This window comes from Cyprinodon tularosa, unplaced genomic scaffold, assembly GCF_016077235.1.
Source record: "Cyprinodon tularosa strain WSP-4 unplaced genomic scaffold, ASM1607723v1 ctg263, whole genome shotgun sequence".
NCBI classification, from domain to species: Eukaryota; Metazoa; Chordata; class Actinopteri; order Cyprinodontiformes; family Cyprinodontidae; genus Cyprinodon; species Cyprinodon tularosa.
Window position 1 is genome coordinate 231,175 of NW_024038967.1, and position 269,425 is coordinate 500,599.

General features: G+C 37.7%; 9 protein-coding genes and 1 long non-coding RNA gene across 14 annotated transcripts in view; 5 read left to right on the plus strand and 5 right to left on the minus strand.

The window, feature by feature from the left end:
• xrra1 (X-ray radiation resistance associated 1) overlaps positions 1-1,201 on the plus strand; it is a 7,561-nt gene extending 6,360 nt beyond the window's left edge. Inside the window, exons 12-15 of the mRNA XM_038289079.1 lie at positions 1-124; positions 229-344; positions 455-560; positions 986-1,201. The exon at positions 1-124 is cut by the window's left edge and continues 18 nt beyond it. Coding sequence (XP_038145007.1) covers positions 1-124; positions 229-344; positions 455-560; positions 986-1,149 — 510 coding nt within the window. The 3' untranslated portion in view covers positions 1,150-1,201. The remainder of the gene's footprint in view (positions 125-228; positions 345-454; positions 561-985) is intronic.
• A 16,004-nt stretch (positions 1,202-17,205) lies between these two features.
• On the minus strand, positions 17,206-34,286 carry chrdl2 (chordin-like 2). Its single transcript, XM_038289071.1, has 11 exons — positions 33,880-34,286; positions 33,547-33,659; positions 33,379-33,472; positions 31,895-32,040; positions 24,470-24,563; positions 24,237-24,298; positions 23,144-23,306; positions 22,832-23,020; positions 22,542-22,715; positions 20,484-20,576; positions 17,206-18,332 (listed from the first exon to the last, which is right to left on the minus strand). The coding sequence occupies exons 1-11, from the start codon at positions 33,995-33,997 to the stop codon at positions 18,199-18,201; spliced, it is 1,380 nt and encodes a 459-aa protein (XP_038144999.1). The 5' UTR covers positions 33,998-34,286; the 3' UTR covers positions 17,206-18,198.
• A 5,222-nt stretch (positions 34,287-39,508) lies between these two features.
• On the minus strand, positions 39,509-47,294 carry spag7 (sperm associated antigen 7). The gene is made up of 7 exons (XM_038289139.1): positions 47,137-47,294; positions 45,633-45,700; positions 45,457-45,545; positions 45,297-45,381; positions 45,117-45,206; positions 40,562-40,718; positions 39,509-40,484 (listed from the first exon to the last, which is right to left on the minus strand). Exons 1-7 carry the CDS (start codon positions 47,219-47,221, stop codon positions 40,369-40,371), a joined length of 690 nt encoding a protein of 229 aa, XP_038145067.1. The 5' UTR covers positions 47,222-47,294; the 3' UTR covers positions 39,509-40,368.
• Positions 47,295-50,551: 3,257 nt separating this feature from the next.
• defbl2 (defensin, beta-like 2) lies at positions 50,552-51,608 on the plus strand. Its single transcript, XM_038289140.1, has 4 exons — positions 50,552-50,727; positions 50,946-51,098; positions 51,242-51,353; positions 51,444-51,608. The coding sequence occupies exons 2-4, from the start codon at positions 51,041-51,043 to the stop codon at positions 51,463-51,465; spliced, it is 192 nt and encodes a 63-aa protein (XP_038145068.1). The 5' UTR covers positions 50,552-50,727; positions 50,946-51,040; the 3' UTR covers positions 51,466-51,608.
• Positions 51,609-61,100: 9,492 nt separating this feature from the next.
• Positions 61,101-76,528, minus strand: mepce (methylphosphate capping enzyme). 2 transcript variants are annotated; one of them, XM_038289096.1, is made up of 5 exons: positions 76,139-76,528; positions 72,539-74,288; positions 65,023-65,241; positions 63,647-63,770; positions 61,101-63,565 (listed from the first exon to the last, which is right to left on the minus strand). In XM_038289096.1, exons 2-5 carry the CDS (start codon positions 74,252-74,254, stop codon positions 63,531-63,533), a joined length of 2,094 nt encoding a protein of 697 aa, XP_038145024.1. In that variant the 5' UTR covers positions 74,255-74,288; positions 76,139-76,528; the 3' UTR covers positions 61,101-63,530. The 2 variants fall into 2 exon arrangements, with proteins under 2 accessions (XP_038145024.1, XP_038145025.1); XM_038289097.1 differs by having other exon boundaries at positions 76,103-76,528.
• A 19,885-nt stretch (positions 76,529-96,413) lies between these two features.
• LOC119786039 (serine/threonine-protein kinase PAK 3) lies at positions 96,414-151,445 on the plus strand. 2 transcript variants are annotated; one of them, XM_038289090.1, is made up of 16 exons: positions 96,415-96,577; positions 125,426-125,619; positions 125,722-125,822; positions 128,701-128,854; positions 128,947-128,984; positions 132,199-132,261; positions 134,617-134,772; positions 134,843-135,017; positions 139,689-139,752; positions 141,814-141,862; positions 141,940-142,052; positions 142,701-142,818; positions 142,935-143,034; positions 143,180-143,376; positions 144,596-144,733; positions 146,984-151,445. In XM_038289090.1, exons 2-16 carry the CDS (start codon positions 125,448-125,450, stop codon positions 147,071-147,073), a joined length of 1,728 nt encoding a protein of 575 aa, XP_038145018.1. In that variant the 5' UTR covers positions 96,415-96,577; positions 125,426-125,447; the 3' UTR covers positions 147,074-151,445. The 2 variants fall into 2 exon arrangements, with proteins under 2 accessions (XP_038145019.1, XP_038145018.1); XM_038289091.1 differs by lacking the exon at positions 132,199-132,261 and having other exon boundaries at positions 96,414-96,577; positions 146,984-147,073.
• A 289-nt stretch (positions 151,446-151,734) lies between these two features.
• LOC119786038 (calpain-5-like) lies at positions 151,735-178,956 on the minus strand. Of its 3 annotated transcripts, none has more exons than XM_038289089.1 (13): positions 178,663-178,956; positions 175,670-175,858; positions 172,875-173,006; positions 172,189-172,397; positions 161,701-161,893; positions 161,416-161,606; positions 159,900-159,977; positions 159,623-159,818; positions 159,400-159,522; positions 155,769-155,971; positions 155,245-155,363; positions 155,010-155,146; positions 151,735-152,209 (listed from the first exon to the last, which is right to left on the minus strand). In XM_038289089.1, the coding sequence occupies exons 2-13, from the start codon at positions 175,832-175,834 to the stop codon at positions 152,027-152,029; spliced, it is 1,929 nt and encodes a 642-aa protein (XP_038145017.1). In that variant the 5' UTR covers positions 175,835-175,858; positions 178,663-178,956; the 3' UTR covers positions 151,735-152,026. The 3 variants fall into 3 exon arrangements, with proteins under 3 accessions (XP_038145017.1, XP_038145015.1, XP_038145016.1); XM_038289087.1 differs by having other exon boundaries at positions 178,659-178,943; XM_038289088.1 differs by lacking the exon at positions 178,663-178,956 and adding an exon at positions 177,869-177,988.
• Positions 178,957-186,874: 7,918 nt separating this feature from the next.
• LOC119786036 (neuronal migration protein doublecortin-like) lies at positions 186,875-222,377 on the minus strand. Its single transcript, XM_038289085.1, has 7 exons — positions 222,220-222,377; positions 216,170-216,587; positions 210,175-210,515; positions 199,935-200,037; positions 196,238-196,327; positions 192,020-192,114; positions 186,875-188,692 (listed from the first exon to the last, which is right to left on the minus strand). Exons 2-7 carry the CDS (start codon positions 216,531-216,533, stop codon positions 188,636-188,638), a joined length of 1,050 nt encoding a protein of 349 aa, XP_038145013.1. The 5' UTR covers positions 216,534-216,587; positions 222,220-222,377; the 3' UTR covers positions 186,875-188,635.
• LOC119786037 lies at positions 222,066-229,437 on the plus strand. Its single transcript, XR_005281135.1, has 3 exons — positions 222,066-222,419; positions 228,090-228,179; positions 228,825-229,437. It is a non-coding gene; the product is annotated as an uncharacterized LOC119786037 (long non-coding RNA).
• Positions 229,438-243,392: 13,955 nt separating this feature from the next.
• LOC119786043 (transmembrane protein 47-like) lies at positions 243,393-260,106 on the plus strand. The gene is made up of 3 exons (XM_038289099.1): positions 243,393-243,702; positions 251,741-251,881; positions 259,734-260,106. Exons 1-3 carry the CDS (start codon positions 243,483-243,485, stop codon positions 259,913-259,915), a joined length of 543 nt encoding a protein of 180 aa, XP_038145027.1. The 5' UTR covers positions 243,393-243,482; the 3' UTR covers positions 259,916-260,106.
• The last annotated feature ends 9,319 nt before the right edge of the window (positions 260,107-269,425 follow it).

Genomic DNA, 269,425 nt, shown 5'->3' on the forward strand with positions numbered 1-269,425 from the left:
CTCCAGCTGGATTCTTCTTCTAATCAGAAGGAAGCTGCACAAAACAAAGAGGGAAATAGAATCATGCCGAAACGACCCACATGCTACGACATGATAATGGATGCCAAACCACTTCCCTATATCGGTTGGAGGGATATATCTGCAGCTGTTTGATATCCAAGACAAAACTCTGACTATACGTTAATCCCAGAGAAAATTATGCCCTTCTCTGCTCTTCTCTCACAACAGGAATTCAAACAGCTGTCTGGATGCTGGAGCGAACACTAAGGAAGCCGAACATCTACAGAGACTCCAAACCAAGACTTGATAGCATCCAGACACCATACAGAGAAATGAAAAAGAGGGTCTGTTTTTTGTTTTTTTTTTGTTGTTTCTTTTTACCACAATCCCTGCTTCTAGATTCGTATAAATCTAAATGTGCTGTTATGCTGTCTTCTGCTTTTCCTGGGAGCAGATAAAGGACCTGCCACCTCTGAAACCGATAAAACCACCGACTCAAAGGGTTGAGGAGTTGATAAAGGAAATGAAAGAAAGTACAACAGTCAAAGTTGTAGCCTTAGGTATGCAGGTCTTCTGTGCTCGCCACACATTTTGGCATCTTTTGCTTTTAATCCTTTGCACAATCTCCTTTTACCAACAGAACAGCTCTTTTTCTATAAACCTTGGCATGGTTGAAGCATACAGTGAGACAGATCTTTGCTTTTATGAGTCCTAAATCTGATAGAAAAACTGTGGAGGCAGCAAAAGTTTAGGGCGATTCAGGGAGGGCTTTAGAGCTCAAGTGCTCAGAGCTCAACGCCAAAGATGTCAGTGGATATATATCAGTGGAAATATGCAAAAGGCAGCATTTTATAATGGGGGATGACTGATGTAATGCCAATAAAGACTTATTGAGATAGGTATCATAAATTTTAGGATTATAATGACAGAGAAATTCTGTATAGCTATTCACTGCCAATTAATTATCGCTGTACTTTCTGTGCAGGCACTGCTATTCACAACAAAGAAGTTAACAGAGCAGATTATCAAGAAGCTGTACGTCTGCTGAGGGATCTAAAGAAAAAACACAAGATGGTCTATGAGAAAACAATGGAACAAGAATCCAGGGTTCAGTTTGAAAGACGCAGAGCTGAGCATCCACCTCTGTAGACGACGTTACTTTGAGTGAAGTGGAAGAAAATAAAACACTTGTCAAAGACAACAAGTCACGATTACCTTTCTTTTTTCTAATACCGGTAATAAAGACAGATTCTGCACAGCTTATAAAGATCCACAGAACTGAATGAAAGAAAAAGCCATGCAGTGATTATGCATCCACAGTATCAAACTTCAAATTGAACTCTCAAGCACAAGTGTCTGCAGATATGATTTCATCTGCAGAAAATGTATTTATCTAAGCTGCCTTTTTGTAATGTTTTGGGGCAGCTGCTTGCATCGCGGCTGTGACCACAGTTAATCCACTAAATATGCCTCCTATACATTTCGCAGGGTTTAATTGCAAAGATGAGCAAGTGGTCATTTTTAATTTCTTAGACAGATTTTATTTTATATTTTTAGAGAAGCATTTGTAACCTTTGGCCTATTTTGTTTCAAACAGAGCATGAACCAAAAAAAAAAAAAAAACCTGAAAAATACATCCTCCTAGGTCTGCAGACACACTTAAAATAATTTTAATCTGGTATTTGTTAAGAATATAAAGTATTATTGGTTGTATATTATCCCCTGAGCCAGTTATTTATAAGCAGTTTTATCAGAAATGAGCAAAGTGCTTCAGAGCTGGAAGTGTTTGAAACTCTAAACAGACCTCTGCTTGATTCAGTATGATTTATGACCCAAATTACTGAAGCAATTCCCCTCTGAGTTCCGGAAAATTAACAAAGATGTCTTACGACTACAAAGAACAAAAAGCTGATGCATTTTACTGAAACGGGTTGATTGGAGCTATCCTAAGTTTCCAGCTCTGCTGCGCTCTCGCTGCTCGTCCGCTCTTTGATTTCATGGTTCTGTTGCTCATATGACTTCCATTATTTGTTTTCTGAGCAGCTTGCAGATGTGGAATGCACATCCAGCCTCAGTGGAATAAATCTGTTGGCAGCGTCAGGACATACCAAGTGTTTCGCATGTTTACATTCATATAGGAATATCTATCTCCTTCTGTTTGGAATGGATGATGAATAACTAATTTGTTTTCCAACACCAAGTAAACTGGTAAAGGTAAATAAATAGATGCCTTGAAGAGGGTGTCCATTACTCAATTAGTTTGACGCACAAGAAGAACAGCCTGGCAGCTTGTCCATCATAGATTAAATTCTAAACTGAACCCAAAGGGTAGAAAAGACAATTTATATTAACAGAAAATTTCATTTTTACCCAGTAAATTTAACAGTTTAGTAAACAAATCTAATCAAATTTATTTTTATGTCCATTCAGTAACGATTTTTAGCCAAATGAAGTTTAATGAAGGACCTAACCATTACCAAGAATGTGTTTGAGTCTCTGATGTTAAGAGGGTGACTTTTTTGGACTTATATGACAATTTAAGAAGTGAAGACATCTAACAAGGGATGCAAATGTTTCAGGGCCTCCTTGGTAGTCTTAAATTATATGATACCAGACTGACAGCAGGGTTTAAGCTGCCTTAATTTTGGTCCAGAACATAATGTTTGCCTCCTACAATAGACTAGACTAGTGCTGTCTTAAGGCCAATTTATACTTCTGACGCATAGCCTCTGCAACCATCGAATCACTGTGCGCGCCCATGCCCCTGCACAGAGGCTCTGCCACCGTCGTCGCGCACCTAGAAACAATCCTGATCACATGTCGGAAGGTCGTAAACCCGAGCAGACCTCAAGCGGAAGCGCGCAGACAAAAAGCAGCTGTGATTGGTCCTCGGTATGCCTTTCCGGCTGTCTGTGTGGTCGTCCGCGCTATTTTTAAAAACCGAGGAGTAATAACAACAATGGATAACCACAACCAAAGGTTGATTGAGGAGGTTGAGAAGTACAACCCCTTGTACGATGCCTCAGACATGTTGTTTTGGCAATTAAACACTGCCGCTGCCGCTGTCGAAGAAGTTCCCGTGAACATCCGCCAATGTTCTCGCTAGTTCTAGAATAGTCTCCCTCTAGCACTACTGCTGTGTGTCTATAGAAATTCCAGACCGACTTTGCAGAAGCATACCAGCAAAACTGGTGCGCAACCAGACGCAAGCAACATTTGATGTGTGCGGTTGCAGAAGTTAATCCACCCTTTAGGCCTTTCTCTTTTTCCGTGAAGTTGATGGGGGGGTCCGACATCATGCCTCTTACTTACATCATGCCAGTAAGATGGCCGTGCAGCCATCTCTCAAAGTAGAACAGCAAAATCCCCTACTGGTTCACAAATGGCAAAACCAGTTGTGGAATTTACTGTCACAGTTCTAGAAATGTAAACTTACAAGCTGAATTCTCGCTGTATTTGTGTGTTCACAAACGCATGACAATTCGTCCTGTCCTGCTCCAACAGTTGAACACTGACACAAAAAGAATTGCCCAATCACATTGCAATATTATGGTTTAGGAAGGGACCCATAGCTGTGATTAGAAGTAAGAACTGCAAACCCCATAGCCGAACAAAAACAAACATGGCAATGCAGAAGGATGCAATGCCAAAAGCGTAAATTGTTACGTGACCCAGTTCAGGGTCCTCCTGTCCCTCAATGGGGGACAAATCACCTGGACAAATCAGACCGGAGCAGTGGGAGATCAGTGCGAGTAAACAGAACCAGGACCAGGCTGCCAGCCGTGTCATCCTCTAGAACCATGGAATCACAGCAGGAAATTGGAGGAGCGCACTAGAGCGAGGAGAGGATGCAGAGTGGAAAGCCCTCTAGGGAAACAGCACCAGCATGGAAATGGTACAACTGGCTAGAACTAGAGAAGCTAACTGAGGAGGACCAGTGTAGCACAGCAGCAGATTGGATTAGTCCACCAGGGAGACAGAACACTGAGGGCCAGTTAGATGACGAAACAGCCCTTCTAGATCTACGACTAAATGAAAACAGTTTTTTAATTAAGTCAACTTAATTCCTTTTAAGAGCAATCCAACTTCATCCATTGTCAACATTATTTTCTCTATCTTCCATTTGTAATTTAAAGAATAAAGCTTGTCTCAGCAGCGCTCCCTCTTTGTAACTCACAGCCACATCTAGCCCGACTGGATTTCACAATCCAAATGTAACCAAAAGACTTTTCAGCTTCATTCGCAGGCAAGGCGGCGATTAAAGGTCACTTACTTAGTCGAAATTGTACCTCTCGCCTCCCTTTAATCGCCACTGTCGCCTCGTTCAACTTTGCTCTGCTTTTCTTCACTCAGCTTTGCTTCGCTCCAGATCTGCCCTCTATAGAGGTGAAACGGGAATCCTTTGTTCCAACTGCGAAAATTTGCATTCGATGTGAACGTGCCTTCACAGAAATTCAAAGATCTACGTGTTTTTTTTTCTCGCAGATCAAATTTACCTCAAATGGCTGCATATTTTATTTGAGAATAAATTTAGCAAGTCATTATAAAAGATTAAATTAAATAGGTAGTCCACCTTTTATAGCAATAGACGTTCAAATAGAAATCTGCTTTTGATTTGACTCAAGAAGCAAAGGTTACTGCAGCAATTAATAACCTGAATGATGACACCAAACACTTGCGTCCACTCTGAAAAAACACCTCACATCTTTATTGGTAAAATTACTGTTTATGAGAAACCATATTTTCCAGTGTAGTGGGGCTCACCCTTTGAAGGTGGCTTATGTGTGTGGTGCCAAACTTCCACCGTATCTGAAAACAAAAAGTCTGAAATGTAATATTAATCTATAACAATCTTAAATGAGCTATCTTTAATCCTACATTTTGGTTCCAGGACCACTCAAGAAAAAACTCTTTGAGAAGATGTTTACTAACAAGATACAGTCTCCCACCCGGGGAGTTCAGTTAATTACACATTCTGCAGGACAAACATGCTGTTTCAAAAGAAATTTGAAGTGATAAATATGAAAAATAGAATGTTTAATGGTTACATAAATGCTGTGATATTTCATGCTGGAGCTATTTGATGTCTGAACTTGTGCAAGAGGCTTCTGTAAGCATCTGTGTGCTAACAGTTCTGGCCAATCATCATAGCAACAAATGGTTTTACATTTAAAGCAAAGACCAGATGTCAAACTTCAAAGCCAACATAGTTACGGTAAGTCCATATCTGGAAAAAAAAGAAAAACAACAAAAAAAAAGGGGCTGCAACATGAGTAGTTTGAGGAAAAAATTGCCTCAGTTGCATAAATGTTTAATTGCACTCAATTTTGCATATTTAAAAGCAAATGTTAAAGATGCTTTAAAGAGTTTTGTAATGATACTGCCACCTGTGGCCAAAGCACGGAACTACAGCACACTTCTGCTCGTTCTCATAGCTCACGATCTCACTTGACAAGTTTTTTTATTTTTTACTTTTTTCTCCTTAGGTGGAGTTGCTATGAGTGTCTGAGCTGAGCTGGTGGCTCCTGAGTGTCCACAAAATCCATATTGAATATATTGCTTCCATTGTTAAGTTGGATTCATTTAACATGGATATGCTTGATTTCACATCTGCCAAACACTGTGGAAACCTCAGATTTAAAGTAAATTTAGCAAAATAAGCTACAGGCATATAGATGCATCGGCACCGAACTACTGAGGTTTCAGTGTGCTCATCAAATTTTCATAAAAACTTACACAATATCTCTTTAAGCTCTAAAAGTAAACTATAACGTTTGTTCCCAGCAAATGTTAGGCAATATTGTGTTGCTAATTAGTATGTTGCTTTCTTGCTATATATATATTTTTTTACCATATTCCATTTAAAAAGAAATCCAAAGAGATCCAAAAAGCAACTTGTTCCAAAAAGTTTTTGGAACAAGTTGCATAAAATATCAGTTGGAAAGGCGTTTCATTTTGATGATATGTGGTTTGTGGATTAAAATGCAGTTAATTGTGATTAATTATTAAAGACTCTTTAATTAACTTGTCCCACCACTACGCAATAAATGGTTTTAAACACCTCTTAAGATGGGTAATTTATTAAATGAATATCTAACCCTGACATCCTGGGTTCTGTTGGACCTTACCATGTTTGTGCTTCCCTGGGCAACCATGAGTAGAGGAAATTTTTTTAAAATCATGCTATTTACAATTGTCTCCTTCGCTGTGGAGACATTTTTTTTTGCCCATTCTACTTTGCAAAATAGCTCAAGCTTACTCAGACTGAAGTGGATGTTCCACTGAATTAACACCAAAACAAACAGGCAGCATGGAGTAATTATGACATGTGTTTTTAAATGAAAGCATATTTTTATTCATCCTTGTGATGAACAAGAGAAATCTGGCAGAAAACCCATCCAAAATCCCAAACAAGTACACTTACATTGAATACTTGTGGTCTGCATTTCAAGAAACACGATTTTGCATATATATCTAAATGTGTGTTGTTGCTATTTTACTTTATGTCTCTGTACAAGCCTGCACAGTTTAAAGTGTGGAGCAATTGCAATCAAGTCAGAGAAATGTTTGGGTAAAACTTGTCTGACTCTCAGATTGAGGGCCAGCAGTTATAAGCTTGGAGAATAAACCCTGTGGGGACTCAGACACCAGATTTGGCTCGAGGAGAATAGCCTCAAATACCTCATCAACACTCCTCATTACTAAAGTGCCAAATGAGTTCAACACAGGCTAGACCTATTCATTATGTCTTTTGATGGACGATTGAACTGTAACACACTTATCGTGTAGAGCTGGAAAGGCTTCAGATACTCTGAATAGAGCCTTTTATTAATTGAAGATCAGGACTGTGTAGCTGTTCATCAGTGTACAGTCAGCCTGTGGGAGAAGATGAAGACTAAAATGTTTTTAATATGTTTCCTGCTATTGTGCATGATTTCCTGGAAGTACTCCAAACGTCAGCTAAAAACAAATCGAGCCACTGCAATTAGTGAGAGGATAAGGGCACAAAAAATCCCGCTCTTGATAGATTTCGGAAGTATTTTGATGAAGTATAAACTCAGGGGTTCTGCTGAGCACCTTTATCAGCCCTGAAAGCAAACACATCTATCAGACTCAATTAAATTAACACACTTTGGCTTTTTTAGAATCAAAAGACTGCCCGATTGATTTGAATGCTTCAGTTCCTCTTAAGAACCTCATGGATCTGCAATCAGCAACTTCAACTGAGCCTTTTGCATTTATTTGCAAAATCATGATTGTCACAAATCAAGTAATATAGGTATGTATAGAAGATACATCTTTTCAACGTTGTGCATGAGTTTTTATATATTCCCTTGGATCCTACAAACAAATACATTAGTATAACCCTCAGATTATAAGAAAAAAAGTATTAATTTCTTTGAATTGAACATTTTCTCATTTTTCTCTCTGGATATGGCCAGCGGGGTAAAGAACTAGTACAGAAGGCTTTCAGAGTGGATGATTTATACCCACTGACTGCCTCCAGCTGTTTCATTTGCCCCAGCCAAGACTAAGCATGCATAGCTGAATTGGCCCACAGGACTTATTCAGACATCCACTAAAGGCCAATTGGTGGGATTTTCAGGATATATGTTACATAAAAACATGAAATATGTTTATCCTGCAGGTTTGCACTTTAAATACCTTGAAATGGATTAGTTGAAAATCAGCACTTAAAGGGATACTTCAGTGTTTTAACCATTCTTGCAAATGTTCCAAGTAGTTTTGAGAACTTATATTAAAGGGATAGTTCGGTATTTTTGACATGAATCTGTATGGCATCCCCATCACCAGTGTCATGCAATCACACTGACTTACCCCTGGCAGCGTCCTGTGAGCAGAGTTCTCGTCCAGTTTTGGTCAAGCCGAAAGTAGTCCGGCAGGTTTGCTAGACCCAGCGAAATAAAACGTTTCTCTTCCCAAAACATTATGTGTTCAAAAGAGTGATATTTTTGCATCCCAAAAACGTTGTAGTGGAAAAAGTCACACGTCGTTATCACTTGGTCCTATTTTCTCTCTGTTCGTATCAATGCGCACCGTCATTCAGACAGCTAGGGCCTACTAACCTGACAACAGCCAGATGCATGTCTCCCTCCGCCCATCTAGGAGCTAGGCGGAGGGAGACATGCATCTGGCTGTTGTTGAGCTCGCTGTCTGAATGACGGCGCGCACTGATACGAACAGAGAGAAAATAGGACCAAGTGATAACGACGTGTGACTTTTTCCACTACAACGTTTTTGGGATGCAAAAATATCACTCTTTTGAACACATAATGTTTTGGGAAGAGAAACGTTTTATTTCGCTGGGTCTAGCAAACCTGCCGGACTACTTTCGGCTTGACCAAAACTGGACGAGAACTCTGCTCACAGGACGCTGCCAGGGGTAAGTCAGTGTGATTGCATGACACTGGTGATGGGGATGCCATACAGATTCATGTCAAAAATACCGAACTATCCCTTAAAGGCCCTCAACCATTTCTATCACATGCACTAGTTTTGGGACCTAGCACTCGGTTATGCACATTCTTGTGTAAGGGTAGTGTGTCCCGATAATTTTGAGAGCTAGGGGGAAGTGCCCTTAAACCCTTAAAACAATCCCTTCAGACCGAGGGTGGTCAAGAGCTGACTTGGCTTTCCAGAACTCATTCAGCGAAAAAAAAAAAAAAAAATTAATCTGGCTGTGAAAAAAAGAACTGCAAATGTAAATACATTTTTACAATTAACCATGCGTATTTAAAATAAATATGTTGGGATATCTTATTTAGACGTAAATATAGTCATTAAATTCCATACCGTTGTGTTAAAATATGAATATTGCAAAATATTAGCAAAATTTTCACAGTCACTATAGCAGCATAGATGGTACAACGTTACGCATAATTGTAATCACACTTGTTTACTCCACAGTGCGCACATGCACAGTAACTGTCATGAGGGATGATTTTTCAGGTTTGTGAGTATTATCTCCTAAGTTCGTGGAACAATCCATATGGAAAAAAAACTTGTCCGATGTCTTCTCTGTAAGCAGAATAATTTATCTTCTCATAAAGATGTCAAAGATTGGAGACAATATTCCAAAGCATATGTGTGATGCTGGCCAATAGAAAGTTCTTACAGTACAGCCATACGAATAATATGTGATGGCAGTCACTATAAAATAATTACCAAGAACAAAATTTGTGAATTTGCTTTTTTGAAATTTCCTGTCTCCCATAGTGTATTGGACCCTGCCCTCACCAGAAAAAGAATTATAGAGCGTGAATGCAACCTGTTGTCTTAATAAATGATTCCACATACCGTAAACAGATTGATAAGGGCAAAATAGAGGCGGAGCTGTCTTTGAACGTTTCTTCTCTGTTGGTTGGCCACACAGAGAAAGTTTATCAGCACCCAAGCAATAGGTAAACTAACTGCTTTAGACGGCATTTCCAAACATGTACCAAAACTCAGAACACGCATGACGTTGGTGAGCATGTCACTGAAGTGTACAGGCAATCTATTAGCGCCATCTACTGGGCTGGGATGTAATTTTGCAACTAGTGCTGTCGCATCTCTTAGAGAGAAAATCTTAACTTGCACTTCCCTCATTGAGTGGACTTCACTGTGGAGGGAACTCACTGGATGTGTTCTTAGAGCCAAGTGAGAGGAATGAGACTGGGCATAAGCCTCCTTCCCACTGAACGTAGCAGGTTAACGAATGTTTTTCAAGCATGGGTTGACCCACTAACCATCGGCATTTGGCTCCCGTCCCACTTGCAAAAAAAGCTGGGTCTAACCCTTCGCTAGCAGTTGCATGGCCTCTGTCCCCCCGCTGCTGCATGTCTGGGGACACCATCACGCAGGGTTAGCATGATGATGCCACCAGTTCCACAGAAATCAGGAAAGTAAACAATGGAGAGCGATATTGAAGGAAACCAGGGTCTGCTTAGTGTGCTTTATTATTTTGTTCTAACATCTTCGCAATGTTTATTGAATGTAAGCAGAGTTGTTTCAGCTTGTTAGTTCAGGTGCGACTGGCGAAGTGTGTTGATATCCAAATCTTCTGCTCAATGTGTCATGTAATTTAGCGGATCCAGTGAACTATTCCCATTTACTCTTAAAGGTGATTGTTCCCGGGTTTAAATGGGTTTTTCGGTCAGTGGGAAAGAAAGCAGCTGCTCCTAAACAGACATGCTGCTTGTCCCTCGTTGAACCATTACCATAAAACTGATGGGTGAGATTAGCATTTTTCATCCCATACTGTAAGTATTTGGGGTCACTGGGGGGTCACTATTTTTGTGCCACTTTTGTCTTTTTGGTAAGCAGACAAAACTGGGAAGCCTGGTTTATGCTTCCATGAGGTCCACACAGCCAAATTACATCAGGCTGATTTTCTTCACTCTGCACTTTGAAAAGTCTTTAAATATACAGACAGCTCATGAAGAATGATGGACAAGCAACAGCCCCAACTGGTGACGATTTGCAATAATAAACTTCTAGAAACATCATGGCTTGGCCCACAAATATCACCACGATCAAAACACTGTGAAAGGCTTTTGGAAACAAATAAATGTCCCTCCTGGAGACAATGAGGAGGCATTGAAAATGCTGGAAACAGCTGTGTTTTCTACATCTGTGACAATGTAAGCTTGTGGTCTGTGTCATAACCACCCCCCTAGAGTCGGCCAGAATGTTGGGTACGGGTGGGGGGGTGGGGGGGGGTGACTAAGCTGCACAAAGTGGCAAACACTGGGTTGATCCAAATACCTCAAATTGATTAGGACACTTAAGGAACTGCTTCCCCAGTTCCTATGATAAGTGCTATCTAACAGAGTTGCCAAAAAGAATCGTATAGGAATCAGCTGATGTCACTAGCTGCCGCTAGGAACTATGTATAGGGTTGCCCACAAATCCTTTGCTTGATCGACAATATAGTTGAAAAAAATTATGTTCCTTTGTAACATGTACAGTATTTGACACATGCATTATGTGTGATACTCATCATTATGTGTTTTTGGTCTTATAATGTGGAGCTTCATCTGTTTTTTGTTATTGTGTTTCATTAGTTTTTTGTTGTTGTTTTCTCAATGGCTGTTCTCCCAATTTATACAGCATCATTTCTGTATGTGTCTGCACAGCAGTCCGCAGTTCATTTCCTACCTTGGATTGTGTTTTTATTGTTTACTATGTGAAAGATGAAGGGAATGAAAACAGGAAGTAGGAGCTACAATTTTAGGTATTCAGATCAAGCCAATATGTTCTGCATTTCTCATGTCATGTACATGCATCAACTTATGCTTGACATGTCCACACGTTCTGTGCAGCCAAATTATGTCATTTTAACTTCCATACTGTACCAATCCATGTGGCGTATTGAAATTTCGCATTGAAATTTTCCTGGCCACAGTGGCACAGTGCCAAAAGGCTCCAACATCAGAGAAGCCTGCGGGGCAGACTGAGTGCCACAGCGAAGGACAGAGGAATGAGGCTGGCCGGTGTCTGTTCTGAAAGTATAATGATGAATCTGTCCTTTTAGGGCTAAATTAAAACGGCTTTTTCAAAAGCCACCCACAAGACTCTTGAGAGCATCCCCACGTCTTCCCTTGTCAAAATTATTTCCTCCCTCCTCCATTTTTAATAGAAAAACCTTGTTTCCGCTGCCACCTCCACTGTAGGTTAGACCCACATCTAGTTCCTGATTGGATTTTATGACTTTATTGTAAACTAAGGTCCAGTTTTTTAAATCTTGCAAATTTCGCTTTGCTTATTTCACAGGTGTAGCACTGATTTAAATTCCGCAAATAACCTCATTAAATTCGTCACCTTATTTATTTTTTAGAAGACTATTATTAAGGTCCTGGCGGCCTTATTTCTATTATATAACATGGACAGACGGAGAAATGGGAAAGACATGCAAAAGGAAGAGGTGAAGAGAGTGTTTTCCCTTGCAGGTAAGATATATTAAAATTTAAATAAAAGCTCACTTCCAAGGTTTTGATCTTTTCCCGAAAGTTTGTTTCTTTCCCCTTAAGTCAGCAGCATCAGTGCAGAGCCATCGGCTGGAGCAGCTTCTCTCTGGGGGAGGGAGAGATGGCTGCAAATATTCAGATCCAAAAGCAAAAAAAAAAATGCATGAACGTTTTTTTTTTCTTTTTTTTTTGAGAACTTAATGAAGTCTTTTGGGGGGAAGTGCGTCATTTTCAAAATATTGGTTCATGCCTTCAGTGAGAGCTGGATTGAGCTGTCTGGAGCAAAGTGTGAAAGAAACACAGTGGGTCATTGTCTAGAAGGGAGAAGGGGGGGGCAAGGACAGCATGTTGAGAGTTCATAGAGAAGGGAAACAAGAATTTTTTGAAGAGCCCACTCAGTGGACTAAATCTGCAGAGGTACAGTGAGTGAGTCATGGGAACCATAGCTATAATTTGACACCTGTTGATCAAGCAGGCCCTGCAGAAAGACTGCATACAGAGCAGCTGAGAAGAGGACGGCTGTTGCTTGCAGAGATCTGCCTCCAGCACAAACACACTCCACACTCCTGGTATTTAGGGGTCTGGACATGCTTTCTGTTAACACCGACATAATTAATAGATTTTATCTACTTCAGTTGGTCTGTGTTTAATTAAAACAGGTTCCCCTCAATTTTTTGGAAGCACATGAGACAAACCAGTCATTCTGCATAAAATAAAGATAATAAAAGCTTTACTGAAGTAAAACAAACCAGGGGAAAAAAGCCTTTAAAACAAACCAGCTGAGAGAGATTTGAATTATGATGGTGTTCTCGGCTTTATAGGATAAATATTAAACTTTATTAATCCGCAGAGTTTTTAGTTTATGCATTTGACATCCAGCTTAGCATTTATTTAACAGTTTTCCTTCTTGCAAAAAGAACAGCATGGGGGTGCGTTCAATGTTTAAAACTTTAAAAATCTCATAAAATTCTTTTATAAATGCACTTTTTATATCACATTTGTGTTGGCTGACTAATCAAATTTCTTGTGCACATATTTCTTTTTATTATCAGCCAAAGTTTTGATAAAAACACAACTAACGACCTTCTTAAATGGCAGTTAATGTCGGTGATCCGTTCCTGCTCATTTTATTACACAAACTCTGCAACATGAAGTTGGCTCGATAAGTATAATTTAAGATGCACAGATTTTTATTAGTGTAACAAAGGCTTTGCGGCTGTCTAAGAATCAGGTCTGACATCAATCTTTTGAAGTAATGCAGGTTGTTGCGTCAATGCCATGCGGCATTAATCTAAATTAAATTAACCTTTTAGATCACATGTGTCAAGCATAACGCCAGAAGGACGAATCAGGCCCTTCACAGTAATTTGTGGCCCTCAGGAGCCAAGAAAAAGGAATATCATTCCATAAAGTAGAGCCGTGTGTTCAATAAAAGCATACAAAGTGGATAAAACTGCAAAAAATGGGAGGAAAGTTATGATGCACCACAGCAGTAATCTTTTAAAAAAAAAAAATTAATGAAATCAGCTTCTTTTCACACATGAATGTAAACGAAGTCCTTGTAAAGATTTGATGATTAACCCAATATAAAAATTGGTCTGACACCCCTGTTTTTGATAATCCGCTTATATAATCTACTTTACATAATACAATAAATTATTAAATGCTCTATTTTGTAGTGATATAAACATAATGAAGGCTTCATGAATCTCTGGTTGTGTTTCAGTATTTCTGTTTAGTGTACAAAAGTTTAATTGTTTTGAACTTTGAACAAGAGACCATCAACTGTGACTCACATTTTTTAGGAGGGAAAAAGAAATCATTAATAGTTCAGTTCCTTTTGAGAAGCAGTGAGGTAGACAATAACATTTTAACTTCAGTATGATTTACGGGCATATTCTCTAAACTGCTTATGGGATGAGAAATTCTTGAGGAGACCACTTTTCATTGCAAACGTGCCAGAGTTTGAAATAACTTAAACTGTCACTGATTAGGACTGAAGGTGTATACATGACAATCAGTTGGCTCATTAAACAAGAGCATTTTCTTATTTTTTGTCAAATAAAATATTAAAACCCTTTTAGAGCTTCCAAAGTTCTCACTGTTTCAGATGCTTTGCCCTGTGCAGAAATATGCTTCTCCCATGCACGGGTCAACACTGACCCACTGAGCAAAAATTGGTTGAAAAGACACGAAAAGATGACATGAAAAGATCCTGGTTTTAAAATCTAAGATTCAGGATTTTTCAGAAATTCCCCGAGGAAAACCATAATTCCTTATCTGCAGTTTCTCCAAGCTCTACAAGAAAAGAGACCTGATCTTTATTACTGCAAAGCTCAGACTGATCGATCCTGTCCTGGATTCTGTTTGTGGTGACACTGCGTTTAATCTCAAGGCAGAGAATGTTGAGTTGTTGAACATCAGGATTTAATATTTGTTTTTGGCTAATGATTGTTATGTATCACTCTTCAAACCACAACATTCAGCCAATGCTACAGTTCAATCAAAATATGCTGCCTCCAGATTTAAACACTGCTCTATTTATCTTATATTTTTGACAATCATATAATTTCCAAACGAAATGCAATACAAAAATGTAATTTCAACTACGTAATACAAAATATAAAATTCTCATACTAATCTTGCAGAAATCTCTTGCCTACATGTGTGGCTGGTTAAGGTTGAAACAACATTTGATGTTTTCTCCTCTGTGTATTCTCATTTCTGAAGGCTCTGTGTTATTAGCCTTCTGGAGAGCTGCCAATATTTAATTCTGTGTTTTCTCTCAAAATCCCTGATTGTTTAAAACAAGAAAAAAAATCTATATATATATCTGTAACATTGTAATTGTAGTTTTAGGTTTCAAATTTATTGAGGTTCTTACTAATAACTTCACCCTGGACAAAAAAAAAGAGTTCAAACAAATCAGAAACAGGTTCAAAGCAAGGACACTCAGTCCAGTGTCATTGAGTGTAAAGTGTGTTTTTTTTTTAGCTTTTGCATTGCGTCTCAATGTAACAACATTTTTTTGATTTTTTTCCAAGAACACATCTTATCCGGATCTGTAGAGCTTCACTTAGTAGAAACCTTGAAGCATCAGTGCTGTTCGATCTTCCCTGCAGCAGCCATTAATCCCAGCTGTGATGAAACATCAACTCCTCCTTTAGCTCAGCTATAAATGTTGTTTGAAGCGCATATTTCCAATGGGAACAAGAAACAGCCATAAACAGTCAAACATTGTTTTTAATGGTGTAAAACAAAAGGCAACATTATACAGTTTGATGTAGCTGAGTGACGTAGAAAGTACATTCAAATACATCAACAAGGTCCAAAGCAAAATACGATTGGTGACGGTATGTGAAGTTTTCATGGTATGAAGATAACTAAAATTTTTCTGCTACATAAAAATAGTAACAGTACATCACTAAAAACCCTTTATGGAGTTGTGTGTTTTCTGAAAGCTAAAATTAACAGCTACTTTATAAAAAAATTACAAAACTCCTTCAATGGTCAAAATACACACAGAGAAAACAGGCAGGAAACAATATACTATAAATACGGTGACAGAACTGCAGGTCATATTTAAAGGTGATAACAAGAAAACCTCTCATATACTGTTTACATCCTGAACAAATTATGCCTCCTTTAAAATTCAGTCCAAAAAAATAATACAAAATTACACTTTCAAGATGTTATCATTACATATAAAGTAAAACAGTCCACAATTTATACAAGTCAGTTATAAAACAAGTCTGATTTGTTTTCTCTAATCCAGCCTGGCCTCTAGCTCTCTTTTAAAGGGAATCCCAAACATGGGCCTTATCAGACTTGCACCTTTCTGTATTCCATGTGTATTTAAAACATAATTTCTCCTTTACACATTCCCCTCATTTTTAACTTTTCAGTTTTGGTTTAAAGTTTCAGATCATTAAACAGATTTTAATATAAAAGATGGGCAATTAAGTAAAAGCAAAAAAAAAGAAAAAAAGCTTTCAACAGGTGATTTGATTTACTACATATAAAGAATGCAAGTTAAATATGCATTATCTTAAAATTGTCCTCCTTGTTAAATAAGTTAGGTGTGAACGTGAGGGTGGAGGTTGGTTGAGGACCTAAATGCAGAGATGAGTTCTTGTAGGTTTAATGGAGTCAAAGGGCAACAGAAACAAAATCTAAGAATTAAACCAAAAAAAACAGGAGATGTCAGGAGAAAAACCACATGGAGATCCATGTAACAACAAGGAACCAGTACTGAAGAACCACACAGGGAGAGTATATATGGGAGACAGAACAAAGACTGGGTAATCAGCTGATATGGAGCAGGTGTGGGTAGAAGTGACTACAAGGGAACCAGGGGAAAGGAGACAGGCACAAGGGGGCAACAGAGAGTTACTACAGACTGCTTAAATATAACACAAAATGGAAAATAAACCAAAGATCAACAAAATAGATTTACTTAGATAACTGAAAAATAAAAACTCATACTCCAAAAGGGGAAAACCATAACATTAAGTGTTATTGCCACATTTTCTTGGTTCAGGTGTCTTATGCCCAAATTCTTACTGACTGTAAATTAAAAAAAATAACTTACCTAGAAACCGTCTTAAAGATTTGTTATCATTTGGAAATGGTTCCAATAGCATTAACATCCATTATCCACAAACAGAGCAAACATGTATGAGTAGCGAACCCTCAACCCAGTTTTCAGTCAACCAAAATTACTCCAAGAGTGCAAGGACAAATACGAGGTCACAGAAGAACCTAGTATAAAAAAAAAAGATGAGGCTCTTATGAACACACTGAAACATGAAACAGAAATGTATTAATTGCTGCTCTCCAGAAGCGGCAGCTCCGTTTGGATGCATATATAAGAATAGCATCACTACTAACAGCATGAATACCAACATTTACCCATGCATCAATTAACTCTTTAATGCCTCCACATCTTCTACAGCTTCCGCCACTATTTCAGTCTTATCTCTCTTGGAATCAAAATTTTTTTGTTTTTTTCCCCCACTAGACTTAGAACTTTTCTTCCTTATTTTCACAACTTCGCTGAGAAGTGCTAACTTGCTTGGCCATAGTATCGTACCTCCAGTCACTCAATGTTTTTGTTAATATACACAAAGGGATTTATTTACTAAAAAACTGAGCAAAAGCAAAACGTGAAACCCAAAAATAACCATTAATACAGTAGCTAATAATTTATTTTTTATTTGCGGTTATTTTTGAAGGAAAACGAAACAGTTTGCAACTGGAGTGAGCGACTGGTATATCACATAACGTGACTATGCCCCTTTAAAAAGATATAGAGAAAGCTTGTGGCCCATGTGCTGCCAGTGCTACTGGAGTCCTTAGTGCTACAAAGTCAAAACCAGAAGAGTGACCGAATGACTTCAGGAACAAATATATATTTTTAAGATCTCTGTAAAGAACAGAGACAGTGAAGAATTGACAATTACCCAGGCCTCTGATAGAAGACCCAAGTCTTTACATATTCTACACACTTTGATTCTCATGAAACTTAAATGCAAGAAAACATCCACCGGTCAAAACAAAGTGGAATGTCACACCTGATGGGGTCGAGGCTGAGACATCATTTAAAGGCTTTAGCAGGAAAATTTCTTAAGGGGCTTTTTGCCATTTACAGTCTGGCCAATGGAGGCAGTATTGAGGTAGCAAATTTACAGCCTCCAATTCGCAGCGTTGGCTGTCTTAGGAGGTCTGGCACCAATTATCACACCAAAGCTCTAAGTGTCAATACTTTACGACTCAAAAGTACAACCATCATGATCTGCCAAAATTGCTCCAATCCTTTTTTTTTTCTCACTCTTTAAACAAATCACATTTAAGTGCACAATGCCAGGCTCCTTTCAATCTTATCCTTATATCCTATATTAGTAATAAACTCATTGACTGTAAAGAGGCCTTTTACCTGTCACTGGCTTGTGCAGTTTGCCCCTCATCATTACATTTGCAGCTTTAAATCTTACCTAGCAAACATAATAATGTTCAATTTATTACTAGAATTGTAAACAACAAAGAATGATCAACAGCATTATCACTGTTGTCTTTGAAGATATAACTACCCCCAAAGAAAGATGTTCAAAAAACATTAAGAGCAAGAACTTCCACTTGCATAAATAAAACAAACAAACAAAATAAAACATAAAGAAGTGCAGCTTGAATGTATATGCGCATGCATGAATAGGGATATCATGAGTGGTTCCTACGGGGAGCACAGGCCTTCCGTTTGCCTTGGATTCAGGAACGTCACTATCTCCCGAATGCCGTTTTCACAAATTGTTGTCTGAGAAGTGTTGCTGAGGTTTCCTCCCACCTCTTTAAATTTTTTCCATGTCACTGAAAAACCAAAACACATATACATTTGAATTTTAGATCTGTAAACGTAGATTTAGGAAATATGAATTTTTTTCTACATGAGAAACATGAGGTCACTAAATAAAATATATGAAGGCAAAAAATGGTGAAGTTTGGTGTAGTTTCTTACAAATTTTGAAATGATAATTTTATATATGCTTCTCCTTCTCCTTCACATTTATTAAAACATAAACAAAGTATTAACTTTAAAAGAAGTCAATCTAATCTTTCAGTCAGTTATAGATTTTCTCATAAGTCTGATTGAGCTGGACCAGATATGAATGAATGAAATATAAAACCTCTAAAGTTTTCCTCATCCCACAGATACCCTCTGAGGCAAAATGATGAAGGTTTATGGGGCCAAAACCATCAGATCATAAAACATCCATTTTTGGAATTTACTAGACAAAAATATGTTTGGTCTTTTAGGGGCAGAATGCTGGTGAAGATTAATTGATTTTGTTAATTGGTATTGTTGTCTTTCCTGTAAAGCACTTTAGTGCCGTTTTATACCGTTTTTAAGTGCTATATAAATACATTTGACATTGACATTCTCAGTCATCCAGGTCATAGTCATTCCAAAAAAATGTAAAAAGTTAAAAAACAAACCACTGGACTTTGTTTTCCAAGTCTGAGGGACGTTTCATTTTTCATCCAGGAAACTCTATAAAGCTTGGAACTCAAAGCTATTTCAAACATTTTAAATTGAGAAACCTTCCTGGTGGGAAGCAAAATGTCTTCAAACATAGGGGCAGAATATTTATTTTTATTGGCCCTGCTGGTAAAGATTGCAACTGAATCTGCTGCATCACTTATTGCAGTACCATTGAGTACCATTGAAGTAAGTTTTAATTTTAACCTTTAGCACATATCATATCAATTCCTGTGGGAAAAATGAAGCTGACAGATATTTTAATTCATTCTTTAATGCAAGCTGACATGTGATGAGGAGCCTGTTTTTGGAATCAATGATTTGCTCTTTCTGCTGTCTTTGAATATAATGTGATTGAAAGTATGTTCTTCACTTATTTTCTGCTGCTAAAATTGGTAAACAAGAGAAGAGAGCATGATTTTCAAATAACATGGAATTATCATCAGAGCTTAGGAAAAGTAAATTGTTACTAACCAAGATTTGACCACAACAATAGTCAGAGAAATTAGTTTAACTTTTACAACTGAAAAAAATCTCTACTTATTAAAGAAGGTAATAGAACTAATATCTACATGCCAACTGATTATCCTGAAGAAAAACCAGGAACGGTGTTCACTGCTGAGACTAGACTGTGATTTTTGTCAACAAAAACTCAAGGGGGGGTCTAGTGTGAATTAAAGGAGGAATATGTGGAAAGTTCCTCATTTTTACTTTTACTTACCTCGGAGGATCAATTATACTGATTGACCTTTTTAGATTCCATATGTACATTAACCATTTCAAGTTTTTTATGGTGGATTCTTTCAGTTAAAGGAAAAGGTGTCACTGTTTTGGATCATAATCTAAATGTGTTTACTTCAGCAGATTAAAAAAAAATAAAGATGTCAATTAACTTTCCCCTGATTATCCCAATGGCTAATGAACCCTGTTATAATCCTGTAATAATAATATTCCTAACAATTCTCTGGGAAGCATTTGGGTGAAATTGAAGAGAAAAGAGCATAAAAGAGGATCCAGGAGCTTGGACGATCTAGAAACATGCATAAAACTCGAAGGTTTATGTGCGCTACACTCCAAACGTATGAAATGTCACATTATTAACCAGCCTATCATCATCATTGGACATTACATTACCTCAATAAAATAGTAACTTCTTTCCAGTTTTGGGATGATCAATAAGTTCAGACAGTACTGTACGTGATTAACTGAAACTATATTTGGGACTTTCTCCTCTGAGAGCCAATCTTTATTATACTCTTGTCTAAAAACAATCAAATATATTTAACATGCATCTGATTATATAAATTTGTCTTTTACAACCCAGTGAATGATAATAAAAATGTCAAAGCCTAAGTTTTACTTGCAGTTAGCATCAGAGTGCAGATGGTGGGTTAGCTGACTGATGGGTCAACATCTTGTGTCACCAGTTTGCACATTATTGCATAAAAAAAGTAAAACAAATGAAAACAAAAGCAACATACCTTCATCTAGAGTGGTAAGAAGAGTGTAATTTTCTGGATGATCTGTGATGTCTTTTCTTTGAACGTCTCCAATCTCAATTATTCGTAAATTACCTGCACAAAGACATTTACTGTGTTTAAACAAAGTATTCACTTCTTCTATATGGAAGATACAAATCCAAAAAGCTAAACATAACTTAGGTTATTATAAAATGCAGTTTATAAATGATGATTTGTTTTCTTTTTATCTATTAAATGTAGAGAGTTACCAAAATAAAGCGAAGCTGAAATTCCCCTAAACTTAAAAGCTAGTTTGCAGGTGTCAGACATTTGATTTAAGTCAAGCCTTGTGAGCAGATTACTATTTTTGTTCTACCTTAAAGTGTAAAAATCTATCTCTATTCTCCTGTGACTCTTGTTTTAATGTTGATCTGCTGCAGAAATTAAAGCAGCAGGTGGAAAGTTTAAGTGATTTAAGGTTGTAAAAACCAAACAGCAGCAACATCTGCCATCCATTGTATAAATAGCATCTCTGTTAGGGAATCTTGACCCACTCTAGTTTAAATATAGTTTTATTTCAATTCAATTTAAAAATACAAAAAGTGTGTAATTTGCTTTTAATTAGAAAAAAATCAAGTATTGCTTTAATAAATATTTCCCCTACAGTCTATAAGAATCACTTAAAAAATGAAAACATTCTGCTAAAAAAGAAAAAAAAAATGTATCTGTGTACATACTGTATATTCCCCATTCACCTTTTCCTTCTTTCCTTCCCCTTTTTGACTGTTTGAACTGATCTAACAAGTACATTTCTCCACTGTGAGATCAATATAGTCCATCAATCAATCATGTTGTTTCACCATCTAGTTAATTCTGTCCTAAGCTTGTTTGTTTGTTAGCCAACACTACATGAGCTTGAATGTTTTTTGGGTAAATGTGAGATGGGATCTTTTGATTATGGCTGTGTATTTTCGCCAAAGTCCTGAATCGTTTCAATTTTGATTAATAAAGTTCTAAATCTTGTAAATCAGATAGTTTAAACTTGAGATGTGAACAAAACTGTCTCATAAGTGCAAACTTGTTTGTGAAAAGTGAAAAAGTGAAGCCTCTCTCACTCAGACAAGCACGAGCTGCATTATCTTCACTGCACAAACCATTTTTGCAGCGTCGTCTGTAACAACTACAGGGTGTTTGCTGGTCAGCCCCCATTTGTTAAAGTCTTCAGTCAGCCTATTATCTTTATTTGCAGCTGTCTGGCTTGAGTCCTTCTTTCCTGCTCATTTGAATGTGAATGTCACGTACTAATCGATCTCATTCCCTAGAAATCGATTTAGCAAAAATGCAAAGGAATCGATTCAAAATAGATTTTTTTACACAGCCCTACTTTTGATTCTGGGTCAGTAGAGGTTTAGGTCTTGAGACTCTCCATAAATTCCATTACTCTTTCTCATTGTTAAATTATGAAATCTGACCATTGATCATTAAACCACAAATGCTTTAGATTTTATTTTAGGTTATTTTAAGAAGAGTCAGTGATCTGCTTTTGGACTGAATTTGATAGGGGAGGGAGTCCTGCAAACGTTTACCCCTGTGCATGTTTTCTCCAGTTTTGATTTCTCATAGTGTGATTAACAGCAATTAATCAATAAACCAAAATAGTCCAGTTCTGCATTCTATTTTTCCATCTTTCTGATTAAATCATCATTTAAAATCAAATTTCAAAATGAACATACGTTCTCGGACATTCAAAATTGTTTTTTAAACAGTTTATCAGAAAATTTAAAAAAGAAGAATTTTGAAAACATCTTTTTTTTACTTTTTAACACAAGACTAATAAAGATGATATTGTTTTCTAGGTTCTTAAATTTTTTTTTTAAATACTTACTACATTTCATTTCCAAACACAATTTTATTTTGCTCATAAAGTATTTGATTATTTTGAATGAGAACCTAATCTTATAAACATGTTAGAAATCTTGTCCTCTAACTTTCAGAGATAAAAAAAGCAAGTTTTAATAAAGAAAATTTGTTTTTGAATGCATTTTTCTTCTTCCTTGTGCTGAGGTTTAGTCACAATACCTTCTGCTGTGTTCCAGGCTTGCACTTCAATCTCAGCTGTACTCTGTCTTTCCGCAGCAATGATCCTAACTGTGTTAGGAGAATCAACTTTCAAAGATAGCTCTACTTTATACACCAAGAGGTTGTTTTTATACCCATGATAGCATTGGGTCTGGTTCACTGTAGCTTTGCTCTCTACAGAGAGAAAACAAACAAACACAAAAACAGGTTGAGGGGATAAAATGTTTCCATCGACTCAGCATCGTACCACTGTAATCAGCCCATCATGTCTGTGGGTCCCGCTTCTTTACCAGGACAAGTCTTGCAGCATTTTCCTGCTGATTTCATTGGATGCTGACACGGGTAATGGCTTGGACATGTGATGCGTTTGCAGTCCTGGAGGCCGTCAATGCAAGTGCAAACGATGCATTCCAGGACCTTCCCCAAAACTGGATGCCACATGTCTCCATGAGAGTATGTCTTGCCGTTGTATAAACACACTGAGATAAATAGGAAACATGTGAGGCACACACGGAAACCATCGGAAACGTGTGAGGAACATGCCAATAAATCTAAATAGCTGTATACTACCTTTCTGTTTACCAAAAAAAAAAAAAACTCACCTCTTTGGTGTTTCCTCTGCAGCAAAATCCTCACTGTCGTCTCCGAGGCCCCTTTGAGGTTGAGCCTGCTGAGGCTGAGGCCCCTGGAGGAACCTCTGTGCAGGGTGGCCCGGTCCGACCTAACCCTGCTCTGCTCTCCAGAGCACTGGTTGACTGAATGCCTCTGTTGTCAATTAAACAACAGTTACTCATCGATTCAGCCATTGGCTCACCTTGCTTTTCCCCTGATAGCTGCGGGAGTATCGCATCATGTTCTAAATCATAAAAAAGCTGGCTGTAGATGTCTGAAATGCTGCCAATATTTCAGTGCAATGTAAAATGAAACAGCATAGCCAATAAGGGCAGTTCTTGTGCCAAGTGGTCTGTGGAACTTAAAGGAAACAAAGGAAACCCTTCATCTTTAATCACAGGAATACAATCCATCACTTTGAAAGAAAAAAAAATGCACAGACTGACCAGAAAACACAGAGGATCCTCATAAAGAAACCAAACAATGAAACTGCTGTTTGTAGCATTTCACCTGAGAAACTAAACACACCTTTTTACTGTCTTTCATCACATAAAAATGCTTTGCTAAAGTTTTCATACCCACTTAATGTAGTAGATTAGAGGCTGGCTAGCACAAGTAGCAAGTCTGGGTTTGCATCCCAGCTGTGGGGAAAGAGCTGCCCCTGTGGGTCCTTAGGCAAGACCGTTCACTCTAATGCTTGCTTTGGGAAGGCCTAATGCTTGGAATCCTGAGGTTCTGAGTTCAAGCCCCACACACTCCCACAGACTGCCACTCTGGCTCCCTGAGCAAACAACCCACTGCTCCCCAAGGGGATGGGTTAAATGAGAGTTCATTTCATTGCTCTGTACTGGAGACAGTGTAATGACAATAAAAATCCTGGAGAAAAAAAAGAGTAACAATCGATCTCTATAAAGTATGCAGGGCATCAATATGTTACCCCCTTTAATCTGGTACCCTAAAATAAAAATCAAACAATCAACAGATGTCACCTGGCTTATCCAAAAGGGTATGTTGCAAATGTTTTTGAGGTGGTAAAATATGAAAAAGGTCAAGCTGAATGGAATACATTTAGATGACACTTACAACGCCTCGGTTCAACTGATGGTTTCCATCCTCAATGGATGAGGAGCCGCTGCTACCATTGTCTATGAGAGGAAAAAAGATTAAGCCACATTTATTCAGATGGGATATATATTTTCCAACACTATACATGCTATTAAAAATGTCATTATAACAATTAAATCTTTTTAATAGATCGGAGATGCTGCAGGAGTAAAATCCTACTCATTTTAATGTTAAAGGATTCCTTTGGCTACCTTTACACACCAAACAGCAGGTATCTGGAAGGGTAGCTGGCAAAGAGCAGGTGACTGGTTGGCATGTTTTCAGAGCACAGAAGATATTTCCGTTCTGTGAAAAATAGAGAAAAATAATCTAAACCAAAACAGTCAAATGATCCTTAAAGCTACAGTGTGTAATTTTTAGCGACATCTAACGTCCAGACTGCAGACCGCAGCAACATGAACATCTCCCCCCCACTGCTTCTCCCCCCCAACAGTACGGCGAGCGTTACGGGACAAAATGTCTTCCACGACGTCCGCATCACCTATCTTCTCAAGTGATGAGGTTTGTTTACATAGATAATTTTACAGATAGTATTCTCAGGCATAATACTGCCATCTATTGTTCAGTACCGTCTCAGTTTATCTCTCTCAACTTGCCGTAGTTACTTTCGAGCGTAATGGGCGATCTCGCAATCGCTAGTTTGTTGGCTCTGCGCTGCCGTCGCGCAAAGATGTCTGCCTCCATGGCTGCGAGACCCGCTCCTATGTAATTATAAATAACGAATTCTAAGGCAACGCAAATATTAAGGTTAAGAGGCTGAGCTCTTAGATGATGATAAATAACATAGTTATGTATAATATATTACATTTCTGACTGTATATCCCTGTAATTATTACACACTGTAGCTTTAACAAAAAAAGGACAATTATTTTTATTAAAATATTTAATAATAACCTCCTGATGTTTTTGAGGGGAAGTTTACCATGAAATCACAGTGAACTGCTTTACTGACATCAGTTCCTGTAGCTGGATTAAATAAACAAGCCTTGGGGTGTGATGAGACTTGGAACACATCGGCCCCTAACCACTATGGCTAAGCACTAATCCTCGGCTTGCGCATTTCATTGGAGGGTCCAAGAGAGTAAGGGCTGTCCCAAACCATGTAGTGGGTAGGGCTGGTGGAACTTTTAGCCCTTAAATAAAGAGTCTGCATCATTGCAAACCTGGTAGAATTTGCCAGCAGGTGTCACTGGCAGAAAATCACAAGTTTGGAAAAATAATGTTCCAAATTCCAAAAGGGAAGCTTCTCTTTGAAATAGTTTTATTTGACTATATACACTTATATTAAATCTTTGATGTCATCTCTACCTGCGCCACAGAGCCACAGCCTATGCATGGGGGGGGGGGGGGGGGGGGGGGGGGTAACACCATTGTCATGGCAACAACTGTTTTCCTTTTCCATGGAAAGGAAGAGCCAGTCCCATTCTCATTAATCCGTCACCCCCCCACCTTCAATCAAGGCACCCTCCACCGCTCTAAGTGTGATTTTACAGGGAGTAACACTCAATAGTTAAGGGATAGTGTTCAGGAGGCGGTTTGGGATTGGGCCATAGTCTCTTTTGCATCAGGGTACACATAATTAGGAAACCTCTGTTGTTAACAGATAAGACGCTTTGTGGCATACATGCAGTTTTTGTTTTACTGATTTTCTAAGGAAGTATTAACCATCTGAGAGGAAGTGAGTGTAGTTAGTTAAAAAGCTCTTTTAAACTCTGGACTGCATGCATCCGTAAAGGCTTCAGCACTGATTTCGGTACAATTTGCCCTACCTTAAAGTTTTAAAATATATCATGTGAATTCCTTACACTTTTAATATTTTATATGTTGATCTGGGGTATCGCTAACCTCACAAATCACCGTATATATAGATAGGAATGCAATGGTGAGGAAGCATTTAAATATATGCAGACTTTGATTTTGAATTTAAGCTGGCTTTTTTATTACTGTTTGTGACAGAACCAGTCAGTGTGAATATATATATATATATATATATATATATATATATATATATATATATATATATATATATATATATATATATATATATATATATATATATATATATATATATATATATATATATATATATATATATATATATATCACACTGCAGATTGGGATCTGATAATGTCAGTTAGGGCTGAAAGAATTTATTGGATTAATCGATTTTTGAACCGATTTTTGAACTGATTAAGTAATTAATCGTTTAATCGGTTAAACGTTAACTGGCGTATGGAGACTAAAACGTGCCTTTTGCTGACAGAGCAACCTACTTAGAGCAGTAAATATATATTAAAATTGTAAAAAAAAAAAAAAAAAATATATATATATATATATATATATATATACAGTATATATAAACATTTTACATTTAAGATAAAGAAAAAACTTTTTCATCTGTCAATATGCTCTATCCAGAACTGCTCATGTGGAACAAATTCAGTTACACTTGATTTACTTTCGTAAAAAAATCTTCATTAAGGAACCTCTTGCTGTCCAATTATTAATCAGTTAATCGAAATAATAATCAACAGATTAATCGATTTGCAAAATAGATGTTAGTTGCAGCCCAAAAATCTATCTTTGATTAAAGTTTCACATTGAGTTAAATTAAATATCTGAGAGAAATGATGATGCAATCTGGCTTCAGCTCCCCTCAGTCACCATCTGTGTTGTACACAAGTTTCAAGTCCTGTTTTGTTTGTCTCCAGGCTTGATAAATGAGACCCCTTTTGTACATATTGTTTAAACTATCACTCTTGATGGTGAGTGAAATAAATTCAGTCAATCAATCAAACCCCCAGGATCCAGGTCGTGTGCAGAATGAGGATGTCTGAGGATGAGGATGAATGAAGAAGCACAGAAACATGAGTTCCAGGAGCATTCTTAGATGATTGTTGGAAATAGGGAGAAAAAACATACTGACACACTACCTGTATTAACAGCCAGAAGATTAATTAAAACAATAGGATCAGTGCACCAACATAATAACTAAAATTTGGGTCTTTGGCAGGTAACCAAGTTATTTTACTACTGTAAAAAGGAAAGATGTTACATTCTGTTTTTCAACGAAACAAACTCCCACAGAAAAGCCTGGCAGATGGGAGAAATGCCACACAAACTGTCTGCGCCGGATAAAGATATGATCTGAAACTGTTTATGCAGTTTGTTGTTACGCATCGTCTGATTCATTAACTTCTCACACCAGGTGGCCTTGCGAAGAGCACCCCACCGAGTTCGTTTCTGGCAGCGTTTCTTTTGCTTTTCCGCTGCTGATCACAACCAAGCAAAGTGTGATGTTTTCTCCTCCTGCACTGTTTTAATGGGGCTTCACAATCTGCTTCCCCTTGTAGAGCACAGCATCAGCAGCTATTAAAAAGCAGGCACATATGGCAGGGAACAAAACTGAAATTATACTAAAAACGATCTTGTAAAGTTAGAGATGTTCTGCAAAGCTCCATACAACATTTTAACAATTAACAATGAGGATTAATAACAGGGAAATGATGGCAGAGCAGAAATCACAGCAGGATGTGACTTTCTGTGAGAACAGGATTTACTGATTTACTGTATAGGGCTGTTGCAATTTGTTGTAACCCTTGTCAAAATGAGGCCTTGAGGGAGCAATAAGCAAATGTTCACTATTATTTATAAAAAAACAAAACAAAAATACTTTTGTGAAGAACTAAATGTATATTTCTAGATGGGTCCCTGAGCAAGACCCTTAACCCCCGCTTGCTCCCTGGGCGCCACACAATGGCAGCCCACTGCTCCCAAAGGGGATGGGTTAAATGCAGAGGTAAATTTCTCTAATGTGAGATCAATAAAGTTGAATGGCCATACATCTTTGTAAATAGCTGCTGCTCAGGGCATATCATAAGACAGTGGTGTTAAACTCCAGTCCTTGAGGCGTGGAGCACCCGAAATCTTTAGCAGAGCCTGACCTGTTGCTAGTTGGAAGTTAAGACATTAGAATTAGGCGTGTGGGGCAAAAAGTTGCAGTGCACTGGCCTCAATGGTTTGTTTGACACTGCTGCCATACCAGCAAAATGGCAGACAGTGCATCCAGCAGGCCAGAACGGTCACCTAAAAACAATCGGGACTAATTATTACCAAAGAAAAACAACATTCTTTGACAAAATAAGGATAAAAATAATAATTATTATTAACATTATAAGTAATGATATACATTTTAATAAATATAACCAAATTTATTGATGTTATTAAGCTTGTTAGAAAGCTGTATTAAATATAGTGTTGTTTTGGTCAACAGACAGTGCTCAACATTAAAATACATTTATGTTTTTACTGACCATATCCTTAAAATAATGAAATCCAACTTTTGATTTGAGTAAATGCTGTCACAAAGCACATTAAAATAATTGTTTTACACTAAATCATTGGTGCAAAACTTTGGGCACCCCTTTTTCACTCTAATCCAATTTTTACAACAGGACAGCAGCTGCCTTCTGTAGGATATATTCTACAAATGAGGAGCTTCCAGGCACTGTGAACACATGTTCAGGGTTATACTCCTGTAAACATGCACAGAAACGGTTAACTTACCAGCCTTCTTATTTAAGAGCTCTAGATACTAAAACATCAAACTTTTATCATTTATGTCTAAATATTGTTTTTTATGGCTAATTATTATTGAGTCTTGTGTTTGTATCAGTCTCTCTTGCCTTTATAGCACTGCAGATTACTGCAATGGATTCATTATAAAATTTTCTTTTCTATTCTATTCTATTTTATGACATTCGCGTGTCACATAATTGCACATGGCAGAGGAATTATTGAATTAGTGCAGCGTTCAACATGGTTGATCACTCCCTTTTATTAGAGCACCTAAAAAAACTGGCTGTGCCTTTCTGGAAAAGGACTGGACTAGTTTTAATCCTACTTGGACAGGGACTTTTCTGTGTCAGTAGTTAAATTTGGCGTTCCCCAAGGATCCATCCTATGGCCCCTCTTATTCAACATCTACTGAGATATTCAACAGTATTATTATAATCCTACCTTCCAAGCAAGATGAACTGGTAAAAGGAGTTTGAAATATAAGTTAACATCACTAGTTTTGAAACAAATCAAGAATATGATACATCAAAGCTGCTGCTGCGATTGGCAAAAAGCTTGACATGGGAGGAAGGTGTCACTTAGTGATTTATCCAATTAGCTTAAAGAATTGTACTGAATGTCTCTTCATTTCGCAAAAAGGAGGCTTTCCAGATAGATAATGTGTAGAAATCATATCAAGCTACACCTATCCATCTGGTTTACTACAGTTTAATTATAATCTATCTTAGATTTTGAATAGTTGTTTATATAATTTAACTAACATTAGTATGAAAATCAAAAGAAGTTACCATAACTATGCAGATGCTGCAATGCTGTACGTTATAATATTACCAGGTGACTGGACCCATTCCAGCACTGGGTAGCAGTGTTGGGCACGTTACTTTGAAAAAGTTATTAGTTATAGTTACTCGTTACTTCCCCCAAAAAGTAACTGAGTTACTAACTGAGTTACTCCACAATAAAAGTAACTAGTTACTAGTAAAAGTAACTATTGCGTTACTTTTGCGTTTCTCGCCCCAGTAACCCTCACCACCCGGCCCCCACCTTCTCGCCGTGTGTTTCAAAAGCCAGCTGAATAGAGTAGATGACAAACACAAGAACCTGCAGAGAGTTATGCATTTATTGCAACTCAACGTAAATGACATCAGGGGGGAACGCCATGTCAAGTTTTTTAACAGGGCATTCAGATCTGGTGAGTGTATGAAATTAATGACTGGGGATGTCTTATTCTGAAATCCTGTGTGTTTGGGTTGTTATAGATACTGCAACATCTATCTATCCATCTATCTATCTAGATGTATACTCTGTGTGTGACATAAAATATGGATCTCCATCTCTGCCACAAAGGCCATCAAATAATGTTTAAAATAAAAAATACAGTAGGTTGAAAAGGCAGAGTATCCATCCATCCATCCATCCATCCATCCATCCATCCATCCATCCATCCAGATTTCTCCCTTTCATTTGATCGTTCACGCTCTCCATAGTTCTCCTGTGGCGCGAGCACAGGGCGACTGTTGCGCGCCTTTAGCGAGCATGCGCGTTTCCTGTCGCTTGCGCGGTAAATTGTGCAGCCTGCGCTGTGCGGAGATGCAGGGGAAACCGTATGTGATGGGGAAACGCAGCTCGACGTAACACCGGTATTTCCATCTGGAAAACGCTGTTTTGCTGCTGGAGTCATCCTCACTCTCCATCTCTCTGTGTGTGCTGTATGTTAACACCCACCAGCAAAAACACCAACCTTCCCAACTGACAGACGGAATCTCACTATACATCAGCCAATCTCATCCTCCCCTCTCTCATGACAAGGCGCGCATGAGTCCTATCATGAAAAAAGGTTCATTTTTCGACCTGAGTAACGTACAGTAATGGGGTCTCTGCAATGGTAACTGCATTATAGTTACAGTCAAAGTAATTTGTTAGATTACTTGTTACTAAAACAAGGTAACGGCGTTAGTAACGCCGTTGCTTTCAACGCCGTTAGTCCCATCACTGATGGGTAGTTGCATAGAACATCAACACATGGAAGAGAGTTTAAAAGTTATTACACAGTTTCAGTTCATCCAGCTAGAAACCACCATTAGGCTCTAAATCTGGGTGTAGTTATGGACTCAAGAACATCTTAAGGTTTAAAGGAATAAAATCTCTGCAGGACTTTGGAAAAAAGTAGTTCATGTATTTCTCTTTAGTAGACATTCTTCCCCTGGCTCCCAATTTCTCAGAGAAGAAACTTTTTTGTTAGTCTATAAATCATCATTACAGACTGGTTGTCAGTTGATCAACCACTCAGACCTCTCAGGTTTTTTGGCTCAAATCTAATCTGCAGAATCAGAACCAAACCTGGAGAAGCAGCTTTCTGTTCCTGTACTCCACTAAGTCCCAGCAAACTGTAAAAATGCAGACAAACTAAGTTGCTTAAAATAAAGGTTAAATGTCATGTTTTTGGTTCTGTTCAGGTTTTATCTTTCAGTTTTCGTTGGTCTTATTTCTATTTTTGTGTTCTAGTTGTTTTTGATTGTATTTGTGTTCTTAGATATTTCCTGTTTGCTCTCTTGTGTCAGTGTCCTTTTCCCTAGCTCCCTTCTTGCCTCTGTTCACACCTGCTCCCAATCTGCTAATTAGCCTGGTCTAAACTTGTTTTTCCTCATCAGATGGTTATCAATTTTTATAAATTCATATGATGTGAATTTCTGGAATTTTCTTTGGGATTCTGTCTCTCACTGTTAGAATGTACATATGATTAAAATTGTAGATTGTTACATTCTTTGTAAGTGGGCAAACCTGCAAAATCAGCAAGGGGTCAAATACTTATTTCCTCCACTATAATTTCCCATATTGATGTGTCAGGAAGGGAAGATAAAAAAAAAAAAAAGGAGCAATGGTGAGTAAAATTATAATTGTTCAAATGCTCCTAAAAAAAGTATTTATAAATGCTTATTTTTTTAATCTTTTTTATTACTTTTCCTTTTCTTGTCGTTTATAGTATTTTACCAGAACATAAAAAAATGTGATGAGCGCATCTTCAGGAGTGAACTTACAGAGCATGTGCACATGACGCATTGATTGCTTTGCCTGGATGGAAAGAAGCCCTGGTTGGTGAAGGTCTCCCCTGGCTGATAGACTGTCCCATTGTGCCTGCAGGTTTTGACAGGCGCCCTCAGTCCTGCTGGGAACCTGGGTTCATCTGAGGATGACACACGGACCGTCACTCTCTTTAGCAGAGGTTGGCGATACAGGGAATTTATTATTCGACACAATACCAGGAAAATCCAGGGTCAGCATTGCTGATATCGATAGGAAACCGATTCTTTTTACATTTAAACTTGATGAATCATGGAACTGTTGACCTTTCTGTGTTTTTGTGTTTATTTATGTTATTGTTACAATTGATTTATAACAATATTAATAATGTTATTATTAATATTAATAGCCCACTTAGATAACATGTTTAAAGACTGGTTAATGTGCTGCAGTTAGTGCTTGCAGGAGACCTGAGTGAAGTTGCCCCCCCCCCCACCTTCTTCAAATCAGACAAAATTAGTGTCAAACGTTTGTGCTGGTTTGTGCAGCAAAAATTTTCGTTTGTGCTGCTACCATTTTAAAGATATAAAGAGATGTTTCTAGAGGTCATCAAAGGTCAACCACACACCCCCACACCTTCTTCAAATTAGACAAAGTTGGTGTCAAACGTTTGTGCAGCAAAAACAGATGTTAACTGACCTTTGCTGACCTCTACAAAATATTATTAATATCATTAAAATGATAGCAGTACAAATTAATTTTTTTGCAATACAAAAATATAAAATTTTAAAATTAATTTTAAATATAAAATATTCAAAATAAATATATAAAAAATTTAAAAATGCATATTTTAAAATATATACATTTTTGTACTGCTAGCATTATTTCATTCTGAAACTCAGAATTTCATATAAATTATAAGTTGCTAACCTATGATTATATAATTTGAAACTGTAAAAAAATGTAAGCGGCACAAAGGAAATTTTTGCTGCACAAACGGAGGCAAGTTAATTGGCACCCATTTTTCCTCATTTGAAGAAGGTGTGTGTGGGGGGGGGGGGGGGCTGTTTGACCTTTGATGACCTCTAGAAACATTTCTTTATATCTTTAAAATGATTTTTGCTGCACAAACGGAGCCGAGTTAATTTGCACCCATTTTGCCTCATTTGAAGAAGGTGTGTGTGTGTGGGGGGGGCTGTTTGACCTTTGATTACCTCTAGAAACATTTCTTTATATCTTTAAAATGGTAGCGGCACAAACAAACATTTTTGCTGCACAAACGTAGCACAAACGTTTGACACTAATTTTGTCTGATTTGAAGACTGTTTGGGGGGCAACTTCACTCAGGTTTGCAGGAGATAATAAAAAGTTTTGATCTTCTTAAACAAATATTGTTCAATATCAATACCGCCGTTGGTATCGATAGTATTGATCCAAAGATCAGTCCTCCCACCTCTAGTCTTTAGCTCATGGATGTCCAGACATGAAGACAGGAGCATACCTGTGCACCTTGGACAACACCTCTGAGGCCCAGTCACAGGGTTCACGCACGCCAACGCAGGACACTTGATTGTGTTGCACTTCACATGGCCTGACTAAGAGAGGAGATAGGACATTTATGACATAATATCCAGTGTCCTGTTAAAACCCTCCTATTGGGGGAAAGTACCTCTGCGCACACGCAGCGCATGCAGAACATGTATCCAAACGGCTCCAGATAGGGATGCCAGCTTTCTCCTGGTCTGTAGATTTTGTCTTTAAAAGTACAAACCACCCCGGAGCCTGAGTGTCACAAATGCAATTAAAATTTTCATTTCTCAGGGTAAAACAGAAATCTGCAAGCGGGTCTTCCCCAATAATCACATCCACAACAACATAACACAAGATTTATGGTTCAGATCCGAGTTGCGCCACAGTTTCGATCCAATAGTCCTACTTTTATCCGTTTCTCCCTATTTAACACTTTTACAAAATAAAAGTCAGCAGGGGAAACCGCTCTTACCTCTCCGAGGTTTCATCTCCGCGGATGCAAACAGCGTGATGAAAAAGAACAAAAACATAGGTTTCATTTTCCCCCCCCAAAAAAATTTGCGTAACAGAGACTTCAGTGCGCAATACATATGCGCCTCGGTGAGACATGGAAAACTGCAGGACAGCGTGAAACAAAAATGTAGGGGAAGAACAAAAATCTAATATTGTCTTGGTTAATCTATGGCGCCTTCTTCAGGAAGCAAATTGTGATGACAGAAAAGTACAGCAAGAAGAAAAGAGATTAGAAAAGAGATGCAAACTTCCTCTGAGTTAATATTTATGCACCTACAAAGATATCTGTAGTATAAATATCACAATGAGTGTCAGAACCAGTCTAAAGTGTCCAATTAGCAAAAAGTAGTATACTTAAAGTAAATTCTATTAAGAATACTTAAGTATAAGTTTAGAAAGCATACCGTACAATGTACTGTTAGTGTACTTGAAGTATTACTAAAGTAATACTTCTTCAAACTAAATTGGGACATTTTTACGTTTACTTTAGTCAACAATAAAGTAAACAATAGTATATTCAAGTACATTTGATTATACTATTAAGTATATGAAATATAGTTTAGAATAAGTAAACTCTAAGTGCACTGCCTGATTTTATATGAAATTAGTGCACTTTTAGTATACTTGAATAAACTACTTTTTGCTAAGGGAAACCATGACATTTTGTCATAGCATAACTGTTTTACATTTTTTTTTTTTTTTTTTTTTGCATAAATTGGATAAAATAATGCATGTTTTCCTGTTCATTAGTTTTCATTTATCTGAATCTGGGCAAAAAAGAGGTCTCATTTTTAGAGAGATCATAAGTGAAAGAGCATAGCAGACAGATAAGAGAGAAAGTAGTTGACAAGTTTACATCAGCTTTTAGTTATAAATATGCAAAAAAAATGAAGTAATACATATAAATATGCTCAGCTGAAAACCTACCATAACACTGCTGTCCAAGGAGAGAAATGCTAAACAGTTCCAATTCTGGAATGAGCTGCACAGACCTGCAGATCTGCTGAGAAAGACAATAAAATCTAGAGATGGGGAAAACCATCAATGCTCTCCACAAATCTGGACTTTATGTAAAACTATGGAGCAAAAAATTTATTGCAACTGCATTAAAAAAAACTAGAAGGAAAACTCTAAGGCTGGATCCCGAAAGCACCATCTCTACTGAGAGGACCAACATGTCAAAGGGGGCAGAAGACTTGAAGGCAGCTGTAAGGCTGTGAAAATGTGGTCCAGCAAAGTATTGCTGTAGAAAACAAATCAGGCCTCTTCTCAGGTTACATTTTGAACCTTTTTTGAAATATTTTTATTGAATTTTATAACAAAAGAAAAAAGCAAGTGACAGTGATACACTTAACACAGATTCTTAAAAAATAACTTGGTCCCCAAAGCCAACAAACACAAATAAACAATAATGAACAATGAGAAAAGGAAAAAAAATAAAATAAATAAATAAATAAAAATATTAAAAAAAATAAACCCAGCAATCTCTGCACAGTTCTCTTAATGTCCTTTGTAACGTTTCAGAAACTCGGTCAACGGTGACCACGTCTTTTCAAATTTTGCTCCTTTTCCTCTGACAATATAAGTGAGTTGCTCCAGAGCCATACAGGATGACATCTCCTTCACCCACATGTGCTTTGATGGTATATCTATTTTTTTCCAGTATAGAGATATTAATCTCCTGGCCTGCAGGAGTCCAAAGTCAATCAATTTTAACTGTCTGGAATTAAAAGCACAGTTCTCTGAATAAATACCCAAAACACACATTTTGGCCTCAGCAGGTACATTCACTCCAACGATCTCTGACAAAGTTTTCGTAACCACGTTCCAATATTGTTGTAACTTTGGACACTCCCATACACAGTGAAAGAGAGTACCTCTTCCAACCAAACATTTACAGCAGATATCTGGGATGTTAGGATCCCAGCGGTTCAGTTTGACTGGAGTTATGTAAATTCTCATCAACCACTTGTACTGAAGGAGTTTCATGCTTGTATTGATTGATTGCTTTTGGGCTTTTACACATGCAGTATTCCAGTCCAATACTTTTATCTCTTCTCGAATATCAGCTCTCCATGCATCCAATTTATCTACAGTGGATTCCTCATCGTGCCTTAATAAAGCTATATAAAATAAAGAAATATGACCTCTCCTCTCTAAATTTTCTAGCACAATATTCTCTAGGTATGATAGTGGTGGTTTGGATTCAATCGTTTTATGTTTTGACATAATAAAATGTTTAATTTGTAAATACTTATAAAAGTGTTTCTTTGGAATGCTATATATTTGGCATAACTGTTCAAATGTCAGAAGCCTGTCATCCTTATAAAGATCTGCCAGTTTCTGTAAACCTTTATTTGCCCAGATTTTGAAACCTCCATCAGCTGTCCCTGTCTTAAAATATCTGTTCCCCCAGATGGGTGAGAAAGAGGAAATGGAAGGGGTATCTCCAATATATTGATGGGTCCTATACCAAACATCAATTGTATTTTTCAGAAAGGGATTTTTTGTCATTTTTATCAGTTGCTTTGGTCTTGCGGAATACAAATACAGATTTAATCCAAGGTTTGTTATTAATTCTTCAATTTTTATCCATGCTGGGGGTGTTTCGGTTGAAAAGTAAAACATAGCTGAACGTAGCTGGGCGGACCAATAATACAATTTAAGATTAGGAAGTTGCAACCCCCCTTTGAACCTTTTTTTAATGTAAACCCTACACATCAAAACAAGAATTACTTTATGTTGCTCTATTTAAAAAAAAAAAAAAAAAGTCAAAATGTTCTTTTTTTGCTTTGTAAAAGGTCAATAATCCGTAATTTTTATGCATAGTTGAAGTCTTGATGAAAGCCTAGATTTGTTTTCATATATATTTAAATTGAAAGAAAATATATAATAATTTAGAATCAGAAATGATCCAGTGCTATAATTGATCAGTAGTATGTTTTACTTTTTTATTTGGTTAACAAAGTTGTAAGCAGAGTGAAACTCTGACAAAAAGTGAGGAAATTAAAAGAAACAGGCTAATGATCCTTTTATCTGATGAAAACAAAATACTAACAACATACTAGAAGAATCAGAAGAATAGTTTCTAAAGGAAAACGTCACAAATCCAACCTTTTAGACCTGACAAAATAAACTAAAGCTCTTCAGGTTTACATGCAGCTATTTGAATAAAATAAAAGGAATCTGCACCAGGTTTAGACTGCTGTGATCCAGCTGAACTTTCAGAGTTAGCAAAACTATTGTCTTCATCTAAGCCTTCAGCTTGTGGGTTAGATCCAGTTCCAACCAGGTTATTTAAGGAAGCGTTCGTTCCCTTTGATCTCGCCCTCTATTTTAGATGTGATTAATCTAACCCTGTTACAGGGATATGGCTTTTAAGGTTGCTGTAATTAAACCTTTGCTTAAGAAACTGTCTCTTGACCCAGATGACTTGGTCAATTATAGACCTATATCCAATTTTCCTTATCTAAAATTCTTGAGAAAGAAACAAGTGTGCGACCACTAACATCATAATGGATTTTTTGAAGAGTTTCAGTCTGGCTATAGAGCTTATCATAGCACTAAAACAGCTCTGGTGAAAGTCGATAATATTCTCATGGCCTCAGATAATGGACTGGTATCTGTACTTGTCCTGTTAGATCTAAGTGCTGCATTCAATACAGTGGATCATAATATTATTTTAGAAAGAATGGCACTAGATTGGTTTAAATCTTTACTATGTGCTGGATTTCAATGTTCACGATAATAAATCTCTTCATGCTCCAGGGTTACCTGTGTTGTACCACAGGGATCAGTGCTAGGACCAATTCTCTTTACTATATATGCTCCCAATAGGTAGAATTATTAGACAGCATGGGATTAATTTCCACTGTTATGCTGATGATACCCAGCTATATCTGTCTATAAATCCAGATGAAGCTAACCCATTACATAGATTACAGGCATGTCTGAAGACATAAAAACCTGCATGAATCTTAACGTTCTGCTCCTGAATGCAGACAAAACAGAAGTTATTGTCGTTGGAGCAGAGTCTTTGAAAAAGAAGCCAATTAGTCAGTCACTTCATTTGGACAGGATTAAATTAAATTGATTTCAGAAAATAAAGTAAAAAATCTTGGTGTTTTTTTTTTTTTCTATCAGGACCTGTCATTTAAATCTCATATCAAAGAGGTTTCTAGAATTTCCTTCTTTCATCTGAGGAATACTGCTAAAATTAGAAACATCGTGTCCAGGATTGATGCTGAGAAACTAGTTCATGCATTTGTTACTTCATGGCTGGACTATTGTAATTCTTTACTATCAGGAAGTCCACAAACTGTAATTAAAAGCCTTCAGCTGATCCAAAATGCTGCAGCCAGAGTTCTGATGAAAATTAAAAAGAGAGATCATATCTCTTCTATCCTGGCTTCTCTTCGTTGGCTTTCTGTTAAATCCAGAATAGAATTTAAAATCCTCCTTCTCACATATAAAGCCTTAAATGGCCAAGCTCCATCTTATATCAGAGATCTGATTGTTCCTTATGTTCCTAACAGAGCACTTCACTCTCAATCTGCAGGTTTACTAGTGGTTCCTAGAATTTCTAAAAATAGAATGGGAGGCAGATCTTTTAGTTATCAGGCTCCTCTCCTGTGGAACCAACTACCAGTTTTAGTCCTTGAGGGAGACATACTGTCTACTTTTAAGGCTAGGCTTAAAACTTTCCTTTTTGATAAAGCTTATAGTTAGAGTGGCTCAGGTTATCCTGAGCATCTCTATAGTTATGCTGCTATAGGCTTAGACTTCTGGAAGACATAGGGACCCCTTTTTCACAATTCTGCTTCATTCTATCTCTATTCTCCCATTGCAGAATCTGTTAGTTAAATCTGGATTTGCTCTCTCCATCCTCTGACATGGGAGCTGGCTCAGAGCTCGTCTGCCTGGCTGTGTATTCCCTGGATGGGGCTGCCTTTTATAGTTGCCTTTTGCATCTCTGTTTCTGTCTCCTTGAACCCCAGTCGGCCTCGGCAGATGGACGCTCACACTGAGCCTGGTTCTGCTGGAGGTTTCTTTTTGTTAAAAGGGAGTTTTTCCTCTCCACCGTCGCTACAAGCATGTATAGTGTGAAGGGTTGCCTTTGAGTCAATACAATCAACTGGTTTTCCTTAGATAGAAAATCAATTTGACTCTATCATCTGGTGAACCGTAAAGTGCCTTGAGATGACGTGTTGTGAATTGGCGCTATATAAATAAACTGATCTGACATTAATTTTTTTGGGTGTTGGTACTATTTGTCTTCATGTATTAAACATGGAAAACTTCTTTTTTTTTTTAAATAATGACAGGCATGATTTTAAGGAATAAAAAAAAAACAACTTTCAAGGCCTTGAACTAAGTTATTTAAATTCAAACACTTTCAGAGAATTCAAGGACGAGTGAGTTGTTTTACTAAAGGAAAATATGCTTGTAAACTGTTCAGGTATAATAAAGGATTCATGTTAATCACTTAATAGATAATAAAAAACACATTTTGACTACTGTAGTTATAAAGCATGCTGGGCTAAAAAAAAAAAAGCCAGTGCATTCAGGAGTAAAATGAACACAAAGTCTTGATACTAAGCAGCATTTATTACCACACAGAAAATAAAACAAATGTATCCTTTTTAAAAAGACATCATGAGACCAAGTTATTCCTCCTTGGTTCAAAGTCTGACTATGACGTTGAATAGGTGAACGGTGATATGCCACCTTTTCAATGACTTAAAATGGAAAAACAAAAACGAGAAAAAAAAAAAAAAAACATTTACTCTTAAATCAGTGCAGGTGTGTAGAAAGAAAGCAAAACTCACATTTAAAAAGGAATCTAAAATGAGTTTTCCGAAACCAGTTTCCTCCTGTTACGGACAAATCTGCAAGGTTTAACCTTCGAAAAAGGCTCACACTCAAAAACTAAATGACAAAAAAAATAAACAAAAAAGGAATAAAGAGAAAGCGATTTGTTTCCGAAGTATCACTGTACGGCAGATATTCAAACATTTTCAACGATTTATAGCTGATACATTTTAAAATGCAGCCAAATCTGCAGAAATCTTAATATTAAAACCTTTTAGCAATTGTAAATATGCATCAGGATGACACCTAACCAAAAAACAGCTCTTTTAAAAACTACAAAGGTTAATTTTGAATGCTAAAACTGTAAATAATTTAGCTATACTGTTATGGCAGCTGAAATCTGACAGGTGGCAGAATATGACAACCTGATGTTAGGTACTCAATAATAATCAGAAACCGGACGTCCTTAACAGAGCCAGCTTCAGCTCACAGTCCTGTTCATACAGATCAGACGCCCGCCAGTCCACAATTTATACTTTAAAATATCTGAAACACAGGAAACTGCATCAACAGATGGATCAGACCATGCACACAAGGTAACACACACGCAAACACACAAAACAGGAACAGTGGAAACTCAGGAACTGCTGCTCGTTGCCCCTGTCTCGTCTTCGCGCTTCTGCCGCTTCTTCGCTCGGATTTGATTCATGGCTTCCTCTATGGAGCGCGTGTCCCTTTTGTTGGCCACGGGCACTGCGGACAGAGAGTTAACGCCGTATGAACAAGGAGGAGGTTTACAAACCAAGTATTCTGGCAGTATAAATCCTCACCACAGCCATAAGTCCTGTTGGCCTCCAGCGTGTGAGCTGCGTCTTTAGCGGCCGACGTGCCAATCAGGTGACTGTACTTGTCTCTGTAGTTGGAGTTGGGACATGTTAGAGTCTTTTCCGTCTGAGCGTCCGCCGCCTCTTCTAATGCCGCCTGTTCCTGTGGTGAGAAAAGGGGAGAAGACGTTAAAATTTACCAGAGAAATATACGGAAAATATTTCAGAGGAAGAAAAATTCTCAAACTTTTTCACCTTTCCTAAAAAACCAAACAAAAAAACTTATGAATCTCATTTCAATTTTATGTCTAAGACCAGTGGAAGGAAAGTCACAAATGGTAGTGATGGGTCCAGCAACACTGATGCGCCGGCGCATGTGTCGAGTTCTAACAGCAAAAACCTGAGTCAATGCGCATATCGTTTCAACAAAGTCAAGTGACAGATACAGCAGCTGTTTTGGACCGACTGACGCGCTAAACTGTGTGTAAGTCAGTCCGAGGCAAAAGAAAGGTTTCAGGCAAGTGGGACCATTTTGATCTCATATTTGTTTTCGTTTTCTTTTGAGTTATTACTCAACTTATCTGAATTCAAATTGACTCCTAGTTTGCTGTTCCTAATGTAGTCATTTTAAACTAATAAATCCTAGTTCAGTCCTTATTCAAATGTTCACTTTCATTTTTCTGTTATAAAATAACATTTATGGATTACATCTTAAAATATAAAACATCTTTTCAATTTAAACGATAGATATGAAATGATAAATTATAGCCAACAATGGCTTAAATCCTACTATCTGTCATCAAATTAGTGTCAGTTTAGTCCAACAGGCTGCTTGTAGTTATTTTAAATGTCCAGCAGGTGTCAGTAATCAGTGACACAGTATCCATACGGTTTGCCAATGGTCTACGCCTCATGAACCCAACACTAAAGCCTCTTTCCCACTTAAAATAGCGTGTTTTTTCAAACATGGGTCGACCCGCTAACAATCGGCATTTGTTCCCCTTCCCACTGGCAAAAAAAAAAAAAAACCTAAGCTCACCCCTAGCAGGCAGGCTGCGTGGTCCCTGCCCCCCCGAAACTGTGTGTCTGGTGACACCATCACCATCTAGGGTTAGCGTTGATGATGCTACCAGTGTGACAGAAATCCAGACAGTAAACAATGGAGAGCAAAATGGAAGGAAACAATGATGTGGTCAGTGATCTTTATTTTTTCGCTCTTTTATCTGTCTGAATCTCTCTCACCAAGGCTGCTCCATGCTTATTGAATGTAAAAAGAATTGTTTCAGCTTGTTAGTTCAGACGTGACTGGCTTGGTGTTTTGACGTCCATGTGTTGCCCTCAATGGTAATATTTAATTTAGATGGTATGCCCGGCTCTGGTGTTCCCACTGCATTCCAATCAGAGCTGTGGCGATTTTAATGCAGGTTGCTTGCCGAGTCATTTGACCTGGGAAGACGCGTCAGTGAACTGCTCCCACTGCCACTAAAAGCTGATTGTTCCTGGGTTTAAACTGTTTTTCTGGCCAGTAGGAGAGGGGTATTGACTTATTCATTCTCTCTGCCATGCTCCTTTAACCCCCTGGAGTTAGCCGCAAATGCAGGGGTTCCCAACCCTATTCCTCATGAACCCCTATCCAACAGGTTTAAGGTGTTTCCTTCTTGCATCACACCAGAAAAGAATGGATGATCAACAGAATCCTGCAGCAGTTGATTGGAGAGGAAGAGCCTTAATTTGAATTAGGTGAAACAGAGAAGTATCTAAAACATGCAGGTCAAGGGTCCCTGAGGACAATGGTTGGGAACCATGCTCTATAGCCCAGCTAGCCTCGGTGAGTTGTAGCCTCTTCCTGCCCTGGCGGACTTCTCTGATCTACCACTTCTTCTTAGCTACAGAGAGGGGGGCACAGCCAGCCCCTTCATCACAGTTATGATGCTCTCTCTCCTGCTGTTCTCACTATCTCCTCCTCCCTCTGTTGTCGGATGATTCGTCCCTGTTTTGGGCACTATGACATAAACAAACATGCACCAAGTTTAAGAGCAAAATGCGTTTTCGCTCAGAAAGAAAATCTTCAACAGCGCAACGACCTGTGCATAAATTCTTAAATTCAGTGACAAGTGCAAGTCTATATAAACATTTCAGGAAGACAGAAGGTTGAGCAAAAACAGAGATAACACGGTACAATGTTGCATTGCTGCTTGGTTGCGGGAAAACTGCCAAACCAAAAATCAGTCTTCATTATATTTCTGCAGTGAAGGTGACCAGTGCTGCCTGGAACAAAGATGCAACACTGGCAGACAGGCAGGCGGGCCGACCGAGCACCGCCTGTCATGATTGGAGGATTTCTGAAAAGATTGCCTTGAACAAGAATAATCTGAATTCATTGAATTCAAGTTACATCAAAAGAACCAATATTTTTTCAAAGAAAGAGGATCTTGAAGGAAGATTCTATTTCCACATGTTTTAGTAAATCTAATTTGAAAATCTTAAAGAAAAGACTGTCTCCAGACAGAACAAGGCTTAGCAGAGAAAACCCCGTCATAAAAGTAACCTTAGATACACTATATTGCCAAAAGTATTTGCTCACCCATCCAAATTATTGGAATCAGGTGTTCCAATCACTTCCATGGCCACAGGTGTATAAATTCAAGCACCTAGGCATGCAGACTGTTTTTACAAACATTTGTGAAAGAATGGGTCGCTCTCAGGAGCTCAGTGAATTCCAGCGTGGAACTGTGATAGGATGCCACCTGTGCAACAAATCCAGTCGTGAAATTTCCTCGCTCCTAAATATTCCACAGTCAACTGTCAGCTGTATTATAAGAAAATGGAAGTGTTTGGGAACGACAGCAACTCAGCCACGAAGTGGTAGGCCACGTAAACTGACGGAGCGGGGTCAGCGGATGCTGACGCGCATAGTGCGAAGAGGTCGCCAACTTTCTGCAGAGTCAATCACTACAGACCTCCAAACTTCATGTAGCTCAAGAACAGTGCGCAGAGAGCTTCATGGAATGGGTTTCCATGGGCGAGCAGCTGCATCCAAGCCATACATCACCAAGTGCAATGCAAAGCGTCGGATGCGGTGGTGTAAAGCACGCCGCCACTGGACTCTAGAGCAGTGGAGACGCGTTCTCTGGAGTGACGAATCGCGCTTCTCCATCTGGCAATCTGATGGACGGGTCTGGGTTTGGCGGTTGCCAGGAGAACGGTACTTGTCTGACTGCATTGTGCCAAGTGTAAAGTTTGGTGGAGGGGGGATTATGGTGTGGGGTTGTTTTTCAGGAGCTGGGCTTGGCCCCTTAGTTCCAGTGAAAGGAACTCTGAATGCTTCAGCATCCCAAGACATTTTGGACAATTCCATGCTCCCAACTTTGTGGGAACAGTTTGGAGCTGGCCCCTTCCTCTTCCAACATGACTGTGCACCAGTGCACAAAGCAAGGTCCATAAAGACATGGATGACAGAGTCTGGTGTGGATGAACTTGACTGGCCTGCACAGAGTCCTGACCTCAACCCGATAGAACACCTTTGGGATGAATTAGAGCGGAGACTGAGAGCCAGGCCTTCTCGTCCAACATCAGTGTGCAACCTCACAAATGCGCTTCTGGAAGAATGGTCAAAAATTCCCATAAACACACTCCTAAACCTTGTGGACAGCCTTCCCAGAAGAGTTGAAGCTGTTCTAGCTGCAAAGGGTGGACCGACGTCATATTGAACCCTATGGATTAGGAACGGGATGTCACTTAAGCTCATATGTGAGTCAAGGCAGGTGAGCAAATACTTTAAAAGTAAAACATTTTTTTTTAAATATGATCAAAATAAGGGATAATTTCCAAAAGATCTTAATTTTATCCCAGAAAAAAAAAATAGAAACCACCAGAAACAAGTTCTGTATTATACAGTTTTTCTTCTAAATCTGCTTCATCCCTATTTGATAATAACTGTAACTGATGTGTGAAACATCCCACTCATCACTACTGTCTGCGTCATTCAATGTAGAAGCAAACTGTTTGCGAGACGTGGTTCTCTTTTCATGTCATAAAAGAACGCAACAAAATAGTAAAATAGTAGTCTGGAAGGGCTTTTTCCATCCGCGTTTTAATTCATTTCAGATCACAGTAATATATGCTGAACTTGATGATGCTCCACAGATCGGGAGAATGATATCAAAGGTAATATACAGGCAACATTTTGGGATTTATTAGGCGTAGAGGTGGGCTGAACCGGTCAGTCCAGATCAGGAAATTCTTTACTAAGATACTGCAGCAGCATTATACCCTCTGTGTACCATTTTTTTTTTATTAAACGCAAAAATTCACAACTCAAAGAGGAACTTTTTTTTGTTTTAATTACAAGTCAGATAAACAGTTCAAGCTTGATTCTGCCCCGATACCTCTAGATTTTCCTCTCCAGCTTATGAGGGAAGTGAAAATAATAATTCACCATAAGCAAATCATAACAGAGGGATGAGAATCCACCTCAAGAAACAGAGCATTTGATTTGTGATGACATCATCTGATTCGTAGCCATCATTAAGAAACATCTAGAACTACAGGCAAGTCTTACTTTTAATCTTCGTCGCTGTTCTGCCAGTTTGGGATCCCATTCTTCTCCTTTGCGATACGCCTCCAACTCTTCGTCTGACGGAGCAAACTCCTGTTGTGACACAAAGCGCTCAATAGCCGCCACCATTAGCCGTAAGGCTACAATTGGAGAATTTCTTTTTAAAATCCAACACCTGAATACCTTTTTAAACAGCATGACGTAGCGGCTCTCCTCATCCTCCCCGAAGGAAAACGAGGTCAGACCGGCTACTTCCGCAACATCATGCCTATAGAGACAAAGAGACGGCATGAGTTTGGGTTTCGATGTAACTGCTCCAATCAATTAAAAGAAAAGTACCTACAGGATACTTCTTTCGATCTTTCCCATAGGGTTGTATTTCCTCTTTTGCTGTGAGCTGTCCTGGATGAAATCTGATACCTCTTTCTCCATCTGGATTTAAGGGGATAAATAACCACACTGTTAAGGGGCGAGCACATGTGTCTCTGAAATGAGATTTATTTGACTTTAAAGTTTCACCTTCTTTCTAAACTCTGCTTTCTTTCTTTTCTCCAATTCTTCCATCTTCTTTAGTCTTGCTGCTTGCTCTTTAGAGAAAAAAGTTAATTTGTGAGGTATATTTAGATGAAAGTATTTACATGGAGATTAATTCAGTAAAGACTTTAGACAGGATCAAAATAACTGTTTTCAGCAAAGGCACGATAACAATCCCCTCACTGGTAAAAATCCTCTGATGAACTGTTGAATCTTACGGATCTCCACCCGATCTAGGAGCTTGGGGTCCCATTATAGTATTTATTTTTTTATATGCCCACCCATCCTGGCTATTTAATTTTTAAGTAATCATCAATTTTACTGTATTTCTGCTGCATTCACAATCTGCCTTGCTTTAAAACCTGTGCAGTCGATTCAGAGCAGAGAAAACGTCTAATTTCTGTATGTGAATGAATTGTAAAATAGAACCTGGTTAAAAAAGTTTTTTAACCCTTCACAACAAATTTCATGGTGAAAAGGTTCTTGTGGCTTCCTGTCTGTCATGTTTTCCTGATGTAGTCCAGTTAGTGCTCTAATTTTTTTAATACTTCAAAAGTTATGTGATCAGTCAAACTAAAACAATTTAAAATACTGAGTAATTTATGAATAAAAACATTTATGAATAGTTACATTTAAATTGAAGCCAAACTATAAAGTGTAAAGTAATCATCTAAAAACAAACATTCTAAATTATTTCTTTTTGCACATAATTGTATGTGTATGCAATCATTTCGACTCTCAATATATTTTTAAGCAGATAATATATCCATTTTAATATCTATTATTTAAAATATTACTTTTAATTTACTTTTTATATTTATAATAAATAATTTTTGAATGAATGTTAGAACTGTAAATATACAGTCATATGTTTATATTACTATTTTTTATGTATGCATTACTGTTTTCAATGTTGTACTTTAAAAAATGAAATTGTGTAGAACTTTTTGTTTACACTTGTGTATACAAAATAAATCTAAGTTTAAGTCTATTTAGAAATTATTTCCTAAGTATTTGTAATATTGTGGCTTTTTTGGCCCTCGGCAGCACCCGGACTTGTGAACATTTAGCAGCACAAGCTAAAGGCCAGTTTAGCCTGTGCTAATAAAAAATACAGTGTTGTCATTATTAAATCTACTGTCAACATTATAAAGATGAGGAGTAAAGGGAACAAAGAAAATTTGAAGATGTTATTTATTGATTTTTGATGAAAAACATGAAGCAAAAGAAGGTGTTTGTTTACAGCGCCGCAGCAGCCAGGAGTTCAGTGTCTTGTTTACTAAGCTGCATGTTGTTCTGAAGTGGTGCCACATTCCGATAAGCACAGCCCACTGGAAAATGAAACCCCATCCGTGTGTTTAAAGGAAAGCAGGAGCTTCGTTGACTTGCCCTTTAGATTAAGACCATAACTAGCCATCAGAGGAACGCACTACTTCACCGTCTTATACGAGCACAAAGTAGGTCCTTATCAGAAATGTTAACTTTGTACCTCGAGCCTTTCGTCGGCTTTCCTGGTCGCCGACAGTTGGAGGTTTCTCCATCGAGTTTAAGATTGAACCCAAGAGGTCCGCCATCTTGCAATAATAGCAAACGCAAACCAGCTCGTTTCTCTAGCCGGGTATGGTACGCATGCGCGTTTGGGGTTAGCTATTTCCCTTTCTTCTTCTTCGTAGAGAATATAAGGAAAAACGTGCATTACCACCACCTACCAGTCTGGAGCTAGTACAGAATGACTTTCATTTAAAAGTCATTTGTAATTTCTTGTATCCACAACTTCTATTAATGGAATTTGTTCGTTTAAAAAGTTTAATTAAAATGTCCATAATGTTACTTTCTGAATCTTTCTACAAATTATGTATAATATTTTATTTATTTATTTACAATAGAAGAAAATACAAAATCCCTTTGTTGTTGGGAATTCTGTTGTTACAGCAGCAAAAAGGTTATAAAACAAACGGTCACACAAATGTGGACCCTAGAAAAGTGTATAAGAATAACATAATAGTGAAGAGTTAAAAAACAAACATATAAAATACTGTACTGTAAATTGTTTTAACAATATGCTGGTAAAGGTTCTTAGTCATTCAGGTCATAGTCATTCCAAAAAAAGAGAATTAAAGTCAATCCACTGGACTTTGTTTTCAAGTTTGTTTTCAAAGTTGGAAACAAAGTCCCCAACTTTCTCTCGAATGTTTTAACAATGTAAATACTGTGCACCTGTAGAATAAATAACCAATATACAGCTTAGACTCAAAAAACATTTATTGTCGTTTTGTATACACAGAGTCAATACAAAATGACATTTTGTTTTGTACAGCTTTCATGAAATTTCCATTCCTTAAAGTGCAGCAGTGATCAAAAGTTATGAACATTTTTACAGTCATGGATATTTGAAAACAGCAGCAACATCGGAGATGTGCAAAATGAAAGCAGTATGTTATTTAACTGACTAAGATAGAAACTGTGCAAAATCAGCATGAATGTAACAACTTATTTAGGTTGTTGGGAACAGTGGTGGTTATAAAGTCTTCCAGCTGCTGGGAGGAAGGATCTATGATAACACTCCATGGTGCATTTAGGGTGCAGCAGTCTGTCACTGAAGGAGCTCTCCAGTTCTGCAACAGCTTCATGCATGGGGTGGGAGATATCCAACAGATGTGAATTTAGTTAGGATTTGTTTCTCACCTCATGCACTGAGTCCAGAGGGCATCCAATCACAGAGCTGGCCTTCCTGATCAGCTTATCCAGCTGCTTTCTCTCAGCTAGATAAGCCACTGCTCCAACAGACAGCATAGAAGATGGCTGATGCCACAACAGAGTCAATGAAGGTCTTTAGGAAGCCCCCCTGCACTCTAAAAGACCTCAGTGTCCTCAGCACAAAGATTCAGATCTGACCTTTCATATACAGAGCCTTAGTGTTCTGAGTCCTGTCCAGTTTGTTATTTATTGTTATTTATTGTGTCGTTTATTGTATCTTTTTCTATTTCATATCCCCCGTTCTAATATTATTTTTTATTGTTTCAATTTCTCTAATGTCGAGATATCTTGCTGTATCATGTTTATTTATCACAAATCATTTATCATTATGACCTGAGTGGCCAAACCTTAATTTTGTTATTTCATCATCTCTCCTGTTTCTCCTTCCTGCTCTCATTTCTCTTACTCTCTTTGGATTCGTATAATCGTAATTTCCTTATGTTATGAAACACTGCTTTCAAAGAATCTGCTGTCCCAAGAATGAGAAGAAGGAGACGTGTGAAAGCTAATAAGCTCCTCCTTCCCTTGGAACAAAAAAACAAAATAAATAAATAAACTAACTCACTGCACTCAAGTAACTGACTAATAACATTTTTGACAGAATGTCAAATAACAAGAAAACTTTTAGAGACAAAAGAAGAATAGATCAGAGTGATAGTAAGATAAAAATGCAAAAAGACTGATAATGTTGGATTCAAATGACCCAGGCATCCCCCATAAAGGTGAAGCGATGCAGGAGAATCAGTCTTGTAAATCAACAGCAAAAGGACAGTTTTAATTGCCATGTTAATAAAAAAATAAAAATAAATAAATAAATAAATAATTACAACATCATTATTATTATTAAAAATAGAAAAAAAATGTTGGAATGTTAGAATTTATTCATCATTAAACCCCCCCACCCCATTAATAATAATAACACATCACCCTTAACAAACGTTACTGTCCTTGTAGACAGGGGCCAATGACAATCAATAGGCTAGGATGAATACACGCATGAAAAAAGAAACACCTAATAAAGATTTTAAAATAATATGTAGAGATAAAAGTAAAATGCACAAAAAAACACATTATATTAGAAATCATCTTAAAAATTGAGTTGTTTAGATATTTAAAGCTAAAAACAGTGAAGCGGGTGCTGTACCGGTTGGTTGTGGTGAAAAGAGAGCTGAGCTAAAAGGCAAAGCTCTCGATTTACCGGTCGATCTACGTTCCTACTCTCATCTATAGTCATGAGCTTTTGGCCATAACTGAAAGAATGAGATCCCGGATACATAGTGTGTCCCTTAGAGATAGGCTAAGGAGCTCAGTCGTCCGAGAGGATCCGGTTAGGATGCCTCCTGGACGTCTCACTGGTGAGGTGTTTCAGGCACGTCCCACCGGGAGGAGGCCCAGGGGGAGACCCAGGACACCCTGGAGGGACTTTGTTTCTCGGCTGACCTGGGAGCGCCTTGGGATTCCCCCGGAGGACCTGGCCCAAGTAGCTGGGAAGAGGGACGTCTTGGCCGCCCTACTGAAGCTGCTACCCCCGTGACTCGACCCTAGATAAGCGGAAGAAGATGGATGGATGGATGGATACGTTAAAAGCTGGACACAGTTAACCAAATCAAATCAAATTATGACTATAAATGATTAAAGGAGTCAAGAGGTGCTTTAGTATTTATTCTTGGTCTGACTAGAATATGATCATAGAGGACCTTTAACTGTCTGTCTGGGATTACATCTCATAAATGTAAAAAGGGTCCAGGGCATTTAAAGCTTTGATAAGAAGACAGAATTGGCTACTATAATCAAAACAAATGTGTCTAGATGGTTATGTCACAATCTTAGCATACTGTATGAGTCTATAAATGTGGAGGATGAGTGTTATTAGTTATACCGTACTTTTTATTTAATCCGTCTTTATTTTCTCATGCAGTAGAAACTGATCCTGATTTCTTAAGATGAATTAGTGTGCAGACAGTATCTGGCCTTTTACTGATGTAGACAGGGGACAGGATAAACATCAGGCAGACATCTTTATTTAGACACCAGAAAGCATGCGTTACGAGCCTGTGTGTGTGTTCAAACATTTTTATTGTTAAGGTAACAATTCTCCCCTGCGTCACTGGGGTATGTTTTGTGAAGCGTGACTGTTGGTTTCACAGCATCAGCAATAACTGCAGAACTACGGCCTTGTGCGGACGTGGAGGGAAGCCTGGATGAGCACCAGACGTGAAAAAAACAGACAGGGTCCAAACTGTAGAGCTAAACAATCATCTCCTGTACCATCAGCTGGGGTTTTCACTGTGGTGTACTCCTTCATCCAGCCAAAGGGTTGTATGTAAGTACATGACAACACAAGTCCCCCTTTTTCAGTTCCTTTTTTTGACAACATAATGAATGCTAGCAGTAAGTTATCAAAATCTGATACAGTTTCAGGTGAGACAATGGAAATGAACTTTATTAGCTTTGTATTTGTTTGTTGGGTAACATGACTGTTATGACCTCCGTGCCCCAGACTGCCGTCTTTCAGTGATGCTGTTGTTGTTATTTGGACAGACTGGACAGACTCCTCCCCTCTGTGTTTGAAATGCTGTATAAATGCAGCATCAGTGTGTCAGCAGCAGTGTCGGAAAGCTAATTGGCTCCCAAACATGAAGGGACTGAGTTTGGTTCTCCTCGTTCTTCTCCTGATGCCTGCAGCAGCGGAGGGTGAGCAATGGATGCATCCATTTTGCTGCACTCACTGTAAACCAAAAAACACTCCTTGTTTAAAAAAAAAAAGAAATGAATTAATAATATCAACCATTTGTGTTTAATGAAAGGGATGGTTTTAATTTAATTTCTACCATCAGGAGATGATCCAGAGATGAAGTATTGGACCTGTGGGTACAGAGGACTCTGCAGACGGTTTTGCTATGCCCAAGAGTATGTCATTGGACACCATGGTTGTCCTCGCAGATACAGGTAAAATGTAGGATTGCTCTCAAAGCAAACACAACATGAAATCTACAATTGGAAAGACAAGCTCAGGTTCTGACTATTGTTTGCTTCCAGGTGTTGTGCCATGCGTTCCTAGCACTCTGTGGTGGAAACCAACAGAGTGCTTCTGAAGTGGATTTGACCAGTTTTCTTCAACCCATTAGATAGAGTAGTCCATACACCACTTGTGGAAATTTAGTTTTTGCTTTTCTTTCAATAAATGCAATACAAAAAAATTTACTTTTGTTTTTAGTGTCATTTATAAATGGTGTTAAATATAAACTCTCTTTGATGGGCTTCTTTAAAATAACACTGTGAAAAGCAGCCTCAGTTGGGTCTGGCATACTTTGCCCGACAGGAGACAATAAGCATCCAGTGACTGACCCAAATAGCTGTGATAGAGCATAGCTTTTCTGAATGAAGTGCTATGTCTCTCGTCTCTGTTTATGTTATTACACCGTTCATTCGTTTGGTCTGTCTGTCTGGACAACGCTTGGGGGGAACAGACAGATGACGCCACAATGCACCAGTCGAGACTGCAAAGCAGATTCATTGTCGCTTTGTTTGCTCTCTGTTGGATTGGAAGGTTAAATATTTCTGTTTGGTGACTTTGGCTTTCCATTGGTATCTGTTTGCTTGTTTTAAAAGCATGCACCATTAATTTATTTTATTCCTTAGGAAGTTCCAAAGGGAGGTACTCGATTTACATAGATTTGAGGCATTACTTTTATCACTTTGGACTTGAATTGATAAAACACTCAGAAACTTGATATTCACACCAATGATTCATGACTTGATGCACTTGAACATGTTTACTTAAAAAGACTTAAGATTTAACCCAACTGCTAGTTAGCCAAAAACCCATTATCTGTTTTCTGATATGCTCATTATATTTGATTGCACATATTTGACCAAAGAGTCCTCTAATGAGTCTCCTCATGTTTGCTAGCCTAATTGTTTCATGAGCCAAGCTAGTTAGAGAGGCTAAGTTTTCCTTATCATAACTATTCCCTCAGGAACAATCATAGAAGGCTAAAATCAATCATCATGAATGGTTATTGATGTCTGATTTAGACAAATCATTAAATAAATACTATTTTAGCAAATAATGTGTAATTGAAATCCTTGGATCGGAGTGTAAGCTGGTTTGAACATATTTCAATTTCTCTGAGTTAGTCAGAAGCTTGTTTGTCCTCATGCCAAATTGGCATTGTAAACAAGACAAACTGTGAATTCATTGCATCCTTTTGTTGATAATGGTTTAAAACCATTTTCATTTCTTTTTCTTCGTGTACATAGTATAGTTTAGTTGACTTTCACTGGCTAGGAGCTGAATGATCTTTGTGAATAAATTCTTATGTTTTGAATGAAAGATGTTGCCAGATCACACACATAGCACCCTCCAGGACATGGACAGCAAATTTCTGGCACTGAGCCTCTCTTGAATCAGAGACAGTGTCTAAAGCATCAGACCTGGGCTAAAGAGATAAATGACTTTGCATAACCTCAAAACCCTGGACTACATTATCACCAGCAACATCTAGATCCACCAGGGACTTATGTATGAATCCTGTTTGTGGATTTCAGCTCAGCTTCTACAACATCTAAGGTAATCTTTGGTCAGTTTTTTTTCTGATTTGGGTCCCTTGTTGCTGCCACCACTTAGCTCTTTGCTTGGTCCCCAGGAAAGGAAAAAAAAAAAAGAAGAAGATTCTCATTGGTACAACAAATTGAAAGGAGATAGCTCCTTATGCAGGTTAAGGCTGGAACTGAAGCACTTTATTTTCTATATTTATTAAATCTAGGATCACTTTTAGACTTCTAAGTTGTGTAGTTTTCTGAGATTTTCCAAAATGTTTGCAGTGTTTCCACTTTGTCTTTATTCTGTAAACATCATTAACAAAAGGAACAAATTCTGCACCGAAAACCTTTCAGTTTAGAGGTTGTTCCTTCCAGAGTAAGATTCAAAGATAGCCATTTCAGTTTAAGAAAGGTGTTGACAATGAAGTCTAGTTTTGATTCCCGATCCATCAACCAGGCAGAAGAAGCCACCAAATACCAGCAGGATACCCACTAAAGTGTATCACAACCATCCGTTTGTTGAGGTATTAAAAAGTGGGGCGTAATTTTAGATAGCCGACCAGTCGGCCACTTGAAACGCCTGTGATTAGTTGATCTTTTAGCCACCGATCATTATCAATCGATTTTTGTGAAAAAGTATGATAATTTATTACTGTCTTTTTTTGGCGATCACCTGTATCTATTTCTTTGCAGCTTGCAGAGACCCCATGTGCAGTGTATCACCTCCCACTTTCCTTCACACCATGCATGTGCATGGTAGAAAATCCTAAGCACTGTCATGTGACACTTTTCTGGTTGAGTCATGTGAAGTTTGTGTCTTGCGAGGGAAAAATACCTCAGAGGTGAAGCACGTCAACATGCACCATCACAACCAATTCAACCACACATTTAAAAATATGCACTTCACAGAGTATGGTTAGTTATTGAGACAGAAACTAAAAGGGAGAAAATAAAAGGCAGAAATAGAGGGCAGGTAAAGCAGCACCTATACTTGCATTGATGAGCGCAATATGCAGAAAAAATGTTAATCGAAAATGCATTAAATTCATCTGGTAGATGACCCGTGGCGGAGGACTTTGGGCTTATACTACATAGCTTTGCCAAATCCTGCATATAATGACCTAATTATTATATTTGCCCTTTAATGCTTCATTTAGATATTTGCACATCTAAATAGGCTAGGTCAGTGGTTCCCAAAGTGTGGGGCGCGCCCCCTAGGGGGGGGCGCAATGCCATTGCAGGGGGGGGCGCGGGAAGCGGTATGGATGAATGCAGAAAAAAAAACAAAAAAAAAACAGCGCTTGCTTGACTGAGCATAATGGACAGTTGTGACACTGCAACCCAGATTTGAGAAGATCTACAGCAAAAAGCAGGCTCACTACACTTTTTTAATGTATAGATTATAGCAAAGTTAAATATTGTTACAAATAAAAAAAAGAAATATGTTTAAAATAACACAGACAACAAAGAATCCTCTTCTAATCTACATTATAGAACTATGAAAAAAATACAGTTACACAAAAGTGTTCCACTGTAAAGATGATGTAGTTTGTTTTGTTGCAACCTGAAGTGTGAAATAAACTTCAGTGGAGTTTGAAAACAAAATATGTGTATAGATTTATTAGATGTGGTTGAACGATGTGTGTGCCCAGTTTTATTTATTTATTTATTTTTTTTTGGGGGGTCGTGGGGGGGGCTTTGTAATCCAAAGGGGGGTCCAGAAGCAAATCTTTGGGAACCACTGGGCTAGGTCATTGCTGGTAAACGTGTGTGACTCAGGGTGACTTTGTGTGACTGGGAGTCTAAAGCAGAGAGGAAGGGACATGGAGGAAGATCCAGTGCCAAAGAGTGATATAATGGCTAGCAGCACTTTGATCTTATTGGTCCCCAAAAGGTCAAGTGCCTGATTTGTCTCTCAACCAGTGAATATGACATCATCCTAGAGTGCCTGGATTTACTGGACCATTTAATATGGCCACTACTGTGCTGTTATTAGAAAACTGGAAAGAATGGACGAAACGTGACCTTTGTTTCGTGCACTTTTTTCAGTTTTAATCCATTGTTTACATGTGATTGACTTTTCCAACCTGTCATAAGTGTACACTGCTAATTTCGTTGATCAAAGATTGAAGACTTGCTGCTGAGCAGTACTTCAATGATTCAAGGATTTGTATTATAATTCACATCTGTATGTTTGTAGCACAAAATTTGGATTTGGGTTTTGGGTTCCAGTTCAATAACCTCACCGTTTTTGTGTCAGGATGTTCAGCACAGCAGCCAGACCAGAAAAAAAAAAAAAAGGCAGGAAACCTTCACTGATTCTGGCAGAATAGCTTTTCTTTTTTTTTCAAACCGTGTAATGTTAGCTAAATGATGATTTGTTAATACGTCAGATGACCACATTGAGCTATTTAAGAGGAATACTAATGCTACCAATTTTACATACCTCGCTAGTTAAAAACATACTCTTTACTTTCTGTGTAGAACGTGTGCTCACTATGGATTTCTAACTAGAAGATACTTTATTGTCACAATAAAGATAGCTGAGTCAGGGAGGGCAGAGGCCAGAAGCAGAGGACGATGACGCAGAAGAAGCAGTAAAATATATTTATTTGTGAGAAACTAAGCAGGGATCGGGATAGAGTTTGCAAAGATGTTCCTGAACAACTTGTGTTCACTTACACGCACCAGTATTTATTTTTGTATAATGTTAGGTAGTAGTCAGGGCTTGACATTAACACCCACCTACCCGCCTCATGTGAGTGAACTTAAGCTGTGGTGGGTAGCACAGCCACTCCTGGCCTCTTTGACGGGTTGGATTCTATTTATTTTTTTTATTGTATTTTTCTCACATTACATCTGAAATAAAAGTGAAATCTAACTCCCATGAACACCACCTGCGCACAGTGTTCATTGGTTCGTTAATGATGTCACAAAGAAAAGTAGAAAAAGTAAAGCTGAACAACTGAAACTGTCCCAGCTCATCTGTGTCCCTGTGTGTTTTATCCACTGAAAGACATATTGATTAGCAATACATTGCTGTTTGGATGCTTCACTGAGGTAAGATCAGTATACTGTTCCATATATGTTCAAATTGTAAGAGACAGCTTTATTCTCATAATAAAAGGAGAGGGTCGTCCTAAAGCCAGAGATCATCAAACTGACCTCTGAAAAATCTCTGAGATGATGGTTACAACACTGCTCAAAAGTTATTCTATTTATTTGAATGGGCCCACACAAATTGGCAGCAAAGGATGCAGCACTTTTGAATACCATAGCTGTTTAACTAACCAAACAATGGCAAGATCAGCTTTCCAGATAATGAAATGTGGAAACAGTGAGAGTCATTGCTTGTGCAACAGTTCTCCATTTGTGTTTCAACACTGACAAAACAAAGTTGCATACTTGTCATCTCCATCACATTGTAGTAACAAAAGCCTTGCCCGAGGCCCAGAAACACACACCTTGCTCACATTTTCCTTAACCATTTATCGTCCTTTTGTGGTCATGGATAAAAACAGCAGCAAACAAGTACGGCGAGCGTTACGGGACAAAATGTCTTCCACGACGTCCGCATCACCTACTGTACCTTCTCAAGTGATGAGGTTTGTTTACATAGATAATTTTACAGATAGTATTCTCAGGCATAATACTGCCATTTATTGTTCAGTACCGTCTCAGTTTATCTCTCTCAACTTGCCATAGTTACTTTTGAGCGTAATGGGCGATCTCGCAATTGCTAGTTTGTTGGCTCTGCGCTGCCGTCGCGCAAAGATGTCTGCCTCCATGGCTGCGAGACCCGCTCCTATGTAATTATAAATAACGAATTCTAAGGCAACGCAAATATTAAGGTTAAGAGGCTGAGCTCGTAGATGATGATAAATAACATAGTTATGTATATTACATTTCTGACTGTATATCCCTGTAATTATTACACACTGTAGCTTTAAGTAAAAACTTTTTTAAAAAACTTAAAAAGTGAAATCATTTAAAGGCTAATTAAAAAAGTTAAAAATCTAATTTGAAAAATTAAAAGCTATTTTAAAGTTAATTACCAAGTTAAAAAGTGAAAAAATATCCCGTATTAACGGTAATGTTCTGACTTTGATGCAACAAAAAAGTTTGTTTCTTCTGTAAGTGCTTTTTTGCAAATGTCTTACTCTGATGTTTTAGATTAGATCAAGTGAGTATTTTTGTAAATCATATTGACTTTGATTTCCTCCAAGAACATTCTTGACTTGAAATCTTGAATTTTAAAGTATTTCACTGAATTCCCTACAACGGAGGTCTTCAACAGGGGGTCCGCGACCCCTAGGGGGTCAGCAGAGGTACTGCATGGGGGTAACGAAAGTTTTGGTTGATTACACTTTTTTTTTTATATTCCCCCCACCAATTTTTCCAGTAATTGAAATGTCTTTAAATACACATTAACATGAATTCAATACACTGTAATAAACAGATAAATATAGGCAGAAGATGTCTTTCAGTCATCAATGCACACATTCAATGACACACAGGAGCTCTTTTAAAGCTGGGCACCGTTTCATCCACAACACCTGTCCCATCAACCAGAATCAGAAATACTTTAATAATCCCAGGGCAAAATTACATTCCTTACATTACTCCATCTGTAATAGAGTGACTATAGAAACAGCTTGATATAACACAATTTCATACAATATATATAATTAGGGGGTCCCTGCTCCATCTTGCCATTAGTTTGGGGGTCCTTGGCCTGGAAAACGTTGAAGACACCTGCCCTACCGGCAGGTTAACTGTTAAAGGTATAGTGGAGGATATTCACAAATTTTTGAAAAGACCCACCTCCTCCACTTTAAAAAAAAAAGCACATACACAACCCAGTACCCGCTCCCGAGAGGGAACGCCTATCAAATGTCTGAGAGAGCATGCACGAGCCAATTTCTCCTCGTGCACACTCTGTTGGAAAGTCTCTGTTTGCACCACTCATACAAGCTTATTTTCCAAAAGAAGATTTGCAATTTTTCCACTATGTCAGACTCACCATTGGTAAGTGAAAATGGGGACGAGCACGTAAGACAGTCTTATGTAAACATATAACCAGAATGATTGACAATTAGGAGGACCACTTATTTTGATGATGACATGTTTAAAGTGAGGCTTAGATTATTTGAAAAGAGATAGAGTTTCGTACAATAGCTGTTTATCTAAACTGTTTGGTATAGGGGAAGGCAAGAAGCAGCCAAAAGGTCCAACGTAACTGAAGGACCTGCAGAGGTTTACACCTTAGATTGGAGACTCTGTCTCTGCCTCTAATTTTTCATGTCAGCCTCCTGAATACTAAGGATCCCTATGAGCAATATCTGAAATGCACATTGTGGCCACACAAAAATTACAGTTGTTATAAACCCATGAAGATGTTACATTGTTTAAAGAATAAGATAAAAGCAATTTACATTAGTTTACTTTTAATTTAAGTCTTATGGCCCACTTACAAATAATAATAATAATTGAAAAAAACTTGAGATGTGTAGTATGCTATTTGTAAGAGTCCTGCTTTGCCCAAGGTGATGATGATGCTCTGGAAGACATGGCGTGTTTCACCTTTCAGACATCATTTTTGTTCACATTAAAACTATTTCTGGATGCTGTTTCAATATGATGTATTAAAAGTTCCCTGATATATGCTTAATGAAACTAAACCTTTCACAATCAAAACTGAATGCTTGATATCCACCAGCTGTGAGATCTTCTTTAGCAAAAAGTCACATGAAGCATCGCAGAATGCGGGGAACAGGTGCGCCTTGTGCATGTTGGATAGCTGGACTGTCATAAATCAGTGAGTTTCGTTGCTCAGGAAACCGTTGATTTTCAGTAAAGCTGGCTGGCAAATTAGTGGGTGGATTGGGGGTTACAGCTATTTCTCATATTTTCATTGTTGACTTTAAGTTAAAAAACAAATGATACATGGATTCAAAATGATACATAAAAAAGTGTTACTGGTCTAACTGATTTAAAGTTTATGTTGGATTTTATTTAAAGCAATGCATAGATTTTCTTGTAAAAATCCATGGACTTATAATACACTAGTACAGTAACCCTGTTACACAGCGTAAAGGCAACATTGGACACAGCAAACATTTCTTTTTAATTTATTTTACCAACCCTGTAAAGTTGGAACCATGAAATATACTGCTCTAAAAAAAAGGGAACATGTAAACACAATACAACTTATAATTAAATCAAACCTCTGTGAAATCAAACTGTGCACATAAGAAGCATCGCTGATGGACAATCAATTTCACATGGTGGTGTGCAAATGGAATAGACAACAGGTGGAATTTATAGGCAATTAAAGAGAAACTCTATAAAGGGATGGTTCTGCAGGTGGCGACCACAGAACTCTTCTTGGGACGTACGCTTTCTGGCTGATGTTTTGGGCATGAAGTGCAGCTCATCCAGGAAGGCTTGATGTGTTTGTCAGTGTCTTAACCAGAGTGTGAGCGCTACCTGGAGAAAGGGCAGTACATCAGGAGATGTGGAGGAGGCCGTAGGTGGACAACAACCCAGCAGCAGCACTGCTACCTGCGCCTTTGTGCACAACAGGAGGAGCATTGCCAGAGCCCTGCAAAATGACCTCCAGCAGGCTACAAATGTGCATGTGTCTACACAACTGGTTAGAAACAGACTCCACGAAGATGGAGTCTGACACCAGGAAGGCCTGACACCAGGATTGAAAAAATTGCCACTGGCGCCCTGTGCTCTTTACAGAAGAAAGCAGTTTCACATTGAGCACACGTGACAGACGTGACAGAGTCTAGAGACACCGTGAAGAGCGATCTGCTGCCTGCAATATCCTTCAGCATAACTGGTTTGGCAGTGGGTCTGTAATGGTGTGGCATGGTCTTTCTGTGGTAGCATCACTGCCATTAGGTACCGAGATGTGATCCTCAGAATCCAATTGATAACATCTGGGACATCATGTCTTGATCCATCCACCAATGTCACTTTGCAACAGACTATCCAGTTGTAGGGAGATCATACAGACACATGGAGGCCAGACACAATGCAGAGCCTCATTTTGACCTGTTTTAGGGACATCAATTAAAGCTGGATCAGCCTGTAGTTTTTCTCCACTTTCTTTTTTTTTTGCAACTCCAAATCCAAGCCTCCATAGGTTAATAAATCTGATTTCCATTGAGCATTTTTAGGTGATTTTGTTGTCAGCAAATTCAACTTTGTACAGAACAAAATATTTAATATTAAATATTCAATTAAATTCAAAATTTAATTCATTCAGATCTAGGATGTGTTAAGTGTTCCCTTTATCTTTTGAGCAGTGTAATTGTTTAAAATATAGGCCAAATCCTCATCAAATATTGACAAGATGGATGGATTATGTAAATATTCATTTTAACAACTGCAATTAACTAATATGTATAATTTGTGATACACAAGGCATTGCCATGCAATTTGTTTTTGCTCACATTTAGGTTTTTCCCATCTCAAAACTCATCTACTAAATATACTTTGTATTAATTTTTTTTTCTTTACCTGTTCAGTAAATTAAAGAAACAACATAAAGTAGAACAAGATATTTTAGATCTTCATCTGCCTCAGTAGGTTGGCTTGTCAAATATTTTTTTGTCAATCTGGAAAAAGTTTAGCCTTTTCCAAGTAACAAAAGAAAAGTTTCATTGAAAACTGTTAATTCATTAAACCAGGTTTAATGAATGTAAAACTAAAAAAAACTCATTATGAGGAATTTAGAATAAAGAGAAAGAACAGCAAAGCCAGAAATGGAGAAAGTGCTATATAAAAAAATTATTTCAGGAAAATATAAATTTTTCATACCCCCCCCCATAATTGATCTGAATGACTAGTAATTCTTTTAGGTATATATACTTATTGTGTGTGACAGAAAATTTGAATAAATATTAACAATTTGGAGCCAATTCTTTGTAAAATTCACTTGAATTTTACTCTTTTTGATCACTAGTCCACTACAAAGATTCCTGGTTTAACTAAATCATTATCGGCTCAAAATTTAAATGATTTTCACTCTGATGATAGTTGGATGTATACAAGAGAAAAGTCAAAACAAAACAGATGGCCTTCGTGCTTTTAGCATTAGAAACTTGAACTGGAAGAAAATAAGAGTTCACTGATGCCTTTGCTTCTTTCAAACAATTTATCGAGAACAAACATAAAAACAAAACATCAGAAATAAAAAAAATACAACTGCCCTGCAGGGCAGAGGAAACCAAAATCAATGTAAGAATGTCCACATTCATTTGTAAATCAATGCTGGATTAGAAAATCTTAAAGGACAACAAGACCTGCAGCTTCACACTTGAATTGGCATCAAACATTTGAAGACAGGGAAACTTAAAACAGCGCAGTAGTTAAGAACTTAACATCAACAACAGAAAATAATGCAGCAACTTATTTACAATGATTACTTACTGGATTAGAAACATAACATCCATCCCAGTTTTTCACTGGCTATCATTTTCATTAACAATATCAACAAATATCTCCTGAAAAGTGGACGGTTTTCTGCCCTTGATGTACCAATCCTTGGAGCTCGGAGCACAACCATAAAAGCTCGACACATTCCTAAACTTTGTGTTGCTTTTAGAGCAAAACATTGTTGACATCTTTTATCAAACCATCAGAAATAGTTGGGAAGCACGTCAATTCAAACGCATTATATTGAAATCCGAGTAAAAACCAAAAAGAGATACTTTCTCTGAAAAGAGCTTTTATTTTCAAATAAAAATCTTTTAGTTCCACAGAGCCAAACATATCTTTGTGAGGGTCTCAGACGCCGTTTTGATCTCCTCCCCACCCGCCACTGAGGATCAAAGCAGCCTTTCTGTACGCCTGTCCCGATCTCAGATCCTTCTCTCTGCTTATTTAGCTTTGTCAGCATCTCAGGCAAGGACACTGCTTAAGAAGGAAGTGGGAGACAATTACAAGAACAGAATGCTTTGGGGAATCGTTAAAATAGAAAAACCGGTAAAGAGGAGCATAAAAAGGCTGGTTGATTCCTTAAAAACAGTTGACTGTTTGCTCCGAGGAAAAACTGAGCGCATCTTTTGGCAACCCTAAGTCTTCATAAATTATAGAATATTATGAGTGCTGACTAAAATTATTGTTTAGATGCACCAAGAAATAGGCAAATGTTTTTTTTTTTTTTTATCTTTTGCCTCTCAGCAAATGTAGCTTACTTTAGGCTAACAGTTATCAAAACCTTTCAGTACAGTTTGTTAGCCAATCTGGATGTCAGAGAAGGGTTTGAAATGAATTCAGTGGAAGCACAAACCCCTAAGAAACTATCTAAAAGAAAAAACATTTTAATCTGATATGTTGGGTCATGTTTACAGTTAACTCTGGCTGCTAGAGAGGGGGCGGGAGCGAGACTTTCAGCTGATAACAGGAAGGCTGAACATATTTTAGCAAAGTTAGCATGTTAGCGTTTTGTGCTTAAGTTGCCCTCATATTTATAATTTTAGATGTAAGGTAAGGATTAACACCCTGTTGATAATACACTTGGAGACTGCTGCTTAAGTAAAGCTTACTGCGCTAATCAACAACACAAAATGCTGTAAAAGACTGCCAACAGTAGCTTTCAAGGCTGTTTTTATATCCATTTATATCACAGCTAATCAAGAAAAAACAGTTGTCTAGAATCTGTATTTGCAGGTTAAAGGTTTATTAAAGTTAAAGATATTCACTTATCTAAGGATAATGAAAGAATTTGATCATGTGATGAAATCCAAGTCTTTTTATGGTCTACACCAGAGGTCCACCTCAATTAGCCGTCAGCTGAAAAAAAAAAAGTTTATAATTGAAATAAAAAAAAAAATGATATTTTGGATTGTTATATTTATCTTTATAGGACTTTTGTGAAGTTAGCTGCATTCTCAGAGAGTTCAGGACAAATAACACTAGTGTTCAAAAGCAGGGCACATACTTGAGCGCCATGACAAAATGTTTGGAAAGGGCAAATAAACTTTGCATATATCTATTGATGGGGGTAAAAACATGACCTGCATGATGCTGCGTCACTTGAGTTTCTGTTTGGATTTTCAAAAGGTTCCTTTTTAGTATGAAGCCACTTCAGTAACCCCTAGTTTCACTGCACTCCTCCACACAAAACCCACATCTGATGACTAGAACATCTAAAGTTGTTAAAACTGATCTAATGACTAGTTGAGAAACCCTGGTTCATTATGTCTAGTTATGTAGCAAGAGAGAACATTTTGAATGTGATGACATCTGAGCAACCACAGTGTGGCAATGGATCATTACCAGTCGGACAGTTCAAGGGAGTGATCCGCTCGGCATTTCTTCCACAGTCGGGCCAAACTGATAGTTACTTGTCAGAGTCTTTAAGATAAGAAGCATCCTGTTGACAGAACAATCAATTCCTCTTTTGGTCCCTGTGGCTCTTTTCCTTTAGACTTTGATCTTCAGCATCAAGAGCTAACCCTATCTGTTAAGGATGATGGGTCTCAGTCCAGTGAAGCTGGCTGGCCTGAATAAAAGGTGAAGCTTTCAGCGACTCACATTCACTGTTGTTGAAGGCAGGGGAGGTCATTTGTGATAAACATAAATTGGCCTCTGAAAACCTGCATTGTGAAAAAACAAAGAGTTAATACACTTTAAAACAGTTATTTAGTTAGTAAGAAGAGAGTTAAAAACACAATTACCTCTTACTGAACACTTTGGAGACCCGAGGTGCTCAAAACTTGTGAAGCCCACTTCGTTTATGAGATAAGACGAAAACTGCTCAGGTTTGAGTCTGATGCTGCGATAATTCCTGTTAATGTTTTCCTTATGGAGGGAGGAAGAAGAAAATAACTTGTATAACTACAAAAAACAAGCTTTTAATACTGATTATAGAACAGATTCAACGACTGATCTGTAAAGAAAAAAATCCATAAAGCGGTAAAAGTGCACCGATCGCAGGATTCTGGTCAATCATGGATCTTTAATAATCCTGACCTGCCAATGTCCGATCTAAGTTGACGGGAAAAAAATTCATACCTGACACAGAGGGATGTTTCACAGTCAAATAATTTCAATGTAAATATCTTATTTTAAGAAGAAAGACTAAATCTGAAAAAACTAAAATTTTCACTGCACCTAAGGTAATTCTCTGAGGTTTCACGGGGATTTTTTAGAAGCGTAGGGCATTTAAGAACACAGTTTCTACAGCTGTTACACTCATAAAAAAATTGCTAAACTCCCCATTTTCAGTGCAACAGTGACAACTTCCAAATGTGCTGAAGAGAACACAGTGCTCTTTATAAATGAAAAGTTTAGAGCATTAACAGTCTTACTTTCAGACATTTGAAGATGTAGATGGGATCGGTTTGCACAGTTAAGTATTTGCAGCCACCCCAAATAAAGAAAATCTCAGCTCAGTGATTAGTGGAGCCCAACTCAAGGATAATCTTTTACTGCAGCAGTTTATCTCACACTGATTTGTTTTTATAAATCCATCCAACCCCATGTTAAGAAAATTATTATCTTACACAACCAGACAGTACTTACAAGCTGTTTAAAAGGCATGCCTTTCCTGTCCTAGCATTACAAATATAAAACTATCTCTGAAAACTTAAGCAGAGATGTGTTTTCTTGGTCAGATTAGACTTAAAAAAAATGTTTTTAGAAATTAAAAAGCCCAAGTGGGTGTGGTGTGTATTGATGGATAAATATGTGGAAATGTTCCTTGTCCCCACTGTTATGTACAGTGAAAGATCTGATGATGATGTGGGCTTGTTTTTTTAAGGCCTCAACAAAAAAAATTTAACGGTAAAACAAACATGGCTCGACAGTTTATCATTTAATTAGGATAATGATCCAAAACATTAAGTGAAATTGTATGGAGGTTCTTACAAAAACTATTTACTTAAGTATGATTCTATATGGACAAAGTGAATAAATGTACTCAAATGAAAAAAATCACACTGAGAGGATTAACTTTCCACAACTGAAGAATATTTTGTTTGACAGTTTTAACAGATGTATGAGTGTTTATTTACCTAATGAAAAAAAAACAACAAACAAATAAAAATCTTACTGTCAGCTTCTTCCTCCTTACGTAGGACTCCCAGGGCTGCGGCTCCAGGATGAACAAGCCTCCAGGACGGAGATGTCTGTAGGCTCTTTTAAAGAGCCGTTTCAGACCGCTATCTCCCCAGTTCAGGTGCACCCATTTGGTGACGCTGAGGCACAAGATCACATCATACTCTGCCCTCTGAGTCAGGAGGAGATTGTCATTCTCTAGAACATAGTTAGCCTGGAAGAGAACAAAGCGGGGATAAATAAATAAAAAAAATACAGCTTTAGTAAAAAAAAAAGCTGAAGGTTTCTCAGATCTGAAGATCCGAAATATAATATGTATAATCTGTTGTAATAAATCAACAAAAAAAAAACTTCAAAATTGCAGCAAACAGTAAGTAGTAAGTCTAGCGTGTCATCGTTGGTTCGTTGCATCACCTTCTACCACTGCTAGACCCTGATTCTGCATTAATACACCCTTCTGTGTTGGTATTCAGAGATGGAGGACACCATTTAAAAAGTAACTACTAACAGTGCAAGATATACATTTTCCTGTTAGGTTTATTTAGCTTTCAACGCTTGTCTACCATTGTTAGTGTTGGCAGGATTTTTGAAATAGAATAAAATATTCTTCATTATTATTCATTAGGGAAAACCAGCAACAAAGTGAGACCTCAGCTTTCATCTCAGTTTTACTGTAATTCTCTAAATTCCCTGATATCCCCCTAATCTCCACCCAAAAGACAACTTGCATTTTTATTCAAGCATGTGTTTACACATTTTTGTTATTATAAAAGGTTTCTCCAATTTATTTATTCCCTATCAATACAAAGATACTTCAAAGCATGAGAAAGCTGCAACTGTAAAATTTAACGAATGATTTTATTATGACCTCTCTGACGTGCATAGAGTGCCAAATAAGAGATGACTGAAAATTGAACAGTCTGGTGCCATTAGCTGGATTTTTGACAGTGTACAACCTTTTTCGTCTTCCTTGTATTTCTTCACTCTCTAAAATGATTTAATTTGGCCACGCCGACAAATCAAGCATAAATCAAGCTTTAGGCCAAAGACTGTCCCAATTCACCACAGCACTGCTTTCCTACCCTGGATAGTGTTCTTACTGTTGACCCTGAGAAAGGTTAAGGTCAGGGGCCATGAACAGAGGATAGGAGCCAAGGGTGGGCTTTTATCATATCGTTTATCATTATTGTGACATTAATGATAATAATTTTGATTTATCATCAAACAATAAATTGGAATTAATGATGTTTAACAACCTCAAGAAAATGTGAATTGTCTGTTTTATTTTTACTTCCCCCTCCCTTTTCTTTTTTAATTATGGGTGGGTTGACAAATAAAATGCTATATAATTATTCAATAAATGCTTTTACTGTGGGAGTTTTAGTAATATGAAAATTATATTTTCGTGACAGAGGTTTTCCTTCTCTACTTTTGTTATTTCAACAGTACCACAAAACATTGTCTTTAGATTCTTAGTTCCCATTTCCTAGCCCTAGTAGGAGCTACAATTGGAGATATTCATAAAAGGATAGCTAAAGGTTAAAAATCAGTGATCAAAAACACACAAAAGGCCTGTTCCACTCACTGACATCCTGCACCTTCTGCTCTTCAATAACTGCACAGCTGCTCATCAGACATTTGTCTAATTTATAGGTTATATTTATTTCAGGATCTCTGATTAAAAACAAAAAATATATCAGTGAAACATGCTGCTCTAAAAAAAACTAGTTTTTAGCATTTTAAAACATTTTTAATTCAAGAAATTTAATTGAGCTGAGCAGGTTTTGATCCACATTCAGTGTGGTATGTCTGCTAAATATAGTTCCTCTGTAACAGAAGAAAAAACAAAACAGCCTTTTAATATGTATTTATATAGCTCATCAATTTTTGCCCGATGTTTTCAGTGACACTCGGCTTTCCCAAAAGGACATATTTTTTCTGTTATCTCACCCTAACATTCAGTTTGGCAGACTGAGTGGGCGTCACAGGTATCTAACAGATTTTCTAAATGTCTGCTGATGCTATTACTGTATGTTTAGAACTCACAAATGTGACATCTTGTCTCTGATTAACGGATTTCTTTTTTTATTAAGTATTTTAAAACTAACAAATATTTCTAGATGCTAACAACAGCAGCCTGTTTTCACAAAGTTATAATATGGTGAGGCAGTTAGAAAGACCCCCCAGCCAAATGATCCTCTTTCCATTGTTTAATTTGCCATAATTTAGGGGTTTTCCCCACCAAACTGGTTCCAGCTGGTTCTGTGTTTCCCTAGCCACAAGAGGCACTAGCGCTGATAAACTTTTTCTACCCAAGGCCTGGTTAAACACAGCTTTGGTGAAAGAATCCCAGCTAAATCAGATCTGTTGACCTCTTTGTTTCAAACCCTGTCAGAGTAGGGTGACCAGACGTCCCCGATTTCCGGGGACTGTCCCCGTTTTGGACCACCTGTCCCCGGCTAAAGCTGTCCCCGGAAATGTCCCCGATTTTACCGAGGCGAAAAATGTTGCGTGTAGACTGTTATTACAGTAGAGCTGTTGCGCGCAAAAATAGGTATTACGGTAGCTGGTTGCGCTGCTGATAACATAAAGATAAGGAACAGAGCGCACCACTAGAAGCGCGGTAATGATCCTTTTGGATGTCAGCTGCCATTAAAAGACAAAGAGGAAGAAGAGCGCATCACTTTTAAAACAGAAGAAGAAGAAGTGGAAGTTCGTTTTTTACAACCTGTGGCAACTGATGGGGAGCTACGCTGAGTGATGGTGAGTGTGTTAATCAATTTATTTTATTCTGATCGGGCTGATCTTGTGATAAATGTTTGGTTTGTGTCCAGGTTAAAACAGTAATAAAAAGTAAGACAAGACCACGAGTTGAGCATGAGTAAAAGACGCTGGGTTAAAATGTAGCAAAATGATTGAAAACTCCTTGTAAGGCGCTAATCTGGTACGCTGGTTCTCCAGGGATCAACAAGGGTTTGTATAAAGATGATTTAGAATGGATAGGTGACCTTTAGTTTATATTTCAGATAGTTATTATAAGTAGAGTTATTTCAATTTGTTTTGATGATTTATGGTTGTGATTTATGAGCATAGACTTCCAGTTTTTGGTGTGCTTTTTTACTGCTCAGTTTGGATATATATGAAAGTTCCTTGTGAAAAAATAGGAGTCAGTAACAGGAGAACTGAATAAGACAAGATCTACATGATTTGAGAATGATAGAGATAACCACCTGTTTAATGTTCATTTATTATGTGGTTTTTGCTTGTAGCTCCTAATATTGTGGTAATTAGCATTTTTAGTATTTAGATGAGATATTATTAATAATAAGTTTTCATGTTGCACATCCTAATTTTTTTTGGAGGTGATTTTGATTATATAATGTCTCTGTTTTAGAATAATGTAAGATTGATGCTGGAGGAGTGAGGAAGAAGATAGAAAGACAGAAAGGAGATTGAATGAGAGAGGAGGAAACTAGGAACTCTGATAGAAAAAACGGTTGACAAGAAGGGAGAAAAATTTACTTTGAGGAGTAAAGCAGAGAGCAGGAAACATAAGAGGAAGCCTTAATGCACAATACAGAAGCTGTGAAAAGAAGGAAATTATATATGTATATGTTATTGCTGTTTATAAATATGGACTATTCTTGGATTATATACATTGTGTTGATGTTAAGCCTATTCTGCTGTTCAATGGTTAAACTTGTTTAAGATATTTAAAAAGGTTATTTTGCTTTTTACTTGCTATGTCTTCTCTTATATTATTTTACCCAAATTACCAGGGCCACTGCCTCAGACCCTGTTCAGTTAATATTTCTGTTTCAAACACTTAAAATGTATAATATGTATTAATAAAGTTCAAGTGATAAAGCGTTGACATGATTTGAGTGATAAACTAACATATTGAGTGATGTAGTGTGCAAAGTATGCTGTGGAACACAGAGTGGCTGTATACTCAGGTTAGTAGGAAAAATGAACCTGCTACTTTGAGACACACAGGCCCCTGATGGGGAACCAACTACCAGTTTTAGTCCGTGAGGCAGACACCCTGTCTACTTTTAAGGCTAGGCTTAAAACTTTCCTTTTTGATAAAGCTTCTAGTTAGAGTGGCTCAGGTTATCCTGAGCTATCTCTATAGTTATGCTGCTATAGGTTCAGACTTTTGGAGGACATAGGGACCCCTTTTTCATCATTCTGCTTCATTCTCTCTCTGTTCTCCTATTCTGCAGAATCTGTTAGTTCAATCTCTAACGTTCTGCTCTCTCTGCTTTTCCTCAGAGTAGCTTCATCTGGTCTGTTCCTGTTTGGCTGTGACTCCATCCTGGAAAGAAACATCAGCTGTGCTGCTTCCATCAACACCCTTGTTTATAGATGTTGGAGATCGGCCTGTTTTCCAGTGTAGTCCTGTTTCTCTGACTGTGACTAACTGGATGTGTTCTCTTCGTCCTCTGGCATGGGAGCTGGCTCGGAGCTCGTCTGCCTGGCTGTGTGTTTCCTGGACGGGGCCGCCTTTTACAGCTGCCTTTTGTATCTATGCTTCTTTTTCTATGTCTGCTTCTGTCTCCTTGAACCCCAGTGGGCCTCAGCAGGTGGCCGCTCACACTGAGCCTGGTTCTGCTGGAGGTTTCTTCCTGTTAAAAGGGAGTTTTTCCTCTCCGCTGTCGCTACAAGCATGCTTAGTGTGAGGGATTGTATTTGAGTCAATGAGTCGATGCAATCAACTGGTTTTCCTTAGATAGAAAACTTTGTATCAATTTGACTGTATGATCTGGTTGAACTGTAAAGTGCCTTGAGATGACGTGTTGTGAATTTGGCGCTATATAAATAAACTGAATTGAATTGATCTGGCTAGGTGACAGTAAGAAACATATATGAACCTTTACCTGCAGGCTTGACTACTACTTGTTTTTTTTATGTTAATGAAGAAAAAAAATATTTCTTATAGGTATGTACAGTAGATGTAAACAGAATAAGTATTTGTTGCACTTTTTTGAAGAGGTGGGGAAACTCTGTCTCAACAGACAGCCACAGGCATAGAATAAATGTTTGTATTTACTTTTCTAAATTTCTTTTCCTCATGTCACTCTCCCCTTAGGAGGCGGCAGAGCTCATTGGGCCCCCAAAATTGGAAAGCCCTGCTAATGACCCTTGACCCCTCCGCTCCCACCCCCACCACTTTGCCCCAACCCAGAGACACAGTTCTAGTTTTCTACTAATAACACTATTCATGTTATTAATCTTAGGATATACTAAACGTTTGGAAAGGCACATTCCTGGCTTTTACACTTGATTTTTGTTGTTTAAATATTAATAAATATGTAAAAATATATGAAACCATTACTGTCCCCGTTTCCTAATTTCATCTCGATAAGATGTATTGATTTTTATCCACGAGCAAGAAATGTCCCCAGATTTGATTTCAGAAATCTGGTCACCTTATGTCAGAGCAGGTGGAGGGGAGATGACCTGGGTAGAATACCACTGTTCCTTTGTAAGCTAACGTGCTAAGTACGGAAGAGAATTAGGGCCACTGAACAAATAAAAGTTACTGATTTTTAAATTTTATTTCCGTATAATATGAGAAAAGTCAGCATTCTGACTTTGATCTCAGAATTGTGAGAATTCTGACAACTAACAAGCATGTTAGCATCAAGCCGTAGCTATGCCTGTTTTAGAGACTAGCTCTCTTGTTTTAATCACCTTCTGCTCTTCCATTAATGAAGTAGCATCGCTGGGGACCCCTCGAGCACATCAAAAGTTACCCAATTTCCTAATTTTCCACCAAAAGTGTCACTAGCCCTCCCAAAAAACTCACATCTTTGTCAGTGAAGCTGAGTGCTCCCACATCTCTTCCTCCATGGTGCCCATCTACATTAAGTTCCAAAATTCTGAGATTAAAGTCAGAATTCTGAGATTAAAGCCAAAATTCAGCGAAAAAAGGTCCGAATTCTGAGAAAAAAAAGTAAGAATTCTGACTTTTTTCCCCTATATAAAATGAGATAAAATTTAAAAATCAGTCAACTACCGGTAGTTTTTTTTTTCCAGTGTCCCTAAACCTCTTCCGTAGCTAAGGCATTGATAATTTACTATTTAGTTACTGCATGTTAGATGGTGACCTTCTATATAAACAGTCACTCTAGCATGAAAATTGGAGCTGAACTGTCTTTCCAACATCAATATTAACATCATCAAAGCCGAACGTGTTCTGAGTAGAAGCTGAATTTAGAAGGTCAACTAACTTTGCAATAAAATGTTGCTTCCCACTCATGTGCAAATTTGGATGAACTTTCACTGACCTTTAGGCACAGACATGATAGCCGTTATGCCTCTTTATGCAGCTTCATGTTTGATGCTTGTACACATTAAGTTCAGATTCCTGAAGTATTTCCAGTAAAGTGTGTCCAGATACTTCTGCTGCTCCTGTGTTTAATGGCAGATGGAGATCGACTTTGCTCTATTTACTCTGATAAGCTGGTAAAAAGTAGTTTTAATATATTTTTAAGAAAGAAAGTTCACCTCAAATTATCGTTTGTGTAGTCATTGCATCAAGATTATGGGCGTTCTCAATCCGTACTCGTGTTCTCGTCAAGTTCGGTCTTGGCAACAACACAGGAAAGTATGGACTTGGCGAGACCGCAAGCAGGCAGCATTAATATGGGTCAATTGGGACAGAAGCGTACTCGTAACATCACCACACGCTCGGCTCTTCTAGAGCTGCATTTTTTTTTAATGCAGTGTCTCTAGATAAGGACCAATCACAGCTGCTTTTTGTCTGTGCACTTCCGCGTGAGGTCTGCAACCATCTGACGCATATTCAGGATTTTTTTGAGGTGCGCACGACGCACAGAGACAGATTTGATGGAAGAAGCATAAATTGGCTTTTAGGGCTAAGCAAGTTAGCACCTGAAAAGAAAGAAAAAAAGGCCAAGATCCAGCAAAGAAAGATGGACAAGGAAATATCTGATTCCATGTGGGATAGGAGTGATAGCATTTTTATGGGTTTCTTTTGCATTTATTCTAATTTAAAAGTTTTAACCCATAACTTAAATTTTATTTCCTTTTAAATATGTTACCTTGATGCTGTGTATGATTGTATTTGTTAGGAACGGGAATTTTTAGTTTTCCTTGATGCTGAAAAAGGACTAAAAATTATTAGGAAGGACGCTTGGCGTAAATAGCCTTATTTTATCATTATCAAATAGTTTTTGCTGTTTGTACTGGCACATGATGCGAGCACCTTAAATGGATGCTCATGTTAAGAGGATAGGAAATATTTTTAAATTGTAGTTGTAGTTAGAAAACCACTGTGTTGGTAGAAAAGCTGAAATCAGTCTCTGCAGGTTGGTGTTAAAAATCTAATTTTTCATATTTGGCATTAATGTGCATTTCTTTTTCTGTAAATGTGTCTAGTCTTCCTCTTTATTTTTGGGGTATAATATATTGATTTAATACAGTCATCATTTGATTTGATGTTAGCATAAAAGTCTATAGTGAAGAGAAAGGCACCTTCTTACCTTAACGAAGGACACATTAGCAGGGAAGTTGCCGGGCTGCGTGTTACACGTTTCTGTAATTGGGGGAGCAGCGATGGGTCCCCTGGAGATCCGCAGAGACACGGGGAAAGAGCAGCTGGACGAGCAATCAGCAGGTGTATCACAATGCTTTGGCTCCACATCATCAGTCTCCCTGCCCTGCCTCTGAGTGCCAACCTCATCTTTGTGGCAGTCCATGTCAGCTGTATCGCCGCCCTTAGCTTCATCAGATTTTTTCTCCCTGCCTTCCTGCCCATCGTTCCCATTATTCCCTTCCTGCTTGGCCGGCTTTTTCTCCTGCGTTGCATGCCTGGCCTCTTGGGTCTGTAGCTCAGAGAGATAATGTCTAATGTTTTTACGAGCTGCATGTATGAGACCGCTGTCGATATCCAGACCCAATATGCGCGTCGGTCTAAACATTTTGGCAATATAGAGGGTCAGGTGGCCGGAGTTGCAACCCAAGTCCAGAATATCTTTACCTTCAAACCACTCATGACGAAGAACATGTATTCGAGGGTCTTCGCTACAGTTTGGGTTGCGATATCCGTAATACTTATTGTAGTTCCCATACTGGAACTTCTTCTGATGTTCCTTTATATGACTGTGGTGCTGCTGGTGCTGGCGAAGTCCTGAGCCGTCGACCCTTGGAGTGTGGAAGGAATTTCTTTGACCCGTCTTACTGTAACTTTTATCTTCATATCCTGCCTTGCAAACGGGAGTAAAGTGGGTGATAGGGGGCTCCATTTTGCCGGAGTTGCGTCTTCGCTTGCGTCTGCTTGCATGATGGTTTATTCCTACGTTTGAGAAAGAGGTTGCATCCTCCACAGGTACCGATGTCATCTCCTCCTTGGAGCTAAATGAGCTGTTAGCGGAGTGTTCGTGAGAATCTCCGGAGACACTTGACAAACTGTTGAGCTCTTTGATGGGGTCTTGTGCAGAGGATGAACCTGACATACTTGGAGGTTCAGTGGAAGTGTTGACTTTGACTTCGCTTTTATCTGATTCTGACAGGTTCATCTGCGTGGCTGAAATCCCGCTCACTCCTCCGGCTCCTCCCCCATGGTGTCTGTTGCGATGTCTTTTCCTTCCACCACTTTTGAAGGGGGACACCAAAAAACTGCTGCCTGTTATTCCACTGTTCAAGTTTAGGGGATCTGTGATGTCTCTAGGGATCAGAATCTCGACAGGATCCCGACTCTTCGACGGCAGCGGTGAGGATTTTGGCGTCTCCGCGTTGAGTGCCCTGTTGACCTCTTCGTCCAGCAGGCTGTTGAGATTAAGCGGGTCAAAAATGTTGCCTCCCAAGAGGAAGTTGGTGGGCAGGACAGAGTCGCTCTCAGAGTTGGCCCTTCGTCTCCTCTTCCCAGATGTGGGATACTTGAAACCGGAACTTGCAGTGTAGCGTCGCTTAGTTAGCTTTGATTGCTGTTGCTGTTTAGGATGATGGAAGGTGTTCCTGCGCTGGATGCTGTTGTCGTTCCCTTTGGGTCTCTGTCCAGTGTCGTCCGTGCTTATATTTTTTGGCGAGGCTGCAGTTTCTGGGGCGGGACAGGCAGCTGCAAAGTCTGGAGTGGCTGCAGCTTCCTCCATCATCACAGAGACACTGCTGTAGCCTCCAGTACAGTCTGAAAGCTGCAGAGGTGACGCTGAGCTGGCTTTTGGACTGCCAACTTTCGTGGTTTGTTCCTCTACAGACATCTCTTTTAGCTTTCAAAGATATTCTTTTCTGGATCTGAAAGCCAAAGAAAAAAGATGCTAGATAAAAACCAATAACAATGAACAATTCATAGAGCTTTACATATAATATATAATTTAATATTTAAATTAGGGCAAAGCAATGAATTTATCTTTTTTTTGTTAAAGGTTACATTTTAGGAAAATCTGATTTTTTTCCCCCACCAATCCACTCCTTAGGCTTCCATCACTCAGAGTGACATTAATTAATCACTCTTTGTTTCTCGATATCTCCTCATAAAGATAAACTATCTGCAAACATTTAGTGTGTTATAGTTTCACTTATTGATGTAAATCACAAAGATCTCACAAGCATTTTTCACAGCTTGAATTTTGTGACCCTTGAAGTTAAGGCCAATTTCCACAGGGTTGATTGTAATAAAAGCTTTTGAAAGATTTGCTGGGGAAAAAAATCGGAGGTTAAATTATTAAACTACATCTCCCAGACCGAATTTAAATCAGATTAAATGTTGCTGGATTTAAAAAAATAATATTAAAAGCGAGTTAGTGTAAACACTGGATATGTTATTCCAGTCTTATTTTACTTATTAACTTGAACTAAATAAAGATGGCAAAATGAAAAATTCAGCAGGTTCTTTGGTATAAAAAAGGGCAGAAATCATGGGAATATTGGTCCAGCAAGGGTCAAAATCTCTCGCAAATTAAAGATATGAAAAAATGATGCCTTATATAGTGTATGCTGAGATGTAGTTAAGATCTATAGATTATTTTAGTTAAATAAAAATTTGATTATACATTGTGTTGCTGTTATAAATTATAGAATAATTTTATTAAAGGTTTCCAATAAAGTTTGCTTCTTTTTTTTTTTTTTTTACTAAAATTCAAAGTTTTTTAAGGCTTTTCTGCTTTAAGTTTATATTCAGAGCAATTTTGAGTCCAAACATATACTGTAAACATCCAGTAAAATATTTACCTTATATGACAGTTTCTATTGGGTAGTTTTACGTTTTTTTTTTAAGTTTAAAGTTTTCAATAATTGTCATTTCCAACCATAGATTTGTTTCTGTACTGAGTTTTATTCATTTATTGTTTATTAGAGCAGGTTAAACCCCAGCTGTCATGTTTTAAAAGCACTAGTGTAGTTACTGTGGCCTAAACAGAACCAATTAAATAATAAAACAAAATGTCAGCCAATTTTTTTTTCCTACTTGCTTTGATTCTGTTTTATTTTCCTATATTCTAATCATGTAAAGCACTTTGCATTGTCTTTGTACAGAATTGTGCTATATAAAAACAAATTTGCCTTGCCTTTAAGAAAACGATTTTTAAAAGTTCACCGTTTTTCCACAGACAAGTTTGAGTTCTTTCTGTTTAAATGCAGAGGACATTCCTCCAATATGTATTTTAAAAAAGAAAATAATGCTCATAAATGTTTTCACAAACCTTTTTCCCCCCGACTTTACCTATAAATGATTCATAATAAAAATCAATATGATCCCGAAGTAATCAGTTTGTATCTGCTGTATAAAAAAAAACTTGTGTTTACGTCCCGAATATAACCTAAAATAAATGAAAATAGTCTTATTCTAACAAACAACCAGTGTTTGAGTCTGTAATGTGACCCGGTAAGGTGACATGTTTCCTGAAGAGCTGAAAAGTTTGGGAGTCCTTGTTGGACGTTAACGCTGTTAGCATATTAGCTTGTAGCTTCTCCATCGCGGGCCACTGCGCCCAAACGTCGAGCAAACGTTCGGCTCAGCTGCGTCAGATAAACAGCCGCTGACCCACCTCGACCTGCTGCTGCCTGGAAGCGGCTATGAAAACGATCCTATCTCCCTGAAGGCCACCTACCCGCATGTGTAGTCCCCATCAGAATAACAGTCTCACCTCGCTGTGGAGCTCTCTCCCCGCCTCCCGACTGTCACCGCTCCGCTCCGCTCAGGCTAACGTTAGCATAGCTACCCCACACAACCGTCTCAATAGAAACACTGGAGTGGGAAGGTGCACAGACACGCGCGGCGTGGATAATATGCCCTGGTCTGAACCCCACTCGGGCTCCACTGTTCGTTCAGACTGCTCCTAAATTAACTCTAGTCGTTGGGTATCAGGAGGGTTGGTTAATAAATGATTTCATTCGGTGAAGGAGGCGGCATGGCGGCGCATCCGGGCTCCGAGCTGAAGCCAAGTGTGACTGGGGCGGAGATCCCAGGCTGCAGAGCCCGCAAGGAGGAGAGCCCTGCGCTGCTGTCAGCTTCCTCCTCCTGCTTCAGCCTCTTCACTGGTAAATGTCAGCGGTGGAGCGAAGAAACAGCCCTTAAATATTTGAAGTGGACAGAAGAGAGTGTTTAAGGTAATTTATCACCATAGCCCGGCCAACTTTACTTCTTATATTTGCCCAAATAGGCCCTATTGATTCAAAGTGTAAAAGTCACACTGCTTGGTTCAATTTGAATTTTAGGGATGAAATCCATGCATCGTTACTAAAAAAAACAAACAAAAAAAAACTTTCGGACACCAGAGTCGTAGCCAGAAATTTTTAATAGGGGGGGGGGGCAAAAGTGGATAGGCACCAGAACCTCAGGGTCAATCTACACTGTTCCAACAGGAAAATTAACAATCACAACATCCATATTTTCAAAAAAAAAAAAAAAAGACAAATTATACTTTCCTACAACCTTTACTAACAAATAGACTAATATAGTTAAACATCCCTGCTGTCTAAATTAAAGGTGTAGTGGACATAATTCTTTCAGTTTTGAGTTCTGGGGCAAACATCTTATTCATTGTCATTACTTACCTACTTTTATTAATAATCGTTCTGTATAAAATTTATATTTAAACTTACTAATATCTACATTAAATGTATTACTTGTTGTTAAAGTAGTTATTTATTTCTGATTTCAGTGAAGACTCCTAGATGACTTGCAGAGACATAATTTTCTCCTTACCCCATATAAGACAAAATCTAGTTCTGAAAACAGCATGAATTCTGTATTTATCTTTAATGTTTGTATATTTATGTGCTTATGTGTTTTTGTTGTCAGCTGACTGTTAAAGCTACAGTGTGTAATTTTCAGCGACATCTAGCGGTCAGACTGCAGACTGCAGCAACATGAACATCTCCCCCCCAACAATACGGCGAGCGTTACGGGACAAAATGTCTTCCACGACGTCCGCATCACCTACCTTCTCAAGTGATGAGGTTTGTTTACATAGATAATTTTACAGATAGTATTTCATTAGTCTGTGTAGGGTATAGATTTCATGTAGACTTGAACAACTTGCCGTAGTTACTTTCGAGCGTAATGGGCGATCTCGCAATCGCTAGTTTGTTGGCTCTGCGCTGCCGTAGCGCAAAGATGTCTGCCTCCATGGCTGCGAGACCCGCTCCTATGTAATTATAAATAACGAATTCTAAGGCAACGCAAATATTAAGGTTAAGAGGCTGAGCTCGTAGATGATGATAAATAACATAGTTATGTATAATATATTACATTTCTGACTGTATATCCCTGTAAGTATTACACACTGTAGCTTTAACATATAGAAAATTAAAATGTTAAATAAGTTAGAATATTCCACTTGAGAGTATTACTGCTGCCACCATCTGTATTAGAGGGAAGAAATGGTAGGGGTGGCCAATGATTGGGTAAGGGTGGCCATAGCCACCCTTGGCCCCCCATCTAGTTCCACCCCTGTCAGACATCAGTCAGATATCAACATCGGCATCTTAAATCTCAGTTATTGGAACCCTGATATGTACAGAAGTTTATTGCATTCTCCTGAAAGAAAAAGAGAAATTGGTCTGTTTTTCTGACTTTACAAGATACTTTTTACAAAAAAATATAAAAACACAGTTTTTCCTGAATTAAGAGGATCATTTAAATAAACTATATATATATAAAAATGCCCTGTTTCTCTGAATTAACGAGATAAACTGTAAAGACAAGAGGAAGTTGGAAACAACGTGCCATGAATTTAGTGCAGGTGTCTCAGAAAAGTCGACAAACTGATAGTAATCGCGTCATATTTTTATGAAGATATCGTTTTAACCGACAGTGTTTATTGTATAGGGTTTTAAAATCTTTAGGATTAAATTATATGGTTTGTTTATATCTCCTTCATCATATATTTTCTTCCAGTTATAGTTTAGTAAATCCTTCTGAAAACAGACATGGACTCCTCTGTTCTCAACCTCCTACATTATATCACACCTCCTGTTTTTCTCCTATAGCTACATTCAAATACTATAAAGACTGCTAAGTGATCCCTAATTGCATATAGAATGCATACACTATGTAAAGTAAATCGGATATCGGTCCAATATTATCAGGAGACATCTAAGATCTCTGATATGTTAAAAGTTTCTGTAACTCATTGGTTAATTTTACATGGGTCAGTTTTTCATACCTTTTCATACCCAACCTAATACCTTTTAATATTGCTTGATCAAGCCTTTCCTAACATTCTACAGTATGAAACAAGTAATAAAGCCGGTATGATTCCTTCTAATATCGTGTCAAATCCATTTTCAAAGCTGTGATATCGGTATTGCATTGACAATGAAAAAAAGTTTTATCAGAACACTTATAGAATAGGCATCAAAAGACATAAAACTAATGTATAAGCGTTAACTACTAATAGGAGATGATGTATCAAGGAGCTTAAATTTGAAGGGTGATTTAAAACTCATCCATAACATGTTAGCAGTTACATCATCTGTTGTGGCAAACATTTATTTACGTCCGTTTGATATGAAACAGCAATATATTGATTGACTTTATTAATCTCACAGTAAAGAAATTTACTAATTTATTTTTTTATAATTTTACATTTCTATTTTTGTCATTAAAAGCACTTTAAATTGTCTTGTTGCTGAGATGAGCTTCACCTAGAGCATGAACATCCCATCGGTAAAGCATGATGGTGGCTGTATAATGCTGTGGGGATTACTGTCTTTAGTTGGGACTGAGAAGCAGTTCATAGCTCAATAGAAGTTGTTTGCTGGTAAGTAAAGAACAACAAAAAAATCTCCATCCAATCTGACTGGGGCTGCTCTATTTTAGAAAAGGAAATTAGCAGAGATTTGTATTGACATAGACGTAGCATAAAACTGCAATGTAATTGCAGGAAAAAATATTTAAAAAATGTATTTAGAAAATGTATGTAAAAAGCACATAAGATTGTTTCTCCATATCATGATTATTTCATATTTTCTTGTATGTAAATTGCAAACAAAATGCCAAATAACTGTATAAAATCAAAGGTTTGGAAAAAAAGCAATGGGGGATAAATATTGTTGAAGCCCTTTATAAAGGTTTCTTACATGTTCAGTTCTAATGAGCAGTTATTACAGCTATGGCTGCTCTTTGCAGCCTCTGTTTGAGAAGCTAAATGGAAGTTTATGTCAACTGCTTCCCAAATTACAAATCTGATTTCTGACTGGAAATGTAAGCCTTAGTTACAAGGGTTATGAGGTCCAAATAGAGTAAGAGTCCATACCTTTATTTTTCTTATAACTAATGATAAACATCTATGTAAGTAGGCAAAATAACAATTTTGTAAATTTTTTAATTACAACTTGTTTACATTGCCTTAGATCAGGGGTGCTCAAGTCCAGTCCTCAAGAGCTACTATCCTGCAACTTTTTGATGCACCCCTTTTTAAACACACCTGAATCAAATGAGTGGCTCAGTACCACACCTCTGCTGGGCTAAATGAGGGGATTGAGCCTTTGGATTCAGGTGTGTTAGAGAAGAGAGGCATCTAAAAGTTACAGGATGGTAGCTCTTGAGGACTGGACTTGAACACCCCTGCCTTAGATACTATTGCTTTATATCAACTTTGAACTGAAGATGGCGCTGCAGCACTAGACTAGCTCACATTTTCTTTACCTATAGGTATTCTCTTAACAGCCACAAGAGGGAGCCAAAATATCCTTTTTTTATTTTGTGTTTATCTGCAACTGCCTACATGTACCATTACACTTTTATTCTGCTGTTGCATATTTTTTTCTGTCCTCTTTCTTCCAAATACAATTTTCTCAACCATAATTCACCAAAAAAGATAAGAAAAAAGACTTTTTCATAAACCTTTGCCATGTGAGTTGCCTGTAAGTTGGGCTGTGTAGGCATAAAATACTGTACCTGATGGTGTCTACATCATACAAATATTTATGTTGCATATCAGAGAGGAGCTCCCATAGTGTGATTTCTGATAGCAGGAGGGTTTCTGTTTACTAATGACGTATTTTGTCTAAACGAAGGGCACTAACGTGACTATCACTTTGCAGATCAAAGCTATTTTAGGTAAAAGTTAGTGTCCTTACATATTTCTAGCGTATTTTTTATGTATATTTGTATGGGAATGTATAAAACTCATCAATATTTATTTTGTTTTTTTTGAGTTTTTTGCTTTAAAAATATGCTGTTGTTGTGTTTAAAATCTTTTAAAGATCTTTTTGAATTCCTCACTAGACTCTTGAGTTTCTATGATATTTCTGAAGTTGTAGGAAGCTAATAAACACTAAAACTTTTGTTTTCCCCTGAAAATTAAATGGTTTAATCCTAATATTTCGTAACGATAACCGTAACGAGTGTAAGTATATGCCCCCTAAACTGTTTTTTCTTATGTAACATTAATAGGTCTGCTGTAAAACAGGGATCTGAAACCTTCAATATCTAAAGAACCATTTCTGCCCACAGTCCAGCTAAATAAAAAAAAAAGCTGTTTTGAACCTCCACATCCATGCCTTTTGCACCATGACTTTCTTCTACACTGTTTATATTCGATCAACGCTGCACTTTATTAAATGGAAATATTAATTTCACTGCTAAGCTGCTGCTCATTAACTGTCTGAAAGCTGTATAAAACAAAATTTAAAGTTAAGTCTACAACCTCCAAGAACCAGCCACACCATATCATAGTATGGAATATGATTGGAGCCACCGGACCTTTTTCTTTTCAGTTGCAGCTGTGTAATACAGAGCTTTGAAACAGACAACATAGTTGTCTTTAAATAACTACACACTTTAGGAAATGTTTTATTTTCATGAAAGCTCAGTTTAAAACAAACACAAGTTAATTTTTAACTTAAGGTTTTAAGATAAAGAAAAATATTTGCAAAAAAAGGAGATTAAAAAAGGTTCACAATGTTGAAAACTACATAGATGTGAAATAGAAAAATAGTAGATACCTACATCTGTTCTTCTAGCTCTTTTATTTTTCTTCTCTATCGTTTATAGTTCATTAATTGCCAAGGAAGGAGATCCAAACAACCAGTTGCTGCAACAGATCCGCAGGTTGTAGACACCTGATTTAAACCATACTAGTGACTAAAAAAAAAGAGTCCACCTCTTTTTCAGAAACACTTTCTGCTGTTCAGGGACGTTTTCTTTGCAATGACAATAAAATGCAGACTCTTAACAGCAAACATTAGAAATTCAAAACAAAGTTGATTTATAATACACTGAAGACACTTTCTGGGCGTTTTTGTGGAAAAGGTGACCTCCAAATCATTATTGTCCATTATTCTCCACTACTGAGTCGACATCATGCTCCTAATTGGGTTCCAAACCAGTGCCACAGACACCTCCCTCCCCCTCTCTGTTTAATATTTGTACAGACAAAAACAGAAGAGAGGGTACCTGTTCCCCCCTGCCTTAGTCTCCCTCTTTTCTCATGTTAATATGGGCGCGGCCCTCAGTCCCGGGCACCATCTGCCCTTCCTTAGGGTCTGGGCCCCAAGCTCTCCAGACGTGTCCAATTGTTTGTGTGTGTCCAAGCAGAAAGTGGTGAGTACACATGGTTCATGCGGCCGAATAGGCTCGTCCATCAAGAGCACGAGCCTACTGTTCATTAGGCAGCATGTGACGAAGGGAGGGGGCAGCTCGCGTGCAGCAACATCAGGCCGATCCATGCCTGTTCTGTGGGTTCACGTTTAATGGGCCGTCGTTGTGTTTGACAGCTTGGCTGAGGGACAGCTAGACAGGTCAGCATGCTATTGAGATGGTCTCTTAAATAGTTAGTCTTTAACTGAAATATTGTGATTGTGAAGAATTTTCTTTTAGCTTAGCCTTTTTTTTTTTTTTTTGCCAAAACTAGAGCAGAATTTGCTCCAGTTTTGTTGAGTCTCCAATCATCCTTTGCAGTGCACAGATGGGGAAACAATTGAGAAAAAAAATAAAACTTTCCAATGATATTATCTCCGCAAAGTAAACATGCAAGTACTCTAAGCTAAATACACGGATTAATTCTCATGCAATATAAGTATTAAGCTGTACAAGCACATGGAAAATCAAAACATTGTATAGTCATAGTAAAGTCCAGGGGTCTTCAACGTTTTCGAGGCCAAGGACCCCCAAACTGATGGCGAGATGGAGATCATATGTTGTATGAAATTGTGTTATATCAAACTGGTTCTATAGTCACTGTATTACAGATGGAGTCATGTAGAGAAAGTAATTTTAGCGCTTGGATTATTAAAGTATTTCTGATTCTGATGATGGGACAGGTGTTGTGAATGAAACGGTGCCCAGCTTGAAAGAGCTCCTGTGTGTCGTTGAATGTGTGCATTGATGACTGAAAGACATCTTCTGCCTCTATTTATCTGTTTACTTCAGTGTGTTGAATTCATGTTAATGTGGATTTAAAGACATTTCGTTGCTGGAAAAAATTGGAGGGGAGAATATAAAAAAAGTGTAATCAACCAAAACTTTCGTGACCCCCATGTAGTACCTCTGCAGACCCCTTAGGGGTCACGGACCACCTGTTGAAGACCTCCGGTATCGTCTTTAAATTTGGAATAGAATTAGAGCTAATTTAGATCCCTTTTTCTTTACATAGGAAACAGTTACAAACTGTCTACAGGTGAGTCCCTGATCGGATGACTTACCCTTTTGGAATGACGATAGTAAGGCGGGCTAATGTAAGCGTCCTTCCTGTATCGACGTCAATACAGGTGGACCACATTCTCACTCAGGAATTTCCCACAGGTTTAATTTGAAGCCCAACACAAACACACACGTCCTAATACAGGTGCTGGTCATAAAATTAGAATATCATGAAAAAGTAGATTGATTTCAGTAATTCCATTTAAAAAGTGAAACTTGTATATTATATTCATACATTACATACAAACTCATATATTTCAGATGTTTATTTTGTTTAATTTTGATGATTACAAATGACAACAAATGAAAATCTCAAATTCATCATATCAGAAAATTAGAATATTGTGAAAAGGTTCAAAATTGATGGCCCCTGGTGCCACACTCTAATCAGCTAATTAACTCAAACCACCTGCAAAAGCCTTTAAATGGTCTTTCAGTCTAGTTCTATAGGCTACACAATCATGGGGAAGACTGCTGACTTGACAGTTGTCCAAAAGACGACCATCGACACCTTGCACAAGGAGGGCAAGACACAAAAGGTCATCGCTAAAGAGGCTGGCTGTTCACAGAGCTCAGTGTCCAAGCACATTAATAGAGAGGCGAAGGGAAGGAAAAGATGTGGTCGAAAAAAGTGTACAAGCAAGAGAGATAACCGCACCCTGGAGAGGATTGTGAAACAAAACCCATTCAGAAATGTGGGGGAGATTCACAAAGAGTGGACTGCAGCTGGAGTGAGTGCTTCAAGAACCACCACACACAGACGTATGAAAGACATGGGTTTCTGCTGTCGCATTCCTTGTGTCAAGCCACTCTTGAACCACAGACAGCGTCAGAAGCGTCTTGCCTGGGCTAAAGAGAAACAGGACTGGACTGCTGGTGAGTGGTCCAAAGTCATGTTCTCTGATGAAAGTAAATTTTGCATTTCCTTTGGAAATCAAGGTCCCAGAGTCTGGAGGAAAAGAAGAGAGGCACTTCATCCACGTTGCTTGAAGTCCAGTGTAAAGTTTCCACAGTCAGTGATGGTTTGGGGTGCCATGTCATCTGCTGGTGTTGGTCCATTGTGTTTTCTGAGGTCCAGGGTCAACGCAGCCACATACCAGGAAGTTTTAGAGCACTTCATGCTTCCTGCAGCTGACCAACTTTTTGGAGATGCAGATTTCATTTTCCAACAGGACTTGGCACCTGCACACAGTGCCAAAGCTACCAGTACCTGGTTGAAGGACCATGGTATCCCTGTTCTTAATTGGCCAGCAAACTCTCCTGACCTTAACCCCATAGAAAATCTATGGGGTATTGTGAAGAAGAAGATGCAATACACCAGACCCAACAATTCAGAAGAGCTAAAAGCCACTATTAGAGCAACCTGGGCTATCATAACACCTGAGCAGTGCCACAGACTGATCGACTCCATGCCACGCCGCATTGCTGCAGTAATACAGGCCAAAGGAGGCCCAACTAAATACTGAGTGCTGTACATGCTCATACTTTTCATGTTCATACTTTTCAGTTGGCCAACATTTCTATAAATCCTTTGTTTTTATTGGTCTTCAGTAATATTCTAATTTTCTGATATGATGAATTTGAGATTTTCATTTGTTGTCATTTGTAATCATCAAAATTAAACAAAATAAACATCTGAAATATATGAGTTTGTATGTAATGTATGAATATAATATACAAGTTTCACTTTTTAAATGGAATTACTGAAATCAATCTACTTTTTCATGATATTCTAATTTTATGACCAGCACCTGTATATAAGATCAGATTTTTGATGACTCCTTTAACATTTTGTCACATTAAGGCCGCAAACTGGAATTTATTTTTGGGGGAGATTATAGCTGTTAAGTAGGGGTGGGCATTTATCGTATTGTTTATCATTATCGTGTTATCAAGAGTATTATTTGTGATTGTGGGGCTACGATTGCTGTGGTCAGCAGTCACATCTATACAGTTACCAAAGAAAGGCTGCAAATAACTCATGTTTTTTTTTATTTATTTTTTTTTATCGTTACTTTGATCATCATCATGATAATACCAGCCTATATCTTGATAAGATTTTAGGTTCATATCGGGCCGTCCTACTAATACGTGACACTGAAGTTGCAGTAAAAGTGAAATAACAGTCTGGAAATGTGATATTAGTTGGTATTCTGTCCCTTTTTACTCTACTGTCCCTAAATAAAATCCAGTTCAACCAAATCTTTTCATAGGTTTAAAGCAGGATTATGTTATTGAGCAAAAAGGTTTATCAAGGTATGACCATCCATTTAGTCTGACAGGCTGGATAATCAATTCAATAAGCAGCTAAGATGTGGTAACTCTGGAAGAGCTGCAGAGCTCAGGTGGGAGAATATTTTCATAAGACAACTGCTGCCAACCACAAAGTAAATCTAATGTGAAATAGGAACAGTGCAAATTGTGCGGTTCCTACCAAAAAATGTATATTTAGAAGTGCTAAATAATATAATTCTGTGTTAAACATGCTTGTATCAAGATTTAACCATCTTAAATCAAGACATTTTGTACAGTAAAATTTTCTTGCTGCATGGACAGATAAATGTCCATGTATTGCTTAAATGTATTGCTTATTTGCCACAGTTATAATTAAGTGTAACATTTCTCAAGTGGTTGAAAAAGTAAAGTATAGCAAAAAAAATAAAAATAAAAAATTATATATATATTACATGTGCCTTTGTTCTAAAGGATAAACGTTTGAAAGGAAAAAGTTAAAGCTCCTATACTTGAAAAAGTGCCCACACCATATTTGTCAGTATTTCCCTGCTCAAAAACATCAGAAGCGCAAACTTTTATCTCGTTATCTGCTGTGTTTTAAATGTTCTTTTTGCCTAAAACTTTTCCTTTTTTCCTCCTGCTGTTCTGGAGCAAAGGTGTGTATGCTTTTTTTTGAAAAGCACCAGTTAACCGCCACTCCACTGATGAGGCCATTATGACTTTCTATGGGGTCCACCCTCTTCATTTTCAAAGCCACATGCTGCTGGCTGCACTGAGATTAGTTATTGAACAGTCAAAGCAAACCGGACAAGGCGGCCCCAGAGCCACAGAACACAATGAGCCAGCTGTCAGTGGGAGGGGCCTGTCCAAACCAGTGTTGTCATGGGGTAGGTTTTTTTAGTTGCCCTTTTAAAGCTAATAGGTGCTCCTATACCAGTCTGCCGTGTACTGATTAATATTGACAGAAGGCTGGTTTGATATCTAACAAGTGTGCAGAGAAAGCGGATGCATGGGGGGTTTTCTGCAACACAAAAAGGCCACGAAAGGTGACTTGAATATTGATGATCTACGGTTTATGAATACATTTATAAAAAGGAGAAACTTCAGCTAAACTGTTATGTTTTATAGATCGGATGTGGCAAAAGTGGGATTATTATAGATGTTTGGTAGGGTAACTTACACCGTGACTCCTCTTTCACCTGGATATTTTCCCTGTAATACTCATGTTACACTCAACTCCTGCATTGTCTTTCTAAATGCAAAGCCCCCCCCCCCCCCCCCCCCCTTCTCTCACTAATCCCCAGAGGCCTCTGATTTGCTTCCCCACACCTGTTTTACATTCAGCGATGTGTCTCTGAGCGTCTCCCTGATATAGTCTGAGCTTATGTCTTTGCTGAGGGGTTTTAAATTACTAATGTGCCGGTCCGCACTGCTGCGTTACAAAAGAAAAAAAGTGAGTCATTCTAAACGAAGGGTAACAAAATTTCAAATATTGTACTTTTTCCACAAGTTTTTATTACGCTCTAAATGTGACTAGAAAACTCTTCATGTCTTGTAGGCTACATGTTTTAATCCAGGAGATCGCTGGAAGTACACCGCCTCCTACCTTCATTTCTACTGTAAGTAACCATTTCTTATCTCCTGGGTTTTAAATTTTCATAATATTAGATTCAGAAAAGATGCAATGATGACGTTTTTTTGTTTGAGTTGCTTTGATGTACTGTAGAGACAGTTGTTAGCCTCTGACCAACAGGATTAACTAATGTTTGTTTCAGGCTTCAGGGCTACTAATACATATTTAACCACTTCTGGCAAATTCTACTTTTTGGGACAGCATCAAATCTTGTATTTTGACAAATACAGAATATGTCAGTGCTTTTCTGCCTGGCACATTTACGCATAAAATAATTATGTTGCAAATGTCCATTTGAACTGTAATACATGCTATATTTTCTCCATTTAATATGATATTTAAGAAGCCCATTGTAAAAAGTGGTTAAAGACTTTGACTAACCCTGGTTCAAAGGCATCCAGTGTAAAAACTGAGTATGACTTGCTTTGGTAACACCTGAATTAAAGCAGGCAAAATGACACAATCTTATGAATAATATACCAGACAGGGCCTTTTCAAACCATAGGGCGCTCCTCCCCTAGGGGTCTCCAGAGTTTTTAGGTAGGGTTACATAAGGTAACTGTGTCCATTCAGCCAACCTATGCTAGCATAGATCTTAGGTTGTGTGTTGAAACTAGCTACAGGTAAGCCTGCTCATCTCATTCACGTCCACATACCTCTGTGAAAATACTTTTTTAAAGGTAAATCCCCAAAGTTGATAAAAGTAAGGCTATTGTGGGCACATGGTTAGCAGGAAACATAAAAGCATTGACAAAAAAGCTGGTGTGTTTTCGCTTAAAAAATTCTAGCCTGACCTGGATGTGAAGACTTCAACTGACTATCTTCAAGGCCAACTGGGTCGTGAAGTTACATGTCTGAAAATATGCTCTGACAATAGCCAGTTCACCTCTTTCAAAGTCTGAGAGTCATGATGTGGCAGAGATGTACAATCCTGATCTCTGGCCTATGGGAGTTCATGTATTGTGCAGCGAATGTATTGAGCTGCAGGTATTAACGGCGTGGTTCCTCTGGATATTCAGATGAATGGGACCTCATTCAGCTGTGGCCCAGGCTCGGCCTGGGAGCGATTTTCGGCCGTGGTTTTTTCCATCTATACCCACTTATGGAACTGCCCTAACCCCGGAAAAAAAAATAGAAGCACAGTCAAAAGCGTGCGTCTCAAATGTGAAACACAATACAAATACACATTGTGAATTAACCAATCTATCTTTAAGCATAACACGACAATCATCACCAAGACCTCTATAATGCGGTTTTACTGGCTGTTGTTATTAACACGTACGCGTCAGTGACTGCTGCTGCATAACGTCCCCACTCACCACACCAGCAGGGTTGCTAAATGCCACTGACTCACGTTTTCCAGCCAAAAAAATTTTCATAAACCGCCTGGATATACAAAATCTTGCCCTATTTGAACCAAAGTCTATGGATCTCTTAGGCAATAAATCTAAAGAATTTGTTTTTTTTTTACCCATAGACGGCCATCCTAAACCACCAGATTGGGAAATATACCAACCAGGCAACAATACATGTAAGACGGGAGCCTTTAGATGCAAAACCCCACCATGCACCGCAACATAATTTTGCAAAATATTCTAACATAAATTTGCCAAATATAAGAGTAACATCGTAGTTTGGTTTAAGGAAAGCATTTTAGTTTCATTATAATTTATTTCGTAAGAATTTTACAGTGTGAAGAAATAGAAAATCTCACCATATGCCAACTGTCACAAGGATGTGCATGACAAGGAAGAGCTATATATATGCTGCATGAATCATTTAGGTAGTTAACAGTGTACTACTTCTTGAGATCCTTCAGTTATTTATTGTCACGGGTAGGCGCTTCGACTGGAGAGTAAGTGTTGGGGCCGGTATGATTAAAAGAGCATGCTGAAATTAGGACTGGCCCACCGGGCAAATGGCCGGTATCACAGATTACCAGTCCGAAACCTGCTGTGGCCTAATAAATCTGAGCAATTGGCTCTTAAAATTCTGCCATGGTATTGTTGAGGGCTGCACTTTGGCCATAGTGCAAAGGACAAAACTCACCATGTTGTTGTAGACCAACTTCTGAGTCAATGTGATGTGCTGTGTCTACAAGAGACTTTTCTGACAAAGCAGGATTAAGAGGGTCTGAATTGTATAAATGTGCGTTTCCACGGGACTGGGGAGTCCAGTGTCCTGTAGAGGTTCTCTACTACCCACCATATTCAGTCTGGGATGCAAATACATTAACAGTGTTTACAGAACAACCTTGAAAGTAACAAATTACACATAGACTGGAGCTCTTGCTCAAAGGAGGAACTGCTATCCTACTCTATGCACAGATAATTAACTCAGCCTAGAGAAGCAGTCCTGTGTAGAGATGCTAATTGTGAAAATTCTGAGCACACTGGATCCATTTCTTCTGTGTATACTGAAATAGTTAATGTTCTGATGAAATCAACTAAATTCTTCCATGAACCTAACAGGGTTAGGGGTGATTTAGCACATTTATCTATCCCTCGCCCATAACCAGGAATTATTTCACATTTTAGAGCCACACATGCTGCTTTGTTCTACAGCAGGTGTAATTTTCTGATATACTTAATGATCTATTGGACCAAATCTCGGAGCAATGATCCAAATGAGACAGTATTAGAGTTTGAACGACTCATAGGATTGTTTCTTTTTTAGAAACATTTTTTTTATAACAGACATCTAACACCCATCTTTGAGACCACTGTCTGGATATCTTCGATATATCGATAGATATAGACTGCTGAATGTTGTGTAAAATGGGTTATTTTATTTATAAAGAAATGTTAGAACTGTGAATATAGAGTCATATGTTTAAATTACTATTTTTTTTAATGTATTTATTACTTTTTTCAGGGCAGCACTTTAAAAAAATATTATTTCTTTATTCTCAATGCGATGTGGCAGAAACTCTTAAAGGTATTTGGAGGATTTTCGTGAATTTTTTAAAAGACCCACCTTCTCCACTTAAAAAAAAAAAATGCACAGGCACAACCGTGTACAAATTGCATGTTTTATAATATCCTTTTTTTTCACCTACAGTAAAAAACAAGATAGCCTACTTAAGATAATATTAACCAAAAATTATTTTATTGAATAAAAATCGTCTCGTGCATCTACATTCTTGTAAAATCTATGTTGTTTTCTGGTCACATTGCCACCTGTTCAGTAAATCCCTGTGAAAGGGTCGAAATAGTCTTTAAGATTTTTTTTTTCTTCAAACAAGCAGAATACCAGCCTATCAATAGTTTCTTTCTCAGACTGAAAAACATGAGATTATTTTTACAAGATGTAGTTACAAACACGATGGGAGATTTTATTAAAGCCAGAAGCAAAAAGGAAAGTTTAGAGGGATTTACCTCCACATGCTTCACTTCTTCTCATATATGGTCATTTCCTGTGAGGCTTGACTATTCCCTTTTAACCCAACTCCCAGGGCGCACTGAGCTCTGCCATAATGCGATCATCTAGTCCATAATTCAATATGTTTTATACACTAGTGATTGACCAGCATCATGGTTATTTGATTCTATACCAAAGAACCCATCATCTCCTGTTTCCAATCTTCATATTGCAGAACCACACTTTTCTTCATAAACTTATATAATTCTGTTCAGGCTGTTCAGAAAAATGTACTAAATAAGCAATTTTATGCTTCTTTATTTAAAAAAAGAGGGTGTATTCATACTGGTAAAGAAGTCTTGTCTGGGCCTTCCCAGTTGGTAAACAGGGATTCACCAGCAAGTGCAAACATGAAACTCACCTGCAACCTTTCTGTGTCATAAATTGATTAAAGCATGTTGAGTGCGGTGCAGTAAATAAATTGAGTGTCAAAATATATTTAAAGACTTTAGTATTTAGCTTCATGAGAAAAATGCTGTTTTTATTCCTAGTGCAAGATAAACAGAAACATCTCAGTGGAATAGGTTCTGTTATTATTTAAAGGTGGCTTTAATAAGTGTTGCACCGATACCAGTATCGGACAGGGCCCTGATTCAGCACTAAAATGGCGGTATCGGTGTCGGTGATTACCGACAAATAGGGCCCCAACACCATTTTGAAAGCAACTATTGTCACTCATTCCAGGTAGGCAATAAAAAGTTCTACTGGATCTGTTTCCTGCTTCACAAAGGTAGGCAGCAGCTTGACAGAAGATCTGAATGCCTTGTTAAAAAACTTTACACCCATGAGTAGAGGTAATGCAGCCTGATGATATTTATAGCACATCAGATACTGTTCCCCTCATGTTAAGAATTGGGGATCGATCTGAGAAGAGAAATGACATGAGGGGAGAACACTATCTGACGGGGTTTATAGGCCCGTTGACATCAGGGGAGAATGCCACTCTATTCAGCTGGCTTTTGAAACACACGGCAAGAAGGTGGGGGCCAGGTGGTGAGGGTTACGGGGGCGAGAAACGCAAAAGTAACGCAATAGTTACTTTTACTAATAACTAGTTACTTGTATTGTGGGGTAACTCAGTTAGTAACTCAGTTACTTTTTGGGAGAAGTAACTAGAAACTATAACTAATTACTTTTTCATAGTAACATGCCCAACACTGCTTGTTTTAATCACTTTGGTCATTGGTAATCTTTGTTGAGGAACACAATTTGTTTAATTACAATCTAATCTAAGCATAATTCTTACAGAGTTATCTCAACATCTGATCAGTTCATTTAAAAACACCTGTAAAGAAATGGCTTAGGTAATGTTAAAACAAGGGCATAACATTTTTTAAATCCAAATTCAAACTTCCTATATTGTTGACATCATACTGACATATTATAATAACAACAATCTCAATATATGTTTTCCACAAAGATGTGACCTTTTAATTGAAAATACCCCCAAATGTTAGTCAGGGGTTTTCATGCTGTTTGGTCAGACTGGAGCAGCTGGTATACATCCAAAATCCATGGTGGACTTGCGTCAAAAGGTCCAGTGTGTTTTGAGAAGTTTTGAGCAGCTGAAGCAGTGTGTTATTAGCATTTAAGCATTTGATGTCCAAACTTCACAAGCAGCCAGCTATTGAGTTAGAAAATCTGAACGTATGCTGCGTGATGTGCCACAACAACCAATGAGAGAGAGGCTCTGCTATGTGTTGGTGTTCTGGTAGGATATGCATGCACCACTGATGAGGGACAGCAGGTCGTCAAACTAGGCTTGGATGAGACAAGAATAGCTCTGGAAGTAAAGCTCATCAGCGCCCAGCTATTGAATTGTCTTCAGTTGTTGCGCGGAGCTACAGCTTAAACTGTATGACGAATCTGCAGTGTTGAAAAGTTGACAGCTCCCGATGTATGTTCTCACACTGTACGGTCCGACGGTGTGATGCGATCTACCTGCTCACACTGCAAGTCCAAAAACCACTCGTCGGACTCAGTGCGGAGAGATGGCGCTGGTCGGACTCATCGATCTGGAAGAAGGAGAACTGCCTTGTTTACACATGTGCAGTGCTTGAGGTTCAGGTAAATCGACTTGTAGACACTCATAGTTCTGCTTCAACAGCAGGATTTACCCACAAACACCTTATGGCGGCCGACTGAATTGTAAACATGTTTGATTTTCTCCCGACCTTACGATTCCTGATCGGGAGCTGGTAATGTGAGGCTAATGGCCCCTCGTTACCCCCTGTATACTACATGACGCAGGGCACACAAGGAGGCTAATACTCAGCCCGACCGAAAAATTCTCCCACGACCGGAGAATCGGCCCGAAAAGGACAAAAAATTATCTTGCTTTAGTAAAAGAAGCGAAGCCACTCTTTTAGAGGGAAAATAGAAGAGGGTAGCTCCTTCCGTCAGACCCAAGACTCACTTTGATGATGCGTGTTGAGAGCGCCTGACCCTAATGTGAACAAACAACAAAGAGGAAGCAGAGGCCTCTTTGCTGCTCGAAGCACGTTCAGTGTGAACGCAGCATTAGAAACTGACCATTTTAATAAAGACTGGCTAGCTCATGTGGTAAGTCACTTTCCTTCCTTCTTCAATTTAATTTGGGTAAATTAATTTAATTAATTGGTGCTTTATAAATAAACAGAATTTAATTAAATTTCAACTGTATTAGAGCCAAACTTTACCATATCTGTTTATTTCTATTGGTACATATTTTTCTTTATAAGGGATACCATTTTGAATTAAATCCAATTGCATCTTAATGTCTGATTTTGGTGTTTGTCTGCATTTAAAATTTTAGCTCATAAAATGTATAAGAAGGAAGGTAGCCCATGATTTCCTTACAGTAGAGTTAAAGCAGCTTCAGTTTGATTCGTGGTTGGTCCAAAACTCCAACCAGTGCATCTGAGTTATAATAGCTAGACCAGTCTTTTTTGACCTTATTAAAATAAAAAGAGATATTCAGGATTTATCAGTAAGGGTGCAGGTTTTGTAGAAATGTCAGTGAATGCCTTTTTATCCTGACTTAACTACCAGATTGGTAAAATTCAGACTCAGCCTCTCAGAGAATGTCACATCAGCAACTTGTTTTGCCTCACAGGATGTTTATAAGATTCATTATATAAATCAGATCACTGAAGGCGTTGTGCTCCATAATTCAACTTCCTCTGTCAGCTCATCATTTTACCCCATACAGGGCTGCTTTAAACATCAAATATTAGCTCACCCAAAATACTGCAATTAATATGTTGAATTTGACATGATGAATTTTTGCACTAAAGCTATTGTTTGTTTAAGATCTGGTTTCACCTAAAATGAGGTAAGCCGTTGTCAGTTTGGTGATGCATGATACTGTTTGGTGCTATGTGGGTTATTACTTAATTAATGGTAGGTCCAGATTCAGGGCAAGCCTTCAAAAATGTTTCAGGCAAACTATAAATGTGCAGGAAATGTTATAACTATTTATTTTATTTTATTTTTTTTGGAATAGGGATCTTAAAGGTAGGTTATTTTATTCATTTACATAAAAAAACTCAAATAAAAAAAAAACCTTTCTGCCAATAATGTGGCTGTAATAAAGCCGGGAAATGATTGCGCCAGCTAATATTACAGCCATGAGAGAAACATATGACACAGATTAATAGCCAATATTTTCTGTCAAGTCATGATTTTTTTCTCTTTGCCTTGGCTGAGCTTTAAAGCAGTGTGTGCAGAGATCCCCATGGATGGACGGTCGTTCTCTTTCTGTTTCTTTCTGACATATAGATATGTCTAAAGTTTATTTAACAGGATTTCTATGTCTATACCTATGCCTGCATATCTGGAGTAAATGTTAAGAAATATTAAAAGAGAATTATTTTTCTTTCTTTTTTTTTTGTTACACAAAACTATTATTTTTTGTAAAGAAAAAAAAATTAACATAGTTTGTCAAAAGCTATATGAAAGCTTATTTTAAAGATTACACTATCTTTATAGGGCGCTGTATGCATGCAATCATTGCACTCTCCTTTTGATTCAGCGCTGTCACAGAACAGCCATATTACTCTCCAGCTAGGAATCGACATTACAGGGGTTGTCAGGACAACCAGCCATGATTCAGGGAGACTCAGATAGACCTCCACCTTGGGCTAGAAGCCTTAGCCATGAGACTGAGCAGATGCTGGCACTGTCAGCCAATCACAGGTGAGATATAGGAAAAAGATGACATCATAGGCAAATGATTGCAAATATGGAAACTGTGTTGGTTGTCGTCTCCGCCTGCATACGAACACCATCACAAACGGATAATGTATATCTCTGATAAGTTTGGATTTTAAAGATGATCCAGATCACTTATGAAGATTTTAGAATCACAAATCATAATAAATTATATGTTTAAGGTGAACAAAGGCGTTCAAGTCAGAAACCAATTATTAATGCAGAAATTTTTAGACTCCTCAAATGATCTTAGAACGTACTTTAATTGAACAACAGCAACAGAAAAGAGAACTTTTAACTTTCAATGGAGCGCTCCATTGAAAGCTGTTGCTGCTGCAGTGCATGGTACTGTTCAATAGTTGTTGCCATCTTCCTTGTTGTGCTTTCTCCAGCGTCGCGCAGCTTTGTCGTCACGTCCTGAAAACCCCGCCCGCTTTGCATCCGAAAATTCAAAACACATCTCTGGCCCGCCAGTTCTAGGGCCTGTGGCATTGATCGAGGCTAGACCACTCGAAGGCAAAAAATGGTTTTGTACGCTGGCGGGTGGGGCTAGTTTACTTGGCTAGCTTTTCTGTGGACTTTTCTTAACTGCCAGAGGTGGAAGGCAAAATTGTAGATTAAATAACAAGGGGCTAATTTTCATATAGCAGAACAAATGTCCCGAATTCACACATTTTGCCATTTATTTGCAGCATTAAAGCTTCCGAACCAATGAAGATACAGGGTTAATCTCCTGCAGAGCTGAACTAAAGAGCCGACACAGCCCCATCTTTCAGTAGAAGCTCTTACTGCCACGGGCCAACAAACTAACGGGACCTAGAATTATTCTTCATCCCTACTCCAGGTGCCATATGTAGAGCTCCCCCTACAGGTTTGGTGGCAAACAGTTCAGTAGATATCAGTGGATTATAGGCCGGTGCGGCTCTACTTTTCGAGTATTTTCAAAAAAGTTTGTGGGCACCACTTATATTGAGGTGCACTCTAAAGTCTGGAAAATACAGTATTATCATTATTGTGCTTCACATGACTGATTGTAAAGTGATTGTAAACATCGGTACCTCACAGATTTATCTTTTTAACGGCTTCTCATTCTCCATTTCCTTTGATTTCTTTGAAAGCGCCTTGTTTATATTTTTAAAATGTCTGACTTTAAGTTTTGATCACACACTCGCAAACTTCTTTTTTTTTTTAGCATGTTAAATGTTACTGTTCCTTTTGTCAGGGCAGCCCCAGTTTCAACCCGTCCATTTGTTGCTGTTTCATGCTTTCATGCTTTCAAAACTGTCTTTTTCAGGAATGTTTTTTTGGTATGTTTTTGGCATGATCAGACTATGCTTTCTTCATAGTACATGGACAGATCACCTTTTGCAATACAACACGTTAGAGACTATTTTAATAGACACAAACTCTTGCAAAGGAAAAATGGGATGTGAAACTGTGTGAACTTTTGCATAATGCTTATTTTGTTTGCTTCCAAGCTTTTACCCTGTTGTGTGTAGAATATAGTCTGATAGCACTTTATTCTGTTGTGTATTGTTGTGTAACGTTTTATTTATAGTTAATAAATGTGTAATAAATGTGTAACAAAGTCCTGTGTATAAACCCACCTCTCCCAATGTCTCTGATTTACAGGTTTGGTCTGTTAAACAGAAAACCAACAGCTTCTGCCCGTTGGCTGCCTCCTCCCCTAGACCTGCTGCCTGCATTAATATTCTGCCCCTCAGCCAATCAGCCGAGCTGGGTGGATGACATCATGGGCTAGGGAACAGTGAACAGCCAGTGAAGCATCCAGCCTGCCGAACAAGCTTTGCTTTTAGGGTCAGGAACTGGTCTGACAAGAGAATGGCAGTCCTGCCTTTAAACTGTCACTAAGACTGTACGACTGACGATGAATCCAGCAGGACTCCAGGCCCAAAGGCGAGACGCTGAGCAGCAGAATGTGAAGACATATTTCAGGTAATTCCCTCTCTCTGTAATGCAATAAGAGATGTAAAGGGGGGAGGCAGAGGGGGATCTGGGGAGGAGGGGAGAGGCTGTGTATGTAGGGGTTGCTTTGTAGCCTTCCTTTTTCTTCCTGCACTCTGCATTCTGGCCTGCTAAACAGGCAGCTGTTTCTTTAGCAGTCCTCAGGTCTCAGACTGGGATAGAAATGGATTTCCCCCCATCAGGCGTTTTATATCATCCCAGAATCCCCTGCATCCCATCACCTCTGTGTACACTCCTTTACACCTCACAAATAGCATCCTTATTGATGAGGCCCGGTTAGAATCAATGGAGGCATTTGTAGAAGCCTTGTGTCAGTGAATGTGTGTGTGGTTGTTGGTGTGTGTGTGTGTGTGTGAAATGCAGCAGCTGCAGTGGTTACACTGAAGCAAGAAAGAAGCAACGCTATTTTGGGAGCTGCCGGATGGATCAGAGCTGTACTATGCTGATGTGGATGAGGTGATGATGGACGGTTTATATGCTGATGGATGTTCTTTTGTTTCTTCTGCACCGCCTCATGCATGGCCTCCGGTTAGAGATGCACACACACGGCGATCTGAGACGCGCCTCAGTGTCCTGGCTTCAAACATGGTTGTGTGCAGCAGCTTCATGGCGGCTGTAGTCACAGGGAGATGTGCAACATCTGGTCACCTGACTTCACTGGGGATCGGGGTGGGGGCGGGGGTCGGTTCTGTGAAAACCGATCTGATCTATCTTGGATTCTTGGCTGTCATCGGCAGAGGAGGATGGAGGGGCTGACTGCAGAGCAAGCTGAATTTGTGTTTCCCTGCAGCCTCTGTTGCAGTGGTTCTGTCCTGGCCGGCATACAGGGAGGGAGAGTCCTCTCCCGGGAAGCAAAGTCATCCTGAGCAGGAGCAGGGCCTAAAGGTAGACCTGTTGTCTGGTCGGAAGACTGAAGAGAATTATTAGGGAGTCATGGCAGTGACTGAGGGAGGGCCCGATGACCATGGGGGGGACTGGGGGATGGGTTACCGAAGGTACTGCTCCCTTTGAACATTGATCTCCACTATAATTCTCTCAGACTTTTCCCTCTAAGAATCAATTCTCCTACTAAAACTCATCACTATAAAGTGGAAACAACCAACTCTGATGCTCTTTGAAAAGAAACATGACCCCTGACTTTCTCTTACAGTCTGAGATTAAATTAAACTCAAATTTTCCTGTTTTAGGTTTTTTTATGTCAGAAATAAAAGATTTGTTTTTTATTATTCATTGTTTTCCATTTTGTTAAATACAGCTCTTTATCATGCTCTAAGATGAACCGGGTGCTCAACAGTTTGTGAAAAACCTGATATGTCATAGCTTTGTGAACACTGGCCCTGTTTACATGACAGCATTTTGTTCTACTTTTCGTTTACACAACAATGTTTTCCTCTGACAATAGCAGAAAGTTTTAACCCATTACTTCAGTTGCGGAATATACTGACAATAATGATTGCATATGTATGGGGCTGACCTCTTTGAACCAAATGATGGTTTTTCCAACAAAATTCTCATTTTCTTTAGTGTTTTGAAAGCAGGTGGTGTATACATATTTGATTGAGGTTTTATGGAACATATCATCAATTTGTGGTGTATAAGGGAAATTAAACAATTTTTTACGCTTCGGCTTGTTGTACAGAGATTGTAATTAGAATATAATCACGTGAATGAGTTCATAGAAACGAAAATAAAAACCCTATTTTAATGGATTGTTGTATAAACATGGTCTAGGTCAGGGCTGACCAAAGTCGGCCCCCAAGGGCCACTGTCCTGCATTTTTTAGAGGTTTACCTGCTTCCGTACAGCTGATTTCTATTGAAACCTGATTAACAGGCTTTTGCTGAACTACAGTCATAACCAGCTGTGCTAAAGCAGGGGAAACCTCTAAGCCCGCAGTGTTGTGGCCCTCGAGAGCCCTGGTCAAGATTAAACAGAGGCAGATCAGTAAATATGTTTTAAAGTACAACACATGTCACTCCAGAACAATACTTCTGCTCATGTATAATATATAACAAATGGTTCGTTGGAAGGCAATACCCAAAGGACAGTGGCAGGTTGGGGGGTGATTGAGGGCCGGGCGTGGTCTTGGTTGTCATCTGCAGCACACTGGCCCTTACAGCAACACAAACATGACGAGCAGAGCAATCACAGTGATAATACTTTTGTGACAGAGCTTTCGTGTGAGATGAAGGATCCCCCTCCATCGTTTTTCCCGGACTCTGAGAAAATGGGCGAAACACTGGATGTTTCTGTGGTTTGAGCCACTGGGTCAGAGATTCAGTCTAACTGCTCTTTCCTCCCACCTCAAGATACATAAACAATACATAAACAAAAATACTTGTATTGTATGATTAATAACTTTGAGATAGGGATGCATATTTTCAAATATTGAATTAATCTAATGTTGAATGATCCTATCAATCAACTAATGATTAATTTAAGTGGGGTAGTGGCGGCCTAGTGGTTAGGGCATAGAGCTTGGAATCCTGAGGTTCTGAGTTGGAGCCCCACTCCCACAGACTGCCACTGTGGGTCTCTGAGCAAGACCCACACTGCTCCCCAGGCCCCCCACCATGGCAGCCCACTGCTCCCCAAGGGAGTAGGTCAAATGCAGAGGTAAATTTCTCCAATATAAGATCAATAAATTCAATTATTTGAATTACTTTTTTTATTTTAATTATTATTATTATTTTATAAGCAGTCATTTTCTTAAAAAAACCTGAGTTTTCTCTTGAATCAACAGGAACTTTCCATTACATGGAAATATTAAATTATTATAAATGTATTAAATTCAACATGTTTACAAGATATAAATAAACAGGAACCTATTAGTTTACTAATTCAAGAAAAAGATAAATAAAGTTTGCAATTTCCAATACACCAAGGTGTGAAACTACGAATAATAGGCAGGGTATGTTGATCTGACTGTTCGCCACTTTGTTTTAATAAAGTGGACTCTAACTGTAAAATAACTCTCTGTTTTTAGTGTTATTCAACATTCCATGCTGGGAGAGACTTTAAAACAGGTGGTTCTGGTTGCTCTCAAAGGAATGTTAAAACTTGGCTCCATGAAGTGTGCTAACTTAGACAAGCCTTTCCCATCCACCATGCTAACTACTAGCATTTTCCTTTTTTATCTAGTTGTTTATGTTTTCCTTAATGCCCTTTACATTTCTATCATTATAGCATCGCTTTTCAAACCCAGCAGAGAAATTATGCAGATTTATGTTTCTGCTCTTGCATGCTTCCACTCATGCAAATATGATTAAGCTTTCTGCTTAAGAATAAACAGAGGTGCCCTCTAGTGGACGGCTGTAATATTAGAACTGTCAACGTAAATGTCTACGTAAATGTGACCAATCGACACAAAATTAATGCAGAATCATTGTTTTAGACTAGAAAGATAATTAGAGTAGATCTTTAATTTTTCTTTAAGATTAATTTGGTTTCAAAAAGCTTGTTAGGTCATGTGACTGACTGATAAAACATAAGTCAGTCACATGACCTATACTGGACAGGTGATTCAGACGTGCTTTGATCCAGTTTTAATGGGTTTACTATTTTTTCATAAACTTTTAGTAATGAAGAATGAACTTTTACAGGTCTGGTTCATCCTTAAGTGTCATTGTCCAGATGCGTTATGGAACCAAATTCATCCATTTCACCAATTAAATACCAGAAATGAACAGGTTAATGTCTGTACAAAGAAAAAGCCCTTTCTAACATGCTTGGTGAGAGTACTCACAGAGATTTTTATTATCCACTGTAAAAAAATGTCCTGGACCAGCATTGACTGAAATGCCACTCAGCTAGAAAGAAGCCGCGACTCTCTAAAGTAACATAAAAAGTTTACAAATACGGGGACAAAGACTTTATTTTGGGTAGAAATTGAATGGGGTCTGACACAAAAATTGGAAAGTTCGACCACTTAAGTCCCCCTTACATTTTGAGGAAAGAAAATAGAGACTTTCAAGGCTGGTTGGATGACAGTGTCATGTTATGTGGATGTTATGCTGCACACAAAAAAGATTGCATAATATAAAGTTATTGAAATGGACATATTAAGGCACCATCAACTACAGAAGTTGTGATCTGTCTGGCTCAGAACAATAGGGTCCAGTTGTCAAGGCGGACAGACAGATTTCTCAAAACGTTTATTAGAACAGAACTGAAGTGAACAGCGTCAGCATCTAAAGCAGTAATCTCTGGTCTTTTAGTTCAGTCCATGCCCAGAGGGTGAGGTTGGTTCCAGCCAGTCGGCTGTGAACAACTCACATTGGGCGCCGCCAAGAAAGTCCCAGACACCGATGTCTTGGAGATTGGCAGCCAGGCAGGAGATCAGAAGGGAGAAGATGAAGGGAAGCAGAATAATCCAGAGGGCGAAGCCAAAGCCGGTGTGAAAGATGTGCTTGGTAGTTAGAGCCAGGAGATCAGAGGTCCGAAGAGGTTTCGAAGGGAAAGGTCCAGAGGCAGAACGGGTCAGGATCAGGCAATCAGAAAACACAGGTATGCTAGAATTCTTATCACCAACGGCTTGAATTATCTGGCCTTGATGACTGGTCTGAAGGCTGGTTTAATAGAGGCTGACACAGGTGGATCAGATGAGTGGTGATTAGGACTGTAGGGAGAAAGGCAGGTGAGTGAAATGAGTAATCAGAACAGACATCAGCGCCAAGATCATGACACGATCAGTTTGTCAAACAGAAACAACTACATTGACCCTAGTTATGCAATGTAAAAGAGAAGAAATGCTGAAGGAATATAGATGAAGTTCTGGATTTTAAACTATTCAGATCAACTTTTAACATCTGATCTCATTCGTTATTCTTGAATATAGCAAATAGAAACGAATAATGTAGTCATCATAACTGATCTGAAACATTCAGAAACATTCAGACTTAGTAAACCAAAATGATAAGCTAGTATCACCGCATCTCACCAGCTCTGAGACTGACACGGAAGCAGCTTGTACAAATTTAATGAAGGATCTCAGTCACAGGATGGATAGACAATCAGTCAAAGTTGGAATATAGCATTAGAGCTGAAGCATCCTGCTGTTCAGCGGATCTGTGACAATGTGGCTGGATAATCAGCAACGATTGCTCTCCTGCTAAGCTTCACACTTGTCCAGCGATGCTCCATATGTCACTTTCATCATATGCTCATCACTTTGCTCTATAGGAGTCTGTCACCTGCTAAAGACTGTTCTTTTTTCCCCACTTGAAGCGAATTGTTATAAATGCTTTTTGTATCATTGTGCAGGTTAAACATCCTTGTCTCAGTCACACAGAAGGAGAAAAAAAAAATGTAAAGAACAGAGTATGTCGAACCGGGTTTATATGGTGAAAGTAAAATATAAGTACAGCGGCAACTACCGAGCAGAGTGCTTGTAGTGAAAATAGAGCAGTTTATTGTGGTGTAGTTTCTCAAACTAATGTTTTCCCTGACTTTTATAGCTGAAAATAAAAGAGGAACTTAGAAAATACATAAACCAAACCATTTTCTTTATTATCTTTAAAGTCTCACTTGTATTTAATGTGTTGTATCTATCTATCTATCTATCTATCTATCTATCTATCTATCTATCTATCTATCTATCTATCTATCTATCTATCTATCTATCTATCTATCTATCTATCTATCTATCTATCTATCTATCTATCTATCTATCTATCTATCTATCTATCTATCTATCTATCTATCTATCTATCTATCTATCTATCTATCTATCTATCTATCTATCATTTATGAACCTTTAATGTAAGGATCAGTTCTATGTTATTTCTTGTCAAATATATCTTTAGAACAATTTTTAAGGGCTTAGGAAGGTGTCTGTATAAAAATCCTTTTTAAAGCTGTTCAGATGTTCCCTTATATTTGACTGTTGGTGTGCATCTACCTAATCAAAAAGTTTTTTTTTTTCCAACGAAAAACATTTATTATAGTAACTAATAGTGATGTCTAAAGAATAGTGATGTTTAAAGAGAGGTATGTGTTTTTAAGGGTGCAAAAAGGGGTTTTACAAGATAAAATGTTCCTAAAAATGCTTTAACGGGTTAATTGGAGTGATAGTTGTCCACATTTTTTGACATCAAAAAGCCTGATGATTAGGGGGAGGGGAAGAAGGGTAATTGTCTTCTTTCAACCAGCTGACCCGAAGTGCACAGCAGTTTATGCCCAAGATAGCTGCTGGAGGTAAAGCTGGGAATTTCTTTAAACTCGGATATAACCAATTCTTTAAAAGCTTTGTTGCTTTTGACCACATTAGTCAGCACATACATATAGCTTTAAACTGTGCCTTGAGTATTTTTAAAGGTATCACACAGGCAGGACTTTATTTTTGCACTGAAACAATGCACATTTTGTATGGGTTTTTTTGGTCCAGTCTAGCCTTATTGTCTCCATGAGTATTAGCGTGGCGTTCTGAGCTGTCCAAGGTTTTCCACTTGTCACTGTAACCCAACACAAGCAGCTTCTCTTACCTCACGCCAGCTAACAAAAGCAGCAGACACAGAACCTCATCTTGGCCTGCAGCCTGCTAACTGGGCTGGCCTGAAACATGATAGCGGCACACTGAAAATGATCTCAAGAAGACCTCCATCTGGTGAGGGCCGGGTCTGCACGAGTTGCATTGTCGCTGTTGAGCAAAGCTATGGTTTTTGGGGCCCCCTTTGTGCAGGTTGCCCCTGTGTGTTTTTAGGGTCAGAGCGGTTCTTGCAGGAGGTGTTTCAGAGCTCCAGTCTGTGTGTCATGGATTAGCATGTAGGATTGGAAGCCATCTGGCCATTTTGTCTTAGACAGAGGAGGGGGATTAAGCGAGGGAGATGGATGAAGAGAGACAGAAGAAACACTCACACACTGACACATTGACACAGCTCTCCCTGTAATCTCCCTGCTTGATGTCTGCTGTTACTTAGAGCAGGTTTCCTGCATGTGTGACTGCATGTCTGTACGTTGCCTACAGTACGCATATCTAAATCTCCTCCAAACTATGCTGGTTTAAGTGTTAAACATGAGGATAAGAGAGGGAGCAGGGGCAGGGACGTCAGTATGGAGCAGGGCTGGCTGAGTGGTGGAAAAGAAAATGAAAGTGTGGAAAAATAAAGTTAATATTTTCTTTCTCAGTCTGTTTTACGTTATCTTTCCTTTATTTTTTGCTTTTGTTCCTGAGTCATTCACTTCCTTCTCTCCTTGTCTTTCCTTTGCTCCCTCCTTCCTTCTTTATATCATTCCTTTCCTATCCTCATCCTCATTATTCCTTTTATTTTTTCCTTTTTTCATCCTTATTTACTTTCTGTTTCTATCCTTACTTCCGGCCTTGTTTCATTCATTTGTTCCTCTCCTCCTGCTATATGTCCTTCTTTCTTCCCATCTTTTCTTCATGTGTCCTTAGTTCACCTTACATTCCATCAGTCCTACCTTTCCTTATTTCCTTTCCTCTTTGTGTCTGTCTGCCCTTTATTGTTTACTTTGCTCATAGTTTTTTGGTTCCTTTCCTAATTGTGCCCAACCTTTTCTCCCTTTATTCATTTATATTATATGCTTCATTTCTTTCCTTTGTTTCCTCATGTATCCTTTATTTTCTACCTTTATCTTGTCTTTTGCCCTTAATTCTCTCTCTCTGCTCATTAGGTCCTTCCTTTCTCCAATTTCTTTCCATTTTGATCTTTTTCCTTCTCCTTTCCATCATTATGGCCTCATTTCATTTCCCTTCCTGCTTTTCTTATGTCATTTTCTTGTTTATTCCTATTTTTTTCTTGCCACAATCCTGTCTTCCTTACTGGAAAAGTTAATATAAAAAAATGAAAATGTTTAGGAACCCAGTTGAAGCACTCAGGATTTGTATGTATAACTATGAAGTGTTAAATCCATCTAAAGAAATTATTGATCTCTAAGGAAACAGATGATATGTATGTTAAAGGCTGTTGGGGGATTGAAGAAGGAAGTGTTGGAAAAAAACTTTTATTAAAATTTATTAAAATACTACAGTTTTTTTCTTTGAAGTTTGAACATATCTGAAAGATGAACATTTAAAATAAGTCTGTTTTTTTTGGTGGGGCTGATGCTTTTTCTCATCTTCTTACTCTGTCATATATGCATAAGGAGTCTGAAATCCCTGATGCCGTTTAACATTTAACAAAACCACAAGAGGTTTATACATCAAAGGTGTTTTAAACCTTAGATTTTATACAAAAAGACTGATCAGTCATACTTATGTCCCCATAATTGTATTAGTCAAGTTAGAAGCAATCCAGCAGGTAATCAGCCATACTTGTATTACCCTTTGTTCTCCAACTTAGTTTTCTGCTTCCCATCGACATTTAGGTGCAAATGCAGTCTGTAGCAACTGACCCCCTCTTTGTTTATTCACTTGTTGACATAAAAATTACTACAAGATCTACAGGCTTTTCACGCCCATCCCCTGATCCATTACAATACCTGTTTTAAACCTTTCAACTCGACTATAAGCAGGTGCACCAGCTGGCATGGCAGGAGGGAATCCACTCCCCTAACTGGCTCCAGCTGGCTCTAATGCAGGCCCACTAGCACCACACTTATTAAAAAAACAAAAAGAACTGAAACTGCTTAATTCTGGTTAAGAAAAAGTGGTTTGAAATATACATAAATTGGTCAAATCAAAATATAGCGTTTTAATCTGCTGGAAAAATGTTGAATTGGAAAAAGTAAAATTGTGAAAGGAGGGTCTTTGTTGACATTTATGCTTAAATTCTTCTTGGTTCTTCACTTTAACAGTACTTCCTTAATATTATACCTACTATACATAATGTATTTTTTAGTAAAGATACTCGATTTTTTTCCCCCCCTCGGGAATTAATCCCTCATGAAATAAGACTTTATTTTAATCACTGGTGCTAAACTTTTAGTTCTATTAGTTAGACTATTAGTTCCTTGAGCAGTTTCTATAAAAGGGAATATAATATAATTAAAAGCTTAATCTAATATGACATTATAAAGAAAACCCATCAGCATCCAGCTTAAGTTTAGTTTCTGCCAAAAAATGCTCTTTTTGTTGTGGATCTTTGTAATAGGGATAATTAGGATCATACAAAGTTGGTTTGTATGAGCTGTGTGTGTTCTGTACTTCCAAAATCAGCTTCATCCATGCCTGGCATAAGTTTCTTTTGAAGATGTGAGATGCACTTTTAGAAGTTGTTGTGACGGGATTAAAGAAAACTCTTTCGGCAGACTTCAGACTAACCTCAGTTTAGGTGAAGTGAAGGTGAAGTCATAATTAAAGTTTAACACAGACATGAGTGTGTTTTGACAGCAGTAGCCGAATACTTTAAAATTATGATTTTGTTCAATTTGAATCTGCGTATAAGCTAAGTGAATGTTAGCTTCACTGTTTATACTGAGGAGAGTGAGGCTTGGATGAACACTTGTTCCTAGCTTAAAATAGACATTTATAATCAGTTGTCATTTACTGTTTGTAAATTTATATTTGAAAATGATATCTATTGGATATTAAGTCAGAAATAATTTCTTGAGGGGATCAGTGATTTACATAAAGATGCTTGGCTTCTGGGTATGCATATGACACCATGTCACCATGGGCCATTAGTTTTTACCAATTTCTCCCTGGATAGATGCAGAACCCTGTTTGACTTTCTTCCATGGAAAATGTGCAGTGAAGAGCAGCTTCTTGAGGTCACAAAGTCTCCATAATAACAGTCTGACTACATGCTGTTTATTTATTAGGAAGGTATGTCAAATGAAAGCCTTTTCAGACACAAAAATCTGTGTGTTTTCTAAACCCTTCAGGGTAGCTTACAGTAGGTTCTGTGAGCTGTGGTTTGTTGAGATGCCCATGTTGGGCTATACTCCTGCTTGGAGTGTGGTGCTACCTAATACCTTTCAGAAATGTTGCAAATGTATCATACACTGCATCAACATTTTCAATTGGATCGGATGGAAATAAAAAGAGTTTAAATGGTTTGCCGGCAGCCTTCAGCAAAATAATTATCCAAAACAGGATCTTTCTGCATGGAGTTTGCATGTTCTCCCTGTGCACACATTGGTTCTCTCCGGGTACTCTGGCTTCCTCCCACAGTCCAAAAACATAACTGTTAGGTTAATTGGCTTCTCTAAATTCTCCTTAGGTGTCAGCGTGTGCATGAATAGTTGTTTGTCCTGTTTGTCTCTGTGTTGTCCTGTAATAGACCGGCGACCTCTTGCCATTTATCATTTGGCACCAGCACCCCCGGTGACCCCAGCTGGGATAAAGCATGAGAGAAAAAATGGATAGAAATCTGAAATGGTTAAAATGTTAAATACAGTAATTTTCCAGTAATTCTTGGATTTTTAGTGTGATATTACTTTATATAACTGTCCTCCTTCTAAAATGGCTTTAAATACACTTTTAATCATGTTTAGGAAAAAAAAAATTAAACAGCATTTATTTGGAGCACTTTTCATACCCCTTTTTGTCTTGTGAGAGTACACACGTGAATGTGCCTTGCATGTTGGCATGTCCATGGGGATGTAGCATTAGCAACATTAGCCGTTAGCTATGGTTAAATTACCATTGTTTCCTACTCTCATATACAATAGGTAAATAAAGTTACACAAGCAGGAAGATACACCTCTATTGCACCAAAATGTCTGATTCCGTCAATCAGTAACTCACCTGATTGATGCAATCAGCCCTTTTGGTACAATAGAGATGACAAGGTTGGCTAGCTAATGTTAGCTAATGTTAGCATCCTTTCAGGGTTGACATGTATGCAGAAGGAGGACCAAAATTCCTAAATCAAATCTGACATTTCCAGCACGTAGATTAAAAGAAATGCATATCATCAAGATTACATTTAGGATACTGGGACGGAAATGTTTTTATTTAATATAACATATATATTAATATTTCAGCAACAAAAAAATAAATTTAAAAACCAGATATGTCTCTCACCAATGTTAGTATTTCCTAAGATTAATAACATGAATAAATTGATAGTGTTATTCATAGAAAACTAGAACTGAAGTCAAGGTTGGCTACCAGGGCTTTCCAACTTTGTGGGGCCTAAATATCTCTGCCGCTCCCTAAGGGGAGAGAGACATAAGGAAAAAAAAAAAAACAGAACAGTAAATAAGAACATTTCTCCAGCATTTATTCTATTAGACAACATTTGTTGTCATTCTGTATACACAGAGTGCATGCAAAATGAGTTACATGTATACATGTGTTAGATGTATACAATCTGTATACATGTAACTGAATTTCCTTTCTTTAAAGTGCAGCATTGGTCAAACATAAACAGTAAAAAAAAAAAGTCCATCAAATACTCATTCTGTTCACATCTACATACCTATGAGAACTAGGTTTTTCTCCGTTAACATGGATCAAAATTAAGTAGTGTTCATACCTGCAGGATGATCTCTGTTTACTACTGTCAACTGGCCTCATCTCTAAGAAGCAGATTATTTTCTCCCACTAATGGGCTCTCTGCACCTTCCAAAACTTTACAATATACGACATAAACAGTTATAATTCAATAGTTTCTAGGATTTTTCTTTCACACAACTATTGGAAGTTGGTTATTTTAGATGAAATACTGGGATTTTCCCATACATATTATTATTATTTCAACTGATTAAATGTTAAAAATGCTAATTACCACAATATTTGGAGCTATAAACAAAAACAATATAGTAAATGAATATTAAACAGGTTATCTCATCCTCCATCCTTCTCAGATCATGCAGTCTCATTCAGTTTTCCTGTTAGTACCTTCTATTATTTTTATGAAGATATTTCATATATTCAAACTTAGCAATAGAAATGCACACCTAATAACTAACTACCTGAAAATACAAACTCTCCAATAACTTCTAAAGCATCTTTAGATAAACCTTTGTTGATCCCTGGAAAACACCATATCGTATTAGTGCCTTACAGGAGTTTTCATTTATTCTGTTAAATTTAATCTGAGTCTCTTTTACTCATGCTAGCTGCAACCAGCAATCTTGTCTTACCTTTTTGTTGATTATCTTTGTTTTATGTTACATTTTGGGTAATTATCTTTAGTAAAACAAAACACATCAAAGTTAAGTAAAGCAAATTTTTGCACCTTAAAGAAATAATCTGCTTCAGTCAGACTTTTTCTCCCGATAACTTATAGCATCAGATGATGATGCAATGTAGTGTTAACCAGCTGTACCAATAGCCAATAGTTGTTCTTCATACATTTATAGTAATGTAGACGCCATTTACTGAGTTCCTTCAGATATCTCTATATATGAGCTGAGAATGTGTGTCTGCATGTTTGAGGGTATAAATGCGCATTAGAGTGCAGCAATGGTGCAAGTTCGCCAGAACTAAATATTAAATGACAGAGCGAGCTCTCACGCTTCCCAGCAGGGGAGTTTAGGAACGGATGAAGCCTGGTAAAATGAGAGGCTGTGGGGATTAAGTAGGCCCTGGGTGGAATAACCCGTTTTTTCTACTGTGTTTTGAATATGAGGAACTTTATACTGTAGCCTGTTTATTTTATAGGATCATTGTGAACAAGAGTGACTTTGTGAATTAACATTATTGAATGTGAGGATTTGGAGAAACTAATTGGCCATGGATGTGACATTAATGCAGGTTAATACCAACCCCCTCATTTGGGTTGTACTGATTCATTATTAATGAACAAAAATAGATCTGTTGAGGCTTGAAAAGCAATCAAAAGTGCAATGCATTAATCCAATTAGGGGTTAATACAATAACTATGGATAATCCTGATTAATGCTACTAAACCAATATTATTTAGGATCTAAAACAAGCCTTTTTAAGATAAAAAATGTAACTGATGGTTTTTGTCATTTGTGTTCATCCCAAATTTACAGATTACTCATTTCTGATTGTATTGTTTTTGTACAGATGCTCTGAAAAAAACGAACAATTAAATATGTTGTGGGGTTAAACAAAACAAAAAGCAAATTTTCAGTAAACTTTAATCTAAAGCCTCCTGCTAGTCTGTGATCTTTTGAATTTCATAAGGATCTTATGCATTTGTCTGTATGGGAATTTAGAGTGCAAGAGCAGCTATTGCTTTCATTTAGCTTTGCCTTTGATATTGTGTAATCATGCTCTAGTTGGCATGTTATTAATGGGTTTTAAGGCTTTTATGCCAGCACGATTAAAAGCTGTCTCTGGTTATCCCCTGAGGTACCCACAGCTCCTAAAAATATTGATTTATTGCATTTAAATTTAGCTTGTTTTGTCTGTTAGAATACAATGTGGTTATTATTATTACATATATGTATAAAGGCCCCCAAAAATGACAATAAAATAAATAGTCCTATCACATAGGATACAAATTAATTTCAGAGCATCATATCACAGCCATCATCTATTAAACTTGAGCTTAAAGCATAAACTGGAATTATGGTAATCAATGTTTTCTGGCTCTCACAGGCCTCCTGTTAGAATTAAAGCTTTATCTCTGAAACATTTGCTGATTTTTATTTTTACAGGAAGTCAAAGAAGTATCAGTTAACCAAATTCCCAGGAAAAATGTGACGACATTCAGCAAATGGCCAGAAGGCGGGAAAGAAACTTTAACCAGTTGCAACAAAGACCTAATGCCCGCATACGGGGGTGTCGCCCAACCTGCTCAACCAGCAGCAGCGTTTCAGGCAGCCTTTGCATGTTTTGTTGTATGGCTTTGAGATATTACTTCTGACTCAGGCCTCTTTCTGAAACTTCAGAATAAATGGAGGGTTTGTACATTAGCACATGCAGCATCTGTGAGATCTTCTTTGATATGCAGGTATGCAAATGTTGTTACATTTGAAACTGGCTTGTTCCGGAGCTGTTGCTAAGCTATAGAAAAAAAAAAAACAGAGGCCCAGTTATGATCAGGGCCAGAGTTTATTGAGTTCTCAACCAGGAATATTTATTATTAATCTGTCTGGGTTCTCATCCAAACAGGGTAGAGCTGCTTGAGGTTTTACTGTTAGAACTGGTAACGTTCACTGAAACTCAGCTGCTTTACTTTCACTTGTTTGCACTGGGTCAAAGATCAAGCATGATTTTTTTTTTATAATTGGCCGCATGTGAAATAGCATTCTATAATCTTATAAAAAAAAAAAAAGCTTATCAGAGTTAAAAATGATTGGATTTTACTGGGCTTTTTTTGTGAAAAACCAATAGGAGCTGGCAGTGGTAAAGCAGATGGTAAAAGACGGAGGGCTCTGATGGAAAATAAAAGATTAAGAAGGAAACGTTATCATGAAGACAAAGTAACACAACAACATATCTTTGAAACAGCATTCACACTGTTGAAGCATAGTGGTGGCAGCATCATGCTTTGGGGATCCTGGTGAGAGATGATTGGTAGGTGGATGGAGGTAATGCTAGGAGACAGTTTGTTAGACCTGGAGTTTTTTCTCCTAATAGACGGAGTAGATGTGCTTAAATAATGGGACATCCCTTTACTCCATATACCAGAGCGGGGCAATGTCCCTGGTCCTAGCTCCTTCCTGATTGCTAGCACTATTCAGATAGCATCTACTATGGAGATGTCCATAGCGATTTGAGGTATTTCGACCAAGCTGTGGTTTTTGAATAGCCTCTGTTGACCAACTCCTGTGGTGCTGCTTGTGCATTAGATTTACGGATGTAAAAGAAACAGTGAGTACAAAGGTTCCTGCTTTGGATTCTTGATCTTTTGCTCTTTTCGTTAAAGCAATCATACAACTTTAAGTTTCGAATACTTTTAGGTGTAGCATGTGCTTAATCGCTTAATCACATTGAGCTCACCGAGGTGGCATTGCATCATGTCAGCATACTCTTTCAGACTGAGAGTCACTAGATGAGCTGGGCTGGGGCCACACACATGCATGAATCGATATGTGTCTACTGTGACCACACCACTGAGAACTCAGCTGCATTTTTACCCTCCACACTTTCTGAACAGGACACAAGATTTCAACATTTATCCATTCATCAAATGGTAAATCGCCTGTCCTTATATATGGCACTCTTTCAAGGTCAGGAGACTTGACCAAAGTGCTTTACACTACAATCAGTAATTCACCCATTTATGCACACACTCACACACTTAGAGTCGCACGCTACATTGTAGCCACAGCTGCCCTGGGGCTCACTGAAAGATGCAAGGGTGCCGTACACTGGCGCCACCGGGCGCTCTGACCACCATCAGTAGATATTGGGACACAACGACACTGAAAGCTGGAGCCGGAGGTTAAACCCTCGCTTTCAGGGCAAACTGCTACATCCAACGCCACTGTCGCCCTGGATTTGTCATCAAAAATAAAGGAAAAAAAAAATGGATATTATACCATCTTTACTTATAAAGCACTTTATCATAATGAAGGACAACGAAGCGCTGTACATGTATCAGCTACAGAATGAGATAAGTTAAACTGTAAAAATACATACAATTGATTAAAAGTAATAAAAATAAAATAGTTAATGGTCAAGATCCTCACTTTAGATGACAGAAATATACATATCTTTTGCCATAACTGAATACTTTGCCTCCTAAATATGACATTTTATACGTACTTATTATTCTGAGATTGTAGTTAACTAACTTTATGAACTATTTATCTACTGTGACTGAGTTACACTTTTTGAAGAAATAGCTGTAGTTTTTTTTTTATAATCTAAAATTTTAAAGAATGTAACTTTCCTGTTATTGTAACTTTAAAAACAAATGAGAGTTTGATGATCAAAAAAAATATAAGATGGGTATTCATTTAAGAATTCAATTAAAGGACTTTTAATCTGAAAACATGTTGTGCTAATCTGCACCATTTTGGTTTGTGTGGTTAAAAAAGTGAGTAGCAGTATCTTTATGTATATTTGATCTTTTTTGTTTTGTTTATCATAAAACAATAGAAAATTAAATGTTTTAGATCTTAATATTTTTACATACTGATAGCCTTCAATTGGATACACAATACGTGAGAAACTAAATTATAACACTTTTCAAGCAATATAACAAAACTATAATATTCTCTTTAATACAATAAAATGACATTGCACTATTTCAGAAAATAAAATTATATTTATTATTTCTTGTGTAAAAAACCCAGTAAACCATGCAAGTGAATTCAGTATAACACTAAGAAAGGCGTGTTGATAAGAGCAGCCTGCTGTCAGCCTGTGTGGTGCTGGTGAAATGATGTGAGGAACCCCTTAAGATCAGATCTGCTTCTAACTGACTTATATAAAGTATTTTTTCCACAAATTTTTAGCAAATAACAGGAATTTTAGCCTTTGACCTCATTGCGCTTTTTGTCTGAATCTGTGGCTCTGCACCTGCCTTCATTAAAAATCTTTTGCTGAAGCAGAGAGTGCACTTATGAAAAGTCCCTAATTGACGGAGTTGTAGAAACAAGTGTTGCCACCATCTGAAAACTTATTAGTCATTTCATGATAATAAACCAATGCATTCTATATGCCGTTATTCTCCCAACCCTGATTAATATGCATCCCTACGTCTATTATTGATAATAACAGGGTAACATTTCCTCCTGTGTCAGAATAAATCAAATAATAAAGTAGTTGAAACAAAATGATAGAATGTTCTTGAATCTTTTGTGGCTTTGGTGAGAAGGAACCCACCCTGCAGAGAGCTGCACAGCTCATTTGTCCTACTATAGCTTCCATTTTAAAATTAGCCAGTATTCTGTGACATCTGTGAGTGACTGGGAGTTTTATTATGACCTTGAGAAGCCAATCGAGTGAGCAGCATGTAGACAGTTTTTGTTGTGATCATAAAGTGCTGCTTGAAGATCATTAAGATTGTAACAGATAACAATTGTAAAAACTGCTGCGGTGGAGTATCCCTTCCTTTCTCTTTATCCAGTGGAAGTCATCAAACTGTCCATCCCATCCAAGTAATCAGCATCCCTCATAGAAGCCCAGCTGGAGTTAAAGCCAAGACAAACAGAGAGTGTGTCCTAATCAGGCACATGGAGAGCCGGGCTTATGGAGCCCTACCCCCACTGCAGAACCATTACTGGTCTGCCAGGGGTTCAAGATTGGAGCTTCATCCCATGTTTGCCAGCATTAATGTTTAAGGGGAAGAGAAAATTCCTTTTCCTCTATTATATCTCAGTCTTTTATGTGATGCAAAATGTAAAAATATTAACAGTAATATTTGAATTGAGCTGATTTGTTTGGTGGTGGATTTATACTTTTGGTTCAACTCTATTAAAACTGTTCTAAATGGGCTGAAATGTTAATAAATTAGATTTTAATAGATCAGCATCAGATGTTTAACCGAGTTGGACTGCAAAAAAAGTACTGAAGTGTTAAAGGAAAGACACAGTTCCAGTTTAGCCATGTTCAGAGACTAGCTGATGTGTGATTTAGAAAGAGACAGTGCTTGTTTCAGGGACAGAGTTCTCACTGACTGCCTTTCCTGCATGTCAGTCTGCACAGTAAATAGGTCAGTGTTTTATGTGAGTGAAGAATCACTAATGTCTGAGCCTTCATGAATCTGCCTTTTTTAGCCATCAGGCTGCACAGCAGCCAACTGCCTCATGAGCCAGCTGTCAGGCGGGTTATTAGTAAAGCAACGTTATTACTTTTAGGTCTGCACATTTGATTTACTTCTTTATTTGTTGTAGATTTGCGCAAAAATGTTAAAATATGATTAATATTTGGTGTGGATATTAGTATTGCTAATGAAGGTTTGAAAATCCCGTTACTGTAGGATATTTCATGTTGTTTCATCATCAAGAATGATTGTTTTGCATGTTAGTAATGGGGTGTGTTGATGCCTGCCTCATTTGGTGTGCTTTAAATGGATCAGAGGTTGTTTCCCTTCCTAGAAAATAACTAGACAAAGCTCAGTTTTTTGAGGTGATGTTGATCCTCTTCCAAACGGTCTGTGGTGCCATTGGTTTCAGATATCAGTACAAACCGGTGTAGGTAACAGATCTGCTCGGGTCCTGCGCATGACAGTGATGTAATGCTACGTGATTGGCTGAACGTAGCCACATGATGTACAACATAGTGGTTGCCCAGACAACGAAAGTACATCACGCAGCATCCGTTAGCGTGTCTAATGACCGATGAAGTTTTACCTGATTGATAACAAAACTGAAAAAATCTGTTTACGGTGAACAAAGTAACTGCAAGACCATGGTATAAAGGGGGAGAGCAGGGTAGCGCTGCAGCTAGCTGTGCTCAGTAGCTAACAGGTTAGCCTGTTTTAGCTTGGTCAGTTAGCCATATTAAGCTATACTACTTTTGAATTCATATCAATAACAGCCGTTTGTAGAATAACTGTTGTTTTCTTCGCCTAAAATCTCTTTTTTAGGAGTTCCATTTGTCTTTCTCTGCCCTCAGATCTTAATAAAAAGAATACAAAAAATTTGAGACTTGTTGTGTCACCTTGTTAAATGGCAGAGCTCAGTCTGTCTTAGAAGGCAGTACTTTCCTTCAAGACTGACAATGATTATTTTCTACTTTTGGCTCCTTTAGATCGCCAATGAAATGTAAAATATGTGCAAATATAGGTAATAATATGTTGAAACTCTAAAATAGATTTGATCCTTAAGAACTGGGTGCAATACAGTTTGTCTGAGTGGAGTTGCCATATTTTGACGTCATCAGCAGATCTGACTGCCTGAGCAGATCTGGTACCTATAACGTCCCATGATGCCACCATGATTGTAAATGTACAGTAGTATGAAAATTATGCATCCTCCACTCTCTGTTGCTTAGTAACACTGATGCCAGCAATTGGTGGCTCTTCCTCAGCTTAAAGCGCATATTGTCTTTACCCCATCTGCACCGGAAACACCGTCCATACTTTAGACCAATACTCAACTTTATTTATCCCTTGGGATTTCTCCTTCAGGAAAATCATGGTTCCAGTAAATTATATAGAGTACAAAGGGCAGAGTTCAAGCAAGATTCCATTATAGATAAAATACAACAGACAATATAAAAAGAGTGTATATAGTGCAAAAAAGCATAAAAAAAGAAATATGAACATATGGAATATGTTTACCTTACATATGTTCTTGGACATTACAACTTTTTTTTAAATGCTTTTTTGTATACTATACTACTATATATACAATACACATACCATCAGCTCATGTATGTATGCACAAAAAGAAATGCCTCCTGGTCGCCATCGGTTACACAGCAACAAAGTTGATATTAGTAATTGAAACAGTTTAGTTTAGCAGGCTTTAATAATTTACGAATATACTTATTTCTATCATTCGATTTATAAATTTCTGGCTGCACTTGCCCAAATTAATCGATGTTACGGCTTTAAACATAGTTAGTCAAGGGAAATGTAAAAAGTTTTAGAAGTAAAGTAAAAAAAAAAAAAAAAACTTTCAGAAAATAGTTGTAAATTTTTGGGAGATTTTTATTCTAGGTCAGAAGAAATTTTTAGCTTTTCAGATTCTTACATTTGATTTCTGGCTTATTTGTGACAGTTTCTTTTTATAGACCTACTTGTTCCGATAGTAGCCATGAAAATGCATCTATTAATCATCTAAACCTAATCGATACCAGCATGAAGAGACACTTGTGCTGATTTCTCTTTATCAGGTTTTTGTTGTTAGTGACACAAACCCAACAACAACCTGAGAAAACCTGTTTTTGGCTTTTAGCTAGCTAGCTGCCGAAAAATTGTAAAATCTGTTAAAACATTCTGTTTTTATCTAGATCTAGGTGTTTGGGAAGGACAATTATTATACCGTATTTTCACGACTATAAGGCGCACTTAAACGTCTTTTTTTCCCCTCAAAATGTGCGGTGCGCCCTTTGGTGCGGTGCGCCCTATGTGTGTTGTAACTGCGACTTTTGAGACCACCTCATTGAGGAGATGATGAAAGAGTGGCTGAATGTAAGGAGACTAGGTGTTTTTTTTCCACTCATCACCATCGCTGTTAATATGTGACTCCATGCGTGCCCATCTCACAGCTGATGTGAAAAACATGGGGAAACAAATTAATGCTGTGCTCGCTGTTCAACCACTCGACATCGGTGTGAACGGGACGCAGCAGGTGCAGCAGAAGCAGCGAGTTTACATGCAAAGTCAATGGTTGACGCGCGTATAGGTGCAGCAAAAGGTCTGATTGCTGCTCGAGATGGAAAAATTGAAGTTTTGCTGCTGGACGCGCCGCATCAACCAATCAGAGAAGCTGATCTGGGAGCTGACAGCGAGACAGACACAGCGCTCTGATGATATATGATATTAACGCAAATGAAAAGGGCTGGATGGATGAGGAGATGATGAAATCGTGGCTGAGGCAGGTGTATGTGAGGAGAACAGGTGTTTTTTTCCACGCATCACCATCGCAGTTAATCTGTGACTCCATGCGGGCCCGTCTCACAGCTGATGAGAAAAACATGGTGAATCAAATGGATGCTGTGCTCGCCGTTATCCCGGGGGTCTGACAAAGGAACTTCAACCGCTCGACATCGGTGTGAACCGGCCGTTCAAAGTAAGGCTGCGAGCGGCGTGGGAGCGATGGATGACAGACGGAGACCACAGTTTCAGGATAAGTGGAAGGCAGCGCCGGGCAAGTTACACCACCGTTTGCGGATGGATTGTAGATGCTTGGACTAACGTGTCTGCTGGCACTGTTGTTCAAGCTTTCGCAAAAGCCGGCATTATTTCTGAGGAGCCGCGCTGCACAGAAAGTGATTCTGACAGCGAAGAAGGGGAAACTGGCATGTCTGATTTAGCGCAGCTGTTTAATTCAGAAACAGAGGATGATGACTTTGATGGGTTTGATTAATACTTTGTAATAAATACATTAATAAAGCACAATCATACTCAGTTTTGCTCCCGCTCTATTTTTCTACCTGAAAACTAAATTCAACAGCAGCCTCTGGTCCGGGTCTCCTCCTCTTCACCGCGGTGGCTGGCAGGTGTTTTTTCATCTAAATAATCTAAATCTTGCAGCTATATTTGCTGTGATCAGTGGGAATAAAGTAGTTTTAATATGTTTTTAAGTGAGAAAGTCCACCTGAAAACTTCATAATTGCAGTCAGTTCATCCAGATTATCTATTTCTGTCGGAGCCGCTCAGACCCCCACATACCAGCGGTGCACCGACAGCAGAAATCCCTTCATCAGCAGCCTCTAGGCCGGGTAGCCTCCAGGTTCACCGCGGCTGCTGGCAGGTGTTTTTCATCTAAATAATTTTAACTGCAGGCACCAGGATACCGGTAATAAAAGCGAACATATTCCGTCGGCAGGTTTCAGGATTTTAAGTTAATTTAGGAGTAATCACAGCGCTCTGTCATCTGCGATGTGTCTGTCTCACGGCCAGCACCCAGGTTTGATTAATACTTTGTAATAAATACATGAATAAAGCACAGTCATACTCAGTTTTCCCCCCGCTGTATTTTTAAATACGCAGTAGAGGTATTTAAAGGTAGTAGAGGACATGTACCTGTATATAAAAAAACGCGCCCTATAGTCCGGTGCGCCTTATGTGTGTGTTAAATACAGAAATGGGACACATAACTGAGACTGCGCCTTTTAGTACGGTGCGCCTTATGGTCGTGAAAATACGGTATTCAGCTAAACTGGAGCTACATTGTTTAGTGGAGACTGTTTCTCTTTTATTTCAGAGCTTTGGGCTATAGAACACAGGATATAATATGTTATCAAGTACGATTCTGCAATTCATCAATGCTACTAGTATACCTCTGAGATAATCAGTTTTATTGATTGATAAAATAAAATAAAAGCTGCAGTAGTTTATTAAAGTAAGATATGTTATTCCTCATTTTGAGGATTTGGTATGGGGCCACATCACTCAGTACAGCTAATACAGTTGCACAAGAAAGTATTTAATCAGCTGATTGTCCAAGTTGTGATTTTCATCATAGGTTCAACTATGAAAGATAATTTAACAAAAACGTTAAAAAGGAAACTGTACTTTGTTCTCCAAGTTTGAAGACCTTTTGCCTCTCATCCAGGAAGCTTTTTCAATTCAACTCAGTTTTGGAATAACGACTGAGAATCTTCACCAGCATATGAAAGATGGATGAACAAAAAAATCCAGGAAATCACATTTTAGGTTTTTTTTAAGAATTGATCTCTTAATTTTTGTGTTATAAATAAGTTAATCTCAGTACTTAGTAGCTTAATATTTTTTTTGGCAGTGACAAAGTCCAAACGTTTGTCAGTCATCACAAGGTCTGCTCACACTGTAGCTGGTATTTTGGTCCATTCCTCCATCCGATCTCCTCTGAAGCACTGATATTTTGGGGTTGTCGCTGGGCAACATGGATTTTTAATTTCCTCCTCGTCTGTTGGTTTGAGGTCTCGAGAATAGCTAGGCTGCTCAAAGACCTTGAAATGCTTTTATACGAAGCCACCCTTTCATTGCCCAAGCGATGTTTGGAAAAATTGTCCAGCGGGAAGACCCATCTTCAATGCCCTGGAAGGGCCTGGAAGGGCATTGAAGATGGCTGAAAATTTGGCTGAAAATTTCTTAATTTTTCCCTTTAAATTGATCAGTTGTCCTGTTTCCTTTGCAGAAAAACAGCCCTAAATCATGATTGTTCTACCCTGATGCTTTACAGTAGGTCTGTGGTTCTTGGGATGCAGCAGTTGAGTTTGTCCAAAAAAATTTATTTTTTTATTTGACCTTGTGATATTTCACCAAAACTTCTTCTAGATTATCAGTATGTTCTCTGGCAGCCTTCAGATGGGTCTGGTTGTGTACTTTCTTAGGTAGAGGGACACACCTGGCACTGCAGGATCTGAGTCCCTCTGTGCATAGTGTGTTACTGATGGTAGCCAGCTCTCTGCAGGTCATTCATCAGGTCCCTCCATGAAGTTCTGGGATTTTTGCTTATCGTTCTTATGATCATTTTGACCCCATGGGAACATATGTAGCATGGGGTTCCAGATCTTGGGAGACTTTCTATGCTCTTGTATTTCTTCAATTTCCTCGCAGTTGCTCCATCATTTGCTTTTGATTTCTTCCCAACATACTGTTTGTCTGTTTTAGATTCACTCTTCCCAGCCTGGTGCAGTTCTGCACTTTTCTTATGGTCTTGGCAATAATTGAGTTTGGAGTCTGACCATTTGAGGCTCTGGTCAGATGTCCTTTTTTTTTTAAAACATAAAGAGTTCCAGCAGTTACATTTAATCCAGGTAATGAGTGCAGGACAGAAGAGGTTCTTAAAGAAAAGTGTTACTTGTCTTTGAGTGACAGGTTGTTTGATTGTGGGTAACAAAATCCGTATTTTCCATTGCAATTTACAAATAAATTCTTCAAAAATCCTGCAATTGGACTTCCTGGATTTTTTCTCCTTATTTTTCTCTCATAGTTGAAGTATACCTACAGACCTCTCTCATCTGTCTAAGTGGGAGCACTGCCACAATCAGTGACTGACTAAATACTTTTTCCCCCTTTGTAGGTTCTTAACAGACACCACCGAGTGCTAACTTCAAGTTTTCTTGAATTCTGAGCAATCCCTCCAAACATAATTTATATAAAACCCAATTCTACTCTGCTTGTATCCAGTCCACCTTACTCTGAACTTTGCTGCGATTTGTTTCTGTTCTTATTCCCATTGCAAGTGCGTTGAAGCACTCTGTGGTGAAGTCTTGGGATGCCCTAAAATGTCTGCAATGATCGGCATTAAAAGCCAGGCCAAATCAATGGAAGAGGGACAGACAACAACAGTTTGAACTTCTTTGCTTTTTTATCTTTATTTTTTCTTTTAGAGAAGCTACAGTGGTGTGAAAAAGTGTTTGCCCCCTTGCTCATTTCCTGTTTTTCTTGCATGTTTGTCACACTTAAGTGTTTCGGAACATCAAACCAATTTAAACAATAGTTTAGGACAACACAAGTAAACACAAAATGCAATTTGTAAATAAGGGTGTTTATTGATAAAGGATAAAAAAATCCAAACCATCATGGCCCTGTGTGAAAAAGTGATTGCCCCCCTCATTAAAATATACTATAACTGTAGTTTTTAACACCCGAGTTCAATTTCTCTTGCCACACCCAGGCCTGATTATTGCCACACCTGTTTTCAATCAAGACATTACTTTAATAGGAGCAGCCCAACACAGTAAAGTCCACCAAAAGATCCTTAAAAGCTACCCATCATGCCAAGATCCAAAGAAATTCAGGAACAATTGAGAAAGAAAGTAATTAAGATCTATCAGTCTGGAAAGGGTTATAAAGCCATTTCCAAAGCTTTGGGAATCCAGCGAACCCCAGTGAGAGCCATTATCCACAAATGGCGAAGACATGGAACAGTGGTGAACCTTCCCAGGAGTGGCCAGCCACCCAAAATTACCCCAAGTGTGCAGCGACGACTCATCCAAGAGGTCACAAAAGACCCCACAACAACGTTCAAGAACTGCAGGCCTCACTTGCCTCAGTTAATGTCAGTGTTCATGACTCCACCATCAGAAAAAGACTGGGCAAAAATGGCCTGAATGGCAGAGTTCCAAGAAGAAAACCACTGCTGAGCAAAAAGAACATTAAAGCTCGTCTCAATTTTTTCCAAAACACATCTTGATGATCCCCAAGACATTTGGGAAAACATTTTGTGGACCGATGAGACAAAAGTGGAACTCTTTGGAAGGTGTGTGTCCCATTACATTTGGCTGTTTTGATGCGTCAGGACCTGGAAGACCTGCTGTGATAAATGGAACTATGAATTCTGCTGTCTACCAAAAGATTCTGAAGGAGAATGTCCGACCATCTGTTTGTGAACTCAAGCTGAAACAAACTTGAGTTCTGCAGCAGGACAATAATCCTTAACACACCAGCAAGTCCACCACTGAATGGCTGAAAAACAAAATGAAGACTTTGGAGTGGCCTAGCCAAAGTCCTGACCTAAATCCTATTGAGATGTTGTGGTATGACCTTAAAAAGGCTGTTCATGCTCGAAAACCCTCTAATGTAACTGAATTAGAACAATTCTGCAAAGATGAGTGGGCCAAAATCCCTCCAGAGCGCTGTAAAAGACTCATTGCAAGTTATCGCAAACCCTTGGTTGCAGTTGTTGCTGCTAAGGGTGGCCCAACCAGTTATTAGGTTTAGGGGGCAATCACTTTTTCACACAGGGCTATGATGGTTTGGATTTTTTTCTCCTTTAATAATAAACACATTCATTTACAAATTGCATTTTGTGTTTACTTGTGTTGTCCTTGAGTATTGTTTAAATTGGTTTGATGTTCCGAAACACTTAAGTGTGACAAACATGCAAAAAAACAGGAAATGAGGAAGGCGGCAAACACTTTTTCACACCACTGTATATATAGTTTGTTTATTGATTATTTTAGATGTTTAAATGTCAGTTTATATTTAGTATCACAAAGATAAGACTCCTTGAAGAAAATGTGCCCTTTATCTAGTGGAAAACATTGTGGTCATTCAACTTCCTGTTGGTTCAGTTCGATCTGTGCAGACCGACTCTGAGCTGATTCTGGTGTTTGGCAAAAAGAGGATCTGGGTGAATTTTAGCAGATGGCGATACACACTGCCCTGCTGAGGCAATGCAGACACTCATTGACTCAAATGGGTTCATGTTTCCATGGAATTTGGACCAGTGTGAAGCTGCCAACTGTGTAAACTGGGGTAACCAAAGCAGATTCGTAAGACACCGTATTTATAAACATTTTCAGATTTTTCCCTTAGATTTTAAATGACTCTGAGCTCATAACCTTCTAATAACCATTCCAGAACCTTGATTTTGTGTTTACGTTGCTGTTTTATAATAGTTGATTGACGATTGATTTTATTGATCTCACACTAGAGAAATTTACTTGTTACATGAGCTTAAGTAGTCAAAGGAGAAGAATTTGCCAAAGAAGAAAAAAGGTGCATGGGATAAATACAGTATATATGTGGGTCCACATATGACAGCTTTTTTTTTATTTTTTTATTTTTTTATTTAAGGATCCTAATACAGGGTTATTGCACAGGGTGTTTACATGGGTATTTATATAGATGGATATTTACATTTGTATATATAGTTATTGCACTGGGTGTCAAATATAGAGAAATAGGTTATTGCACAGGGTATTAAATAGTAATTGCAAATTATACTTTGCACAATTGCCAATCTAGTGTCTCATTGTAGAGTTTGGTGGCAAGAGATGTAATGTAAACATTTTCCTTTTTTCGGTGAGTATATCAGTTCACATATTGTTTATTATTATAAAAAGAAAAAAAAAAGCTGTCATATGTGGAGGCACTGTATATACTGTATATATCCCATGCACCTTTTTCTTCCTTTGGCACCTTCTTCTTCTCTTTTGACTATGTAAGCTGATGTAATGAGTACATTTCTCCTCTGTTAGATCAATAAAGTCAATCAATCAATCAACAATTTATTTTTAATTTTTGACAGTTTTTATGATGACATGAATCATTACTTTTTTAAACCATTACTGTGGGATTTGGTTAATCTATAAAACGTTGGGTTGAAACTCAAATGCACCATTAGATCTGCAGAGAGGATCATCTTCCCTCCATCTACGGTATAATTGGTATAACCCTAGAATCCCACATCCTCCATAGCTGCTCCGCCTCACTGCGCTCAGTCCCAGACAGCTTTCGTAAAGCAGCATCTACAGCCTCCACAGTTTCTCCCGTCTTGCTCCCCTCGAGCTCAGCATGCGTGATATTATTATCTGTTCATTTGTAGAAGCAAAATATGTGGTAATGAACGCAATAATTTAATTGAACTATAAGATGATTAAAACTCACCACTGGCATCCAGCAAACATGCAGTTTCTGTCTAAACCTTTTCTTTGCATTGTGGGTCTTTGTAATAAGGATGCTTTGGACCATACAAACTTGTTTTTTTCTCTACTACCATAGCATGCATTAACTTCACTGCGCAAACCATATTTGCAGCGTTAACTGTAACAACTACAGGGTGTTTGCTCGTCAGCCCCCATTTCTTAATGTCTTCAGTCAACCTATTGGGTATATTTGCAGCTGTCTGGCTTGAAGTAATCTTGAGTGCATCTTTGCTGCTCATTTGAATGTGAACATCACGCGCGTCACTATAAAACTAATCGATCTCATTCCCTAGAAATCGATTCTGCAAAAATGTAAAGGAATCGATTGAAAATCGATTTTTTTACCCAGCCCTAGTTCAAAGTTTTCTATCTAAGGAAAACCAGTTGATTGCATATCATTTACTCAAAAGCAATCCCCCACACCGAGCATGCATTTAGTGACAGTGGAGAGGAAATCTCCCTTTTAACAGGATGAAACCTCCAGTAGAACCAGGCTCAGTGTGAGCGGCCATCTGCCGAAGCCGACTGCAGTTCAAAGAGACAGAAGCAGACATATTTAAAAAAGTGATTTAAAAAAAGCAAACCTCTCAATCAACTTTTGTCATTCTACCCACACCTTCTTTAATGTTTTTGTCGGAATTTTGTTATTGTTGTTAATAGTTTGATTGATGACTTCATTTCAGACATGGGCAATGTGGAGTCAACAAGTCATCTCCATGTCATGTATTTGTTCTACCCAGCCACTGAAGCAGGTGAGTCCAATCTTCACCGTGAATTAACCTGTGCAGATTGGACTCACCTGGTTAATTGGCTGGGTAGATTAAATACATGACATGGAGATGACTTGTTGACTCCACATTGCCCATGTCTGCTTCATTTAGTTTAAAATATTGTTTTGTGGTTATTTTGTTTGAAAGCAGTAAATTAAATTAAAATAATAAATGTAAGCGATGAAAACTAAAGTCATATTTCTTGTTCATGTCCACAAGCTTGACTATCGAAAGTCTGTTCTTATTATTTATTGCTTCATTGATATCTTTAAAACCTTAAACAGATATCTTATATAATTATTTTTTAATTTTTCCTTTCTAAGCACAAATTGCATTTTTTTTTGTCTCATTTGTTATAAATCTGTTTTTTTTTTTTTTTTATTCCAAACCGGCTGTATTGGAAATAAACTGAGAGTCTATTGTATCTTATCAGATTTTTGTCGTCTTGGGTAACGTTTGAATAAAACCCCGAAGGCCACTGTGAAGCCAAATGTGTAATTTGCCAGAGTCGATGCTCACCGCTGAAGTGCAGGGAAGTGTGTCTTTGTTTGCTAATGTAGGTCTCCACTAAGGGGGCTGCCTGGATGTCCCGCTTTCTGGGACGGCTGTGCTGCATATCACATGATAGGCTTGGCCTCAGGGTGAGGCAGTGAAGGAGTCTTATACGGCGGTGGGATGGGTAGAGGAAAGATGAGAGTGATAGAAGGGTCTCATCATGCCAGATTATCTTAGAGTCAAAGCCTGGTTACAGATTTGGGAGTTGAAAAGATTCACTGGGTATCACACGCCACCACTGCTCTGGATACCCCAGAGTTCACAAAGCATAGGAGCATTCAGCAAGTCGTGGCTTTCCTAAACGTCCCTCCTCTACATAGGATTCCTTCTTTTCTTTAAAACTGTTTGAAGAAAAACAAACAACTCGGCCTACACAAAGAAACTTTTAATCTTTAATTTGAAGGACATCATATTTCTAAAAGCTGAAATAAAAAGACTGGTCTCCATCTGGATTTATTTCCTTGCCCAAATTGTAGTTAGTTTCAAAATATTAAGGTGAAAAAAGGATAAATCCAAAAATATTGTTAGAAATATCTACCTTATTGACCTTTAACTGTGGAGGAGAAACTCTGAAATAAAGGCTGTTGCTCCTTGTAAACACGTTTTTTTTCATTTATTCTAGGCATTTTACAGTCATTTCAATCATATCATGCAGATTATTGCAGATAATAAGTTTTCTGTTGAAGCAAAGCTGACTTGTTTTTTCCTGACTAAGATCCTGCTTCCCCCTGTGTTTCCTTTCAGGATCTTGTGAGTGCTACTAAAGATGTCTGATAGTGTCGATATTGAAGAGAAGCCACCAGCCCCCCCCTTGAGAATGAACAGTAGTTCCCGAGACTCTTCATCACTGAATCACGCATCTAAACCGCTTCCAATGGCTCCTGAGGAAAAGAACAAGAAAGCTCGCCTGCGCTCCATCTTCCCCGGAGGAGACAAAAGTGAGCTTCATCCTCCACCTTCACTCTCCATTTCATTACACTATTCCATATCAATAAATAGCAGCATTACAGACTATATGATATTTCATTTTTTTTCCCCAGCAAATAAAAAGAAGGAAAAGGAACGTCCAGAGATCTCCTTACCTTCAGACTTCGAACACACAATCCATGTTGGCTTTGATGCTGTTACAGGGGAATTTACAGTAAGTGTTCATTTCAGTTGACAAGCGGGTCAAATATAGGAACTTATTATGTGCCTATAAAACTAATCCAGGAACCCAGGCTCATCTAGAAAAAGGATTTGCTCATATGACTTTTATTGACATAAATAATTATTTTGTGGCAAAGCAATCGTCATCTTTACTGGGTGAAAAAGAGATTATTAGAAGCAGAACCCTTTACTTTGAAATAAGTGAAGAGAATATATAAAAAAAGATCTAGACAGCTAAAAAAACTAAAATAAAATAAATTTAAAACATTTTAAACTCTGAAGTTGTCCGTATGCGGCTTTTTGATAACATTTAACTAATATAATCAAAGGTGCTGTAGTAGCTAGTTACATTTATTCAATTAATATCAGAAGAAATTCATTTAAAACAACATTTTGCAGGAACTAATGCAATGACATGTATATAAGATGTTACAGTAGTGCATAATCAACATTGATCTTTTTATTAGTTTTGCATATTTCAAATATTATGGAATGTAAAGTGGAAGTCTCATTTCAGCCTGCTATAAAAACCAGCTTTGCTCTGAGGTAACAACTATTTGACTTTCAAATGTTTGGTTTATGCCGCCAGTGACATCAGTGACAAGCATTTCCTTGTTCATATCTAGTTTATTGTCATTTTCTCCATGCTAAAGTTCAAATGTATGCTGACTTACCCCCCAAAATACTGTTAGAATATATGAGTCAAAGATGGCACAGAAGAAGAATATTTAAAGCTAGTCAGTATGCTGGTGGCAAGCAGATTCCCATTTTAGCTGTTCTAACACTCTCTTAAGCTTATTTCATGCTTCTCTTGGAGAACAGAGTGAATTACTGTTGATTTGTCCCTGAATCGCTATCCAAGAATCATATTTCCCGAGCCCCCTCTGACACCATAATGCAGCAGAGGCTATTTTCAGCCAAGAGATTAGGCTTTAAAGTGTAAAAATGTTCAGAGAAAGCGGTGAGACGACATGGATAAACACTGATAAATGACATTTGCTCTCCTTTAAATACCATCTATTTGTGGGGATTAGATTTACACAAACATCTATTTTACATTTCTATCCTGAACAGGCCATGAACATCAAAAGTGACCTAGAGAGAAGGTGCTGATCATTTCATTTCAAACACGGTTGACAACTAAACATTTAAATTTAAAAGTAGATGTTATTAATCACTGCATTAAAGGATATGTGACCACATGCTGCCATCTCTGTCAAATTAAAAGTGTTTCTACTTTGGCTCAGCCCGGATTACACAAATTATTTATATGCGCTTAACTTCAAAGACTTTTTTAATTATTTTTTATATATTAAATTAGAATTTTTATTAAATTAAGGCACACTTGCAGGTGTATTTTGAAGTAACACCTCAAACAGGCTCCTTCCTTGTGTGAATAATAATGATACTACATTTAATTTATACTGCACTTTCTCAGAAGATCTCAAACTACAGCTAAAAAAGAGAGAAGCATGAAAAAGCTATTGTGTGATAACAGGTGAAAATGCCAAAAATGTTTAAACAAGAAATTTAGGAAGAAAATTTGGAATTCCAACAAATCTAGTTTATCTTCTTAGAAAATATACCATTTTCTATTTTCCTGATACAAATATTGTCAAGTTAATGATCTATCTATTTTATGCATGTATGCACTCTATTGAAATGTTCTATCTACATTCTGTTTAGGAAGACGACAAACTTAGAAATACAAATGTTTATGTGCAAAACGTGCATGGTTAGCCTGCAGCAAACTTGAAAGTTAGTCAGTTATGGTTAAACTTTAATTAAATGTTTTATACGAAAAATAAAATCAAGTTTAGTCATTATGTGTTTGTTTCACGCCTCTAACAGCAGTCTATGGGAGTTGGTTTTGTACTTACAAACTCCAAGTTCTATGCCCTAACCACTAGGCCACCACTCCCCATTAATGATGCTCAATTAGAAATGGGCAGACCTATTTAGATGTCATTGTATTTATTTGTTATTTAATATTTCTTTTAATTTAATAGAATTTTTTTAATTGGCCCTTAAAGGGGTCATATAATGATTATATAGGGTATTCGGTGCTGGTCCTTAAGGTCTCTGAATAGGGTGTGTAACATTGGTTGGGCTGAAAATAGCATATTTGCTATTCTATGAGCCCTAATGCAAGCCTGGTTATAGACCCTAGAATGAAACGACAGGTTTTCTTCCTTTTATGGTATGCTCATGAATATTTAGATGAGCTGTGCTCTGATTGGTTGGTTTACAACGAGGGAAGCTGCTGAGCAAAGATGCATCATAGCAACAAGCACTCACTCACTGAAACATCAAAATTGTTTATATGGTAGGGTGACCAGACGTCCTCTTTTTCCTGAAAATCAGCAAGCACCAATTCAGAACAAATATCATCCATAAGGCACTTTACAGAGACATTTTAAACAGACCATACAGTCAGATTGGTTGAAGGTTTTCTATCATTGAAACCCAGATGATTGCATCTAGTTGTTGACTTTGCAGGATCCACTCCTCTTGGATGAGCAAGTGACAACAGTAAATATTTCATTGCATTGTGTAAATCGCTCTAAAGCAATCCCTCATATTGAGCAAGCATATGGTGAGAGTGGAGATGAAAAAGTTCTTTTAACAAGGAAAATATTCCAGCAGAGCCATTATCAGTGTCAGTGTAAGCTGCCTTCTGCAGAGGGTGACTGAGGGTTCAGGGAGACAGAAGCAGACATACAAAAGGAACAAAGAAGCTCTGATCAATAAATACTTTCTCTCTAAGAAAAGGTAATAATAAGCTATTTCCATAACTGGCTCTGTTTAGGAAAGAAACAGTTAAGCAACAACACACGTTACATTTTCCTGTCAACGTGTGACCTCTGCAGGGAATCCCAGAGCAGTGGGCACGGCTCCTGCAGACTTCGAACATCACCAAGCTGGAGCAGAAGAAGAACCCACAAGCTGTGATCGACGTGCTAAAGTTCTACGACTCCAAAGAGACGGTCAACAATCAGAAATACATGAGCTTCACTTCGGGAGGTAATAAAATACTTAAAATCAACATTAACATGAAAAGGAAATATTCTTGAAAATGATAAAAATCTTTACAATCTCTCTTTTTTTTATTTTAGATAAGACAGCGCATGGATACATTGCAGCAAATACTCTGGTGAGTTTTTGGATATGTAAAGCTTTGTTGGTTTGTGTTGTTTTTTCACCTACACTGTTTTATAAATGTGATTTCAAATTCGAGAATGTAGAATTTTAATATGATATAAAACCTGATAATTTATTTACTTGCTTTATAAAATGTCTTTATATAAATGCTAACATTTTTCACAATAACCCTAAAATCAGAGTTGAACAGGTAAGTTGGCAACAATTAATGTAATATTTTTTTTGAGTGGGAGCGAGGGGGTTGATGTCTGCAAAACATACTTACAGATGCACCACTTCCACACACATTTCTTCCTCTATTAGACAAAATGTGTTCGCTTGCTTCCTGGTTGCAAAATTCCCTTAATTTTAAACACAACAGTTTTGCAGTTGCAGCACAAAACAAAGTGACTGCAGAGAGAGGTGTGCTGCCTATTGCTTGTTTTTTTAGATCCACTCCCAAACTTCAAACGTTCACAGACAAAACCATCACTGGAGGCTCAGCTGTGTGTAGAGAGACTCCCACTGTGTTGACCTCAGCTAGCTATGCTTTGTATGCCTCAGCCTGTATTCAATGGGTGAGGAAGAAGTCGAATACACTGCCCCAGGAAAACTCTGCTGGGATCTCTTCATGCAGGGCCAGTGAAGGGTAAAAGGGTGTGGTGGTCATCACGAGGCTGTTATTCACTGAAAGCTTTCTAAAGCATTTCAGTTTTCAGTAGCATACAGTAGTGACTCAGCTATCGCCTTTGAGGTCACTGAATTCTTGAGCCAATATAAAGAAATTATCATCAAAATTTGATTTCAAGAAGCAAAGATGTACTGCAGTATCACACTGCTGATGATCTCCAACCGATTATCGTCCAAACTGCTTTGCATGTGGATGCCACAAACTTATGTGTTTTGCATTGGCAACTAATATAAATATCTAATACTACCAACGTGTGCAGCATTATTAAGAAATACGAATCATATTTAAATCCAGCATTAGGGGTACGTGATGCAGAGCTATCTAAGGTTAGGTCAGACCTAAGTCTAGTTGCTAAAGTTTAGATTTGGGCAGTCTGCAGCTTTCATATATTAACTTCACCCAGGATTAAAATTAGATGACCTCAGTTTTGATATCTTTTTTCGTCATACTAAAAATATAAATAACTGTAGCTTCTCTTCATTAAATTATTATTTTCAAAATCTTTTTGTAAATCACTTAGGGCCAGATTTTCAGAAGGTTTCTGTCCTAAGCTGGGTGCAAATCAGTTTGAAGTTGCAGAGCAAATCTTTAAAGAATGTGCAAAGTCATCTGCGTTTGTAATTCAGTAGTGCAAACCTTTTTCTGCACGTGCCTTTATCAATATGCGAAGCATATTCTACACTAATTCATTTTATTTCAGTTTATAGCACGTTTAGATAGGCTACTAGGTGATCTAAAATATTATTTATTGTTATCATTATTTTTGAATGATAATTATCATTATGTCAATGGCTTTGAACCTCATCTTTCTTTTACTACCAACCTAAAAATGCCTGTATAACATGCAATCTGCTCATTTTAATGGGGGAAACCAAATCAGTTGCACATCTTTGTAGCTCACCAGCTGCACACCCATTATTAAAAAAATAGCACGTGTAATTTAGTGCCTATTATTTGGAGTCTTTGAAGATCAGGTAGATAATGTTTTTCTTTACCTGCCCCCTTCCCAGTTTGCTCTCCTGTCCAGGGGCGGCAACAGGCACTTCCACTTCACAATCAATGAGGAAATGCTGTTAATTCCATGTAGTTTGCGTCAGTTAGCAAAATATTTGAACCTTCAGCCTTCATCAGTGAAATTTAGAACTTTTAAATACAATGCTTTATAAAAGTATTCCCACCTCTGGATATTTTTACTTAAAAAAAACTCAAATATTATAACCTTTAATGTATTTCGAGGGGATTTGATGTTATATACCAACACAAAGTGGGGAGTTACTGCAAAGTGGAGGAAAAATTATACAATACTGTGAACATTTCACCTATTTTTTATACATTTTTCTTTTACAAATGACATAAACAATGTTAAAAAACTCACTTTTGTTAAATTAGGATAGTCATAATCCATTATTAGTCATAATTAGGATTTTTTTCCTAACAAAAGATGCTGTGTCCAACCGCTTATCCCTCAACATGCCATCCCCACTGCGAAACATGTGGGTGGCAGCATCATAATGTGGGGATGCCTCCCTTCAGTGGGGGCAGGAAGGTCATTGGATTTGATTCAAAGAGGAATTTTGCAAATCAGATGGTAACTTTGCAGAGGAATCTGTTAAAAGACTTCCGACTGAATATTTATTTTCTGAAAATCAGCCACTGCCCTTTGTTTTGGTCTATAATATGAAATCAACAGAAGTTTAAGGTGTGAATTTTACAAAATGTCGCAAAGTAAAATTAGCATAAATGAATACTTTAGCGGGACAGTACTGGGATGTCTGTGTTATATGATTACCAACCATAAAATTTTTTATTTTTATTTCTTAATATGACTCTTAGCTTTATTCTATTTTTTTTCCAACAGAAAAAGTATAACAAGCTAGGCAGAAAACTGCAGTGTTACCTGTTTAGATTCAGTTTTACCTAAAGATTAAAGACGCCATCCAATAAACACAGAAACAAAACCAAAACCTTCTTGACACCTTTACATTATTAAGTAAAGTGTGACCTAATTGTGGTTTTCATTTCTAAAGGTTTTACAATAACAAAACTTCTTATCGAAAGTTAACTCAACAGTAAAATCAGATCCAGTCAGGACAAATTATTTCCGGAATCTGACAAAATACAGGTTCTTCAAGCAGCAGTAAAACGCAGACAGCAGGGAAAGTGGTTATGGAAGTCCAGAAACAATAACTGACAGTTATCTATTTTCACTGCCTATTGACTGCCTAACTTAAAGGGACAATTATTGGTGCTTTTATACATAAGTTATAAGGTTTGATTTTGATACATGCATCCTGTGACTTATCTTGAAGAAGAGAGGAAAATGATGCTCTGAGCAGGTGGCAGTATTTTATCCCTACCAACGGCGTCCCCTCATGTTGTTTGTTTGGGGATAATGTAGAAACGTGAAGCCCAACTCCTCAGCTGCTACCCCTCTCTGCTCCCCACCCTACCCTCTCCTCTACAATATACACCTACTCTCACTCACTGTATGGGTTTGTTTTAAGTAAATCCTCCCATTTTCAACCTTCACATTCAGAACCGACTGCTGTCTTCTGGGCCTCCTGTCAGCCTTAGAACCTGCAGCGCATTATTTGACAAGGTAACTCCTCAACATTACTTTCCACATGCTGTACCTCCTATATTGGCTGTAAAGCTAAATTCAACAACTATATGGCCAAATATTGACTGAGACATCAGGCTTTATTTCGGTGCAAACATTTAATATCCGAGGTACTTTTATTGGTATCTAATGGGGGTCTATTAGCTTTTGGTGTATAAATAGATTTATTTTCTTCTAAAGCATCACATACTGGGTATTGTTTAAATGTTTTTCCTTTAAATAACCATCTCTGAAATGGCAGGACAGTTGCACATTCCACAGAGGACTGTATTAACTGTCATTCTGCATGTATTAGCTCATATTTTAACAGTTTAATACACATTGCCGATATTCTGCCTGTAACCTCATCCCCATTTTAGACATTGCTGCATGGCTCCTAATGAAAATACACACATGCAAGAAGCACTCCTCTCTGCACTGCAGTCTTGGCCCGGTCTTCCTCAAAGCGAGTCAGAGGCTTCACTCTTTCTGAACGAAGGACTGGGACTTTGCTTTTAATCACCAGAACTAAGCTGCACTGCTTTCATTAATGCATGACGGGAGAGGATGAAGTGTTTCCATACCATAAGAGGAAGACGATCCAAGGCAAAGGAAGTTCTTGGATGGGAGGGGGAAAGGAAAAAAACAGGCATTTGGAATATTTTCTACGCATAAGGCTTATTAATCCGACTAATTAAAAGGGGTCCTCTGTATCCTCAGGTTGTCTGCGGTTCATCAAGATACTGCCCACCGCAGGGTTGCAGTAACTCACAGTTAAAAGTTTAACATCTTGCTGCTTAAAAATTCATCCACATCAATGGTTCATGGCACACCTCCCCAGACCCCACATCTCAAACCTCCTCAGAGAAAATTAACTGAATGCAACTTTTACGTTTTCCTTCAGCTCTCACCTGAATTGCAAATGCTTTTCTGTGCCATGCACATAACATGTCTGATTTTACCCCAATGAAGACCACTTTCTGTTTTTTTTATTGCTTGTTTTTAGTGAATGACAGATATGCATTGATTTAAAATTTAAAAAAGTATGAAACAAGATGTAAACATTTTCTCTATCTACTCTGTCCTTTCAAAGAGCTGAAACAAAATTGTGGCTTTGTTTGAGAGAAGGGGTCAAAATTCAAATTTGAACCTGGCTTTTGTATCCTGTAGTCATGATTTGTGCAGAGAATGCAGTGAATGCAGGGTTTACATCCACAGTGACTCTGTTTTCCATTAATTTGAGCAGATAATTAAGATGATCTGCTAATGTATTTTCTATCTTATTATAATTAAATAGTAACACTTGAAATAATGGGTTTATTTTTCTGTTATTTTTAACATAAATATTATTCTATTGGCACATTGTCTTAATTTTCTGCTCAAATTAATGTAAAATAAAGTAACAGCTGACCTATACTTATATTTTTACATTCATTCTGGGCAAGGTTACCTTAATTTTGAAATCATCCTTATTCTATGACAGATAGATAATGAAAGTTTTGCATCTTTGTAAACTTTATTCAGCCTTTTTGTTATTGCAGAGTTGCAGACATGACATTTAAAACACATTCCCTCTTTCAATAACGTCCTACAAATTTTTATTTCTTCTGACTCCTTATTGAACGCCTGACCAATAATAGATACACACTAGTATCAGCCACTGTTGGTGTCTTGAAATACTGAAAAACTTAATTTGAATTCCAAAAATGTTAAAAACAACAATCTACTGGACTGCTGGACCAAAAACAAAGCATTGTTTTGGCTTAGAAAACATGCAAATTGAACCGGACGAACGGGTCTGCCCTTAGGAATAGGGGTCGTTTGAGTTCTTTGTTAGCCAGCAATATCTGATACCTGTCTAGAACTCACACAACTCTTTCCTAAGAGGCAGACCTGTTCGTCCTGATAAATTTGCATGTTTTCTTAGCCAAAACAAGGCTATGTTTTTGGTCCACTCTATAAAGCCTCGAACTCAACAATATTTCTGACATTTTGAATTGAAAAAGCTTCCTTGATGGAAAGTGAAATGTCTTCATACTTGGAAACAAAGTCCAGTGAATTGTTTCTTTTAACTTTTTTAGCATGACTATGACCTAGATGACAGAAAATCTTCACCAGCGCACTTAATTTGAAATTTGGTTGATTCTGGCCACCACAACAATTTTTAGTCAGTGCATCTCTAATGATAGTTTTTTAGTTAAATTTATTCAAATCTGTGTCATGGTTCCCAAAAATACCCTTTCATTTAATTTCACTCAAGAAAAAAACAGATCTAGAACTGGGAACATGGCTGGATGTTAGAAGTTACACACTAGTTTGAGTAAAAGCTCGATTCACTTCTCTCTCCTTATCCAGGGTGCCAAAACATCTTCGACAGAACCCCCGATCGCTCCACCCGTATCAGAGGAGGAGGACGAGGAGGAGGAGGAAGAGGAGGAAGAAGATGAAGATGAGGACGATGAGGATGAGCTGCCCCCCGTCATCGCCCCTCGACCTGAGCACACCAAATCTGTACGTTCACTGGGCAGCGGTTGGTGAGATGGTTGTTATTGCTTTCTAAATTTGGAGTCTTCTGATGCAGATCTACACCCGCTCTGTCATGGACCCACCAAAGCCACCAAGCCCGGTTAAAGAGGAGACAACTCCACCGGAGTCACAGGTTCAGCCTGAGAATACCTCCAACACGATGTACCGCCACACTGACCGGCAGAGGAAGAAGTCCAAAATGACCGATGAGGAGATTCTGGAAAGACTCAGTACGTCTCTAAAGATCTTCATCTTCTAACTCCTTATCATAATGGATTATTATTCCATACACTATATTTGAAAGCCAGTCTGTTAGAAAGAAGTTAATTTATTTTATATCCTCCTTAAAGTGATTTTAAAAATGAAGCTTTTTAGACAAATGAGTATTAGATGTCCGATGAGAATCTTCTAACAATCACGGTAAGTGGAGTGGCTTACGAGCATATCTATGAAAAGCTGCAAAAGTGAGCTCCTCAACATTACGTTTCTGAACAGAACTTTTGCCACATGGGATAGTAATTTGATCAGTGATGAATGGAAAAGTTATAGGGTGACCAGATCTCATAAAAACAGATTTGCAACAACCAGGATGCCTTTAAGCGGCAATGACGGAGAGACGCTGCATTTTCTGCTGTGTTTTTTTAGTACATGTCTCTGGTTTGTGGGACCAAAGTAAAAAAATGCAGAAATCTCCTGCACAAATAGCGAAATCACCTCTGAAATTACCTGTTGAAATATCCCATTTTTTGATCAACTAAAAGTCTGGGTTGTCAGCATCTAACAATAAAATGTCATATTTTAATTTGTCCCAACTATAAAGAACTTCTGATTGAGCATTCAGGAATAAAGCATTTTAGGTTTTGTATATTATTTTATAGAAAAAGCATCAAGTAGAAGACAAAACTTAGCCTTCCTTCAGATGGGTAATGAACTCTGACATTGAAAGTTGTTTTCCTGTTTCTTTATTACCAAAAAGGAGCATACTGTATATGCCTCTGAAATTAGAACTTCAGCCTAAATGAGGCAGCTTTAGGAGTTTCCATACACTAAGCATGGAAGTCTTCAACGATTCTATAATATACTGTATATTCTCCAATCAATTTATTGGCTTTGATCTATAGCTTTCACTGATCTATGTAGGGTCAAAATAAAACAGGTTTAAATGTGTACATACCCTTCCTTTAATATTGGGATAAATCTCCCAAAGAAATCTCATATTTTTATTAACCATCAACAAGCTTCTGGCATAAGCCTCTTGCTTATTGATAGAGCAGATTTTTTAAATTAGTGTTTTACTATTTGAAGCACATCTTATACATTTCTAATGGTTTAATAATCTGTTTATTAATGGTATCATTTAAATCCTCTTTATAAGTTATCCCTTGTTATGTGATTCACATATAAATATATGAAATTGTGTCTCCTCTCTGACCATCATTTTTTCCCCCAAAAGGTATTTTGGCTGCTCACACCAATTTCAGCGACACTTGATGGTTTAGATTTAAAACAGGGTTCAGAATTATTGTATCCTCTTGTCAATGTATTTGTCAACTTGCTTAACTGATTTTCTGCTTGTTCCAGTTTATACCAGTTTTGGTGGGGTTTGGATGGATATCTGATGAATATCTCTGTATCATTAAAACTGGAACACATTTAAGTTCCAACAGGACAAAGATCCTAAACAAACATGAAAACTGGTTTTGGAATTGATAAACAAGCTAACATTAATCTTCTAGAAGGCTCCGAAGTCATCTATAAAAAAAATTGTGGCCTGTTTTTAAAAGCCAGATCCATAAGAGGAAACCATTCAACTTAATTGAGCCCCAGCACTCTGCCAGGAAGAGTGGTCAAACATTGCACCACAGTTATGCTGGTTTCTCTGCAACTTGCTGGAGACATTTATCCAAATGCAACTGAGGTAGCAATATTTGAATCTGTATGTTTAATTTTCTCCTGTTTATTTAAATAAATATGTCAATAGTTTAGATCTTTACACAAAGTTGCTAGAAAATAGAATTTAAGAAGAAGAAGAAGAATTATGCATGAATTGCATCATTAAAAGCTTGTTTTTACATAAGATCCTTTCCTATAATGAGGAAAATCTTAACTTATTACCAACTGTGCACATCAATCAATACCGTAATCTGTCCTGAAGAGGATCTGTGTCAGTTTGTGTTTTTTTGCAGCTTGTTTAGGCTAAGATTAATGTCAATTAAAAAGAATGTTCATTGTTTTTTTAATTTTTCAACCAAAGTCCAAAAATGTGAATAAAGCTAAGATTTGTAATTGTTTGTTGTTGTCAGCTCATATAAAAATCTGACATCAGATGTTTATTTCTAAAAATGCAAGTTTAAAAGTTAATATTTCAAGTTCCAAAGTTTGCAAAACTACAAATATAGACTACAAATGTACAAAATAGAGCCTCTATTGAAGCTGTTACACTCCTTACCACTGATCTCTATTTATTCACTGGATTGCTGATTGCCTGTTGGTAATACAGGGTTGAAGTAAGGTTACTGGCCTCCATATTGTTACTCCCTATAGTTAGACTGGTAGCAATGCAAAACAATCCGTGCGCTACAGCATCGAACAACGATGATGTTCTCATTTTAAAATAAAGATAAATTCATCACTTTGCCTATTTATTATAATAAAATAAATAGGCACATCACTTTGCATAGTCATTATGAAGTCAATGAAGGCTATAAATCCCGTAATATAACATATTATACAAATCCATTACAATAAAATGAATGTGTCAATGGAGCTTAATAATACAAATGTGCCAAAAGGGCTAAATTGATTATGTACGTGTCATATACATGTATTGATTACATTGTTGTGGTAATTACATATGGTTTCAAGATTTTACATCAAGACTGAATTACAAGTAAATGTCTGTTAATGCTATAGTATTTTTTCTATTTGCAGATTGTTCATGCATGATGCAATATACTTTTATGCTGTGTCTTTGGATTAACCTTTAAATCTGACATAGATTTACAATAGAGCTAAATGAATTAACCGATTTAATAACTCCACATAGCTTCAGTTTCTACACTAGCAAAATCACATCCATTGGTAAAATAACAGGCAACACCAAATTCATATTTTGCCATTTGCTCATAATTTGAAGAAAAACTATACATACACTGTCACACTGACGGTGGATTACCTGTGAAACGTCTTGCTACAGCCAGCAAACTGCTTGTTTGAACAGCCAAATGCTACACACGTATTTTTACTGCGTGTCACCGTGGGAGTTGGGAGTACCAACATGGCAGACGGTGGCTTTACTTTTTTCGGGCACTCAGCCATCCAGTGAATAAATAGAGATCAGTGCTCCTTACCATTAGCTAGCAGTATTACACCCAAAGGTTGTTCACCAACAGGCATAAACCATGAAGAACAAAACATTAAAGGAGAAGTTCGGTTTTTTACACTTTAAGCCCATTTTCTGTAGTGTCCAGGATGAAATCGAATGATCGGCACCAAAAGTTTGACAATTGCTCCTGTCTCTGCTTTTTGGCTCATTTAGAATCAACCCCTGGCTGCTTTAGAATGGCTTCCATAGAGCATGTCCGATAATGTCCTTAAAACAACCTTAAACGTTCTTTTTTTAAAATATGCTACTCACCGCGTCGTCAGCGCTGTTCAATGATGTTCCAAAAAAAGTTTCGTAAAGAAAAAACGTTCCTGTAGTGTTTTATTTAGCATTTTGTAAATCCCATTGAGTTCTGTTGGAATAGTAAATATTCCCCTGCCACCGGAAACGGAAATGGGGCCTGTTTACACAGTTGTAGTCTTTTCGCTTCACTCTGTGTACTCCGACGTCGAGGTGCTAACGTCTCTGTTAAACACTTTAAAAAACTCTGAAAATGGAATACGAAAGGTGGATTCTTGATTCTCGACGTCGGAGTACACAGAGTGAAGCGAAAAGACTACAACTGTGTAAACAGGCTCCATTTCCGTTTCCGGTGGCAGGGGAATATTTACTATTCCTACAGAACTCAATGGGATTTACAAAATGCTAAATAAAACACTACAGGAACGTTTTTTTCTTTACGAAACTTTTTTTGGAACGTCAGTGAACAGCGCTGACGACACGGTGAGTAGCATATTTTAAAAAAAGAACGTTTAAGGTTGTTTTAAGGACATTATCGGACATGCTCTATGCTAGCCATTCTAAAGCAGCCAGGGGGTGATTCTAAATGAGCCAAAAAGCAGAGACAGGAGCAATTGTCAAACTTTTGGTGTCGATCATTCGATTTCATCCTGGACACTACAGAAAATGGGCTTAAAGTGTAAAAAACCGAACTTCTCCTTTAATCACACATCTTACTTGCATGCTTTTTAGTCTTCTAACTCTTCTTGTCATCCAAAGGCGGTTAACGATCAATTTTTAGGTGCATTATCGCGACCAACTGTTAAGGAGTCTAACAGCTTCAGATTCACGCTTACACATTATTGATTTGCAATTGTAGTTTTGCAAAATACTAAATTTTATTTGTATAAGTAACTTCTAAACTTGCATTTTCATGCATCCAATGAAATTCAAATCTGATGTTTATTTACGGAATTTGACTTAAATTTACGAATCTGATCCATTCTTACTGATCTGTGTAGCGGAGATTGATTGTGTGCGACTGGAAGATTTCCATTTAACTGCTGTCTTTCTGTGCACTAATGTGTTTATGCAAAAGAAACAATCTTTTCAAACATGTTTGCATTTTTGCAAGGAAATATTTCCCATCAAAAGTTGTTCACCTGTAGGTCACTGTTGTGTCTGTCTTTATTCTGAACAATCAATGAAAGATTTGGGGGATCAAATTTTTCTGCACTGAAACAGCAATGAATATGCAGCCTGGACACTGATTATGTTTATGTTCTCTCTGACTCAGGGAGTATTGTCAGCGTGGGAGATCCCAAAAAGAAGTACACGCGCTTCGAGAAAATAGGACAAGGGTGAGTCTCTTCCTGGCAAAAAATGAGTAATTCTTGGATGCGTCAGTCTCTTCGAGGGAAGAGGGTTTTTAAGGAGAACAAAGAAAGGTTCAGGGTTGGATTACTGAGAGAAACGTTAGTAGACAGTAAATGAAAACTAAAACCCAGTTCAGCTCAACCAGCCCAACCAGCCCTATTGCTTTAAAAAAAATGTTTTGCCGATTCCCCTGTACAGGACCCACCAGAGCAGAAAGAACATGCAGTTGTTGTAATCTTTGCACCATGATCAGCGTTTCCATATCCGATCGAGCAGATAGCCGTCTGTTTACTCTCTGCTGGGTTATCTTGAATTTATTGCTGCCAGGAACTCCACTTTATTATTCATAGCTTGTGACAGTAGCCGAGGAGAAAGAGGAAGACTCAGCAGCAGGAATTCACAGTGGAAGATGTTTATTCTCCTGGGAGTCCAATACAGACTGACTGAAGTCGATTCATACCGCTTGAAATTTCAAGTTATGTCGTTTTACATAGGAATTTTTTGAACAAAGTAGTCTGATTTTTGTGAGGGGAAAGGAAAGAGTACATTTATTTTTCCGTTAGTGATAAATATAGAGTTTCCATGATGCATCTGTATTCAACCCCTGTAACTAAAAATCAAACTTAAACTAGATTCCTCAGTACCTCCGAGCAAATTATTAAGGTATCTTTATGTACTCAGCCCTGAACTTTAAACACCAAATAAAGTCTGGCAATAAATCATCCCAGTCCCTTCGTCAAACATAGTCAAAATCAAGGTGTTCCTGTCCAAACCAAGCAAACAATTTTTAATTTTATGACTAGATCAGATGCTATTCATAGCATGCAAATCATGCTGCAGCTGCAGCTCATCCAAAATGCAGGTGCTAGATTCTGAAATAACGGCAGGAGAATCTATCGAATCACCTCAGTCCATTGTTCATTTAGCTGCTGAACACATACAGGCATTTAGACTTCTTAGTTCAACTCTAATCTCTTCAGTCGATGGACTAAATAAGGAAGTTGTAGATGAAGCTTCTATGCTCTTGAGAAAAATCTTATTTACAGAAACTGTTAGGTCCTTTAAATCAGGAAAGGTTAGAGTAAATGACACAAAATCATCCTGGAAGAAAACCTGCTGGTACTAGCAGAAGACTCCTACCTCAGCACAACGATGGACAGTAAACTGACAGAGAGTCATAAAGAGTGTAGAAACCAGGGATCTTGAACTCTGAATTGTGTTTTTTGACATATCTGTCTTCCCTTTCTCTTCTCTTAAATGCTCAAGTTTGCTGATTTGAAAAGAAAATATAACACTATGCTGAGTGTGTCCAAAGAAAGCAGAAAAACCATTGAATGTCATTTCAGACATATTTGAGTCCAGATCAATTTCCAAACCCCAAAAAGTCTTTGCAGATTCTACCCATCCTCTACACATCCAGTTTTATCTTCTGAAGGAAAGAGCTGTGCTCTACTTTCCTGAGCTGTACAGCATATAGACTGAAGAATTTCTTTATTGCTGCAGGCATTGTTTTGTAAAGTTGTTATATAATGTCCCCAACTTATTGTCGGTACCAAAGTGATGCAGTTTAACATTATTTTTTACCTCTAGTTTATTTTTATCTATCTTTCAGATTGATCTATTTCTTACTCTGTGAGTTTCCTTCTATTTTTCTGTCTTACAAAATGCCTGAATGTGCAATGCCAGCCACTACCTGTTCTAAACCATCTGCTCTTTAGTAACCTAATAAATGGACGCTAAATGACTGGGAGCAGAAGTTTACCTTTCAGCTAAATAAAAAGATAAAAACATCATGTGTCAGAATAGGGTAGGAGTCTAGACCATAGTCTAGTCGAAAATCTCTGGAAGGATTTGGAAAAACTCTTCATCCAGTTTGACTGATCTAGAGAAATTTTACAAAGATTTAATAAACAAAATCCAGCCTTCAGGTATGCAATCCATATCTGCAAGTTAGCACTAGCTGTACAGCTTCTAAATAAGATAGATTTACTCTCAGGTGTAATTTAATACTTCTGATTTTCCACTTTGCTGTTTTCTTCTTTCAGAGCTTCTGGCACCGTCTATACTGCTATTGACATAGCGACTGGGCAAGAGGTAAAATAAAATGTGCTTCTTTGCGTTTTCCCTGCTAAGCTGTAGCTATGTTAAGCATTAAATACCTCTGGTTTCAGGTGGCCATCAAACAGATGAACCTGCAGCAACAACCCAAGAAGGAGCTGATCATCAATGAGATCCTGGTAATGAGGGAAAACAAGAACTCCAACATAGTCAACTACCTGGACAGGTTTGTCGTTTTAAACATATAAAACAAATGTTTAGTTGTTGTGAAAGTAACAGTTAACACTGGTTCCTAATTTGATAGATGTTAGGGTTCTGATGTCCTCCAGGAGCTAGAGATTATGCATCTAAGCTGCTTGTCTGGTCCAACAGACGAATCATGATCAATTTATTTCTTTTTTTAGAAATAACATTCATTAAAGATTGTTACATTAAGATGTTTATGATAATAAAACAGCTGTTTAAGATAACATATAAAAAAATAACACAACCTAAAAGCAATTCTTAAATAATTAAAGTACGACTACAAGTCGAAGGAGGAATTTTTTGATTATTTCACCTGATCTGTATTTAACTGCAGCTGTTTGTTCCTTATTTATCAGAGTTGAACTTGGATTGACATGAAATACTGCCACCTAGTGGTTTAAACTAAAATAGGCCTTGCAATAGTTGAAACATCATTTTCATGGGTTCAAGTTCTTCACCTGTGGTCACATCTTCGCTCAGTAGCATCCTGGTGCAGCTGCAGTGTTTTAATACAAGGAATATGCAGGCGGGAGTTTTTCAAACTAATGTTTTTGAAGCTTTCTGTTGGATATACTTCCAAGTGTTAAAAGCTAAGGTCCATCCCTTCTCTGCTGTCCTCATTTTTTAGCTACCTGGTAGGGGATGAGCTTTGGGTGGTGATGGAGTATTTGGCCGGAGGCTCGCTGACAGATGTTGTGACTGAGACCTGCATGGATGAGGGCCAGATTGCTGCAGTCTGCAGAGAGGTAAGAAACCATGTTTGGACTCCTGCAATGCTGATAGCCGGGGGAAGGAGGGTGGTCAAATTTGTTAAAAAAAACTTGAATGTTGATTGTATGTTCCTCTACTTTTGTCCTCACAGTGTCTTCAAGCTTTGGACTTTCTACACTCTAACCAGGTTATCCATAGAGATATAAAAAGTGACAACATCCTCTTAGGGATGGATGGATCCGTAAAACTGAGTAAGTCATATTTAGAGGTTCGGGGTTTAAGTGTACCTGTAAAAAGAGCCATTTATGAGAGAAGACAAGTTTACTTTATTGAAATTTAGTTGAATATAAACATATGTTGAATAATGTACTTTAACTAAATGACTTTCCTCTGCAGCCGATTTTGGTTTCTGCGCCCAGATCACACCAGAACAGAACAAACGCAGCACAATGGTGGGAACGCCGTACTGGATGGCACCAGAAGTGGTGACTCGGAAGGCTTACGGACCAAAAGTGGATATCTGGTCTTTAGGAATCATGGCAATAGAGATGGTGGAGGGAGAACCACCTTATCTGAACGAGAATCCACTCAGGGTAAATTCAATTGTAGCGCCGCACTTTGGAAAATGGAATAACAATTATTGGGTATAAAAGGAAAGTCCAGGAAACGGTTTATTTTTCTGTCCTAGATCAGAGAGCTGCACTCCTGTTCTAAAATGATACATGTTATCAGAATTTTTCCTAACTATTAAAAATTGCCATAAGTATATGTTATAAATTAACAAGTTTTTCTAGAGTTTATTCATCTTATCAACTGATCAGCACCCATTTTCTTCAAAAGTTGAGTTGTAACTTGTATCAAAGAAATATTTCCATAACATAAAGGACTGATGTTTTTTTTTTTACAATATCCTGAGAAAATCATTATTATATCATAGCTGATTACTTGCACATATTTATAAAATCTAAGAAAATGGGATGTTATTAGATCGGTGGAACAGTAACCAAGACGATTAAAATAAAACTTTTAATCCCTTATGAACAGAGACATTAAGCTAACATTTAAACAAAGGGTATGTCCCTCTGTCAGACTGTCAGATTTCACATTTCGCTTATATCAATGAATTAAATGTTAACTGTTTTCAGTAGAGGTGTCCCAATACAACTTTTTCATCTCAGCCACATTACAGGTGGATTGTTTAGATCCTTATGTTAAGGTGTTGAACATTTTAGCCTTGATGTAAAGCACTCTGTAGAGGTCAAACATGGTGACCTTAACATTATGCTGTGGAAAGTTTCACAAAGATAATAACAGTTCAGTCCTGGAATAAAAACTCTTTAAACATACTGATTTAGGGTTGCTCAATATAAAAAAACCGCACTCTTTAGATTTCTTTAAAAAAGGGAAACTGTGTATAATTTCCCTTCCACAGCTGTGTAATACAATCCCACTTTTGTGTATATTTGGCATCTGAGATGTTATTTCCATTTTAAAGATTTAGCCCAATCAGAAATCTACAAACATAAAGCTTCATCGGACAATAAGAACATCCCTATGGCTTTGAAATGTCATTTAAAATTTTATGATTATTTAATCATTATCAAATAATATTAGAAAAAGATGTGAAGATGAATCAGCAGAAAAAATGTACTCCTAAAAAAAGAAAATCTATGATATTAGACCTATTAAACATTTTATATCCATTAAATTCCAAAGGTGTTTAAAATGTTTTGTAAGGCATTGCATAAAATATATATAAATAAAACAGGAAATTGCTGATAAAAATGTTTTATTTCAATTCTTTGGCTGCAGGCACTTTACCTGATAGCAACCAATGGTACTCCAGAACTGCAGAACCCTGAAAGGCTCTCCTCTGTGTTCCGAGACTTCCTCAACCGCTGTCTGGAGATGGATGTGGACCGCAGAGGCTCTGCTAAGGAGCTGCTGCAGGTAAACATCCCACAAGATCCTCTACAAGCACACCAGCATTATACAAGGCTCTTAAAAAGTATTTCTAAAGTATAACAAACTATCTGAAAGGAAAACTTTACTAGAGCACCTTTTAAATCAGTTTTAGCAATCGGTATTTGATAGCTGTCAGGGTATCGCACCTTGCATCAGTAATCTGCACTCCAAAAATAAGATCTAAGGATTATGAAGATATTTCTATCCACAGTCTTCTTCGGATCATTCCAAATTATTTGTGGACACTAGTTCGCTTTTATTTGTTTTTTTTCTGTGTTTTTTTAGATGTGTACTTAATATAATGCTTTAAACAAAGGACCCTTATCCAGCTTCCTAGTAGATACTTGATTGTTTAAGGCCAAAAAAACCTCTTCAAAGGAAAATAACCCCACAGCATGACTTAGTTTTCATCCATTGATGTGCAGTGTTGTTTCTGTGTGAAACATATTTTATGCCAAAACATGCTTGGTTTCAACAGAAAAAACCCCCCAAACAGTTCCAGAAGTTTCCTGAAGATTTATTTTTGAAAGAATTATGTTTGAAAAAAATCAAACATTACAGCGTGATAACATGACAGCTAGGCTCACCTGTTGGAGATGACTGCTACTCCAACGATATTCCCGCTGGATTCCTTGTGCTGTGGTATGAGGATGATGATGCGTGATATTTTCGTTTGTAAATGTGGAAAGGTTACGTAAATCTAACTAGAACAGTTGATATTTATTTTCGGTTTCTAAAATTTACTAATTTTTCTGGAAAGATAGTTCATATCTCCCAAAGCTGAAATTGAACCAAAAGATGCTTTAATATGATTTTAGTTGCTGCACCTGTTTTCTAGATGTTAATTTTTATAGTTTTTTCTTTAATAAATCATTGTTTTTCAGAAGAACTATGAAGTAAATTAGTCACAAATTTATGGACATTTTTTTTAACAGCGGTGTGTTTACTCTCAGCACTATCGTACACAAATGCTTCAATCTTAAAGGTATAGTTTAGGATTTTTGCACATTTTTGAAAAGACTCGCCCTCTATACTTTAAAAAAAATTGCTCATGCACAACCCTGTACCTGCTCCCAAGAGGGAATGCCTAAAACGTGTGTGAGAGCATGAGCAAGCCCATTTCTCCTCGTTTTAATATGATGAACTAGATTTCTTCAAATAGCATGCCAAACTTTGCCTTTCGAGTAGAAACATTGAAACCGAGGAATCAGTGGGAAGCCAGACCTGTCCTTTCAGTGTACGCCAACAAGTGAAAGAATCTCCCAGAAACACTCTGGTTCTGTTTTTCTCTTCTAAGGCTTTCTCTATTTCTCATACACTTCGTAGACACATTTTCTCTTATGATCCTCTGCCACTTTCAAAGAACTGCGTTGAGAAAGGTGAGCTTCAATGACTGGCTGAAACCATAGCTCACCACAGATATATGCCTGAAAGTGCGCATGTGCAGAAACATATCCTCAGATCTGGATCTGGACCCACCTGCTTGCTAATCCGTACACTACCTGATTTAAAACATTTATAAATTACTGCATTTTGTCCGACGCTTCTCCTGTTTGTATGGTAAAGCCATCTGGCCTACTTTTAGACACAGCAGGCAAACCGTGGCAAGCCGGGTGGTGGGAAAGAAGGAGAAGAAGATGAGAAAAAGAGAGCTGAGAAAGTGTGGACTGCTGAAAGAAGCGCGGTAAACTGGTGTAACAAAAGTGAAAAGGCGTGCTCAAAGTTGACCCTGCACATTCTGAGGATGTTTGGCTCAACCTGCTGCTGTGAAGCAGGATTCTCCACCATGAACATAATCAAAAATAAATATGGATCCAGGCTCAAAATGAGCTCCTTGATATGTGCTTGAGAATGGCTTTGTCTCCATTCAAACCCAGGTTTAAATCCTTGCAGGGCAGCGTAAAGCCCACTTCTCTTATTAAGCCATAAAAAAGTAAGAAAAACATTCTTTTTTTTATATTCTTTAAAAATTAAATGTATAACATGGATGCATAAACACCTGCATTTTATTTCAGTGTTAAATGCTGTTTAAAGTAACGGATTATATTTAAAAATGTCTCCGAACCTTTGCTGGTTGTTGATTTTCCGTATTCGGACCCTGCTGATTTTTAATTGGTTACCCCAGCTTTAAAGTGTAAGACTTATGCTTCTGGCACACAGTTAGGTTTAAGGTGGAACAAAAACCAGATTCATGCAGTTTTAATGACAAATGCTTATTTATCTGTGTTTCTGCAGCATTCCTTCCTGAAGCTGGCGAAGCCCCTCTCCAGTCTGACGCCTCTGATTGTAGCTGCTAAGGAAGCCATAAAGAACAGCAGTCGCTGAGGGTGGGGCTCCCTGTCCGAGCCCCAGGCCGGAGCGCTGCCGGTGATGCGTTGCTTCATGACAGCAGGGGTGAACGGGGTGGATTTATGTGACTGATAGGGACAGAGCAAGGGCAGAAGACCCTCCCCCCAACCACCCCCGCTGCCCGTCCACCAGGCCTTCAGGACGGATATCTGGCTTTGCAGGCCAAGCCGCTGAAAACAGACCTAGCCTCCTTGTTTACTTCTCCGGCACTGTACATGTAGAGCAGTCTATCACAAGTATGTCAGACATGTGAGCGTGCGTTTGTGTGTGTGGGTGTGTGTGTGTGTGTGTGTGTGTAAACAAAACGTGCACTTCTGTTCACATAACGTCTCGTTTTGGGATGAGTCTCTCCCAGAACAGCAAAACAACAAAAACAATTATAATAATAGTTTGGATAAAATTAAAAAGGGAAGGGTGCTTATTCTCCTAAAGAAAAACAAAGGAACACAGCAGTGGAACCGAGAATTTGTGATTTCCTCCCATCCTGGATCAGGATTGAGAGCGCATTTCAATGCTGAACAGCCCATGAAAAGGAGGAGCACCAGACCGGACGAGCCTGCATGACCGTGGTTCTGTGAAGAAACACCGCTAACCCTCTGCAGATCGCCTCCTCTGGATAGGCCGTAATTCTGGTCTGTTTTATGTGTAAATGTGTGTGAACGAGTGAGGGGATGGAGGCAGGGAAAAAAAATCAGTTATTTCTTCTTTTTTTAATGTGAGCTTTGAATCCATTTCTGCAGTTCTTGTAAAAGATTTAATCCAAACCTCATTTTCCATTCAGAATCAAACGACATAAATGCAATTCGTGACAAATTGCTGCTTTATTAGATAAAGTCGGCATCATTTATCCTGACAGACACACACGATTGTTTCAAGGACCAATCAGAAATGTTCAGCTCTGGTGGTTTTTTGTTGCATTCATTAAAAGTGTCCATGCAGACATGTTGACACAAGGCAGGCTTACTTTCCCACATTTTTTTATGTTATCTATACAAACATTTTCTGTTCTATTTGGACATTACTACCAAGTATAAAAAAATCATGTATAATTTTGGCTTTATTTGCACACAGACAGTTTTTTTTTTAGTTCCATCGATCTGCCACTTTAGCTGTAACCATCCCACAGCATTATGCTGCCACCACTCTGCCTCACATGGCACATCATGTTGATGAAGAAGGATAGTTATAGTTTTCCGATGCTCCTTCTTCCACCTTACATGGCCTTTTGTAAGCTTTAAAAAGAACTTTGAATTGCTTTTTTTTCTTCCTGTCACCCTTTCATAAAAGCCTCGTTTTTAGACTGCATTACCAACACGTTTTCCTACCTGAGCAGTGGATCTCTGCAGCTCCCCCAGAGTTACCATAGCCCTTTTGTCTTCACCTGAGTGATGCTTTTTTTGCTCATATAGTCAGTTTTGGTGGATTTCTCTATCTTAGTAGTTGGAGTCTAATTCCTTAATAGTTGATTTCTGAAACAATTCCTTGCACTAGATTTTATTTAGTGGTATCAGAGTGAAGGGATGATTACAAATGCATGCCACATTTGAGAGATTTTTAGATGTAATAAATAGTAAATTGCCTTTATTTATTAAGCGCCTTTTTGAATCAGATGACTCCAAAGCGCTTCTCTTTTACTTTCAGTCAGTTACACGCTGATGGCGGTGAACTATATGGTAGCCACAGTTGCCCTGGGGCACAATGAGAGAAGGAAGGCTGCAATTATGAAGCGCCACCAAACGTGGGGATGCAGCAATATGAAAATCTGGGCCAATATCATTATCAAGTAGTAATATTCCCATTATGGCTGATAACAGATATCATAGATGTTTCCCTATCCTTTGGACACCATGAAAGACCGACCACAGCGCTGCCGTTGATTCTTTAGTTCAGTTGAACTCCCACAATCCTCGGCTGCATCACAATTACTGTAAGATGACCAAATAAATGTCACATGACTGATCCCATCCTTAAATAAAAAGAGCCACTGCATGGAAAGAAATATCAGGTATAATGGGCCCAATTTCACTGATCGGACCAATTTGCTTAAAAATAACCAATATGGGCCGATATCATTTTTATACCGATGTATCGTGAATCCCTATTCAGAAGGCGTTGCAGGTGAAGATCCATCTCAGTCAATGTTCAAGGACAAAACAGCTGAGAGCAATTTTATTTATTTATTTTTTTGTCCACTTCCTAATCATACTCTTTGTTAGCCATCTGAAATCCCAATAAAACACTTCAAGGTTTCTGCTTGTAACATGAAAAATTTGTTTAAAGAAAAATAAAATCGGTAGGTTTTAGTATTTTTTGATTAAATAGTTTGCATAAACAAGCTTGAAATCATGAATCAGTCGCAAGGGCTATGAAATGATTGAAAGCTCCCCATTTCTTCTCTGCTCATCTGTTAGTTATGTCCAATGCTTTTTATATTTTTACTTATTTCTCATGAAGCCATTGGATTTTGCTGTGAGTTTTTAAACCTGTGGCGGATTTCACAGAGTGACGCTGCTTAAGAAGAACCCTTCTCATGATTGTATCCAATCCTGCAGTTTTACTTTAACATTCCTTTCATTCCTGGTTTAGAGTTTAACCTCGTTGCATGGCAAAGGTTATCGGATCATATTTACTGGCTGCATCAGGCGTTTCACCTTTGTTCAGTGCCGTGAGAAGCTCACATACCTTCATTCTCGTTGAGGATGTTTAAATTTTAGGTTACAAGTATTTAAACTGTTCTTATTTCAGGGTGGTGGGATCATTCAAACACAAACAATAGATATTGTTTGCAAAAGTTTAAATCAGTTGTGATATATTTTTAATCCAATTCATGCACATCTGCTCAGATATAATTGTAAGACTGCCCTGTAGTACCGTAAGTTACAGAGATCTACAGACTTGCTGTAGCCAATAAGCTTTTTGTTATAGTTCTGTCTGGATATTTCACCGCTTTTCTTTGCAGAATTGATGGATCGTTTAAAGTATTTGCTCTCCTGGCACAGACCCTTTAAAAAGTCAACTACTGTCCAATCAAATTCAATTGTTCTAAAACCCACTTTAATTTACTCCCTTTATGATTCCATCCAATTTTTTGCAATGCTCTGAAACACCCCAGCAGCAAACATTTTTTTAAAAACATCTCTGATTTAAAATCATCATGATTTACTCAAGACTTGTTGGTTACATGGTTGTCCTTTTGTTTTATGACTCACATGGTTGGAGATGACGCATGCTGGGTGTAAGAACAGCTCAAAGATCCCACATACACATAAAAAACCTGTTTCCAAATAGATAAAGCAGACTAAAATGAATGTTCTGGGTCCATGATATCCATCCTATCTAAATACTGTGGCGAAATCTGGATCTGTGTCAGGAAACCAGCAAATACTCCCAAGTATCCAGCCTGAATTATATCAGGAGCTTGTTAAATAACGGTCCAACTCATCATTGTTCATGAGTGAGTACATTTCATACCGGAATCGTAGCTTCCCTGTCTGTGAGTGGGTCTGTTTGTGGGATGATGCTGGGGGGGGGGGGGTCCTATCTCAGTCTGCACTAAAAGATGCCTGACTCCTGTTTTCCACCTTAGCTTTGAGGTGGAGGGTAGCTGCTCAGTAACATTGTACCTCCACTGTACAAAGGATGAAGGAGTTGCGACGCAGCAGATTCCATGCATGTGAAACAAACTGTTATCTCTTAAAACAAGGTGGTTGGAGTGTTAGGATATGTATGTATGTAAATAGGACAGGTCCCCCCACCCACCTGCCCCCGTCCTTTTTACAGAACTGTGTAACTTTAACAGATATTCAGGTTACTCATATGGTACTGATAAATGCTCTGCACCCTGGAAAAAAAAAAAAAAAAAAGGAGTTTCAACCCTCACGGCGTCACTGCACTCTCGGATCCAGCTCTCTGTTTTTCAGGGGGGCTCTCTGTGTGCAGACCCTCACAGTCTGGTCAGCTCGACCACAGCCGTCCTCCTCGCTGGAGGATATCCGGCCTGTAGGGAAGCTTCCCGAGCTCTGGGACATTTTGGCCTTCCAAACTACGGGTCCGAACTATGAGCACAAAGGTGAACTTTGGAACAGGAGACACCACTGACGTGCCCTCTCACCCCCCACTCCCACCCCACTATTTTCTGTGGTTTCTCCTGTACATTCCTATCTTCTGAATGTGTAAACCTGTACACGTGGTGTGAAAAATTTCTCTATTAATGTGTATCAAGAGAATGGAACAAAGACAAAAAATGTTACTTTTTAAATTATCATCTTTATTATTATTATTACTCTTATTACTGTTTAGCTTTGTAAAACTGCTAATCTATCCGGCGTACCTCGGCTGACCTTCCCCCCCATCTTTGGAAAAAAGAAAAAAAGAGGATAACTGAGAATCGGGGGAGAAAAATGAGGTTTTGGATAAGCTATTTTTAACCGTGGTTGAAGCAATAGATTTTTTGATCTTTGAATTGTGCATGGCTGTGTCTTGAGTGTAAAAATACAAAAAATTGCAGTTTGGGAACTGGACTGAAAATAAAAAGAGGAGAAAAAAACAGCTTGGAGAAGAAGTTTATTTGTAATTCGCCTTATCTGCATTTTTTTTTTTTTTTATATGATATTCATTTTGGCAAAATGACACCCGATTGGGGCGGGGATTATTTAAGATTTAATGTCACCAACAGTATCCATAGTGGTACTTTCAATGCTACTCACAGTATATTTTCATTAAAAAATACTAATACCAAAAACACATGTATATAACAATATAAGTCGAAGAAAACATGTTTAAAAAAGAAATCAAAGAAAAACCCAGAAGCATCCTATTTCTCCTCTTGACCTTCTTAAAATAAAGATTTTAAACTCTAACAATGGACGGTGCTGGAGCTCCTTTTTCACACTAAGTTAAGTTAGAAAGGCTGATGAAGGCCCTGGCTTGTTATATGGCAGCCAGCTGGTTCGTTGTGACGATCCTCAAAGAGATGTTGCCGGGCATATCGTCTGCTTTCTCATCGCCGCTCTTCTTCAGCTGTAGCCGCTGAGGGTTAGAATTGTCATTGGGCAACCCGGACAAAACCACTTGGCCCAAGAATTTGTCCATCCCAAGTTTGCTGCTCCACACCTTAAAGAGAAGAAAAGACCAGTCAGAACCAGATGGAGTTTCCTCTTGGTTTTACAATGTTTTAAGAATTTGTTTTTTCAGAACAGAAAACCCTTTAAATAAGCGGTCTTCAACATTTTCCAGGCCAAGGACCCCCAAACTGATGGCGAGATGGAGTGGGGACCCCCTAATGATATATATATATTATAAAATAGTGTTATATCAAACTGGTCCTATAGTCACTGTATTACAGAAGAAGTCATGTTAAAAAAGTAATTTCCCCCTGGGATTATTAAAGTACGTATTTCTGATTCTGATTCCTGGTCGATGGGACAGGTGTTGTGAATGAAACGGTGCCCCGCTTGAAAGAGCTCCTCCGTGTCCCTGGCTAATCTTCTGCCTCTATTTATCTGTTGATCACAGTGTGTTGAATTCATGTTAATGTGTATTTAAAGACATTTCAATTAGTGGGAAAAAATTGCAGGGGGGAATATAAAAAAAAAATACAAAAATCAACCAAAACTTTATCGACCCCCATGCAGTACCTCTGCGGACCCCCTAGGGGTTGTGGACCCCCTGTTGAAGTCTTCCGCTCTAAATTATCTATTATATAGACAGACTGATTTATCTGGATGACATATTATTAATCAGGAAAACATGAAATTCTATTTTATAATAGAGGCTTCCCATGTTCAATTCCCCCTCCTTCCTTTACCACAGAACCTCTAAGCACGTAGCGCATGTATGAATATGTTAGCTGAATTAGTTTATTACTGAAGTATAAGGCTCCTAATACAGAGATTAACCTAAATTTTGATAGCTATTACTGAGGTAAGGCTACTGAGCCATATTTATCTTACTGGCTAGCTTGATGTAGCTAGGTTTACTAACTTCACCTAACTTTGTAAGTTATTACAGATATGAAGTCGCATGAAGATGTACGCCTGTGAAATGATGAGACATGCCTATCGGTGTACTCAGGCCGCAAGATGGAGAGAGCAAAAGCTACCGCAAATAACAGGAAGGCAAAGTACAGCATGTTGGATCTGTTTACGCCCTATTGATCATGTTTACCGCCTTGTCTATATTAGAAACTGTAGTATTTTACCAGCTTTTTGTAAATTTTAGTTAAGATTAGGCACAGAAAAAAAGTTATCAAAAACATATTTTTAATGGCAGTAGAGTGGAAGATAATGCCTGGCCATGAATTGTCCCTTATTCATTTTCAAAGAGTTAGCAGCGCTATGCTAGCCAAAGTAACTTCTACCAAGATGTGCTAAATAAGATTATAGACTGTAAACTCCATAATTTAAATTGTTTTCTTTGGTTTGATGTAGGGAACTGTTTTATATAGTGATGACTCTATATAGAGCTGTTCAAACATGTAACTCATAAAGAAAATAGGACTAAACTAAAATGGGGCAAAAACTGGAAAGCTAATATTCTTCTGATCTTTTTAGTTATCAGGCTCCTCTCCTGTGGAACCAACTACCAGTTTTAGTCCAGACACCCTGTCTACTCTTAAGGGTAGGCCTAAAACTTTCCTTTTTGATGAAGCTTGTAGTTAGAGTGGCTCAGGTTATCTTGAGCATCTCTATAGTTATAGTGCTATATGCTTAGACTGCTGGAGGACATAGGGAACCCTTTTTCATCATTCTGCTTCATTCTATATTCTCCTTCTCTGTAGAATTTGTTAGTTTAATATCTAATCTTATGGTCTCTGTTTATAGATGTTAGAGATCGGCCCGGTTTTCAGTGTAGTCCTGTTTCTCTGACTGTGACTGGCTGGATGTGCTCTCTTCATCCTCTGATATTGGAGCTGGCTCGGAACTCGTCTGCCTGGCTGTTTGTTTTTCTGGTCGGGGACAACCTTTACAGTTGCCTTTGGTATCGCTGCTTCTTTTTCTATGTCTGCTTCTGTCTCCTTGAACTCCAGTCAGCCTCTACAAATGGCTGCTCACACTGAGCCTGGTTCTGCTGGAGGTTTCTTCCTGTTAAAAGGGAGTTTTTCCTCTCCACTCTCGCTACAAGCATGCTTAGTGTGAGGGATACCCTTCGAGTCAATGAGTCGATGACTATATGATCTGGTGAACTGCAAAGTGCCTTGAGATGACATGTGTTGTAAAACTGGCACTACCGGTATATAAATAAACTGAATTGCATTTTCTGTTTTTATATCTAATGGATCTAATTAGTAATCCATGTTTTCCATTTTCCGAGTTTAAAAAAAAGTCACAAAGAGGCGAAAATGCCAAAATCTTGACAGCTTTTAAAATTGGTTTGAATTTTAAAAAATTCTACTTTGCATACTTATGTTAATTTGCATGTTTTATGTAATGTCCTTAAGAATATAGCTAGGCTAGGTATCTACAAATCAAATTTCAAGAATCAATTTGATTCTAATTCTAAAGGATTAGAAAAGTTTATTTCTGATCCGTTCTGTTCTGGTCTAAAATTGGAGATTGCTACTGTTAAAAACCTTTCTTCGCCTGAATTGCATGACTCTATAGTCATGTAACATATTCTTACTTTTATTATGTCAACATTTAACAGCAAATAATATAATAAAAAAAAAAGTATAATAATAATCTTTGATTATATGATTTGATCTTTAAGTGAGAATCTATTCAGAATAAGAACATATTTTTTGTATTTATTTCACTCTGCCCTAGCAGAGCAATAATGAACTATTCTAAAAAAAAAAACAAAGCTGTGCAAAATGACAACATCCACAACAGTGATGAAGCAAAATGCTTTGAAAACTTTAGGATAAATGATTGAAAACCATCTTAAAGCCTGGAGAGTAAATCCTCAAACCTACCTCCACTGTGATGGGCTTTCTGACCTTCTTCCTGTAGAAAATACCACTGACATCAAATTCCGGTTTCAAAGTGTCCTTGATGACGGTAGACTTCACATTTTGACCCTCGCAGGAAATGATCACATATGGGTCTAAACCTGAACAGTAAAGTGTGATATGCATTTAGATTTATCTCAGTAAATTATAAATATGCAGACCAAGTTTACACGTTTTAGAAAAAAAAAAATCCTCCTACTATCTGCCTGGTCTTCACTCTGGATCTCAGCTCCTTTCACATAGATGTGGGAAACAACAGCAGGATATCCAACGATCGGACTCCAGCAGTTAACCTTTGGCTGGTCCTTCACTAGCTGCCTGTGAGAGTAGAAAACAGGGTTCATGTTTCTTAACATTTAGAACAAGAACACTGAAAGATGGGAAAGTTATGTTTCATAGACACAACACCGGCTCTGTGTGCCAGCTAGTCTGACTGATACATGTTTCAGACCAAATAGAACCCATGATACTTGAGTTGGAGTTGCCAAAATAAAGAACAGGGAAATACAAATAACACAAGTCAAAACATGATCTAAGGCCAGGAAAAGCTCAATGCAGAAGATTTAATGGGACTATTTCCATTCCCTTTGCCAAATATCTGAATTATTATTTTAACTATAATCAATCAGTTTGACTCCTAAATGAGCTTTTTAAAATAGTTTAATTCCCTCAGGTGTCTAAAGTAAATGATCAAACAGAAAGAGGAAATGTCACACAACATACCGGCAGCCAGAGTCTAGGTCTGTGAAGAGTCGCAGCATGTAGTCGCCAGGTACGGCAGGCCTAAAGGTGGTGGGGATGATGACATATCGGCCCTGAGGCAGCACGCATCTCATAAACACTGTCCGAGCATTGATGTAGGTGGAGGTATGCAGAACCTGTTGTGTCAGGATGTCGTGCAGCCGATACTTCCTGTTCAGCTCCACCTGTGAAGTCATATTCGATTGTACGCTTGTCAATGCAACTGGGAGATCTATACTGTGAATTTTGGTTAAACACGGTGGAAATGTTTAGAAACAATTCTTATCTTTCAGGTTTTTGTCTTACTCTTTCCTCAAGGTTTCTGGCCTTCTGATCCTGTTCAAAATCATGCTAAAATGACTTGAGTAGATACAGAAAGTGGTTTCTTTATTTTATTGAGGGAATGACACTGTCTAAGCAAACCTGGCCATGTTGCAAAAATACAATTGCCTGGCAGGTTCTTTGTCACAATATAAAGTTGGATAAATACAAAAGGAGAGATCACTTCCAGTCTAGATGAGAAACAAAAAGCCATTTCTAAGGCTTTGGGAATCCATCGATCCCTTGTTTATAGAAGGAGAAAAGATGGGACAGTCCAAACCTTTCTGATGACTAATCACCATACCAATATTTCCTCGAGAATGTATCAAGGCTTCATCCAGGAGGTAATACAAAAACTAGGAATAGTATCCAAAGCACTGCAGACCCAGCATGCCTCCTTTTAGGGTCTGTGTTCAGATTTCTGGTTAACAGAACACAAAGGCCCAATATTCACCAGGATCATCCCTACATTTTAAGGGTTAATATTCTCTGGAACGAAGAAACAAAAGCCTTTTGTTTGGAAGCTAACAAAACATCTTAGAAAACGAACATTATACCCACAGTCAGACATGGTGGTGGCAGGGTGATAATCTTTTAGACATGGGTGGTGTGCCTTAATTAATTAAATCATGTATTTTTCCCCCAGGGGGTCTTGAGATGATTTTCAATATTATTGTGATGTGGTGCCTGAGGTATATGGAGGACCAAAATAGATCATGAAACGTATTAATGTGAATAACCCATGAAATAAATAAATGTACCATAAGCATATATAATATCAACATATCTAATACATGATTTAAATACTAAATTAGCCTTTAAATGGTAAAATGCACAATGAAATATTTAAATGTAATAGTGACTGTGACTAACAAGTAGTTTTAGAAGATATTTCGATGGATAAATGCTAATATCCAGTTAATTAGACATTTTATTTCTCTCTTCACTAACCTTTGTTCATTGACTAACACAAATTAAGAGCACTTAACTTTAAAATAAAAATGTGAAAGAAGAATTTAGTACTTTAACTAAACCTGCATTTTGATTCCCTTATTTCTTTCAGTTAATAGGTGGTAATTGCTTTGTTTAGAGATTTATTATACATTATGCTTGTATGACTATGCCTCCTTGTGGCAGAGTGATACATTACAACTAAACCAGACGGCACTATACTACAAGCAGGGGGTCAGATGTGTTTTAAAATGTCAACTAGAAAAGGGTCCTTGAACATAATCGACAGAAGTAAAGCTGAATCTCCTTTTGTTTGATGAGATATTACAAATCACTGACAATATTATATCAAATGAAAGTATCCATCACTGCCTGCCGGCGTTTAACAGAACATATGTACACAGCTATTCTTTTGTGCATCACAGCCTCTTCATGACACATTCAGCAGCACCTCTTTCTGGCAGAGAGATAACCATATCTGTGGTGTGTCTGAAATTAGCCAGATCTCTGACATTAAACACCCTGTGGGGAAATGTGCCATAAATTCAGATGGATATTGACACACCGCCTGATTTTAAGCTGATGCATAAAAATGTGGCCAGAAAAAGTCTTTAGGAAGTTTATCTTTACAGAGAAATATACATAATCTCAGCAGATAATTATCTTTGCTCAATATTTCTGTCATAGCTTCTCAGATTTTGTGGGTTAAATATAATTCTGTGTTATATGTAAGATGAAAGCTAATTATTTGCTCTTCTGGTATTTACCAGAGTAAACTTTCACATGAGATATAAATAATCTTTGCACAACACACCAAACTGAAACTAAAGTATCAGAGCTGTCTGGAGCCTCTGCTGAGGGAAGAAAATCATGATTAAAGTGCATGGCTCCACTGGGGCCACTCAGCCTGAAACAATTATTAAAGAATGTGTTCAACCTCTGGCTGAAAAGGCATGTGTTTAATCAGATCACATTAGAGACTTGACCATCAGTTGTTTATTGAAGGGGAAAATGCCTGAAGACAAACTAAATTCTTTTACCCTTAGAGGATGTTTAGACAAAACACCATATCCACAAGATTTAGTATACATGTGAAGGTTTGTACAACAAATCCTGAAATCACACATATCAGAGTTTTTTTAAAGGGATCCACGATAAAAACTGACTTTATCTGAGAAATATTTATTTTGGATGTTGATACAATATATATACTTTAACCTGTTTAGTTTAAATAAAATATTGCCATATTGTTTATGCTGCAATGCATTCTGAGTAAATGACTTGGACCTTAAGCTCTAGCTCCATGCAGCCAAAACAGAGGAGTTACCATGAAACTTTTTCAGTTTAAACTGGAGCTCATTAAAATGTATGATAATGTAGAAATCAGAGGAGGTAATGAAAATAAGGAGGATCAAATGGAAGAAGAGGGGAGAGTTAGATGAAGAAGCTGGTGTTTGTGCGGCTGCTGCTAGGGGATGATAACCCTAATCGAGAGCTAGATTCAAAACATTTAATCAGATATACTGGAACGATGTGTTACGACGACTGACAGTTTCTTCACTGCCACTTTAAATAGTCATTCATTTTCTACTTATTTGATCTTGATTTCATGTTAGATTCTATTAACAGTATTGGCTCTATTATAGGTTAGTAAAGAGTAGATCACAAACTGATTACATTTGTTTGTTTTAACAGATATGTTTGAAAACTTTGAGGCAGTGGTGCAGTGTATTAATATCTGATGTTACACGAGTCAAACATAATGTAATAAAAAACAAGTAACAAATCCAGTAAAATTAGTATTGTTTTTACTCTGTAGGGTCCAGTTCAGTTAGATCTAACCACGTCATCAACCCATCATGCAGTGCACAGGTGTGCAAAATGACGGCCTCCATGGGTGAAAAATAGAACTAAGGATTTACACTTTGGAAGTCATTATGAGTTTTTACATATCACAAAAAAAATTCAAAATCTATAGAAAATTTTCAATAAAAAAAGTGAATCTCTTTTACTTTATCACTGTTTCTCACTTTCTGTCTAATTCATGCCCTTTTCATCAATTTATTGCAAGAGTTCAACCAAGATAGATCATCATACCTAGTTTTTTGTCAGATTTTTGCTAAAATGAGGGTCAAAATGTTAGCAAAAGCATAGCAAATGATGCCTGATGACCACCCTGCTGATGGCGTGATCTGTAAAGCAGCACACTAGATTCCAAGTAAACAAGTAAACAATCAGTCCCTAAACACATGAATAAAACAGCTGTAGGCTGCATGGAACCGTATTTAACTCACTAAAATTTGAAGGCCTTTTTTTTTTACAGCACTAAAGTGAAAGTTACCTTTAAGATGCTGAAGCCAATGGTTAGATTTTCTCCTTGACCATGTCTTCTGTGGATCTTCATGTCCTTCTGCTGCAAGGAGACTAGGACCTCATCTGATTCCTTGGTAATATCGAACAAATACTATAAAAGAAAAGAGGGGGAAAAACATGTCAGTATGCGTTAAAGAGGAGATGTGTATGTGTGTGTGTGTGTGGGGGGGGGGTTATGAGGTTTTCAAAACCTGTGGGTTCTGCAGAAACGTCTGTTTGTTGTTAGCACAGCCGCCACAGCGGTTCAGCATGGGATCTCTGTTTTGGGTCCAGCTTCCAAAGTGCACCACCTCATTCCAGGTCTTATGGATGCTAATCACTGAGGTGTTGATAAGACGGCAAACATCTGTATCGGTGAAGAACTTGCACCAGTCTACGAATGACATCCTGTGGATCCAGACAGACACTGCATTAAATTTAAACAATTAGGAGTCAAACCGAATGAATGCAGTGTGATCAGAGCCTCACCAAAACTCTCCATCGTCCTCCACTGTGATGCCGAGGTTGCTTCTTTCTGTGTCACCGACTTTGTCCCATTCTGGAGAGCTAACAACAAGCAGGGCCATTACAGCATTATTTACCAGGAGGATTTCAAAAGATACACAGAAAGCTCACATCTTTAAACAAACACTCTTTAACAGACAGCACCAGGAAAATGATGCACAGTCTTCACAATATCAACATTAATAAAAGGCCTAACAAACCTTAGTTACTGTTACCATTACAGTTACTTTGTAACTCATTCCAGCGGGAAAAACTACTGGTAATGCAGGATTTTTTGTTCTGTTGTTCACATATTAAAGGCTGAGTAGTTTTGTTGAACCTTTGTCACAAGAATCCAAAAATAGGACCTTCATGTAACATTTGTTTTATTTAAATATGTTACATTTAGTCTTTAACTTCTTTAATTACAAGATAATCTTTAAAAGTCTGTTGCATATTTAGGGCAGACACCCTCTGAGTTAAACAAACTTTTTTTCTGGAAATAAATCTTTTTGAGTTTGTCTCAAACAGGTTTTCAGAAGTGAAAATTAAAATGTTGACTCATTATAATATTATAACAGACCAGATAGATTGGATGGAGAGGGTATGTGAATATCAATTCTGAAGTAGATTTAGGCTTGGACTTTGACTAGGCCATTCTGATGAATATACCTTGATCATAAACATTCTATTGAAGCTCCAGTTGTATGTTCAGGGTTGTCATCCCAGTAGTTTGATCTGTCCACTAGCACATTATAAACCTCAGAGAATGATGGTGCCACCACCATGGTGCATTGTAAAGATGGTATTCGGACTTCTGCATTTTAGAGGAATCTAATAAAGTTCTTCGAGCTCTGTTTCAGCACACCTGAATCCGATATGAGCTGATTAGCAGAGCTCTGGCTGCTGCTGCTGCTGAGGTTATTTAACCCCTGATTTAAATGCTCATGGCAGCTGATCTAAGTAGCAGGACACCAGTCCTCAAGGATTTGAGTTGGAGTCTACCTTAAAGCCTTTAAAGAAGATCTTTATTCATTCTGAGATTAAATGAGGATCAGATATTTGGATTTGTCAGATTTGTATGGTCTAAAACATTATGATGATAATTGTAATATCCTAACAAAATTACTTTTAACTTTGGTTTTGTCATTGCGATCAATATTCGTATAGATGTACATTTTCTTTTAAATACTTTGCTTTGCTTTTTATAATTTTTATCACTTTATTTAAGTGGATTTAGTTTAGATATTGATCATAGGACTAAATGTTAATAGAATTATGGTTTCAATTAATCTTTAAGATAATAATTTATCAATCATGTATATTTGAATTTGAAACTGTAAAAATGTTTTCAGACAATCATTAAGCCCAAGTCATGTTTAACAAAACAATTAGGATAAACCTTTCTAGTCTTGTCTTACATTTTTTCTAAATGATATAGTAAGAGGCAGTTATGTCGGTTGTGCTTTTAGTGTCTATTATATCACTTTTCCCAACTGACCTGTCACTCCATGCTCCTTTCCACTCAGTTTTGCCCCAGGGGTTCCTCAAGCGGATGAGAGGAATGGTTTCATTCTTGAAATAGGCAATCAGCCCATGACCCAAACGCACTCGCTTCACTGCGGTTACAGAGTACGCGTGGCCTTTCACCAGCCCGTTTTGCATCTTCATCTCAATTTCATGCGACTCTGCCTATAACATTTCAAAGAAAATATTTGATAATAACGGATTTGTTAGGTGGGGGGTGTAAAACGGAGCAAACTGGAAGGAGCAGCTGATGACTCACCCTGATGGAGGAGCTGATGATTCCTCCACGATCCCAAACCTTGAGAAGATCTTCAAAAAATGCATCTTGTTTGTTCTGATCATTGTAGAACTGCTCTGTCTCCAGGCTGATGGATTCGGACACAGCTCCACTGAAGTCCACTACAGCGTCCCCGGTGTTCCCCCCCTCCAGGGACTGGTAGCAGCCAGAGAGCCTGGAAGAAGGGCAGACAATTAAAAAGTTATAAGGCTGTAAAATGGTTACACAGCCTAAAATATTCCTGTTGTATTAGAAAACGCAGAGAAATAGAAACAGTTGTTTGATGAAATTCTTCATTATAACTGAAGAAAACACTCACACATAAGACCATTACTACCTTTGGTGATGATACAAAAGCTTTGAAAAAATAATGTCTTAGTTTTCACTGAAATTTGTCAAAAAAAAAATGCTGCATACCATTTTCTTCTTTACTGCAGAATTATTTATCTATTTCAGTGTTTTCATGGTTGCTCTAAATGCAGTTATTGTTGTTTTTAGATGACTGATTATCTTCAAAAAGCCATTTTGAATTTACTTTTATCTGCACATATCAGATGCTACTTTTGCTCTCCGAAACAGGGAATTCTTGTTAGTGTTAATTTAATCCAAACATCACATATTGCATCAACAAATGTTGAAACACATAAAACTCATCACCACAATGGATGGAAATAGATGTTTGGAAGCTCTCTGAAATAATAAACTCCAGAAATCATGTCAACATTTCAGCATGATCTATCTGATCAATCTAAATTATCACTTTTTCCTCTCGACTCATGAGAAAATCCACTGTTGTCTGACCACTGTAAGTCAAAAATCCTTCAGAATTATTGCCAATCAGCATTGAGCAGCCGGCTTTATGATCCGCCTCTGCTCCATAAACCCCCTAAGAGGTTTAGCCTTTATCAAAGTGACGTATTTTGGTGTTTTATCCAATCAGGGCTCCATTTTCCTGTTGTGTACCTCAATAGAGGGAGACTCAGACTTCAACAGGGTTTTCTCATAGAGACTAACTGACTGAAAAGAGTCCTGCGGCTCCAGAGTAGAGGGTAGTTCGAGTAATAAACAGCTGAATAATTTGCAGCATACTAATGAAATCAGGCACATTTTAACACATATTTAATGCAGTTTCATTACTACATTTCGGAAGTTTGAAAATGCATATTATACAACTAATTTTATGAAATTTACAATGGAGGTTTAGCCTCCCTGGTATTCAATAATAAATTGCCACAGGCACACATGCAAACTTTATTGCGTCATCTCCTTGTAAGTCTATGAGGTTTAGATATTCAGTTATTACTCCATCTTTACCATCTGCCACAGCTTCAACTCTTATTGGGAAACTTTCAACAACCATAAGATATTTTATGAGACTTTCTAACTGTTCTTTCAAAAGTGTATTTGTAAAGTCAGACACTGTTGTGAGAAGAGCGTCTAGTTCACAGTCTCTGCTCCAGTTCATCCTACACTAAAGCTCTTATACAACACAGTAACATTCTCTGCACCAACTGGTATATCTCTCAAGTTGCAGTCAGATAAGTGCCATTTTCCTGGCAATACCTGCAAACCTGTCAATGCAATTGCTAAACAGAGGATAGAGCTATAATATTGACTCCAGCAGATCTCCAAAGCTCACAGTCCAGTGGCGACATGCTTTAGGGTTTGTATCAAACTCTTGATGTCATATGGTGTCACCATCGTTTGCATCTGCTGTGCCAACCCATTGCAGGAGTCTTAAAACAACATCCTTGAGCTACAGTAATATGAAGGCAGCATAAGGTTTGGATATCTGTAGCTATTAACACACTACCATAAGGATTTTTGACTTTTGTGCAGGTTTCACCCTTTGTGACAATTTTTACAAATACTCTAGGGGCCGGATTTATCAAGATCTAATTTTGCGTGCAGTAATTTGCGCTCGCAAACTGGAATTTTGCGCGAGGGGCTGAACCATGGTTTGCGGGTGATTTAACAAGAGTGATTGCGTAACTGGTGGCAGGTGCAAAACTGTTGGAGACGCCCTATTTAAATGATGGTTTTGCGCATTTTGTTGTTTGCGGCAAAGTAGTTTGTACAAGCTAGGGCATTAAGAAATTTTAATTTTACAGTGACACCCCCACCCCCTCCAAAAAAAAAATAAAAAATATATATATATATATATATATATATACACATATATCCTATATATATATAAAAAAAAAACTTTGGCAACCTTTATTCCCTAAGGTGGTATGTGGCTCAATTTCTACTTCACTGCAGTAAAAAAACAAAAAACAGGTGTTTTGTATTGGCCTGTAGAAAAATGCACATACCAAATGGCTCACAAGAAGTGACTGTGGATGAGATTACTGCGTGTACGCATCCCCGCAGCATTGGCATGTTGCTCCACAGGCGCAGGGGGGAGGTCGGGGTTCTCCGGTAGGGCGTCAGGGCGACATGGCATTTAGAACGTCGGACAGCACTTCTGAAAAACGAGATTGGAAGATCCCAGCTCTCGCTGCAACCGTACGCTGGAATGACCCAGATGCAAAAAAGTGCAATGTTGCAAGGAGTTTTGTGATATCTGGTATTGCGTGGGTCCTCTTGTGGCTGGCTCCAAATCCATTCGGAGTTCCCCCAACAGCTCCAAAATGGCAATGCCGGATAAACGATATGTTTTGATGATCGTTTCCTCGTTCATTGCAAAAATATTCACGCGGAGTGAAAAAAAATGTGTTCTCTGTGTCTCCTTGCTTCATTTCGATGTCTCGTTCTTGCGACAATAACCGCTGCCATGTGTGCGCAATTACGCATACAGACCATTTGCACCTTCTTTTGAAACGTGTTAAATATAGAGTCAGATACCGTTAGCAAAATTGCTTTCAGGTTTGATAAATCACTTTGCAAGTGCTAAATTAATATATTTACATGTTCTCCTCCCACAAGACGCACTTTTGCGTGTAAACGCCCCATATTGCATATTCATTGCAGAAAAAGTACTAAATGGATAAGAGGCGCTATTTAGCACGTTTTAAAGACCAAATCCTTTTAGCATGCTGTTGATAGATCAGTTTGTACATTTTTTAGTGTGCGCAGTGAAATAGCTCATGTTTTTATACACGCAAACCTTTGATAGATCCGGCCCTATAGTCTGGAGGGAATTCGAGAAAATCGTTCACTTTGTGACAAGTTTTTGATTTTTGGCAGGGTGTTATGTATGGGCCCAAGGATTAAAAAAATCATTTGATACAACTTGGCGGCGCCCCCTAGTGGCCGGTATCCATAAATTCCAAAATGGCCCCCAACGAAGACAGAAAATGTCATAGATCGGCTCTGTTTGCTCTTACATTGCTCTATACTGATTTCTTTTGACTTACTTTGACTTGCAGTCCAAGTTGTGTGTGTGTACACACACACACACCGCTATATATTTACATATATACATATTTACATGTCTTAATTTATACACATCATCCTCTACACCCTCACTCGTCATTGTTGGTACAGCCTCCCTCACATTTACATAGTGCAGTACAACGAAGACCGGCTCGGTGGCATTTACAGTTGCCCTTACAGGCAACCACACAGCCACAGTTCAGGAGGATGGCACATCCCTTGCTGACATCATCCAGGTCTGTCCAATAGGGCACCCACATCTTCATTCGGCCATTCCATTCCCAACCCCAGTCACTCGGGTGTGGAATGTTTGGCATTTTGGAAAGGGATTGCTTCCACACAAAAGCCGCGGTGTGCAGGGCTCGCTTCCCATGCTGGAATAGGGCATGCTGCGTTGGAGGGATCAAATCTAGGGACTTAAGGCCATGACTGAAAAGAAGCTTTCGGGCTTCATTGACTGACCCAACTCCACAGTTCTTACTGTACATGAGCACAGTCCAGTGTTCAAGAACTTGCATATGCAGTGAATTCAGTGTGAGGCTGGTTGGGTCTTGCATGAGTGCAATGAGGGTGTCAGTGAGTTGTGGGTAAGCTGCCCATGCATTCCATGCTGTTTTTTTACCAATTCCATACATCGTGGACACAGAATCGCATCCTGTGAATGCGTAGAACAGGGGCAGTGCTTGGCTTTTTTGGGGTCCCAGCATTTCTGTGATGTGGTGGATTGGAATGTCTTTGTAAGTCTTGCCTGATCCAAAGCCAATCCATAGTTCTGAGAGTCCTAACTCCTTAAAGAAATTGATGGCCAGTACAACGACATCACTATCTACCGTCCTGAGGTAAGCCTTGGTGTGACCATGTTTGGCAGCATGACGTAAATGGAGCATCATTCATGTATCTGCTTCCTCCTGCTGACATGGTGACAATGCTTCAAGGTCAGTAGGTTTGTTGCTGAGGACCAAGTTTCCCTTTGTTGTCAGGAGGTGGTACTTTGAGCCAGCTGTGATCTTGTGAAGCTCATCACTGATGTACTGAAACAGGGTATCTTTATTCTCACTGTCCTTGAGGAACTTCTGCCATTGTGCTCCTTTTGGCAGAGGTATCTTTGCGGAGACTCGTGTTCTGTAACTTGCTGTCCCACCACGCTTAAGATGAGTCTGGGATTTCAAACTTGTCTCTATGTACTTATCCCAGACTGCATCCACTCTAGTCGTCCTGTCAGCAATCAGGCTGTGCAAGTATGGCATCAAGTCCATCTTAATGTACTCCCCAAACACTGTGGCACGCGGGGATTTTATGATGTGTATTACTGCTGCCATATCTAGCACTATCACAGAAGTGTCTTTGGTTGATGGAGAGTGGCCAGGTTCTGGCATTCCCGGTAAGCACCCAAGAATATCTGACTTGGTTCCTGAACGCAGCTTGCCTTGATCAGACAAAGATGGGGGCTCATGCTGATTCTCATGCCTGAAGAAATCATCAATTTCCAGATCAGGACGGGCTTGTAGGGACATAAAAAGTTTGGTGACAAGCAGAGTATTTGCTCTGGCAGACCCCAACTTGCTTGCACCCTTCTTCAGATCCACAGGTGGCCGGTTGGTGAATGTGTAAAAATTGACCCTTGGAATGACATCGGAAAGAGGCTTGGTGGCCTTTTCTATTCTGTCCCTTACAAACTCTGTGAACATGGCTTTGCCGATATTAGGGACTTCCCTGAGGGAGTTTGAGATCTCATGGTCAATGACCTCACCAGTATCTAGGGCAATGAGGTCTGTGCCCATTTCTTTGAAAGGATTGACTATAATATCTTCCTTTGCAAGATTGAGAAGGTCCTTTAGATGACGTAGGAACTTATTCTGTTCAGCAGGAGAGGACTCTGGATGTTCCAAGGTTTTCTTCTTTTTTGAGGCAGACAAACAGGCATCCTCAAACTCCTCAGTGACCCGTAACACTTCTGGTTTTGAAAGTTCATTTATCTCCTTCTCCTCTTGCTGGGCATACAGGCCCTTTGAACCACTGTCCTTCAAAAACTTGATACTGTGTTCCTGGCTCTGATCAAGTGCCATGAGGGAGAATTTTTTCTCACCACGTTGGACAACAAACTTCCCTTCCATGAATGCCTCATGGACTGCTGGATGGGTATGTGGCAGGTTTGCCATGTCCTTCAGGAAAACCAGCATCCAGCGAGCATAATTTGTATGCCCAAAAGCAAATAACCATGGGCACAAATCTTCAAGGGCCTTCAGGGTCAGAGGCCAATTACCCACTCGCTGACCACGGATGAGGCGGGAGTTGATCATGAGGTAGTCCCTCACTGTTAGCCAGTAAGAGGCTCTCGGAGCATTTTTCCGTAGTCGACTCTCCCAAATATTCATGCTCTCATGAGGCCCATAGCCCTCTTGGCAGTACTCCTCATATGCCTGCAGTTCGAGAACATGGATCCAGGCAAGGGTAAGCTGGTAGGCATACCGTGTAGGTTTGACATGCTTGCTGCTCAACAGAGATGCTGCAACACCGGTATTGAAGATCTTTGCCAGGGCAAACATCCTGTCCCATCCAGAGCCAGCTAACAGCTTACCTCCACACTCTTGGGAGGTCATCTCAATGTGAAGGAATCCCATGAAGCACACAATTTTTGATTCCCCAACTTCATCTGGGAACTTCCACTGGCATTTTTTCTGTTGCATATAGAGAGGGCAGTCAGCCACTATGACTGGAACCTGACCAGGATTTACAAAATCTGTTGCTTTCATGACCACAAGCATTGCGTGTTTCTGCATGGCCATAGATGCCGCCTTCTCATAAAAAACAGGGAAGACACCAATTGTGGCCCTTGGCCTGACATCCTCTTGCCGCTGACCATGAGAGAAAAATCCAGGGTAGGTCACGGGTATGTCCTGAAGTATTCCATGATTTTCTCGCAAGACCGTTTGGACATGGTTAAGCCATGCTTCCTCAGGAACTCCTGCTCGGGTGTTCTTTGTGAAAGTTGGCCTCGCTGTTCCATGGAATAGATGAAAGTTTGATTTCCCCAGCATATTCAGCAATGTATGGCACAATAGCAAAGTCATCTGGAAGTTTGACAGAGGTGCCTTCCAAACCTTCAAGGACTAGAGGAGGAGGGTCAACCCCCATGTTGTCATTGGTGACATGGTTGATTAGGGATATAGCTGTGCCATGGAGCTCAAATTGACCAGACACATCAATATTATCAACTCCAGCGGTAGTAAAAACTCCTCGCTTCATGTTAGAGGGAACAACAACTCCATGAATTGCAAACTGCCTTGACATGGCACAGGCAAGGTTCCTCCTGATATCCATGACTCGTTCATAGGATACTGACACACCAAGTTCATGAAAGGTTTTAATGATCCCTTTATTGCGGTCATTTCCATGCATTTTCAGTCCCACATAGAGCGGAAAGGGTGTTTCTCTCTCCTTCCTCTGATAGAGGGTAAGAGCTTGGCTAGTTTGCCTTGCAGCATTGCTGCATATCAATTGACTTATAGTGCAGGCAACCCTGGTCCTGGCACTGATGGTGACCTGATTCTCTTCATTCTGGTCAACAGAGCTTGAGCCTTGAATCAACACATCTAGAAGAGTCAGAAGAGGTTTTGCAACTGGCTCAGTAAGACAGGTTGAAGTGAATGATCCATTGAAGGGCATCTGTTGCTGGAGGATGTGTTTGCGCAGCATTAGACCCACTTCAACTATGCTCTTTGCCTCATCTTCAGTGACCTGAAGGCAAGAGGTCCGAGCTACAGCAGCACCGGCTGTCTTCTTGTGACATATGTACACATCACGACCCTCTGAGAAAGCAGACCATTCAGGCCCAAGCTTCTTGAGGAGGTGTTCTTTGAGTCGTCCACTGTGCACACATGTTCCTATCCAGTCTGAGCCCAGCTGCTCTAGACGACAATTGTAAAGTTTTTTCAAATCACTTAGTTTACAGGTAGTTTCATTACTCTGTATATATGCCACAAGGTGTGCAATAACTAATGGATCATACGGCATTTGAATTTGATCTGACTTCTTTTTGTCTGACTGAGCATCATTCTTCAATTTTGTGTAGCAGGATGCATGATAGCTAATATCACCCGCTCCCGCATCAACAGCTGTGTTCAGCCTAGCATACACTTCCCAGTTGTTTGATTCCACAGCCCATGTGTGGAGATTCTTAGAGCAGTTGTCACTCCTGACTCTGTATATGGGTTCAGTCGTATCACCTTCACATTTTTCACAGTAAACACACTGTAGTTTTTCACGTTCCAGTGTAGTATTAAAACTGGACCTCGTTTTTTTAGGACTGACAGTTTGCATGTCATTGTTTGAGTCTTGTTTTGGTCTCTTTTTTAAGATTCGCTGCAACACATGAGACTGGAAGTGTCCTCGACATGCATGATGGTATCTTGCTTGATTTTTTCCCAAGGTGTGGGCTATCCCTGACCCATCATTTAGTCTCCCCAATGTCATTCCAAAGCGCATTGGGATGTTATTTTCATCAAAAGCTTTTAAATCATCTTCAAGGGCTTGGTACGCCTTGAGATGACACTCCTTATAATATGGGTGGCGCAAATCTTTCGTTGTGTTTTGTTGGCATAAGCAACACAATGACCAGTCAATAGATTCATTTACATTCTCCATTATGAGGCAAAAAATGGCAAAAGCTCAGAAGATCCAGACAAATATAACTCAACGAAAAAGTGATTTACAGGCACTACAGCTATTAACAAGCATAAATGTAGAAAATGTCTCCACTCAAGGGTTTTATTAATCAAAACCTATAAAACACTAACGCTCAGAGGATACAGAATAACAACCAAAACCGAAAACACAATTTAACATAGAAGTGTAATGGACATGCAACATTCACTTCAAGATCTCTGGTACAGCAGGGTTGGCAAGGAATGAGAAATGGTGCACCATGGCAAGAGAAACAATGATGGCAATCATAAATACAGGCAGTGAGACACGGAATAGATAAACCCTTATGTGATGTCACTCTTTATACTTTTCACGTTCCTTCCCAATTTGAGTGGCTACAAACAGTCACTTCGCCTTGTTACACGAATACACTACAAAAGCACCCAGAAACAGCCACTTCACCTTGTTATGAATTTTGCTATATCGCTGATCTCTAGAAAACGGGCCTACATGGCTATGTTCAGAACTCAAAAGTGCTACCTACTTTTTAGAGATCAGAGCTAATCCACAGGCCTGCTTAACCTTGGGAAATGCCTCTGATGGCAGCAGTTACAATTATGTAAAAAAAACAATGATTTTATCACTGGAAACAAGTTTTTTAAAGTCGCCAGATTCTCAAAAAAAGATGCTTAAGATGCGAGATTACGTAAATCGCCAGGGATGGCCAAAAGTCGCTTAATCTAGAGAAAAAGTCACTAAATTGTCAACTAAATGAAGTCAGTTATTCTGAATGGTTTAGGCAACTTAGAGGGGGGGGGGGGGGGGGGGGGGGGGGGGAATAATCTCTTTTGTCTTACAGCTTGCTTTTATGGCAAAATGCATTGGACTAATCCATCTTGACATTAGCAATGAAGCTAACAAAATAGTTTCCCAGAGCTAGGCATTTTGTATAGGTAAGTTCTCTAATCAGGGATTTTACCCAAGTTACTGATATTGCAATCACACTTGGTGTGCTGTCGGTGTGCAAAGACTCATACAAAATGAAAATGAAATGAAAATCAACTTAAATGTCAATCTAGGAGAATGTTTATTGATCCTGGGGGTAAATTAAGGAACGGTCATGTAGGCTAATTTAATGACATGAAAAATGCTTATAGGCTACTGTGTATTTAAGCTATGTGACAAACGAGACAGCTAACTTTCAGAAATAAAACAGCTGTTTTGTTTCAGTTGATGCAATGTCTCATCATCTGAACACGGTGAAGAAAGACACAGTTCATAACTCGCCACACCTTCAACTACTGAAATAAATTATGACCATAACCCCTCATAGCCAGTAATATTGATGTGTAACACATCATGTGATCTTTATTGCAAATTTTTTAGCAAGATTTCGTCAAGATTTCGCCCTTTGTCCCAGATGAGGCACAACGACCATTATTCATACAAAAAAGTGTCCATTACCAGGGATTTGACATAAAAAGGACCTTCAAAGGGTGATATAGTTTTTACATAACAACCATCTCATTAGATAAAATGTGAAAGTTGACTACAGAATATTTTCAGGCTAAAATAAGGTGGTATACAAACGTTTTTTTCTGTTCAGGAAGGGCCATTTTGTATTTTATGGATACCGACCAATAGGGGGCGCCGCCAACTTGTATCCAATGATTTTTGGAAACTTTAGACCCATACCTAACACCCTGCCAAAAATCAAAAACTTGTCACAAAGTGAACAATTGTTATGAAAATTCACGAATTCCCTCCAGACTATAAGAGGCATGTCTGGAATGAATGACTGCTATCATTTAGAGAGGCTGATACATCTACTGGTCGATATTGTTTCTTCTTGTATCAGTATCAGCCTATATGTGAATGCAGTGGCCAATTCATTACTGCATTCATCAGCCGTGCCCTGAGATCAAGTAAAGCACATGTATGGTTAATTGTTAATGTTTTGCATGATTTGTTAATAAATGCTTTTTTTATTAGATAAAAAATATTTCCTATCAATGTGTCATCTTTATCATGTAAATGGAAGAAAGAAAGACAATGTCATCTCCCAAGAATTGGTCCAAAAATCTTGCCGGCATATATTGGGGTATAGTTGGTGTGAAAAAAATGGATAATTAATGTCATAAAAAGATTAAAAAAATTAAAAAAACTGTATCGGTCGATCCATAGTATAAATGTTTAAGTGAATACCACATGGACTCAAAATGGCCTTCTATAGTATGTATCACGTCTTATTTAATTTCCAGGTAAGCCTGCTGTTATGGTTTACTTGTTAAAGCAGCTTTAAAAGCAACATTTTTAAAAAGTAATAAATCTAATAACGTCAAAGGTTGGGATTATCAGAGATCTTAAGTGTACCGTTTAATGAATCTAATGACATATTTAGTGAATGTATAAGCTGTTGTCTTGTGGAACAGATTTTGGTTTACTGACTTGGCGTAGGCCTTCTCCAGCAGAGCGCTCCAGAACTCATTGTTCTGTTTTGAGTGACAGTAGATGAGCTCTCCGTTGATCGTCGGCAGCCGGTCGTCTACCACCACGTCTACCCACTCCCCGAAGATCCAGAACTGGAAGTGGAAGATCCCAGCATAGTTCTCTGGGTGCTTTGAGTCCCACTCCTGCTCTTTCCAGTCAGGAATTACCTGGAAACATGCGAACACAATACAGCAATTACCAAAACTCCAACCGAACAAACCTGTAAATCTGCTGGTAGTAAACAGGCTGAATATCGGATTAGGAAACATTCAGTCATCGCATGCATACATAGTTGGATTTTTACAAGGGAGGTTTTGTTTATGAATTTCAAAGCAATGCAACTGAATCAGCTGCATTGTTGTTTTAGGTAATCATACATAGTTTCCTCAATTCATTCCTGCGGCGATACATAAATGCATTTATCATTTACTAAGAATCTTTGGTATTTTAGTTATGAGAAAAAAATTAATTGATGGCTGGACGACATTCATGTTTTGTTTATTGTGTGTGTGTAGAATTATGAAAGAGCATCAGTTTCATTTAGTTTCAGTTTTAGTAAGCCAACCCTTAAATGTTTGATTAACTACAATATTCTGATTTAGGCATCTCAGGAGCTAGAAGGGACAGTTTGAAGTTAAACTCACCCTCTTCCAAAGGTCTGGTTTTAAAGCCAGACAGGAGCAGGCAGCAACAAACCAGCAGTTTCCTACAACGCCCTGGTTCAAGTCATGGGAGCTGATGCCCTCTATGAACAGGTGTGGGGTTTCCGATATTTCCTGAAAAAAAAAAAAGAAGAGAGAGTTTGTTTTTATTCGAAGGTGGTGATTTTAAATTAGAAACTCATCACTAACACCTTTAATAAACAGTAGATATGGATGAGCACAACTTTGCAACACCTCTCAAATCAGCAAATAGAGAAAAATATCCTTACCCAGGAACCGTTTCTAATTTCACTGACATTCCAACAATGGTTATTACTGGATGGATTTTACTGCCATTTGTCATCACAAAAATAATGTGATACCTTAAACTACATGGTTTAAATCTGAACACTGAATAACTGTAAAGCACGGTAGAGGAAGAGACATGATCATGTGCATAGCAGGAAATGTTATAATGTCTCTGGGCTTTAAGGGAAACAAAACGTAAAGCTACAGATAGTTTGGATCAGGATTGACTTTATTTTACCTTGTGTGAGAACAAATACGAGGATGTTGACTTTTTATTGTACGATGATCAAGATCCAGTCAAAGGCGACTCTAGATAAGATTTGTCTGAGACCAGGGTTCCTATGATGTATGGAAAAGGTTAGAGTTTAATTGAAGTGGGGTTGGTGCGCCTTTAATGTTGGGGGACCTGTGTTTTATTGTGTTGCTGTGGCAACATGTGCATAATGGAGGAGCCTTTCATTTAAAGTGTGTGAAAGTAAATTATTGTGGGCAGGTGAGATACTTGTATTTCTTAATCTTTAGTGTCTAATTTTTGTGTCATTCGCTCCGTCACTGTCACACCTTCATTCTTTCTCCTTTCTCCGGATGGAGGAATGAGCCGGTTTGTCAGTTCGTTCTTTTTCTTTCTTTCTTTCTTTCTTTCTTTCTTTCTTTCTTTCTTTCTTTCTTTCTTTCTTTCTTTCTTTCTTTCTTTCTTTCTTTCTTTCTTTCTTTCTTTCTTTCTTTCTTTCTTTCTTTCTTTCTTTCTTTCTTTCTTTCTTTCTTTCTTTCTTTCTTTCTTTCTTTCTTTCTTTTCTTTCTTTCTTGCTTTCTTTCTTTCTTTCTTTCTGGCGCTAGTGTTAACTGTCCTTTTTGTTTACAGGAGGAAACATTGTATCATCTTTTTGTTGAATGCTTAAGATTGAATCCTCTTTTTGTTCTTTTGGATCGTTTGTTTAGTGGTTTTGGTGTTCAGTCCTCCAGCTGTATTTTTATTTATGGTCCTCGGTATTGTGCAAACAAGAGATCTGTTCATGTGCTTTTAAATTTCATTTCTGGAATGGCAAAACTAGCAATATGGATATCAAGAAAGAACAAAATTAATGGTCGTCAAACGGAAGATGCCTGTGTGTTATTTAAGAGACTGGTCATTGCTCGTGTTCGGGTAGAATTTGAGTTTTTTAAGTTGACAAAGAGTATAAATGTTTTTGTAAATAAGTGGGGCATTAATGGTGCTCTATGTTCAGTAGATGAAGAATCTTTAGTTTTTGCATTTTGATGTTTTTATTTTATTAACTTTGTTTTGTTTTATTGATTGCTGGATTGTGTAATAAAGGCAATTTTAAACTCAAAACTCTTTCTTTCTTTCTTTCTTTCTTTCTTTCTTTCTTTCTTTCTTTCTTTCTTTCTTTCTTTCTTTCTTTCAAAATGGTCTCCAACCAGTGACAAAAACCAGTGTTCATCTTTTTGGATCCTGTAGCAGCCATGCTTTCCAATGCGTCCTGAAACTAACCTTTTTTTTGGCATGATGTTACTGCCTAAATAAATGACTAATTTAAAGTGATTGATAATTCATATAAAACACAGTTACTATAAATAGGAAACAAAACATAATGGCCTGTTTACCGCTGTTGCCAAACACTCTAAAAGACAATATAGATCCAACTTAAATGAATTTCTTCAGTTGGTATCAAATTCTACCCCATAGAAGAAATCCATGCCTTAGTTGTATGAATCATATTTAGAGTTCCCTTATTTGAAAAGCTAAAAATACTACTATTAGTTGTTAAAGATGGCTACAGATTTCCTATTTTAGAAAAATAGCATGTTGTGTTCATATCATATTTCGTTGCTCCAAATTACTTTTACTTCACTGGACTCAGGGCAAAATGGCTCTTTGGTTGGGAAAGGTGCAGACCCATGATCTAGATTTTCTAAGACCATATTGAATGTCCAAATACTGTATTTTCAAAGAAGTTGTCAAACCTTGGTGATCTTTTATCTTTGAGAACTGTGAAATTAAGGAAACTGACCTGCAGTGTGTAGATTCATGTCTGTTATCTGCTCTATATAAGGGAATAACTTTTTCTTTTCTGCCCTCTATATTTGCAGATTCTTGATTAAAAGCATTCAAGATCTGAGAACTATGGGAAATTGAGTCAGAGAAAATATGGACTATCTTTATGTTGGACCATAATGAGACAGTACCCAACGACTTGAGGTGACCATATTTGTACCATGTATTAAACCATTAACAGATCAGTGATGTAGTCAGAATCTTGATTAGGTAAAGGATTCAATGTCACACATAGATTTTAAAATTAACCCTTTAAGTAACTTGCAAGCAAAAAAACAAATTCATATGAACTACTTCTTCCATTCAAATTAGGAGAAGTGATGCAGTCTCATCAGAGGAGATTCAACCTTTTTGGTTAAGACCACAAAAAAGGAACCTTTAATAAAGAAAAAAAAAAGGGGAAATATTAATGGAGAACAATATACTGACTCACCCCTGGTCGTTTCCACTCCACATATCCAGGAGGCGGTTTGCTGTAAAACAGAGAGGAATTGGTGGCTGGGAACTCCGGATCTTCAAACAATGTCTTGGTCTGGATGTGGTGCTTCTTCAGGTGGGAATAGTGCTGATTCTTGTAAGGCACAGCGGAGGAGAACATGGTGGAGATGCTGAAGCCTCAAGGCTGCAGATGAGATAGCAGAGGATTTTGGTCTCAATATGAGTCGAATAAGAAATTATTTAGTGTAGGGGGGGGGGGGGGGTTACTGCATTGCATCTCACAAACTCATGATCTTGAACTCCCCCATGAAGTTCCCTTATCAAATGGTAAAGTCAGAAAAAAAAAATGTTATCTATGGTGTTGGAAAAAAAATGTCCAAGTGCTAAAAAGATTGAAAGTGTTGAAGAGAGTAATATTAACTAGACGTTACAGTTTTGGTTTTGAATAACAACACTTAGCATAGCTGAACCAAAGTAAGAAAGAAACAGGATCTCTGTGTTTATAGTTTTCTTACAGCCGAATTTAGTTTTTTCACTTTAAAAAGAAAAACAATGTAAGACTAGAATGCTACCATGATCCAACGGTAGTATTTGTTGATGACTATAAATTTCTCAAACACATGGATTATTGTCAAAATAAGGGATTCAAATGTTAGAGTAACTGTAGTAACTTCTAGGGTTTCTTTGACTAGTTGTAGATATTAATAACTGTAGGACACTCTGTTGTTGTTAATTGTTATGTCAAGTCAAATACATATGACCACTGATTGAGAGCAGCCTAGTGATGATGGGCTTAAGATGATCCTAAATGCGCACCGTTGGGCTTAATTTAAATGTAGAAATTGCCACGTGTTTGGCAATGGGGGATCGGTTCAAATATTTCAAGCTGGTCTCCCCAGACTTTTTTTAAGTAACTAATTTTTTAAGTAACTAATTTTTATTTAATAATTTTTGTAATTTGAATGATTGAAAATGCATTTTTTTAAGGACCAAATTATAAAATTTGATCCTTTATAATATATAAATTATAAGATTTAATTTGAATATAAACAAATTCTTGGAGTAGTAATGTCTTTTAAGCCCTAGAACCCTGCTAGTGTCAAGCATGGTGGTGGTGGCATTATGATGTGGGGTCCATTTTACTCTCAGTGCAAGTGAAAGATGTTTGGAATAAGAAAGACAAGTATCATTTGGGTTTTTTTTTTTTTTTGGAGTAATCTCAAATTAGAAGTAGACCAAATTATGACAGGATAACTTCAGATTTTGTCAGATTTTGAAGAGCCCGCACATCAGAATGTTGAACTTTATTTGCTAAAATTAAGAGGTATGGAGGAATACCAAAACTTTAGAGATTAACGGCACAATTCAGAGCTATTGAATAGTGAGAATAATCCACAAAGCCTCTAACTGACTAATAAAAGTTTCATGTGGAAAAAATCTGGTCTCTATGTTTACACACATTCATTTCATTCAAATATGGTTCCTGATATCCGTTTAGGTTTTCCATTCCATCAGAAATCCAACCTGAAAAACTAACAGTTTAAAAACCTGACTAAAATCCCAAAATGAACATTGTGAAAATTCCCACACATGAGGATCAGTGTAAACGTCTGCCAGCTTCTGCATTTGCAGTGGTTCAGTTAAGGCTCCAGCAGGCCAGCACCTCTGTAAACATTCTAGCGTTTTATGGAAAGTCTGAATTACGAAACAACTGTTAAACTAAATGGCATTCGCACATGATTTGGTTCAAACCTGAACTCTCAACCTTTAAAGAACATCAGGCTCGCTTTTGAGACATTTTCTCAATCTGATTCCGGTTTTGTTTTTTGATTCAAGGAGAACAAATAATCTGTAGTTATACCAGAAGTCATGGTGACTGAAACAGCTTTACTCTCCAGAGAGGAACTCTTAAAATAGTTTTTCTCCTAGACTGACCGCTCTGTTTACACAGCCCTCACCAAAGTAATCATCTTGATAAGAATCCTAATGCTTCAGTCATTCCCAAGAATCAAACAACAGTCTGAATTAGAGTGAGTGGGAGGAAGCAGCAAACAGCAGATATGAGGAAAATCACCTGACTTGCAATAGGTGGACATAAATCATAGTGATTAAAGCAGTTATTACCAAGTAATAGAAAGTTGAACATTTTTAGAAGCAGATATGAGTGAAGAAAAAGCAGATTACTGTACAGTACCTCTGTAATAGCTGCAGATCAGACGCTCATTCTCTGCTTCATAATAAGGAAGTTTCCTGGTCGTGTACCTGCCTGTCTCTGACTCACCCTCCCATAACAGTGGCCTATATCCACACTTCTCTCTGCCCCACCCCAGCCTGTTTACTCCTGTAGACTCGACTCTGTAGGCACCACGCTCACATTTTACCTGCATACCTGAACGCTGAGCTGCCTTACTAACTGATTAGTCATTATTAATCAGCAGTTTCTTATAAATGAGCTGAGATACACTATTTTGAGTTCAGTATGCACAAATTTTCTTTCTTTATTGGAATATTAAAATGACACATGTTGAAATATATCCAAGGAATGTACATTAATATTTCATTAGGCTGTTACAGGTGACAGCAACCTAAATTTGCGGCTTTACTGGCATGAACTGTACATGCACCAACATGGCGATTGTTTATCGGAGAGGAAAAAAATGATAAAACTATAAAAAAAAAGTATCAGACAACCACAAACTTTGCTTTTTATGGTCAGAATCGATTAGTTTTCATCAGTCTTTTTCAGGTATACAATCAAACACATCTATTAAACTAAAATAAAATTATTAATGTATGGAAATGCATAATTATGTACAAATTTGTGTTACATTTTTTTTGTCATTTGTCAGCATGTTAAATGAAGACCATATTCAAAAATATGAACATTTTCTGACAATAATTTGATGGCTCAGTCCTTAGGGGGTTAAGGCGAAGTGAAGCAAGTGACAAAACAAGAACATAAATTAATCCAAAACAGCACTTACCTACTGAAAAGTCTTTTTCCTGGTGAGATGATCCCAGATTCATTCAAACATCCCTCTAGTCAGGTGCTTAATATTCAGTCCACGCTTACAGTTTCAGGAGCCACAGCAGAAAACAGCTGTCTGCCACACCTAATGCTTTCTTTCTCTGCTGCTCTGAGGAGTATTCAAAAACATGGACCAAAAACTGGCCAGACCAGCTCCACGCTGCAGGACGTGTCATGCAAAAAAGGTTGATGTATTGGAGGAAGGGGAGACTGAAACCAAACACCTTAGAATCCCCTTCAGGTGAAACAAGCACAAACCTGTTCGTCTAGTTTAACGGCACTCAAAACTCTAATTTAAGGTAAAAGATTGGTCATACAGATGAGTTTCATGTGGATTTCTGTCTGCACTGAATCTGCTCTTTTAGTGACTAAACAGAACTACTGTAAGCTGCATCCACACAGTGTCAGTAGACTGTGGGAAGGAGAGAAACAGGCAGGAACCCAGTGGTCTTTGCTCCACTATAGAGGAGGCACTGTGACTCCCCTTACCCTGACTGAGATCTTTTTTTTTTTAAAGGGCCAACGATTATTATGGGAGTCAAAGCAGGATATAGGAGGCCTAAACTGCTAAAGAGGGGAGTGAAGACTTTTATCATGAGTAGAACTTAAAGAGAACATTACACTGAAGACAGGAAGGAGTTACTCACAATGTATGGTATAATGAAAAACTTTCCTGTGATAGTGCTGGAAGTCCTGATCAGACCTCAAGGAGAAAACTCTTTACCAGATTACCTAAACAAAAGCTGCAGTGTATCCTGCAGAGCACATTTCAGGGAAAACGAGGTGGTTATCAAGAACTCTGCTGCTTTGAGAAAATGTTTCCTGCTCAAAGACTCTGTTACTCACACAGCGGGATGACGAATGAAGGACATTATGAACCTGTTAGCTGGTCACACCTGAAACACCAAATATGATTTTGAAAAAACTAAAATAAATCAGTTGCTGTTCTTTAACAAAGGAGGGTCTGGTAATGTGTTGAGACAATTAATCGGTTAATATACAGATCCTTACTCTAGTACTAAAAAACCCAATGCAGTTTATCAGCATTTTATATGGTAGTCTAGCATTAAGAAAACCAGAAGTTAAAACAAAAAAGATAATTTAATGATGAAAAAGAGAAATAATATATTTTTCTATTCCCTACAGAAGGACTTTTTTCTGGAAGAGTTACATAGATCCACAGATCATGTGGGAGACTCTTTAAACGACAAGAAGGTAGACATTGTTAAAAGGAAGCGATAAGGTTTAAAGCACTCCCGAGCATTAGTGCAGTAAAACCAAAACTGAAAATTTAAACTGAATTGAAAAGACAGTGTGTATAAGAAGACAGACATTCCACATGAGCCTGATTCAGTGGTGAATCAAGGAAGGTTTCCATTTCGTGATGGGGCGTTCAGGAGGTGCAAAAGGTCCAGGCAGGGTGGCAATGCTGGACCTCTTTATTGGAATAGATATAATATATCTAATTTTTCTCAATAAACTCAACAAAACATAAAAAAGAAACAATTATTTTTTTTATTTTTTTGAAGGTTCTCATTTAAACAACTACAATTTTAGATACAGGCAAAAAAAAGTTTTTAAAAAATTACACACGAAACAAATATATTTTAAAAAATCCAGAAAAATTATATTTTTACCAGTGTAAGGCTGTGGTGTAGGGGTAAAGCATGTGACCCATGTTCAGAGACTTTGGTCCTCAACATGACTGTCACAGGTTACCAGTCGGGTGACCTTTGCCACCTGTCTTATGGGCCTTTCAGACAGGCTGCGACGACCGCACTGCTGCGCTGTGAAACCCATTCTTTTCAATTGCTTGCGCCGCGCCAGGGCGGTTTATCGCTGCGGCGAGCAAAGCGCAAGCACAGCGCAGCGCAGCGCTTCGCGAGCTCGCGCGCAGGCCAGGTCAAAGTTGAACTATGTTGAACTTTGACCACGGCGCGCTGTGACGAATGCACGCGTGGCCAATAGAAACCATCGGCTGGAAAGACCAGGAAGCAAAATGGAGGAAAAGCTTATACTGTGTGTGTCTGAATTCCCCGAACTATATGACACAAGTTTGCAATTTATTTCACAAGCGGGAACTCCCCAAGCTGCTCTCTGGACCTGAGTGTTTCGTGCACCCACAGCCTCTTCTTTCTTGCTGCTCTTTTTCTTCGAACTAGCAGGGCTAGTGCTAGCGCTTGCTTCTTAGCACGGGTCAGATACATATTTGCTGCTGACCAAAAGCTGGAACAACAAACAAATGACTAGACCCGGCAACCCAGCCGGCGCAGCGCAGCGCAAATTGCTTCCTATCTGAAAGGCCCATTACACCTTACTCTCATGTCCTGCCTACTTTTAGACAAAACACAAAAATAAAGGCCACTAGAGCCCAAAAATAATATTCGAAAAAAATTTAATCAGCCATCACTTTTAATAAAGCATAAAAGGGACTTTTTTTTCTGGGCAGAAAAAATGTCTCACAGATAGATCCAAAGCTATTAAACTATTTCTTTGGTCTGTGACTCCTTCAAGTTACTATCATCTGCCATGGTTGAAAACAGCTAATTCTTTACAAACCTTAAAGCAACAGTGTGTAATTTTCAGCGACATCTAGCGGTCAGACTGCAGACTGCAGCAACATGAATATCTCCCCCCCACCGCTTCTCCCCCCCCAACAGTACGGCGAGCGTTACGGGACAAAATGTCTTCCACGACGTCCGCATCACCTACCTTCTCAAGTGATGAGGTTTGTTTACATAGATAATTTTACAGATAGTATTTATTAGTCTGTGTAGGGTATAGATTTCAGTACCGTCTCAGTTCATCTCTCTCAACTTGCCGTAGTTACGTTTGAGCGTAATGGGCGATATCGCAATCGCTAGTTTGTTGGCTCTGCGCTGCCGTAGCGCAAAGATGTCTGCCTCCATGGCTGCGAGACCCGCTCCTATTTAATTATAAATAACGAATTCTAAGGCAACGCAAATATTAAGGTTAAAAGGCTGAGCTCGTAGATGATGATAAATAACATAGTTATGTATAATATATTACATTTCTGACTGTATATCCCTGTAATTATTACACACTGTAGCTTTAAATCTAAACCTATATATGTTTTGTTAATTCATATTTACTTTAAAGGCAGTAGGACACTTTTGGTGGAGCAAGCTATAAGTTGTTACAATGCATTTAAGGACATAAAAGAAGGGGGGGGGGGGGGGCTGCAGAGGAGATAAGACTCTACAGCTTGTGGGAAGCCGGCCCCTCTTGGCCCCCCAGTAGATCCGCCCCTGTCCTGATGGCATTATCGCATGTTGTGGGAATGCTCGACTTCCCTGGTAAAGATGGGTGTAGCTAAATAAAGGATAGCTAGATAGCTCGCTAGCTAGCTAGATAGCTCGCTAGATAGATAGATAGATAGATAGATAGATAGATAGATAGATAGATAGATAGATAGATAGATAGATAGATAGATAGATAGATAGATCTAAAAAAAACACACTAATTCAGTTTTACAGGAAGTTAAATAACATCACGGAGGATCAATAAAGAGGATATTGTTAAACTTTTTAAACTCTGCTGAGGTCCCCGATGTTTGAAGGATTTGTTTTTTTTTTATTTTTAACAATAATTGTTTCTATACTAAATAACATATCAAGAGAATTTTGTTTTGTTTGTTATTAATATAAACACTAAGTAAGCAAACTGATTATATATTAACCTGTATTTGATTAATAAGCTTTAATTCTTCCCACTCATTCAAATACAGTGTGTACATAATAGTACTGCAGTTGCTATAATAGTACTTTCTAGTTTTGTTTGAGAAATTATTTCAATTAATTTTCTGATCTTAACATCTTTGAAATAAACATCCCTAAACCTCAATCTGAAATGTCTGACTTGCAGTTGTAGTTTGGCTGGGCCCATGACTTTGACCTGGATGACTGAGAACCTTCATCAGCATCAATCTTTACACTAATATATTCTGTCATGAATTGTGGACATTAAGATCTAAAGAGAAGCCCCATTTCCTGGTGAGACCCTGTAATTCAGTGAAAGGTTGGAGTCAGAGTAAAAATAATATGCAGGCCCAGGAGAAGGAGGGGGTCACTCCAGTGAGTGGATTCACACTCTTTAACTACAAATTAAACAAACAGAAAGAAAATACAGAAAAGATAACCACTTTTTAGCGTTTTAACCGTATTAAATCCGATGTTTTTCTAGATTACCCAGTGTTATTAGTTTCGGCATTTAATGTGTTTCCATTTTGTATCACTATAAATTTACCACTATTAATTCTCGTATGATGTAATTATTATTATCTGGTATTTAACTTATCACACTGACACATAATTAAGCTGGAATCTTTAACAGCACAGTTTCCACTTCTACAGTTGACCGCAGGGGGGTGCTTAAGGATAATAACAAAATAAATATAGAAGATGATTTGGTTTATGACTGCTGCTAAAACCACCAAGTTAAATTACAATTCTGCATAAAATCATCTCATGCAGAATTGTGCAAAATCCCATGTTATATAATAAAAAAACATCTAGATCAAGAAAATGGATAACCTTTTTTGACCAATGACATGTCCCACATGTGTACTAAACCAACAAGTTTAATAAGTTATTTTCATTTAACCTCAACTTTGTGTAATTTGACATTTAAGGAGTTTATTTGTGTAGAGAAAATAAGACTAAAATACATAAGTTGTAAGTAAGTTCCCTATTTCCTGTTTTTTAAGATGATTTTCACAGTTAGTATAATTATTTAATTACATTTAATCATTTAACTTTATATTTGCATATCTTAAAAATGAGAAACATTAGCCATGACCAATTCATTATTTTTCCCTTGATAATGCAGACATTTTAAACATTAAAAGCCAAGTTTCTCAACAGTATTTACTGCTTTTCACACATATTTAGAACCTAAAAGGAATCTGTACACTTGGAGCACCATTCACTAAGATTTAGTTTCATCATGTTTCCCCTGCCCCTATTTTAAATTTAAAAACCAAAAACCTTAATCAAATAAGAGTAGCACTACTTCACCTTTTCTTGTACTCAAGTAAAAATAAAAACTTGTAATCCAAGAAATTACTCAAATACGAGTAGAGGGGCATTTGTTAAAATGGCTGCTCGGGCACTGGGTGATAGTTGCGTGTTTCATTAGTCTGTTCATTTTTTTAATCATTATTTTAAAGGATGGTTGAAAAACAATGTCTATGTCAAATTTTTGTATTTTATTATTGCTTTTGTCAGATTCAAATAACTTCTATCACCACTGTGGTTGTTTTCACCAAACAATGGGTACCAACCATTTTGTCTTCCACTCAGAATCTACCATTTACTCAAGTTTCAGTAGAAAAATTAGACTATAGTTAAGCTGCTATAGGCTTAAGCTGCTGGAGGACATGGGGACTTTTGTCATTTTGGTTCAGTTTTTACTGTGACTAACTGTATGTGCTCTTCTTCATCCCTTTAGGCATGACAGTTGGCACAGAGCTCAGCTGCTTAAGGAATTATTTTACCGTTGGCTTTCCTAACGTAAAAAGTATTTACAGATCAGGGTCTGTTTCACGAAGCAGGTTTACTGAAATCTCTAAATTTTCTAAACCTGAAATACTGTATGGGAAACTGAGTTTTCCTTTTCACAAAGAGAGTTTACTAAACCTTTGTTTCAGTCACCATAGTAACATTCTCCCCAGAACTAACCTGGTTGGGAGCAGGTTTTGTTCATTAAACTCGGACTCCGCTCTCCTTAGAGCCGATTAAATTGTTTTATATCTTGATTTAGTCAGGTTTTTGTCGTAGTTTTGTGCAAAAAAAGAAATCTTTCAGTAGGCATATTAGGTTTTAAAAACAAAAATTGCATGTCCATTTGACGAGGATCTTATCAAAGAATGATCGGCATTTTTTCCACAGAGAATTAAATATTTCTAGGTAGAGGAGACTACAACTCAGTTGACAGGATGTGAGGTGTATTTGTTTTTGGTTAGTTCACTATGAGCATAATTCAGAGTGCTTTTAATAAATGTAAAAACGGCCTGCCATAACCCACTTCATATAAACCTATGCATTAAAAGGAGCAGTAATCTTCTTCACCTTCTTCCTCTCCAGTTGCAGCACAGTTTATCTGTCTTTTAAACACATTCTCCATTTTTTTTATTCCTTCATCAAAACCTCTAGTTAGAGTGGGATGAAATGGGCACTTCCTGTTGGCTGTTGTCAGGGTGACTCGTTTATTCGGGGCTCCACTGATAATGGCTTTTCATACTTCTCACGCATGTGTTCACTTAGAATTGATTGAACTAATTCATAGCAGCTGTTGTGAAACCGAAAATTCAGAGTTCCCAACCTCAGCCTAGATCATTTTAGGGTTGCAGATTTGAATCAGTCTGTTAAACCTCCTTTTTGAAATGGACCCCAGTGCTTCTGTTTACTTGAATGCCCAGTTGGCCTCAGCAGGTCGCTCATACCAAGCCAGGTTCTGCTGAAGATTTTTGTTAAAAGAAAGCTTTTCCTTTCCACTGACACAGCATGCTTGCTTGGTGTTAGGGATTGCTGTAGAGTCAACCTCAAAATGCAAGCAAAAGTCTGTTTTTTTTTACACATTCTTATTTAGGAGGAACTCAACTTTGAGCCAAACTGATTGTATGATCAGATTGAATAGTCTCTAAAGAGCTTTGAAATAGTGGATGTCCCTGGATAAATTAACTGAACTTAATAGATGGGGAGAGTAGCAATGACTTACAAAAACGTTAGTCAAGTCAAAGTAAACAGTTGTCGTAAAATTATTTCCAAAAGTTCTTTTTTTATATATAATGCATACCAATTAACAAAATGTAAACAAATACATAATGAACAGAAAACTGAGTTTAAATACCAATATTTTATTTGCAAAAGGATACCAGTTAGTACATTGAATGAAGCACTGAAACAAGCCACTGTAACATTGCAAATAACACTAAAAACAACAGTGTAAATTTGAAAGAGGGAAAGAAAAGTCATTTGATCAGGAAGGGATACATATGAAAGAAGAGGAAGGGAGTGTATTTACACCATGATAAAGTGTCCTGTATTTCTACAAAACAAAGTGTGAAAGGAGGCCTCCTCATTTAAGACATTTAAAAAAATGCATTACAAAAATCTGCTAAAGAACATGCCTTTTTTTCTTTTTTTATCAAAAGACGAGTATCTAAAAAAAAAAGGCACCACTGATGGTGATGAATCACACCATCCATCTTTGATGGTGGCAGTCGCTTCATTCAGGACAAACATTGTTTTCTGCTAAATATGTTAAGAGATGTAAAAAGCTGGAACGAGACAACATCATTAGTGAGTGAAGTTTAACACGATTGACCAGAGAGACGGCAATTATTTTTCTTTGCTTTTTTTTTTTGGTACAAAATGGTGGTCAAAGGGATGCATCCCTGCTTATGCTATAATTAGCTGTTGTGCTGGCATAACAGCGCTCCCTGCAGGAGAAAGGTGGAGTTTACAGCACCAGATTGTGATGGCTTGTCTTCAGCATTGAGTGGCTGACAAAAAAATGCTTTTTTTTCTTTTCTTCTAAAAGCTCATCAAGCAGGCGGGCGGAGCATCATGTACTTCTTCAATAAAAGAGGCAATTTCTGTTAAAGATAACTTTAGCAACTCTTGAATCCAAATGCATAGTTTTTAATGCCACAGCTGCAGCATTTTATCACTACTGATAATCGTTGGTTGAGAATTTTGAGAGGCTGGCCTGTAAAAATCTGTTTTCTTAGTGAATTAGTTGCTCCCTGCTTTGTGCTTCAGTCATTTGATTCAGAGACTTCTCAGGCTTGATTCCATTCTAAGAAAAAAACTCCCTTCACCACATTTAGTTGGATACATTATAAGAAGAACGACAGAAGTAGAAATATGGAGATCTTAAAAAATTTGCACACAGAAGCATGAAAAAAACAAAGAATCCTACACAGGTACCTTTAATATAAATTAATAAGCTTTATAAAAATTTCAAACCCAAACATGAAATTTTAGGCGATAATTTTTCCATCACCCTCCCCTGATCCCTGATCTATGCCGAGCCATGCAAAAAGAGGAGAAATCCCACTACTGTTTAGCGCCATAATGAAGATGAATTATTCCTAAGGTTTAAAATGTGTCATGCATAAACTCCATGTGTGCTCGCTTTTTCACAAAGAAAAAAAAAAAAAATATTACATTTAATTTATTGGTCAAAACAACACTTTGGCTTTGAGGCTTTTTTCCCCACCGGCTGTGGTGCACAGAAAAAGGATTCACGCTGCTTGAAACTTTTCCACAATCTGTCACATAACCACAAAATTGGAATCTTGTGCTTTTTACCAATAAAGTTGGACAGCAGATTTGTAAAGTGGAATAAGGTAGATAGTTTTCAACTTTTTAACAATTTAGATTCTAAAGAGAAATTTGTGCCTGTGTTTTCAGCACCATTTTACCCTGATGCCACAAAATAAAAGCCAGAGTAACCAATTCTCTCCGGCAGTAGCTGTAATGCTAAACTAAAGCTTAGCTGTTTTAATGTAATCTCAATATTAATGTAGCTCCTCTATGAATGCCCTCGGAGCAATAAAACTGCACGTCCCTCTAAATCCAAAACCCGCCACGAAACACTGTGATGGCAGAATTATGCTGTGGTGAAGCTTTGCTTCAAGCATGTCAGAGCTGGTGGGAAGGTGGATGTTGTTGAGACTGGGCAATAAGAGAAGGAATCATGTTAGAGATTGTAAAAGATTTCAGACAGAGCAGTGGTTCACCTTCCGAAGTATTTAAAGCATTTTGATGAATGAGCCAGTGACTGACATTCACAGATGCCATCTCCAAAGTTTTTACTGTAGGTTCTTGCACTAAGGGGATTAAAAAAGTGAGAGAAAAAAATGAATTGTGATTAATATGTTTGCCTGGCACCTTTATTGTTCACATCAGATCAAAAAGCAGATGTGAGAAACTGGTCTAAAGGGAATCAATCAACTAGGAAAGGTTAAAATAAAACTGGATTCTGGGCCCATTAGATTCGGCTTTGGTTGTTTTTTATGTACCATAAGGTCCTTCAATAAAACAGCTCAACATAAAAAGTTTCATACAAGTCAACATCATGCACTGCATCTTGTGGAAAACATAGAGGGTAGGAACAGCTTATAGCCTACTGTTTATGTGAGGAGTCAAAGTAGATGAAACACCAACATCAGGAGGAGTGGGATCCGCTGCCTTCACTTCTTTTTTTTCTCTCTATTCAGCTTGAATGTTGATCATTTTTATTACATAATATAAGGCCGGAAATTATACATTTCTTTTAACTTTCAATCATTTAAAAGCAGCAGCTGCATCTCAACTACCATCACAATCACTGTTTGATTTTTCTTCAACTTTGACCCTGTGACCCTGTTAAATGTTGAGCGAAGGTTAGACATCGTAAGATGATGGAAGCACAGCAAACGGACACTGAGCAGAGAGGTTATGGTGGATGGATGGCTGTACACAGTATTTACAGCAGGTTTGAAAAGGCCCTAATCCGGCCAAACAGACCCTCCTCCGACATGGAACCATGAACATTCACACCTTCAACTATTGGACGGAAAGACTGTCACAAAAATGTAAAGTGGATCAAAATGTTGAGTATTTCCCATTTGCTGTTTGGACATCTAAGTTGAAATGAAAAGTACCCCCCTTAGAGACGTGGAAAACTCTGCATTCAGAACAGCAAACAAGTGGATTTATGGTGTCTGAACTGAGCTGATTAGACTGAATTTGACAACAGCTTGTTATTCTTAAGCAGCAAATGGTGTCAAAGGCCCTAAAAAAATAAAGAGAGACAGAGTGGTTCTCCTCGACAGGTGGCACTGTGAGCAAAGGATGAAAGCAGCAGATGTATAAAACTTCTGTGTTTCAGGCCAACCAGAAAGGCTGGCTGCAGGAAGAAAGTCTACATCGACTCGCCGAGGGAGTCCTCATCTTCCAGAGATAAGGGCAGGTAGAGGTCCTGGAAACAGAGAGCATCAGGGTTATAAATGAGCATCAGGATCATCAGTTGGAATTACATTGAAAAATACCCAAAGTTCACTGTTAGAAATTGGATTTTAGGTTGAATGAGCAACACAAGTTGGTGAAAGGGAAGGAAAAGGAGAAATGCGGCATTTCTAATGAATAAAAATGTGACATGCTTGCTTTGTATTCCTGCCCCCATATTTCTTTTGGAATCTTTCAGCTTTGAACTTATTCACACTGGCCGAAAAACCAGTTTAAACCTGCAAACAATCTGCTTTTAGTGGCAGTGGGAACTGCTCACCGACTCCCGTCTACCCGGGTCAAACGACCTGATGCGGCATGCGGTGGGAACATCAGAGCCGGGTTGACCAGCTAAATTGACAGATAATAGAGCCAAACAATAAAGAACAATGACTATACCCTGTCTTCCTTCCATGTTGCTCTCCATTGTTTACTTTCCTGATTTCTGTCACACTGGCGACATCAGCAGAGGCCATGCAAATTCCCACATAGGGGTTAGACCAGATTTTTTTGCCAATGGGAAGGGAGCCAAATATCAATTGTTAGTGGCTGGACCCATGTTTGAAAAATATACTTTAATCCGATATTCAGTGAGAAAGAGGCTATATCGTGTTAAACTTCACTCACTTTTTTTTTTTTTTGCTTTGCTTTTTTCCCACTAAAAGCTTAATCAAACCACCTAGAACTTCTTTGAAGATCAATCTTATTGCCAGAGACCCATCTAAATGTAGGTCTGGATTTTGACGACCAGGGGTGGGTAAGGGGTGGCCATAGTACTCTTGGTAAATTATTAGCCACCCCTGTAGCCACACAGGTTGTTCTATTTCAGGCATCCCCAAACTCGGTCCTCGAGGGCCGCTGTCCTGCAGGTTTTAGAGGTTTAGCACAGCTGATTATCATGATTGCAGTTGAGCTGAAGCCTGTTAATCAGCTTTCAATTAAAATCAGCTGTGCTGGAACAAGGAAACCTCTAAAACCTGCAGGACAGCGGCACTCAAGGGCCGAGTTTGGGGATGCCTGTTGTATTTGGACACAATTCACAAGCAATTCCCCTCTAATCCACAGGGTGGCAGCAGTGATACTCTCATAGGGAATGTTCTAATACATTTGAATTGTTCATATATTTACAAAAACTCAGGAAAAATACAGTAGTTAATTACTTGTATCACTTACATTAGAGATTATAATAACCAAAATTCCTGTTCTTTTCATAAAAACTCTTTTTTTAGGCGTTAGAAGAGAAAGTTATGCATCTGCAGACATCTAGGATTCCTCTATGTAATTAGAGATAAATAACTAAAACATTTGAATGTATACATTAACATAATTATACAAAACAATCATTAATAAAAGTATAGTGAAGCATTTTTCCAGAAATGTAGGTAATAAAAATCGACCCAGTTGTTTTTTGAACAATTGCGTATGCGTAAGACGCTCCTTCTGCTCCTCCACCATCGTTTGAAAGAATCTTCAAAATACAATCTGGGTCATATTTTTTTTTTGAAAGGTCTTTCTTTTCTTCTCCTAAACTTTTAAGACGGATTCTTGTGGCTTTCTGCCATTTTAAAGCATATAATGAGAGCTGGACTGGATACAATAACACTCAAAGCTGAAATAGGATTGTGCGCTATACTTTTAATTTAGAGAGCATGGATGTGTAAATATGTGCTTTTTTATTAGCCTTAGTTTGTTTTTATTTGGAAAACACAGATATTGTGCTCATTTATGTTGAAGAATCATTTGCCATGTCCTCAACATGATTTTTTTCAATTATAGCTTTCTTCTTCCCACTCTTTCATACTGTAAAGACATTGGGTGCTTAACTAATAGTTCTCCTGACTCATTGGATCTCTGCTGCTCCTCCATAGTCAGTGCAGGCCCCTTAAGTGCTTCTAATTAATGTCTTTGTTGAGCAGTCAGCTAGATTAAGAGGTCTGTAATACGCCTTCCATTTACAGTGGACGCACTGAGCAGATCAGAGAAAAATGCATCTATCAAGTTCAAGATGCACCCCTACTGCTCTAAATACATAAGAGACCTCCAGAGGTTTTTTAAGTGGATATAAGTCGCCACTAGAAGATGGAATAAGGCGAGAGAGGACGTCAAAGGACGTTCCAGGAGTTGAATTGATTTTGACCTTGACAACACAGCTGATTAAACCGTATTGTTAGGAGAAAGGGGGTATAATTTGTGTTACGGACTTAAGGGACGCAATCTCACCAGTAACCACATGTAGCAGAGCTTCACGCTGGAATTAAAAGCCATTATAATGCTTTAACAGGAAACGAAACATGAACTTCAAGTACCACTTAAACACAGCCTACAAGATTATCTTGATTGATCATGGGCATGAGATAAAGATGTGGCGGTGGCGTTACAAATGCATGGAAGACATACATAAATCGATGCCAGTCAGTACTAATGCATGAACTTATAATTTTCATGTTGTTGTAAAAACTCCTCTAAGCCCATTTTGGGATTTTTATCTCATAATTAGAAACAATATACATATACATTTCTACCACTGTATAAATACTAAATAATTGTTTCAGCTCCCTTTTGGCGATTTACATTAGTAAACAGGTCATAAGAGAATAAAAGCCTTTTAGCAATATAGTGAGATTATTTTAAATGTTTACCAGATTATGCTATATTTAGGTTGTGAAATTCTTTAGATAATACAGGGCCATCAACAATCATTCAGCACTTAGTCAAGACAATGCACCTAGAAGTGACATCATCTAGACCTCCATTTACGGCAGCATGGACTGTCGTAACCCACTCTGAGTCACATTTAAGACTTCGTGCTACACTTTGCTAAAAGTTTGAGTTAGACACTGAAAAAATAACTTTTAAATAAAGCTTTTAACTTGCATTTTTCGTTCATTAGTCCACTCCTGAGTGGTTCGACTTATTCTAAGAAGTTTGATAAATACGGTCCCCAATATTTTTTCTGTAATCTAATGTAATTTAATCATCTCGATAACTTCGTGATCAATTTGTAATGTTCATTTGTTCTTCAGTAAATCTCCAAAGCCTTAAACAAAAAACACTTAGGTTTAAATTGTACAAAGACAGACTACTTACTGATAAGGACAGTTTTTGAAGCCTTTTAAGGGCATCAGGATAAAGCTACCTTTTTCTTCCACCTCAATCATGTTCACTACTTTGCATTGGTCTGTTTCTTTAAATCCAGATAAAAGTCTAAGGAAATGTGTAGTTTCGAAGTGAAATGATGTGGAAACATTCAGAAATGGTGTGAATATTAAAGAAGCTTTTGGATGAACAAAAGTTTAGGTACCTTCTGCTTGTTCAAGCCTGGACTGGTGGGGGTGGAGGTGGGGGAATGCTTGGATATCGGGGTGGAGATTTGGCTGCTGGAGCCGGTCCCGTTGGCTGAGAGACCCGACAGGGCAGAGAAAGAAAAGAAGTAAAAGGAGATGAAGGGGAAAAAAAAAGTTAGAGTAGCTTGGATTAGATAGCGTGCTACAGCAATGCTCTGCCCCTTTCTATAAAAGTCAGTCCTGAACGATGGCCTTACTTGGCTCTCATCTAGATGCACACCAAGAGGCCGGTGAGTCGGTTTGGCTTCATATTATTCTCAGTCTGCGTCCTGAATTGTTGCTAGGAAGCTCTGTTTATACCACAGAGCAGTGAGAGGTGATGTAGCTGTGGGTTGTAAGAGCCTTAAAAGAGTTTTGTCTACAAGAGATGAAAAGGCTGAACCAGATGGCCAACTTGAGTCTGAGCCATCCACTGTCAAATACAAACAGTGGATAAAGCTCCTCTTCTCCCCCCCGGTTGGCTTCACTTTAACACTCTGAGAGTTAGAGAGTAAAATAGGCTGTTTCAGCTTGTTAAAAAGTAAAACTCACTCCAAAAAAAAAAAGAAAAAAAGCCCAACAGATCAGAATACATACTACCTTAAGAACCAGTTTGCACACACAAGTAGCTCTTCCAAATGAATGAGATAAAAAGCCGAGAGAACAAACATCCAGGTGGAGAGAAACGTCAAAGAAATGTTCAACAGTGGAAGAAACGCAGACTTTTCATGCCGTCTTTCATATTGTTATATGAAATTTTTTTATTGCCAAAAAAGTTTTTGAATGTAGACCAAAAAGCTTTGTAAATGTTCTTTTCTAACTCTATATTTCTATGTCAGACATTTTAACATGGCTGTCTAAGGCTCTATTATATCAAACTATCATCTTCCAAGAATCAGAAGTTAGTTGGAGCAAAAGGTGGAAAACCAGACATCAGTGTCTCTACAGTAGTCCCTACAGTCTGCAGTAGTCCTTACAGTTGGTTTATTGGTTGATTGATTGGCTTTATGATCTCACAGTTTAGAAATCTACTTTTTACATCAGCTCAAATAGTCAAAGGAGAAGAATGGGCCAAAGGAAGAAAACAATGCATGGGATATGTACACTGTATACAGTGCATACACATATGACAGCTTTTTATTAAATTTTTTTTATAGTAGGATTATTGTACAGGGTAATTGCACAGGGTGTTTACATGGGTATATATATATAGATGGATATTTTTACATATATAGTTATTGCACTGGGTGTCAAATATAGAGAAACAGGTTATATAGTAATTGCACACTATACATTGCACGAGTTATTGGCGTTGTAGTGTCCATTGTAGAGTCTGGGATGAATGTAGTGCTCCTTTTTACAAACAAGGTGTAAAAGTTCTGGGTGGGCCCTAGAGATAGACGGACACATAGGCTAATAATAGCATTTGTAGATGCGTTGGCCCGATTCATTGGTGCTTTTGCAGCCATGCCTTGAGATCACATTAAGCTCATGGTTTGCTGCTCAATCCATTAGCAATTTTTTGTTAAAGTTTTGTTTGATTTGTTGATCATTTTTTTCTAAAAACTGATTTGTGTAACATTTCTTAACATTATGTCATTTTTATTGTGTAAATCGAAGAAGACAAAGCCATGACCCACATTAAATGACCTTAGTTAAGAGTCAACGCATAGTTGAAGCTTTGTTTTATGGAAAAAGTCTACGTGACAAGAAAAACTGGTACGGTCCTCTCGCTGTAAGGCAGATGGAGGAAAATTGTGAACTAGACCTTAAATACTAAAGTCTGCTACGAAGAGTTTGCAACTCAAAATAAACAACTAATATTTACAGCTATACATATACAAAATTTACACATTTTGGAGAAATGTTTTAATATAAAAAAAAAGAGACTGAGACAGCTCTATCCATCTCATTTTTGGTTAAAAAACAAACTAAATTTCCATGTTGATATCTTCAGACAGCTGCACAATACTTCTTTTATGAAATCAGTCGTTTGTCACATTAAAAGCTAATAAACAATTAATAAGGCAGCCGCTGAGGGGCCAGGGGTCGCAGGGGCTGATGGATATCATTAAATATTAACCTGTCTGGTTGTCCAACAAACAGCTCACAGCTGTTCTTGTTATCTTTGTTTACTTTTCTTGATTTATTCATGTTTTTCTTCTCTTCTTCCTAAAAATGGAGTGTCTTAAGCTGCCGGATGCAAAGTCTGATTATCATCTCTACAAAAAGACTGGATTTAAACTTCGCTTATTCCTAGAACGCATAAGGACTCTCATATTTAAGTTAAAGGGGCTGATGTCTGATCCACCCAGCTACTCTTCTTGCAGACTTCTCTTAAAGAACAACAAAGGTGTTAAAAACCAATCATCTTGGATATTTGCTCATTGGATTCAAGCCACCTTCTGCTCATACAGGTGCTGGTCATAAAATTAGAATATCATGAAAAAGTAGATTGATTTCAGTAATTCCATTTAAAAAGTGAAACTTGTATATTATATTCATACATTACATACAAACTCATATATTTCAGATGTTTATTTTGTTTAATTTTGATGATTACAAATGACAACAAATGAAAATCTCAAATTCATCATATCAGAAAATTAGAATATTACTGAAGACCAATAAAAACAAAGGATTTATAGAAATGTTGGCCAACTGAAAAGTATGAACATGAAAAGTATGAGCATGTACAGCACTCAGTATTTAGTTGGGCCTCCTTTGGCCTGTATTACTGCAGCAATGCGGCGTGGCATGGAGTCGATCAGTCTGTGGCACTGCTCAGGTGTTATGATAGCCCAGGTTGCTCTAATAGTGGCTTTTAGCTCTTCTGAATTGTTGGGTCTGGTGTATTGCATCTTCTTCTTCACAATACCCCATAGATTTTGTATGGGGTTAAGGTCAGGAGAGTTTGCTGGCCAATTAAGAACAGGGATACCATGGTCCTTCAACCAGGTACTGGTAGCTTTGGCACTGTGTGCAGGTGCCAAGTCCTGTTGGAAAATGAAATCTGCATCTCCAAAAAGTTGGTCAGCTGCAGGAAGCATGAAGTGCTCTAAAACTTCCTGGTATGTGGCTGCGTTGACCCTGGACCTCAGAAAACACAATGGACCAACACCAGCAGATGACATGGCACCCCAAACCATCACTGACTGTGGAAACTTTACACTGGACTTCAAGCAACGTGGATGAAGTGCCTCTCTTCTTTTCCTCCAGACTCTGGGACCTTGATTTCCAAAGGAAATGCAAAATTTACTTTCATCAGAGAACATGACTTTGGACCACTCACCAGCAGTCCAGTCCCGTTTCTCTTTAGCCCAGGCAAGACGCTTCTGACGCTGTCTGTGGTTCAAGAGTGGCTTGACACAAGGAATGCGACAGCAGAAACCCATGTCTTTCATACGTCTGTGTGTGGTGGTTCTTGAAGCACTCACTCCAGCTGCAGTCCACTCTTTGTGAATCTCCCCCACATTTTTGAATGGGTTTTGTTTCACAATCCTCTCCAGGGTGCGGTTATCTCTCTTGCTTGTACACTTTTTTCGACCACATCTTTTCCTTCCCTTCGCCTCTCTATTAATGTGCTTGGACACTGAGCTCTGTGAACAGCCAGCCTCTTTAGCGATGACCTTTTGTGTCTTGCCCTCCTTGTGCAAGGTGTCGATGGTCGTCTTTTGGACAACTGTCAAGTCAGCAGTCTTCCCCATGATTGTGTAGCCTATAGAACTAGACTGAAAGACCATTTAAAGGCTTTTGCAGGTGGTTTGAGTTAATTAGCTGATTAGAGTGTGGCACCAGGGGCCATCAATTTTGAACCTTTTCACAATATTCTAATTTTCTGATATGATGAATTTGAGATTTTCATTTGTTGTCATTTGTAATCATCAAAATTAAACAAAATAAACATCTGAAATATATGAGTTTGTATGTAATGTATGAATATAATATACAAGTTTCACTTTTTAAATGGAATTACTGAAATCAATCTACTTTTTCATGATATTCTAATTTTATGACCAGCACCTGTACATTATTGATCTGTTATGCTCACCATCCCCCCCAGAATCAGGTCAAAGGTCAGCTCCATCCCTCTGCTGTCACATGTTTCATTAGATCAAAACAACACAAGTGTTGTTTGTTTCTCTTTCGTCTTTGTGCTTTTAACCAGGCGTGGCCAGAGGGTGGGGATTACTCACTCGAATCAGCAGGCGACTTGCAGCGTTTGATTGGACCGGGACTCTTTACCGAACCACGCTGGGCTTTGGCTCCCTTCATCAGCCTGCATTCTGTGGGACAGATGAAAAAGAAAGGGAATCAGAACCCTTTAATCAAACTGATCACATAGCCGGATGTTATTACAGACGAACCAGAGCTTCCGACCATAATACCGCCTCTTTGATATCCAGTTACAGAAAGAATTCATTCCAGGATTTTTTAAATGTTTAATATCTGGGTCACTGTAATAATCAGAGCAGACAGCCTCCAGACGTCGCTGCTCCTCCCTGCATCTTCCATTCTGTTTATACTGTCAGTCTCTCTTTTCTCCTCCACCCCCCTTCCCTTCAACTCTTTCGTTCCTTTTGATTCTAATTATACTTCCTGTTCTCCCTCCATCCGCTGGGATCGCACCCTATCAGTCTTCACCTTCACACGCCGCTGGGTTCAGACCTAGAATGGGTGGTACCATTGTTTGCCCAGTGTGTCGCCACCCGTCTTTGACACTACTTCAGACTGGCAGCCTGTCTCGTCTGGTTAGGATTCCCAAAATAGCCAAGAGTCCCATCAGATTCCTAACCCTATGAATGCCGGAGCTGCATTAATAGAGAAATATTTACAGCTGCTTATTTTTATTAATTATTATTTGTTAAAAACTTACTCTAAAACATGCCTGCATTTTCCCTTCTAGATCTACCTATAGTTCACCAAATGTTGTCATTGCCTAACAGCCGTTCACATCCTTTGTTTAATATTTTGCCCAGACACTTTTGGCAGCCAAGTCTCAGGTTTTCTTTGGCATTTTCTACAAAATTCTTTGCAGAAAAGCAAGCTAGGTAAATACATTCTTTTAAATACGTATTTTCTCCTTGATTTGAGCAATTGAGACAATTTACAAACAGAATGAGAATATGTATGTTTAAAACAAGAAAAAATAACTCCATTATCTTATTTCAGGTACATTAAGCATCCAAGGTCACATATACTGATACCATTGGAAGGTCACTCATTTACTTAGATTAGGTTTCATTCTAAATCCTGAATCAACTACAAATAAACTGAAAGGTGCATCTTAGCTACCTGTTTTTACTTTTGCATTGGGAGTTATTCAGTGTGGGTTTTTTTTCTGTTTTGAAGAAAATATAAGAGTTGAATGGGGGTGCAAACACTTTTCAGTGGCACTTTAGTGCAGTAGGTACATTCTAATGCCAACATGGGCTCATTTGACATTCAATAAGTAATTATTAGCACATGTTTAGTCCAAACAGAAGCCCTGGAAAATAAGATATCATTCATTCCAGTTAGTCTCCAGGTTTTCCTCATACCAGAGACTGGATGAACTGAATACAGAGAATGTAAGCATCTTCATTCGTCTTTGTTTGGAGGATTTATGAAGGCTATAGACTTTAATGTCCCCACATGATGCACCGCAGACAAACCTCCCTCCTCGGCTCTTTCAAGGCAAACTCAGACTCTGATGTCGGCATGTCTGAGTCTCCCAGTCATTTTCTCTAGTGCTGGCCTGAGGTTAGAGACTATAAGAAACAATTTAGCATAGGGGTCCAAGAGGGACACAGATCATTAGTGGAATGTCTATTGGAGAGAGAATGGATAGAGGAAAACATAATAAGTAAGCTCTGCAGCACTTTGTGTTGGATGAAAAGATTGCAGGTTTCCAGGAGGGGTTTATGTAGAACGAGGACATTAAAAATAGGTCTGTCAGGTCTGCAGGGAGAAGACAGACTCAGCAAGACACTTGGTTTTACATTTTCTCTTCTCAATGTCATAGTAGCATCGGCACAGACAGATCAGCTGGCCTGAACCCGTCAGTGGACAGATTAATGGCTGTCTGACTTCAGTCCGTTTCTAGCCAAACTGCTGGCAGCTGATAACGTTCCTCTTTAGCTCCATCTCTTACTGCCTCTTTGTCGTTATCCTTCCAGCGCAGATCATTTTCCCCCTCCCTCAGCTTTGTATATTAACCTTCAAGCTGACAGAGAGAGATGGACAAACAGAAGGGTGTTTGCAGATTTCTCTTTTACCAACTCATTTTACTACATTGAGGGCTTTGAGGCTCATACCAACGCTGGGAATTTTTTTTTTATTGAGAAGAAGATGAAGGTAATTGTTGGTGATTGTGCTTTACCGTTAAAAGTATTCACTTACTTATCATATCCAGATTAATTGAATCATATTCTGACTCAATTTTTTGGGTTAAAAACAATTCATCTGATTAATAAATTATCTAAGTGGGGAGTGGCGGCCTAGTGGTTAGGGCATAGATCTTGGAATTCTGAGGTTCTGAGTTCGAGCTCCACTCCCACAGTCTGCCACTCTGGGTCTCTGAGCAAAAACCCTTAACCCCACACTGCTCCCCGGGCGCTCCACAATGGCAGCCCACTGCTCCCCAAGGGCATGGGTTAAAAACAGAGGTAAATTTCTCCAATGTGAGATCTATAAGGTTAAATTATTATTAAATGATCATCAGCTAATTTAGCAATCAAATAAATGTTAACTGGAGCCTACATACTCACGCTTTCCCTTAGCTGAAAAATAAAATTACTCTGAGCAGTAATTAGGAGAAAAAATACATATTCATTTTACATTAAGATATAAAACAGTTTTTGTCTGTTATGTGCCCCATCCAGAACTGCTTAACTGGCTCCACCTGATTTAAAAATCTGCTTTTTTGGTGCCTTTTATAATCAGATCAATAATTTAAAATATTTGCTTACTACTTTTGCAAACAATGGATTGCTTTCAGGAGCTCGCTATGTCAGGTCTGGTACTTGGATAAAGATTCTGCCTGTTCAAGCTCAATCATTAAATTTCACAAGTAAATATACCATCTTTAACACAGTGGGATCAACTGGAAACAACAACTGGGCCATGAAGTGGTAAGCTGTGTAATAACACAAAACTTTGCGTGTCCTAGAATGGGTTTCCATGGTTGGATCCAAGCCTTGCATAACCAAATACGATGCCCTGCATCAGATGTGTTGGTGTACAGCAGAGATTCTCACATTTTTCAGCTTCTGACCAACAAAACAGTATCCATGTTGACTTATTACCCAAACCATTGGTTGATTATATAAACCTTTAATGTAATAATATTACAAAGAGTACCAACAACCAAAATAAGTTGGTTTTGTCTGTTTTTAAGTGATGCTTTTACATTTTGTTTCATTTCTGTAGTGGATCTCAAAGCCCAACAGAGGTTGACAGACGACAGCAACATTGGGATTCAATAGTGCAAAGCAAAACTCCACCACAGTCTGTAGCTGTGGAGACATGTTTAAATGTCCAAGTGGTTGGGAGACAATTTTCTGGGATCATCTTAAGGATGTCCTTTTCCTGTTACGACGTGACCACACCATGGGCAGGGTACCAATGTTTATCCAAAAGGACATGGATCAGCAAGTCTAGTGCTGGAAAACTTGACCGGGTTAGGGTTAACTTCCTGTCCAATATTAGTGTCATCCACGTAGATAGCAAGTAATAGATATTGGAATGCTTTAACAGAAGAGCTAAAGCTATTACAGCTGTAAACATTGGGCCAATATTATGTTAGCGCTTATGAATTAAAAATGGGATGTAGAAAGAGGCAGACAAGTGAATACATCTTCCAACATTGTGCATTTACTCGTGAAAGACCCCTGCTGTTGCCTTCATGCTCACCATTCTCATCCAGTGAGAAGTCGTCCTGTGCATAGCGAAATTTCTCTGGTCCACAGGCGATGAAGACATCGTCATCACCAAAGAAGTCTTGAAGGCAGGTAACCTTTGAAGGCAGAATAAAAAATAGTTAAGAAAAAAGGGCAATATTGCATCAAGCAGCCAACAGTTTGTCTTCACATGTGGGTATTTTTTTATCAAACAGATGCATCAATGATTGTTTCAGGCATTACAGAGTCTTTACCACTCAGGTTTGGTGTTCCTTAAGCTAGGGCTGCATTATTAGGAAACTTGAAAGATAACATATTTTCAAAATCATAAAGCTCAACTGTGGGTATCTTAATTTACTTCTCCACATCATGAGGCCAAACATCTGATCTCTTTTTATTTAAAGTGTTTCATATCAACAGAACACCCAGCTTTTGTTGTATACCAATACTAATCACATATCACAACTGCAGCTGATGTGTAGCCATCTGTCCAAATTGACCAGAGACACTAAAAGGTCTAACAAAAATACTCGAAATGAATACTGCTTTATAGAATTGAAGGTGTTCCTTCAGCAACTTTGATCAGTTTTCTGAAAATCTTTAATACCAGGTCGCTGTTTATCGGCTTCGACCAAACAAACTGTATTTTAGCTTTGCACTATCATGCTCTCAGCTCTAGGGGTGAGTATTGGCATATGTTTTGCGATACACCATGTGTCACAATACGATATCACGATATTGCAATATCACTATGTATTAGAATATTTTAACCCAGCTATCAAAATTAAATGTATAGACAAAAAAGCCAATGCATGTTTATGTAATCAGAACCTATTTGGGGTTTGAGTCAATCCACGTCTTAAACCGACTTCCTCAACAGCAAAAGATCTCCACAGCGCTATCTGTGGCGATACTGGGGTAGCCCATTTTCCCCTCATTGTTTTATTTTTTATAATTTTTTTTTTTTATTGATATTACAGTAGGATGTAAAAAAAAATATTATATTGGGCAACCAAAAATCCTGATATAATCCAAATGGATTTTTACCCAACACCCCTATTCAGCTCTTTAGAATTTTCTTAGAGAGAAAATGTTTGTCCTGTCTGTCTGGATGATTTGATTATCTCAAAGTGCCTTAAGGTTGACACAAATGCTATGCTAGATTTATTTCTTACAAATACTTTCAGCCCAAACCCAAACCAATATAAGGCTGATGAAAAAGCTGGGCAAAGATGGAAGGACAAAAATGTTTAGGCTGGAATTAAAGCAATGTGCTTCTTGTTTCTTGATTGTGTTCTGAGGATTCCTTGACTTTACATACTGCTTTTTTCAAAGTGATCCATGGTGAAAGATTATTTTATTCTTGAACCTACACCAAAGGAAAAGAATGTTCCTGTGAAACAATTCAAGTGAAAACCTGTGAGTAGAACCTCCAGTTCTCAGCACACCTCCATTGTATCTTACTCAGCTAGATAACATGCCTTCAGCCACACTTGGTTCATGTGACAAAACACACACAGACCCAAACAAAAGGGCAGACAAAAGCGCAAACAAAACTGATAAGGCTACACCTTTTCTATAATGTTTAAATGCTTTGACTTCCTTCCCCTGGGTCCATTCAATCAGCAGCTGCTGAAACAATATGGCCTACTTAGTGGACAGATGTCTTTGGGCCACACCTTCTCCTCCACTCTCCATTATACAGCCCCGACACGCCTATTAGAGCCATTCAATCTAAAAGCTGCTTTATTCTTAGTGGAGCATCTCTGACAGACTTCCTGCTCAATATTCTATACCTGTTGAAACCTAACTTTTGAGAAAAACGCATTCACAGCAGCGCTAATGTAACTGAATCACTCTGCTGGACACTCTTTGAGGCCCCAAGCCCAGAACCCGGCTCTGTGTTTGGAGGGATGCCAGGGTAGTCGAGATGCATCGTGGTTTCCCCTTTGTGATGCGCATCCAAACTATGAGCTGCAGATAATTTGAGAACACTCCACCCCACCAGCTGCCATGTTGAATCTCAGTCCTGCTAGACAAGCCAAAAGTGTGCGGTGGCGGTGGTGACTTTCTGGCGTGGCATTTAACAGCTGTACGAAGGGGGGGGGGGGACCCTTACAAAAACTCCCTGGATACAGGCCCCCTGGATCCATACGAGGATACGAATGAAGATGGTGCTTTGACTCCAGGGATCAAACCCTAATTAGTTTTTCTCCATTCCCAATTCAAAGGCAACACATTTGGGTTATCTAGTGATTTTATTATAAGGAGATAGAACCATGTTATCTAGAATAGGCGTAGTGATGTGGAGCAACAGAAACACCAGGCTGTCGGTTCTGAGCTGGAGGATAGATAGAAGTTAGTTTTAATAGCTTTAACAATAGAGCTGATTAAAAGGATCAAGATCTAATCCAAACAAGGGCTATCTTAATCTTTATGAACTAAATCTCTACTCAAACTCAGGATTGGGATTACCTCAGAGGGAGACCACAGAAGAGTTTAGTTCTTTAACAATCTGTTCAATCTTTCTGCAAATAGAATGAAAAACTAAGAGAAAGAATATGACCAAACGATTCTATAAAATTGGCTCATAAGTTAAAACAAAGACACAGGAAGTGATGTCATTCTTATCATGTATCATTTTCTAATAAGAAACCACCATGGTTTGATCATCGTTTTGTTCAGAGAGTAGGTTAACATTTAAGGGACATATTCCTGTTATATATAAGAAAAGAGCAAAAACAATTTGATTCTGATAAAATGAGGTTGCATATATCAAGCTTTTATCCTGATATCATTTAGATGGTCCTTTTCAAGCCTAAATAGAATTCCAGCATGATGAGCTGACATAAATAGAAGCGTTGGCAACCCTACAGAAGTATCAGAAGGTTTTGGCAATATGCAGCTACTTACTAGAGCTCAAACATTCTGCAATGCTTTGGTAAAGTTAAGAGCTCAATGTCGCCTACACACTCTTTAATTAATCAGTCTATTTATTTATAATAGTGTTTGAGCTTACACTGAAGAGACTAAAATAGCGTGGCTGTCACTAGTATCAGCGTTAATAGGGATGTTTTCTCACCCATCCATCAACTTTGCAGCAACATCTTAATTAGGGCGAGCAGATCTACAAAAGTGGGGCAACTACGATGCTTAATAAGTTTTCACCTGTTTCTTTCTTAACCCAGTGTCCAATTGCATCTTACTCCCCTCATAGCAAATGAAAATTTGCAGACTTTACATAAAAGCTCTTTGAAAATCCCCGGATTTACCCAGTTATACCAATCTGCAATCTTTGTTGAATTTTATTTTCCTTTAAACATAGTTTCAACCATATTTTGTATTAAAACCTTTTATCTGTTCTGTTCTAAGAAATATTGTGCACATGTTGGTCATGACATGGGCCACTGGCACAGCTCTGCTTTCTTTGCATTTAGGAAAACTTTCTGTGGAAAAAAAATAAATAAAGAGGTTCTTTATGCAAACCAGGACATCATGCAACCCTAATCATATTACCTCTGCAGCTTTAGCTCCAACTTTAGTAAACACCAGAATTCAGCTAATTTGTACAAAGGGACAAGTTTAACAAATATTGCAGCAGAAACACTTTTCAAGCGGCGTAAGTGGCATCAATAGAGGTGGGACTTTACAATTTCAAATCAAGCATATCTGGGTTAAAATGGCCCTTCAATTCAAACCACTGATTGGCTATCAAAGTTTAGAGTCTATGAACAAATTTTCTATAAATGGGTAAAAATCAACAACACTTTATCTTATCTATGCAGAAATGTGATTTATTTAAACGCAGTTTAAAGCTTCTAAATCTGAAAGCATATACATGACATTTATTTTAATAATGTATTGGACCTGGCATCAGTGAATGCCAGAAGGATTAAGAAAACCTGCACTGAAACTTGACTGAATGCAAATGTCAAAACTGACAGATAAGAGGGGAGACGAACACCATCTATTGTTCTAATTTTGTCTAATTTAAGAAGGAACGTCTCTCAATGGAAAAATGTCAACCACATCCAGCAAGTACTGCTATCCATGGATAATATAAAAGAAAAATATATATAATTCTTATAGAAAGCTTATAAAAAACAAACCAAAAAGAGATTATATAGGCAAAGCACACAGTGTTATCATACCCATTTGAGTTTATCTAAAGTAGGGGGTCAGGGATTAATTTTTTTGAAACTGCCCCTGTCCAGACTCTGGGTGCCCTCCTCCACCCTCCTTCACACCGAGGCCCATCCTTAATCTGTGCCTCACCAGCTGTCAGAACCACATGACCCGATGAAAACCACCAGCCCTCCATCAGATACAAGGGACCCAAACAGTGGGCTTTGAATAATCCTGTAGAAATAAAATTGTTAAAAACTGATTCAATCTTAAGACATCAGTGACTGATGAAAACAACCTACAAAAAATAATGAATGCACTTTGTTTGATTTGCATTAATGGCACCAATAAGGCAGCAAACCGGATAACTGTAGGACAATCATTTGTTTTTTTGTTTCCACCTTATTCACTCAGATCGTCATTGAGGAGACACAAAAATAATGCGCCGCCTCATATCTCATCCCTAACTTGATAAAGGCATATCAATTGATCTCTGAGTAGAAGTGCAATCATTTAGCATCTGAGTAATGGACTTCCCTCTAATGCTCCAATGAGTCAGCAAATTATAAAGTATATCTAACTGCTTTAAATGCATGATGTTTGATCTTAAACAGCACAGCAGGGTTGCACAACAACAATAAGACATGTGACAAATGTGTACTAAACAGCAAGTAGGAAGAAAAGACCACAAAATAATTAATTTTCTCTTTATAACCAAGAAAATCTGGTTTATATTCCACTCCCATGAATGAACACTCCTTGGAGCCACATTTCATTTCCCTTTTATAGCCTTTATGGGGCATTTAAAAAAGAATCTAATGGTTTTTCATATTTCTTTTCCAAATAGTTCCAGCCCAGTCAGTTTAGATGGAGATCAAGCCTGTAGACATCCAAATACAAGTCTTGTGGCAGATCATGAATTAAATTTGGGTCTGAACTTTGACTGGACGACTCCAACGCATGAATACATTTTTAAATCCGTAGCTCTAGCTGGATGTTCAGGATTGTTGTCCGGCTGCACAGCGAACATTTGCCCCTACATAGGGTTTCCCTGTTGGTGAAGAAGAAAATCCTGATCCTATCATTTCACTGTTCTCTACTACGAATCTCAGTGTGTTTCATTTAGGTCTGATCTAATCGGAGCACCTGTTTCCACATGAACTGGACTTTAAGTTTCTTCCTACTACTGTAGTCATGTCTTCATGAAGGACAGGTTTGTGGAGTGCAGAGCAAATGCTGAGGCTCTGCAGCTTCGCTTTTTCTGGATTAAAGCTCTGACTATGAACAACTTCTAAAAATCCAAAGTGAAGGGAAAAACAATGAATAAATGTCAGAAATGTCAAAAAGAGGGATGACATTATTTTTCTAACCCATGGGGGGAAAAAAAAAAAAAAAAAAAAAAAAAAAAAAACATCCCCGCTGTAATATTTCCGTCGGCAAAAAGACTCAACCAATAATGGAGTCTAGTATTCCATATAAGGTATAATATTCCAGACATGATTTTTTAGTTTCATGGTCTCCCAGAATGTATTGGTTTAACTTCAATATTCAGAAATTGTAGCATTTTAAGAAAATTAAAGAAAGATACATGATGTGAAGCAGAACGAGGGATACATTTGATGGAAACCACTCCCTTTGGTCTAACAAAATTAATCTGGAACAGATCTCTGAACCGTCTATGAGCTCTGACAAGCGGCACAACATCTCTGTTGGTGCATTTGGGGCACGGATGAGCCTCTTGGAGGGGGGTTATATGTGCACAGTCATGGTGCGCAGCTGGTGCCCAGTGCTTGTTATATAGCCCCCCCCCCCAAGCTCCAGGCCTTCCGTTTGACTGACTGATGTGGTTCAAGCCTCATCTTCCCTGCAGGTCATGCTCACTTGTTGATGTGGCATTCAAGGAGGAAATCAGAGTTTGACAGGATTGAGTGGGAGGCCTCATGGCTCCATCTATGTGGGACCACGCCCCTCTGCTACAGTTCTTTTCCACATGTTCATACGTGGGAGGGAGAGTTAGTAAGATGTGAAGGAAGTGGGATTCTGACAGATAAAGGGGGGGGGCAGGGCAGGTAAGACTATGTAAAGAGCCTACTCAGCGTATCACAGCCATTGTCACAAGCTGAATCCATCACTGGAGAGCTTATTGCCATGACAACCGCTTCCACAGCATGATGAGAAGCAGGCAGACTGCAAGAGCCCTGATAACAGGGGAAAGCAGGCTTTTTTTGTCTGTTAATGGGTGGATTTAAGATATTAAAAGCTGAATGAATGCGCATCTGCAGAACATTCTCCACACATATACTTAACACTGGAATGTTGTATTGTTTGGCAGACTTTGTGCCTACATGATGCTTCTCAAAAAATGTATTTAAAAAAAAAGGCTCAAGTTTTAAACATGCTTTCAAAGTACACTAAAAGAGGCAGAAATCTGTTGAAGATCTTTGTTCCCTCCTCTATTTCAAATACTTCACATGCACCAACCAGATGATAAAACAAAACAAGAAATAACACTATTTAGGAACAAATCAGATGCACACATTAGAGACCAGTGATAAGCATCCCTGCAGACACCTTCATCAATGAGGGATGAATACAAAATGGCTACTGGCAATTTTCAATAAGTGGCCTTTAGCAGCAGGAAGAGCAAATTGTGCACTTTTTTTTTCTTTTAAAGAGAGTAATTAGTGCCAATCAGTGAAAAGAAAAAAAAATCCCAATTTGTTCCAGGATTGAAACCCTGAATCTAGTGGCCCCACCCTTCCCTCTATTGAGCTGATTGAGCTAAAAAGCGCCGGCATATGAGAGGAAAACGGCAATGATTGTGTGCTCGACTCTGAGAGAAAAAGAAAGGGAGGGCTGGCAGTCAGCAGAGTCCACACAACACCGAGCAAAAAGAGGAACACCATGCATGATGAGTGGCCATTTTAGGGATGCAAGTTAGCACATCCTTGGACATTTAAAATTTTTTTTATCGATTGCGACATCATCTTCTGAAACAAAACATATAACCATGACGGCCGTCAAACGCCATGGAATGTATAAAAGTTACCAAACATGACATGTTTTATTTTAACCAAAGACTCGCATTGATGGTGAAGCTCTCCCACCCGCTGCAGGATGTGGGATCCGACAGACCGGTCCACACCAGCTGGGCTCTCTTTGTGCCTGGGATGTGGTCTCCTAGCAACCAAACGTGAAGAAGAAAAAAAAAAAAAGGAGAAGGAGGATCGGCGCATAGAGTTAGGGAGGGGCGAGCACTGCATCAATTTGAGCTTTCCACCATATCACCTTCACCACACAGCAGCTGCAGTGTGCCTCTGCAGACAAAAGGCACCCAGATAACCCGCCACAAAAATTCCCTCACATTTCTACCTGCAGCGACGACAGATCCTGAAATCAAGCCGGACATCAGCTGGGACCGATTCTGATGAATATCAATACTCTGACTTCATAATCAATATGCTTAATTCAGTGTGGCATCACACCATCAAAAATGCATGACAAAAATTTAGCATGAAATGACAGAAAGTAATTAGAATCATTAGGAAAGCCAGAGCACACCCCTGGGAGAGAACATTAACATCAAATCCCTCCCATCTATCATTTTTAAAACACCTCCCCTCCTCCTGAACACATGTTTCTGGCCTCTTTTCAAAAGGAAGGAGGAAAAAGACGGCAGCACAACGCTGAAAACATAATCTAAGCTTTATTCAAAGCTGCAGAAGATCATGTAGCCACATCAGAGGAACAGATGTCCACCTCGTCAGCTGGAGTAATTCACAGTAGTAGAAAAACAACTGATTCATCAAGTTAATTACCACACAGGGCTTTGTTTCTAAACTAAAGAATCAATGAAATAGATATTCTTTTGCTGTGATTTATTTTCCCTTAAAAACAAACTCATACTTTCACTCTTAATTTCTGTCCTCGTATTCACTATAGTTAACACTTTCTCAAATCCCAAAAAGGACTCTCTGCAGCCTTCCAGGTGCGTCCCACTGCACTGCAAAAACTGATCTAAAAATGAACATATTTACCCTTAATTTGAGCAGGTAAATAATATGATCTTATCATAAGATTTGCCAATAAAATTAGCATTTTTGCCCTTCAATCAAGATAATTAGACATATGACACCCTATGAAACACCATAATAAACTCCAACCAGTGTCCTAGTCAGCCTGTTCTGGTCTAACAGAAATATATAACGTTTTATACGTCTCTTATGTCTCGCCAAGCGGTTGGAATAACAACATGTCAAACACAGTCCTTGAGTAATGAGGTGTGAATCTGACCAGCCAAGTGGGGTTTATTTCCTAAACGAAACCAAAAACGCTGCGTCTCTTTGCAAGAGGAAAGGAGCCTGCAGTCTGAGCCAAAAGGGATGCATTTTTTTAAGCTGAAAATTTACACACAAACCCAAGTTTGTATTTCTATCTATAATCAAGACTTTACATTGACTTACATTTATTTAGGTCACTGCATTTATGCGTAGCCCGGACAAATAACCATTAACAGAATATACCTAACTCTAACCTTAACCTAAAGATAATTCACATTCATTTTAACGCTAAACTAGGGCTGCATCTAAAGATTGTTTTGCAAATTGATTAATCTGTTGATTATTTTTTCGATTAATTTAACAATAAACACAAAGCCAAAGGTTCCTTAAAGAAGACTTTTTACGAAATTAAACCAGGTGAAACTAAACTTTTCTGCTTGAGGAGTTTTGGATAGAGCATATTGAGAGAAGAATTTTTTTTTAACTTAAATACAAAATGTTCAAATTGCAATTTGCAATTTTATTACTAAATTAGTTGACGATTTTTCCAAAGATCGAATAATCGAATTAATACAATGAATTACTTCAGCCAGACTCTAAACTGACTCTCTGCAGTAAAAAAGGGGTTATGCCACATTAGGACCGGCCTTTTGTTCCCGTAAGGTCTGTTGGTCCTCAGCTGGTTAGTTAATATACCAAAAAAAGGTCCTAAATAGGCAACATAAACCAGTACACACACACAAATTTGTTTCCCTATCTTTGCAGGGCCTTTCCATTAACTTCCATTAATTTCTATAGCCTAACCGTGAACCTTGCCTTAAACTCCATTCACACCTTAGTCCTAAACATGACCTCTGACCCACAAACATCAATTCCCTGCATGAGGTCCAGCCATCAAGTCCCACAAGGAGCAGTGGGTCCCCACAATGTGCTATTTTTCCAGAAAATGGGCTCCATACGTGATAGCCAGAATTTGAAACAGTTGTTTTAAATCCTGACCCATCTCTTTGATATTTAGATTCATTTCAGACTTTAATTTACCAAAAATAAGGAAAACATGTTCCATTTTTTCCACTTTAAAATTTTACTCTACTCTGTCACATAAAACACCCAAGAGTTTATGATTGATCTGAGAAAAAGCTCAAAGGGGTATGAGCACTTTTGTATGGCCCTATACCTGTAAAAGGTCTGTCTAGACTCCCTCATTATTTAAGATCAATTTGTACACATTCATAAAATAATTGGACAATATGATGAGAGAAGAGAATGCAGGGTTTGGTCCTTTGTATCCTGATGCAGTGGGAAGAAGACAAAACATCACAGGATTCCCATTGACAGAAAATGTTACTCTACAACTAAGGCATTTGGAAGGCCTAATAATGGCCTCAACCACAAGACAGGAGAACAAACTGCTGGAAACCGCAAGTCAGAACAAAGGTTATAGACAAGGGAATCATTGGATACTAAGGCTGTTGTCCCTCTGCATTCTCATGGATTAACCACATCACTGTTGGCTATGAGCAAAGTCTGCCCAACCTATGCGATTCTTTAATCTCTACACCTGTGTGTGTGCATGGCCAAATGCACAGGAATGAAAGGTAAACTGTCCCCAGCTCTCACCACAAATTTCCATTTGTTTACATATTGCACTACAGCATCCTTATTCCGGTCAGGGGCCGTCGGAAGTCTAAACAAATGCAGTCTGACCAACACCTCTGCAGCTTCTCATATTTGAATTCTACAGGGCTGCAGTTATTTCCAGTTACATTTTGCCCTCCAATCAACTCAGATGCAGGAAAAGTATAAGAAAGCAAATTCCTTTCAGCCCCGACTACAAGTGTGTGCTACCTGCTTGCCGTCGAGCGTGTAGATCCTCTTGACCGCTCCACTCTCCAACTTGATGGCCTCCGTAATGTCGGTGAGCACCTGCTCGAAGGAGTGTGCCGTCTTCTTGTTGAGCAGGACGCGGACGGCTTTGCGAGGCTTTACGCCGCTGCGCATCACAGTGACGAGTTTGGGTCGGATAAAGTCTTTGCCCTCTCTGGACTCGCCGGCAGCCTTGGCAGCCAAAGACTGCATGTTCTTCTGGCTCGCAGAGGCCTTCACGTTCACAGACCAGTTGGGATTGACGTTCTTTGTGTAATCGACTTTCTTGTAGAAGTTCTCTGATGCACAAACATAGCTTTCCCCTGAGGAGAAGAAGGAGAAGAAGTGGGTTAGTGTGTTGAGCTATTTGACACCTGAGAGTCTCAGAGCGCCAAATCAACATCTGACCCTGTATGAGCGATACGGATCAGCTAGATAGATTACATCTATTCATTCTCATTCAATATAATAAACTGAATTTCCTTTCCTGTCATTCTTTCATCAACTGATGTTTGCATATATTCACCCATTCATTAGCACATTTAGCAACCATGACTTGACTGCTGATTGAAGCTGGGATCAAGAAATTTCTACTTAAATCTACTTTATGTTGTTACTTTTTAGGTTAAAATGATTGCCAGAAAAGATCATGGCTGTATCACATCAACAGATTGCATGGAGTATTGCCTGCTTGCTTTGATTTGGTAATTAATGTTTTATTTAGTTTGAATTGAGACTTGTGTAACTATTATTATTATTATTGTCATTCTATCATGGAAATCATGGAAGAAAAAGTATTATAGATCTAAGGAATCTGCCCCAACAAAAAAAAAAAAATCTGCAGGACATATCAGGGATCAGTTGGACAGTAGGGTGAGTATTGGCTTGGTGTTGCAATACGATATTATCACGATATTGCATATTGTGATGCATACTGCAGATTCCAGCAATCAAAATTGGTATCCATGTTTTTTGGAGTTTGAGTCAGTCCACGTCTTCCACTGTGACTGCCTCAACTACAAATATATAGCTGCACCGCACAGCAAATGGGCTCCACAGCTCTATCTGCCAGAGTGACGGTGCAGAGGCAGCCCATTTTTCCTCATAAGGTTAAAATGTTTTGTTTTTTAAATCGATATTAGGAATTAAAAGATCGGTATTATATTGGGCAGTCGAAAATCACAATATATCAACAAATGAATTTTTTCCCATAATTGGTATCGGCCTTTAAAAAAACTATTGGTTGATCTCTATAATGGTGAATCTCTATCTTTTAAGAAACATCAATGGTTAATGGAAATAAGATGTTTCATGTGTTTTGGAGAGGGAAGATCTGGAGAAGGAAACAGATTTTGAATAATCTTCCACATTGTCTTTATTTGTTAACAGCCTCCAATGCCCAACCCCTGTGGTAAAATGAGGGAAGCATTTTTTAAAAACACCCAGAATGTTCTAGATTAACTTTTCCACAAAATGTTTTATACATTCAATTAGGGAGAGAAAAAAAAACTTTTAATTAATGACCTATTGTCTTACCTTTGACGTCTAAATATAACAAAACGGAAACGGAAAATATGCCCCTCATCCCCGTTATCTTCATATGTCAGGTAAAACCACTCTTCTGAGATGAACGACGACTACCAAGGAAATAAAAAATAAATGCTCAAAATATCAGCAACTTAGTCCAACAGGGATCCGTTTGACAAACCAAAACAATAAATCTCATCGCTGGAGAGCTCCAGCAAATAGGATAAAGTCCCTCTAACAACCGTTAGAGCTTCCCTACATCTCAGTTAACCATTCAGGAGGACTGCCAAAATAAAAGCCTGTCATGAACTCATTGAAACACTAGGTTATAAATAAAAAAAGGGTTGAACAAAATGAATAATAATCTTTAGTTATTTTACCCAGAAGATCATCTGAAAAACCTTAAACAAATTTTGTTTAATCATTTCTAAGTTTAAGAGGGTTTTTTTCTTTCTAGTAGGAAATTGATCTAAGTTCTCTCTCTGGGGTTTTTCACCTCTCGTTAAATAACATTTCTACGTTTTTTTTTTTTCTTCTTACACACATCCTTCCCACAGGAACCGTAAAGCTTCTGCATATTCTTAAATGAAATATTTCTTTATAGATACACGATTTATTCCCAAAGTGGTTTAACTTCTGGTTTCCTTTACGAGTTGAAATAATATAATCTAGTAGAGCAAAAAGAAAAGGTTTCATTTCATACAATTTGATTATTCAAATAAATTGGAATGAATGGAAAAATCACCTCCATCTTTATCTCTAATTTCCTATTCTTTTAATGGTTTGGAAACATGTTGCTCTGAACCACAAATTTTTTTTTCCTTATACGAAGAGAATCCACCCAAATCTAAACAAATGTGCAGCACCTGGTACCTCAACGGCTTGAAATATCTCAATTTTCAGTGCGTGTTTTGGGTTTCCCAAATTCAGACTAACAAAACATTTCCCTGCTTCCTGCTTGGATCTCGTTTATAGAGCTCCTGCATGTTGAGTCACATTCCATTAAGACACATTTCTAAATTGATTTTGAAGTTTGACGTTTGGAAAAACTTGATTTTAGATTTTATTTAAAACTCAAGGCCCCGGCAAACATGACACCATTGCTGGCCTAAAGGTAACAAAGGTGACCCTTTCCCCTGCTTCTAACAGGTCAAGATACAAATAAAATGCTGCATTTTTTTTTTTTTTTGCTGACAGTTCCCCAACTAGATGTTTTCACTAACTAACTACTTTAAATGTGGACAAATTCTGAAACATATGACCTGATATTATAATACATTAGGTACCATTAAACATATGTTAATATTTCAGATAACTATCAGACACCACAGTGAAAGTCCACCTGGCTCGCTTCACCATGCAGTCAAATAGGGAAGCTTCTATCAGCTTACTAGTGTTACACCATATTCTGTGCCTCATGGATCCCAACATATGAGGGAGCGCAGAGTATAGTTCCTGCTGTCTGTTTAACTTAGAGCGAATCACAGCGCTGTATGTGATATAGAAAAATTACAACAATAGCATCAGCATCCAGGACATAGTATAAGGAGCTGCTCTGCCACTGAAGGGGGAAAGATCAACAGATTCTGACGAGATAACTAGGAGAAAAAAAGCTTTGTCTCAATCAAAGTACCTCCAATTGTAGCTCCTATCCCCTGTTCCAAGCTCCTGTCCCTTAACCTTCTGTAAGATCAACAGTTAGACCACCTTTGTTGGTAGAATAGGAACTATGGACCACTTTGCTGAATCTGAACAGCCTTTAGCCTTATGACTGTCGTGATGGAATGGACAAATACATGAATGAAGCTGTTCAGTATAGGACTACAGCCTTCATGAAAACTACAACAAAAAAAACAGTCTCAAAAGTGTAGTAAATAGCTAAAAATCTACTCTATAAAACTCAAACTCATCTAATTTAGCAGAAATAGCTATGCAACAGAAACATGTAACAATTAGACTGCTACTGCATAAAAAACTGAGATTAGGCAACTGCTGGGATGGTTAACGGTGTAAATAAGAGGGCCTCAAATTGCAAGAGGCATAGAGAAATGTAAAGTCATGTCTGCAGCTCACTAAGGCTGTGTAAGAGAGAGCAGGACTTTCTGCAGATAACAGAAAGGTTAAATGTATAGCAGCACAGTCGCTCTTTTTTTCCTTCGTCCATCATGCTAAATATTGTATTTGGAATCAAGTAGGTAAAGCTCAATAAGCTCAGGTTACAGATTGAGCAATGCTACAATCACATAAATTACTAATATATGTATATATAGGTGGTTTTTCTCACCTCTTAACATCACTTCTCTCCTGTTGCTATCTTGGTAACTAGGGGTGAGCATTTGTCATTTATTTTATTGTTATCGTAATAAATTATATCCACCATTGTTTCTAGATAGAAGAGCATCATAAAAGATAATAAAAATATGTATGTTCACATGCAGTAACTGTGACCAGTGTAGTGATAAAAAAAAAATCACTGTTCTTCATGTAACTGGTGTCACACAGACTGTTTTTAGTTGTTATACTTTTCTAGAGTAGCATTTGTGACAAGCATACCATTAATTTAAAAAAAATCTGCAAAAAAGTTATGTTTTTTTTTATCCTCAGTTCAAATGTTATAACAGTTCCTCACCCCTAATGGTATCTTTAAACAAAAAAAAGGCAGTAGAGGCGCAATGACAAAGAGAAAAAAAGAAAACCAGACGGAAACAATTAGGATAAATGTGGAGAAACTCAAGCTAAGACAAAGGGCACAAAACTAGATTACACTCTGCAGAGGAGGCTGAGTAATTAATTATATCCTGCAAAGAGGAAACACAATGAAATGTCCCCTCCAACCACACATGCAGCTCAAACAACGGAGACAATCACCTTATGTTGAGCAGGCTAAACCTCTGCGCCAAATTCCGCACTATTAGTCACATAAAGTAAAATACAGCCTCGGAAGAAGAAAGAATATCATCGTCTCTTCCCTAAAATTCTACAGAAACTTAATTTCTAGAGGTTAAAAAAAAGGAGGATGGTCAATGTTCTGACCAAGAGTAGTGTAATGAGGTGACTAGTTTAGGATAGAGACCCCTAAGAGCCTCACCGCACACAAAAAGTATTCACTGTATCAATTTAGGGCAAGAATGAAAGCAGCATTAACAGGAATTTTAAAGTAAGAGGAAATGGAGATAAATTATTGTCTGTTAATGTTATAGTTAATTTTTTGTACTCATCTAAGACCCAGAGTGCAGTCAGAAGTTTCATTCACAAGTCTCCAACATCTTTACATTTCCACTGATGTCAGAGACCACAAGAATGTAAGCCTTAACATTTGAAGGTATTTGGGGTTTCAAACAACTTGCAGTTTAGACCAGATGGAAAAGACCTCCTAAGTCATAATGACTGAGTGTTGTGTTTTACTGAAAAGGGAGACTTACTTTTGATTGTTGGAGGCATTTAAATTGATCTCAGTTTGTTTTTCCTAAATAGAAAACCAAAAATAATACATAGTTCAGCTTTGGTGTCTCTCCATATTTGGGAACCATGCTGTTTACAAAGGCTTAGATGGATCCAACTTGTTCTTCTTGCAAACTCAGCTTTTATGTATCAGAGCTTGATGTGCCACAATAACATAATAATAGGTTAGATTTCTGAAGTGAAAACAGGTGTCTTCAGCAGTGTCACACATCTAGAGGCCAACATTGTAGCCCCCCCCCCCAGTTCTTATGGATTTTTTTGTCGTGGCAAAAGATTCTTCCACGTAAGCGTTGGATCTTTGTAGCCCCTCCAGAGTAAGTCCTGACTATTCTATGCCCTTCGCTGTTTGATTAGAAGAGTTATATGGAGCCAAATCAGTGACAGATTGATATACAGTGTGAGTTAGAGCATTGAAAGATAAAAAACTGTACATTTAGACATGGAAAATGGAAATGCTTCCATTTCAAGCAATGAAAATCCTACATTGCCTCTAAAAAAAATTATAGAAGTGAAAAAGGAGCCTTCAGTTTGGCCCCGCCCCCCAAAACGAAAACAGTTTCAGCTTGCGGTCGCATTGTAGCCGCAGGAACTCTGCAGTGACACTGAAATCATCTCTCATTGAAAAAAGGCTGCAGCTAAAAATGTCAGTATAATCATAAACTTTTTTCTGTTTTAAAGGGAATTTTGAAATTTCAGTATCTGAATTTTCAATGTTTGCATTTTGAGTGTTTAAAGGTTCAATGGTTAGATTATTTATTGCCAAATTTCACATTCATTGTCAATCCAAGCTGTCACTGATTTAGCTCCATTGAGTTAGGAAGACAAAGTTATAATAGATATAGTTAAAATTCCTAATCACATGTAATAAGATGTTCCAACATATAACATGGCTGCATTCTTCAGTTATAGAATATATTTTCCAAATTTTACAACCAAAACATTTAAATACCACAAATGTCTTCTGGGTTTTGGCAAATATCCTTCTTACCTTCCTCCAGCTCGTCCAAAGATGTGATTTTTCGTGATCCGTCAATGGTGAAGATAAAGCGGACTCCCTGGGGCAAATTGATGTGGTCAGAGAGGGAGCGTGTGAGGTCAGCCAGGAGGGAATCGAAGGTGCGAAACCTGTCGTTGGCCACGGCGTACACAATGCCCTTGAAGTATCGGTCCCCGTTACGGTAGAAGCGCACCTTTTTGGCCTTCTTCTCATTGGTGAGTGCCTGTAAGGTGCGCGTACGGTAAAAACTGCAGTGGGCGCTGTGCGTGGGGCTGGGCAGTCCGTTCATCCGTCCGCTCCGTGGGTTACGGGACGTCTTGTCCCTCTCGTCAAAATGCCCAAAGTCCAGCTCCATGGTGGCTGTGGTGGTTGTGAAGGATGTGATGTTAGTGGATCAGTTCTGGAGACCCTGAAAAGATAACCGACAAAGCACAGTTATTAAAACCCTTTGGAAGGGATCTTCAGTCGATTGCCTTAAATAAATCTGCTTAAATAAGGGGTTCCTACTGACAGCAAAAAAAGGACTGGTTTTGCTTATTAATTGTCAAGTAAGAGCAAATTGGTTTCTTATAAAAAGCAGGGAATTACAGTCCTCCTGTAATTCAGCCTATAACCACTTCAAAGATCATGTGTTCAAAATGTTTACTGTTCATGTAAATAACCTTTAATGGATCTTAAGGCTTCATCTTACTGAAAATTAACCTGAAAAGAATCAATTATACATGTCAGCGAATGGTCAACAGTTACATTGTGTTACTTTAAAAGAATATAGAAAAAAAAATGTAAATGTGCACGTCAAACCTTGAGATATGATATGGGCTTACAATTGGGATTGTTTTAGTTTAGACCAAGCACCTTTCTGCAAACTGCAAGGCCTTGTAGTTTGGGAGTCTTGGAGCTGAAACTGCCCAGTCCTATTCTGTCCCCCTATCAACTGAGAACATTTAAGCATTTTATAAGCCAGCAAATGTAGAGTGGGACAATGACCAAAGACTGCTTTAAAGATTAATAGTGGGAGAAAACGTGGAGTAGGTGGATCAGGATGGTCCTTTTTTGTTTATTTCTTTTTTTTTTTACTTTAGCTACACCCGCATCTTTACAAATTTATTGCTGTCAGTATAAAAAAAGAACATAGGACATACTGTATAAATGACTTATTCAAATAAATCTCTCAGACACAAAGATCCTGTGATAGATATTATTAAAAGAAATCTAAAATTATCAGCGGAGGATTTTACATATATAGTGCCAAAGCAGGAAAATACACATTTTAATAAATTCCCTTATGTCGAGCATGATAAGTCGCTCTTCACTGTTGCATTTGCATAAATACCTACTGCTATATTTGGTAAATTATTACAGTAGGAACTTCAATTACATAGTAAATGAAGGTTTATGTGAACAAAGTGAAGTGATCCTTAAAGTTTACTGTACATCAGGTTAAGATTTGGCTGGAATGGTAGGAAGTCAGATTTGTTCCATTATTGTTGTAAAGGGAAATGTTTGTAAACCTTTTTTTTAATCAAATGTTCTTTTTCTAATATTTAAACTTTTTTAATTTTTCAAATTTTATGTTTTCAGATTTTTTCTTTTGATATTCAGTTCTAGGAATTACTTTGTTTTCCAATAGTTTTTCAACAGATCACATTCTCTTCGCTTCAATGCCAATACAAGCGTTTGTCTTTGACCAATGAAAATTTTTCTAACATCCATGCTAACCAATAGAAAATCATCTTTGCTCCTTCCTCCAGAGGAAAGCCCGCCCCCAGAAGTGAAGAGAATATGATCTATAAAACACAATTTGAAAATAATGGAACTCATAATTTACTCATGAGTTACTCTCAACACCTTATTTGAGATGTTTTTAAGGTTTAATTGCTGGATTGCATTCTTTTTTTATTTTATTTATTTCCATTTACAATACATTTGCTTTTTTTTGCAACAAGAATGGAATAAATTCATTCCATAGACAGAGACTCTGAGTAAAAACATTTCACAGATTTCAGACAGAAATTAAAGACAAAAAAAAGGTATGGTGAATGTATGTATCGTATGGTGCATAACTAATTTTTTGCAATCATGTTCATCATGTTTACACTGATGTTCTTTCATAACATTTATTGTCAAATTTGATTTTAATAGCATTTACTCTACGACTGGGATGAATCAATGAATCGTAATTAATCAATTATTGAAATAATCGTCAACTAATTCGGTAATCAATTCATTGTTTACCGAAATATAGATATTGTAAAATATGCCTTTAACTGGTAGAGTAAAACAATAATAATAATAATAATAATCATATTAAAGTTGAAAAAAAGATATGTAACATTTTACATTTAAAAAAAAAAATGTTTTCGTCTGTCAATATGCTCTATCCAGAACTTCTCAAGTGAAAAGTTTTAGTTTCAACTGGTTTGATTTAAAAAAAAAAATCTTCTTAAAGAACCTTTGGCTGTCAGATTATTACCGTAATGGTAAAATGATCAATATGTAAAATAATCGTTAGTTGCAGCCCTACTCTACTGTACGTACCAAAACTCCAGTCACTCCAGCATTTTACCTGGTTTCAGATTAAAACAGACAGAGGTAGTGTTTCTCTAATAACTAATGTGGGCATAAATCACTTTTGACAATACAACAATGTATATCAGTCATTTTATCAGTGGTCATTCTGCACTCAACACAAGGCTTGCCTTAGCGAATCCGTCAATTAAAATTGTAAAAAAAAAACATCCTATTCTTCATCAATGTGGTCAAATTTTTTGATAGATTGCAGTTTTACAAGGTAGGCCTTTTGCAGTATTTCCATTTGGTTTAAAGTGAATTACCCAAGGACAGCAAACTGTTTTTCAAATTTGAGGAGTTTTCTGCAATTTTAATGTTCTAATGAAGCTTATCTGACGCAATACTTTAAAATCCACATTAGAAAGAGCTGATCGAAAAAAAAATAGTGTATGGGTCACATTAAATTCTGCAGGACCTACTGAACATAAATCAGGTATGGACAGCAATAAAGGGCACCAATCCTATTTGAGCTGCTTAAATCTACCAAAAACCACAAGTGATACTAACTCAACAGAGATAAAACTCCATCAGTTCCTTTTTAAAATGTTTTTTTTTTCCTACCTTTATGCATTAAATGGTAAATTTAGGAGAAGCAATTAAAAATGATCTTTCTTTATGGTTCTCCAAACTGTTTGTGAGACAGAGGTTGGAAATATGGATAGATTTGCGTCTAAGTTCTGACTTACAGTAGCACACACTCACAGCTGGAGCCTCAAAGTGGTATCAAATATTTAAGAGAACAAACTGTGGCATTAAAAGATTTCTCTTCGCAGCATTAAGCTACAGGATCACAGTCACATAAACCTGAAACCAACTCTCCTAAGTACATTTACCACTGATGTTCCTGTTCAACCAGTAAAACATGCAACCCCTCCACCCCAGGTTCACACACAGGACAATCCAGAGGAGACTTTCAAAAGCAAAATGGTTCAACTCCTACCTGATTCCTGCAAGAAAGTCCAATAGAGTCAAAACAACTTCTGTTTAAAGGACCAAACTGAACAAACGGTACACACCCACTCAACCCCCCCCAATAAAGGGGGAAGCTAGCTGTGCAGAAATGAACGATCTGCTCCAGTGATTTCTGCTCATTTGAAACAAACTTCTAGCAGGAGTACAATTTTGAAAAGCATTCATTTGCATCAGCTGTCTCTCAAAGGGCATCATGACCCAACAGAACCTGACAATAAGCAACAGGCTTTTATTAACCTTACCCATTTGATAAACACTTATCCTTCACTTCATTAACTCACAGCACTAAACAATCTGTTTCGTATGTCACTAGATCTGCTTTTTAGAGAAAGAGAAAAACAAAAAATGTACCTTAATGTTTTTAAATTTTCTTTCAGGATCTAGTTTTATAGGGAGAGTAAGACTAACATGGTTTCCCATGATCACTATTTTTAAAAATTGCAATCACTAAATGTAAAAGTATTCTACTCTCCAAAAATCATCAAATATTCACACTTTGTTTAAGACGCCATGTTCCATTTACAGCTTTTACAGCAGAGAATATGATCAATTGCAAACATACCTGCACTAATCAGCCAACCACAACTGTAATATTTAAAATTTCATGCCACATTTTTAAAGATAACTAATATTAACTGTCAACTTATCATTAAGGCTTTTCTAAGTCATTTTATCCTGCTGTGGAGATCTCTGAAAAATAAAGCCATACATGCAATCCAAGATGGCAAAATGCTGCTGCTTAGGGCAGCCAGGCCAGCAGAGGGAGCATGTCACTTCTTAGAATATGTCAGTTCAACGGAAAAGCCTATTAAAATATCTCTCGTCCTCCTACTTTTAAATCTGCTTACAATGGTTTTTATATGAGATGTCTCCGATGTAAGAAACATATGAAAATATGCCTATATATCCCAGTCAATAAGCAGAATATACATCACAGTATTTAACACTATTCTAATTTGAAGAAGGCATTCCATTTTTTTACAGGATGTGTTTGAGCTTAACGGCAAAACTTGTCAAAGTGTACTGGGTTGGATAGTACTACAAAAAGGAATAATATTACTGCAATTACAAAAAAAATACTTGAATGGTTATATTAATCTAAAAAGATTAATTAGTGAAGAGGTTTGATTTAAACTGTTGCATGGTGGAAAGTCGGTTAATTATTAATGGGGAGCTATTATCCAATTTTTTTATGCATACCTTAAAAAAAACACACCAATAAACACATAGAGTCAAGATATTTCCAGATATTTTTAACAAAATTCAAAGTTATGCCAAAGCCTCGTGTCATTGCTTCAGAGTTAATATAAAAACATCAGTAGGGATTTCATCTACAGCCCGATTGTATACTTTTATTATCAGCGTCCATCCTCCCCTATACTCAGAACAACAGCAGACGGAATGTTAGAGAGGAAATAAAAAAGTATTTACAGCTATTTACCAATGAAATCATAAAGTAAAATCAGCCCCCCCCCCCCAAATCAGTTTCTGCTTCGGTCCCAAAACAATCTTTTCCCGGCTCTGACTCTGATCCACCTCTGTTTAACACCCCAGTCTACAGCACCCCTTGGTTGTTCAGATTAACTAAAGCAGTCACCACCCACCCACCCATGTGGCAGCCCCCTCCCAGTCATGTTAACCTCATGGCTAGGTTGCTGACTGGCATGTTTTATGACAGGAGGACCACTGTGACAGGGGTGGGACGTCTGTGGAAGGGGATCCTCCTCTGCTGACAAAGGCCAGGTTTCGGGGCCATCTGGTGCTCTTAATAGGCAGAGCCAACAGTGACCCTTCCCCAGCAGAGACTCAACCAGGACAGTCCATTGTCTGAAGCAGGGAGCCTGGCTTCAGGGTGACATCACCATCACTGCTGCTGTTCCTGCTGCAGCCGGCTCAGGTTCATCCGGTGCATCCATCTCAGAGGAAAGAAAAATCTGTTTTTATACATAATTTTCTCTAAAATATTTTTTTTTTTCTGAGTGGGTGCTTTAATATTAACGATAGCTTATTTTTTTCCCAAAATGAAAACCAGACTTCCCATCAAGCAGCACTGCAGTAACACTGCAGGGTGTCGTTGATATGTTTGGCTGCTTCTGTGTTCCTGTCTGAACCACCCACACAACACCCACTGACCACACACACCTTTACCCAGACAATCTAATGGTTTTTCCCGCAGAAAAAGAAGAAGAAAAAAAAAAAACAACTCCACCATTATTATACTGTAGAAATATTTTTTCAAAGCACAAGGTGGACATAAAAGCAAACTTTCATTTCTGATGAATGAATGGGATAGAGCTGCAGCTTTAGAAACAGCGTGGGTTTCCTATTAGGCTGGATAAAGGGGAGGTTCACACCTGCACCAGAGCAAAAGATAAAGTCCAAAAACATCCTATTGCAATGACAAACCCAACTGATTAAAGTCTATTTAACATCTGTCTATTGCAGTAAATCAGAGCAGCTTATTCCCCAGCAGCTGGAGGAGGAGGAGGAGGACTCACCTGCGCTGCAGCCGGAGTGAAGAAGGGAGGAAGGGTGTGAGAGTGAGAGAGGGAGGGGAGCTGGATGTGAGTCTATGCAGCAGGATAGCGGCACGCCGTCTCTCCTCCTGCCTTTGTCTGCTTCAGTCTGAGAGCCGAGCCTCCCCGGAACAGCCACTGGGTCCTAAAGAGCTGCGGACCCGCCCACTGTGGAAAGGAAGGTGAGCGTGGGCTGGAGTGGGTGGGATCAGGGTCATTCAAGGTATGTTCAGTTAGACCAGAACAAAACTTGCAATGAATTTGTGGTTATTTAGAGTTATGACTGAGAGATGAAAGATATGATAAAGATAAGTCTGAGCCCCCATTAGGATTTTATTCTTCATTACTATTTTAATTATCTTTGATCAGGAAAAGAAACTTTTCAAATTCCTTTTTTTTTCTTCAGATATTTGTGTACAGACAGGTTTAAAAACATTTTTAATTTGTTTCTTATGTGACAGGATATTTTAACAGACAATAAAGAAATATGAAAATCATTTATCTGTTTTTATTTAGTAATTGATGTGACTTCTCTGGAATCAATGGAACCTTTTTTCAACATTTAATGTGAGAGAAACCAGGGGCGGAGCTAGATGGGGGGCCAGGGGTGGCCATGGTGATTTTTTGGGGCGATTTCCCATTCGTGTGAGAATTTTTAGATCTGATCGTGCGTCGTAAGTCGTGTAGTGTACAGGGGGTAACGATGGCAGATCATTATCTTTCGACCACCTTCTGTTTAAGATTCAAATATGTTTGATTTTCTTCCGACTGTCCTGGGCCAATCGCTCAGTGCGCATGCACAAAGAATGCAATGAGTGAAATTGAGTTCTTTCTGTAAAATTGACAGACCGTAGTAGCCACGTTTGCTCAGTCATGTCTTTGTCCAAATACGTTGTCGCCTTTTCTTTTTAGGGCTTTCAGCACAAAATTGCACAAATTTCCAAGGCAGCGCGGTTCACTATAGTGAGTTTAACATTCCCCTTCTATTTGTTTGGCTTCAGGATAGAGAGCTACAAAGCAGCTCCATCTCATTGCGGAGCTGAGTCCAACCTGCTTTTTAGTCGTACAGTGTGAGCAGGTAGATCGCATCAGAGCATCATGCTGCACATACATTGTGAGCTGTGAACTCACACTGTACGACTAAACCCTGCGGTTTAGTCGTACAGTGTGAGCTGCAGCTGCGTGCAACGATTGAAAAAAATCGCAGTGTACGCCTGGCTTTAGCCAATCATTGGCCACCCCTATCTTTTTTTCTCTCAAGTAGAATATTCGAAACAATTTAATTTTATATACATTAAAAATGACTTCACAACAGAAACACTGTGGTTATTATGCACATCAATATACCAACATTAGAGATGATTAGTACATATTTCATGCTCTTTCAGAACTAGATTTTGGGTTATATGCCGTAAAGAGAAAATGATGTGACTCTGCAAGTCATCTAAGAGTCTTCAGTGAAATTATAGATACTGTAAATAACTATTTAAAAAAAACACTATTAAATTATCAATTTATGTTGATATTAGTACTTGTATATATCTATTTAATGCAGAATGATATTGATAAAAGTAGGAAAGTAATGACGATAGAAAAGATGTTCACTCCAGAACTCAAACCTGAAAGAATTTTATCCAATTTTATCCAATCCGTCTTTTATCTAGACGGATGTTTAAATATATGCATCTATTTGTTATGAAAGGCTGCAGGAAACTATAGTTTGTCTTGATTTAGAAATATGGGCGTTGTCCTTGTTCCTGTTGGAACAGTGAAGATTGACCCTGAGGTTCTGGAGCCTATCCACTTTCGGCCAGCCCTCAGTGTACATTGGTTATTGCCTGGTCACCCTTATAAAAATTTCTGGCTACGCATCTGAAAGAAACTGAGTCTTCAATACTCCTCAAGACATATTTACGTAGAATAGCTTTTATTTAATGAACTGCTTTCAACCCTTTTTGAAAGGTTTGGTGAACTTTTGGTTAATAGTTTAGTGATTGTCTTTTTTTTTATTTATGAAAGGTGCAATATAAAAGTGACTTTCTACTTCACCATAGGTCCATAATATTTAGTTTCCTCCACCGATTCCCAATCAGATTAAAGTCTGGACTCAAGCTGTGTTGCTCCAAAATGTTAATATATATTACAGTGTGGAGAAACATGTTGGTAAAATACACAAAAAAAACCTTTAACTTTATTTACCAAGGTTATGAGTAATTCTGGTCTGAATTTAACAAACAAAAATATAAAACAATACATGATTTTCTGGTATTCTTCCTTTATGCTCTCTACATTTGGTCTCAAATAGTTTTCATTCAACTCTGTTACCTTGACTTATCACAGCATCCCTGTTGAATTTTGCCCTTTAATATTACTACAAAACAGCAAAAATATTGTTCACAATGATAGACAATAAAACATCTGTCTCTAAAACAATGGAAAGCAAAAAAAAAAAAGCAATGTAATTTCTGAAGATCCAGATCTGATGTTTCCAGATCTGCCAGGTGGAAAACTGTCAGCTTCCTTATCATATCCAACCATCTTTGCTTCTGCATCATCCCGATCTCTCTCAGCATCACCAGTCACATAACTTATTTTAGGTTACAGGTTTTTCTGTTTTAAGATCATACTTTTGTTCTTTTATTTTATCATATTTTTTTTGCTTTGTTTTTTATACTATTTGTTTGCGATAAATGTTTCTATCTATCTATATCTATCTATCTATCTATCTATCTATCTATCTATCTATATATATCTATATATATATATATATATATATATATATATATATATATATATATATATATATATATATATATATATATTTATATTTATATTTATACAATGAAAAAGAGGTTGCATTTCTATTGTCATCTGTTTGGGGAAATCTATCTAGACTAATTATGGTTGACCAGCAGGTGCCGGTGTTCTTAAGGACAAACAGTCAAAAGAGGAGCCACAAACATCAAAAAATACTTTGAAGCTAACAGTCTTAAGATTTACCCCTCTGAACCATATTCATGAAAATATCAATGATTTTTTTTTTCTTAATTTATTTATGGATTTATGATACAGATTTTTTTTTTATTCTAACTTATCAGACTGCTGAGAAACGATGTGTCCCTTTCAGATAAAGCCACACATAGATGCATGGTTTGGTTGAGCTCTTTGTGGGGAGCACATGAAAGCTGGATTACATCATCTCCTCTGCCCATCCCTTTTCTTGTTCCCTTAAAAAGCCATTTCATTCTCACTGGTCCATGTGACTTGAGCACCATACCAGTAAAAGCATGTGAAGAACCTCAAAGTTGTTCCTGGTACACAATCTGCCCACTTTCTTATTGTTGCTTTTCAAAAGTGATCTGTAGTTTAAAAAAAAAAATCCCATCACTCCCCTTAGACCTTATTGTGTCCTGTGTTTGGTTAGATTATGTTTGCATGCAGGGATGACAAGAGTGAGAACATTTTAATGATGGGAAGATCAGCCGGTTCTATAATGTAAGCTGTGATTTTTAGTTTTTTTTATCATTATATGCAAGGGTTCGTACAAAAGATGCATCAAAGTAATCTGCAAGATATCAACAAAGGTAGCCACATGAAACAACGAGGCAGCACCCTTTGCAATCATTGGAAATTCTGATAAAGATGTGTAAAAAAAAAAACATAAAACAAATTACTGCAGCATGAAAAAATAGAAAGGTTAATTGTTTCTAAAAACAAACATTACAATACGACATGTATTTCTGCAGTATAATATTTGTATAAAGTAAATATTACTGAAGGATTTTTTTTGCCTTATATATTCAAGTTCCAGAACATTTAAGAATTTTGACTGATCTTTTTCCACAGGGTCTGTGTAAGATGGGACACAAAGGCCCTTACTTTACAATGGGAAAGATGAAAGATCCTTTAATTCAGCAAAGGTTCTGTAGGTGTGTTTTGATCTTTATAAGAATGACTATGAGAAATTAGCCTGTTTGCTAAACACAACCATAACTACAGTAAATGGTTAGAAAAGAGTAATACATTTAGAATTATGCTTGACTCATCCACTGTGCCCATCACACTGCCCCCTACAGCCTAGGAGAATATTGGCTACTGCACAGAAAAGTGCAAAAACTGCAAAAGTTGTCAGTTTGATTTAGTGTATCACATGCATTTTCCACATGCATCTTGTTAGTTTGGTTCGCCTTGAAACAAAAAACGAATACATGAAAAAAGTCTTTGTTTTATGCATTTTATGCTACGTGTGGAACAGAAATTTTTGGATACAAATCTTGTGGCTATGCAGGACATACACTATATTGCCAAAAGTATTTGCTCACCCATCCAAATTATTGGAATCAGGTGTTCCAATCACTTCCATGGCCACAGGTGTATAAATTCAAGCACCTAGGCATGCAGACTGTTTTTACAAACATTTGTGAAAGAATGGGTCGCTCTCAGGAGCTCAGTGAATTCCAGCGTGGAACTGTGATAGGATGCCACCTGTGCAACAAATCCAGTCGTGAAATTTCCTCGCTCCTAAATATTCCACAGTCAACTGTCAGCTGTATTATAAGAAAATGGAAGTGTTTGGGAACGACAGCAACTCAGCCACGAAGTGGTAGGCCACGTAAACTGACGGAGCGGGGTCAGCGGATGCTGACGCGCATAGTGCGAAGAGGTCGCCAACTTTCTGCAGAGTCAATCACTACAGACCTCCAAACTTCATGTGGCCTTCAGATTAGCTCAAGAACAGTGCGCAGAGAGCTTCATGGAATGGGTTTCCATGGTCGAGCAGCTGCATCCAAGCCATACATCACCAAGTGCAATGCAAAGCGTCGGATGCGGTGGTGTAAAGCACGCCGCCACTGGACTCTAGAGCAGTGGAGACGCGTTCTCTGGAGTGACGAATCGCGCTTCTCCATCTGGCAATCTGATGGACGGGTCTGGGTTTGGCGGTTGCCAGGAGAACGGTACTTGTCTGACTGCATTGTGCCAAGTGTAAAGTTTGGTGGAGGGGGGATTATGGTGTGGGGTTGTTTTTCAGGAGCTGGGCTTGGCCCCTTAGTTCCAGTGAAAGGAACTCTGAATGCTTCAGCATACCAAGACATTTTGGACAATTCCATGCTCCCAACTTTGTGGGAACAGTTTGGAGCTGGCCCCTTCCTCTTCCAACATGACTGTGCACCAGTGCACAAAGCAAGGTCCATAAAGACATGGATGACAGAGTCTGGTGTGGATGAACTTGACTGGCCTGCACAGAGTCCTGACCTCAACCCGATAGAACACCTTTGGGATGAATTAGAGCGGAGACTGAGAGCCAGGCCTTCTCGTCCAACATCAGTGTGCAACCTCACAAATGCGCTTCTGGAAGAATGGTCAAAAATTCCCATAAACAAACTCCTAAACCTTGTGGACAGCCTTCCCAGAAGAGTTGAAGCTGTTCTAGCTGCAAAGGGTGGACCGATGTCATATTGAACCCTATGGATTAGGAACGGGATGTCACTTAAGCTCATATGTGAGTCAAGGCAGGTGAGCAAATACTTTTGGCAATATAGTGTATGTCCTCATCGTTTCTTTCACTAGGAAAAATTTCCAAAAAATATGGCTTTATGAACAAAGTTATGGCAAAATTAATATTCTGACATTGCAAATGCAGTCATTTGACCTAAATCCAATAGCTAACCTAAAAAAGGAAAACCTGGATATTCCATAGGAATAGCTTACAGTTTAGAAACCCATCTCTGCTCAACTTAGATGCAGTTGGATTTGTTCAGAGCAAATTTTGAATAAAGAAAAAAAAACGAAAAAAAATCTTCTAATGAGGCTATATTTCTTTCATATTTTACACTATGGGAACCCTCATACAGCTATGCTCTGATAAGAAAAGGAAAGAAGAAGAAGCGGGCTAGCAGCTCTGTGTGTGAGCTCCACTGTCAGAGTCACGCAAGAGAAGAAAGGTGAGATGTTTTCCTTTGAGCTCTTGCCTCATATGGGTTGAAATGGGGCTAGAATTGCAAAACAGAGCCGAGCAAATGAAAACAAATGAACCCTTCTGTTGTGAAAGTTATTACATTTAAATGACTTCTTGGCCTTAAAGCAGCTCAATAGTGTAAGGCTGGGTTTCACCAAATTAAGTTTTCTCCTCAAAACTTTTTTTTCATTCTGCTTGTTCTGTGGAATATATATATTAATATACTGTTTGGATGAAAATAAACATGTAGAACATTAACATTACATGTAAATTAGATATATGCTACCTATTAACTTTTAATGAACTTCTCTTGATAGAAATTGATTTATTATTTTGAGTATTTATCTCATAAAACATACAAAAAGTGTAATAAATCTTGGTGAATTGAAACAGAAACTATAGATCTTTACATTCTCCCAGATTGTGCTTCAATCAGAATTCCTCTTTTCCTCTTAAAAGATCAATTTTTTTTTAACTGTATGTTTTAAACATTTATTTTCATTATCCTTTAGATTTGCTACCAGGGTGGAAAGAGGTTTTATTATGGATTAATGAAAGTCAGTCTGATATGTATCATGTTAATCACCATCATTAATTAACCTTTCTTCTTTTACATGACTCTGACTTGCAGCTTTGCAAAGAGACGACAGAAGACGTAGACTCTGCACGGTGGACTGGGGTCTCTTTGTCATCATCTGCTCTCCCCTCAGGCAGAAAAGCTTTACTTTATAACTCAGCTGTTGTCACATTCTGGAGCCTCTCCTTTGCATGTCACACATAACTCTAATTCACTCTGATCATTGGCTGCTACACACCTCCCTCTGTGAGATGAACCTCTACAGAAGAGCGAAGCACAAGCAGAGTTTACAGGGTTGTGTGCAAATGGGGGAAGAGGCGAAGACGTTGTTATTTTTGCTCTTAGCTGGGCTTTTTGTTTAATGGAGACCCCCTAGAAGGGAACAAAAAAGATCAGGATTATCCAGAATCTGGTCATACAGTATGATTCTTTATTAAATGTTGAACTTTGCTGGCTGGAGGTGCAGCCTGTTGGTTTTACTGCTTCATATTCAAGAGGTTGAATCATCACTGCTGACTAATGATTTTGCCTTTAGCTGCTAAATCACAGGGTGACTGGCTCCCATGAAGTTGTTCTAGTTGAACAGTTGAACTTTACCATAATACTCAGCCAAATATTATTTTCTTAGCTGTGGTCATCCCTCACGCAATAGGCTATGATCTGGAGGATGAACTTTACAGTACATATAACTATATACAGTAAGAAGGGAGCATCACTAATCGAAAGCGGAAGAAAGAATGGCAGAAAAGGGAGACGGGGAAAAAACACAATGGTTTTCTAGGGAAAAAAAACAAAGGGTGAAAGTATAATTGGAAAAAAGAAACAGGAAGGAGGAAAGATTAACTAGACTATGACTTAAAGCTGCACTTTTATACAAGCAAAAGCAAAGCATAAGCATAATACAGATAAGTCTTACCTCCATTGTGCCTAACATAATTCTAAATGTTTCTAAAATTCAATTGCAAATGGTTGTTTGAGAAACAAATTCACTGCCATGCCCCTGAGATAGCCTTGGCTTGTCTCCTCCTATAGGTCCATTTACATGGACATAAGAAATTAAGATAAACAACAGATTAAACTAGACAGCTGGTTTATGCTGACTGACAATCCAATCAGTGTGCATGTAAAGGTGTCGGTATCAAGTTGTTCTGAATAAAGCAAGCTGATGACCTTTGAGTACTTTGATATGATCTTAATACTCAGATCGGCATGTTTACATGATACTTATTCATTTTACATCTAGCATTTTATTCAAGTTACTTATGTCCATGTAAACAGTACGACCCTGAGCTTTATGATGTTCAATTCAAATACATTTCTATGGCATCAGTATTCTGCCAAAAATCCAATAATGCACAATAAATACTCCTTCAAACCTTTTTACCTCATACAGATCCTCATAAACTACTCCTCAAGCATGTTTAACACGTGTAAATCTATTACCACTGGGCCCCAGCATACATTCTGTGCACTTGTGTCAACTTTGGTCACTTGGAAGGCATTACACGTCAGAAAAAGCAACCCGCTTGTGATTGACTACTTTTCAGGAAACCCCAAATCTTAAGTTGTGACCTGTTGACCATGAACCAGCGTGAACTGTCCTCCAGTTTCCAGCTAATATTTGTGCTAGCAGAAACTATCATGCTATTTTGCCCAAACTTTTTTTGTACATAAGTATGGATGTAGAAAACACTTATGGAGAAAGTAAAAACTGCAACTAAAACAAATAATGTAAGAAACATTTGCTATGTAGATAAAATTGTCCAGTTGTCCACCTATTGAGCCTGTTGAAACCTATTATGTGAACCAAGGATATGTGAATGTGCTCCTTTGTGTACCCAGGATAAAGAAGTTTAAAGTAGTTCTGAATGTAAAAAAGAAAATCTATATTTTATGCCTCCCCTTTTGTCTCCCAACACTTGCACTGTGATCAGTTTGCATTTCAGGACAGAGCTTCCTGATGAGCTCATCCAACAGCTTCCTGTCAGATGCAGATCCAACAAACCCCACAAAAAGATGGCTCCCTCAGTTGTTTAAGAATGAGACACAACTATGCACTAGGACAAAAGTAATTTAAAAAAAATGCTAAAAACACAAATAATTACACAGACTTGCCTTTAAAGACAAAATGCAACATTATTTTCAACTGAAACGCAACTATGTAAGTATTGGTACCTTAAACTAAAATAAACTAATGATCAATAAAACTTCAAACTTATTAATCAATTAATAAATAAAACAGATGTTGGACTGAATCAAAAGTGTCCTGATTCAACAAGAAAAAGTGGGATTTTATTCAGACCAAATCAGTTCCTTCCCTTTTATCTCCTAAGGCGTTTTTTCCTGAAAAAAAATAAAAAGCAAAACAACTAAATGCAATGCTTTAGGATTAGCAGGCTACAACTACAGTGCCCCAAGTTTTTAAAGACAACATAGCTGATTTTTTTCTTTAGTTTGACTCTATGATCCTCATCTAAAGAGCATGATTCAAGGAGGTGCTTTACTGACATTGATTTTATACATGTGCAGTTATCTGTAGATCAAACGTTCCTTATCTGTGCTGCTCGCCTCTTTGGGCCAAAGCTGCATCAGGTGGGCTGCATGCAGGATAAGCATAAGTGGTTCACAGCTGGTGTCGGGGGAAACACCAGAGAAGGGTGGGGAGTGCTGGACAGCAAGGGGAGGGCTGGTGGTAGAGATACTGAGCTGAGGGGGGGGTTGCAGCCATGGCGACTGATGGAGGAGGAAATAAACAGATGTCCACAAGCTGGCAGCCAGGCTGAAAGTGGCCTAGCCGTTGAGAGACAGGTGGACGTCCAGAAACACAGCGGGACTGCAGAGTGGCTGCGAAGCCAAGTGTATATGCCCATTTACAACAGTAACAGCAACATTTCTCATAAATAAATCTGTCACTGTTTCTTTGGAGAAAATACCATAAACAAAATTTATATTTGGTTCATCTTCATCGGAGGGAGGGATAGAATTGCAAGATCATCTGGGGTGTGTGTGGTGTTTATTTCATCGAGAAAAGTCAATATTTTTAAAGCAAGAAAAGTAAATATTTTTAAAGCAAAAGTTTTATTATAGTTTGAATTGTTTTACTTTTTCAGATACAAATTGTTGTAATTTTGTGAGTTATTCATAAAAGAGCATTTTTTCTAAAAATAAAAATATGTGTTGGGCAGATTTGTATTCATTGTTCATTTAATCAATCAATGATTGATTGACTTTATGATCTCAGAGTGGAGAAATGTACTCGTTATTATAATGTCACTAATCCATTAAGTCCACAATGTGTGCATTCGAATTGGAATATAAATATATTTCCTGTCATTTTAGTCTCATTTCTAGGTTTTGATCAGCTCTGCTGTTCATCTTCTCACACAACTCCAGCATTTTATCAGGTCTGGACCAGGAAAAGTCACAAGTTGAGATTTAAGATTTATAGGGACAAATTTTAATCCCCTGTAAGCTGCTTAATCTGAGTGCAGTTAGACAAGGAGACTCAAAGTCGCCGTTGCTCTGGAGGAGATGTCAACATGACCCTGGGCAAAGCACTTCAAAAACAGCTGCTGTGAAATTTTTTGTTGGACAGGAGCAAAAGAAAAAATAATTCTGGCGATGAAATCCATAAGCCATTGAAAACAGTAATACAATTGGACCCTAATTAATGGTTTATGTGTATCAAAATCACATGCAAAATTGATAGCATGAGCAAAGCTGATATGCTAACCAGGTTCAAATTAAATTCTTTTAAAAATGAGGAACAGCAGCCACACATTTTTACATGTTTGCCTACTAGTATATGCAAACAATGCAAACTAGTATATGTAGGACATATGCTTCAAACCATAAGATGAAAGATTTAGCGTTTATAATTGTTCTAATCTTTAAACAGCAAAATTTTATATTTTCTCATGTTTTTAGTTTCTCAATGTTTTACTGTGACATTAATATTAACCAAATATAAAAACTATTATAATAGCAGTCCAAAATGTTTACCAAAATGAACTGTATTGAAAATATGAAGAGAAAACTAACTTTAAGCTTGTCTCATTGTTTTAAACTTATATATAACTTATATATATATATATATATATATATATATATATATATATATATATATATATATATATATATATATATATATATATATATATATATATATATATATATATATATATATATATATATATATATATATATATACAGGTGCTGGTCATAAAATTAGAATATCATGAAAAAGTAGATTGATTTCAGTAATTCCATTTAAAAAGTGAAACTTGTATATTATATTCATACATTACATACAAACTCATATATTTCAGATGTTTATTTTGTTTAATTTTGATGATTACAAATGACAACAAATGAAAATCTCAAATTCATCATATCAGAAAATTAGAATATTGTGAAAAGGTTCAAAATTGATGGCCCCTGGTGCCACACTCTAATCAGCTAATTAACTCAAACCACCTGCAAAAGCCTTTAAATGGTCTTTCAGTCTAGTTCTATAGGCTACACAATCATGGGGAAGACTGCTGACTTGACAGTTGTCCAAAAGACGACCATCGACACCTTGCACAAGGAGGGCAAGACACAAAAGGTCATCGCTAAAGAGGCTGGCTGTTCACAGAGCTCAGTGTCCAAGCACATTAATAGAGAGGCGAAGGGAAGGAAAAGATGTGGTCGAAAAAAGTGTACAAGCAAGAGAGATAACCGCACCCTGGAGAGGATTGTGAAACAAAACCCATTCAAAAATGTGGGGGAGATTCACAAAGAGTGGACTGCAGCTGGAGTGAGTGCTTCAAGAACCACCACACACAGACGTATGAAAGACATGGGTTTCTGCTGTCGCATTCCTTGTGTCAAGCCACTCTTGAACCACAGACAGCGTCAGAAGCGTCTTGCCTGGGCTAAAGAGAAACAGGACTGGACTGCTGGTGAGTGGTCCAAAGTCATGTTCTCTGATGAAAGTAAATTTTGCATTTCCTTTGGAAATCAAGGTCCCAGAGTCTGGAGGAAAAGAAGAGAGGCACTTCATCCACGTTGCTTGAAGTCCAGTGTAAAGTTTCCACAGTCAGTGATGGTTTGGGGTGCCATGTCATCTGCTGGTGTTGGTCCATTGTGTTTTCTGAGGTCCAGGGTCAACGCAGCCACATACCAGGAAGTTTTAGAGCACTTCATGCTTCCTGCAGCTGACCAACTTTTTGGAGATGCAGATTTCATTTTCCAACAGGACTTGGCACCTGCACACAGTGCCAAAGCTACCAGTACCTGGTTGAAGGACCATGGTATCCCTGTTCTTAATTGGCCAGCAAACTCTCCTGACCTTAACCCCATACAAAATCTATGGGGTATTGTGAAGAAGAAGATGCAATACACCAGACCCAACAATTCAGAAGAGCTAAAAGCCACTATTAGAGCAACCTGGGCTATCATAACACCTGAGCAGTGCCACAGACTGATCGACTCCATGCCACGCCGCATTGCTGCAGTAATACAGGCCAAAGGAGGCCCAACTAAATACTGAGTGCTGTACATGCTCATACTTTTCATGTTCATACTTTTCAGTTGGCCAACATTTCTATAAATCCTTTGTTTTTATTGGTCTTCAGTAATATTCTAATTTTCTGATATGATGAATTTGAGATTTTCATTTGTTGTCATTTGTAATCATCAAAATTAAACAAAATAAACATCTGAAATATATGAGTTTGTATGTAATGTATGAATATAATATACAAGTTTCACTTTTTAAATGGAATTACTGAAATCAATCTACTTTTTCATGATATTCTAATTTTATGACCAGCACCTGTATATATATATATATATATACATATATATATATATATATATATATATATATATATATATATATATATATATATATATATATATATATATATATATATATATATATTTTATTACCTGCCTTTAATTAAGACTCTATTGACACTCCATTAACTCTCACTAATATGCCAGATACGTATGTAACAGACAATTGTTGATATTTTCATTTCATATTCAAGCAATTTTATCGACCAAATATAAAAAATATTATAAAACTGTATAATATATATAAAACACTTTGTAATAGCAGTCCAAAATATTTACCTAAATTAACTGTGCAAAAAATTTCCAGAGAAAACATGCAAGCTGAAAGTGTCAAATTAAGCTCTTCTACTTCTTTAGTAGAGAAGAATCAGAGGGTGTATACTTTGCATTTTAATAGCAAAAAAAAAAAAAAAAACTATCTTTGAAAACATGCACAAAAAAATTTACTAAAATATTGGTTATGTGGAATAAAAAAATTTGTTAAACTCTGCAGTAATGGGACCAACTGATACAAGAAATGATTTGATAGAATAGATCAATGTATGCCATGAAGTAACAGTGTGTTACAGAGTTTTTCTGTTCCACTCTACGTGTCCTGTACAAAGTTATTTAAGCTTGAGAAAGACAAAAGTTAAAACTAAGACGTTTATTCTATTACAGCGCAGAAGTACTTTACCTTTCCACCCAAAAAAAATAATAATCATAAGAGAGATGGTGGATATTTTTGTTTTCAAGTGCTGTTTTTTTCTTTTCTTTTTTTTAAGCTGTTTTGTTAGATTCCAACAAATGTAATTAGAAATGGTTATATATATTATACTTAACAGGAAAAGTGACATCAGATACAAAGTATTGCTAAGTAGGGTTTTTACAAAAAAGACAGATTTGTTTAGGTGATGAGCTGCTACACACAGTCAAGAAAACATACATTTAGCTTGAATAAATAAAAGAATAATTTACAGAAAACAAATGCAAGTTGAGGATAGAAGAGCACATTGAAATAAAAATAAAACCAAATCAGAAACATAAACTCTTTGTATGTTTATATTTTATTTAATAAAGATCATATAATAGAATAGTGTCCCCTTGGTGATAATGGATGAACAGCAAAGTAATAGAAAGATTAAACAAATGTAGATACACAATCATATAATACAAAATAAAAACTTCAATATATGTATACACTTATGCAATAGACAGAAAAAAAATTCTAAAGGAAATTAATGTTTATCTTCAAACATTTTAGTTACCAGAATAAAGAAATATGTTGCATGTAAAGAAAACACATAATAAGGTTTGCTATAAAGGACAGAGGCAAAGTAATCTTCTTTTAAAGTAAGTTCACATTTTTAAAAATAAAAAGACACGGGTTGTTTTAAAGTCTGATTGCTTTTCGAGTCGTGATAAGTTGATGCAGGTGTAGAGATGAGTAGGGCAGCCATCTTTAAACAAGACCTTTCTGGTTACCATGGAAGCTCATCCACAGGGAAATAAATAAATAAATAAAAAGGTTAAGCGGCTTACTGTCATTTTATCAGCTACTGCAGGAGCAACTTGGGATGACGTCAGGTGATGAGTTGATCACAATGAACCCAGTTTGTTAATCAGAGACAATGTAGACCTGTTAACATAAAACTAAATAAAATTATTGAATCACAGTTTGAGTTTATCTCTTTCTTTTTATCCACTTCTGCTTCCTTGTCTGTCTGTGTTACTTCAGTTTATTTAGTTATCCCTGTGATTCAGACTCACCATGGCAGCATGTGGGAGTCTGGACACATTTACAGCATCCTCCTCTTTCCAGTGCTGCTTAAGCCAAACAGGTTTCTAAGGATGGCGACTGAAGGAACAAGTTATAGTTAGGAGGACAGGATCCAAAAACCTAATCTAAGACCTGGATTCTCTTTACTGCTTATTTAGATCTGTGTGGGCAGCCACCATTTTGCTGTCTCAAGCAGCTTTGTCTGCTCTGCAGATTTTCTAATGAGGGGCTTTTGGAGGAGGATGACAGGACACTCTGTCATAGAGGAGGGGCTTTCAAAACAAACCAGCGACGCGTTGTTTCATGGATACACTTAATGCCAGATCCCCCCTACTCAGATGCCCTGCTGGCAGCTTGGCAGCACTATCAGAATGGAGAAGGGTGGTATTAGTCTGGAACTCTCATTATGTCAGATACACTGAAAACCTGTAATCCAGGCTCCAAATGATAGGGGAGGAATTTAAAAAAACACGAAAGAAAAACTGAACAACAAGACCGCAGGACTGAAAGTCTGTTTGCTTGTACAGTGCAGACAGTCTGACACATTTGGTCTGTTTATGTACAGAAAAAAACAATAGACAATTGAAGAAATGTGTTAAAAACACAAAAAAGGAATGAAAGAGTGCAAAGGTTAATTGGCGATGGAAAGTAAATCTAATACATTTTAAAATATAGATATGTTCACAGCTTTTAGGTTTACAAAAACTTCTAAATGGAAGATGTTTGTGACCTTTGTGCAGGGTTTGTTAAGGTTTAGGTATAAGCACTATGTAGTGTGACATAGACTTAATATTTTTGATATTGGTTTACTCCTCAATTAAGCCTGTCATGCTTGTTGTTTGTGCAATGCCTAACATTCTTATGTTAGGTTTACTATTAAACATTTAGCAGGATTTCATTGTGTCCTGTTTAGATCTTTCTCTTATGGTTATTTTTGGTCATTTTTCCTCAGCTTCATATTAAGGCTTCTCCACAGCTGCATTACATTCTGTTTCTAAAAACATTGAGGCACAAAGTTTAATGAGTGTATCACTAACTATAATATATATAGACTTAGACAGATTTATTTTGCCATTTTTATACACAAGTGTTAACAAAAAGAAATTTCATTTAGAACATATATATAGAAATATATATATAAATTTATATATAAAATTTTTTTGGGCCAAGGATCAGAATTCAGAGACTGTGACGTTAACATGATGTGGTTAACTATACCACCATGTTAACAGCTGTATTTCACAATCACTGAATCTCCTTTATTTTATTATTTGCCTTACTGGATGGTGCAGACATGGTTATGTGTAGATATGGTGGGAGCCTTCTTGTTATTTTTACTACTTTGCATATTTGTTTGTTGGCAGGAACAGAACAGTCCAAGTAACACTTACAGCTGCTCTCAATTCCACGCAAATTAGGATGCATGAGGGAAAGGTGTGCAGCTAGATGTGTATGCATGGTTAAATGCACTAAATTCTTTAAAAACTTTCAAAATATCTGCCTACTGGAAACTTTCAGTATGGAAACTATAATCTCTCTTGTACATTAGGCCTCTGGGTTCCCATTTTCACCTAAGGGGGTCAGTTACTTTCCTGCATTTTCCTTGCATTATTTGCCATATAAGTTTGCTATTCCTTCTGCTCATTTTATTTCACTAAGCGGATCTTTGTTTTCACATCTCCTTTATATTCAGGTGTCCCTTAACTCCAATTCTACCATAAAGAGAGAAAATTGCTAATCTGTAGAATGAAAGACAGAAAGAAAAAAACTTTTTTTTTTCAATTGCTATCTGGTTTTATTTTTTCTTGCTGTGGTGCAGTCCTGTGGTATACAAGTCCTGCTGAAATTTCACATCTGTGTTCAGCAATCACATGCTCATTAAGATGACTTATGCTTCAACTAAGCCTGACTTGCGTGTTGAAATGTAGTCCTTTAACAAACAGCACAAAATTGACATTAAAGAAGAAATCCAGTTTGCATTTGAGGGTAAATGTTACATGTCTGCCCTCTGCTGGATGCAATGAGCATTGCAAAGCAGCTTCACTAAAGCAGCTGACAAATAGTTTCTCTTCCATATTTAATTGTTTGTATAGGTTGCTTTATATTTTATTTATTGTATTGGATGATAAATCCACTCACATTTGCACTTCAATTATTACTCATCTGTATACAGACGGTGGATTCACTGATTTTAAGTAGTAAGGGTCTGAAAATGCATACAATTTATTATCTTATTTCTATGCTTTTGTTTAGTACTTTTCTTAGTTTATATACTAAGTCCAAGCCTCATTTTAAAACAGCACAGTGAACTGGTGGCCGGTATGATCCTAAGATGCAGGCAAACAGAGAAGAAGAAACGACATTCCCTGTTCAGATAAACATCTTTAAGATGACAGAACTTTATTGATCTCACATTATAGAAATTTATTTTTGCATTTAACCCATCCCTTTGGGGAGCAGTGGGTTGCTATTGTGAGGAACCCATCATCCTTCCAAACACTTCAAAGGCAATATAATATGAAAGGATAGAAGGAGAGAAAAAATTGTTTGTCAGTTCTTCAAAAATGACTTGGCAAAAAAAAAATAATAAAAAAAATAAAAAAAAAATATATATATATATATATACTGTATATATATATAATTTTTTTGTTTTTGTTAACCCTTATTACTATCATTATTCAGCTGGTTCCTTCATCAAAGTGAGGTTTATATATATAAAATGGCAAAAGGTTTAATTGTTCATTTAAGATATCTGTCGCTAGTGGTCTATTTTTAATATTAAGATATAATTAATTTTGATGATCAAAATACATAAATAGTACTTTAAATAATATAAAATGTAATCAGAGTAAATGTGGATAACTTAGAAAAAGATGGATGTAAATACTGTAACAGAACTGATGCAAAGTTTTTGTAAAATGACTTAAAGGGCAGATATCACATGATTGTTCTTCTTTCTGGGCTGCTTCCATATTCAGAGGTTACTGCAGAAAGTTTAAGACTCTCTCACCGACTTGTCAAAGTATTTAAACTGGATGCCCTCCCTGAGCAACCAGGATTCGAGCCTGCTTGCTCCACGTTACAGTCAAAGACCGTCATACGCTAATGTAAATATGATTCCTAATGTAACCATGTCTTTATCACTTACTCCTCCTCCACACTAAACAAAGGGAGTCTTACTTAAACCAAACAGTAAAAGAATATCTAAAATGATTATGATCTGTTAATGATCTGGTTTCTAACTTCTTAATTGACTTCCTATAATAATTATTTGGCTCATTATTTAAACCTTATGATAAATGACTGTAGAATCTGGAGAAAACTAAGTTCATGTCATATTGAAATGATATAGGAGATATACATGTGAAAGTGAAAATAGATTGGATAGAGGTAGAATGAATAAATAAATTGAAATTCTTATGTGCGATCATTGACTACAGGACCTACTGTAAGGCTCAGATTAAACATGTACAGACTAAACTATGTATTGCAACTCTAAGAAAAGCAAAACATTTTCTAAAAGCATTACACTGTCTTTGTTCACTGATTTTACCATATCTGAGTTTATGTGTAGAAGTCAGGGGTCACACCTAAAGGACAACTCTCATAACACTATACAGACTGCAGAAAAGAGCATTCATAACCATGAATGATAATCAGGCTGATTATCATAACCACACTAATCCTTTATCGTTCATTCCTGCTTAAATTCTACAAACCGGAAAAGTTCACCTTACAAGTATTTAATCAAATTTAAAACTCTTGCAGTAGTGTACAAAGCTAGCCGGGATCTACTTCCTGCACTTCCTTCTTCTTTCTGTACAACTGCTTTAAAAAATGTGCTTTGATTTGAAAAGCCTCCATTGAGCAAAATCCTTATATGTTATGTGACATGAGTATTGTAATATAAGTTACTGAACTTCTACCTACTAAGTCTGAGCTCTACCAAAATGTCTTAACATCTCAATGTAAATCTTGCTTGCATTGTTGCTCAAAGAAATTGAAAAAAAAATGTAGAGAGCTAGAAATAAACAGATACCATTAAAAAACTATTTGTTGAGAGAGAGGGAGGGAGGATTTATTTACAGAAATGATCCACATTTTAAGATCTTATGTGCCCCAACAGACATAAAAAGAATGTATATTTCAATAAATGGAGTGAAAGTATTAAAAACACTCAGTGTTTAATTAAAGTGATGTGCTGGTATGAGATGGTTTAGGAAAAGGCTCAAACTGGCTTATTTAAAAAAGATATGAGATAAAAGAATAGGGTCCTTCTCAGTCAGCATAGATGGGTGTATACGTATTTTTTCAGTGGTTGCGGTTATGTGGGTTATGGGTAATAATTGTATAAATTAAGAATTCTGTAGACAGGTGTGGGTGTCTATGAATATGTTCATATATACATTCATTCATTTATTTGGTCACTTTATGGACTTTGGAGTTATAAGGACTAAGTTAATTTGAAATGAGGATGATTGCTGATTTTAAGTACAAGGGAATACCGTGAGCAATAACCCTATATATATATATATATATATATATATATATATATATATATATATATATATATATATATATATATATATATATATATATATATATATATATATATATATATATATATATATATATATATATATATATATATATATATATATTCATATATATCCTATTCACCTTTTTGGCACCTTCTTCTTCTTTTTGACGATTGAGCTGATGTAACGAGTACATTTCTCCACAGTGAGATCAATTAAGTAAATCAATCAATTAGGAAAGAAAATGGGTTTGATTAATAAGTGCCACCTCTTTCAGACATAAGTTCTAAATTATAATGTATATAGTGTTTTTATGTGTTAAATTAGTAATTTTGCTGGACTGTCTGAAATAAAGTTTTTAAATTATTCATAATATGCTTATACTTCTAGGGCTAAATGTCCTGATGTTTTTTTCATCTTCATCTTCAGTCGATTGTGCTTGATAGTTATCCCAATTATCAATGGCAATTTGTTTTTGTTTTTTAGAAAGCTTTTTTATTGCATAATTTCCATTTATTCTTTATGTTTTCAATCACAGCAGTATAGATCCTAAAAAGTGATGGTCTGACACAATAAAGGGATTGGTGGAGCCTTTATATTTTTTATCTTTTTTAGCAACTTGAGTTACCAGTTACCAATCTAAGCGTGCAGCTGTAAGATTTTCCAAACATGCAAGCTATTGGCACGAATAAAAAAAACCATGGCAAGCAGAGGTTACTGAATAAGGTAGTATGGCGTCCTCTTCAAAATAAAAGACCTTGAATATAAAAATGAAGGGTAGACTTCTCTACAACTGCTGCAAAAAGCTGACCCCACTTTTCAGGAGAAGTGTTCTGACAGTTGAGAGAAAACAAAAAACCAAACATTGAATAACTTTAAAGTTGCAGTGCCTGTTAAGCTTTGTCTAGAGAAGGTTCTTCCATTTGGCATATTTTTCATTTGTTTTTAATTAGTTCATAGTGTGCAAAGAAGTCCAAGAAGAATTGAAAAATGACATAACAGTCAGAGTATAATTAATAGAAAATATGATAAGTGCAACAATTACTATTATTAGTTTTTATTATTATTTGTAGTAACAGCTGGTTGTAGTAATTTATTTTACATTGTAATAATGTAGTTATAATTTATTTTATAAAGCGTTTATGTATTATTTAACTTGTAATTTCAAAAATATTTTTGATTTTTTTTTTATATGCAATATTCAATACCTAAGATTAAGTGAAATTATATCAAATTCAAGTTTTTTTTTTTTACAAGTATTTTTTTTTTTTTTATTATTATTACTTTTATTATTACTGCCATGGTTGCATCCATCTGACCTAAATGTGATGGAAGATCACTTCACTATTCTTTATCCGCTGAGGGTGAATATTTTGGGGGGTTATTTAAGAAATATGGAGGACCAATCCTGCCATAATTAAAAATAAATACAGAAAAAAAATAAAAAAAAATGCTACAAAAATAAGTATAAAATAAGTATTTATTTATTTGCATGTTGCTCCCACCTTACCGGGAAGGCGGGGGGAAGAACTGTAGGGCAGGCGGTTGGAAGCATACCGTAACCGGGTTGGGTTTGTTCGCTCCGTCCCCGGCTGGCTCCGGAAAGAAGTTGAGCCCTTAAGACACACTCCTCCTCATTTGCATAATGAGTGAGAAATGCGTACAGAATTTATTTATTGTCTGTTATAATCTTTAACTTTATTTATTTATTTATTTATTACTTTATTAGGCAAATAAACAAAGAAGCTAATTAAAAGATATATATAAATATATATTTATGTTTCACTGTATAAATTAATTTCTATCTAAATAAATTTTTTATTGTATTTTGGGGGGCAATTAACTGTATGCTTATTTATTTTTGGAGCATTTAGTAATTTCTGTATTTATTTTTAATTATGGCAGGATTGGTCCTCCATAAAGTTAGGCCTAGATCAGAATCAGAATCAGAATCAGAATCAGAATCAGAATCAGAATCAGAATCAAGTTTATTGCCAAGTAGGTTTGCACTTACAAGGAATTTGACTTGGTGTTGTTGGTGCAGACAAAAAACAAAACAAAATAGCAAAATAAGAAAAGAAACTAAAAAGTGCGCACCAACACACCGTGGCTGCCATCTGCGGCGCCATGCTAAATGTATGAAAGGGAATTGTTTTGCATTTGTTATTTTTTTTTTAGTAGACCCTGGGAAAAAGACAGCAGGTTTTATATTCTGTTTGAATTAAAATATGATTATCCTTGTATTATTATCTGAAGTGTCATATAAATCTATTGATTGCAGGTGACTCTTTGTTAAAATGAACTACGTTAATAAATAAAATTTTATTAGCTATCATAACGAACCAAATATGATACACATTTTAATTACTTAAATAAATATGGTATATAAAAAAAAATAAATCCAAACTTCTTTAAGGGGGGCACCAGTGCACTTATTGTGAAAAGTCCATCTAACCGGAAGTGTCCAGGGAACTTTCGCAGCTGGTCTCGGAGACAAAGCTCCAGTGAGGGGAATGGTGAGAGGAGACGCACACAGACCTCTGGAGAGCTGCGCGTATCACGGTCACTGAGGACATGTCTGTGGATGAGGTGTACGTGTTCCGGCCCTTTAAGCTGATAGCCCTGTTCTGCGTCTTCCTGGCGCTCTGCCTGGACGTGGTGGCTCTGCTGAGTCCAGCCTGGGTCACTGCCGAGCATTTCTCCCTGTCTCTCTGGGAGTCCTGCTCCCAGTCCGGGCTCCGGCAGCCCGCGGAGGAGGCAGCGGCATGGAACTGCTTCTCCACCCTCACATCTGGTAGGAGAACGAGGCTTCTTCTTTGTTTCTCAGTTATTCTCCTCTTGTGTTTATTGTACAAACCCTGTCTTTAACTTCATCTTCTGAGAGTTTGGACCTAATTACAGAGGCGTAGCTAGAACATTTTTAAAAGGGTGGCCAGGCACTAACCAATGCATACTGAGGGGGGGCTGAAAGCGGATAGGCACCAGAACCTCAGGGCCAATCTACTCTGTTCCAACAGCAAAATTAATAAGCACGTCCATATTTTCTAAATAAAGACAAACTAAACTTTCCTACAGCCTTTTGCTAATAAAAAAAAATAAACATCTGTGCTTTCTAGATAAAAGGTTAACTGGATAAAAATCTTTCAGGTGTGAGTTCTGGGGCAAATATCCATCTTCTATCGTCATTACTTACCTACTATGCATAAAACTGATATTTACAAGTACTAATATCTACATAAATTTAATAAGCTTTTATTAATAATTTTTTTTAATCTATTATTTGACTGAAGATGTTTTGCAGAGACACCCCCTTTTCTCTTTACCCCATATGAAACAAAATCTAGTTCTGAAAAGTGGATAAATTCCATACTTATCTTCTTTAATGTTAGTATATTGACGTGCATAATTAACCAGTGTTTTTGTTGTCAAGTTATTGTTAATATATGAAAAAATTAAATGTTTTGAATGTTCCACTTTAGAGTATTGCTGCTGCCACCATCTGTATTAGAGGGAAAATAATAAGTGTGGCCACAGGGGTGGCAAATGATTGGCTAAGGATGGCCCCCATCTAGCTTCGCTCCTGTTTGGACCTAATTATGCTTAACAGAACCACAAATTCTCTTTTTCTTTTTTCTTTTTTTGCAAAACTAAAAAATGATCTAAGATGTTTTAAAGACCTCACAACATGTTTGGTAGGAAACATTCAACATTATTTAGGAGTACAATTATTGTTTTAATAAAAGTTTTATATCAAATAAAAATCAGGAATAGTATTTTAGTAGCACTATGCGTTGGTTCACACAGTTGGCCATTTTTATATCAGGCTTTTAGAGCATCATCAAATCTTTAAAAGGGACACTTGCAGCTGTATGATAAAACTTTTGATTTCCTCAATCCTGTTACAAAGAGCCCCTCGCTTTGATATTATAACTTTACTTCCATTCATTTATCAGTTTCAGCCACTTTGTAGACTTTAAAACTAAATAAGCCTCTACTTTATGACCCAATAACAGTTTTTGGGTCCAGAGGTCCTGGATATCTGCTACAGTGAGCCAGATTTGCCCTATAGGCCATGAGTGTGACTGGTGTGAGTATCAGCACTGTAGTATTACCATGCACCTGCCACTGAATCACTGAGATCATTGAGTTGTAAAAGCACATTTCTATTTCTATTCTAAATATTTCAGTATAAACAGAGTTTAACTGATCTTGGAGAACTCATCAGCTAAATTCCTTTAGCTTCATCTATTAAATTCAACCACTGAGTTGGTTTATTTGGTTCTAAGGCAGTAAAATGCAAACTAAGGCAAACGTTGAATTCAAATTTAACAAGCTACAAGCTGCAGATTTATATATTCTTTTAAAGTTTGCTGGTTTTAAATTCGGTCTTAAGGCGTTTTGTTGCATTTTGAAGAGAGGAATGAAGCAAACAAAACTCCGAGTAAACTTATTACAAAAATGGTCTCTCAACATTTTCTTTGCTTCCTAGAAGCAGAGGTGATGCCACACTGTGTGAGCAGGAAAGCAGTCGCATTACAGCAAAGAAAGTTCATTATAAGTAGGGAAAGACTATCTTCAGCAAACATATATTAGCGTTTTGCATGTTTAGGTGTTGCAGCTGTAACCGACTGTCCAAGTGTGTTTTTTCCGGTCAATGTAGATCTTTATCAGGACAATTCAAAATCAAGCACTATTCATAACTGATGCTGTAAACTGAAAAAGGGGTCTGGGAAACTTTGCTTCAATACATTTAGCCTTCCTATTATCTGCTGAAAAACTTGCTCTCTCACAACCATTAATGGAGGCAGAGATGTGGCTCAAAATTCAGACACATTCTAAGTAGCATCTAGTATATCTGTGATGATTTGATATTAAACAACTTGCTGATGCTATGAAGTTAACTTAAAGTGTTAACTTCTGTAATAAAGCATTTTGTTCAGCTAACTGTAGCATGTCTTGCTGCATAAAGGTACAGTGCAGTAGCTGCACCAGTCCGTCTCACAATCCTCTCCAGAAACAAAGAGGGACCAAAAGCCTGTGGTGACCGCATTCCCTCTGACACTGTGGAATGTGCTGGGAGAATGGGAGGCGGGCTCACTGCTTTGAGGTCATTGAAACAACAGTGGAGTGGGGCGTGCTGGGGTTAAAGGTGCCGATCAGCAAACGGCAACAAAGGGCGATCATCCACATGTTCTCATGCTCATCTGAAGGTTCTTCAACGTATTTATTTTTAGAACAACATCATAAAACGGAGGCAGTTCTAGAGATAACAACATGCCGGTGACTGGATTGAAAAACATCAGAAAAAAAAGAGCTAGGAAAATATGCTTGTAATGTGAGAGTTTTGTTTTTCTGTGTCAGAGCAAATATTTAACCACATGATGTACTAAAGATGGTGAAAAATTTTCCTTCTGAAGATTTTAACAAGATGAGCTAAAATTTTCCTCTTCTGAATCTTTATTATGTACCAGATGTTTAAAGCATCACAGACAACAATCTATTGTTTATTTTTTCAGATTAAACAATTAATAATCTGATAACCAAAGGTTCCTTAAAGGAGATTGTTACTTTGATTGCTAAATTCATAAATTACTAAATTAAACCAGGTGAAACTAAAATGTTTCCACTTGAACATACTGAAAGACGAAAAGTGTTGTTTTTTTTTATCTTAAGTGCAAATTGTCTACATATTTTTTTTTTTTTACAATTTTTATATAATTACTCGCTCGGTCAGCTAAAGGCGTGTTTTACAGTCTCTATACACCAGTTAAAGATTAAACAATAACTAAATAATTTGACAATTATTTCAATAATCAATTAATCACGACTAATCCGTTAATTTGTTTTAGCCCTAAATCCATTTTTAATCTTTTATGGCTGTGAGAGACTCTCTTAGGGCACACTCTGCAAAAAAAATGGTCCAGCTTGAAACAAAAGTGTAAAATGAGCAATTCTCCTGCTGTTGTGGAGGGTTTTCCCAGGAAGAATATGTTGATGTAAAAAGAAAGACTTAATTTTTGCTTTTATGGATGGAGAAACCGCAGATTATTTGGAGTAGTTGTTCTAAAAGTCACTGACATTGACAGAAAATGGGGTTTTCAGTCATAGGTGGAGACTCATGAACTGCCATCTGTAGTTCATTCATTTTTTTACATATTGGTCAGATAGGTAAAACTGGGCTTATAATAATAACCATTATTTATTTCCAGGTAGTTGCTGTTTCTGTTTTCAGAAGGGGATGTTCATATTGGTTTATCCCTGAACCAAAGTCCTTCAAGTAGAAAGTGCTTGTGACCTTGTAATACAGCACAACACTTGCAGTTGTGCTGTATGCACAGACAAGAAACTTTATGAAGTTTTCTGCTTTAGATTCATTATAAAAGATATATTTCTTTTTTTGTTCATCGGTCCATAAACAATCTGCCTCAGGTTCAAGGCTAAAGAAGGATTCAGTGCCACAGAGTTACATCAAGTGCGATGTTAAAGAATGCCTTTAGTTCCTCTTTAGATTGTTCACATTCCTGATGGAGGAAACAATTAGGTTCAACCCAGTTGGAGGAAGAACATCAATGCGGAGATTTCCCCTGAGATTTCTGCTAAATGCACATTCAGGCTTAGGATTAATCCTGGAAGTTAGAAGGCGCCACTCTTTTGTCCTCTTATGGTATGCAGTGAGTCACATTAAGGTGTACACTTTTCCTTGTTTGAAAATTCCCCATGAGCTCAGCCTAAAAAATGTGGATCATGAGTGTCTTTGTCGCTTAAAACAAATGCAACCCTATCAAGAAAAAAAATATTACGCCACTTAGAAGTTTGTTAGGTTTTGTTGCATAAAAAACAACGTCTTTATTCGGTATTGAACTTATAAGCACAAAGTGGTTTATTATTGCATTATACATAGTTTACAAACAATCTGTAAAGTGTGGTTTGCATTTATATTAGTGATGCATGTTATCGATTAATGACATTTCTGAAAACTGAAATGAATTGTTCTTATTGGTCGACTAATGATTAATTGATAAGCTGCCATTTTCTTAAAACCTTAGTTTTCTCTTGTATGAAGAGGATCTCTCCATAAAAAGAAATAGTACAGAACAGACAAGAAATATAGATTTTTATTAAACTTGGTTGGAATCAAAAACTAACCATTATATTGCTAATCGATTAATCTGTCGATTATTTTTTTCAATTAATCAATTAATAATCTGATAGCAAAAGGTTCCTTAAAGAAATTTTTTAGGAATTAAACCAGGTGTATCTAAAACTTTTACACTAATGGAGATCTGGATGGAGCATATTGATAGACCAAAAAACTTTTTTTTTTTATCTTAAATACAAAATATTAACTTTTTCTAAATAATTAGTGCTCTAAGCGGGTCCCTCTGTCAGCTAGGTTTTAGAGCCTCTATACTCGAGGTAATGATTAATTGATTAGTAAATTAGTTGAGGATTATTTCAATAATCGATTAATCATGATTTATCAGATGAATTGTTTCAGCCCTAAACTTTTGCTTATTTTTGACAGGGTCACTAGGGCAGCAGTCTCAGCAGATTCCCAGACTTTCCTCTCCCCAGACACCCTCTCCAGAGTTCCCAGGCCAACTTAAAGACATGGCCTCTTCCCCATGTCCTGGGCTGTTCCTTATGCCTCCTCCCAGTGGGACGTTGTTAAACTTATTTATATGATATAGCAAAACAGGAAACTATTAGGTTACCAAATAAAAGATTTACGTAAATCCAATGTATAGGGGTGTAAAACTATGGTTGAAAGGCAGGGGATGTCGCTCTGATGTGCTGTCAGACTATTAACCACTTTATTTTGAAGAAGTGGATGCTAACTGTTATAGCTCTCTGTATTTAGTCTAAGCATGTATTTGGTCCTGGGAGAGACATAGTGCTGTTAGCAGTGCTGTTACACAGGGGATGGGTGTGGGTTCTGGTTGCCATCAAAGGAATGTTAAAACAGCTTCAAAAAGTGCATTAACGGTATTTGTGGAGGATTTTCTCAATTTTTTTTTATTAAAAGACCCGCCCTCTCCACTTTAAAGAAAAAAAAATTGCATGTGAGAGAGCATGCACAAGCCCATTTCTCCTGGTGTTCTTATAGCTCGTTCAAGCTTACTGTGTCCGAACTTCAGCCCTAAACCCTAAATCCCTCAATCACTATATAGAGCGTGGACTATATAGTGGACTTTATAGTGAACTCAGTCAACTTACCGTTCAGACAGATGATCACTTCCCACTGCGCGGTGTCTGCGGCATCTTTGTTTTTAGTTGCCGCAGTCGTGTTGCGGCAGCCTATGGCGACAGCGGGCCGCTGTGAGAGCAAGCCCATAATGCTTTGCAAGGAGATCTCTCCTTGCTTAAATAGCTGTCTGAAACCGTAGCCCACCACAGATATACGCCTAAAAGTGCACAGAAAAATATAGCTAACGGGATGAACACGTCTTTTACGTAAAAATATCACCAGAATGATTGACAATGAGGAGCAGCACTTATTTAGATGAAAATAAAAGATCCCCCTTAATACCTTTTAAGTCACAAAAGTCTTCCCCACTACCGTGCTTGCATGTTTTTTTTATGTCATGTAAAACATGTTTTGCATAAAGTCATCCACATTTCTATCATCCTCACCTTTTTTAGTTTAGTTCATTATTTGTTTACATCCCTAATTTATATACACTCTTAAAAGGCAAGAGTGTTTCTCTCCCTTCTCTACGGTTCATTGCAAGCCATGTAGTGTCGACCCACCATTGTGATTAATTGTCACGGGGGGGGGGGGTTGGAACTTGATTCAGAAAACTTTCAAAAAAACTGAATACTTCTCACTAAGTACTTTTACTTTCATTCAAAAAGTTCTCAAGTGTGATTTACTAACATGCACCTGTTTTCATAATTTATTGTTTTTCTTCAGTTTGTGTTACTTTTCATTTTATTGGTTGTTGCCTTTTGGCCAGGACTTCCTTTTAAAGAAGTGTTATCCTGTTAATTTAGGTTAAAGAAAAACATTGTTTCAGCTATCAACAGGTTTTCTCAGTGTGGTTTCACCACAGGGTTTCTGTCGCAGTGAGGGAAAGTGGTGTTTTCTCACCTAAATGTTTTTGTTGTTTTTTTTGTTCAGCTGCAGACTGGATTGGCTTTATTACCTATCAAGCTGCTTTTGCTAATCTTCTATAAAAGCTCAGATTAGGGGGAGGGAGTGCACATTTTTGTGTCTCTGAACAGCAAATCTATGCAGCTCCTGGCCTACATGTTCTTCTGGAGAATTGAAGACCAAAGTAGAATGAAGCAGAAAAATAAAAAGTGGTACCTATGTCCTCCAGCAGTCTAAGCCTATAGCAGCACTCTATAGATAACCTGAGCCACTCTAAGCATAAACTTTATCAAAAAGGAAAGTTTTAAGCCTACCCTTAAAAGTAGACATGGTGTCTGCCTCATGGACTAAAACTGGTAGTTGGTTCCTTTGGAGAAGAGCCTTAAAACTTCACGATCTGCCTCCCATTTTTAATTTAGAAAATCTTGGAACCACTAGTACTGTAGATTGATAGTGTATTCCTCTAGGTACATAAGCAAATGAATGGAAGCTATGATAGGAGAAATTTATATTTTTTTATTTTCATCAGAACTCTAGCTGTAGCATTTTGGATCAGTTTGAGGCTTTTAAGTACAAAATAATTACAACAGTCCAGCCTTGAAATAACAAATGCCTTGACTAGTTTTCCAGCATCACCCCTGGACAAGTTACACTCTAATGCCAGAAGTAATTACTCATCCGCCTTTGACTATAATATGAGCTTCAGTGACGCTTCCTAATCAATAGAAGCTCAATATGATGCTGCTCCACCCTTTGCAGGTGAAACACTGAGCTCTTCTTAGAAGGCTGTATACAAGGTTTAGGGAGTATGTTTATGGGAATTTTTGACAATTCTTCCAGAAGCACATCTACGAGGTCACACACTAGTGTTGGACGAGAAAGCCACTCTCTCAGTCTGTTCTCTAAATTATCACAAAGGAGTTCTAATGGGTTGAGGTCAGGACTCTTTGCAGGCCAATCAAGTTCATTGCCACAGGACAGTCATGTTGGAAGAGAAAGGGACCAGCTCTAAACCTTTTTTCCACATTGTCCAAAAGCATTCAGAGTTCCTTTCAGTGGAACTAAGGGACCAAGCCCAACACTGTTTATCCCCCTTCCTCCAAACTTTGCACTGGGCGCAATGCAGTTAGACAAGTACCTTTCTCCTGGAAACTGAAAACCCAGAGAACCAGATGATGTATGGCAGCTGGTGAACCATAGAAACTCATTCCATGAAGCTCTCTGTGAGCTGATCTCAACCCCTTATGAAGTTCGGAGGTGTGTATTGATCGACTCTGCAGAAAGTTTGCAACATTCACTTGGCATCGTGCCCCACCGTCCTAAAATCCAGGGCTTCAAGTTTTCCGGAGCCTGTTCAAGCATGCGGCAATTTTTCAGGGATTTTTTTTTTTCTAAAACACAGTTTTAAAGAATGAAAATTTAAAAACTTAATTAGGAAAAAACATTTGAAAATATAAAATCTAGTTAAAGTTATTATTCTTTTATTAAATTTTTTTTCAAATAATGGATTATAATTCACTCCATATACTTCTGAAAAGCTGCTTTTTTTCTTGTGTTCCTGATTCTCTCCTGCAGGCCTGAGGCTCTTCTGCTGTGTTCGGTTCTCTGTATAGAATTAGCACATTCTTTGTGTTGTTCAACACAAACGTTTCAATTCAGCCGTGTTGCACTCTGCATCGAGGTTTTGTTTTTGGAGTGGGATGCTCCCCTCTAACCTGCCTGTGTATCTGTCCTGCAGACTGGCAGATTGCCACCCTGGTGCTCCTGGGGGCCGGTGCGGTCGCTACTCTGGTGGCTTTCCTGGTGGCCCTCATTTCTGTCTGCTGGGGGACAAAGAGACAGCACTACCGCATTGTAGCAGTGTTCCTCTTCACTGCAGGTAGGTCAGCCTCTTTTTAAATGGGTACATATGGGGATTCAAGAGCCAATCAATTAGCATTTGCCACAATAGTTTCCATGCACGCATGTTTTATTATTTTTTACACCTATTAAACAGAAGAAGAATAAGGAAAAAAAGCAAAACATCAGAATGAGGGTTGATGGGTGAGCTCATTTTTTTTTGCGGATTCAATCTGGAAGGCTGCTGCTGCTTGAGCCAAGAAAAAAGCAGCCGTGGAATTTGAAGCTTTACACGCTAAAGTAAAGTCACAGAGGGATGTGGTAAAGAAATCATCAGAGACCGCTCAGCCAGCGTTGCCTCATAGGTTGGAGTCCTGCTTTGTGGAAAGACCTTTAGAGCCAAACAAAACTGTAGCTGAGATGGGAGGATCTAACTCTGAAACATATAATTAGGAAGAAAGATGAGGACGCATTCTTCCATGTGGAATAAAGAGACTGTAATAACTCGAGTCATGGATCAAGCTGCATTGAGTTTAACGGTGGTGAAACTCTAACCACTCACTATCACAGCACATTGCTCATATTGACTTCCAGCTGTACAGGCGCTAAAATTAAATTAATTTTATAAGAAACAGATGTCTTGTAGTCTGGAGATAAACATAATCAACTGTTTCCCTGCATCTCCGCGTAGAAATGCATTTACACTTTGCCAACAGAAGTGGCATAGATGTTCTTCACATATAATTATATCTGTAAATAACATAAATGTTAGGTCTAAAATGTCTAAAGGAGCAAGAAACGAAAGTTCACCAGTAGGTGGGGCATTTAAGCACTGACTGTTGACCGAACCAAGATGTGTGACAAGTGACACCTCTCTCCGCTCCAGTTGCAACCCCCACCCCCACCTGTTGTCTTGCATGCTTACTCAGCAAAACAGCTTCACATTTGGCAGGAACATGTCTAGTGAAGAAGTAACTTTTCATTGCTTTATTTTGGCAGGTGTTCCATCCTCTTTGTCAATAACAGAGTAATTAAACCCTGAATGAAGTGCTGCACCATTAGCATCAAACGGCTCTTTAGTTAGTAACATGATTTCAATACGACGGGAGTAGCTCCCTTGCTAAACCAATCAAAGTTAGTTGTTCCTATATGCTATAGGAGTGTAAATGACATCCATCATGGCAATTCGATTCAGTATCGATTTCCTGACCCAACGATTCGATTATTTTCGATACTCAAGAATACACCACGATTCGATTCGATTAATCCATGAAATTTTATTTTTTTTTACAACTTACAGGCTAAACAAAGTTTCAAGTTTTAAATAAATCAATAAAAGCTGTAATATCATTATGCATTTTTTGTTTTTTTTAGAAACAAAAGCAAATAACAGAAGTAGAAAAGTTGCATAAAAAAATGCAGTGCAATGCAATACCTCGGCTCCAGACGTCCCCGCCGCCTCCACAGACGCTCTGCTGCTCCTCTCCCAAATTGTAGCTGACCGCAAACAGTGCCGCAGACAGGAGGCCAGCTTGTTTGGTTTTTATGACCGAAATTGTGGAAAACAACTCGTGAAGTTTGACCCGCTAGAAGAGTGAGGTGCGCGAGAACACTGGGACCCTTTTTCCACGTGGATCTCCGCTCTTTTTGGCCCTCATGTCCTTCCGTCGTCGGACTAAACTCGCCCCCACTTCCTCAACGCCTCGGCCGTATCTAGACCCACAGTGTGTAGCACAGACCACGCTTCAATATTGAGCATAATTTAAAAATGTCTGTGTTAAGCTCACTGCAACACACTGCTGTAAGAGTATAACCAGGAAGCGAGGTGGAGGGCAAAATGGATTTAGCGCCACTGCAGCACGGGAGGGAGAATTACGCCCAGGAGCAAATGGATAAAAATAGACCGGAGAAAAAAAAAAACATGATTCGATTCTCTTGCGAACGTGTCGATGCATCAGATCGTCGGCTGTTGGATCGATGCATCGATACAAAACGATTATTATTTACACCCCTACTACGCTATGCTACGCTTTTGGTAAAAAAATAAACATATAGATGGTGTGTGATGTCACACCATTCTACGTCTAAAAGAAACGTTTAGTCCTCATTGCTGTTTTTTTAGTTCTTTCAATTAAAAAATAATTATTTATTTCTAAATAAGATAAACATATTTGAAAAATAATTAGTTAAAGGGTTTGGAATTTGCTCTAACCTTTTATTTTTTTTTTTACATGCTATGAGACTCTCAAAGTTAATGGCACCTTTTTGGGACCTAATGTAGACTAAAACTTGGACTTAGACAAACTTTATTGTCATTTTGTACATACAGAATGGCAGTGTTTATACAGAAACAAAATTTAATTTTGTACAGCTGTCATGAGATTTTCATTTCTTAAAGTGCAGCAGTGATCAAATGTAAACATAAGACATTGATATGATTTACATTAATGTTATGATGTTATGTAACACACCGTTTCATAGAAAAGCAGATGATTGTGAATGGAAGAAAGATAATTTCTATGATCTTTGACTTTCAGACTGTAGTCCTTACAGTTTTAAATATCAAGATAGGGATATTGTTTCCATTCTTTCAAAGATTTCTTACTCTAACTCTACTCTACTCTAACTCTGCATTGCTGAGCAGCATTTTTAAAGCCTGGGATCAGGTTCATTGTCCTGCTGGAAGGTAGCTTCACCCTCAGATCTATTTACCAGCCTCTATCAGGTTTTCATTCAATATTACACTGCAGTGCATCTCCTCATCAAATCTCAGCCACTCACAGTGTTTTGAATGTAAACCAAAAACCAACTGCAGCTCCCTATGGCGTTATTTAAATTATGTATTTCTTTTGTTTTGCATTAAGATGAAGTATTGGTAATATATGTCTTATTTTAAGCAAGTTCCTCAACAGTAACTGTAGGCCTCTTAGTTGCTCTCTGTGTTTTGTTCTCCAAGCCGAGCCCGCTAGTTTAGGTGGGGAACAGTGATCTAGGAGCTTTTTAAAGTTGGATTAAATTTCAACCCAAGCTGCCTTCTGTGTTTGCTTGTTTTCCTGGTGCTGTTTGTTCACCAGTTATCTGTCGTAAACCTCAGAAAGAGAGGAAAAATAATTGAAGTGAACTCTATTTAGTGGGATCAGATTAAAGTGGGCAGAGTTTAAATTCCAATTTTTACATTTTTTTTTTCTTTTGGAACAAAAAGGTTTTTATTCTCCTTTTATTTATTTGTGTCAAAGCTAATGGGTAACCAATGCAACTGCTTCTTTGTAGATCTTTTTTTTTTTTCAAGAAATAAGGCAAACATTAAGGATTTGTTTTTAACTTTCCCACATTTACAGAGATTTTTCCATGTCCTCCACCTTTTTTGGTGATAAAAAAGTTTATTTTGGGAGAGATTCCTCCTCGGTTATTGAACTGTTTACTGACCTGGTAACTGTCAGCCTAATTAGCACGCTGAACCCAGGAAATGCCGCGATGCTTCTGCCTGTTTCTCTCCAAAAGTTTGCCAGAGCCAGCAGGGAAACCCTTGCAAATTGAGCATTTCAGGTGATTTAACAATCAACAACAACAAGGTATTGCAGCTATAGTGTTTTTTTGTTTTTTTTTTTTTACTTTTCTATAAATACATTTTTATATTGCGATATCTGGCTTCCTTACCACATATTTTCTGCTTTATTACAAAAGTCTATTCTGGGTGCTGAACTGGCCTTCCTGCAGCTCTGACCATCACTCATCAGAAACATTTGGCGCCGTTTGAAACAAAGAACAACTGTGAAGTAACATGAGCACCATAAATATGCAGGAAGACAAGTGTTTATTGCTCATATGAACTTGGTTTCGCTTGAAAAAACACAATTAATAAGGTGTTTACAACAGTGTCACAAAAAGAACCCAGCGGCCATCTTGGAAGTACACAGTTGCCCCATGGAAATGTACACAGGAAGGTTAGAATCAAAGCCGTCATTTCAAAAAGACAGGGCCTGTTTGCACTAATATTTGAAATCCAGTTGATGGAATAGATTCAAACCTGCTTCCAAAATGCAAATAAAGTCGAATTCTGGGTGTTTAGGCTGCCAAACATCTCGTACAATAATACACAGAACAACTGCTTTTGTCAATAAAACACAGCCAGTTACAGCAGTGGCCTTCACAAAGGAAAACAAAGTGGATATTTTCACTTGTTTGGAAGCAATAATAGCTACAGGTTTTTTAAAAGAATGTATTAACCCTGCCTAGAAGGAAAAAATCAGAAAACACGGGTTAGATTTTTTTCAGACTTCCTGGGCTAAATCTCTATTATGATAAGTTCACATTTCAAAGGTAGGTGTCTAGCCCTCAGCTCTAATGTATTAATAGGCTAAAAACAGTAAACCAGTTTTCCTTTCAGAAATATGACGAAAACATAGACTCAACGGATCAACCTGATATGACAGAATATGAGCCGATGAGGACAAAGTGTGTCTTAAATCACAGAAACCTTCCTGTTCCTCCTGTTGCTGTTATATGAGAATCAGACGTGTTTATTTCTCCATAATTCCTCTGTTTAGTCATCACCAGATAATTGAAACGTCTCAGTTCATCTACTTAATCTTTAACTGCCTCAAATCTTTCCAGACTTTTCTTTAAACCGACTCTAATAATGCATGTTAAGTTTGTAATGAATTCAATCCTTTATCTTAAAAGACTCCATCACTCATAATATTTGCCCCTTCATTACTGTGTTACTGTACTTCCTAACTGAATCTAAATATGAAACATTAATAGTAATCAAAAAATATTCAGGAAAATTATTTAATAAAAGTGAAGCAGGTTGTCAGTTAAGAGGACAGATTAATTTTAACCTAATTTCATGCAATTTGTTATATCTCTGTGTGTGGAGTAAGACTATAGAACAGTTTGAAGAGAAGCTGAGGGAGTGTCCAAACAGGAAGCAGTTTAAAAAGGGATTAAAATCCTTATTTTTCAAGAGATATGACAAAGAGTGTATCTTATTATTGTTCCATGTGTATATATTTATTTGTATCTATATATATTTGTAAAATATTATAAAATGAACTGAGAAGTTTGTGGTCAGATATGTTTTATCAATATTAGTATGTTTTTTTTCTTTTATGGTTATCGGCTGCTATGTATTTGTTGGCCGATTTATGAGCGCATCCAGCAGCCATGCCTTGAGATCATGTATGGACATGCATGGTTGCTCCCTCTATTTTATATCCATTGTTGATATTTTGTTTTTTGTTTTTTGTTTATTTTTTTTATTAAAACTAAGAACTGTGTAAAATTTTTCATATTTTACCTTGTAAAGATGAAAAAATAATAATAAGTAAATTAACTCTAGAAATAAAAAGTTCAGCAGCACATATCTGGAATCGGTTAGACTGTCAGAATAATTTATGGAATTTATGTCTTTAAACATGTTCGGCTCCTTATTTGCACATATACAAATTCATGTTAAGAACACTGACTTTATTGAAAATAAGGAAACTGATGAAATAGAATATTATCTTCTGGAGAAGATATGGAATTAAATAATTTTAACTTTTTCACTCTCCTTTGCATTTATTAAAATAACAATAGTACTGTTTGGAGATTGTGTCAAGTAAATCATTTTAGTTGTTCTTTACATGGTAAAATAAACTTTCCCATGGTTCTACACAGCATTAAAGGAGAATCAAAATCTGTGCGTGTTAAACTTCAAAGTAGCTTTTTTTTTTTTTTTTCTTTAGACTAAACATCATTCCCATCAAGGTTCACAATTATGCAGTAATATGGTTTAGTTGATTATATAAAATTCCTATTAGATAAGCCTTTAGATAAGGGTAAGAATAATGTTATTAAGACAGATAAATGATAAACAATGTCTTATTTTTGTTTGACAGTAGCAGTGTTTATTGATGATGAGGTGTTATCTAAACAAGCATTTAGCATTACTGTAAACAGCTCCATCTTAACACTGAAGGACATTGATAAGGAAGCTTTGACTGCAAACAGCTGCTACAGAGGAGCTCTGTAGTGGTGTCTGCAGCCGTGGCTTTCCCCTGTTACCCATTTACTGAAAGGCCATGTTATTCCTTCCTGTGTGTAATTGCCTTAAGAGTCTGGCGAGGAAAAAATGTCTCCATATAGAGATGGAGTCCTCAGCAGAGCAGCAGCAGCAGAAGGGCTGGATTGTTAAAAGCCTCTTGGCAGGAGGACCGTGACTCTGAGGTATTTGTTTTCTTTCCAGAAATATGACCTCAGTGCGCTCAGTCTGGCCTCAGTCAACACAACCACACTCAGGCTTCTGCCATTTCCACCTACATATGCCCAATGCGTTCCTGTAGGAAGGAAAGGCGGAAAGACATTTAAAGCAGGGCTTTTACTCCAGAGTCCTGCATTAGGTATTAAAATGAACCGGCGTCTTTGATCTGAATACTTTTGGCCCTGATGGATGGGGATGAAAAAATGTGAAGTAAATAAAAACCTTTAAAGCCTTCCTCCATATGTGAGGTCGATATTAAAATAAAAATGGTTGATCTTTTGACTCTTCACACTTCTTTTTAAAAGCTTCATTTAATAGAGAGCCTTACAAGTATTTATTTCCTACGTTTTGCCACATTAAACTCATCTTTCATTTTAATACATAGACGGCAAAATAAAAAATGTAATGATAATTTATGATTAATTATCAATAATTATGTAACTGTTACTTTTCAGTAAGATTATGAAAACAGACCTAGTCGAGGAACCGTGCTGGCGTGGCGTGTAAATGGTTGTAAGGAACAGAGCTCAGACGGTTACCTGATCCAAGCTCGGCATGGATCCGTTTTCAGACAGTAGTGTAAATGGGGCTATTGTCTTGAAGCATTTTTATTCTGGAATGATAAAGTAATAAGGAACAATATTAAATTATGAGTAGAATACCTAATTAGATTGCATAAGTTCAGTAAATGCAAAGAGACTTTTTATATGAGAAATATAGAACATAATCTACACCAAAATAAGGTAATATCTGTGTTGGTAGTTTTTATGTGCTGAGTCATAGAATTAATACTGTGCTTATTTGTTTATTTCTCTATTTATAATAGAAATGTCATTAATTTTTTTCATATGATTCTAACTAAAAAAGGATTGAGTAAATAAAAAACATTTTTTATTTTATTTTCATTGTTTTCTGTAAACTGAAATTAAGAGAATTTAAAAAGCAGATATTAAATTTGATTCCAAAGTGTGGTGTGGTTATATAGGGTAGTTATCATTGTAAAGTATGTTAACTGAAGATGCTGCATTTTTACTTAATGATGTATTTAATTAGGAAGACCGATCATTTGAAGGAAAACTTACCAGAACTACTATAGGATGTTTTATGATCTGGATATTAGCGGACAAAAAAACAAATTTATTCAGGAAAAAAAAAAACATTCCCTTTGCAAAACAGCTAACTTATGCAAAAGTACATGAAGTTCCTAGAAAAAGAAGTATATTTAGAGTTTCTGGTGTTTTAAATTATGTTTTTTTTATGTGTCCTGCTGCAAAAGTTGTAGCTTTTTATTTTTTTCCCCCAATTGTCAACTCAAAATGCTCTCTATTGTGGTAAAGATGATGACTACTTATACCTACTTCAATTTAGCCTGAAATAAAACATTAGACATATAACTTTAACTTTTAAAAGGTATTCACTTAATAATAGTCTTATGAATTCATATATATGTTGTAGGACATTTTACTTTATTGTACATTTTGGGGGGTGGATTTTCAGGTAGTGTTTTTGTTTGTCTGGTGAATAATTTTCAGTTAAACTAGATCAAAAGAAGTGAACTCTGACTAAAATTCAGATTTATCTAAGCAAAGTGCAAGTCTTAAGCTTTGGTCATTAAGTCACAGTCTAATGATTGCACCTCTGGTTTTAGTTGTTTTGCAGGCCTGTGCCCTGGTCCTCTACCCAATCAAGTTTATAGACGGAACCGTTCTGCAGACCTATCACGAGTTCAACTGGGGCTACGGACTCGGCTGGGGAGCCACCATCTTTATGCTGGGTGGAGGAATCCTCTTCTGCCTGCGAACAGACATTTACGAGGATGCCATGTACTAGTGAAAAGTCCTGCCCTGCTGCTGAAAATGCACACGTGAACACTCAGAAACTTCTCTTTGCTCTTCACATGGCCTGTATGCCAGCACAGAGCCCATGTCTTGTTTCTGCCTCCTGTCTTGCTCTTGCTGTTATTCTTAGACAGGTTGTGAAGGTGCTATTTAGAGCCAGAGCTTTTGAGAATAAACCTCCACCCCCCCCCCCCCCCCACCCCCCCCCCCACCCCCCTCCCGCAGTCACTTACAGGCACCAGTGGCTCAGCCCAGCTGCTTTTTGAAATTGGGTGCGAGGTGGCAATACTAAAGAACAGAGAGTTTTCTGGACTGGCTCGAGCCGCTGGACGTTTCCAGGATGTTTATTGTTGGAAATGACACAGACCTGAATGAGCTGGAGCTTAGTATTCACCAGGACTGACTACATTTCCTTTTTGCTGTTGTTGTTTTTACAGTGTATTTATGGCATCATTTCTTTCTTTCCTAATATTCAGTGTACATTTTTGCTCTCTTTAAACTAAAACATATCTTTATAAGTGTAAATTAGAATGAATTTATACAGATTGTCCTATAAAATCGATAAAACGTACAAAATATTTCTGTTTATTGTTTCAAGTGAGCATTTTGACATTTTTTTTTACAGTTGTGATCCCAGTAAAAAAAATGAACCTCTCCTCATAAGCTAGCCTTAAATCCTCAAAGGAAAACCAGGTACTATTTACAGGAACTGTACGGCTACATGCATAAAGCATACTTTTTGTTGCCACATTTCAAAGTAGATAACAGATTAGTCAGACTCATGGGTTGGCACCCCATTGACCACCACTACACTTTGGATGTAACTGTTCTCCTCCAGAACAAGCAGTTCTACTCTAAAACACAAGGTAGCAGCAGTGATACTCTCAGGAGGAAAGTCCAAATTAATTTCACATTTAAACTGTTAGGATATTACCCATAAACTAACGAAAACTAATACAGATATTAAGTATTTACATCCATATACTAACATTAAAGATGACAAACATGGAAATCCTGCTCTTTTTCAAACTAGTTTTAATGTTTTATCATTATTATTACTATTAGAATGGAAAGTTATGAATCTTTGCAGTAATCTCAGAGTCTTCTATGTAATTGGAGATAAATAACAAATGTGTAACTCTTTTAATATTTATGCAGAACCATAGATTATTCCTTTTGACAGCATAGGTCTATTAATTAGTGTGTAAAATAATTAGCGAGGACTTGGGGGAAATCCAATCTGTCTTTAGTGATCTATTTGTAACATACAAATGTTGTGCTCATTCATTTTCTAATCCTATTTTTTGGCACAGCTTGATTAGTGCAGACTGATCCTAAAATGATCACCAGTTTTTGGCCTGCTGTCTGCATACATTGATTACCTGCCTGGCTGGTCCTGAGTGCTGAAGTTCCCGACATCCGGATCTGGTGCTGAGGTGCTATACCAATTCCCACAAACTTTTGCATGACAGGAGGTTAAGGAAAATACATTATTTTTTCACTTTTACAGTGTGTGACACATGCAAATGTATTCATCTTCATATGTTTTAGGTTTTATAATAAAGAGCTTCAGCTGTGCGCTACATTTGTGTAACTTGCACTTGTCATAGCTTTCTGAAGGCTTTTGTCCTAATTTGACGTCCTTCAAAAGTCTAAAGGGGGTCTGGATTTGGTAAAGAAGTCTGAAGTTTTTTTTCTACCCTGATACTGTAGTTCTTATTGTTGATCCTACAGAAGGTGAAGAAACAGGAACTAGGAGGTACAGTTTGCTGTATTCTGATTGACCCTGTAACATCTAGCTAGTCCACATCTCCAAGTTGGAGGCTAAGCTTCTGGTTGCGAAGATGGCAGATTCAGGCTTTAACATCAGATTATTTAGAAGGTTAATGGGCTGAGAATTTCCTTCATTAGCCAATAACATTTCCACTTGGATGCAAAAGACAAAGGGAGGATTTTTACTTCCATTCCATTTTCCATCACACTTATCCTGAGGGGTGCTGGTGTATTTCTCCGGCTGACTGCGGGCGACAGGCGGGGTCCACCCTGGACAGGTCGCCAGTCTATCAGGGCAACACAGAGAGAAACATCCATTCACTCGCACCTAAGGAGAATTTAAGGAAGCCAGTTAACCTAACAGTCATGTTTTTGGAATGTGGGAGCAAGCTGGAGTACCCAGAGAGAACCCACACATGCACAAAGAGAAAGTGCAAACTCCATGCAGGAAGCCCCCCTGGCCAGGATTCGAACCTTCCAGAACCTTCTTGCTGCAAGGCTGCTGTGCTGCCCACTGCTCCATTCAGCAGCCCTAGGATTTTTATTTAGCATCAAGAATCGTCAATTTTCAATCCTGCTATCTGCATAAGAATGTTGCCGTGTTTCAAAGTGGTGATGAAGTAATTATATTATTTCATAACAATGCAACTGATGCCAGGGGTTTGTCCATCTTGTGTCCTGGAGAATATCCACTAATTAGAAAGAGATAAACAGAGAAATGTACATGAAAAATGATCCATGATGTTTTATATGTTTTAATTTCTCATTTGCAAAAAAAACTGTGCTCTGTAATAAAAGATGAATAAAACCACAATGATCATCTGATATTGTTATGAATTTGTAGACAAATGCCCTAAAATTCAATATTATCATGCAAGCAATGGAAGCTCCTTTCATTATCAGTTCTCTATAGGATCCAGTGGCTATTTAAAAAGTCAGATCAGGTTGCTCGCCTGGGTTAAATATAGGTGACTAGAGTGTAATGTTCACTAAATAAAGCTACAGGATGAAAAACATTTCAGTGTTCATCACAATTATGATCACATTTTGCTGTCATTTCCAGGATTACTCAAACTCTGTGAATGCATATGCATTTTAGAATTACATTGTCTAGTGTATGATAGTTAACATTACTATAACTTATTAAAAAAAAAAAAAAAAAGGAATTTTGTCTATTGCAATTCTTTTTAAATACCTGAGAGTTGTAACCAAACACCAGTGGTGGTTTTTGCAGTAAGAAAGTAACATTTATGTTCATGGCATGTTTTCACAGGCAGGATGTCACAAAGCTTTACAGTACAGCAGGGAACAATCACTGTACAGCTCTAAATGCTTACAAAATCTTAAGTCTGACTAAAGGCTTATTGAAATGCTAATTCCTTCTGCAATTTTTTTTTTTAAATATCCGTTTGATTGTAGCTTGATTCAGCTTATCTAGACCAAATAAGCGTTCATCACCGGTTCCCTCTAGAACCTGATGATATACTAACGAGGCAGTTCAAGCACCTCAGTGAGTAACGTTGTAGCAGGTACGCCTAAATGGGCCAAGGCTCCTGTTATAGAGAATTGGCTCGTTTAAAAGTGGAATTGGACGGACCTGCTAGAAACTTAACGAAAGAGCGAGCCACCAAACCACTTTTATTATCTGGAGCACATTCCTCAGAGGAAGTCAGAAGCTATTTAAAGAGGTACCACCAGGCTGCTAACTAGCCAGCTTGTGTGGAATTTATCTAACTCAAACATTTTTATTGTTCACCACAAAAATAATCTGGGTGCCACATTTAACAGCAGGTTAAGAGTTTGCTTATACAATTAGAATTTAATATATTTTGGTATTATCTTATTGACACTCTCACACATTATTAGCACCCCTGACAAATTGATAGTGGATTTTTTTTAACCACTAATTTGTCAAAGTTACATTTTTTCAAATATTTCAGTTCTGACTATAGTTACTGGGGAGGTAAAGTGGTAAAATTTTGCGAAAACTATGTGAATACCATGTGAATACTGTGGAGACACAGGAACAGAAATAGTTAAACATTTCTTATATTAGGAGCCACTTCTGGCTTCAAACTTAAAGGAAGAAATGTCCAAGTCCTTTATTTAAATTCTAATGTTATATTGTTGCAACTGAGAATGAATATTTCTGGTTTGAAACTGTTCATTTTGCCTTACCTAAAATAAAAAGTCTATTACCAAGAAAAACAATCACATTTATTGTTCAATTTTTGTGGTATGATCCCTGTCTTTATGGTCAATAAATAAAACTGGACCAAAGAAAGAAAAAAAAAATTGAGGGGGTTTTACAAACACATAATGTTTATCATCTTTGGGATAAAGATTTAAGTAAGTATTGAAGTACTTTCATGATTCTGCAATAACACATATTTTACATATTTTAAATAAAATTGATCAATTTGAACCAATGCAGGATTAAAGCTTTAGGAAAACAGATTAAATCAAATTAGAACTATGAAGGTAAAGTATGGAAGTAAATATGTGCCATCAGAATTTGAATAAAAAATACCTCTGAAATTTGAATGTTGTATATTAGTGCTTACTTTTTCAGTATTAAAATAAATTCAGAATATATTTTTAACCTAAAAAAAATTCAATGTCATTATTTGTACATAAAAAAAAAATTCAGTGTAATTTTTTTTACATGGTTGCAATTTTCAGTTATTAAAAAAATTCACATTCCTATTTCAAAGTGATCAAATTTTCAATATACATATTTTTCACTGTTTAAATTTTCAGTGTTAAAAAATTCAGCATATAAAAAATTCAACTTTTCAAAATTCAAATGCAATATTTTCGTTGTCCTCCAATTCAACTTGCTCAAATTCACTGTCTCAAATTCAGCGTCTAAAAATTTGCTGTAAAAATGGCCAAGGTTACTTCAGGTCACAGACATTAGCAATGGATGTCCGATTCTGTAGTATATTTTATTTTGCGCATGAAGTTTGATACATTATCTTAAAGCCTGATTTAAAACACTGGTTTGGGCCGTTGTTAATCTTACACCGTGTAGTGCCGGCATATTACTTCTCGCTACCTCCGAGCTAACAATACAGTAGCTGATCAGAGTGGGGTCGGAACTGTTCACAGCCCCTCTTTGAAGCACACAAGGCAGCCATATTAGCTTACTACATTAGCGGTAGCATCTCCTGAAATGGTATTTCTTTTTGAAATAAAACGGGGGAAATTGGGTCGGGGTGGGGGGTGTGGGTGGGTGGGGAGGGGGGTGCTCGGAGGTAGCGAGAAGTGATATGCCGGCACTACACGGTGTAAGATTAACAACGGCCCAAACCAGTGTTTTAAATCAGGCTTTAAGATAATGTATCAAACTTCATGTGCAAAATAAAATATACTAAAGAAATATGAAAGCATTAAACTCACCGTTGGGTTTGAGTTCGGCTCCATGGTCGCCAGCCTGGGTGATACTGGTACTTCTTCAATATAACGGTTGTGTCACGTGATTAGGTGGATGTTGGAATCGGACATCCATTGCTAATGTCTGTGACCTGAAGTAACCTTGGCCATTTTTACAGCGAATTTTTAGACGCTGAATTTGAGACAGTGAATTTGAGCAAGTTGAATTGGAGGACAACGAAAATATTGCATTTGAATTTTGAAAAGTTGAATTTTTTTATATGCTGAATTTTTTAACACTGAAATTTTAAACTGTGAAAAATATGTATATTGAAAATTTGATCACTTTGAAACAGGAATGTGATTTTTTTAATAACTGAAAATTGCAACCATGTAAAAAAAATTACACTGAATTTTTTTTTTATGTACAAATAATGACATTGAATTTTTTTTAGGTTAAAAATATATTCTGAATTTATTTTTATACTGAAAAAGTAAGCACTAATATACAACATTCAAATTTCAGAGGTATTTTTTATTCAAATTCTGGTGGCACATATTTACTTCCATAGTAAAGAAAATGAAATAACTGCAATGGACCATTCGATTATGGCTAATGTGTCAGAGCATGTCATCATAAAAAATTTATTTGCTATCATGATTTTATTTACAGGGGCCATAATTATGGCCAGGAGTAGTTTTACAGGGGCACTGGCCCCTGTTGGCCCCCATCTAGAACCACTCATGACTAACATCTTTATTTGTTATGTTCTCTTGACCATTTTAAAGAGTGTCTGAGAAAACATGGCCTCTGTTGCAAATGTGTTTCTCAAGGAAAAAAGAAGGTTTGTAATACTCACTAGAAATTTGTAAAAATCTTTATAACAAGGGTTGTAAAAAACAAAAAAATTTTACTTTTTCCCAATGAATAAAGGTACTGAGATCAAACTTGTATTATTTTATTACAACACGTGTTTTCCTGTATTGTTTTTTTTTTTTTAAACTAGGAAAAAAATGAAGGCAACTTTGCTGATTTGGTGTTTGGTTAAGCGACAGAAGGCGTCACCTTTAATCTGCTACAGCTGAAAGGAGAGGACTGTTTCCCACAGCTGCAGCAGTGTGAAAACTCAACAGCTGCAAACAGTATTTACACCAGCAACAACAGCTCCCCAGAGAAATGGAATTAGAATCATTTCACCGTGAAAACTTGTTTTCTGATAGTGTGACATAGGTCAGGTTGCAGGTTGGAGGGTAGGAGCTTTAGGCCATGCTCCTATGAGTCACTTTTTTAAGCCATGACCATTTGCAGCCAGTTCATTTAAAGCATGCTGGTATTTGTTACAATAGCATAGAACAGACTGAACAATCATTTCATAGAGCGCTTTTTAATCATTGCAATAATCCAAAAACATTAAGCATTCTACTCCTACGTGTAAGCCGTTTTTTTATCCTTGAACTATGCACATTCATTATCTGGAGTCGCTTTTCTTTACTTTTAATCAGCAACAGGGTTGTAAAATACATCATCTCACCACTACGTGATCTGTCTTAAAGGTCAGTAGTGGGAATGCCAGTGGGCTTTCATGCCTGGGGTTCCACCCACACAGTTACTCCTGCCATTTTGACTGTCATGTAAACAACATGAAATGTCTTATTAGAGCCGAAGTTCCTGTTTACTGGTAACAAAACTCAGTGGCTGAATTCCTCAGAGCCCTGCTGTTTTCTTATAGTCTGCACTCAGTAGCTCTTATATTTAGCAGCAGTTTTTAAATGGTCTTCTTCTTCCACCTAGTGGTGAGAGGGTTATGCTGTCAGGTAGTACGCCATGAACCATAGTACACATGGAGTACCACTGTTTGTAAAATGCAGATCACAGATGTTTTTTTTTTTTTTTAGATTTTCATCTTAAACATTAACAGCTTGCTCTGAGAAAAAAAAAAAAAGTTTTTTTTTTTTATTGAATCATATCTAAACTCAATTATAAACTAAACTCCATTTAAAGACTTCTTTGTGGCAGCTGTTTGTTGTTTTTCTACATATTATTTCTATTTATTTTAACAGTAAAAGGAAAAATGAGCAGATTCATTACAGTTCAGCAGTAAATAAGAAGAACCTAAGATTTTTAGGTCGAGTCTTGCAACATTTGTTCATCTGAATGTATGTTTGTCTGCACTGAAGAAAGCCTGGTCTGTGATGGTTAGCCTGGCCCCTGGGTACAGTAACCAGTCAGGCCCTGCATACTTTAACCTTGCAGGGACAGATTCCAGTTACTGAACCCGGAGATCAGAGACAGACAGACATCAGCTCTGAAATGTTGCCACCTGAAGAAGAAAAGGATTGGTTTACCTATGCATTTATATAGATATTTCTTGGAGAATATGCATAAAATCTAAAGCTCAGACCTCCAGTGGTTTCCACACTGTGGATCCTCAAGAAGACGTCCTGTGCAGATGAGAAGCTCCGAGCTGCAGGGTAGATAAACTGACTGAGATGCAACACCTGGGCTGTACATTACCCTCCGACCAATCCATTATCAAGATTGGCTCCACCAAAATTACACATTAACCCAAATAGCATTACTTGTTTCTCTTCCATTATCACTACTCTGCAGCCCACCCCACCACCACCCAATCCCATTTAACCTACATGCATTTCTTCCAAGGGCTGTGAATAATATGAATTCTAAACTCAAGTAACTTCTGCTATCTTTTGAGGGTAGTAAAATTTTCGGAATATCTTGCATAATATTCTACTTTGTAACACAGCATGTAGATAAGATGTACAGCACTGTGTGCACAATTCTTATCCACAAACCCAGCAAACTTATTGCCCTTTATCTAAGTCCATAAATAAAAATAAATAAATAAATCCATGCCTCAGCAAAGATTTGAAGTAAAGCACTTTATGAACATGGACACATGGTGTGGGAAGCAGTCAGCTGCCATGGCTGACCTTGAGGAATGTCAATGAATGTTGGATCAAACACTGGGAGCTGTGGTCAGCCAGATGGTTACTTTCTCAACAGGCAAAAATGTCATGAGGTAAGCACATTTGTGCTACGTATGTATTAGTTAAGGTCCATACATGGTGCTCCTGATAACCTTAATTTATTCTAATAATAAGTTTTCCTACAACTAGTTTGTTGTAGGCAAAAAAGTATTCAAATATGCAATCCAGTAAAATAAATTCACTTAGTCTGCATTTTATTATCAAAGACAAAGGCAGAATAGACCATCAAAGCAGCCCTAATAGCTCAATTTTCTGCCCTGCTTTTGTTAGACAAAAGTTCCTCTCACTAACTTGAACCCTGCAAAAAGGCTGTAAAGTTTGTCAGAGGACAATTATTCAAAACAATTACCAAAAATAGTAAAATGTTATGAATTATCCCTGAGAAAAAGTCTATAATGTTATAAAGATTCTTTTTATACTAAACACTCCCTTATAGGATAACTGAATGAATGCTTTTATAAGTAAGTAAATATAAAATCAGCACTCAGGAATAAATATATATGTAAAAGGGAATTATTGAAGAGTATTAAGTATTAACTGGTATGAGCAGAATTGGCAAATTTCTAAATAAAGATCCATTATTGTCTTGTAAACAACCAGTTAGCATGTAGATAGTCTGTTATGGTTGTCATGGTAACTGTACCCCCCAGGAATGTAATCTTTCCTGCAGTTCTGTAACAGTGAGGTTTGGTTTGCCTATTAAAAAGCCTTAAATTTTCCTCCGTGTCAGATTTTATGATGTCCATATTTATATCCAAAATACACGACACACTGATCCTGATTCTCAAACCTACAGGGAAAGAAAGCTGTACTGCAATGCCTTGCTGCCAATTTAATTCAACAGAGGCGTAAAGACAAGATAAACATCAACAGTAAGCAACACCTTGTTTTTTAATATGCTTTTAATGAATCACTCTAAGATTCTGTATAAGAAATTGTTGGTATCGCTTGTTTGATGAAAGACTAGCTCACAATAGTCACAAAAATAATTAGAATCTAGCAAAAGTAATAATAAAAAAAACATTGCTTTTCAACAAGTTTTAGCCAAAACACGGAAAATAATGTGGCCAAAAGTGCAAGTTAAATCAAGGAGTGTGCACTTATTAGCACCACAGATGTCTACAACCTTGTAATCAGTCAGTTGGGCTATGTATAGGGCTATAGGTAGTCGCTGTGCTGTTTGGTGACATGGTGTATAACACAGTCAACATGGACCAGAGGAAGTGTAGGAATTAATTTTCTCAGGAAATTAGAAACAGCATTTTAGACATGCATGTTAAAGCTAAAGGCTATAATACCATCTCTAGGTAGCTTGGTATTCCTGTGACTGCAGATGCACATATTC

Coding starts and splice junctions, on each gene's coding strand:
- chrdl2 (XM_038289071.1), bottom strand. CDS start 33,997: ATGTATTGCGCACTGAAGTCTCTGTTACGCAAATTTTTTTGGGGGGGG. Junction 32,041..33,378: donor GTGTTGTCCAAGGTGCACAG/GTATGCTCCTGT, acceptor TGTCATCCTCAG/ATGAACCCAGGTTCCCAGCA. Junction 23,021..23,143: donor GCAGAGGAAACACCAAAGAG/GTGAGTTTTTTT, acceptor TATTTATCTCAG/TGTGTTTATACAACGGCAAG.
- spag7 (XM_038289139.1), bottom strand. CDS start 47,221: ATGGCGGACCTCTTGGGTTCAATCTTAAACTCGATGGAGAAACCTCCA. Junction 45,701..47,136: donor AAGCCGACGAAAGGCTCGAG/GTACAAAGTTAA, acceptor TTTTCTCTAAAG/AGCAAGCAGCAAGACTAAAG. Junction 40,485..40,561: donor CAACAGGACTTATGGCTGTG/GTGAGGATTTAT, acceptor CTCTGTCCGCAG/TGCCCGTGGCCAACAAAAGG.
- defbl2 (XM_038289140.1), top strand. CDS start 51,041: ATGAAGGGACTGAGTTTGGTTCTCCTCGTTCTTCTCCTGATGCCTGCA. Junction 51,099..51,241: donor GATGCCTGCAGCAGCGGAGG/GTGAGCAATGGA, acceptor TTCTACCATCAG/GAGATGATCCAGAGATGAAG. Junction 51,354..51,443: donor GGTTGTCCTCGCAGATACAG/GTAAAATGTAGG, acceptor GTTTGCTTCCAG/GTGTTGTGCCATGCGTTCCT.
- mepce (XM_038289096.1), bottom strand. CDS start 74,254: ATGTCTGTAGAGGAACAAACCACGAAAGTTGGCAGTCCAAAAGCCAGC. Junction 65,242..72,538: donor CTAATGTGTCCTTCGTTAAG/GTAAGAAGGTGC, acceptor GTTCTCTTCCAG/GCTAACTATGTTCTAGAGAA. Junction 63,566..63,646: donor TCCAAAGTGTTCAGTAAGAG/GTAATTGTGTTT, acceptor TTCACAATGCAG/GTTTTCAGAGGCCAATTTAT.
- LOC119786039 (XM_038289090.1), top strand. CDS start 125,448: ATGTCTGATAGTGTCGATATTGAAGAGAAGCCACCAGCCCCCCCCTTG. Junction 142,053..142,700: donor ATAGTCAACTACCTGGACAG/GTTTGTCGTTTT, acceptor CTCATTTTTTAG/CTACCTGGTAGGGGATGAGC. Junction 142,819..142,934: donor TTGCTGCAGTCTGCAGAGAG/GTAAGAAACCAT, acceptor TTGTCCTCACAG/TGTCTTCAAGCTTTGGACTT.
- LOC119786038 (XM_038289089.1), bottom strand. CDS start 175,834: ATGTTCTCCTCCGCTGTGCCTTACAAGAATCAGCACTATTCCCACCTG. Junction 161,607..161,700: donor TCATCAGCTCCTCCATCAGG/GTGAGTCATCAG, acceptor GAAATGTTATAG/GCAGAGTCGCATGAAATTGA. Junction 159,819..159,899: donor GAGGACGATGGAGAGTTTTG/GTGAGGCTCTGA, acceptor CTGGATCCACAG/GATGTCATTCGTAGACTGGT.
- LOC119786036 (XM_038289085.1), bottom strand. CDS start 216,533: ATGGAGCTGGACTTTGGGCATTTTGACGAGAGGGACAAGACGTCCCGT. Junction 200,038..210,174: donor ACACGCTCGACGGCAAGCAG/GTAGCACACACT, acceptor CTGCCTTCAAAG/GTTACCTGCCTTCAAGACTT. Junction 192,115..196,237: donor CAAGTCGCCTGCTGATTCGA/GTGAGTAATCCC, acceptor CGGGTCTCTCAG/CCAACGGGACCGGCTCCAGC.
- LOC119786043 (XM_038289099.1), top strand. CDS start 243,483: ATGTCTGTGGATGAGGTGTACGTGTTCCGGCCCTTTAAGCTGATAGCC. Junction 243,703..251,740: donor CTTCTCCACCCTCACATCTG/GTAGGAGAACGA, acceptor TCTGTCCTGCAG/ACTGGCAGATTGCCACCCTG. Junction 251,882..259,733: donor AGTGTTCCTCTTCACTGCAG/GTAGGTCAGCCT, acceptor CTCTGGTTTTAG/TTGTTTTGCAGGCCTGTGCC.